The sequence below is a fragment of the Oncorhynchus clarkii genome, chromosome 30, assembly GCF_045791955.1.
Source record: "Oncorhynchus clarkii lewisi isolate Uvic-CL-2024 chromosome 30, UVic_Ocla_1.0, whole genome shotgun sequence".
NCBI lineage: Eukaryota > Metazoa > Chordata > Actinopteri > Salmoniformes > Salmonidae > Oncorhynchus > Oncorhynchus clarkii.
In genome coordinates, this window is record NC_092176.1 from 10,603,957 (window position 1) to 10,882,192 (window position 278,236).

Genomic DNA, 278,236 nt, shown 5'->3' on the forward strand with positions numbered 1-278,236 from the left:
ATTCTACATAATACATTTCTATCTGAACATTCCACAAAGTTGTGCCCTGGCCCTACTGAATGCGGCCCTGGGGTGTATTCATTAAGTCTTGCAACGTAAACCGTTTAAGAACCAAATGGAAGCGAACAGAGCAAACGGAACAAAACTGGGAGGGATCTACCTGAATTTGTCCAATAGAAACTCAAGTTTTTGTTTCAAAACAGTTTCCGTTTGGAGTTAACTGTTTCGTTGCTAAATGTTTTGCAACAGAATCGGCGTAATGAATACACCCCTGGTGTGAGGATGGGGACGTAGGGACTGGCTGGCTGGCTGAAGGGGCCTACTGCCTGCTGTGAGTGCGTCTGCAGACCTGAGGCCGAGTAGAGTGGAGAGAGCAGGGGAGAGGGGAACCCACCATTGCAGGTGCAGCCCCTTGGAAGTGCAGCAAGGCCCATGAATGGCAGCAATTCAGGGCCGGCCCCATTGGGCCTGTTCTCCAGGCCCCAGCGCTAATCCCAGGCCCTAATCGGATTATGTAAATTCCTACTCCACACAGAGAGACTTTTATGGAAGGCTGCGTCTTTGAAACAACACTTGAAGGGTGTAAAAAAGAACATTAACAATTGGTTAAACTAGACGTCGTTTTTAAAAATCTGAAACGGAGGTTGAAAGTGGGAGGCGGAGAGAGAGGGTGTAGGAGAGGTGGGCCAAGGAGGAGGGGTTGTAGAGAGATGGCTTGACTTGCGCTCATGCTTGTGGCTCAGGGAAGGACCAGTCTGCTCGCTCCCCATGCTCCCCCTGTAATTTATGTGTGGCCCCTGGAATGGCTCAACAAGATTACCATAGTCATAACAAAACACGCATTGTTAAACTGTCAATCTGGATATGGTATTTTTACCTTTTGTGGCCCAATCAGGGTGAATTCAGTGGTAGCAGGACTGGTGATATCAAAGTTTTACTGAATGGGTTGTTACCCATGGTTGATGTTTGCGCATAGAAGGGAACAAATGTCCGGAATTGTAAGGGAAGGATCAGGAAGGGAAACGTCTCAGTTTCAGCTCAATAGGAATTTATTTGTAAGCGCAATGTTAGCTTTTAAAAGTCACATCGTTGCATATTAAAATTCATGAATCATTTAGTGAAATGACTCAACAAAAAGGAGTGGAAAGTAAAAGTTTTCTAATATTCTCTGAAATTGTTAAACGTATGATATTACATCAGTGTTCATATGTTTACCGCTAACCTATTGGTCATTTCTTTGTTTACAGACAGAATGGAACACCCAACGGGAAACACAGTGGTCTGCGGCTGGAAACATCACTCTTGAGTTGAACACCACAATGCAGCAGACTGGAGGAGAGGCTCAACGACCGCACACGTCACACAATAGGGGCTCGCCCAGCTATAAAAATGTGAGATGTATGCGCCAGCCTTCCCTCTCTCCATCCCTCCCTCTCACACACAGTCATCAGAGTATGAGAAGGCTGTGACTGACTGGACCTACTACACACAGGACTGGACTACTACATTGGGCTACTGCAGCAGCCAACACTGATGACCTGAGGTACACACTTCTGCTACCTGATACCTCTGTCTGCACGCTACAGCACTTACCAGGTGAGATCAGGGACAATAAAGTGGATTTTTTTGTTTTTTCCTCTTTATTGAATTGCAGAATTGTTGGAGTAAAAAATTGTTGGAATGAAAATGTTAAAGAATCTCATGAAAGATGGAACACATTTTCCGCTTGTATTTTTTTGTGTACCATTCAGAAATAAATAGTTCAACACAACAGAAGTGTATTTATTTGTATGTACGCTAATCGTGACGAACACTCTAGCATCCTCTGTATGCATTGACTGAAGGTCAGACCTTTTCCATAAACATGTATTTTCATGATGGTATTTCTCCTCTTCTGAAGGTGAAACTGAATTCCAATATCAAATGCATTACATTAGTCATACTTAAACTATATTTTACATCTATTTCTTAATGCACCATATTTCAGTCATCGTGGAGATTTAGGTGCAATTCAAATGTTATGTGACACCACCATACTGCATTTCTGCCTGGGGTCTGCGCCAGAAATGGCACCCTATTCCCTATACAGTGCACTACTTCTGATTAAACAAAAGTTGTGCACTATAGTGCCGTTTCAGACTAAACTCCAGAGAAAAACATGTCACATAACATTCAAAGAACATTTACTTTTGCCATGGGCTAAGTAGTGCACTATATAGGGAATAGGGTGAAATTCCAGTAGAACAACACCGTGGTAGTTTTGATTCTGTGTAGATTTCTCTCTAAAACGCTCCCCTCTCTTCCTCCCTCCAGGAGAGCTGCACGATGACCAAGAAGGTGTTCACCAACACACGGGAGCGCTGGCGGCAGCACAACGTCAACACTGCCTTCACTGAGCTCCGCAAGCTCATCCCCACCCACCCGCCAGAGAAGAAGCTGAGCAAGAACGAGATCCTGCGGCTGGCCATGCGCTACATCAACTTCCTGGTGCAGTTGCTGGAGAGCCAGAGTGGTCAGCCGGCCTCGCACTCCCCAACCGCCCTGCTCACCTTCCTCAGGGGCAACGTGGAACGTCTCCACTCCTCCTCCAGGACCTGGGGCCTGGCCAGCGACACTGACGCCCCCTCCCCTGGATCAAGCTGTGACAGTACCGAGGCCTGGTAGTGTGCCTGCTGCAGTTTCCTCTGATGGGTGATCATCATCTACCACTCCCTGGGGTAAAACTGTCTGTCACCATACCCCCACCCATAGACTCCATTTTAGCTCTGCAACACTTGAGGGGGACAGTGTTGGTGGTGATGGCAAGCAGAGGGTGTTTGTGTGGTGTTTGTGGGTGATGCCGTCCCTGCTGAAATAAAGAGATGGAGATGGATGTATTTAGCTACACTTGTATGTTTGAAATTATGACGGGATGATGGGAGCCTTGTGAAATGTAATCTGTTATCTGCATGGATGTACCGGTAGCTTGGATGTATTCCCATCTTCATGTCTGACATGTATGTTCATCCTGTCAGTGGTGAAAGATGTCTGCATCAAAAATGTTTAGTTTTGAAATGAGAAATAAGGATGCATTAAGGCCATGAAGGACAATTTAAAGGATTAAGGAATAGAAAATGTCAAGGATTTTTTTGGTGGTGGGGGGGGGGGGGGGGGGGTAATTTCAGGGAAGATAAAGTCTTGTCCAATTCACCAAGGACTGCAATCCAATTACAAAAGTCTATGGAGATTTGTTATTTGTGTGCTGAATCTCTGATTCTGACCTTGCTTATCTGCAAAGCACTATTTATTATCAAATCCTGCAATATGACCACATTCCTTGAGTGACACATTGATCTTATATGTATTGATTACGTACAGAATTGATTGATTATTTATTTGGATGACAGGGAATGAGCTGAAGGATAACACAACTGACAATCCTCTTTGAAATATGTTTCAACTGTAGGACTGTTTTGTATGAACACATAACAGGAATAGTTTTTGTTGTCTGTCCATTCAAGTATTTATCCATCTTGCTCTTTTTGTACAATAGGCATGTCATGTAGCCAAAGATTTTTATTTTACCATCTTTTCTCAAGGCTATTGTGATTAATATGCTTTTTGTAAAATGTTGGTTAATAATGTTATGTTATTTATTGGAACTATTTATTTAATAAATTATTTGTAAATTAATTTAAAAATACTTTGTTTGAATTTATCAAAAGTAATTAAGTGCCGTCCTCTTATCGTTAAAAGAGGATTCCATTGACACTATGCAACCATTTTTACTGATGTAACAGAAAGTGCCGATCCAGTAAGTCAAGAGTACAGCTGCTCACTGTGTGTTTCTACTGGTCCATTCTGGATCCCCTAGTCTAGTAAAGCCCTTGTTCCCTCTCAATGGGCCAGTAATGGCCATCCCTCTGATTGTCCACTACAAACACCCTGACCACCGTGTGGACACAGCAACCGCCCCTGACCTCTGAACCCTTATCTAGTGTCCGAGGGCAGAGGGAAGGGAAGAGTAAAAGGACAGCTTAACTTGTGCCCTGCAGTCACACAGGTCACCATGCAGTCAAACCCTGACCACTGACCCAACAAGCAGATGTAGTACTGCTCATCCTGAGGGTCTCCCATGGGCTCTTGGTGTTTTTTTCAAATCACAAATCTTTGTAAACAAAGTGAAACAGTGAAATGCTTACTTACGGCCCTTCCAAACAATGCAGAAAGAAAAAAAAAGATAAATCACACGAGGAATAAATACACAATGAGTACCGAGTCGATATGCTGGGGTACGAGGTTATTGACGTAGATGCACTACATGACCAAAATTAATATGGAGTTGGTCCCCCCTTTGCTGCTATAATAGCCTCCACTCTTCTGGGAAGGCTTTCCACTAGATGTAGGAATATTGCTGCGGGAACAAGAGCATTATTGAGGTCGGGCACTGATGTTGGGCGATTAGGCTTGGCTCGCAGTCAGCGTTCCAATTCATCCCGAAGGTGTTTGAGGCCAGGGCTCTGCAGGCCAGTCAAGTTCTTCCACACCGATCTCAACAAACCATTTCTGTATGGACCTCGCTTTGTGCACGGGGGCATTGTCATGCTGAAACAGGAAAGGGCCTTCCCCAAACTGTTACCAAAGTTGGAAGCACAGAATTGTCTAGAATGTAATTGTATGCTGTAGCATTTAGATTTCCCTTCACTTGAGCTAAAGGACCTCGCCCGAACTATGAAAACAGCCCAAGACTATTATTCCTCCTCCACCAAACTTTACAGTGGGCACTATGCATTTGGGCAGGTTGCGGTCTCCTGGCATCTGTCACATGGTGATCTTAGGCTTGTGTGCTACTGCTCGGCCATGGAAACCCATTTCATGAATCTCCTGAAAAACAGTTTTTGTGCTGACGTTGCTTCCAGAGGCAGTTTGAAACCTCGGGAGTGAGAATAGCAACCGAGGACAGACGATTCTTTACACGCTACGCACTTCAGAACTCCGCGATCCCGTTCTGTAAGCTTGTGTAGCTTACCACTTCAGTAAAGCCATTCTACTGCCAATGTTTGTCTATGGAGATAGCATGGCTGTGTGCTCGATTTTATACATCTGTCAGCAACGGGTATCGCTGAAATAGCCGAATCCACTAATTTGAAAGGGTGTCCACATACACTATATATACAAAAGTATGTACAGTGCCTTCAGAAAGTATTCACACCTCTTGACTTTTATTGTCCCCAACACAAGGTGCACCTGTGTAATGATCATGCTGTTTGATCAGCTTCTTAATATGTCACACATGTCAGGTGGATGGATTATCTTGGCAAAGGAGAAATGCTCAATAGCAAGGATGTAAACAAATGTGTGCACAAAATTGGAGAGAAATATGCTTTTTGTGTATATGGAACATTTCTGGGATTTTTTTTAGCTCATGAAACATGGGACCAACACTTTAAATGTTGCGTTTAGATTTTTGTTCAGTGTGGCTTGCTAATTCTCTGTACAGACAATGATTATGACAGCAATTCAGTTCTAACCATAAATTCATATTTTGTGGCACTGGCCTTAGACGATTGAAGTTCAATATGTAGCCTAGATGTAGGCCTTGTAGGCTCACGTTAACTAACTAGCTAACTTAGCTTGTTCATTGTTGTCCATGTTAGGAAGTTAGGCTAGCACGCATTTTAGCTAGGTAGCCTATGACAACAAAAAATAAAAGTGTACTTACTGTATGACAGCGCCATAGACCGTTTAGCCAACATGATAGAGAGGAGGATGACATTGGCATTCAACTAGTCTACAGGTAGGTCACATTGTTTTTTATTTTAATTGTGTGCACACACGCACGCACACACACACAGATCAGTACCATGGACAGCAACATGATATTTAGCAGCATTGATTGATCTAAATCGTTTTTTTGATATCTAAGTTTGTTTTCGGTGTATTAAACTAGTGTATGTAGACTTGTTGATGTGTAAATGTTTAAGTTGAAATGTTGCTGGAAAGCGGAGGCAGTGCTCATGTTGTCAAAAATATTACATTGGTTCAATGCGGGTAAACTATTTAACTAACTATTTAGCAGTCTTATGCCTTTGTGTTAGAAGCTATTCTGGGTCCTGTTGGTTCCAGACTTGGTGCATTGGTACAACTTGCCTTGTGGCAGCAGACAGAACAGTCTATGACTTGGGTGGCTGGAGTCTTTGACCATTTTTAGGGCCTTCCTCTGACACTGCCTGGCATAGAGGTCCTGGATAGCAGGGAGCTTGGTTCCAGTGATGTACGCACTACCCTCTGTAGTGCCTTGCAGTCGGATTCCAAGCAGTTGCCGTATTAAGCGGTGATGCAGCCAGTCAAGATGATCTCAATGGTGCAGCTGTTGAACTTTATGAGGATCTGAGGGCCCATGCAACACATTCTGAGGGGGAAGAGGCGTTATCGTGCCCTCTTCACAATTGTGTTGGTGTGTGGACCATGATAATGCCTTAGTGATGTGGACACCGAGGAACTTGAAGCTCTCAACCCTCTCCACTACAGCCCCGTTGATGTGGATGGGGCATGATCGGCCCTCTGTTACCTGTAGTCCACGATCAGCTCCATTGCCTTGCTGACGTTGAGGGAGAGATTGTTGTCCTGGCACCTCACTGCCAGGTCAGTGACCTCCTCCCTATAGGCCACATATGTCAGAGTCAAGGCCCGCGGGCCACATCCGGCCCGCAAGAAGGTTTTTTACGGCCCCTGGGATGATCTTGATTTATTATTAGAACCGGCCCGCAGCAAGCCGGCAGCCCGCAGATCTTTTACACGCACCAATACTACATTTCCCACAATGCAAAGGTGACGCACCGAGCAGTAGGCTGCTTCATTTCAATATTTATTGGCACAGCAGTCGTCAGCATCACAGTAAAATTAACTTTCAGATACCCATCAAAAATGGCAAAACGGAAGGTGGATACTGAGAACCGGGGGTTTCAAACAAGGTGGGAGTCGGAGTATATGTTCACGAAGGTAGCTGGAAAACCTGTGTGTCTTCTGTGTGGAGAAAGTGTGGCGGTACTGAAAGAGTATAATCTGAGACGACATTATGAAACGAAACACGCGGACAAAAACAAGAATATGGACATGGAACAAAGGCTACAAAAGGCAGAGGAATTAAAACGAGGCCTCAAATCTCGACAGGCTCTGTTCAAAAAAGCCAAATCACAAGGCCAGGCTGCTGTCAAGGCCAGTTTTATTTTGGCAGAAGAGATCGCTAAATCAGCCCGGCCATTTACGGAGGGGGATTTCATCAAAAACTGCATGATTAAAGTTTGTGACGAAGTTTGCCCAGAAAAAAGGCAACTCTTTTTAAATGTGAGTCTGAGCAGAAACACCATTGCCGAGAGAGTAGACCAGTTGTCCATCAATCTAAAAGAGCAGCTTGTGAAAAAGGGAAAAGATTTTATTGCATATTCCTTGGCTGTGGATGAGAGCACCGACATTTCTGACATTGCCCAGTTGTCAATTTTCATCCGCGGAGTGGACTCCAACCTAAGCGTGACAGAGGAGTTTTTGGCTTTACGTCCTATGCATGGCACAACTACGGGGCATGATTTGTATGAAGAGGTGTCAAGATGTGTAAATGAGATGGAGCTGCCTTGGGAAAAACTCGTGGGTTTGACAACCGACGGAGCACCTGCGATGTGTGGACACAGGAGCGGACTGGTGGCGAAGATACGGGAAAAGATGCAAGAGGAAAACGCGACAGGTGAGCTGACAGCTTATCATTGTATCATACACCAGGAAGCGTTGTGCGGTAAAGCCTTGAAAATGGAGCATGTAATGAGCATCATCACGCGCACAGTTAACTTTATCAGAGCCAAAGGTTTGAATCACCGCCAGTTCAAGGCATTTCTGACGGAGTTAGAAACGGAGCATGGTGATTTGCCTTATCACACAGAGGTGCGATGGCTAAGCCAGGGAAAGGTGCTTCAAAGATGTTTCGAGCTTCGTGAGGAGATTTGTCTGTTCTTGGACAGCAAAGGGAAAGACACAACACAACTCCGAGACGAAATGTTTCTGTGTGAAATGGCTTTTCTGTGTGACATTACGAGTCATCTGAATGCAATAAACTTGCAGCTGCAGGGTCGGGATCGTGTCATCTCTGATATGTACAGTACAGTGAAGGCATTTAAAACCAAACTGACTCTGTGGGAGACGCAGATGCGGAAAGAAAATTTGAGCCACTTTCCCAGCTGCCAGACCATGAAAGAGAAGCTCTCTACCAGTGCGTTCCCAAGCACACAGTTGGCTGATAAAATAGGTATGCTTGCCGCTGACTTTCGACGCCGATTTGCTGACTTTGAAGCACAAAAAAGCAGGTTGGAACTGCTCGGTAACCCATTTGCTGTTGACGTGGAAAGCTCACCACCAAACCTCCAAATGGAGTTGATTGACCTCCAATGCAATGATGCACTGAGGGCAAAATATGCGGCAGTGGGTGCTGCGGAGTTCGCCCGTTTCCTCCCCGGGACAATGCCCCAGCTGCGCATCCAGGCTGCTCAAACGTTGTCTATGTTTGGCAGCACATACCTGTGTGAACAACTGTTTTCTTTGATGAACCTGAACAAAACATCACACAGAAGTCGACTTACTGCTGAACACCTCCACTCAATTCTGAGGATTTCTTCAGCTCAGAGCCTTACCCCGAACATTGATGAACTTGTGGAAAAGATGGGACACCACCAAGTATCACCCTCAACCTCAAACAAGTGAACATTACTGTGCAATCACATATTTAGAGTTTTTACTCAGTTCAAGTTTAAAAGTTAAAATTTAATATTTGTTTTCACTGCATGTTACTTCTCCTTAAACAAAGTGTTGTTTTTGATTAATAGATTTTTGCACTTTATTTTTTTGTATTTCAATCCAATTATATTTTAAAAATATTTCAGTTGAGTGGATGATAGAAAATTGCTATTATTGTTTTTTCTTTGAAGTAAATTTAGCCCACTTTTGCTAAAATAGAAAATATAGTCTACTGATGGTGCCTTGAATACCGGTTTCTTTCATTTAATGTTCATGTTATGGGGATATTTATATAAAGGAAATTTGTCTTTTGTGTCTGTTGAAAATTAAAGATTACTGACAGAGCCATAAGAAAATATTGCTTTATTTATCTGATCATATTGTAATATATTTGTTAGGTTTTCAGTAGGTTCAATTAGGTTCACTAGACTATATGCGTCATTTAAAAATTTTTCAATGAACATTCGAACAGTCCGGCCCTCGTCTTGTAGCTGATTTTTTTATTTGGCCCTCCGTCCATTTGACTTTGACACCCCTGCTATAGGCACTCTTATTGTCGTCGGTGATCAGGCCAACCACCATTGTGTCGTCACCAAACTTAATATTGGTGTTAGATTTGTGTGCGGCCGCACAGTCGTGGGTGAACAGGGATTACAGGAGGGGACTAAGCACTCACCCCTGAGGGGCTGGTCAGCGCATGCTCTAAGTACAAATCCTGATAATCTGTCTGTGAATGTTGACCTGTTTAAAGGTCTTACTCACATTGGCTACGGAGAGCGAGATCACACAGTCATCTGGAACAGCTGGTGCTCTCATGCATGGTTCAGTGTTGCTTTCCTTGAAGCGAGCGTAGAAGGAATTTACCTTGTCTGGTAGGCTCGTGTCACTTGGCAGCTCGCAGCTGGGTTTCCCTTTGTTGTCCGTGATAGTTTGCAAGCCCTGCCACGTCCGACGAGCATCAGAGCCGTCGTAGTAGGATTCGATCTTAGTCCTGGTTGACGTTTTGTCTATTCGATGACTCGTCGGAGGTCATAGTGGAATTTTCCGCTTACTGAGGCAAAATGTCACTGAAGTCAGGTGCCAGTGTAGGTTACACAGGCTTGGTCATTTCTCTGTCCAATGGTTTCATTTTGATATTTTCCCTTGATATAGATACGCACATCTTAGATTTAATAGACTTGAATTACTGAATTTCCCTGTAGGCTCTCCATCATGGATTACTATATAAGAACTGTGAAATTTGATTTAGAAAAATACATAAACTTACAGCAAAATAAATGCATTGAGAACAAAGGCCTATTTTGGCAAGTAAGTACCAAAAAGTACCCATTGTTACCCCCACTTAATAAGGGCTCCCGAGTGGCGCAGCGGTTTAAAGCACTGCATCTCAGTGCACGAGGCATCACTACAGTCCCTGGTTTGAAACCAGGCTGAATCACATCTGGCCATGATTGGTTCCATAGGGTGGTGCACAATTGGCCCAGCTTTGTCTGGGTTTGGATGTCATTGTAAATAAGGATTTGAAATAAAGGCTAGTTAAAAAAATAAAAAATAATGTCCTATTAAATACAAAGAAAATACCAGTGGAAACAGTCATGTAAAATAAAGTGCTACTGATTGGTGAACAAACAGAACAAACAGAAAGAAAAGTTCCCTTGGTCCACCATTGTGTTGGCTGAGACGTCATCAGCTAAGAAGACGATTACACCCCAAGGTCACAAGTCTACAGCTCTAATCACCTAGCCTGGTTAAACCAGCCTAAATGCGGAGCTCACCATTGTTAAACATTTAACCAGGCTGCTAATCACCCATTGTCACTGTTTAAAATCTGCCCCGTGTCCTGACTGTGCCAACAGGCTGCAACTACTGAGCTGAAGAGTCAACTGTGAGTTGGTGTAAGGCTTTAGGCCTTTTCTCCACCGCCATTAAACCTGCTAATGGTGTGTAAACGGAGCAATGTGCAGCTGCTGGACACAGGCATACAGCCTGTGGGAATGGACAGGCGACTGCTCTTAATCCATTGGGGATACACTAGACTAGAATCATACTTCATTAGGATGACAGTACTACAGTGCCAACAGGTTTTCTATGCAGTTATACCCCCCCCCCCCCCCCCCCTAATCCATCCTCAGTTACACAGCATTCCGGTTGTTTACAATGTATATGTATATTACAATGTATTACAATGTATATGTCTGTGTCTTTTTGCGGTGCTAGTACTGATATATGGTAGAGAAATTGCACACATGATGCAGTACATGGATTTGTTGTTGCTCAGCAAACTATAGAACTATTTTAAAGCCAAACAAATGTGACATTTTCAACACAACACATAGGCCTTCAGTGTGGTCATATTAAATCGCAGTATCATTTCCTGTGTCATTTATGCACGTGATTCGCAGAAAACATCCAAACACTGTAGACGTTTCTCTGACATTTCTTTCTTCTTCAATGCTAACTCACTAGCTACTGAAAATCAAATCTGTATTCTGCTCATCTTATTCAAGTATATTTGCCTGATTGACTATTCTCTCCCAAGTACAGGGGTAATGGTCTATTGACAGCACATTTCCTTATCTGCGTCTAGCACACTGTCTGAATCTGTTATCACAATGGACCAGATCAGTGCAGGCAAGCCCTCTCACTCCCGGCTGAGGCGCCATGAAAAAGAATTTCTGGAGCTGGGTGCCAACCGATAGGCCCTGAGCTCTTTATCCCCTTAAACCAATTCACACTCTGCATGTTTAAATATTTCAGCACCCCCCTTCTTCCCTATCCCCTCCTTTCCTCCCCCTCTTTTCTTCCTACCCATTGCTCTGGTCTTCCCCCAGCAGCGTCGGCAGGGAGAGGAGGGCAGCCCAATGAAGGATGGATGCAGGTGCAGGCTCATCGAGGGAAGGGGGACCCCATTGTTGCCTGGACAGCACCCTCTCCTCTGGAGCACTTTCTTACAGGGCCTGACACAGACAAACCCACATTCTAATCAGATTATGCAAATGTATACTTCAAAAAGCAACACGCTGTAACCCACACCCAGGCGCTGAGAGGGAGGGAGAGAGAGAGAGAGAGGTTGGTGGGAGGGAGAGAGAGAGAGAGAGAGAGAGAGGGGTGAGAGAGAGAGAGAGGTTGGTGGGAGGGAGAGAGAGAGAGGGGGGGGTGGTAGGAAGAGAGAGAGAGAGAGAGAGAGAGGTGGGTGGGTGGGTGGGAGGGAGGGAGGGAGGGAGGGAGGGAGGGAGGGAGGGAGGGAGAGAGAGAGAGAGAGAGAGAGAGAGAGAGAGGGTTGGAAGGGAGAGAGAGAGAGAGAGGAGTGAGAGGGAGGGAGAGGAGAGAGAGAGGAAGAGATTACTAAGGATGGTTAGAAAGAGGAAGGAGAGTAGAGGCAGCCGTTTAGAGAAGAACAACCTATAGTGTATACTGAACGCTCCACGCTAAAAGTTCACTAGACCTTATTAATATAATACCCACGTCCTTCCTCATAAAAGTAGCATAGAACCATAAAAAGGAAGGCTGACTTTCTTACAGCCAGGCAAATTAACCATTCAAATCCTTATTGTTTTCACAGACACTCCTGGATCCAATGTCAAAAGGAATCTACAATGATAATGTGTGTGTGTGTGTGTGTGTGTGTGTGTGTGGGGGGGGGGGGGGGCAGAGTGCCGTGTAGAAGATGACATTATTTGCCAGAGTAAAACAGTCAGTCACAACACCACAGCTTCCTAAAGGACCCTGACCCTGGAAGAACTCGGTGGCCCCACACTCAAACCAGCTGCCTCATTCACCTGATCACTATACTAGTGCTACATTTCACATTAAAAACAGAGATTAGGTCATCTACAATAAACTATACTATACTGAGTGAGAAAGTTTACTTAGTTTACAAGTGTCTGTTCCCAATTATAATAATTGTTTGTCACACACATATAATAGTAACACAAACATTTACAATGATGACTTCCATTCACTTTTACATTCGTTCTACTCTGTTGACTTCCTCTGTTGTTTTTTTAACCCTGTTCAGATTTACAATGTCTCGTTTTACTTTTCACCCCCAAAAGATCAGCTGTTGGCTCTTTAATCTGGTGACGTGCGATACACTGAGGGAAACTATGATTCAGAGTTAAAGTTGTTCTGTGGATGTTTGCTTCACTTGAACGACTAGTTCAAAAGGGATTGAGTACAGCTGTTAATCATACAGTTATGTATCATAAGGCACATAGATTGTGGAAGCTTATTAGTTTGGCCCACTGAAGCCAGTCACTGGATCAACTTCTAGCATCATTATTGGACACTGATAAACAAAGGACACAACGTTACCGTGCTGGTGCACTGTGCTTCTCTATACATGGACCCCACGGAATGCTATTGTTTCAGCTACGAACCCTTTCATTTCTCGGTTTCTGTGGAAGCCTTGGAGGATTTCCTTGAGTTCATACACTTCTCCGTGAACGAGATGGACTACCTGTACTACTAGCAGATCCACTTGAGACTTCATGAATTTATACAAAAATAAATTCAGTTTAACATGCAGATTTTGAACTTTTTGGACTGTTATTTAAGGTAGGAGAGAGTCATGGGGAGACTGAAAGAGGTCAAGTACAAACAACTGTTAGCTGACCCCATTTTGCCCAGTGGTGAGCTGATGGCTGAGATTCTGGCCATTCCTCTCGTGTAGAACCTGCGTTTCTCTATCGCCCACACCTGGGAGAGGCTCTGTGAGCAGCTCCCACCCCACCGTCCTGCGTCCCCGGTGCCATGCTGAAATGAAAGGGCAAAATAAGCTTCCTGTTCTGAATTGTCTGTTCTATGCGTCCCAGGACATGACAATACAGTCTGTGGCCATGATATGGATGACTACTACAGTGAGGCTATGGGTGAGCTCATTTACAATATCATTGGATGAGGTCAATTTGATGATCACGCCACAAAACAACCGAGTACAGTGTATTTAAAAAAAAAGTTTAAATGGATGTTCTAATGCCAATACTACTTATATTCTACCGATTTGTAGTAATTTGTCATGTCTAATTTAATTGGAGAAATTACTTTTTTACTAAGCCAGAGCATGGTGTAACAGGTAGGCAACTGCAGCTGCACTCAATGTGTGTATTGGGTGCATTCCAATACCCTAGCAATGATACCAATAGGAACTCAAGTGCTACGCCCACTGGTGGCGTGTATGTGTATTACGGTTAATACCACATTCCTCCCCTCTTAAATAAGTCCTTTGTTAGGACATACAACATAACACATTCCCTATGCTCTCCTATTGCGTTAATGAACTCATTATGAAATATGAAGTTCCTTTAACTGAAACATTCTTTAAAACGTGTTATGTACTCTACTGATCCAAACAAGTCAGTGTAAACAATAAACATGACATTTCACACGTTCACAATCATTGAATTTTCTTTTCACATGCTTGGGTAACTGTTATGCATTTAATTATTGAGTCTCATTTACTGTGAGGCTTTTAGTTGTCTTTTAAAAAACAATTTATATCAATTTATATCAGTTCTTGTTCAGAGTTAAAGGTTTTTTAAGCAGCTTGGAAGCTCTGCATGCCTCTGTGAACGACGAACACTAAGGGGTAGTATTTATTCTCAACGGTGGAAAAGCCACCAGCGGTTTCTGAGCCAGGCTCAGAGTATTTGACTGAAACTGTGTTTTTCTCTTGGTGAACTGTTTTCCCTGTTACAGTCTCTGTCTGTGGCAAGTGCACCACAGTAGCACTTGGATAGCTAGAGAACAGCCTGTCCTCTGCCATCACAACTGGTAACTCACTTGTTGTTCCTTCCATCTAGAAATAATCGGATCAACATGTCTGCAAACCACTTTACCATCTCCCAACATTCCCTTGTAAGAGACGTCCTGTCTCTTACAGGGGGACCGTCATTGAGTCTATGAATCCAGGTATCCATTTTGACCCCTGACTGAAATTTATGGTAAGGACAGGGTCCCCCTCTCCAAAACTGCGGCCCTTGGTGAATTTGTCATGGCTCTCTTTCTTTCGGTCTGTTTTGTTTGCGTTCAACTGTCCTTTTCAGGTCTGGATAGACTAGGTCCAGTGTGGAGCGTAGTCGACAACCTGGTAACATCTCAGCAGGAGAACGTCCTGTTGTGGGTCGAGGTGTTAAGTCTGCAGCTGAACAGAACACGTGACACTTTGCTGCCACGCTCCCTTCTGCGCTTTACTTCCTCGTTTCTTTGAATGTCTGCACTGCGCACTGCGCCGGGCCATTTGAAGATGGATGAAATGGAGCAGATGGCACATGCACAATGCCGTTGTTTCTGGAGAACTCTTGTGTTTCTGTACTCATGAAACAGGTTGCACTGTCGCTCGCCACCCTCTCAAGTATCCCCTTTATTACAAAAACTCTGTCGCAGGCCATCGATAGTAGTGGTGGACGAAGCAAAACTAACAGGATACCCATCCCATCCATTTTTGAATGTGCATCGATGATTATCAGGAACAGTTTCCTATGAATGACCCTGCGTAATCTATATGCAATCTTCTCCAAGGTTTCTCTGGGAAGTCCCAAGGGTGGAGGGAAGCTGTTGCTTTCGCCTGTGTTCCTTACATGTCTTGACTAGATTCTCTATCTCCTTATCTAGTTGAGGCCACCATAAGTAACTCCTAGCCAACCCCAGGGCGACTCTGATGTAGCTGCTGTAGGATAGCCTGGCGTGCTGATAGTGGAATAATCACTCGTGCTCCCCACAAAACGCAACCATCCTGTACGCAAAACTCTGTTTTCCTGACTCTGAAATTCAATCCCTTCTGTTTGTTGTGGTCATCCCCTTACCATGTATTCTCTAACTCTAGACCGTCCTGGATCTTTACCTGTCCAGGTTCTCACTTGCTCTGCAGTCACAAGGTCCTTGTCTGTCCACAAACATCAGCACTCTGTCCCGTTGAGCTGTTATGATGGCGTGTACGGCAGCGGAAGACGGCTCAAGACATCTACATTCCCATGGTACTTTCCTGCCTCGAAAACGATGAAAGACTTATACGCCCTCAACGTCACTGCCCACCTCTGAATCCTCTGAGACACCATCTGTAGAACTGCCTTCATTTCTTTGAAAAGAGACCGTAAAGGTTTATGACCTGTACATGTGGTAAACTTCTTGCCATATACAGGGCATTCGGAAAGTATTCAGACCCCTTGACTTTCTGCAAATTCTTACGTTGCAGCCTTTTTCAAAAATGTATAAAAATGTTCCTCATCAATCTACACACAATACCCCATGATGACAAAGCAAAAACAGGCTTGTAGAAATTTTTGCAAATGTATTAAATATTTAAAAAATGAAATATCACATTTACATTAGTATTCAGACCCTTCACTCAGTACTTTGTTGAATCACATTTGGCAGTGATTACAACCTCGAGTCTTCTTGGGTATGACGCTACTAGTTTGGCACACCTGTATTTGGGGAGTTTCTTCCATTCTTCTCTGCAGATTCTCTCAAGCTCTGTCAGGTTAGATGGGGAGCGTCGCTGCACAGCTATTTTCAGGTCTCTCCAGAGATGCTAGATCGGGTTCAAGTTCGGGCTCTGGCTGGGCCACTCAAGGACATTCAGAGACTTGTCCTGAAGTCACTCCTGAGCTGTCTTGGCTGTGTGCTTAGGGTTGTTGTCCTGTTGGAAGGTGAAACTTCGCCCCCGTCTGAGGGCCTGAGCGCTCTGGAGCAGGTTTTCATCAAGGATCTCTCAAGGATCTTTTCCACAGTTTCTTTTGGTTCTAGTCCTCCTGGTTTCGACCCTTGCCTGTCCTGACTCCGTACCCGCCTGCCTGACCACTCTGCCTGTTCTGTCTTCAAGCCTGCCTATCCCCTTGTACTGTTTGGACTCTGATCTGGTTACTGAACCCCTGCCTGGCCTGACCTCGAGACTGCCCTTCGTCTGGTACTGTTTTGGACTTTTGGACGGTTTATCCCAGACCTACCATTTATCTACCCCTTGGATTATGAAATATTGGAGCTCAACAATCAATCTGCTTCCTGTGTCTGCATTTGGGTCTCGCCTTGTGTCCTTACTCCCCGTCACCAGCACGTCATCTCTCCTCCCCATCACCGGCACGTCATCTCTCCTCCCCATCACCAGCACGTCATCTCTCCTCCCCGTCACCAGCACGTCATCTCTCCTCCCCGTCACCAGCACGTCATCTCTCCTCCCCGTCACCAGCACGTCATCTCTCCTCTCTGTCACCAGGATGTCATCTCTCCTCCCCATCACCAGCACGTCATCTCTCCTCCCCATCACCAGGATGTCATCTCTCCTCCCCGTCACCAGCACGTCATCTCTCCTCCCCATCACCAGTACGTCATCTCTCCTCCCCATCACCAGGATGTCATCTCTCCTCCCCGTCACCAGCACGTCATCTCTCCTCCCCGTCACCAGCACGTCATCTCTCCTCCCCGTCACCAGCACGTCATCTCTCCTCCCCATCACCAGCACGTCATCTCTCCTCCCCATCACCAGCACGTCATCTCTCCTCCCCATCACCAGCACGTCATCTCTCCTCCCCGTCACCAGCACGTCATCTCTCCTCTCCGTCACCAGGATGTCATCTCTCCTCCCCGTCACCAGGATGTCATCTCTCCTCCCCGTCACCAGGACGTCATCTCTCCTCCCCATCACCAGCACGTCATCTCTCCTCCCCGTCACCAACACGTCATCTCTCCTCCCCGTCACCAGCACGTCATCTCTCCTCCCCGTCACCAGCACGTCATCTCTCCTCCCCGTCACCAGCACGTCATCTCTCCTCCCCATCACCAGCACGTCATCTCTCCTCCCCGTCACCAGCACGTCATCTCTCCTCCCCATCACCAGTACGTCATCTCTCCTCCCCGTCACCAGGATGTCATCTCTCCTCCCCGTCACCAGTACGTCATCTCTCCTCCTCGTCACCAGCACGTCATCTCTCCTCCCCATCACCAGTACATCATCTCTCCTCCCCGTCACCAGTACGTCATCTCTCCTCCCCATCACCAGGACGTCATCTCTCCTCCCCGTCACCAGTACGTCATCTCTCCTCCCCGTCACCAGCACGTCATCTCTCCTCCCCGTCACCAGTACGTCATCTCTCCTCCCCGTCACCAGCACGTCATCTCTCCTCCCCGTCACCAGCACGTCATCTCTCCTCCCCGTCACCAGGACGTCATCTCTCCTCCCCGTCACCAGCACGTCATCTCTCCTCTCCGTCACCAGGATGTCATCTCTCCTCCCCATCACCAGGATGTCATCTCTCCTCCCCGTCACCAGCACGTCATCTCTCCTCCCCGTCACCAACACGTCATCTCTCCTCCCCGTCACCACCACGTCATCTCTCCTCCCCGTCACCAGTACGTCATCTCTCCTCCCCGTCACCAGCACGTCATCTCTCCTCCCCGTCACCAGGATGTCATCTCTCCTCCCCATCACCAGTACGTCATCTCTCCTCCCCGTCACCAGCACGTCATCTCTCCTCCTCGTCACCAGCACGTCATCTCTCCTCCCCGTCACCAGTACGTCATCTCTCCTCCCCGTCACCAGCACGTCATCTCTCCTCCCCGTCACCAGCACGTCATCTCTCCTCCCCGTCACCAGCACGTCATCTCTCCTCCCCGTCACCAGCACGTCATCTCTCCTCCCCGTCACCAGCACGTCATCTCTCCTCCCCATCACCAGCACGTCATCTCTCCTCCCCGTCACCAGCAGGTCATCTCTCCTCCCCGTCACCAGTACGTCATCTCTCCTCCCCGTCACCAGTACGTCATCTCTCCTCCCCGTCACCAGTACGCCATCTCTCCTCCCCGTCACCAGCACGTCATCTCTCCTCCCCGTCACCAGCACGTCATCTCTCCTCCCCGTCACCAGCACGTCATCTCTCCTCCCCGTCACCAGCACGTCATCTCTCCTCCCCGTCACCAGCTCCACTCTCCTGGGTGATCCTCCTCGGGTAGTCTGCTGTCAGATTGTGGAGCGTAATCTTATTCATGAGGCTGAGATTAGGCCCTGTCCTGGACTAAAAAAAATATGCTCAAAGACAATTCTCATTGGAAAGTTGTAATGTTTTTTATTTCAATGTTAATCTATACTGTATCGAGAGAGAAAAAAGCAACTGGTATTGATAGACTTTCCATATCGGTGCGTATTCACTAATACATAGCTACTATTAATAACTAATGCAGCTGAACTCACCTTAAGTGCACAGAGGTCAGTTTCTAAGCGTTGGCCAATCAGTATAGTCTCTGCGCTTACAAAGCTCAGAAGAGTCTCCTGAACATCCCGTGTGGACGAGCGTGTTCCTTTCACACGAACATCACTGGTGCCTGAAAACCTGAGCAGAAGAGAGCATTGGTGACTGCGATGCCATCTTTGTTTAAAATGCTGGATAAAATGAAGCAGTCTGTCGAGATTCTATATGAATTCTGGAGTGTTATGTGGCCCTTCCTGGTGTTGTAGTCAATGACTTCATTATCAGCTTTCACAAAAGGCATCATAGGTTACCTGCAAACTGGAGTTGACAGAAGTCCCTCTAGCCAGCTCCAGACCATGAGTGGTAAAGCACTGAAGGAAGAAAGACTAAATCTATTAGTCATACAGTAAAGAAAATAACTTGACCAGATCACTAGTACGGCAGTGGGGACATTGTACGGCAGTGTTCAAAACACACTGACCTAACTTTAAATTGGCATGTCATGCAAAAGGTTGCCTATGGTTTCCATAATCCGACTGTTGAATCTCACCATTTCACAGTCGACTGAGAACACCTCCAGGCAGCCCGTATCAGAGGCAGGTCTAGGAAGGGTACTGACAAAGGCATCTAGGCTAACTGTGTCATGGGACATGCAGCTGAGGGGGAGAAGTATGTGGGGGATACTATGATTCCTGACATCTTTGAAAAGTCTTGCGGAAAATAGGTGCTATGCCCTTTTTGTCTTCTTATTACCTTGAAAACGTGGCATCCAGGGCATCCAATGACACCCTCACAGCAGCTATGGCATGTTTCCACTCCACCTGGAACTGTAGTAACAAGTTACTCAAACAGGATTCCATTTCTAAATTCAGAAATGTGGAACATAACATAATGTCGTCTCACCCTTCTTCACAACTCCCTTCCCATTCTGGTAGTTGCACTCCTCCTTGCGAGTGTGCTTTCCCACTTGGTTCATAGAGGAAGTGGCCCCACACCGACAGAAAAGCCTCTTTAAAGCTTCTTTACCCAGAAACAAAAACGCACAAGTTGCCAATTTGGAAGTAAAACAGGACTAGCCCTGAATGCAAATACATCATAGAGCTGAAGTATGCCCTATTCTGGCATAATGGGGAATGATGAACAGAGCACGAAGAACAGCCCCATGTTGACTACAATACCCAAAGTAGGCCAGTCCTAGGGAAATGAATCATACCACAGCCTATAGGATATACTGCCTATGCCAAGCATGTAAAAGGCATGCTTATGACTAAATCTGTCACATTTCAAGAGGTGCATTTTTACATTTGGTCAGCCCTCAGCAATATACAACTGAACAATGCTTTGCTTCATACTGTACTCGCGGTCAGTGAACATCACTGAAGCCATTTTAGTCCACCTCTACATCTTTACTTTTGAACTCACCTTAGCAGGGATGAAGGCAGTAGGCTGAGGTTCTACAGGAACAGGGGAAATGGGTACAACTGACTGGGTATGGACTGGAGTGACTGGAGAACTAACTGAAGTGATGGGCAGAGTATAGCTTCCCTCTGGGAGGATGAAGTGCAGGTTGTTGCCCACCTGGATGGTTGCTTCCACAGGTATGATGTTCACACAGGCTAGCAGGGGGAAAACACAAGCAATGACTTTGTACACACAATATCAACATGTTCCAATCTCCAACTGTCCACGTATCCTGCCCAGTGTGTGAGAGTGTGGGAGTATCAGCCTGTTCTGTTGATCCCTCTTCAGCTTGTTGGCTTCCTCCAAGAAGATACGGCAGCATTCCTCCATTGCATCACTATCAGATAACTCAATACTCAAGCTCCTCAGAACTCAATAACTTGTTCATTCACTTCGTCTATGGTAAGTGGTTCAAAAGGAGCAGATTCTAATTCTATTCCATTAGTTAGCCCATATAACAGCTGGCATTTTGTGATAACCGGGGTAGTGTCTGCTTGCTCTACAAAGTTTGTTGCCGGAACTGGACTAGGCAAGGCAAAATCATGCCCTGGAGTTTGGCCTGGTATTTTCTGAAGACATGGCACTGATGATATGCTTTGTACAAGTGACCAGAAGCTCTGTGTTGCTGGCTGCTTATCTCTCTGGGGTCTCAATGACGAGTTTATGGGGGGAGGAGATCGAGGGAGGGACTAAAACCTTGTGAGGTAGTGGAGATACATGTCCATATAAGACTTCATTGGGTGGAAGAGGGTTACTGTTCTCAGCACAGTTGAAGGCAAGCTCACTTTCAAGCAATTCAGGCTCTGCCATCAGTAAGTCGACATCCGCATAACCAACGGGATCATTATGGTGAGGTGTCTGTAAAGATGAAGCATCCCTTTTGGGACATTCAAGATCTGTCTCAGTTACTTTCCGCAGTGGCCTCAGCCTCTTGGTAACAAACTATTCTCTCACTTTCACTCCTCAGGTTTTCCAAGCATTTTGACAGGTCATCAAACATACTCAGCACTGGGTTTACCTTCAATTCCCTGACTAGCAGAAACACTAGATATGACAACACTTATAACCTTATCTTTCACAATCTCAGACACTGCAGGTGGGGATGTGACTTTGACTACTTAAGGACTAGGAGTGGACATAGGAAGTGGAATAGCAAGTGGAGCATCAGCCACAGCAGGAACAGCAACAGGAACAGGGTGGACTTCCGCTTTGACTTCCTGTGGAAGGTTTGTGGTGGTCTTACAGGGCTTCTGAGCTCGGCTCTTCTTCCTGTCGCTCTCCAGAGGTGGAATATCAATGAGGACCCCTTCTTCATCAGGGTCATCAACTAGCTTGTTTCTACTAGCTTGTGAGGGAGTGGGCTCTTGAGAAGGCGGCTTAGTTTGGTTCCCCTTACAAACATTCTCTCTCGTCCTGTTAACACCTTGCCCACTTATCCCTGTACTTAAAACAACGACTAGATAACAAAGAAGCTGAGAAGTTGGACAAGGGCTATTATTCCAAATCAACCTTCTGTTTGGAGCTGTCAAACACGTACTTCCTCCTAGAAGGAGAATAGACTGTAGTGGGCTGCCTGTGTGAAGATTTGGCGCTATTTCCATTCAAATCTTCACCTGCCGTTTCAGATTTGGGAATCAAGACTTTCTTGGACTCTATGATTTTACTGTCAATCTGCACAGTTTGGTAAAGCGATCATCTCCTCTGCTCCTTCTCTACCTCATTCACAGTCTCTATTTCCTTGTTAATCCTCTCCAACTCCAAAAGGCAAGGGTCTTTGTCCTCATTGACCTGTGGGGCTGTAACGATCTTCGTCTTCATCGGATGAGGAGTAGGAAGGATCGGACCAAAACGCAACATGGTAAGTGTCCATGATTATTTATTATACCAGAACACAAAAATACAAAATAACAAAGTGAATGTAAGAAATGAAAATCGAAACAGTCCTGAAAGGTGAAAACAGGAAACAACTACCCACAAACACCATATGGGAAAAGGCTACCTAAGTATGGTATTCAATCAGAGACAACGATAGACAGATGCCTCTGATTGGGAACCATACCAGGCCAAACACATAGAAATAGAAAGCATAGAACACAAAACATAGAATGCCCACCCCAACTCACGCCCTGACCAAACTAAAATAGAGACATAAAAAGGAACTAAGGTCAGGACGTGACAGCTACATCCGCAATAACATCTGCTAAATATGTGTATGCGACCAATAAAATGTGATTTTATGGTATAACTCTCACCTGTCTCTGTGTTTTCCCCCATTCAGAGTCGCTGATGTCATTCTGTCCATTTAGTAAAAAGTCTGGGATATGTTAAGAATTTCATGGACATCACAGAGATGGTTGAGAGGAGGAAGGAACTGACTCCAGAGTCTGCTCGCTATTCATCATCACAGTGAGTAACCTGTCTAGCAGCATTCAGATTGGGTACTTACTGTTAATATGGTTCTAGGTATCCATTTGGCTTAATGAAACCAGGATATGGGTTGTGAAACAACCTGTCAGGATATATGTTTCTGAAAGGGTTTGGATTCTTAACCTTAGCCTTTAGTTCCTCAGTGAATATTTTCTTAACTCTATTTCTTGAACTGCATTGTTGGTTTAGGGCCTGTAAGTAAGCATTGTATTCTGCGCATGTGACAAATACAATTTGATTTGATTTTAGTTCGAAGAAATGAAATGTCTTCATACTAGCAATCGGTTTACGATGATGTGAAATGCAACCAAGGATTGTATATGTTATTGTTTGGTTTACTCAGCCTCTGATGCCAAAGTCATGGACCACCCTGGACTGGGTTGTGGTGGGCTCACACATCACAGCGGAACTGAGAACAGCCATCCAAAGCAAGCTGGGCCTCACTGGTGTCAGGCACCTTCAAGCCAAATCAACAAACCACACTTTTGCCAGAGAGTGTCAGAGAAATCATGGGTAGTCTAAGTGGTTTAGATAAAGTACCAGGTTTAGATATACGTTTTATATCTAACTTGACTCAATTTAATGTATCCAAATCACTACATGAAGTATTTGTATTCATTATTTGTATTTATTATTATTTATTATCCCCATTAGGGCTCTAGCAAAATGAAGGCAGTTATACATTTGACTGACATTACAGTCACAACAGATTTCACAACATATTAAGTGTGTAGAGTAGAGCTTATTGATGCTCAATGTAACCCATAGCAGTTATCGCCTCTGTAGCTGTTGTCAAGCCATTCAGGTCTTTACCTTAACCCATTCTGGCCGATTTCGGGAGTTAGTTTAGTATATTTGGATAGGAACAAGCACAAACACATTGAACAAACAATTGTCCTATGCATTGCCCTGTAGTGTTTCCTAACTCACGCTCATTTTCAACACCTATCCCTAGTTGCTTGAATGGAAGCCAAAGCTAAGAAACAAGTGCATAATCAATGTTTAAAATAATAATCACATAAAAAAAACATATCTGTACATTATCATAATTATATCACAAAGCAGATGTCAGTCAACAATTAGACGCACAAAGCAAATCTCATACATCCAGCATATACCCCTAATATTTATAACTTGGATGTACAGTGCTCTTAATGGAAGCACTTCATACAGTTCATACATGATTGCAATATTGGAGCTGTAGCAACCAGTTGTTGTTGTTTCTTTTGAATGTATTGACATGTTCCAGCAGTTTATGTTCTTCTGATAAAGTGTTCCATGCATGTGTCTCCTTGGTAAGAGGACTGCCCTACGGAAGTTTTATATACAGGGACCTTGCAGTTTCCCTTGGTGCACCCCCTGGTGGACATTCCAGGCCATTGCAGCTTCTGCATGTGTTTGGTCAGGGATTCAGTGGCAATACCATTGAGACACTTAAACACAAGCTTCACATTTGCAAATCTGATTAAGTTTTTAACAGCTCAGTACATTGTACTTTTTCAGGATGTAACAGTGATGGTACCCGTACATGTTTTTGGACCAATATTTTCAGCGCACACTTATACAGTGACTCTAAGGGTCTCTGCACTGTCTGGCTGGCCTGGAACAAGGATGTTATACAGAGTGACATGTGAGAGAACCCCATTGCATGTAAGAATAAAAAAGGCACTGTCAAGACACAGACAATGTCTTTATTAGTCTGAAACAGTAGAAGCTTGCTTTGATAGTCCTACTGATCTTTGTAGCATGTTTGTCCAACTTCATATTTTACCTCCGTGACTTGTTTGTCTTTTCTTTGATGCGGACAGAGAGCGACTTTGTCACTGGCAGCTTCCTTGTTGAGAAACAGATTGAGACCGTTTACTTTACATTCAGTCAGACAGAGTTCAACCAGGTGGCCACTGAGTCCAGGTGTTTTGTCAAATGTTTATTGACATCAGCACAGGTTTTATCACACACATAGACAACAGTGTCATCAGCGTACATTTGAAGGCCGGCACTTACTGGCTCTATGTCATCATACTGGCTCTATATCTCCTCTGTTATCATACTGGCTGTATATCTCCTCTATTTCATCATACTGGCTGTATATCTCCTATGTCATCATACTGGCTGTATATCTCCTATGTTGTCATACTGGCTCTATATCTCCTCTGTTATCATACTAGCTGTATATCTCCTCTATTTCATCATACTAGCTGTATATCTCCTATGTCATCATACTGGCTGTATATCTCCTCTCTGTCATCATACTGGCTGTATATCTCCTCTATTTCATCATACTGGCTGTATATCTCCTATGTCATCATACTGGCTCTATATCTCCTCTATGTCACCATACTGGCTGTATATCTCCTATGTCATCATACTGGCTGTATATCTCCTCTATGTCATCATACTGGCTGTATATCTCCTATGTCATCATACTGGCTCTATATCTCCTCTATGTCATCATACTGGCTGTATGTCTCCTATGTCATCATACTGGCTGTATATCTCCTCTATGTCATCATACTGGCTGTATATCTCCTCTATGTCATCATACGGGCTGTATATCTCCTCTCTGTCATCATACTGGCTGTATATCTCCTCTCTGTCATCATACTGGCTGTATATCTCCTCTATTTCATCATACTGGCTGTATATCTCCTCTATGTCATCATACTAACTGTATATCTCCTATGTCATCATACTGGCTGTATATCTCCTATGTCATCATACTGGCTGTATATCTCCTCTATGTCATCATACTAACTCTATATCTCCTATGTCATCATACTGGCTGTATATCTCCTATGTCATCATACTAACTCTATATCTCCTCTATTTCATCATACTGGCTGTATATCTCCTCTATGTCATCATACTAACTGTATATCTCCTATGTCATCATACTGGCTGTATATCTCCTCTATGTACAGTGCCTTGCGAAAGTATTCGGCCCCCTTGAACTTTCCGACCTTTTGCCACATTTCAGGCTTCAAACATAAAGAAATAAAACTGTATTTTTTTGTGAAGAATCAACAACAAGTGGGACACAATCATGAAGTGGAACAACATTTATTGGATATTTCAAACTTTTTTAACAAATCAAAAACTGAAAAATTGGGCGTGCAAAATTATTCAGCCCCCTTAAGTTAATACTTTGTAGCGCCACCTTTTGCTGCGATTACAGCTGTAAGTCGCTTGGGGTATGTCTCTATCAGTTTTGCACATCGAGAGACTGACATTTTTTCCCATTCCTCCTTGCAAAACAGCTCGAGCTCAGTGAGGTTGGAAGGAGAGCATTTGTGAACAGCAGTTTTCAGTTCTTTCCACAGATTCTCGATTGGATTCAGGTCTGGACTTTGACTTGGCCATTCTAACACCTGGATATGTTTATTTTTGAACCATTCCATTGTAGATTTTGCTTTATGTTTTGGATCATTGTCTTGTTGGAAGACAAATCTCCGTCCCAGTCTCAGGTCTTTTGCAGACTCCATCAGGTTTTCTTCCAGAATGGTCCTGTATTTGGCTCCATCCATCTTCCCATCAATTTTAACCATCTTCCCTGTCCCTGCTGAAGAAAAGCAGGCCCAAACCATGATGCTGCCACCACCATGTTTGACAGTGGGGATGGTGTGTTTAGGGTAATGAGCTGTATTGCTTTTACGCCAAACATAACGTTTTTCATTGTTGCCAAAAAGTTCAATTTTGATTTCATCTGACCAGAGCACCTTCTTCCACATGTTTGGTGTGTCTCCCAGGTGGCTTGTGCCAAACGTTAAATGACACTTTTATGGATATCTTTAAGAAATGGCTTTCTTCTTGCCACTCTTCCATAAAGGCCAGATTTGTGCAATATACGACTGATTGTTGTCCTATGGACAGAGTCTCCCACCTCAGCTGTAGATCTCTGCAGTTCATCCAGAGTGATCATGGGCCTCTTGGCTGCATCTCTGATCAGTCTTCTCCTTGTATGAGCTGAAAGTTTAGAGGGACGGCCAGGTCTTGGTAGATTTGCAGTGGTCTGATACTCCTTCCATTTCAATATTATCGCTTGCACAGTGCTCCTTGGGATGTTTAAAGCTTGGGAAATCTTTTTGTATCCAAATCCGGCTTTAAACTTCTTCACTATAGTATCTCAGACCTGCCTGGTGTGTTCCTTGTTCTTCATGATGCTCTCTGCGCTTTTAACGGACCTCTGAGACTATCACAGTGCAGGTGCATTTATACGGAGACTTGATTACACACAGGTGGATTGTATTTATCATCATTAGTCATTTAGGTCAACATTGGATCATTCAGAGATCCTCACTGAACTTCTGGAGAGAGTTTGCTGCACTGAAAGTAAAGGGGCTGAATAATTTTGCACGCCCAATTTTTCAGTTTTTGATATGTTAAAAAACTTTGAAATATCCAATAAATGTCGTTCCACTTCATGATTGTGTCCCACTTGTTGTTGATTCTTCACAAACAAATACAGTTTTATATCTTTATGTTTGAAGCCTGAAATGTGGCAAAAGGTCGCAAAGTTCAAGGGGGCCGAATACTTTCGCAAGGCACTGTACTTAGAGTTATCTTCAGTGGCTGGACTGCATTCTGGGCTCGGTGCTATCACGTTTCAGGAGAAGACCCAGATGCAGACAGTGTCAAAGTAACAAAAGTTTATTACTAGGGCAGGAGAAATGACAGGTCAAGGGCAGGCAGAGGTCCGTAATCCAGATCGGAGTCCATAAGGTACTCCAAGCCTCCTTTTCTTTACCATTTTCCTTGATGCTGCTTGATGTGTCAGCCTCCATGCACTCGGCCATGTTGCCTGGTTCTGATTTCCCTATATTATGTCAAAAATCACAACAAATGCTTTCTATCATCACAAAAATACTTATCCAAGATTGTCGGGAGTAATGGAGTGAATTGAATTCCCGCTGTATAAACATTGGATGGTTGATTTTGTACTATATATTCACTAGGCCACCAGACTGCTAAGAGATTTCAGGCCCTGGGATTGATTAGTGTGCAGGACTTGCAGCTCTTCCCATTGGCTGACCTGGTGAGGGAGTTCAGAGCCTCCAACGCTCATCGTCTCCAGAATCTAGCCTTGGACATAGATGACACTCCAGTCACCCCACTGAAAACTGAAAACTGATAAATGAAAGGACCTTGTGATTTAAACCGTTTTCAGCTAACACTGATACAGTGCACATATTGATACTGTATGTCTTTCTGTCTTTTGTCTCCATATCTTCGTAATATCCCAGTCTTTTAGCGATGAAGACTCCCTTCTTGAAAAAGTCCTCAACCAAAGATTTGTTGAGTAGCCTTCTAAATCAAATCAAATCAAATCAAATTTATTTATATAGCCCTTCGTACATCAGCTGATATCTCAAAGTGCTGTACAGAAACCCAGCCTAAAACCCAAACAGCAAGCAATGCAGGTGTAGAAGCACGGTGGCTAGGAAAAACTCCCTAGAAAGGCCAAAACCTAGGAAGAAACCTAGAGAGGAACCAGGCTATGTGGGGTGGCCAGTCCTCTTCTGGCTGTGCCGGGTGGAGATTATAACAGAACATGGCCAAGATGTTCAAATGTTCATAAATGACCAGCATGGTCGAATAATAATAAGGCAGAACAGTTGAAACTGGAGCAGCAGCACGGTCAGGTGGACTGGGGACAGCAAGGAGTCATCATGTCAGGTAGTCTTGGGGCATGGTCCTAGGGCTCAGGTCCTCCGAGAGAGAGAAAGAAAGAGAGAATTAGAGAGAGCATATGTGGGGTGGCCAGTCCTCTTCTGGCTGTGCCGGGTGGAGATTATAACAGAACATGGCCAAGATGTTCAAATGTTCATAAATGACCAGCATGGTCGAATAATAATAAGGCAGAACAGTTGAAACTGGAGCAGCAGCACGGCCAGGTGGACTGGGGACAGCAAGGAGTCATCATGTCAGGTAGTCCTGGGGCATGGTCCTAGGGCTCAGGTCCTCCGAACAGAGAGAAAGAAAGAGAGAAGGAGAGAATTAGAGAACGCACACTTAGATTCACACAGGACACCGAATAGGACAGGAGAAGTACTCCAGATATAACAAACTGACCCTAGCCCCCCGACACATAAACTACTGCAGCATAAATACTGGAGGCTGAGACAGGAGGGGTCAGGAGACACTGTGGCCCCATCCGAGGACACCCCCGGACAGGGCCAAACAGGAAGGATATAACCCCACTTTGCCAAAGCACAGCCCCCACACCACTAGAGGGATATCTTCAACCACCAACTTACCATCCTGAGACAAGGCTAAGTATAGCCCACAAAGACCTCCGCCACGGCACAACCCAAGGGGGGGGGGGGCGCCAACCCAGACAGGATGACCACATCAGTGAATCAACCCACTCAGGTGACGCACCCCCTCCAGGGACGGCATGAGAGAGACCCAGTAAGCCAGTGACTCAGCCCCCCTGTAATAGGGTTAGAGGCAGAGAATCCCAGTGGAAAGAGGGGAACCGGCCAGGCAGAGACAGCAAGGGCGGTTCGTTGCTCCAGAGCCTTTCCGTTCACCTTCCCACTCCTGGGCCAGACTACACTCAATCATATGACCCACTGAAGAGATGAGTCTTCAGTAAAGACTTAAAGGTTGAGACCGAGTTTGCGTCTCTGACATGGGTAGGCAGACCGTTCCATAAAAATTGAGCTCTATAGGAGAAAGCCCTGCCTCCAGCTGTTTGCTTAGAAATTCTAGGGACAATTAGGAGGCCTGCGTCTTGTGACCGTAGCGTACGTGTAGGTATGTACGGCAGGACCAAATCAGAGAGATAGGTAGGAGCAAGCCCATGTAATGCTTTGTAGGTTAGCAGTAAAACCTTGAAATCAGCCCTTGCTTTGACAGGAAGCCAATGTAGAGAGGCTAGCACTGGAGTAATATGATCAAATTTTTTGGTTCTAGTCAGGATTCTAGCAGCCGTATTTAGCACTAACTGAAGTTTATTTAGTGCTTTATCCGGGTAGCCGGAAAGTAGAGCATTGCAGTAGTCTAACCTAGAAGTGACAAAAGCATGGATTAATTTTTCTGCATCATTTTTGGACAGAAAGTTTCTGATTTTTGCAATGTTATGTAGATGGAAAAAAGCTGTCCTTGAAATGGTCTTGATATGTTCTTCAAAAGAGAGATCAGGGTCCAGAGTAACGCCGAGGTCCTTCACAGTTTTATTTGAGACGACTGTACAACCATTAAGATTAATTGTCAGATTCAACAGAAGATCTCTTTGTTTCTTGGGACCTAGAACAAGCATCTCTGTTTTGTCCGAGTTTAGAAGTAGAAAGTTTGCAGCCATCCACTTCCTTATGTCTGAAACACATGCTTCTAGCAAGGGCAATTTTGGGGCTTCACCATGTTTCATTGAAATGTACAGCTGTGTGTCATCCGCATAGCAGTGAAAGTTAACATTATGTTTTCTAATAACATCCCCAAGAGGTAAAATATATAGTGAAAACAATAGTGGTCCTAAAACGGAACCTTGAGGAACACCGAAATTTACAGTTGATTTGTCAGAGGACAAACCATTCACAGAGACAAACTGATATCTTTCCGACAGATAAGATCTAAACCAGGCCAGAACTTGTCCGTGTAGACCAATTTGGGTTTCCAATCTCTCGAAAAGAATGTGGTGATCGATGGTATCAAAAGCAGCACTAAGGTCTAGGAGCACGAGGACAGATGCAGAGCCTCGGTCCGATGCCATTAAAAGGTCATTTACCACCTTCACAAGTGCCGTCTCAGTGCTATGATGGGGTCTAAAACCAGACTGAAGCATTTTGTATACATTGTTTGTCTTCAGGAAGGCAGTGAGTTGCTGCGCAACAGCCTTTTCTAAAAATGTTGAGAGGAATGGAAGATTCGATATAGGCCGATAGTTTTTTATATTTTCTGGGTCAAGGTTTGGCTTTTTCAAGAGAGGCTTTATTACTGCCACTTTTAGTGAGTTTGGTACACATCCGGTGGATAGAGAGCCGTTTATTATGTTCAACATAGGAGGGCCAAGCACAGGAAGCAGCTCTTTCAGTAGTTTAGTTGGAATAGGGTCCAGTATGCAGCTTGAAGGTTTAGAGGCCATGATTATTTTCATCATTGTGTCAAGAGATATAGTACTAAAACACTTGAGCGTCTCTCTTGATCCTAGGTCCTGGCAGAGTTGTGCAGACTCAGGACAACTGAGCTTTGAAGGAATACGCAGATTTAAAGAGGAGTCCGTAATTTGCTTTCTAATAATCAGAATCTTTTCCTCAAAGAAGTTCATGAATTTATCACTGCTAAAGTGAAAGTCATCCTCTCTTGGGGAATGCTGCTTTTTAGTTAGCTTTGCGACATTATCAAAAAGGAATTTCGGATTGTTCTTATTTTCCTCAATTAAGTTAGAAAAATAGGATGATCGAGCAGTAGTAAGGGCTCTTCGGTACTGCACGGTACTGTCTTTCCAAGCTAGTCGGAAGACTTCCAGTTTGGTGTGGCGCCATTTCCGTTCCAATTTTCTGGAAGCTTGCTTCAGAGCTCGGGTATTTTCTGTGTACCAGGGAGCTAGTTTCTTATGAGAAATGTTTTTAGTTTTTAGGGTTGCAACTGCATCTAGGGTATTGCGCAAGGTTAAATTGAGTTCCTCAGTTAGGTGGTTAACTGATTTTTGTCCTCTGGCGTCCTTGGGTAGACAGAGGGAATCTGGAAGGACATCAAGGAATCTTTGTGTTGTCTGTGAATTTATAGCACGACTTTTGATGTTCCTTGGTTGGGGTCTGAGCAGATTATTTGTTGCAATTGCAAACGTAATAAAATGGTGGTCTGATAGTCCAGGATTATGAGGAAAAACATTAAGATCCACAACATTTATTCCATGGGACAAAACTAGGTCCAGCGTATGACTGTGACAGTGAGTGGGTCCAGAAACATGTTGGACAAAACCCACTATGTCGATGATGGCTCCGAAAGCCTTTTGGAGTGGGTCTGTGGACTTTTCCATGTGAATATTAATGTCACCAAAGATTAGAATATTATCTGCTATGACTACAAGGTCCGATAGGAATTCAGGGAACTCAGTGAGGAACGCTGTATATGGCCCAGGAGGCCTGTAAACAGTAGCTATAAAAAGTGATTGAGTAGGCTGCATAGATTTCATGACTAGAAGCTCAAAAGACGAAAACGTCATTTTTTTTGTAAATTGTAATACACAGTTATTCATAAGGTTTGAACTGCAAGGTGCAGAAACAGTTAAGTCTGTAAGTAGTGTGTCTGCATTAAGTTTAACTTCAGAATGCTGTCTTGGTTTTAGGATGCATAAAGATGACACTTCGACTCACCATCAGGCGCTACTCAGCAACCAACAAACGGTTCAGCCCGGGAGAGCAGGCAGTGACCATCCCCAACCACATTGAGCAGAACATCAGCTCTGGTATTGGTAAATAATTCTCACACAAATAAGGAGTATATTTTTTCTGTACGTCATTACGATTTGAAAATGGACTACCAATGGCTTTGGCAAATATGCAGTAACTATTGATTAGAACCTGCTGTAAATCTCCATTTTAATAGTACATTAATTTCTAAGACTGGATTTCACAGATCTTAAATGGTAGATCAGTTACTGTACATTTAGCAACTTATCCCACTTAAATCTGCTGTGTTGTTCATCAGGCGACAGTGATGCCTTGGCACAGCTAGTCACCATGGCCATGAAGCTCTTCCACAAGATGGTGGACACCAGCACAGGCTTCCACCTCACCCTCCTCAACATGTGCTTCAGTAACATGCAGGCCAGGTTTGCTGCTGTCAGCAAGGCATGCATCTGTGCCTTCTTCACACACAGATCTCTTGAGAAAACCCAGGCCTCCTATGTGTCAGGTAAGACATCTGGATTTCACCCATAAGATATCAACTAATATCTCTGTCTCAGGCCTTACCCCTGCAATGTGCACTCCCTATGGGTCATCTTTGGAATTGTAAAAATGTGCATAATTTCTCTCTCTCTCCATCTGCTATAGGATGATCCGTCTCAAAGTGTGCTTGGTAACCTCACAGTGCAGGCTGGATCTGACGTTGAAGGTAGGACAGAGTAGTTGACTGGTCAGGATGCATCACAGGGGATACCAGACACACCTCCCAACCTTAGCATAGCCCTGAGGCCTCCCATCAGCAGCCAAGGTTGGGTGAGTGCTGCGTAGGTGGAACAGTAGATGATAAAAGGACCAACAGTCCTGGTTTGACAGATTTTCCTGGATTGCCCCCAAACATTGACCCTGAGGTGTTCAGACTCCTGCCTGGTGACATCCAGAAGGAATTGTTATCACCTGCCTACCCGAGACCGTCCAGGGCCACCTCAGCTGGAGCCAGCAGACAGCCCACTCATCTCACAACCATCTTTCAGAACAGCCTGCCTCTCTCTCTCAGCCTGTTCCATGCAATCTTAATGACTCATTTCACAGCACTCCCAGAGACCATAAATAAACTGCCAAGGGCTTTGACAGACAGCCCAACGCACCAACAACCAACAAACACCAGGAACTCACAGTCACCTCCTTGCAGTCTTCACTCACAGACCGCTTGGAGGAGGGAAACTCCTCTACAGGCCTTGTGTCACAAAGGCAGTCGGCTGACTGTGGATTTCCAGGAAACGTGGATATTCATACAGATACACTATACAGTTCATTCGGAACGTATTCAGACCACTTGAATTTTTCCACATTTTGTTAATGTTCAGCCTTATTCTAAAATGGATTAAATAGTTTATTACCCTCATCAATCTACACACAATACCCCATATCAACAAAGCAAATGTATAAAAAATAAAAAACTGAAATATCACATTTACATAAGTATTCGGACCCTTTACTCAATACTTTGTTGAAGCACCTTTGGCAGCAATCACAGCCATGAGTCTTCTTGGGTATGACGCTACAAGCTTGGCTGTGTGCTTAGGGTCGTTGTCCTGTTGGAAAGTGAACCTTCGCCCCCAGTCTGAGGACCTGAGCGCTCTGGAGCAGGTTTTCATCAAGGATCTCTCTGTACTTTGCTCCTTTCATCTTTCCATCCATCCTGACTAGTCTCCCATTCCCTGCCGCTGAAAAACATCCCCACAACATGATGCTGCCACGTCATAGGATGTCACCTTTCCAACTAGTCAGTTAGTCAAATGTTTGCCCTGCTAGAGCTGCCCTGTAAGTACTGTTATTGTGAAGTAGAAACATCTAGGAGCAACAACGGGTGGGCCGTGAAGTGGTAGGCCACACAAGCTCACAGAACGGGACCCCAGAGGGCTGAAGCACGTAAAAATAACCTGTCCTCGGTTGCAACTGTGGGAGCAAGCTGTACATATAGGGACAAACATAATACTGTAGAGCAAAGGTGTACATTAGACCACAAGAGGAAGAGGATACACTTAGAGTGCATTTGCCATTCTGGTAAAAACAGGAAACCAAGAAATAACAGACGTAATGGCATAAGCCATAAAATGCATAAATGTTTAGGGTAAAATGCATTGTCTATTGTAGAGGACAGGAAACCAAAGCAAGGCCATGAGTGCATAGGACAGCTGGACATACCGAGGTCAGAGGGACACACAAGGGAGGGGGTCAGCCAAAGGACCAACTGATGGACTATAGACATAGGGCATATATTTTTAGGACATGAAGAGAAGAGACACATAGTCTACTAGTCCTAATAAGGACAGACATACCAAAGAACACACCAAGCTAAACATAAGGGGCCCATAGGATAAGATGGGCATGTATTATTTTTGCGACATGAAGAGGTCCTGCCACCATTATAACTTAACAGAAAGCAGATATGGGCGTTATTGGGCATGAACAAGCAGGAAGCACAGACTGAAAGATAATGGTGGCAGATGGACTGAGGGAAGTAACTTCATTTGCATGTGGGATGGACTCATATGTTGTATGTGTATAAATACAGAGCCAGTGCTCTGGAAAAGTGTGTGTTCCGCGGACCATCTAGGCTTCTGATATGTTTGTATTAAAAGCCTATATTGAATTCACAAGTTCTTGTAAGTGTTATATTTTGAAATGATCCTCCACGACACAACACTCAGTTCCAAACTGCCTCTAGAAGCAACGTTAGCACAATAACTTTTCGTCAGGAGATTGATGGGTTTCCATGTCCGAGCAGCCACACACAAGCCTAAGATCGCCATTCGCAATGCTACGCATCGGCTAGAGTGATGTAAAGCTTGCCGCCATTGGACTCTGGAGCAGTGGAAACGCGTTCTTCCCGTCTCTCTGCCTTCAGACACTAGATAAGGGTTCAGAGGTCAGGGGTTGTCTCTGTGTCCACACGGTGGTCAGGGTGTTTGTAGTGGACAATCAGAGGGATGGCCATTACTGGCCCATTGAGAGGGAACAAGGGCTTTACTAGACTAGGGGATCCAGAATGGACAAGTACAAACACACAGGGAGCAGCTGTACTCTTGATTTACTGGATCGACACTTTCTGTTACATCAGTAAAAATGGTTGCATGGTGTCAATGGAATCCTCTTTTAACGATAAGAGGACGGCACTTAATTACTTTTGATAAATTCAAACAAAGTATATATTTTTTATTTGACAAATCATTTATTAAATAAATAGTTGCTATAAATAACATATTGGCAACATAATATTAACCAACATTTTACAAAAAGCATATTAATCACAATAGCCTTGAGAAAAGATGGTAAAATAAAAATCTTTGGCTACATGACATGCCTATTGTACAAAAAGAGCAAGATGGGTAAATACTTGAATGGACAGACAACAAAAACTATTCCTGTTATGTGTTCATACAAAACAGTCCTACAGTTGAAACATATTTCAAAGAGAATTGTCAGTTGTGTTATCCTTCAGCTCATTCCCTGTCGTCCAATAAATAATCAATCAATATGGTACGTAATCAATGCATACAGTGGGGCAAAAAAGTATTTAATCAGCCACCAATTGTGCAAGTTCTCCCACTTAAAAAGATGAGAGAGGCCTGTAATTTTCATCATAGGTACACTTCAACTATGACAGACAAAATTAGAAGAAAAAAAATCCAGAAAATCACATTGTAGGATTTTTTATGAATTTATTTGCAAATTATGGTGGAAAATAAGTATTTGGTCAATAACAAAAGTTACTTTGTTATATACCCTTTGTTGGCAATGACAGAGGTCAAATGTTTTCTGTAAGTCTTCACAAGGTTTTCACACACTTTTACTGGTATTTTGGCCCATTCCTCCATGCAGATCTCCTCTAGAGCAGTGATGTTTTGGGGCTGTTGCTGGGCAACACAAACTTTCAACTCCCTCCAAAGATTTTCTATGGGGTTGAGATCTGGAGACTGGCTAGGCCACTCCAGGACCTGGAAATGCTTCTTACGAAGCCACTCCTTCGTTGCCTGGGCGGTGTGTTTGGGATCATTGTCATACTGAAAGACCCAGCCACGTTTCATCTTCAATGCCCTTGCTGATGTAAGGAGGTTTTCACTCAAAATCTCACGATACATGGCCCCATTCATTCTTTCCTTTACACGGATCAGTCGTCCTGGTCCCTTTGCAGAAAAACAGCCCCAAAGCATGATGTTTCCACCCCCATGCTTCACAGTAGGTATGGTGTTCTTTGGATGCAACTCAGCATTCTTTGTCCTCCAAACACGACGAGTTGAGTTTTTACCAAAAAGTTATATTTTGGTTTCATCTGACTATATGACATTCTCCCAATCTTCTTCTGGATCATCCAAATGCTCTCTAGCAAACTTCAGATGGGCCTGGACATGTACTGGCTTAAGCAGGGGGACAAGTCTGGCACTGCAGGATTTGAATCCCTGGCGGCGTAGTGTGTTACTGATGGTAGGCTTTGTTACCTTGGTCCCAGCTCTCTGCAGGTCATTCACTAGGTCCCCTCGTGTGGTTCTGGGATTTTTGCTTGTGATCATTTTGACCCCACGGGGTGAGATCTTGCGTGGAGCCCCAGATCGAGGGTGATTATCAGTGATCTTGCATGTCTTCCATTTCCTAATAATTGCTCCCACAGTTGATTTCTTCAAACCAAGCTGCTTACCTATTGCAGATTCAGTCTTCCCAGCCTGGTGCAGGTCTACAATTTTGTTTCTGGTGTCCTTTGACAGCTTTTTGGTCTTGGCCATAGTGGAGTTTGGAGTGTGACTGTTTGAGGTTGTGGACAGGTGTCTTTTATACTGATAACAAGTTCAAACAGGTGCCATTAATACAGGTAACGAGTGGAGGACAGATGAGCCTCTTAAAGAAGAAGTTACAGGTCTGTGAGAGCCAGAAATCTTGCTTGTTTGTCGGTGACCAAATACTTATTTTCCACCATAATTTGCAAATAAATTCATTAAAAATCCTACAATGTGATTTTCTGGATTTTTTTTCTCATTTTGTCTGTCATAGTTGAAGTGTACCTATGATGAAAATTACAGGCCTCTCTCATCTTTTTAAGTGGGAGAACTTGCACAATTGGTGGCTGACTAAATACTTTTTTGCCCCACCTTATAAGATCAATGTGTCACTCAATGAATGTGGTCATGTTGCAGGATTTGAAACGTGTTCTCTGGAGTGATGAATCACACTTCACCATCTGGCAGTCGGAAGAACAAATCTGTGTTTGGTGGATGGCAGGAGAACGTTACCTGCCCGAATATATAGTGCCAACTGTAAGGTTTGGTGGAGGATGAATAAAGGTCTGGGGGCTGTTTTTTATGGTTCGGACTAGGCCACTTAGTTCCAGTGAAGAGAAATCTTAATGCTACAGCATACAATGACATTCTAGACAATTCTATACTTCCAAATTTGTGGCAACAGTTTGGGGAAGGCCCTTTCCTGTTTCAGCATGAAAATGACCCCGTGCACAAAGCGAGGTCCATACAGAAATGGTTTGTCGAAATCAGCATGGAAGAATTTGACTGGCCTGCACAGAGCCCTGACCTCAACCCCATCAAACACCTTTGGGATGAATTGGAACCCCGACTGCGGGCCTCATCGCCCAACATCAGTGCCCGACCTCACTAATGCTCCAACATCTTGTGGCTGAATGGAAGTCCCCACAGAAATGCTCCAACATCTAGTGGAAAGCCTTCCCAAAAGAGTGGAGGCTGTTATAGCAGTAAAGGGGGGACCAACTCCATATTAATGCCCATGATTTTGGAACGAGATGTTCAACGAACAGGTGTCCACTGACTTTTGGTATGTAGTCTAGACCTGGTATAAAAATGATGTACAAACGGTGGGTGACACAATACATGTTACCCCCACATGCCTCCCCACAAGTTCACCTCAAGATGATGTCCTAATGCATTAGAAAGGGAAAAACTCAGTTTAGAGTATTAGCCAACTTGTTGAGATTCCAGAGAAATAAGAGGGAGAAATGACTTTTAGGGGTGTTTACAAAGCTCCCAGTTTGCTGAGTTCCATTGAAATCCACATAAGAACACATTATTTGTAGACAGGGCCGCAATCCAGTTATTAAAGAGCTTTTTTCCCCCCTGAGAAATACCAGAAAACACAAGGTCTGTGAACACCGCACTCTGTGGTTATTTTTTTTAGCTGGAAACTCCTCCCTTATAGCATGTGAGAGGGGGAAAGGTTCAGGCAATAGCTATGTGTTTGCCAAGGACTGGTTGAGCTCCCTGAATGGAAGTTGGCAGTACCTCTGGCTAAATCGGTAAGATTGAATTTATTTGTCGTTTTTCTCCAATCTTGGCAGAGTGAAGTTCGTGCATTTTGTAGCAGCATCATTGAGTGGCATATTGGTTTACTCATCTCCAGGCATTTCATCAGGCATTGTATTGTCTGTCACACTGTATTGTTGGGGGCATTATAGTTGGCCTACATTTTCTGAAAACGCATTTTGAGACGTTCCTTATGTGCACAATGGCCATTTATCTCCAAGAGAATCTGCATACAGATTAGTTTGTTCTATGGATAACTTGCACATTCTCTGCATACAAAATAAATATTGTCCAATGTCTTAAATATTTCGGGCATCACAGACACATGCCATTGAAAGAATTTAATCAGGCCTACTTTTTCTCATCTTTCAATAAAGACACCAGACAACTGAGCAGAAATATCATATTGATAATCCACACTGGAAATGAGTCAGCATTTTCATATTGGCATCTCATTCCTTTTTCAGTGCCTAAGGAATCTGAGACAGGCCATTTCCAAGTATGATTGGAAATAAAACATTTAAAATAAACTACAAGGTTGTGCTTTTAGACTGTTCCCAACACAATAATGGATCAATTGAAGTCCGCGACGGTAATGATGTGAAAATGTCAACATCCCTTTTGATATTTTCTTCCACTTGATTGTCATACACATACTACAAGATGCTTTGTCGTGCTGTTACCCAAATAAAGAGTTACCGGTGTAACTGAATGAGCTACAGGAGCCCAAGGTCTTTCTGCCCTCTTTGTATTCTGTCTCTGTACTATTTGAGAGTGTACTGTATGTAGACAATGAATAGAAGCCACATGTTTAGAGCTTTTTCCTGCAGCTCACACAGGACAGCCACTTGACCGCTCATGTGAAAGCTGGGTCGAGTCATGTGCCTGCTCTGCTCTGATCGGCTTTTAATGACTCGAGTTGTGACGGTCTACGAAGCCCCTGTGATCATGAACCCCCTGACTGGGGATTTCAGCTGTGTGTTAGGCCAATATTTGCCTCTTTGTTCAATCCTTTTAGGGCACTTTGTAGTATACTGGCTATATTTACAGTACTATACAATGAAATTACAATAGCCTATATATGTATGACAGTTTCAAAGTATATTAGTTAAGGGCACGAATCAAGCCATTAATGTCTTCTGGGAGACCTGTATTCAATTTTCTGAATTCCTGGCAATGTAATAGTAATTCCGCTGTATTCATTGTTGCTGCATTAATTGTAAGTGTGGTGAATGTACCACCATTCACAGTAATGTCTGTAATGTCAGTTATGGCTATATTTGCAAGTAAGATATGACTATAATAGCCTACATACAGTACTTTGGTTTCATATTTTAGGGCAGGTTTGGCACGAGGCTGCACAATGACGACTGATTGGGATTACGACTACCTGATCAAGCTCTTGTCATTAGGGGACTCTGGAGTGGGGAAGACCACTTTCCTCTACAGGTACACCGACAACAAGTTCAACCGCAAGTTCACCACCACAGTGGGAATAGACTTCAGGGAAAAGAGAGTGGTGAGTCGTGCTGCTTTACTTGTGTGCAGCCCATGACATTCCTTTCAAACACATCATTCATGTTCAGTCATCCTTGCTCCACACCAGCTTCCAATGATAATGTGGTTATACAAATCCAAATGTTGAATGTTGGATGGAATAGTAGGGGATCAACTCACAATAAAAAATAGAACATTTGTTGAAAACATATTCCAGAGCCAAAGAGCATGCCTTTGGTCCCAGCTCTTGAGATGACACTTATTCTACAACTGTCTTGTGTCTCCAGACGTATTTGGGGACTGGCTCTAATGGAACGACAGAGAAGACTTTTAAAGTGCATCTACAGCTCTGGGACACAGCAGGGCAAGAGAGGTAGGCCACAACAAGCAGACAGTACATGTGATATCTGAACTGTCCTGCTCTGCAAGTCTGTCACATTTCACGGTATTTGCTGTTTTTCTAGGAGTATACTGTATTTAGAAATTCAAAGGCAATTTTGTATCATTGTTAGATGAGCATTTTCAATGGTATAATCCATATCCATAACGTTACCAGTGTTCGAACATTGTTGTAATTGTATAAATTCCAGGTTCAGAAGTCTCACTACAGCCTTCTTCAGAGACGCAATGGGCTTCCTTCTTATGTTTGATCTGACCAATCAGCAGAGTTTTCTGAATGTCAGGAACTGGATGAGTATGTCTCAGCACACGTATCTTCCAAAGCACTTAGATCAATGTCAGCCTATAGTCAGTTTGAATCATCCATTTAGTAGAGCATGTAAGTACAGTACCACATTGATAGTGTATTTTACGTTGTATTTGGCATTATTGTAAATGATCTCAATCTAGCAGGGTAGGTTACTGTTTGTGATTCAAATACTAACTTACATATCCATCAATAACTGGAATTTGATTACCTCTTGTTGTGATTGTTCAGGTCAGCTACAGGCAAATGCCTATTGTGACAGTCCAGACATAGTCTTAGTTGGCACCAAAGCAGACCTCAAAGACCTGAGAGATGTACAAGGAAAACAAGCCAGGGACCTGGCGGACAGATATTGGTAAGTGAGATGGATACCTGCTTGCTCAGGACAAAGTTCTGCTACCTCTGCGAAATGTGATCTGACCATTGGCACGGCTCTCTTCTCCAGCGAACCTCCATGAACTGAGGGTGTTTGAGTTCATAGTTTTAGCACAACTGTAAAGCATTCGTACCAATCTAGAGCAAATGCCCCAAACAGAAGGAGTACTATTGTACTTGAGTCAGTTAGCTACTACCATCCACTCTATAGAGCCTCTTCAGCATCTTTAAAGGCCCAGTGCAATCAAACATGTGATTTCCTGTGTTTTATATATATTTCCACACTGAGGTTAGAATAATACTGTGAAATTGTGAAAATTATTATAATGGCCTTTTAGTGTAAAAGCTGTTTGAAAATACTGGCTGAAATTTCAGCCTGTTTAGGTGGGATGGAGATTTGGCCTGCCTTTTTAATTCACCAGGTGGTAAATTGAGTTAATAGACCAATAAGAAAGAGAGTTCCAAACCTCTCTGCCAATAACGGCTAGTGAAATGTCCCCCCCTCCCCACTCATACAACTCCCAGACAGTCTGAGAAATTTCTCTTTGCTAAGAAGATATTTTTGCTTATTTCTGACCATTTAAATTAAAAACAATCACAGTAAGGTACTTAATTGTTACCCAGAATTGATTTGATATTAAGATTACAAATGGCTGCATTAGACCTTTAAAATAAAAATGACCCTATTAGAAATAAATCACAATTCAACTGAACGTTGTGGCCTTCATCCATTCATTAATAATCACTATAATCAGTATAGTGTTCAGGTTAATAAGTCCCTCCCTTTCTCTCTAGTGTACCCTATTTTGAGACGAGTAGTGCCACAGGGGATGAGGTAGACCAGGCAGTGACCACTCTGCTGGACCTGGTGATGAGGCGCATGGAGCAGAACACAGAGGGGCCTGTGTCAGAGGCTGCCAATGGGAGCGCAGTCATTAACAAAGTGGCCGAAACCTCCACCAGCAGGAAGTGTGCCTGTTAGGATGTCAGCCACATTTCATGTACATGTGGTTGGCTGCATTCAGAATGAAGGACCATTCATTCAAATGTGTAACTATTGCATCATAGGAGTTTTATTATATTGGAGAAGTTCAATTTTCCCATCCAGTATTTTAAGGATGTGTATTATCCTCTTATGCAATAATGTGTGTTTATTTTTGGATTGATAACTGCTGCACTGGCTATTTATTCCCAACCTGGTCAGTATTATCTTCAGTCTGTACTTGTGATGTATGTTATTGACCAGAAACAAGCAACATAACACACAATCCAGTTTTGTAACATTGTAAAATGATTAAAAAGTAAATAAAAGCACCATGTGTAGATCTCAAGCCAATATTTGTAATATGACTAGGCTTTGTGTGATTCTAAATGGTTAAATACTAATCAAAAGTGTTTGAAGAAGAGTCGTATGTAAAAAGTATGTTTCTTTTTTATTTGACACATTGAGGCATCGATGGAAGGAAAATGCAGGCACATACATTTATAATTGACAATATATAATCCAAAACTGATTATGCAACAACTCATTCACAGTCATGGTTACATTTCTTATATATGAATGAGAAAATCTATTATTGTGTTACAAACATAGATAGCAAAGTGCATTACAGGATCCATGAGTTCTACTGTATACGACAAAGAGCACATTTGGTACTTAAGCTTGATTATTACTGGAACAAAATTGTCATGCACATTTAAGAAAGTATAGAAAATGTTTAGAGGTCATAAGTACTGACAGAAAAAAATATGAAATTGTATTAAAACCTAAGTCTTAAGAATAAATGCTGTCATTTTAAACACAATTAATGTTGGTTTTACCAATAATTGCCTTTTGACATGAAAATGGCTGGCTGCTTTGATGACTTATCAGTTTGTTCTTATCAAATAAATACATGCAAGCACAAACTGGGGTGATTTGCAATCCGGGATTCTGTTAGTACCATTCCTTTTGAACACAAACGCGTCTGCACACACATTGGACATTTTGCTCTAAGGAAATGTGGGGGAGCATACATTCTCTTCATTTATGTGAGTAGTACTGTAGTTTTCTTTGGAGATGATCAGTACATGGAAGCATTTAAAGGAGGACATTCATAGAGGCATTATAATTCAACAACAGAACCCATTAGACAAGACATAAAAGGCAAATATACCACACAACTACCCAAGTGTTTTCTATGTCAGGAAATCATTTGACAACACATCAAATAAAAAAACATAAATTGAATGAAATATATTGTCGTACATTGGTTGCCATACTTAAGCCAACATTTTAAATCACATCACATTCAGATAAATGAGTATCTCTTGTTTAATGGGCTTTCTTTGGTGTATTTACTTTTAAGAAATAAACATGAGTGAAAATATTAATCTAATTTAATCTAAAATCGAATCTACACGACCAGGGTATGGACTAAGAGTAAACTACTACCTAACAAATTAATGGCACATTCGTATCATATATTTGTGTCATAATAATGACAGACAGTACTATGATGGGGGAAAAAAACGGTCTGTTCTAAAATACTTCTGTGAGCATGACACCCATGGTCGATGTAATACTGACTAACTTGTCTTTTAAAAGTACCCATAATCTGGTTCATGAGCATAGTAAATCTGAACTCATACGAAAAATGTTTTAAGGTAAATTCCTAAGATTTTCTACCCCTGCTCATAAGGGCAATCCCATATCTTGTGCATGACATGTACACTATGACGAAACCCTCTGTCTAATAAATACAGCCAACTTGTGGTGTTTTCACCAACCTCACCTCCTTCCCAATGTGAGCATGTGCTGTGAGTCATCATGTGGCTATCATATGGTACCGTTTGAGCAAAGTCAATGTACAGACATCAATGGTTAAATCCTGAAAGCTACAGTACCAATCCATACCCAATCCTCTAACATAGTGGAGCTTGACTTGATACAGTATATGTTTCATGTAACACTTTGTTGAGGAGAGTAAATATAATCTAGAGATATAAAAATAAAGTTACATTAGTTCTTTAATTGTCAGAAAGGTAAAACAAAGAATTTTGGTCCCAGTGGTTTGATAGGAATTTCTGCCTTAAAACAGCTTTCATACAATGTTTCTGGTGCTGTTTAAATTAGAATATCAGCACAAATAATTTGTTCGTTTCTTACATGCAGTGTCATTCAATAGTGTATCATGCTCTTTGTACAAGGTGCTACAATTATTCAACAAAACTTAATTTCTCTGGATGATGTCTCAAAGGTCAAAGTAATGTATACACCGAGTGTACAAACCATTATGAATACCTTCTCTTTCCATGACATAGACTGAACAGGTGAAAGCTATGATCCTTTATGGATTTCACTTGTTAAATCCACTTCAATCAGATCAGTGTAGAGGAAGGGGGGGAGAGACAGGTTAAAGAAAGATTTGTAAGCCTTGAGACAATATTAGGAAAGCGTTCTTAAAGTTTTCTACACACAGTGGATGTGGTGAAGACCTTGTGTTGATACATGGGTCATAACATGAGTTCTGTGTTCAGTGTTTGACTAAAACAAAAAAAATGCTGTTACGGTATGCACCCCACAACGTAAAGACTGGTTGATGAAATTCCTTTTCCCTTTAGCACCATGGTGTTCAATGGTATTTTGAAAATAGATAAGAGTTGAAGTCGTATGAAACTAAAAACAGAATTCTGACACTTTTTCTGAATGTTTTGTTCAATTTCTCAAGAACAATTCTTAAAGCGGGATGATAACAACAATATATATACTTTAAAGTGTACTGTAACTAAGCTCAGTCTATGGCTTGGTGTTGGAATGTAGATTATTCATTCGCAAATTTAAATATTACCAGAGCGATCACCAGAATCTCAGTAAAACAGTGGGACTGTGGCTATCGCTACAGTATCTTTATCTAAATAGGGCAGCAATTATATACATTAAGGGGCATTGTAAACAAATCTCACTGCTACAGTAGTTAGCAGTGCAGTGTGCTGGCTGGGCCCATTGGCTGTCTGCTGGCACCTGTGGTACTTCACTGTAGCTAAAAAGGGATGGAAAATAGACAGTGTCTCTGCTTGCACCTCAGTGGGAGCATTTGCATCTGATAAAAAAACAAAAAAACATTCCTTCTCTTAAATCCTTCCCTGAGACTAAGCAGTGATATCAAAAGAACAATCAAATCCCTTTGAAATAAGGCTTTAGCCTAATAATAATTATGCCCCCCACCTCACCCCTACATTCTGGAAAAAACTTTCGTTTGGAAATAGTGATTATTTTTCATAAAATGTACGTGTGTTGTATTGATCTATTTATCCCAATAATTATGATAGCAATGCAAATAATGTGATGTGAAATATTGTATGATAAGTACTATGATAGTGTGACATAATATATTCAGCATCATAATGACATCAACCAGTAATCCACATTTGAAATACTGTGCCATGTTCCTCGCAACCTAAAGTGTGAATTACATACCCTATGACGAAGCTGAAAGGCAAGATGCAGTGGTGGTATGATGGTGTGTTTCTGGAGTGAAAGAGTAATACATCTTACTACTAAATCATGCATTGTCTGCTTCGAGTCGCAAAATATGTTACGTGAGCGCAAGGTCAGCTGCTGTGTTGGAGCTCCACCAAATTAATTTCTTGACGCACTGTCACCAAGGCTGGAATGTCTAAGAACAGTGTGAAAGGCTCAGCTTGGTCACACCTTCTCCATGCATCTTGTAAAGCAGCTTAAACTCACTGGGCAGCTGGTGGGTCTCCTGCCACTTGGTGGTGAACTTGGTTCCTTTCTTGTCGTAGTAGTGGTAGGGCAGCTCCTTGCCTGTGTTGGGATCCCAGCCGAAGGGCCAGAAGCCATACAGATGGATCTCCTCACACATGGCCGAGGCCAGAGTGTACATGAGGATACCAGTGCTGAGTCGCTTCGGGGACAGGTTCTTGGTCTTCCAATATCTATGGGGGAAAAGTAAACACTTTTTGGACAATGAAGTGTTCGACAGATGGCAAAAAAGACAGTCAGAAAAAATCATACGGAATAAAGTTTTGAAGTGTCTGTCCTATATCTAAGCGATATAAGAAAGCTTAAGAAATATTTTAGCTTTTTTTTGGCACACAACTACCTCCATACTTCCATTTGTGTTACCTTCAGACAATTCCCATGACACTTGTGTGTGTCATAGAGCAAAACAGAAAGTCCCCCCTTTCCATAGTGGGGTCCTATTAGTTTTGTAAGCCAAACTGTTTGGACGCTACAGATGTTTTCATTAAAAGATCGATATTCGGTATGTCTCATGGGCTGACAAACACAGCTGTAGCTCGGCCACTTTCCGGATATGTCTAGCTTAAACTGACAGATTTTGATGGAGTTTTTTATTATGTTACTTAGATAGACTCTTAAAAATAACCCAATTCGTTTTTTTGGTTAACTCAGCACTGGGTAAATATTGGACAGAACCCACGGTGGGTTATTTTGACCCAGCCAGTTGGTTTGCGTGAATAACCCAACATGTTGGGATGTTAGGATTACCCAAACATGGGTTAATTTAACCATCAGTTGGGTTTTATTCACTTTCATGATGGGTTGACCCAGCAGCAGGTCTTTTTTTTTAATGTAATCCTTATTCTTTTCAGAAGGTATGGCTTATTAAGGGTGTAGCTTTCAGATAGTTATTTTTGGTCACCCATGAGAGTAAATGTCATGCCTGTTCATTTGTTCTGTTCTATTCTATTACATGTTAAGATTGTACAGTGTCATTTTAAATGTTCCTTAAATATTTTTGGATATTAACATTATTAATTACATATTGTAATAAAGTGGTAGCTATCTCAACACTGGAACTTACATAGGTTCTTCAAGATGGAATCCGCAGTAGTGGGAAACAGCGCCAGTGGCCACCCCACCACCAATGTTTTGTTTATTTAAATTTTTAGATTGGAGGAGCTTTGCACAGCATGATAAAAATCATATTGTGCTCTTCTATCTCGCATCCAATAAAAAAAAACGTATTTGCTGTTGTAATATCACAAACGAATGTGGCTGTTTCACCATGAAGGACTCCAGCTTTAAAGGTCCAATTCAGACATTTTTATCTCAATATCTAATCATTTCTAGGTGTCAGTTAAGTACCTTACTGTGATTGTTTTCAATAAAAAATAAAATACAAATAAAAGCTTCCTAGCAAAGACTCTAGCAAGAATTGTGCTAGGACTGTCTGGGAGTGGTCTGAGTTGGGAGCGTAAAACACAAAACTAGAGGTCAACGATTATGATTTTTCGACACCGATACCGATTATTGGGGGACCAAAAAAGCCTATACCGATTAATCTGACAATTTTTTATTTATTTATTTGTAATAATGACAATTACAACAATACTGAATGACCACTTATTTTAACTTAATATAATACATCAATAAAATCAATTTAGCCTCAAGTAAATAATGAAACATGTTCAATTTGGTTTAAATAATGCAAAAACAAAGTGTTGGAGTAGAAAGTAAAAGTGCAATATGTGCTATGTAAGAAAGCTAACGTTTCAGTTCCTTCCTCAGAACATGAGAACATATGAAAGCTGGTGGTTCCTTTTAACATGAGTCTTCAATATTCCCAGGTAAGAAGTTTTAGGTTGTAGTTATTATAGGAATTATAGGACTATTGCCCTCTATACCATTTGTATTTCATTAAACTTTGACTATTGGATGTTCTTATAGGCACTTTAGTATTGCCAGTGTAACAGTATAGCTTCTGTCCCTCTCCTCGCTCCTCTTTGGGCTCGAACCAGCAACACAACGATAATTAGCGCGCACTAACTAGCTAGCCATTTCACTTTGGTTACACGAGCCTCATCTCGGGAGTTGATAGGCTTGAAGTCATAAACAGCGCAATGCTTGACGCACAACGAAGAGCAGCTGGCAAAACGCACAAAAGTGCTGTTTGAATTAATGTTTATGGAGCCGATGTGAAATGGCTAGCTAGTTAGCGGTGGTGCGCGCCAGTGGCGTTTCAATCGGTGACGTCACTTGCTCTGAGACCTTGAAGTAGTGGTTCCCCTTGCTCTGCAAGGGACGCAGCTTTTGTGGAGCGATGGGTAACGATGCTTTGAGGGTGACTGTTGATGTGTGCAGAGCGTCCCTGGTTCACGCCCAGGTCGGGGCGAGGGGACGGACGTAAAGTCTATACTGTTACATTTACGCAGCTGGTTCTGTCTACCACCGCTCAGTCAGATTATTAGGACACACTAGATAATATCTAGTAATATCATCAACCATGTGTAGTTAACTAGTGATTATGATTGATTGTTTTTTATAAGATAAGTTTAATGCTAGCTAGCAACTTACCTTGGCTTACTGAATTCGCGTAACAGGCAGTCTCCTTGTGGAGCGCAACGAGAGAGAGGCAGGTCATTATTGCGTTGGACTAGTTAACTGTACGGTTGCAAGATTGGATCCCCCGAGCTGACAAGGTGAAAATCTGTCGTTCTGCCTCTGAACAAGGCAGTTAACCCACCGTTCCTAGGCCGTCATTGAAAATAAGAATGTGTTCTTAACTGACTTGCCTAGTTAAATAGGTATGTAAAGGTATATAAAAAATGGAATACAAAAATCGGCAAATCAGCGCCCAAAAATACAGATTTCCGATTGTTATGAAAACTTGAAATCGGCCCTAATTAATCGGCCATTCCGATTAATCGGTCGACCTCTACACAAAACTAGCTGTTATTGGCCGAAAGGTTTGTGACTCTCTTTCTTATTGGTCTATTAACTAATTTCCTGCCTGGTCACAGGCCAAAACTCCATCCCACCAGGCAGTTTTGGCAAAGTGCTCTTTAAGGAACACAAAACCTCTGTAAGCCTTCTGTGAGCCTCATAAAAACTTCAAACTGCCAGTGTTCAACCTTAACATGCAGTAATAATACAACAGAACAGATTAACAGGAATAACATTTACTTTCACAGGTGGCTATCTGAAAGCCACGCCCCTACTAAGCCACGCCTGCAGTCTATTTCAATAACCCAGCATCAATAACCCAGCATTAAAACCCAACCTTGCTCTTTTAAAAGAAAACAACCTAAGTGACCCAATGCCTACAACCCAGCAGTTGGGTAATTTTTGTGTGTACAGTATGTAGGAACAATGGTGTCTGAAAGTGAGAACAAAACCACCAATGACAGTTCTGATTCCCAGAACTCTGGCACAATAAACTCAGTCTCTCCATACTCACTTGTTGACATCCTGCATGATGTTTCCAGGCCAGGCCAGCTCGATTTTCAGCTGCCCCTTGTGCTCAACAAAGAAGTCCACCAGGGTCCGTGTGACGGTGGCCGAGGTGTGGAGGAAAAATGCAGGGATCCACAAAATGGCCCCCTCCAGCTTCTTCAGGTTGAGGAAGAAGTTGTTGCGGTCCTGGATGGTCAAAAGGTTGTTGTAGTACCTCTCCAGGATGCTGGGGTTAAAGGTGGTGAGGTTGGTCTTCCGGCCCACATCCTTGTAGTAGGAGTCGGTAGGGGCGAAGTTGCAGCGGAAGATAAAGTCGGCACTGTCGATCTCTGGCCCACAGTGACTGCCTGTCAGGATCCCACTGTTACCCACCACGGCACACACGTTGTAGTGCTTGTTCTGGATGGGTGAAGCATCAGGAAGCAGTGACTTCAGGTTGTTGCTTATAGAGAAGACATACTTGTGACTGGAGTAGTCGAAGTGCATCAGCTGGCCGACGCGCACACCATTCTTGGTGAGGGAGAAGTTGTTTGCCACATCAATGTAATGGAAGATCTCTTTCCTGAAAAGTTGTAAACAGATCAAAATATCAGCTCACAGCTGCTGTTTCAACTAAATGCAATGTTGCAATGTAGCCAACTGCAAACGACAAATAAACTGAAATGTTCTACTAAACACATAAACAGTATTCTGTTTAAACCGAATAATAATAATAATAATAATAATACCTTTGCTGATAAAAAGCTGTCCTATTGAATTTCCATTTGGAGGGTTTCCCTTGCAGCTCCTCGTTCAGAGCATTGGTTAACGGGATGAAGGATGGGTCCAGGAAATTCATGGCAAACTGTGACCTGAGAAGAAAAGGGTTTTCCTTAGTAAAGAGCTATTCATATTGTCAGCATTATTGTCAGCATGTCCAAGCCAACTCATAGCATGCATTCATGTGTGGGCTTGTAACAGTATAGGCACAATAACATCTAGCAGCACCTTGGACTGTCAAAGTATACTGGTGGCGAAGTCAGATGCAGGAGAGCAGGAGTTTTGTGAACAGGCGCACACTTTATTCAGGCTGGAGTGAACAAACAGACGGACGCAAACTGCGTCAAAACCTCCTGCAAAAAGGCAAAAGTGCAACGCGCGAAAAAACACTCACCAAAGCTAATGTACCAAATGAACATACGTGCAAAAGCACGGAACATGGAAACATAGCCTGGCGCGTCACAATAACCACATAACAATAAACAATATATATATATATATATATATATATATATATATATATATATATATTTGGGGGGGGGGGGGGGGGGCAAAAACCTACTGTCGATGATTCTACAGTTGAAATGTCATTAAACATTTAATGTAAGGCTAATTAATTGAGGCAGGGGTTTGCATTAGTTAGGCTACTTCCGCTTGCAGAGGAATTATTATTTATTTTGATGATTTATTCAGGCCCTGATTCCTCTAATACATTTGGCCATATAATGCCATAGCCTACAGAACAATGTAGACATAATCAATCATAAAGATTACGTTGGAAAAAAAAATACCGCGTGCGCCTTGTCAGAATGAAATAAATCACATATTATCGGACCATTTCAGGATTTTTACATGCGTCATATCAAAATAAAAAAATGATGAGCTTCCAAATCTTGGTTTAGCTTACTCACCGAAATCCTGCGTGGAACATTATCCGTGGTCCTCCCATATTGTCATTTTTTGTGGAAGAGAAGATGCTGTCCTTTCTAATGGACACATAACTTATTAAGGATAAAATGAGAAGAGCAACCATCAATATGACAAGACCCAGAGCGTTTGCGATGCGGACCATCTTGGAGCGTTTTCATTCCTTGAATAATAGCGATGGAAATGTGCCAGCCTTCATCACCTCGATTCTAGATCTTGATTTTGGCTATACATATTCGTATTATGACACAAAATAAACATGCTTTCCAATGTAAAATGGACGGCAAATATGCAATGTGGTTGAAATGGCAGTTAGCGATTTGTCTTCGTGCACTCACATCATCCCTGCTGCCTTGCCTTGCCTTTGCGCTGAACTGAATTCTCTCCAGGCAGCCAGATTAATACCATTAGGGCGATGCATCTGAAATTCACGTCAATGTATCAATCCAGCAAAATTCTCACCAGTCTCGGCTACGCAACCTCTCCCCATTAAATCATTTCACATATTCCGGTGCAAATGGAGAAGTGTTTGTTGAGCCCAGATGAAAATATGACTAAAAGTGTCATGACTGTATTACACCTCCGTGGTTTAGAGATGGGAGCAACAAACGTAATGTGTTATGCATACCATCGAATATTACTTGCTGACTGTACAAAATACTGAATCACATAATATTTTGCAAATGTGGAAGCCTGATCAGCATCTGAATAAGGGATGTCCCTACGAATACTAAAGTACATCTCATTAACAGTAGCATATCAGTTTAAAGGTCCAATGCAGCCGTTTTTTTTACGATAACAAATCATTTCTGGGTAAAAATTAAGTACTTTACTGTGATTGTTTTCAATTGAAATGGTCAAAAATAAACAAAAATAGCTTCTCAGCAAAGAGCAATTTCTCAAGCAATAATTTCCTACAACTGTCTGCGCATGGTCTGAGAGGGAAGGGGGAAAATAGCTGTTATTGGCAGAGAGGTTTGGAACTAATTTCTTATTGGTCTTTAACTAATTTACTGCAGGCAGGCCAAAACTCCATGCACCAAAACAGGCTGACATTTTCAAACAGCTCTTACACTGAGAGGGCATTATCATGTTCACAGTATTATTCCAACTTCATGGTGTGGAAATATATACAGTGCATTCAGAAAGTATTCAGACCCCTTGACTTTTTCCAAATGTTATTACGATACAGCCTTATTGTAAAATTGAATGAATAATGAAAAAGCAAAAACAGGTTTAAATATTTTTTTCAAACATATACAAAATTCAAAACAGAAATACCTTATTTACGTAAGCATTCAGACCCTTTGCTATGAATTTCGAAATTGAGCTCAGGTGCATCCTGTTTCCATTGATCATCCTTGAGATTACCACCAGTGGATTTGATTTGAGTCCACTGGTGGTAAATTCAATTGATTGGACATGATTTGGAAAGGCACACACCTGTCTATATAAGGTCCCACAGTTGACAGTGCATGTCAGAACGAAAACCAAGCCATGAGGTCGAAGGACTTGGCCCTAGAACACAGATCAATAGAAGGGTACCAAAACATTTCTGCCGCATTGAAGGTCCCCAAGAACACAGTAGCCTCCATCGTTCTTAAATGAAAGAAGTTTGGAAGCACCAACACTCTTCCTAGGGCTGGCCACCTGGCCAAAATGAGCAATTGGTAGAGAAGGGCCTTGGTCAGGGAGGTGACCAAGAACCCAATGGTCACTCTGACATAGCTCCAGAGTTCCTCTGTGGAGATGGGAGAAACATCCAGGACAACCATCTCTGCAGCACTCCACCGATCAGGCCTTTATGGTAGAGTGGCCAGATGGAAGCCACTCCTCAGTAAAAGGCACATGACATCCTGCTTGGCGTTTGCCAAAAGGCACATAAAGGAATCTCAGACCATGAGAAACAAAATTCTCTGGTCTGATGAAACCAACATTGAACTATTTGGCCTGAATGTCAAGCATCACGTCTGGAGGAAACCTGGCACCATCCCTACGGTGAAGCATGATGGTGGCAACATCATGCTGGGGGGATGTTTTTCAGTGGCACGGACTGGGAGACTATTCCGGATCGAAGGAAAGATGAATGGAGCAAAGTACAGAGAGATCCTTGATGAAAACCTGCTCCAGAGCGCTGAGGACCTCAGACTGGGGCGAAGGTTCATCGTCCAAAAGGACAAGGACACTAAGCACACATCCAAGACAACGCAGGAGTGGCTTCAGGACAAGTCTCTGAATTTCCTTGAGTAGCCAAGCCAGATCCCGGACTAGAACCCAAGCGAACATCTCTGGAGGGACCTGAAAATAGCTGTGGAGCGACGCTCCCCATCCAACCTGACAGAGCATGAGAGGATCTGCCGAGAACAACGGGAGAAACTCCCTAAATACAGGTGTGCCCAAGAAGACCTAAAGCTGTAATCGCTGCAAAGGTGCTTCAACAAAGTACCAAGTAAAGGGTCTGAATACTTACGTAAATGTGATATTAAATTCTTTTTTAAAATTTTTATAAATGTGCAAAACAAATTTTAAAAAAACTTTTTCTTTGTCATTATGGGGTATTGTGTCTAGATTGATAAGAGGGAAAAAACGACTCAATCCATTTTAGAATAAGGCTGTAACGTAACAAAATGTGGCAAAAAGTCAAGGGGTCTGAATACTTTCCGAATGCACTGTATAAAGTACAGGAAAAGCATTGACTGCACTGGGCCTTAACAATAATAGGGAAAACACAACAGGGTTTAAAAATTGTAATCCTTTTATTTGCAGGGTTCTTTTTTCCAAGCAAACATGGTTTGTTTATAACAACATGTTGATATACAGTAACATAAAATGGCTTATTCACAAAGAATGATAACACATTCACTTTTTTAAAATAATTTCTTATACAAGTTATGTAAATGTGTTATTCATTTACATATACATATTTTGCACGTGTACTGAATCAACAATCACCATCATTCTCTAACAGAATCCCATTGACATACTTCCATACAAGCCACCATTAATAGAATACAGTATCATCCTGCATATAATCTCACAAACACATTACAATAACATGGTGAATTGGCAACTACTACATTAATACTATTCTATAAAACCGGTAAAACTTGCACAATGTACCGATGTTGGGTATTTCCCATTGATTGAACAGTTAGTGTGCGGGACGGACATCCTAGGTAGAAAATCATTTTGCCATTGTGCTTAAAGGGATAGTACACCCAAATTACATACTGTATTGGTTTTCTTACCCTGTCTATGGACAAGGTTTGACAGCAATCCATTATTTGGTTTAGCATCCCTAGCACATGCTAAAGTTTTAGCATTTGTTGAACAAATCTAATGATGTATTTTTCATGCAAAATGTTCAAAACATCTAGAAGTGACTTTGTTGAGCTTCATAATCAATTTGAGATACTTTTGTATGATTTGGTGTAGATGTGCAAAAACAGCTAATACCAATGACTTGAATGGGATTTGTGCCACAAATGCTAAAATGTTAGCATGTGGAAACAGTGCCAGGGAAACTAAACCAAAGCATGGATTGCTGTCATACCTTGTGCATAGACTGCTTATTACACGACAGGTAAGGAAACATACGTGTCATTTTAAATTTGGATGAAAAATCCCTTTAATGACAACTGGAATGTGTCAAGTTTTGACTTAGATTGACACCAGGAACATATTTAAAAAGGCATTTTAAGATCTTATTGCCAGTCAGCTGCCAAGATATTGCAATTTAAATTCCACTAAGATCTATCTAAAATCATAACAAAAATTTTAAAACTGCACATGGATTAACACAGGCACTTGGTAGGTCCTGTCATTCAGATTTCCAGAATACGTATGTAGCAGAGGTGGTTTGTTGAATACGCTCCCGTGATCAGTAAACTTACTTTGGACCGGAGGATTTGTTAGCTTCCACACCTAGGCTTTAGCTCAGAGGTCTAACAAGTCGCGCAGGCAGCTTGAGTTAGATACCCATCTGCCACACATACTGTATAGTAATTAACATAAATGTTTTACGAACGACAAGGAAAGTTACATTTAGGGAAAAGTTACAGTTAGCACCCTGGTTACACATACAATCCCTATCGTGAATTTAAGCTCATCAAAAAGAGAGGAGTATCATTTTCTGCCCTGGTTGCAAAACTCTGAGGGGAAGAAGGCTCCCTCTGCATCACTGCCAGGAGAGCCGCACAGGCTGTCCTCTTCACAGCTCATATCCTCACAGGAATCCTCACTAAATATATGCAGGGGAGAACAGATGTAATCATTGCCATCTTCAGATTAGTGAGTTTCTTCCCTGAAACATCATAGCAATGTAGAAGTGATGTGGTGCATTACGCTGCAGTACAATTCAATAATGAGCCTTTATGTTCACACACAGTAGCTCTAATGTAGTCAAATGTTATTATATTATTAAACAGTGAAGTGCATTAAAAGGGGCTGTTTGTTTACCTCTCACTTTCATCCCAGCTGCCCTCTGGAATAGTCGGCAGTTCAGGGACACTGAAGTGATTAGCGTGCAAATTTTGGGCAGTTCGTCTGGACACGATCCACACCAGTTTTTTGTTGTCTGGTTTGTTACATTCACTTGAGCTGTACTCAGTCATGCATTTGGCCACGAGTCCCCTCCAGTAGAGTAACTCACTGTCAACAATCTGTGAAGGGAACAGGAAACATTTGAGAAGCTGGCGGAAGACATAAATATAATAATTAAATATAAATAAAGAGATTAGTCATCCAAGCCAGAAGGTGCTAGTTTCATGTAGCATGTTGTCAGATGACTTCACTTGTTCAGTGCCAGGGTAAAGTATAATGCCAGTGTCAGCCTCAGTGGGTCTTTGTATTCTAACAATATAATAACTGTCATTGGTCACAACACCGTCATATCAAACTGAGGGCTATGTAAGTAAACTGTATAATACCTTTAAGTGCCTTTGGAGTTCTTGGACAATTTCCAACATGGCAAGAGACTGGAGGGCATCAAATTCCTGAGTAATGACAGACAGTGCCAGCACCGATGGCTGAAGAAAAAAATGAAAAAACGTATCAGTCCTACAACTCAAAGTTAACATTCTTGTCATTTAAAAGTGTATTGGCCTGAGAATAATTCTTACTTTTGCTTTAGAGAAAATAAGCTGGCATAAGCAGGCTTTTAGCTGGGCTTCCAGTCTTTCAATGCTTGGGATCTCCCCCCTTAAAATAAAGGGAACTCTCATGTGATCGTCATGTCAACTGATCATTAGTATATCAACTTTACAGCTTCTAGCCATTGGAAAAATACATAACTGATGGCATAATGCGAAAAGTGATCAATTGAGAAACAAAGTGCTCACCTTTCTGATGTAAGTGATACAATGACAGCATGGTATAAGTGTAAAAAAGTTAAGGCTGTGATGGCTTTGAGCTCCAAGTTGAGTTTTTCAGAGATGATCTTCTCCATTCGGCTGAGGTCAGACACAGTGAACTTGCTTTGGCTGATGCGAATGAGTTCATGGGTGGGTGAGATGTTGCACTCGTCCTCAACCATTTTGGCAGCAATATGGAGACAGGAGACTCCAATGCAGGGCACGTGCTTAGGTTGGACCTGTGAACATGCCATTATAGTGATACACTAGTCAGCATTAATGGGCTACTTCTGCAGAGTTCGATTATAATTAAAAAACAAAATAAAAAGCATGCAAATTTACACAACGTAAACAACAACAACACAGGTATCAAACAATAAACAAAATGCATACAATATGCAATCATGTAGAATATTCAGTGTGACCACATCACAAAACAAATATCTTTAAAATACACACCTTCATAATGGCTAAGAACCTATCCAGTAGATTGACAGCTAGGACAAATGTCTGGGTACTGAAACCAAAGAAACTGGCCAGGCTCCACAGGTCTTCAACTTTGGCATTTCTGCATTTTGCAGAGACTCCATTGTGATTCTGAAAAATGAATGTTAAACACCACAACAAAACATCAAAATAGCACATCAAAACACTACTGAAAGGTAAGTACAGTATATAGAACTGGGTCACTGGGATAGCAATACCTACCTCTGCTGCAGACTCCATTATATTGAGGCCAGTTTCCCTCGGTAAAAAGTCTGCTTCTTGAGCAATGTATGACTTCAGCTCTTTGACAAGCCAACATGTTTCATTGTCAAGGTCTTGAAGATCCTGCATCCTGAAAAAAACATTTTGTTTTATGTGATTAGATCCAAAACAAATAAACTGTAACATTTCCCTCAGAGAAATGGGGACTGTTTTACCCCACCCACAGGGTGTCAAAATGTCAATGGCAGCCACCCATAATCATAGCTAGCTAGATTGCTAGCTATGTTTTACAATAGGCCCAATACAATTCTTGAAAATGAAAAGCATAGCATTATTGATCATTAAAACAGTGACAGGCAAAGGTTTATCAGTTGTAAAAATAAAAACAACAGCTAAACACAAGAGAAAATAATCAGCAATAATATTTTGTTCAGATCAGATTTTGGATCCTTGATATAACACTTAAGCATGACCACCTGTCAACATGTGCCTTTGAAATGCTTGGAATTGGTCATTTCAGGTCAATGTGAAAATGCCATCATCTGAAAAGGTTCAGTTATCTGATTTAAGTCACAATTTCACACATCTCTGAGCTCACATGCTCGATATTGTACAGTTGAGGACACAATCAGAACTCAATTTCACGTTTTACATTTGATCCAGCTATTTCAGTCAGGACATCTTCTGTTGCTGGGATTTTAAAGTATTTTTCCCTTTTCACTTGCCCTGCGCCATGAAGCTGTCGGGAGTAGGTCAGATTTATGCTGCAGAATAGAGCTCGCCAGTTTGTAGCCCTGAAAAACGGAAATTAAATCTCTGGTTCGTTCAGCCATTCCTATGGGGGAAATTTATGGGGAAAGACTGGGTTTTTGGGAGAAACGCCAAAAATAAGGTCTGAGGTTAACACCGGCTTAGAAGATCTTATACGTTTTGTTCTGAGATAACATCAGTCAGTTAACATGACCTTTATGAATTATGAAGCATAATTTTGATTACATAAATGCTTCAAAATTCACAAAAAGTTACATTAGATGATGAAGATGATCACGTAGAACCAAACGTATAAGATCTCTGAAACCTGTGTTTACCACAGACCTTATTTATCACAGCTTTTAGCCAACAAGCTAAAGTTAAGTCTGTTGCATGCTTCCCAGTCAAAACAGTTTTTTCCGACTGTTCGAGCACACACATTTTTTTCTTGAGTCAAGTCGAAGTTCGGCAATAGTGTGCAACTGCAACTGTCTACCAGTCGCCCCCGCCTCCCGCTAGCACAGCGGGCGAGAGGCTTGGACAGCACCGTGTGCTAGCTAACTTGCTAGTTAGCGACACCTGGGGCGAAAGACGCCATCTGCCCGTGTGTACTAGCTATAGCTAGCTACCATTGTCGACCGCTCAGTAAACAATGGACCTGATCGGACAGGAAGCTTCTGCTCTTTTCTGTCCATAAGAAACAAATGGATTGGTGGAAAAGGCAGGGCAGGCCAGGAGCAAGGAAGGAAGGTGTGGTCAAGCAAGGCATCCCCTGAAGCTAGATGCCCTAACGTTTTTATAATTGTCGGCCGCGTCTCTTCTGTGGGTTTTATCAGCGGTCGGAATCCAACGTCATAGTGCATTACTGCCACCTACTGTGTTCCTGCCCCTCCCGTCTATGTACAGGGGATGCAGGAATGTCCCAAATTGCGGGACGCAGTTGCACTCTTCTCATATTCTGTAGCCGAAGCCTACACCCATTCTTCGGTGATTGGTCAACAGTACTACTCCTAGTAGGTGTGGGAACATGAAGAATTTGTTGTCATTCGACGAGAGACGGCTAGTTTTCATGCACCAAACATCTTAGCTAGATGTAAAATTGCGTGACTAAGACCTCTTCGGCAAAAACGTCCAAGTGAATGACAGATTTCTTGATTTATCTTAGATTAATTCTTATTATTTTGAGGAAGTGTTTCTGGCTATGTTGTTGCTACGGTGGTTCAAGAGGAACAACAATTAATATTGATGCTTTTTCAAATATTTCAAGTGAAGGTCTTTAGGAATTATGCGAGCACAGACGGTTGCTGTTAACTAAAAATGACAACGATTAGGTTCCAGTTTAACAACGTTTAATTCATCGTTCATCGTCCACTGTACATAGTTGCCATTGCACTCAGGCCAGGCCCATCTCCAGTGAGACTCTTGCGCAGGTGTAGCAAAGTGATAGCACCATAATGACAGAAATATAGGGATACTTAAAACATGAACTTAACAGTTGCTTCGCCTTGCCGAGTTCTGATAGGAGCGAATGGAACCTATGTATGCGCACGCCTTTAAGCCTCCGTTAGTGCCTACAAAAAGACGCCATTACGAGTCCGCTCAATGTTTTTCATTTAACTAGCTAACCGTAATAAAATCACTTCAAACTTAACTGCTGTCTACAATTATCTTTATTTAGGAACAGTGCTACAGTGGTAAGAGTATTTGAGATTGAGAAAAATATTTTCAAAGGAATTTTGCCAGGAGAAGTCACATGGATATCCTTGGTTAGCTAGCTCAGTAGGGCTAGCTAATGTTTTCTAGGTAACCGTTTGTTCAGAGTACATATATAATTATTTATTTTTCAGAGTACATTTAGCAGAAAGGGTCTAGCTATATGGTAATATTTGATCAGAAATACAATAGCTATATTATTTTCATGTTGTAGTTAGTCACGTTTTGGTGGTTAGCTAATGTTAGTTGGCTAGCTGACTGCAGTATTAGTTGTTTAAAATGGCAGCCTCATCAAGTTGATAGGGAATTCACTGACTGGCTAACTAACAACTACATCATATCTCATTATCTGCATATGAGTGATCATTATTGACAAACGTTTATTCCCCACATATTCTCACGTCAGTATCATTAGTTTTAATTTCTGATCCAGAAAATGACTCACAAATCCTAGCAGACTAAACTCAACTCCTCAATTTGAAATGGAATTGAGCAGTGTCTAGGGTGGGTGGACTGGAGCACCAATGTCACATAAAATATAATTTAAAAAACTACTTATTTCAGCAACCAAAGAATAGCACACAATTACACAGACCAATATTGGGTGTAATTGTGGGCTATTCTGTGGGTGCTGAAATCAGTAGCTATCTAGTTTAAAAAAAAATGTGAAGTCGCCACTCAACTCTATTGTAAATGCTGGAGTTAATCAGCTGACAAAAGCCAAATCTGTAACTTGTGTTGCTTGCAGTATTATTCTTTTCATTTTGACCTGAAATTATGTCCTCATGTGATGTTATGGACAGAAATTACATATTCACCAAAATGTAGAAATAACAGACAAATGCAGTGATAGACAAAACTGCTGATAAGGCTTATTTAATTAAACCTAAATTAACATTATTATTATTATGTTTTATGGTTTACATGGAGACCTTTGCCTGCCATCTTTAACATTATTTCTTAAAAGGTGTCCAGCAAAATGTTATTGATAGTAGAATGGATGTATTGAAAAGCAAGCAGTCTCGTCTCATAGGCGGGGCACAATTGGCCCAGCGTCGTCTGGGTTAGGGTTTGGCCGGGATAGGCCGTGATTGTAAAAGATAATTTGTTCTTAACTGACTTGCCTAGATAAATAAAGGTTATATAAAAAACATTGAATGATTACTATATTATTTAGCTTGCTGCTAACGTTAGCTAAAAAAAAAACGGCCGTATATAGGTCACGTATCAAGCTCATATTGGGACATTATTTTTGACGCAATTAATTAACGTTAATAATCTTTAATGAAAAACGATCCCATGTATCTCAAAATTACATGCTAAGAGTATACAGTGTACCAGCTGCAAAGCAAAAAGGGTCAACAAGCTAGGCTAGCTAATGTGAGCTAAGTTAGCTAACAAGACAGAGTCATTTCGTACCTTGCCAAACGCTTGGAACAAGACGAATTTGTGCACATATCAAATCAGTATTCACATTTCCATTTCGATTATGTTTGCTATAACGTAAATTAACACTATGTTTCCTAAATGGTAATGTTGGTGTTGATAATGTCCGTCTTGAAATAAATACAACAACGCTTAAACCACAGAACAATGAGAGATATTTCGACGAATGTATAAATGTGAAGCTTCCGCTTGGCGTTTCCAATCACTACCAAATATGATAGTGAGAGGAAGCCCAGTAGTGGGAGAAGATGGGATGGGAGAAGATGGACCGAGAGATTTTGTCCGACATTCTGCACATCTTCTCATCGATTACACATTTGATCTCAAACACGTTTTCTGTTCTTAAAACTATAATATGTTATGAGCAGAGTGGACTAAGTTTTGTAGACGTTACCCTTTGCCAAATAAAAATAAATCGCGTTGTTTAGAAGGAGTGCAAAGGCGTATGTCGGTATTGTACACGCGCACTGCACTGGAGTAGGCGTTTCCGAACGAAACATGCAAATACTTGCTAGAACTTACCAATAGGATCTCGCTAGCTTTGGCTTGGCTCTGCCCACCTCCTTGCTTGTTCTGCCCACCTCCTTGCTTGTTCTGCCCACTATGACTCATTTGTCCCCATTGGAAACAATAGGCTGTGGTCTATCTTGGGTTAATTATAACATCTTTGCGGATTCAACGACTGTCGTTGTCTCGTAAACTACAACATCCATCGGGCACCGGTGGATGACAACAGGTTCTACTACCCTTTAATATTTAGTATTTAACAGTAAAGTAAAAATCGTTATGTTCGTTCTTGAGATAGTATCTATAAAGTCAGGAACAAGTTTGTGGAGTTAGTTAGCTAACGTTTCTAAAATTCACCAACTCTGAAGAAAGCACGAAATTAACGGTTTCCATGGCGAGCGATTAAGCTTCCCTAACGTTATAACGTTAGTAGTTACTTGTAGCTGCAGGCGCTTGTGGATTTGCACATGCTATCTCACAATGCTAGATAGCTAACCAACTGATAATGTCATCTGTATCTCAAAATTCCATACCTAAAGATAGTGATTTATCTATCCATAAATCGTCTGAATTTTTTGATGATGGATTATTGCACGAGATTCCAACAACAACAAGTAAGTCAATTAACCTGACTAGCTAGTTATATCGTCGTTAGCTAGCAACGCTTATTTGTCATAGTGCTGGTCCCTGGCGCCATCCGCAGTGGCAGCACTGAGCCACCCTCTTTGGCTATCTAATTAAGATAACTACCCCTACCTTACAGGTACAAATTACACCAGTACTGTCCCTAAAAGGTACAAGAATTTGGATGAGTTGAGGTAATTTTTCCACTTTAAGTTTCTCTAGCTAGATAACGTTACCTGTTAACTGCCCTACCTCATTTTTCAAAACACTGACGTTAGCTACCTACCTGTATTTGAAAACAGTCTGCCTTTTGCACCATGAACCGTCATCCATTTGGAAGCGAAATTTGTTAGGTTGGCTTTTTTTTTACAGTGAGGAGCTCAAGAGACGAACCAAGGAGACCCAAATGCTGCAAGAAGAGGTGGAACATGCAACTAAAATTACCATGGAGAAAATGGGACGCACATTTCCCAGCAGCTCACCCTCACAAATAAATTACTTCCCCATTTTTATGGGTGAGTATGAGGTTTTCTTGTGTCATTAATAAAAATATAGCCATTGCAAAGCGTATACATTAGCTAGCTAGTACTAGCTCTATACAGTAACACGTCAAAATATGACACTAACCTATTTTGAATTCTGGAGCTACCTGTAGTACTTTGCTGTGATACGTTTTACCTATTGCCCCCTTTTTATTGATTTTATTTTATTTTTTACAGATGGTTCATCGGAGGAGAACTCAGAATTGCTGTCTCCATACCGACCGTCTTTGATCCAGCCTCTTACATATGACCGTGATGGCCTGGATCTGATGGTGGTCAGAAGTGGTGTAACCTTCCCCGGGAAAGATGTTTTGGAAAATGTAATAGAGGACTACTCTCAGCAGGTGTCGGAGCTCCAAAAGCAGCTGAGTGAGGTTAGTCAGATGGAGGACTATTTATTTTCCTTTCCTGCTGAGATTTGTTGATATAATCTGGTTGAAGGAGGCCTCCTGAACTAAGTTATTCGATTCAAAAGCCGTGCAATTCTGTGCCACAGAGTTGCCATTGATTGCAGCACATTTGCTAATACTTTTTCAGATGTGTGCTTTTCATGAACAGCAGAAGTTCAAATTGCGTCAGTCCATCATCAAGCTGCAGACAAAGTTGCACGAGGTCCAGACTGAGAAAGATGCCCTGACTGATCTAAGGTAATTCATGCTAAAACCCTTGCAATGTAGGCCATTTGTACTGTATACCCTTGGACAGATCTCAGCTCATTTTAACTGTAAAAGTAAGGAAGTAAAGGATATAAGTTGCGTGAATGTTAATTGTTTTGTCCCTCAGAATGAAAGAGAGCAGAAAACAGGCAGATGTAATGGGGAAAATGCATGCAATAATCAGAGCGCTGCAAATCAATAAACAGACAGGGGACCAGAGGCTACTGGAGGCTGAGGAGGAAGCAAAGTCACAAAGCAGTAAAGCAGAGTCAATGGAGCGTACACTACAGGAGGTTCACTCCACACTGTTGGCTTATGAGAAACGGTGTAGAAACTATTTGTACTCCAGCCATGACACACTGGGAGTTGCGGTGCAGAAAGTATTACAGGACTTGGAGCATGAGAATCACAATCTGAGAGAAAGATTCCTGCTGGTAATACAGTCAGTCTTATGTTTTATGCCACTCTAAACACTTTTGTCAAAGGTTTGACGTGTTGTTCTTGATATTGTTTCTTTCTATTCCAAACTCATTGTGCCAGGTGGAAGAGCAGATGGAGACTCAAGAACATAAATGCCAAGGTAAAGCAGAGATACAGTTGAAGGAGCAAAGGGAAAGGTACTTTTTCATTAACTTTTGACAATTCTTGCCTCAGTCACTTGGGTTACCTGGGATTAGTCATTCATTCACTTCTCTGATTAAAAAAAAACTAAGTATGTTTACGACAAGTTCCTTGAGGCGACATGTCAAGTTGCCTTGCTTGGCTTACTTTGCTCTCTTCCAGACTGGAGCAGCTTATTACCAGTCATGACCAGGAGGTGGCGATATTGACTGAGAAATTGAGCAGCTCCAGAAGCAGTGCCTCCAGCTTGTCTGTCCAGGTGGAATTGCTACAGTGAGAGACGTTAATTAACTCGCAATACAATATCTACACATTTCCTGAGTTGAATTAAATTTAAAGCAAATTAATTATATCACCTATATTTTAATTTAGTTGTAAAACATCAGTCTTATCTTTCAGAAATGTCCAAAAACATGCATTATTTCCTTCTGACCAGAAAACAAGGTGAGAGTCAGGCTTCAGTGCACCAGTGTCAGGTCAAGGACTTGGAGTCAGCTTTCTCCATCCTGCGCTCCGATCTACTGGATGGCCAGCGGATCCATGAAGACAAGGTAATGGCTACATATCTCTATTGTGTTTTAAATTATTAGAATAATGATAGTGGCCTTGGCCTATTCAAACATAAGTTTAGGAGGTAGACATTGTAACACAGGAGGTTGGTGGCACCTTAACTGGGGTGGAAGGGCTCGTGGTAATGGCTAGAGCGGAATAAGTGGAGTGGTATCAAACACATGGTTTCTATGTGTTTGATGCCATTCCATTAGTGGCGTTCCAGCCATTATTATGAGCTGTCCTCCCCTCAGCAGCCTCCACTGCATTGCAATATTCTATGTGAAGGTTCTGAAGGTTTGGGTTGTCATGATGTTGTGTGCCAGGTGAGTGCTCTGGAGAAGCAGTTGGCTGAGGCCCAGTCCCAGGTGGAGGAGGCCCAGAGAGGGAGAGACGGATCTCTCCAGCAGGCAGAGGAGCTGGACTCTCAGCTCTGCCAGCTCACGGTAAGACAGCCCAGCCACAGACATAAACATGGAGGATACAGCCATAGTGTGCTCCCTGCTGCTGTGGAAAAAGCACATTGCACATTTTTTATATTCCAGCAAGCCTACATCTATCAATGTATTTGATATATAAATGGTAAAGTGGCTTTGATAAATGTTTTGAATAAATCCAAACATATGAACACAAACTGCAATGAGTAAGAGTGGGTACTGTGTTACGTGTGGGGTCAGTCAGAGCTCCGGAAGGTCCGTGAGGAGTTGGCCCTTGAGAAGGAGGAGACCAAACAGCTGTGGGAGCGGGACACGGGCCACAGTGTGACCAGCGACGGGCTGCGCAGGGAGCTGGAGGAGCGACGCCTGGGGGTGCAGCAGCTGGAGGTTCTGGTGGGATCTCTCAAAGACGACTGCCAGGCACAGATGGAGGCTCAGGTGAGAATTAAATGAAAAGCCTTGAGCTGTTTGTTTAAATGTTGTTGTTGTTTTTTAAATGAAAAATGACACCAAGGCCTTAGTTGTCAAACACTTATTGTTTTGTATCTCCTCTGCCAGTTGTTGGGCGAGAAGCATCAATGGGAGCAGCAGGAGGAGCTGGCTGTGCTGCGAGGGGAGCTGAAACTGACCACAGACCAGCTAAACAGGGCCAGGGACGAGGAGCTGAGACTGCAGGCCCTACAGGGGGACCGGGACGAGGCGCTGAAGAGGGTCCAGGCGCTGCTGGAGGAGAGGGACAGGGAGCTGCAGCTGAGGCAACAGGAGGCGCAGCAGGGCCGGGCCAGGCTGGAGGAGGCCCAGGGCCACTGCCAGGCCCTCAGGGCAGAGACTGAGGTACTGAGGCTCAAGCTGGAGGACCGGGAGAAGATGGTGAACCTGCTTCGGCTGCAGATGGAGAGCACCACCCAGATGACCGTACAGCATGGACGTAGCATTGACTCCCTGCACGACGAGAAGAGCCGCCTCAGCAACCAGCTCAGTGAGCACAAGCTGGAGATCCAACAGCTAAGGGTTGGTTTGTTAGTTAGCTAGCTAGAGTTAGTTGACTACTTAGTTTTGATCATAGTTTATTTGCATCATCCTACTTTAATTTCATGGTTGGTCGTTTCCTCCACCTCTGGGCCAGAGGTCATACAGGCTGCTAAAGGGAATCCTCAGTTAACACCAAGAATTGTTCCTTGTCTTGGATTATAATACTCCAATGTTTTCTTTTTGGGTGTGTTTTCAAAGCTATCCTACCAATAATGTTCAAACCCTGCTGTGTCCCACCCTGTACAGACAGACTTGGAGCAGCGTGAGGAGTGTTTGGCAGTGCTGGAGAAGGAGAGGCGAGAGCAGCAGGCTGGCCTGTCCGATCAGAGCCACTGTGACAAGGAGCTAAAGCTGGAGAAACAGAAGCTCACCGCTGAGCTAGAGATGCAACGCATGCAACTGGTCACCCTCACAGGTACACTAGCTGTCATTATAGATGGCTTTCATATGAGAATATTCCCCGTGCACAGATAAAATGACGCACCCACTCTGTCACTTCTTTCATCAGCAGGATAATGTTGTGGTTATCCGTCTTGAGGCCGGCCTTCTAATCAACATAAACGATTGTGTTGACGTCGTGTCCTTGATTTAGCCAATTAAATGTTTTACTCCTGTGACCAAACCGTTATTTGTTAACGTTTCTCTATGAATTATGATCTTTATTAATTCTGTAATATTGAAGACCTTTCAATGATTAGATATAACGGCCTCCATTTCTCCAGTCTTTGGGGTAATACAGGTCTTTAGTGGCAAAAGCAAGAATAATGATGAAGTTGCTACACTGTGTTGGAAAAACACTTCAGCGTGTACTGTATGTGTTTCATGTTCATCAAGCCTTCATTGTGCTTTGTGTGTGTGTGTGTCCATCTGTCTGTTGTCCAGTGGAGCATGAGGAGTTGAAGAGGCTCCACAGCAGTAAGAGTGAGGAGCAGGAGGGTGTGTTGGTGAGTCTCAAAGCCCAGCTGAAGACCACCCGGGCTGAGATAGACCAGGCCAGGAGGACCCTAGAGGGGGTGGACGGACATGGTCAGCACTGCACATCTGACAAACATCACAGAGAGCATTTATAGTATAGTAGAGCATTTTGTGTATGATTATGGGAAATATACACTGTGTTTAGGCATGAGGTTTTTAGTTGAGAGAACTGACTATTGCAACGGATGAGTAAGGAGCTCTGGAAGAAATACTTAAAAAAAAAAAAAATGTAATCGCAACCAACATATTTCCAGACTAACCCATCTTTCCCAGTACACTACCATTTTACTATTTGATTTGCAAATATACATCTGTTTTACTGTGGTGTCTTAGCGAAGGTCTAAACCTCTCTATTTGTACCATTTCTATCGAGATTGCCCCCCAAAATAAATGGTTTATCTAAGAGTATAATCATATTTTCCATTGTTTGATCGTGGTTCTTCAGATCTCCTAACAGTACTGTTTGTAGGTCCACACAGACGTCGTGACTTAACAACCAGTCCTGGACCTGACACCAAAAGTGAGCCCCCGAAGGACAGAACCAAAATAGATGATCTATTGGTTCTGTTTCCTAGTGGCAGAGTCTGTTCAATGCCCCAATATATTAAGCCTTATTTTTGTGTCGAGAATTTTATATAATAGTTTTAATTGAAAAGAACGGATTTTGATGTGTCAATTTGTTTTCTCTATCAGTTCATAAACCCGATGCCTTGGTATAGTTGTCAAACCTCTCGACCTTAAGTAAAAGTGATACATTTTACAATTTATACTAGTCATTTTAAGCCATGCATGGATTTTCTTTGGAGGCAGGCCAACAAATTCATTCCTTTCTCTTTTGAGCAATTGCCTCTTCCATTTTTGTGGCAGAGCTGTGACGAGTTTGTTATACTTTTGTATTGGGCACACACCTTTGTTAATAGCTTGTGACAATTTGGATGTAAATATAATTTCAGTATAATGTAGGCTTTAATTAATTCTCCCCCTCCATTGAGTAGACAGAAAGAGATGAGAGTAGATGAACCTTGATTGACTCGTCCTCTCTGCCCTGCATCCCCTTTTCTGTCCAGGCCTGAAGGTTGCCATGGGAATGCAGAAGCAGATAAAAACTAAGCGAGACCAGATCCACTCTCTCCAGGGCCGAATCCAACTACTGGAGGAAACCATGGACAAACTGAGCCAGGTAGGAACACCTGACAGTCTGTTTTAGGGATCCATGATGCAAAACTCCAAATTCTGAGTTAATCCCCATTCTCTCACTATTACACGTGCCCTGGCTTCCACACAGAAAAAAGGCCTGTGTCCTTAATTATGTAGGGATTTTAAACAACAAGGGATTCTAGTGTTTTCTTAAATGTATAATAATCTGCCATTCAATATGGTCTCTCTCTTCCCAGGAAAAGCATTACCAGAGTCTGGAGAGTAAGCGTCAGGTCCAGGAGCTGGCCTCAGTCACAGAGGAGAAGAGACAGATGGCAACTGAGTTGGAGACTGTCCGTTCCCTGGAGAGACTGCTCAGGGAGAAAGTGGCCAAACTGGAGGCGACCCTACACAAGGTGGTGTGGCACTACCTTGTATGTAAATTCACTTCATCACACAGTATATATATATATATATATATATATATATATATATATATATATATATATATATGCTTTGACTGACCCCCCTTTTTTTTACACTTGCTACGTTCCTCAGATGTCTGGGAGCGTTATTGACTGTCAAGACTTCATCCAGTTGCAAGAGCAGGCGTTTGTGCGGCTGAAGCTGCAGCATGCTCAGGTACAGTTCAGTAAGACGGGTGTCCATTTGCCTCTATAGAGGTCTAATGCATATGATGTCTTATTATTTCTGTCTCTACCTTTTCTACTGTGTGCTTTTTCAAGTGCTGTGTCTTTTCAGCAGGAGCTGCAGGGTCAAAACCTGCGAGACACAGGGAATGCTCAGCGTTCTTCCCCTACAAGCCCAACAGCCCGGAATGCACTAACCTCAACCCAGTACCGCTCTAACTGCCTGCTAGAGGTAAATCAATACAGAAATCTCCTACAAAATGGCTCCAATCCTCCCAGGGCCTGGCTTTATCGCTGTTTATTCAGCTGTGGAAAACAAAGATACAAGCTCAGCACATCTGACTTCCCCAAAATTAAAAACACACCCTGATTGCATTCCTGTGGTAGCACGACAGACTCGCTCATCAACCGTTTGACTTGACTCGGCCGGATTTAAGCCAATTTATTCAAAGCATGGAGGGATTCCAGATAGTAAACAAAAGATGAATATACTGTAATCCTTATTGGTATTGGCCATAATGGTATTTTACACAGCACCTCTTCACCCCTCTTGCAGTTGAAGTCGCAGCGGCTGCTGGAAAGCCCCACTATGGAGCTGCGTTCTCTAGTCAAAGATCTGCGACGTGTGATTTCTGAGAACCCCGGACCACACACCAGCATTATCAAAAGGACGTCTGCTCCAGAGAGAGTGCACAGGACCACCCTGTACGTCTGTCCTCGTCTATTAGAGATCATGTGACCATTAGAGGTCATGATGTTACTAGTTTTCACCCCACATTTTATAGTGTGCGCCAATCTGTTTATTTCACAACCACTAGTGACCTTTTACTCAAATGTTTACAAAGATTGTGTTCTATTTGGTTCTCAATCAACCCATTAACTAAAATAATGTGGAGCCTCTTATTCAAATGTAATACAATAAAATATTTATCTTACAGCAATGAAGTCACCAATTGTTTTACAAATAATGCCAAAACGACAAAGGGGACCTACAGCAGGTAAGAGCATGTATCCTTGAACCTCTTGTGTCTGACTGCTTGAGCATGGCAGTTGGCTACCGGCCCCTACCTGTGTCTTGGATTTTCTACTCCTCAGGCCACATGCATGTGCAGTGTCTGTGGCATCGTTCTAATGCATGTTTGTGTATGCAATATGTGTAGTGGTGTGCCTCACCTCCTTAGGACAACTGATCTGGATGAGCAGAATTTAAACAGCACCTTCTCAAGCGAGAGTGAGTTTGTCTTTGTTGGTACGACCAACCACTTATACACAGTTAACAAAGCATGTGCTTAATTTCCCTGATTTCACACGTTTCGTATCACTCTTCTAGTCTCCTTTATCACCCCTGTGGTCCCCTCAAACGTAAAATGATTAAGGAACACACTATTTTGATCAGTGAATCTTTCCTCCACTTTAGACATCGTTTGCTATTTCTACAGGCCAGGACTTCTCTTTTGTTGCATCTCTGCCTTGCTACACATCGTCACCTCGAGCCATGGCACTGGGCCACACGTCCCCTGTACACTCACTCCTGACTACTGACCACAGCCCCACGCATCTACAACCGAGCAGGCCTCTGCCTCAGGCAGGAAGCCCTCTTGCAGACATGTGCACCTGTAAGTCCAACTGCCTTCAGTGTTATTACACCTCTGTTGTGTAACCAATGTGGGAGATGACCGAGGCCTTCTTTGCACCAGTTAAATGGGCTTGAAGTTCCTGTTACTACAGTATGTCGTCATAATAATGTTTGAACTTCTGAACTCTAATCTGTTGACCTTTTTGAGTGAGTTACTTGTGGTTTCACTTGAAATGTTTGTCCAGTGGCCAATCCGCAGGCTGAGTTGACAGGACGCACATGCAAGCACTTGCAAGGAAAACTGGACAGCCTTCAAAACATGGTGGATGACTTGCAGATGAAGAACCAAGGTTTGTTGAGCCAAGACACTGTTTTTTGAGTTCATATGACTGTTGTGCAGTGGTCGGTGACTGACATCCATGCTAAAGAACTGAATCTGTATTTAGTGTTGAATTAGCCTAGATACCAATGTTGTCCACACTCTACAGTTGTGAGAATCCAGATTTATGTCTGTCCTTCCCTGCCTCGTGTAGCAGACATATTTTAATAGGAATGTAATCAGAAAAAAGAGGATATTGGCTTGGGTAGGTCAATTTCATGATTGTATAAATAGATGGTTTATAGCTGACAACGTCACAAACGATGCACACGCTTCAATGGGGCAGAAGTCCGTGACTTGTTTTGATTCTGGATGGCCAGATAGCTACCAACAATGACAAGAAACTGCCATGTGGGGAATCACAATTGGCTTGTTTCATCTTATTCTTGATACCATGTTTTGACTGATTTCATGTCAATGCTAATATGGATACAATTCACAAGCTAGCTAACCAATGTATCAATGTATTTGTGAGACAATAAGTGCTCATTGTGCAGATGTATTTATGTTTTTAATAAACATTGGAGACAAAATATAGTTTACATGTTATCAACAATCTAAGTCAACATGTCTGTTTTGCCCCATTGTTGAGCATGCATCGCTTTTGTTGCTAAACAACCAACCCGTAAATTTAAAAAAAAAAATGTCAGAAAAACACGAATTCCGGATTAATCCGGAGAAATTCCATTTGCTGTTTGTCCGATAAACTGGATTGTCCTAAAGGTGGAATTCGACATGAAAACTCACTTTCTGTGAGAAACTTTTTTTTTCTTCTTTTTTTTATTTTACAGACATGTCCTCTATGATAAAGGGTCAGGAGAGGAGGTTGATGTTCAAAGACAAAGGGAGGCTTTATAACAAGCAAGGCTCTGGGTGAATGTCTACATGTGTAACAAAAATAAACTTGTATTTAAATGAAGGCACTCTGATTATTGTGAATTGTCTTTTATTATTAATTGAAATTGCCAATGTCCATGGCATGTTACTTTCAACACAGCAAGATTGGCACTAAATATGATGACAGAAGGATAAACAATCTCTTGTTGTTCATAAAATGTCATTTATTCAAGGTAACTGAGGATGATCTGGGATGTACATGCATTGACAGACAGTCAATGTTTTCTAAACATGATCTGGAAACACGTGAAAAATTAAGATCCACTTTTTATTTTTTACCAGCATAGTGTCTTATTCTTGTGTACTATTGTGAAACTGACCTACATAATGCCTATTGAAACATGCCTGAAGGACCAATTTCCCTTTCCGTGTTGAAGCAGAGCCTGCTGCATCTGGCCTTGATCAATTGTCTCGCTCCTCTTCTGCAAAGAGAAGACTCAGAAACCGAAAAATAGTTAAAAAGTCAAGCAATCTGTATATAATATATTTTTTAAAATCTAATAATAATCTGCCATTCAATATGGTCTCTCTCTTCCAAGGAAAAGCATTACGCCTGTGCTGGGAAGCACTCACTACGTAAACGTGAAGCAATGTTGTCATACCCTACCCTCAGCCCTGTGCTGATGATGAACGCTTGAGTCCCATGCTTCTAATATAATTTCAGATAATTTTAACTGAAACGTCAAGGGTGATTGATGGTCTCTCAAAATCAATTGTCTCATAAATACCCACAAAGAACAAGGACAAGTTATACCAAAGACCCACCATTTCACTTGGTTCTGGTGGAAACTCAATGTCCTCAGGGATGATATTGGGGTCTCGTAATGGTTCATCAGCATCTCTTTACTTCCATGTTTTAGCATCTAGGAACCATGCTCCATATTTGGGGCTTTTAGTTCCTGGTTTGCTCTGTTGAACATGAGCATTATATATATATATATATATATATATTTTTTTTTTTACATAGGCAGGAAACGAAAAAAAATACAGACTGCTATATTGGTCTGCTAATACAGGACTCGTAAAGGCCCAGGGCACTACTTCAGTGAAGGAAAAAAAATATATATAATTCAGGGGGTGCTGCAACACCCTCAGAATCCCTACTTCCTGTGTTTATGTACGCAGTCCTCCTCACCTTCTTTATGGTCATGGAAGGTTTGTGTTCGCTGTGCTTACCAATGAGGCGACCCAGTCACAGAAAAGCTTGACTTTCTTGATGTCCTCCTCTTGAGATGTGGAACACAGTCGTTTTGACATTGATTATCTGGTCTTCCTTGGCACTGATCTGTTTTGCTTGCAGCTCTTTGGGCAGGAATCGTCCATCCTTTAGCAAAAAAAAGAAAAGGGTTAACAGCACAGACTGTTGGCTCCATATCCTACATCAACAGTACTTATACCAGTAGATCAGGGCCGGCTCTAGCCTTTTGGGGACCTGTCATGCCAAATAGTGTCCCCCTCTGCGGGACATTATTTGGCATGACAGGCCCTAAGTGAGTTTTGGTTGAGGGGGCCCCCACCTCACGGCAAAACATTTTCATGGCCCCATTTTCCTGCAATTTTACACATTTTGCAATGACTTATGCCATGTTGATATGATATCTGAGAGAATGACTAACAAGTGACAATGACTAAAGGTCAGGGCACATGCCCTGCATGTCCGGTTGATATTCGGCAATGATTACTACACATTAAGATAGATGGCAAGACTAATCTTACTCTCAATAGTAAGTTGAGATCCCGACTGAGTTCTTTTTGGTCAGGGGCCTGTCATGCTAAATAATACCTGCCAAAGAGTGTCCCCCACTGCATCACAATGGGATTCCCACTGTGACGCAGGGGGGACACTTTGGCAGGTGGACACTATTTGGCATGACAGGTCCCCTTGTGGCCGGGCGCCCTAAGCAATCGCTTATGTCGCTTATGCCAGGAACCGGTCCTGCACTAGATGTACAGCTTATACCCTAGTAATGAAGAGTTTGCCCCAAAACAAACTTCTCTGGAAATGACATTGCAGTGACAGATGGTCTCTCTCTCTCACTTCCTCCTCTGACTCGGATTCCTGTATGATGGTTTCACACAGCTCAGTGCAGTCGTCTGGTGAAGTCACTGCAGAAGCTCTGTTCACACACTTATCCGGCCCCAGGACACAACCTGATCAAACAACAATCGGATGAAGGACAAACAGTAAGTAGTACATTCAATTGTGTTGTTACAAGTAAGCAAAACAAAGTCATGCCGTAACAACAGCGTAAGAGTTGATTACTTTTATAATTCAGAATTGTTTGTGCGTGAACCATCTGATGTATATTTTAGGGTCTGGTTTCTCGGACACAGATTAAGCATTCAGTTGGACTAAAACCCTTTCAATGTGTTTGGAAAGATGCCCTTTATGTCTTATTGCAAAAAGGAAGAGGCATCTTTTATCTTCAATGTGATGACATCGCTAATTAGTCTTGTTATCTACCTGCCACTCACCTCTGGGGGCATGCCATGCTCTTAATGTGGGTACAGAGCCAGAGGATGCTGTTTGAGTTTGTGCTCCACTGCAGCCACATGCTCCCTGTGTGCCTGCTGCAGAGCATTTTGCTTAGAGAAGCAAGCCTGCTATTTTGAGAAGCACTTCCTTTGTGTTTTATCAGAGAGAGATGTAGGACATCCCAACTACAGAACCATCCAATGATGGGATTTATAAATGAATTATCTGGGCTCACAAAATAACTGATCTCCAGAAATAACTTTTGGAATGCTCAAATTCTGAGCTAGCCATTAAAAAAGTATGGTCCGCAGATCTAACTGAATCTGTACAACCTTTAAACTGGAACAGAATATGGCATCCCGTAATCCGAACTATCAATTTATAACTTTTACATTTGTTCACAGACTGTATTTAACACCAAGGAAACGTTTTACGATGAAATTGGCCCCATCTCCCAACTGTTCACTGTGTCCCTACATCAGGTAGGCACATTCCTTCATATGTGGGAGTGCCCTGCAGTTAAACGCTTCAATGCTTTGTATCTACTATGTTACTTAACGATGATAGCCCATTGAATATCTCAATACATTTTTCCTTGTCCCTGTGGGGTAAAAGCTAAACGGTGATTACTTTCACATTGCCCACATTTGGAAGCTCCAGCGAGAGTGGGTTGTGGAAGGTCTTCAATTATTTGTCAATTAAACCCATTTTTATTTGTAACCTTTATTTACGGCCTACCCCGGTCAAACCCTCCCCTAACCCGTACAACGCTGGGCCAACTAAGTCAATTAAACATATGACAAAATATGTCAGCCAGATATTAAAGTATGACTGTAATCACTATAACAAATGCAACACAGTGCTGTCTTTTAACGTTAGCTAGCTAAGGTGGGAGTAGCTAAGGACTTAACCGTAAATTTAGCCCAAAGGCCGGCAGCTGGCAATATTGAGTCAGATTGTCAGTCATATTGGTCAAATGAAACGACGCAATGTCGCCATCTGCCGGCCTATGGGCTACCGTTAACTCTAATGGTCGACCGTCAACATTTGGACCAACGTTGACCATTAAATCCTGAGGTACTCCCACAATAGCTAGCGACAATCTTTAGCTAACGTTTGTGTGAGAGATGTAACGGGCAAGCTAGCAGCACATCCACATTACCGAGGGTAGGCAGGCAGCATCTTTCTGATCTCCATTGGTACATTTTTAAAAATGTTTTATCAGTCTTTTACGTGTCCTTGTTTTGTCAAATGTCCATGTATTGAACAGTAAAACGAGTCTTGCCCTTCGACCCTTTAATAATTCCAGTATCGAAAGTTTGTTCGTTATGTGGATACTAAGGTAACGGTGTTTTTGCGCTAAATCGGCAGTTCTTATGCGATGTCACAAATATAAATCCAGAGACCCTTAATGTGGTTATTTAGTTATATTTACATATGTACATTGTTTATTTAGCCCATATTTAAATATGGACTGTGCACTCCAATGTTGTACACCATGATTGACAATAAATTAAACCTTAACACATACAAAATAAGAGCAAAATCATCACATACAGCCTTACTGTTTTGACCACTAGATTGTGGCATTTATTTGTATTTTTTATTATTCTGACAAAAGAGTGCTTACTTACTGGGCACAGATGTCAATTCAACATTATTCCGTTGGTTCAACGTCATTTCATTGACATTATGTTGAAACAACGTTTGTACAACCACTGTGTGCCCAGTGGGAAAAGAAAGGATTGTTTAACATTGTAAGTTTGGCCTGTCGTGTACTTTGGGTCTTCAGAGTTTTCATTCCTTCTTGCGCCATGTATTCCTCCTGCTGTGTCACAGGACTGAGGTCAACACTGTTGAACAACATCACAGCCTCTTGAATGACAAATCCTCAGTGTCATCAGCATCCGATTCCATCAACAAGGCACCATTTGTTAGGCCAGTGAAATTCCACTTCATGGATTTATGGACTGTGGAAGACCCAGCCTTTAGTAAATGCCTCTGACAGCATTTTGACCTTGTCGGCCAACTGTGAAACAGCTCCAACAGGCCTAAGCTGTCACAGAAAGGTTATGAACTTTGTTTCAGCCAGACTACCAGAACAGAGGGTGGTGCGGTCTGCACAACGCATCACCGGGGGCAAACTACCTGCTCTCCAGGATAGCCACAGCACCTGATGTCACAGGAAGACCAAAAAGAACATCAAGGACAACAACCACCCAAACCACTGCCTGTTCACCCCTCTACCATCCAGAAGGTGAGATCAGTACAGGTGCATCAAAGCTGGAACCGAGAGACTGAAAAACAGCTTCTATCTCAAGGCCATCAGACTGTTAAACAGCCATCACTAGCGCAGAGGCTGCTGCCTATGTACAGACTTGAAATCATTGGTCACTTTAATAAATGGAACATCAGTCACTTTAATAATGTTTACATATCTTTCATTACTCATCTCATATGTATAGGTGTTCTATACTATCGCATTTTAGCCTATGCTGCTTGGACATTACTCATCCAAATATTTATATATTTTTATTCCATTCCTTTACTTAGATTTGTGTGTATTAGGTATTTGTTGTGAAATTGTTAGATATTACTTGTTAGATATTGCTGCACTGTCGGAACTAGGAGCACAAGCATTTCGCTGCACTCGCAATAACATTTGCTAACCGTGTGTATGTGACCAATACAATTTTATTTTATTTGACATATGGCAAATATGTCCTCTTGGCTCCAGGACCATCTCACAAGGAGTTTTCCCTTTGACAAAGCCTGCCTACTTTCCTTGACATCTTTAGGTTATTGTACCATCTTCCATCATACCATCATGTTACTGTCCTCTGAGAAATGCGGTATGTGGTTCAGAACACTTGATAATAAATAGACCTTACCAAGACTGTACTGTATACAGTATATGAAAGGACTAGAAAAAGTATTAACGTATTCAAAATATGAAAATAAGTTTGAAATGGGCTTGTTTGAACCCTGAGGTTTGTTAACCGTCACTGTCAGATTTTAAGGTTTTGAAGAGGCGTAAAATAAATTCTCCCTATGTTGTAATCTCAAGCATTTCTAGTTGGGAAACGATTTCATCACTTGTGTCATGGATTTATATTGACTCAAATATGACACGTTTGGAAGTTGTGATCACCTGGATGATGCCTCCAAATAGTTGCGTTGACCATGGTCCGACTCTCCCTGGAGCCTTGCCATTTGGCAGATCCATAAGAGAAGTAAATATTTGGATTCGAAAAGGATCTCAGGATTATTTGTCCGACATACTCCCAAAAAACAAACACTATTTACATGTACAAACTTTGGCACTGTGACATACTTGAACTTCAAAGTCGGATTGTAAAGGTGGAGTTGTCAGTGTACTTTAACATTAGTACTCCTTGCATGATGTAAACTTTGTAACTAACTTAAGTGGGTGTGTGTGGAAATATTATTCTATGGCTATATCATATTTTTTAATATATTCCATTGTATATCTTGTTCCATTTGATGTTGGGTGTTGACAATCGAGTGTGCATTTCCAAAAATGTCCCAACAACTTGGGAACCAAAGCAACAGGACAACATTAGTTTTTTTCTTTATAATCATCTGCAATTCGTAGATTTCAGAAATCTGCAGAGAAGTAAAACAATAAAAAAGGTGAGGTACTGTCAGGCTTTTCCTCAAATTGTGTGCAATAAGATGAAGAAATAAGACATTTCTGTTTTGTATTTTATTTACATTTTTATAATCTTCAATTAGTGGATTTTCATTTCTGTTTACACTTCAAAAAGTTGCATTGCATCCTCTTAGTCTTGTTGCAAAGTTTTCCACTCAAAGTTGGGAATACGAGGACCACATCTACAGTTGAAGTCGGAAGTTTACATACACCTTAGCCAAATATTTCAAAATAAATAAAATATGAAATAAATCATTCTCTCTACTATTATTCTGACATTTCACATTCTTAAAATAAAGTGGTGATCCTAACTGACCTAAGACAGGGAATTTCTACTCTGATTAAATGTCAGGAATTGTGAAAAACTGAGTTTAAATGTATTTGGCTAAGGTGTATGTAAACTTCCGACTTCAACTGTAGAAGTGCTGGGACATTATCATTCAATTGCATTTGACATCTCATGTTTTGTCTAAGAACAGCTTCACTATTGTGCTACAGGTACTGCCTCCAAAGTGCAAACCAAGCGCTATGGGCACACTTTCTTGCTTCTAGGACAGGAACTTTTGAGAAAACAATGAATGATATGTGGGGAAAACAGATACCCAGACAGGTTAGATTAGAAGAATTTATTCAAAATGTTTTATCTTCTAATTAAAAGTCTCCTTGTCCTGGTATGTATGAATGGTTGCCTTATTTGCACACTGGACCCTTTTAGAGTGCACAAAGGATATTGTCCCTTGCACCCAAAAGTTTTTGTTCCCAATATGATCAAATAGTGTTGTGTGTATGGGCCGTCAATTTTTATTTATTTAACTAGCCAAGTCAGTTAAGAACAAATTCTTATTTACAATTGACGGCCTACTCTGGCCAAACCCTAATCCAGATGACGCTGGTCCAATTGTGCGAGTCCCAATCACGGCCGGTTGTGATACAGCCAGGAATCAAACCAGGGTCCGTTGTTACGCCGCTAGCACTGAGGTGCAGTGCCTTAGACCACTGCGCTACTCGGGATCCCCTCTTAGGAGCATCTACAAATAAAATCAGTTTTCGCTTCACTAACCAAACCGTTTTTTCCCCCTAGAAACAATGTTGCTGCATTACTTGCCTATTATCATTCTTCCCTGGTGATTTTGCTTCAGTATTTTTCGCTTCTCTTGGTTGAACAGATGCCACCCCCCTTCAGCATGGCCCGATTGTCATAGTACTTACTTATTAGTACATTGAAGTAACACTTTAGTAACATTTTAGAGTACACCCAAGTAAGTTCCTTTTTGTTAACAAGCAACATCTAATAATATGATGTATAACTTTTCCCATGGACTATAATCAATGGGCATCTTTTGTCTGAATACAGGGAATGGCATGCAAAAGGTTGTTGCATGCCATTCCCTGTATTCAGACAAAAGATGCCCATTGATTATAGTCCATGGGAAAAGTTATACATCATATTAGCTCAGTCTGTAGCCTCCAATCCTGTTCAAACAGCATTTTAGCAGGATGTAACCTATTGGCAAACCAAATTACAATGAAGTCATGGTGATAGTGAAAATGTGGGATCCTGAGTGGCGCAGCGGTCTAAGGCACAGCATCTCAGTGCTAGAGGTGTCACTACAGACCCCGGTTCAATTCCAGGCTGTAGAACAATCGTCCGTGACTGGGAGTCCCACAGGACGGTACACAATTGGCACAGGTTTGGCCGGGGTAGGCCGTCTTTGTAAATAAGAATTTGTTGTTAACTGATTTCCCGAGATATAAATATATATTTTTTTAAATAGTCAATGGGAAACAGATTACATTTTAGGAGCCAGTCTACTTGTGAAACTTATATTAGTTTGGTGCTGGATTTTACCTCATTGTAAAATAAGAGTGGCTGACTGTTTTGCCAACAATAATTTCAGGGCGGATATGCAAAGTGTTGGCAGTCTTTAGGGCCAACACCCAATGACTGTTCTTTATAAATATTTGCCTAATTTTCCAGGCCACGAAAATAAGAGACTTTATTGGCCGACTTGTCCATTTCCCTATGCATAACCTGTTATCTGACCGCTAATTCACTCCATGGAAGTTCTGTGTAAATACATGTCCTTGAGTCAAGCAGCAGGTGTTATCTGTAAATAAGGATGGATGCTCACAATGTGCTCTAAAAGCACCCTTGTCCTATTACACCCAACTGTCCATCACAAGTTGTGAATGACACATAATCCGAAAGGTTTTTTGAAAAATGTCCCTGAAACCACATATGGTGGCAATGAGCTTGAGCTATGACACCCTGGCATCCAGTCTCAACATGGCGTGATCCGTTTCTGAAGGTTAACTTGTGTGACTGTGAAACAAATGAACCTAAAAACTTGATAACTGTCCCCTATAGAATACTGGTTCTCTGCTATGCAAGGCCCTCCTATGCAAGGGTTCCAAAATTGGGGAGCGTTGTCAAACTTTTTTTTGTTGCTTTGGGGAGGGTTGTATGTTTTTTTGGGGGGTGCACAGGGGAGGGTAGTGCGTTTTTTACCTGGTTTAAATTCACTCCGCAGGTACAATATAATTGCTTCCATCCTAGCCACATTTCCCCATCTGCTTGCTTGCCCCATCCCCTATATCAAGCTGTTTTGTTACTTTCCTTACGCACTACGCTTTTCTCCGCACTAAATTTTACTATACCACAGATCAATATAGTCTACCAGTCTAATTGTCTATCCTTCCATCTCATTTGTCCAGATCTGCAATAGGCTAACTAGCAATCATATCACACATAAAATCATTCAAAGCTGCATACATTTCAATATGAATCCACAAGAACAAATAGCAATAGCTGAGAGGCAGCGGAGAGGCCAGATGCATTCTTACAATGGCGCTGGAGAGGGTGGCTGTCATTTTATGGGCTCCTAACCAACTGTGCTATTTTGTGTGTTTTTTTACATTGTTCTTAACTTATTTTGTAAATAATGTTGCTGCTACCGTCTCTTATGACCGAAAAGAGCTTCTGGATATAAGAACAGCGATTACTCACCTCTAACTGGACAAAGTTTTTTCTTTAATGAGTCCGACGTGAAGGATATAAAAACCGATGCTGGCACTAAGACCATACTCAACAAGCTGTTTAAGGCCATAAGCAAGCAAGAAAATGCTCATCCAGAAGTGGCGCCCCTAGTGGCCGGGTCACTTTAATGGAGGCAAACTTTTTACCATTTTACCTCATTTCTACCAGCATGTCACATGTGCAACCAGAGAAAAAAAACTCGAGACCACCTTTACTCCACACACAGAGACACATATAAAGCTCTCCCTCGCCCTCCATTTGGCAAATCTGACCATAATTCTATCCTCCTGATTCCTGCTTCCAAGCAAAAACTAAAGCAGGAAGTACCAGTGACTAGCTCAATACGGAAGTGGTCAGTCAAAGCAGATGCTATGCTACAGGACTGTTTTGCTAGCACAGACTGGAAAATGTTCCAATCACTGGCTACATTAATAAGTGCATCGACGACGTCGTCCCCACAGTGACTATACATACATATGCCAACCAGAAGCCATGGATTACAGGCAACATCCGCACCGAGCTAAAGGCTAAAGCTGCCGCTTTCAAGGAGCGAGACACTAATCCAGACGCTTATAAGAAATCCTGCTATACCATCAGATGAACCATCAAACAGGCAAAGCTTCAATACAGGACTAAGATTGAACCCTACTACACCGGCTCCGATGCTCTTTGGATGCGGTAGGGCTTGCAAACTATTACAGACTACAAAGGGAAACCCATCCACGAGCTGCACAGTGACGTGAGACTATCAGACGAGCTAAATGCCTTTTAGGCTCGCTTCGAGTCAATCAACACTGAAGCATGCATGAGAGCACCAGCTGTTCCGGACGACTGTGTGATCACACTATCTGTAGCCGATGTGAGAAAGATCTTTAAACAGGTCAACATTCACAAGGCCGCGGGACCAGACAGATTACCAGGACATGTTCTCAGAGCATGTGCGGACCAACTGGCAAGTGTCTTCACTGACATTTTCAACCTCTCCCTGACTGAGTCCGTAATAGCTACATGTTTCAAGCAGACAACCATAGTCCCTGTGCCCAAGAAAGCGAAGATAACCTGCCTAAATGACTACCGCCCCGTAGCACTCACGTTGGTAGCCATGAAGTGCTTTGAAAGGCTGGTCATGGCTCATATCAACACCATCATCCCAGAAACCCTAGACCCACTCCAATTCGCTTACCGCCCCAACAGATCCACAGATGGTGCAATCTCAATCGGACTCCACACTGCCCTCACCGACAACGATGAGACAGCCTATAGGGAGGAGGTCAGACGTGGCAGTGTGGTGCCAGGACAACAACCTCTCCCTCAATGTGAGCAAGACAAAGGAGCTTATCGTGGACTACAGAAAAGGAGGGCCAAACACGCCCCCATTAACATTGACAGGGCTGTAATGGAGCGGGTTGAGAGTTTCAAGTTCCTTGGTGCTCACGTCATCAACAAACTATCATGGACCAAACACACCAAGACAGTCGTAAAGAGGGCACAACAACACCTTTTCCCCTTCAGGAGAGTGAAAAGATTTGGCATGGGTCCCCAGATCCTCAAAAAGTTATACAGCTGCACCATCAAGAGCATCCTGACCGGTTGTATCACCGCCTGGTATAGCAACTGCTCGGCATCCGACCGTAAGGCGCTATAGAGGGTAGTGCGTACAGCCTAGTACATCACTGGGGCCAAGCTTCCTGCCATCTAGGACCTATATACTAGGCGGTTTCAGAGAAAGACCTTAAAAATGGTCAAAGACTCCAGTCACCCAAGTCATAAACTGTTCTCTCTGCTACTGGATGGCAAGCGGTACCAGGGCGCCAAGTGTAGATCCAAAAGGCTAATTAACAGCTTAACAAACCATAAGACTGCTGAACAATTAATCAAATGGCCACCCGGACTATTTACATTGACCCCCCCCCCCCTTTACCGCTACCTACATGTACAAATTACTTAACCTAACCTGTACCCCGCAAATTGACTCGGTACCTGTACCCCTGGTAGACAGCCTAGTTATTGTTTTACTTTGAAGATTATTTTGTACGTTCTTTTATTTAGTAAATATTTTCTTAACTCTATTTCTTGAACTGAATATTTGGTTAAGGGCTTGTAAGTAAGCATTTGATTTGATTTGATCACTGCACATGAAAGAACAGTGAAGACATGAGACACGCAGCTCAAAAAAGCTCCCCTATTGATCTTGTTTAGGGACAATACAATTATCCTACCTAGAGTAGCCTACAACACTAAGTGAGTACAAAATTCTACTCTAGGTGAAAATGCCATTTGAATAATGGCGCAACGGCCCTTTGATTTAAATGTTTCATTCCATTTGGAACCGTTGTGGGACTACTCTCGACAATTTATAAGGTATAGAATGGCACAGTAGCAGGCCAGTCTGGCTGTATTTCTACTTCTGATACTGGGATGCACTGTCTGTTGCAGATCATCATTCTCCCAAGTCATCCTATAATAATGTGGCGACATATGCTCCCGGCAGGCCCAGTTATTCAGAAAAGTTTAACGAACACTCTGCCTCCTCTCCAATCCGAGAGGCTGTTCCTCATACCCCCTTGAACCATGTGCTTCAATATAGCCTAAATATTTATCATTTCACTTTTGAAATGTATTATCTTTTATATGTGACTTAAACACAACCAGTCACAATGTTTTGATCTGATTAGGCTACTTCAAAAGTATTCTGTAGGCATGAGCACGTTTGCTCAAATATAATTCCAGCAGTCTCAAAATGGTTTGACATTAACCAGGTTTACATCCAACCTTTTGGTACATGTCGGATTAAAAATGTCACGACATCATGGGAAAGCATGCAGTTTATTAGGCTACAAATTAAATAAATTAAGATGAACTTCACAGTGTGGTGAAAGTGCACGGTGATGACCTTGATGCTCCTTTCAATAAATATCAAGGGTCTTATTCTGCTGACATGATGATCAATGCTTGGCTGCCATTTGACGAATAAAAATAATCTTGCACTTTTGTCCATAATAATATCATTGTATATTGTAGGCTATACCCGCACTGTATCTGAAAACTGTTGGCTGGAGCGCACGTGCCAATACCCGAGTGGGCACATTTGCTATACCTATACAACATTTGTCGTGACAAAATCAATTGTAGGCCTAGAGTTGAAAAAAGTCAATTAGATGGAAACACAACTCTTATGGGAAAATGTGCATGTTGTTTTTAATTCAGATTTTAGAATATTCACATGAAAATCTGTAGCCAATGGGATGAAAACCTAGCTATAGACATCCTAAAGACTCTGGCAAGTGCGTTAGTCCAGTTTCACTGTGATTATACCTGCACATCATGGTTCACCAGCAGCCCCAAACATCTAATGAATAAGCTACCAACCAAACAAGCTTGTAAAAATTGTGTTTAAACTCCCCCTTCACACTCATCTGGAGGTCAAGCATTTGTTTTCTCTGTAATGTGTCTATATCTATCTACAGTTGAAGTCGGAAGTTTACATACACTTAGGTTGGAGTCATTAAAACTTGTTTTTCAACTACTCCACACATTTCTTGTTTAACAAACTATAGTTTTGGGAAGTCGGTTAGGACATCTACTTTGTGCATGACACAAGTAATTTTTCCAATTGTTTACAGACAGATTATATCACTTATAATTCACTGTATCACAATTCCAGTGGGTCAGAAGTTTACATACACTAAGTTGACTTTGCCTTGTAACAGCTTGGAAAATTCCAGAAAATTATGTCATGGCTTTAGAAGCTTCTGATAGGCTAATTGACGTAATTTGAGTCAATTGGAGGTGCACCTGTGGATGTATTTCAAGGCTTACCTTCAAACTCAGTGCCTCTTTGCTTGACATCATGGGAAAATCAAAAGAAATCAGCCAAGACCTCAGAAAAAATAATTCTCTCTATTATTATTCTGACATTTCACATTCTTAGGATCACCACTTTATTTTAACTGACCTAAAACAGGGAATTTTTACTTGGATTAAATGTCAGGAATTGTGAAAAACTGAGTGTAAATGTATTTGGCTAAGGTGTATGTAAACTTCTGACTTCAACTGTATGTAATTTTATATGTATTTATGTAAAAAAAATAGGGACCACAATGCAATCCAGCAAATAAAATGAATAAATCAATCCAGACTGTGCAGAAGGCCATTTGATGAATGGAAGGACACATCATTGCAAAACACCAAACAGTTGAATGACATTCAGACATTGTCATGCCAAGCAAGCCTTTGATGCTGGGTAGGCCTACAAGGTAGGGAGGGATGTATTTTCTGTTTGTCAAGATTGACATAGTCTTTTTATAGTGGTGTTGAAAACGCAAACCATGATATTGAAGTGCCTGAAGTAGGTATGCTTTGTTTATTGGTTGTGTGATGCATTGGCACAGAAAGCTGTTGGTGGAAAATTTGTTGCATGTTTTTTTTATATATTCATAAATATGGAATCAAATGTTGAAAATTTGATTTCCCCCTTGCGAATCATTGTCTGCAGCCGGCTCTGACCGTAGTGTAATGAAACAGGCAGGGAGAGTGAGCTCGTCCATGGTGGTAGGTGAACCCTCAACCTTCTGGCTCGTAACCCTGCTGGGCATTGACTTTTCCACAAAAACATGCTGAAGTGGCAAAGTCGAAATCCCCATTTATAAACACAGGGCTTCTACAGTTACTGTTATTTTTTGTCGTAAACAGTATTTTAATATAATTCTATGAGGTGAGAGGGTGTGCAATTTATTTTACAGAACAAGGGAAGGGTCATGTGAAAATATTGTTTACATTGGGGAGGAGTGCACTATACAGTATAGACATACACTACCGTTCAAAAGTTTGGGGTTACTTAGAAATGTCCTTGTTTTTGAAAGAAAAGCATTTTTTGTCCCTTAAAATCATATCAAATTGATCCGAAATACAGTGTAGACATTATTAATGTTTTAAATGACTATTGCAGCTGGAAAAACAGACAGCTCACAAGTCCTCAACTGGCAACTTCATTAAATAGTGCCCGCAAAACACCAGTCTCAACATCAACAGTGAAGGTGCAACTCCGGAATGCTGGCCTTCTAGGCAGAGTTGCAAAGAAAAAGCCATATCTCAGACTGGCCAATAAAAATAAAAGACTAAGATGGGCAAAAGAACACAGACACTGGACAAAGGAACTCTGTCCAGAAGGCCAGCATCCCAGAGTCGTCTCTTCACTGTTGACGTTGAGACAGGTGTTTTGCGGGTACTATTTAATGAAGCTGCCAGTTGAGGACTTGTGAGGAGTCTGTTTCTCAAACTAGACACTAATGTACTTGTCCTCTTCCTCAGTTGTGCACCGGGACCTCCCAATCCTCTTTCTATTCTGGTTAGAGCAAATTTGCACTGTTCTGTGAAGGGAGTAGTACACAGCATTGTACGAGATCTTCAGTTTCTTGGCAATTTCTCACATGGAGTAGCCTTCATTTCTCAGAACGAGAATAGACTGATGAGTTTCAGAAAAAAGGTATTTGTTTCTGGCCATTTTGAGCCTGTAAATGAACCCGCTGATGCTCCAGATACTCAACTAAAGAAGGCCAGTTTTATTGCTTCTTTAATAAGCACAACAGTTTTCTGCTGTGCGAAGATGATTGCAAAAGTGTTTTCTAATGATCAATTAGCCTTTTAAAATGATAAACTTGGATTAGCTAACACAACGTGCCTTTGGAACACAGGAGTGATAGGCTACAGAGGCCAATTATCAGCAACTATGTAGATATTCCATTTAAAAAATCTGCTGTTTCCAGCTACAACAGTCATTTACAACATTAACAATGTCTACACTGTATTTCAGATCAATTTTATTTTATTTTAATGGATAGAAAATGTGCTTATCTTTCAAAAACAAGGACATTTCTAAGTGACCCCAAACTTTTGAACAGTAGTGCAAATGTATCTGCATTTTGTCATTAGTGCAGAGGCAATAATCAATGGGAAGCATAGTACAGATTGTACAGATGGGGGAAATTGTATAACCTTTAACAAGGGAGAACCAGCGGATAACTATTTGCTGAAGGTAGGAATTATTGCAAGATATGTGTCTGTACTTATTTAGCATTTTCTCTTTCCCTCTCGACATTAGCTTGACTGAGTAGTCTGGAGACTTTCCAGTCAGCTCTCTGAGCACATCTGATTCACTTTGCCGTTCCCCCTTTAAACGAGCCCCGCCCCGAAATCAGTCGATCAAATTCTGCAACAACTCAACCTCGTCTGTCCAATCATAACCCACTGGGGGTGGTCTTAGGATGGTGGTCCGGGAGGTTGTTAGCCAATAGGATTTACTGCTCAGTGAACTAACGGTTCACGTCAACTATCGTTGGTTCTCTGAACAAGACATTATTCATGTTTATGTTGTAGTTATTTAAAGAGACACGATGAGGTGATATAGCGGAATTTAATTTTGAGAAGTAACAGTCGGTTACTCCTAAACATGTATGAAGGCAGTATCGTGTTCATTTGGCTAACTCCTCAATTCAGATGTACTGTTTTTTTATTTAAATGTTTCATAGTGTCGCAATAGTATATGCCACCCTGCTAAGCAGTGGCTTTAGTAGGCCTAGGCTACACTCAACACTCAGTTTATAAAGTTAGCTGGTGATATGTGAATGAGCATGCGACGCCAATTCATTCACAAGCTCCCTTCAGCACATTCACGTTGTTAGCCTCACTACTTCATAATATTACTTGCAGTTTCATATGAAAGTGAACTGGTATAAAATTGTCAGAATCTTAAGTTTACTTTAAAATCATTGCATGGTTGAACGTATACAAATACAAATCATTAGCCAACTATGTAGAGAAAATCAACGGCAAACATATCGAACGTGTTTTAGTTTGTGCTGTCTTATTATGGTGCTTTAAAGTAAAACACTGACCTCAGCCACACGGAAAGCACGCTACATTTTAACATCATATACCGTCATTGATTTTAACACACCCACCGCCCACCAGAGACCAAAACGACGCCTTGTTCGAGTTAATTTGAATCTGGAAAGGAGGGAGTGGAGGTCTTCCGCCCGTCCTCTGCACTGTGAGCTGCTATTTCTCCCGCTGCCTCAGAACAACACAGTCGATTTCCGTTAGGCACCGACTGTATGGGCAGAATAACAGTTTTTTTGACAGCACTAAGTAGAAGTATTTCTTATTATCGAAGACAGTTTGCGAGTAGATAGCTACATATCAACGAGCAATTTTATATTCGTTTCAAGCGTTGTCTGTAGTGAGTATGAGGCAAAGTGAGAAGTAGCAGCTATCTTCGAGGAAAGAAAGTCAAAATAAAGATCAGAACCTACAGACAGTATTATCGTTAGTGTTATAAGTAATTTCAAATTTGCCAAATTAGCTAGTTTGATAGCTGGCTAGCATCATGACTCGGAGATCATGTGCAATTTACGCTACTGGGATTCTCTGCGCCCATCTACTGATAGTGGGCATCGCATTGGTCGTGGCTCAAGTCTTCCAAACAATGATTTACAATCGGCTTAAAAAGGTGAGTTGTAACTTTTTCCCACTTCAAACGTGCATTTTATAGTTTTTTTGTTGTCTGGTGGCTTTAACTTGTTAACGTCTGTCTTTGCACTGAACAGCAGACGGTGAGTCACATTTCCCATCCCTTCTCGTTACTAGTTTTCAACCTGGGCTCAGGAGTAGACGTAACATAGTCGACGTGCCTTTATGGGAGTTTATCATCATTTCGTGTGATATGTTATGAATTACAATTTGTACGATATGTTACGGATTGCAATTCGTACAATATGGTACACGTTGCAATTCGTACATGTTGCGAATTTGCAAAAATGTATATGTTACAAATTCTAGTTTGTTGTGGTTAATGTTCGCTAGGTGGCAAGGTGGTTAACTAGGCTAGGGGTTAGGAGTTTGGTTAAAGGGTTAGAGGATGGGTTAGCTCCCATGCCATGTAGTTGCAAAGTAGCTAAAAAGTAGTAAGTAGTAAAGTTGTTCGTGATAAGATGCGAACACGCAACCTTTGGGTTGCTAGACATTGAAATTATACCTTGTCTTATGTAACCATACCAAATGTAACACATCATACACATTTCAGTGTCCCGGTTTACTATGTTACGTATAGTCTGAGACCAGGCTGGAGCTTTAAATGTGATGTTTGCTAGCTAGCTACAGCATTGAGTTCACTCAATCCCCATCTCCAGTCATTTGCCCACCCAACATGGGTCAGTGCAACATACCATGCATTCCAAGGTCGCCAATTTATGTGCTGCATTTTTTTTTATTACCACCAACCAGTGATGGTTTTTGTGGTATGATCGCAAAATTGTATCATTCATAAATCCGCAACATTGATTCAAACCTCTTGAACAGCTCTCTCTGCATGTGAACTCAGTGTATTGTAGTAGCCTATGGATGGAATCTCTGGCAGATTTACAATGCGGGGTATGCTCATGTCACAGTGCGTCGTGGTAAGACCATCACCATGGATGGGTGCTCTCAGAGCAAGCAACCTGCTTTATTCCATCAGTACAATAAACCCACTTTAAATAAAAAAATTAAATCATACTTAGCCAAGCTTTATTATACACGATACAGATGATTTGAATTAGAACTGCTGCACCTTCAACTGCAGTGTATTCATCTTATCTACATGTGTGTCTCAATATAATTGATTTGGGATTTAAAGTTTTATATGAGCTTCCCAAGTGGTTAATTGGGTTTATCGGTGGTTGTAGTAGGGTAGGAATCCCGTCAGAGGAGGGTAGGGAGGCGTGTGCGTGCGTGCGCATTGGTGGGGGGAAGGGAGAGAGCTCGTGAAGGCTCGGAGTCAAGCTTCTTTTTGGAATACTTTGCATTTCATTCTTCCCCGTCTTTGCTGACAAGGTTGAATAGCACACTATAAAAGAATCTCCCCCAAAAATGTCCTAGAGATCTGAACAGGTTCAATTTCTTTTTCTGAAACTGCGAACCTCAGCAGAAATGTCAAACTGGCAGGGAGAGTATAAAGACACAAACAGCCCAATGTTCCCTGCCACAGTTGAATTGCTGTTGTTAAATTCGCGTCTGTGTTTATTTCGGATATGGTAGTGTCATCCTAGACCTAGAATACATAACATCAAGAAATGAAACAAACAAAGCCTACCAGGCGCTTTTACGTTCAATAAAGTGCCCGAGTCGTATGTGGACATTGCCGGTGACTGAAAAGATAAATGAGAAATAAAGACGTTATGTCCATCCACAACTGTACCACTTCTAAAACTGATCTGATGTTGTTTCATGTCATGGTGCACTTTTAGAACAACTTTCCAGTATCCTACCTAGAGGACTTCTGGTAAAAGGGCGTGGATGGGAGAGGTGTGTTTAATTCACGTATGGAATCTGACGGACTCCTTGGCCTGGAGGCAGGATATTTTTTGGTCAAACAGCAGTCATCTGTTAACTTGTTGTTTCAGCCCTGGCCTGATCTAGGTCTAGAGGACTGCTCTTCCAGGAAGAAACCCTCTGCCGCTCCTCAAACTATATTTTGGAGGGTAGAGTAAAAAAACCTTCACAACAAATTCATAGGTGACAAACCTGTTTACTTTAATTCAAACAGGTTTCTTTCATAATTCGTAGATGGGAAAACCAGAGAAATATGGCACTGAATGTAATTTAATATTATCTTGAACAGTTATCTAACCACAACTCCTGCATATATTTTGACTTAAGTTTTAATTTATTTGTGAGTGACCCTAACAGTTTTTATGCTTTCATGTCCTTACCACTCATCATGTGACCCACCCCCACCCACCAACTACATGCACATAGTTAGTTTGATTTATGATAAGATTGATAAACCGTAACCCTCTGTCCCTGCTTGCTTGTGAGCTCAAGGTTTTAAGCATTTCTAAGAGATAAATGATGTAGACATGATGTCCATGGAAGCCTTTAGGTGGCCTTCCTTTTTCAAGGTTGGTAAACACAATAATTCTTCTAATCTAGACCTTGGTTTGAGTATACACAGAAACTGTCACTCTTGAATTGTATCTGTTTGAAAGGGACTCAGTTTAATCTAGAAAACAGAACAAACTTCACTGATTGCAAAATTTGGAAACTTGGTAGAACACTGCTGATGACTGAATCGCGTGTTAGTGTTTCCCTCACTCTCTCATATCCTGTACGCAATCAGTGTTTGGCTTTAAACGCATTCAATCCAACACACAGCATTGGAATAGCTAGCTTACTTTAGCTTTACTTCTAATTCACACCATTCTGGTGACTCAAATGATCTTGTAAAATAAAAGGAAATGTCTTCAAAGTATCAAATAGGCTTTTTGTTCCTTGTTCCTAAATAACTTGGATATTTTTTCTTTAATGCGAAGCGATATTTGACTCTAGCAATCATAATTTGCTGTACAGCATTGATTATTCAATTAGAGTTGATTCACATTCAAGGCTCTAAAGTGCGACCATGTTGGTTACAGATGCTCCGAGATGTTTTATTTTGGGAGTACCAGTGAAAGATCCCCCCCCTCCCCCCCAGATAAAACATTATTGTAATGATAGGCTTCACTGTGCAGTTGTTTCTGAGTGACCTAGAGAGAAAAACCGTGAGTGCAGATTTGTTCAGTCAAAAGCCTAGATTTTAAAGACTGCATGTCATTCTTGTAACTTTCTAAAGACGTAATGGCATGGGAATGCCTCTGTCAACCACTTTGTGTAGCCAGTCAGCAATGCTGAAACAGTAATTTCTAAAGGCTTTCTCATAAAACATAACAAATTTAAATGTTAATTGCAAAGTCGGCTTACCTTTTTGAATGATTATATCATAAAGATCTTTATCAATCGAGTCGTCTTTTGTTTTGCAAACTCTGCTATTGCGCATGCAGTACAGAAACACTGCCAGCCAAACACCAGCCTCTTGAGGTGTGCAATTGAAATTTAAAGGGCAACAATACCCTCCAAAATATATATTTTTTTCTTCCCTAGACCTCAAGTGTTCTTCATGGGCATTTGTTTACACCTTGTCCAGTAATGTTACCTCATTAGCTAGCTTTTGTAGCTAACAACCTGGTTACTTTACCAGTATATCTGAACATTTGGCGGCACAGAAGGAAAGCAAAAAGGATAGCTTCTTTAGAAGATTAATGACAATACCATTGAATGAATGACAGAGCTCATGCCGTCACTCAAACTTTACCCTCTTAACATCAGTGTAGAATTTTCAATGTAATGCATCTCAATAGGTTACTCTTTTACACCGTGTAGAAATGTGATATTCCACAAATGACTAATTTCAATGACCTGTATTTGTATCAACATTTTTACTTTTTATAGTAAACAAATGTTTTTACAGGGTTAAATATTAGTTTCTAGAGTACAACGTTTGCTTAAAAAGTAGCTCGAATTTATATAGACCAAATATGCTACATACAGTGCATTCGGGAAGTATTCAGACCCCTTGACCTTTTACACATTTTGTTATGATACAGCCTTATTCTAAAATGGGTTATAGTTTTTCCCCCTAATCAATCTACACACAATAACCCATAATGACTAAGCGAAAACAGATTATGATTTTTTTTTGCAAATACTTAATTACATAAGTATTCAGACCCTTTGCTATGAGATTTGAAATTGAGCTTGGGTGCAACCTGTTTGCATGGATCATCTTTGAGATGTTACTACAACTTGATTGGAGTCCACCTGTGGTAAATTTAATTGATTGGACATGATTGGGAAAGGCACACACCTATCCATATAAGGTCTCACAGTTGACACTGCATGTCAGAGGAAAAACCAAGCCATGAGTTCGAAAGAATTGTCCGTAGAGCTCCGAGACAGGATTGTGTCGAGGCACAGATCTAGGGAAGGGTACCAAAAAATGTCTCCAGTATAGAAGGTCACCAAGCACACAGTGACCTCCATCATTCTTAAATTGAAGAAGTTTAGAACCACCAAGAGTCTTCCTAGAGCTGACCGCCCGGCCAAATTGAGCAATCGGGGGAGAAGAGCCTTGGTCAGCGAGGTGACCAAGAACCTGATGGTCACTCTGACAGAGCTCCAGAGTTCCTCTGTGGAGATGGGAAAACCTTCCAGAAGGACAACCAGCTCTGCAGCACTCCACCACTCCACCAATCAGGCATTTTATGGTACAGTGAGTGGCCAAACGGAAGCCACTCCTCAGTAAAAGGCACATGACAGCCCGCTTGGAGTTTGCCAAAAGGCACCTAAAGGACTCTCAGACCACGAGAAACAAGATTCTCTGGTCTGATGAAACCAAGATTGAACTTGTCCGGTCGAGCTTCACTAGCCAGATGAGGGTAGCTGGCTGATTATAACGTTAGCTTTGGGCAACAGGGTTAAGTAGCTGGCTATTTCTTTTCATTAAATTAAGTTAAATTTCAATAGGCGAACAACAAGTGGCAACCTAGCTAATGCTTACTCACAAGGATTCCTAAATCCTTGATAAGAATAGTGAAAATGACTGCAGTTTCTACTGATCATTGTTTTCAGGCTGGTTGATTTGGTGCTAGCTAGGTACCAAGCTAAAGCTAGCTACCACAGAAGTTGTGGTCAAACAAATTATGCTTTATTACCAGCGCGGTATTGTAAATGCATAATTCGTGGCCGGTGTTTGCTTGATTGCCGACTTTTTTTTGTACAGCTTTGACTGCTACTGTAACTTTTTGACACCAAAGACCCAAATGGCGTTCCATAGTATGTATGTCTTGAAGCTAATAGCAGTGACGCTTTTACTGTGTAACTCCGGTAGGGCAACATCTGAAAAATAGCGCACTTGGTAGTGTGTGTACCGGTGCTTGACCAGTCGGGGAAAGCCAACATCACCCACGACAGAGAACGGTTGATTGTCAAGGGCAATGAATTCCATTATCTTGGCATTAATGGATTTCGCCTTTAAGTTGTCTCGCTGAAAAATTATTACTCTTTTAAATGACTGTTGACTGCTTGATCCACACAGCAGACATTGTGGGCTCGGTTAAGAATGCTGTGCTGCACGTGTAGCGCAACATTTTACGCGCCGTCATTACGTCATGTACCTACGTTATATAGGAATGCACAGTTGCTTTGACATCAGTTTTTAACATCGGCGTTAAACTAGATGTCGTGCCGATACCGATGTTGGCATTTTTAGCTCGTATCAGCCGATTCCGATATGTTCTCCAATATATCGTGCATCCCTAGTTGTGCTCCTAACTTTTTATTAGAACCCTGTTTACAAGACTTGTGCTGGAAACTAGCCTATTTCACTGCTGCAATATGCCTGCTCGAAGTTATGATCATGTTTAAAAACTGACTGGAGTCTAAATGAAGCAATAGGCTTCTGTTTTGCCCCTGAGGAGTAAGCCCCCCAGTTCAATGCTCTAGCTAGGGTGTTCTGACCTTTGGCCCAGTTGTATAGTGTGTGTTTCTCAGAATGTGTGTGTATGAGCCAAAATACTGTTCTAACATTTAAGACTCCATAGGGAGTATGCACCTCCATTGTAATGAGTCATTCTACCATCTTATATCATGGTTGCACAAAAGTATTGACAGGAAACAAGAGTTTTTGTGCATCCCTGTTGGACCACACCTTAAAATAAACATCCTCTTTCAATCACCGAGCTTCGCTGAGCTTCTCTGAGACTTCAGCTGAGTGAGCTGTGTGAATGGTAAAGGCCTTTCCCAAGTACACCTCACTTTACTCAGAGGACAGAGAAAGCAATCAGGAACCCCTTACATAAAGGACGGGGGAAGTGAGAAATTTCTCACTTGAAGTTAGTAATACTGATATCTCTTTACGGTAGGCCCTATTGGCGTCGAGTACTTACCAGTATTTTATGGATCAACAGACCGCTTAACAGTAATTTGCTCTTCAGATTTGACAACCATGTTTTAACACGCTTCATTCATTCAAGGTGTTGAATGTCACTACGTTTAGTTTTAATTACAGTTGAATTACCTTGTTGAAGCTACTGTCTTTTCTAGTCCAGGCATGATGGCTAACTTGAACCACTTTCCTGTATTCAGATGATGACTAATAGGACAGTGATGCTAGTCCATATTGTCTATTCAAACTGTCATGCTGCCACTATGGTGGGTAGTAATTTAGGCTTTTTGAAGATTGTCCTGAGCAAAATGCAAAATATCTTTCTCATCCTGCTGAAGTCGACAGAGACTCCCCCTGGGCAGTTTTCACTCAGGTTTTCTGCTTGTACTGACAGTTATTCAGCTGTGAAGGACCTTCCCCCCTTACCCTGTTTTGGTGTGCTGGCATAGGGTGTACACTACATTAATTGCAGTGTGTGTTCTCTCCTGGCATAACCTGAGAAGGATTGTTGGTGGATGATGCTGCCGCAATCAAAAATGTAATTGCTTTAAATATCCTTAGTTTAGAAATTAATGAAATGGTTTTAAATTGCATTTTTAGGCTAAATAGCTTTCTATCCCTCCGGAATGTACTACTGTAAACAAATTATGCTTGGAGATATCATTGTTGTTTTGGTCTGTCCTCCATCATTAACTGTATTTCTCTCTCTTTTTTTTGTTTTGTTGTTGTTGTAGGAATTGACCTTGACTGAGGCGAGCCGAGTATTTGAGTCGTGGAAGAACCCACCGCCTCCAGTCTACATGGAGTATTACTTCTTCAACGTGACCAACCCTGAAGTGTTCTTAGCAGGGGGCAAGGCAGCTGTCACCCAGATTGGACCTTACACTTACAGGTAGGTTGACAACACACTCACTGCTCTCCTTTCAAATGAGATGGCCTCAGTTCACAAAGGGCTTGAGATCAACACTCGTAACTCAGACTTCAGTGGAACTCCTATATCGATACCAAGGAAAGGTTATTGCTAATATTTGTTTTTCGTGTGTATATCTCAAGTTCAGATTCGGTCCACTATGTATTTGTTTTATGATCTGTTTGTTTGATCATGGGAAGCTGGCGATGCAGGTCTTGGGAAAGTCATATGGGGGAGGGGGGAGGATATTTGTTTGGAATGACAACCTTTCTACTCACACCTTTCCATAACAGGGAATACAGACCCAGGGAAAATGTAACTTTCCTCGAAAACGGAACCAAGGTTTATGCCCTGAACCCCAAAAGCTTTGTCTTCGTCCCAGAGAAGTCCCGGGGTAATCCAGAGGTCGACATTCTGAGGACAGTCAACATCCCAGCTGTGGTGAGTTAGTGTGTGTGTCTCTTGGTCTCTGCTTGTTACCTCTACATACTTGTAGTCTTCACAAATGCACTTTATCTTAGCTGCCATGGACATGGTATATCCGCAATACAGTGTGTTGGGCTGCAGATTAACTAGTGGTTAAGAGCATTGGGTCAGTAACTGAAAGGTCGCTGGTTCGAATCCCGAGCCAACTAGGTAAAACAAATCTGCCGGTGTGCAAGGCTCCGGGGACGCATTCAATAATGGCTGATCCCTGGCCACGACCCCACTCTCCGAGAGGGTCTTCAAGGGGAGAGTGGGATATGCAAAAAACACATTTCCAATTCACACTTGTACGTATGTGAAATAGGACAACTGTAAGCACCCACCTAATCATTATTATAAACTATGGTGCAGCGCCTTTCTAAGAACACATAGAAACATGAGGGTGTGAATCATTCCACAGCTGTTTTGTTTTGGTCAACTTTAACCTTTCGATAGTTTCAGTATAGCCACTATAACAATGTACTGACATTCCTTTACTGCTGAAGTATTAAACTAATTCCACTGAGGGCCGAGTGTTTGCGGGTTTTCGCTCCTCCCTTGTACCTAATTGGTGAATTAAGGTCACTAATTAGAAAGGAACTCCCCTCACCAGGATGTGTAGGGCTTAATTTAAAGGAAAAAATAAAAACCAGACACTTGGGACTCCATGAAATTTTGATAACCCTGCTTTACTGCATCATTCCAGTAGACTTTCCAAGCATTATGCTAAATGCCGTATTATGACATCAGGGTGACTTGTTCCTATAAGCTTGTTACTTTATCACAGACACTTTTGTGGACTTCATCTAATTTCCAAGGACCAGACCAGATGGCAACAAAGGCTATGGACTTACAAATGTTGCTGATGGTTGTGTTGCATAGTGCCTATGACCTCTAACCCCCTCTCTCTCTCTCTCTCTCTCTCTGTTTCCTCCCCTCTCCCTGGACAGGCGGTGATGAACAAGCTGAACTCCTACTCTTTCTTGCTGCGCACCTTTGTCTCCATGTGGATGAACTCCATCGGTGTGGAAATCTTCATGACCCGCACCGTTCACGAGGTGCTATGGGGCTTCAAGGACCCCCTGCTCTCCAAAATCCACGCCATGAAGCCAGAGGTGGACGAAATGTTTGGACTGATGTGGAAGGTAAAGCACTGTTTGTATTCAGTAAAAACCTTGAAATACTGTAATAAACCATATGGTCACTCAGATTACAGTTCAGAGCTGGTCCTTGTTAATCCAGTCATTCACTAAAGGTATAGCATTGCTAATGGCCGGTCTTGAAATTGTGATTTTAATAGAAGTGTTGACATTGCTCGATAAATCCTGTAGTCATCGGACCTGACGGCTGTTGGTAGAGATTGAGAGACGGGGATGAGGTATTGTGGGGTCATCACATGATGAGAGTGAAAATGACAATATGCTGAGGAAGCTTGCTTAGTTCCTCTTTTTCTGGGGCTTTGGAGACTTGTGTCTGCTATTCTGCCTCACGCAATTAAAAGCAAACAGTCCGATTTAATAAACAAGTTCAGTGCATTATTTGGAAAATCCCAGAAAGGAGTAGACGGGTAGAATTTTACCTGGACCTAAACTTTCAAATCTCAACTGTCAAAGTGTGTATCTGGAAGGGACTTCTTATTGTTAGTTTGGCACTCTTACGGAGTCTTAATGTTGCCCATTAGGCTTGGGCGCTATCCATATTTTCATACTGTCATATCGTTTCTGTACCATACCGGGGTATTACTGGAAGTGCACACAAAACAATTTAGGCAATGGGGATCTTGATCCAGGAGGGGATTGAATGCCTCTGCTGTAACCAAGAAGCTTGATCTTGACATCTAGCCACTTAGCTAGCAAGTTAGCAAATCAAATGCAAAACTGGAGCCCTGAGCTGGATATATTTTATTTGACATGAGGGTGTGAATCATTCCATACTTAGAAATCTTAGATTTCTTATAGTTATAATTCTAGTTATAAGCAGTGGTGTAGCACCCCCCCGACCCCGTTTTTTAAAATGGTATTGAAAAGCATTTTAGAAATACCCCAGTATAAACGGTACATCGCCCAAACCTACTCCCTAGAAAACTGTATTATGAGAAAGAGAAAACAGAACTGGATGGGCAGGCTACACTAATAGTGGCATTTTTATTTGAGCCTCTAGAGCACAATATTCCTTGTCAGTACATTTCCAACAACGACAACCAGCCACTTTAAACACAGAAATTACTTCCCAATTCACTTAACAGCAATAAAGGAAGATGTTCTACATTTAACTCTGCTTGTTTGTCTGTTTCTAATTCTGTACCTGTCCGCTGTCCCCCTGTTTGTTGGATGTGTTTGTTTTGATATGACAGTCTCACTGAACTATTGTTGCTCTCTGTATCCTCCCAGAAAAATGGAACTGACGAAGGAGAGTTTGTGTTCCTGACTGGCGAACGGGACTATATGGAATATGGCAGAATAGACACATGGAACGGGCTGACGTAGGGACCCTTTTCCTCTGTTTTTCTTCCGTCATGTTGTTGTGATTAATGGATAACAAGAAAGTTTCTCATGTCATAATTTAGCTTTTTGGTCCTTGCCCCGGCCATTGGGTTTACTCATTGAACAAGGATGACTTGGTATCTGTCCAATTCAAGTATTCAAAGTCCAAGGTTATTCCCAGTTGCTCCCTGTCATGACAGAGCAGATTGCAAAATGTTATGTTTAATGGCTTCCAGGCAGTTTAAAAGGAATCAATATTTGGTTCCGTTATGTTAGAATAACCTTATGTAGACAAATGTGTCCTCTTGATGTCTAACATTTCCCCTACCTTTCCCCTATCAACAGTGAAATGTCGTGGTGGTCCTCTAACCAGAGCAACATGATAAACGGCACGGATGGCAGTGTGTTCCACCCTCTGTTGTCCAGGAAAGAGCTGCTGTACATCTTCGCTGCTGACCTCTGCAGGTACGTCACAGTCATATCTCCAAATCTTGTATTATCGGTAGTCTATGATTTTTGTTTTACAGTCAAAGTAGCAAGTACAAAGAGGGGCTGTGGTTTAGGTGACAACCAGGAATTCTTGGAAACGACGGACTCGTATCCCTATCAGACTGATAAACCATTGTAGAAGACGTCACTCCCTGATCATGGTAAACAAGTGTGAGCTGAGCATGGCCCAACCAACACCATGACGCGTGAGGAGAAACTGGGAAAACGGCACATGATATGAAAAGGAAGCTTTGACTCAGTCGAAACAGTTGCACTTTATCTTCTCATAGTTAGCCACTGCTCAGCACAGACCTCACACTCTTCTCTGGAAATGACATGTAGAACTGAATGAAGAGTTTCAAAATCCTGCCATCATTTTGACATAATGAGAAAGTCCTACTACACGTCTTGTGTCCATATCCTTATTCCCACTTCTCCCTGTGTTCTAGGTCTATCCACCTGGCTTATGTTGAGGATGTGGAAGTGAAGGGCATCCCAGCCTACCGCTTCGCTCCTCCACGTGATGTCCTGCAGAGTCCTAAGGAGAACCCTACCAACGCCGGCTTCTGTGTGCCTGCTGGGGACTGCCTTGGCACCGGGGTGCTTAAAGTCAGTGTTTGCCGAGAAGGTACGAGACGGTTCGTCACCCTGTTGCAACCCTGGTTTGCATAACAAAGCATGCGCCCCCACTTACCCACTGTTTGAGTTGACTAACAACATAACCTATTGTTTTGGACTGAAAAGAATACCCAAGTCAATCCAGTTCTAGCTGCGCCTTCAGCTGCAGTAAATATCAGAAATTTCCCATGTTTGACTATCCAGATTTTACAATGGTGTAGATGGTGAATGATTAACTCTGGATGAGGGCTATAAAACACTTGAATTGCCTGCATAGCTGTGGACTTCAGGGTTAGGATACGGCTAATCTCTAAATGATTTCCTCTCCTAAAACAATCCATGTACAAACACATGGCAAATAAATGCCCTGCTGTAACCCTTAATTCTCGTGGGTAGATGCATTTTTAAGTCCTGTACTGTATGTGTGTTAAACATCCGCATTCACGGTGTGGTGCAGCAGAGAAAGTTCAACAGTCTGGATGCTGTTATGACTGAGTCATCTCCGGGCCTAGAAGTGAACTACGGCCCTTGTTAATTCCTTTTGTCAGTTTGAATTCCGTTTGTCAGATATTGCAGTTTTGAGTCGTTTCCATATTCCTTAGTGAGGGTTGTTAACTCACTCAAGTTGTGCCACATAATGAAATGGAACACATTCTATTGTGTCTCTGAGGTAGTACCTTGTGGAACTTCAGAATGGTCATTATGACCTCAAAGGAATGTTTTTTCTCTTGGGTTATGAAAAACAGCCATGATTTCACTGTGTCTGCTTATCAGAACCTGTCCGGTATGGGCTGCCTTTCCAATGGCTTATCAGAACCTGTCCGGTATGGGGTGCCTTTCCAATGGCTTATCAGAACCTGTCCGGTATGGGGTGCCTTTCCAATGGCTTATCAGAACCTGTCCGGTATGGGCTGCCTTTCCAATGGCTTATCAGAACCTGTCCGGTATGGGCTGCCTTTCCAATGGCTTATCAGAACCTGTCCGGTATGGGCTGCCTTTCCAATGGCTTATCAGAACCTGTCCGGTATGGGCTGCCTTTCCAATGGCTTATCAGAACCTGTCCGGTATGGGCTGCCTTTCCAATGGCTTATCAGAACCTGTCCGGTATGGGCTGCCTTTCCAATGGCAAGGAAGAACTCTACACATATTTTTGCTATCTGTTCCGCTGTCTCTGTGCTTGGGTTATAATACCAGATAGCACACAATAGCAATATCTCACATCTGTCTATGATATTTCCTTTTAAGATATTTAATTTTCCTCCGTTTTCAAACATTTGACTTTGTTTTGCTTAATCCTCCCTGATGGCAGTCCAGGATAAGGATATAGGTTAGTTGATCATATTGGTTGCTCGTGTTTTATTTTTGTCTCTTTAAGGTCCAATACAGCCGTTTCTCAATGTCAAATAATTTCTGGGTAACAATTTAAGTACATAACTGATTTGTTTTAAATTAAAATGGTAAAAAAAAGAAACAAATAGCCTCTTGGCAAAGAGCAATTTCTCAAGCAAGAATTTTGCTAGGACCGTCTGGTCAGAGTGGAGATGTATATAAAACACAGAAGATTTTTGACTGCACTGGGCCTTTAAATCATGTTTTACCCCCATCTCCCTCCTTCTTGTCCATAGGTGCCCCTATCGTGGTGTCATTCCCTCACTTCTATCAGGCCGATGCCATGTACATTAATGCTGTTGAAGGACTGAGCCCCAACAAGGAGGAGCATGAGACTTACCTTGACCTTAATCCAGTATGAACAAACATTTTATCTAACATGTATGTATGTATGTATGTCATAAGGCCAATATGTGGGATTTGTTATGGGCCCTAAACTCGGTGGCCAGTTTATTAGGTACACCCATCTAGTATCGGGTCGGACCCCTTTTTAGCCACGAAGGGATGCACCTGGTCAGCAACAATGTTCAGATGCACTGTGGCGTTCAAACTTTGCTCAATTGGTATCAAGGGACCGAACATGTGCCAGGAGAACACTCCCCACACCAACTCCACCAGTCTGTACCGTTGACACTAGGCAGGATGGGGCCATGGCTGCTTACGCCAAATCCTGACTGCCATCAACATGACACAACAGCAACTGGGATTTGTGTTCCTGTTTGGCCCGCCTGTTAGCTTACACGATTCTTGCCATTCTCCTTCGACCACGCTCATCAACCAGCTGTTTTTCCTCTCAGGACTGCTGCTGACTGGATGTGTTTTGCTTGTTGCACCATTCTCTGAAAACCCAAGACACTGTCGTGTGTGAAAATCCCAAGAGGCCGTCCGTTTCTGAGATACTGGAACTGGCGCACCTGGCACCGACGACCATACCACGCTCAGTCACCTAGGTTACTCGTTTTGCCCATTCTAACGTTCAATCGAAACAGTAACTGAATGCTTGTTTGCCTGCTTTATATAGCCAACCACGGCCATGTGACTCACTGTGTAGGAGCGAACCATTTTCATGAACGGGTTGGTGTACCTAATAAACTGGCCACTGAGTGTATACTGTTTACATAGTCTCAATCTGATTATAAATAGACTGTATTTAATAGCCATGTGACATTTTTTGCATTTGTGTGTTTTATGAAGTACCAGTGGATTATTAAACTAAGCTGTCTCCATATCGGAAAGGACAAGATGTAACTGCATTTTAAAGAATATTTCATTTTGTATTTCTAGACCACTGGGGTCCCCATCCGTGCCTGCAAGAGAGCCCAGCTCAATATAATTTTGAACAGAGTTCCAGGCTTTCCGTAAGTAAAGACCAGAACAGTTTTACACACTTTGAAGCCTGCTCTTTTCCCACTCGATTCGTATGAAGGATGAGAAGACCCATTGTTGAACCTTGTCCTCATTACATTTTCTCTTCCTCAGCAAAACCAAACATCTAAACGTTACAATTTTCCCTATCATGTTTGTCAATGAGGTAAGACATATCTCCTCCCTCCCTCTCTCTCTCTCTCCATTATTTTGTGAAATTCAGTCGGCCTCACGTGCAGCCTAGGAATGTCAAATGAAGTTTGAAAATTTTGCCAGAGAAAATCCTTTATTACTGGTCTATTATTAAGACTAGTTAATAACTGGTTTGCAGCATCTCACACCAGTTAATTAAATGGTAAAGACGGGTTGATAACCGTAGTGACCTCCCCCAGACGGCCACTATCGACGATGACTCTGCTACCCAGATGAGGACCCTGCTGCTCATCGTGACCCTGGTGTCCAACTTCCCTCTGCTCATCGTGGGCATGGGCGCCATCCTGCTCGTAGTCTTCGTCCTCCTGGTCTGCAGGTCTCGCCAGAAGAAGGTAAGACCTCCCCTCTACCCCTGCACTTACTCCCAGGACACCCCAAACAATAATATTCATTAGCTTCTTCTGAAATATAGTGTAAATTGTACATTTTTAATTTACAATTGGGCACTTCACTCACTGTCAGTTGTGGTGAAGGATTCCTTAAGTGGTTATTAGTCTATAGTGGTGCAATGTCACAACAAAGGTTTAATGTTAGCTTTGTTCAATGTTTATCTGTTTATAGACCATTTATACTTCTATATTAACATCACTGGTGTGGTGACTGGGGGTAACCTCCAACTACTTACATGATACAACTCACATGGTCAGCATGTCCTACCTCCTGTAATGTCTGTATCAAATGTTATTCCGGCTGGTCTTTCTAACAATTGAAACCACTGAGGTCAGAACAGGAAGTATACATCTGAATTGAGCAGTTCCTCATTGGCAGACAAGTCACAATGATGACAGTCTACAGTGACGTACAGGCACTGAACTCTAGTAATCCTGTAGGTTAGCCAGTGTACTTTCAACACTTATCTGTGTTTGTCTTGGTTAGCCGTTCTGACCCCTTGTGCATGACCCCATTCCCCACCCATCAGTGATGACTCGGATAAGAGTTAGCTTAATATCTTCCCCACGTGGTTCAACAAAACAGATATTGGCCTGCCGGCATGTTCATGCTGAGGAACAAAGTAGGAGTTCACATCACAGACAGAATTTGTATTTTAGATAAAGCTTGTTTTATCAAATAAAGCTATTGTAAAGAACTGTATAGTTAACGTATTATGATAAAACATTTCTGTAACCCCCCCCCCTTTTTTTCCTTTCTGTTTTAGAATGAAGTAAAACGTATTGATTTTACTGAAGCTTTTCATTCTTTTACTGTAAGTCTTAATTTCGCTTTGTTTGCTATTTTCTTTGAGCTGTTAGCAATTCTTGCTTGTTGCTTATAATTTAAAATTATCTTTAGGGATTATTTTTACACACAAGTATGTGGACACCTGTTCGTCGAACATCTCATTACAAAATCATGGTCATATATATGGAGTTGGTCCCCCCCCCCCCCCCCTTTGCTGTCATAAAACAGCCTCCATTCTTCTGGGAAGCATTTTAACTGTTGGAACATTGCTGCGGGGACTTCCATTCAGCCACGAGCATTAGTGAGGTCGAGCACTGATGTTGGGTGATTAGGCCTGGCTCACATTCCAATTCATCCCAAAAGTGTTCCATGGGGTTGAGGTCAGGGCTCTGCAGGCCAGTCAAGTTATTCCACACCGATCTCGACAAACCATTTCTGAATGGACCTCGCTTTGTGCACGGGGGCGTTGTCATGCTGAAACAGGAAAGGGCCTTCCCCAAACTGTTGCCACAAAGTTGGAAGCACAGAATTGTCTAGAATGTCATTGTAGCATTAAGAATTCCCTTCACTGGAATTAAGGGGCCTAGCCAGAATCATAAAAAACAGCCCCAAACCATTATTACACCACGCCAGCCAGCACTTGGCATTGCTCATGGTGATCGTAGGCTTGTGTGAGGCTGCTCGGCCATGGAAACTAATTTGAAGCTCCCGACTAACAGTTCTTGTTGCTTCCGAAGGCAGTTAGGAACTGTGTAGTGAGTGTTGCAATCGAGGACAGACAATTTTTGTGCGCTATGTTTCCACTTCACAATAACAGCACTTACAGTTGACCGGGGCAGCTCTAGCAGGGCAGAAATTTGACGAACTGACTTGTTGGAAAGGTGGCATCCTATGACGGTGACACGTTGAAAGTCACTGAGCTCTTCAGTTAGCCCATTCTACTGCTAATGTTTGCCTATGGAGGTTTGCATAGCTGTGTGCTCAATTTTATACACCTGTCAGCAACGGGTGTGGCTGACTTAGCAGAATCCACAAATTTGAGGGGGTGTCCACATGCTTTGTGTGTGTATATACTGAACAAAAATATAAACGCAACGCAATGTAAAGTGTTAGTCCCATTCTTCATGAGCTGAAATAAAAGATAACAAAAATGGTTTATATTTAGCATTTATAATTTTGTTAAGTAATTATGCATGCATGCATACACTGAACAAAAATATAATTGCAACATGCAACAATTTCAAGTTGTTACAGATCATATAAGGAAATCAGTCACTTTAAATGATTTCATAAGGCATTAATATGGATTTCACATGACGGTCTACAGATGCATCTGTTGATCAGAGTACTTAAAATATCAAAAAGTTAGGGGTGTGGATCAGAACCAGTCATTGTCTGGTATGACCACCATTTTGTTTCATGCAGCGCGACATCTCCTTCGCATAGAGTTGCTCAGGCTGTTAATTGTGGCCTGTGGAATATTGTCCCACTCCTCTTCAATGGCTGTGCCAAGTTGACATGTAATGTGATGGTTTCAGTTTCCAGGAATTGTCTACAGATCCTTGCAACATGGGGCCGTGCATTATCATGCTGAAACGTGATGGTGGTGGATGAATGGCATGACAATCTGCCTCAGGATCTTGTCATGGTATCACTGTGCATTCAAATTGCCATTGATTAAATGCAGTTGTGTTCGTTGTCCATAGCTTAAGCTTGCCCGTACCATAACACCACTATGGGCCACTCTGTTCACAACGTTGACATTAGCAAACCGCTCACCCACACAACAACATACATGTGATCTATGGTTGTGAGGCTGGTTGGACATACTGCCAAATTCTCTAAAACGACATTGGAGGCGGTTTATGATAGAAAAATGTACATTCAATTCTCTGGCAACAGCTCTGGTGGACATTCCTGCAGTCAGCATGCCAATTGCACACTCCCTCAACTCCAGACACCTGTGGCATTGTGTTGCGTGACAAAACTGCACATTTTAGAGCTGCCTTTTATTGTCCCCAGCACAAGCTGCACTTGTGTAATGATGCTGTTTAATCAGCTTCTTGATATGCCACACCTGTCAGGTGGATGGATTATCTTGACAAAGGAGAAATGCTAATTAACAGCGACGTAAACAAATTTGTGCACAACATTTGAGAGAAATAAGCTTTTTGTGCGTATGGAAAATGTCTGGGATCTGTTATCTCAGCTCATGAAACATGGGACCAACACTTTACATGTTGGGTTTATGTTTTTGTTCAGTGTATATTTATCTCATTCCTGCTTCATATTATATTTGTTCTTTAAGTTGAAAAATATTTTGGGTTTGTTGGTTTGTACAGTGACATTAATTCATGATATTTCCACAATGAGTTTATTCTATAACATTGCATTAAACATTTCATTTTCATGTGTAAAATGTTTCCAATTTAGTTATACGTATATAAATGGGTGTTGTTTTCATGGTGGGATTATTATGACCTTTACAAAATGTTTTTCCCTCTTCAGACTGCAAAAGACGACACTGCCTACACTCAAGTCAGCGACAAACCAGAGGTTGAACCATCAGAAAACAACCACACCAACCAGCCAATGAGGAATGGCTCCTACATCGCCATGTCTCCTGTGGAGGCTCAGAAGTGTTGATGGAGGCTGCAGTGTGTGGAGGGGCAGGTGGAGCAGCCTGGTGGAGCAGCGGTATTATAACCAAGGCAGGGTTTTGCAGTGCGGACATGGGGTTTCACTTTTGGGGACTGTCCTACTCTCCTGCTGAGCATGGCCTTTCTTCCTGCCATAGTGCAAAACAACATCTCCGGTCTACTACTAATGTCACTTGTCTTTTTTCTGTCGAGCTCACCGCTGATTTCATGACACAACACTAGTTATCTCAGCCAGGACAATAGGTTTTGTGAGTATTTTCTGCACTTTGAAGTAGAATATTAGTCAGTATTCTCAATGATTAACAACCACTGAGCAACCGCTATCAGCCTTCCAACAGGGCGCAAAGAGCACTGACTGACCGTAGTATTTACCTGAACAATGAAGATCAGAAGGTCCTCTAACATTTCTTTGTAACGGTGTTTGTGAGGTTACCTCCAAAACAAGCCAACAGATTAAAACCTTTGCTCCTTAAGTTAAATAGTATGACCAGTACTATCCCCTCTCTCCCTGTAACTGAGTTTTCAGTGACTCAGAATGTGGGTTTGCTAACAAAACTGTGTACTTCCTTACCATATCCGTTTTGTAGAAAAAAAAACTATAGAAGGGAAAGAAGAAAAAGAAATGAACTGAGCCAAACTATTCATATTATGTTGAGCAATTAGTCAGGTCACATACCCAAGTTGTCATCAAACAGAATTTGTGACTGTGTGTGCATGTCTTACACTGTAGTGTCCTGTTTTGATTGGACTATGGGTTACTTTTTCTTGATGCAGGCACTGTAGTATGACAACAGAGATTTAGCTTTTTTTTTTTTATTCTTTTTTTTTTTTTTACATATTGACATTTTTGGAAGCCTTTTTGAAGACATGTCAAAGTCCTCAGAAGATAAGACATTAGTAGATAGCTGCTTTTCCCATTATGTGGTGTTAGGGGATTGTACCTATAGCCGAAGTAGATATACCATAAACCTTCATCTAATATTCAAAATGGAAGAAAAACCTACATTACAAGGGAGACTTGAACCTACTTTCTGCCTTACAATTGTTCAGTGTGTTGATTCTTCATGTGGATGTGGTAAAAAGCTGGATATCTTAGTTGTACATGCGTAATGGGGAAATGTTAGGCTACCTCTGACCTAATCCAGCAAGTAGTCAAAGGTGTGCCTAAAACACTTTTTAATTTTAAGTGTCGACCCACGTTGTGTGTCTGCACTGATACTTAGAATAAGCACAATTTGGATTGCTAATACAGTCCTCATAAGGTAACAGGTCTTCACAGACTGTACCCTGCTAGAAGCATATTATACTACTTGTATTTACAGTTGTGTGTTTTTAACACTGCATTGTTGGGAAAGGGCTCGTAAGTAGGCGTTTCACTGTAATACAACACCTGTTGGGCTTGTATACGATTTGATTTGAAGACCGATGGGTGCCCCGTAAAGAAAACAACTAAGTTCTAGAATAAACAGTCAGGCCCTGCACTCTGCTTCTGCTGTGCATGTTATGTCGAACAGAGTCAACTGGCTAGCCAAGGAGCTTCAGGTATTCAGACAAACATGACACTTGAATCACTATTTGTCTTACTGTATGTTTTGATGTGGTGTTTTTCGTTGCTGTCTTCGGTCACTAGTCTCTGTGTCGTGTCAAGGCTTTTGGCAGTCGCTTCTGGAAAAAATGTACTAAGTCCATAATACTGTCAACTTCAAAATGTGATTCCTGCACTTTCCAAAAAAAGAACTTGCCCTGTATTTTTTGGGCTTAATGTAAAATGCAATGGTCCTTCGGTGTATTTCAGTGGTTTGACCCAGGGTTGTTTTTCATTGGTTCCTGAGGTGTAATTCTAGATGGACACTTTGCCTTTGTTACTTGCTTTTAGGTAGATGGAATATTTTTTTTCTTCATCTATTATTGCTGCACTTAATTACTATAACCTATGGGCTTGTATTTTTTTGTGGAGAAACCATCCATGCTCATATTCTGTTTTAAGGTTGTTCCAACAAACTGATATCAACTCTTCTGAATTGTTAAGTCTGGTCTGTGAACTCCTTAAATGTTTAAGAATATTTGAGCATAGGATACAATGCCCAAAACTTGCTGTCATTTACTGGAATTAGCAGATAACTATAGATAGCAAAATTGTAACATCAAGTATAATGGTTTTTAACCCCACTTATATTAACTGATGAGGACTGATGAGGACTTGACCTCACTTGGCATTGTGGCAGACAGTGGCTGAAGAATTGTCCATATTGAGAATTTTGTTTCTGTGGGTGATGGCTTGGGTTGTTAAAACTGGAAACTATTTCTGGAGGTCTAGATGGATACTCTAGTAAACAAATGAGAGTTGTTCAAGTATTAGTTTGTTTGGTTGTGCCAGTAAGGACGTCTGTCCGACATGGCTTTGGGCTGTACTATGATAAACTGGTCCTGATTTTTTTTATTTTTTTTATTTTTATATATCATGATTATATATCAAGAACCAATTCACAATAGGCCTTTTCAGTTTGAAACCTACTGTACTTATCAGGCAATTATTGCATTGTGCAAGCATGGCTGTACTTGTATAATCATCACAGTATATCATCCTTTTTTTTTTTACTTGAACATATAAGACCTTGAATCAGAGCCATGTGTGTGTTGTATGCTTAACAGTGCACATGCACACACACACACACACACTTACCTGAGACACTATCTGACTGACTAGTCCCATTTACCTTTGTACCCAATCATTCATGTCCATTCGCTCCTCTGTGCGTGACCAAAGATAACCTACATGGATCTGTTCTAGCTTGTGTCTACTCTCCTCCGAGATAACGGTTGTGCCACCGCCTACCTAATAGTAATTGCACCATATACCTTTTATACAATGCACTATTTTAGGCCAGGGCCCAAAGGGCTCTGGTCAAAAACAGTGCACGGTTTAGGGAATAGGGTGCCATTTCAGATGCAAGCCATCTAAAACAGTGCCAGGATCCAATTGCAGTGTATTTACAACAGTGTTTGAGTTGTCTTTTCCCAACAAGACAAAAAAAATCCATAACTATTGTTAATATCAAGAGACTGGGGCGATCTGTATTGCTTGTTATGCACAAATGCTGCTCTAATGTGCGGGAGAAAAAAATACGTTTTATGTATTGACACAACAATATAATGTTATGTAAAAATACATTTTATTAAATGTTTTTTTTAATCTGACAAGTTATGTATCCATATGTTCAATGTTGTCTCTGTTTTTCTGAATTTGTATGTTTTTGTTGTTGTTTGGTCCCGTTTTCATTTCCTTTTATTTTTTTTTCTGTTTAGTAATATTCAACTTGGTCATCAAGCACATTTCAGTTGAACATTTAATTTTTCTGTCTCACAAATGTTCTTAGAGAATTCCTAGTTGGTCGTCTGTGTGTGTTGGATGATAAGCTTATGTAGACATTTTTGTACAGCCAATGTACTGTTTTGTCAAACTGGAGTGATTTTTAATTGGAAGGCTGATAATGTGTATGCATGTGGAGGTAGATTGCCTTAGTGCCTCAATGGGTACATGGGTCGTGTACAAGCAATCTAACCCATAGATGAATGAAGCCCTCCTTCATGGAAAAACAACGGTAATACCATCCTTTTATTTCCTTAAATTGCTTTCAAGTAACCAATTTAGTTACGCAGTGTGGCAACTGTATATATTTTTTTCACATTTCATTTTGTGTACATTTCTAAAGGTCTCAGTCACCATCTAACAGACATTTTAATGTTACTTCTGAGTTTAAGTTTTTTGCTGCTGAAAATGACAATCGTCATGTTGGGTGAAAAACTATTTCAAATGTAATATACATTAGTTTTGATAATTTACACTGCACAAATGTTTATACAATGCTTTTGTAAACATTTTTAGTGTATTTGCCAAAAAATAAACAAAGTAGCAAAGAATACAGTTGATGGCTGTGTTTTGCTTTTAACACGATACCAACATTACCATTAAATACTGTTTTAACTTTTAATTAAGACTAGTTGTTAAACGTACTTTTTTTTTCTGCTCATGGTATTTATTGGTGCCTTCACATAGTATGTTTAGAATCTGCTTTCAGTTATTGAGGATTTAGGAGAGCTTTGTGCAGCTTATCCTAACTATAAGAAATGGTCACAAACTATAGCTTTAACTTATCAAAATAGTACTGTTTTCCTCCTTAGTAACACCTTGCAAAACTATTCTAGCTTTCCCAAAAATGTTGGGTTTTCCAGAAATCCCAGTTAAAATATTCCTGGAATTGGGAGCAAATAAGCAGGAAATCTGATATCCTTCAATCAGGATTTCTGGAAAACCAGGGAATTTAGGGAAAGATACCAGAATTTTGTGGGGTTGTGACTAAGAATAGGGTCGGCGGGCAGGCTGTGCCATGTGTGTTACCTCTAGAAGTCAGCCACCACCCCCACAGGCCCTTATATGGATTCTGGGAAACAAAGGAACACAGTAGTTTCAAAACATAAAAAACCTTGCCTTGCTTCCAGCATAGAATAATGCTGTTTGTCCCTCTTCTAACATGACCTCAGGCTCAGAATGTCTATAGGCCATCCTATTCTTCCTACATACATGGAAAACCATGCCATAAGTGTCCATTTTCAATCTCCATATCCTCTACCATAGTTGTTTTGAAAATGGACATACCACCATGCTGAATTTCAGGCATGTTTGGGCACTGTCTGCAATGCCTTGGGTGTAAGCTTATCTTTTTTTTGTGTTCTCATGTCCTTTTATTCCTGTTGAGTTTAGTAATTCAAATGTAGGAATTCAATGAACATCAATCTTTTTTTTCTTCAGAAATCATACATGCAAGCAATAAAACAATATTGATTCATCACGAAAGGCTCATGCAGGAGGAGTGTAGGGCAAATTGTGCACTTCTACCCATGGTTGTATCTGAAGTCTTATGGTCCCCTTTCCTTCCTGACGGCTGAAATGAATGAACATGACAGGTGAAAGAGGTGTGGCCTATCAGTAATAATTAAGGAAAGGAAGTAATAGAGTACTGAAACTGTCTTCTGTCTGATTCGATATATCTGCGTGAACAAGTAGTGTGTGTGCGCCATCTGGTGGTTACTAGTAAAGACCTCAGTATTCACATCTTTAAAAAAATATATTTAAATGTAAATGCATTGAGCGGCTTGCAGTGTTTCTTATTTACTAATACCAATGTTTTCCTTTTGAATGTATTGTTATATGATATTATGATCAAATACTTGCAACTATTGAACTCCAGTGCCTGTATTCTATTGTACCTCCTAAAAAGAAACTCATTGTTGCTTAAAACATACTTTTGTTTTTAAGGAGTTCCAGAACTTCCATTGTTACATTACCAAGTTTGCTATCATGTCATCAAGATTTTATGTGTGAGACACACACACAAATAAAATACAGAAACATTCTACCTGATATTCTTGGATTCATTACCCATACGTACACAAGCTTAGCATATTTGGTTAAAAAGATTAATTCAAAGTAACGTCCAGTACATTCCCAATGTTACCTTTCGATATGTCAAATAACATTCCAGCATCAATAGCAACTTACAGTAATTACAAGTGAATCAAACATCTGGCAAAGTTAAAGTTTGCCCAACAATTGCATTTTTAAAAATTGTTTCTTTATGGTGGAAGGAATTATGGGTCTTTTAGTAAAAGGTAGGACAATTACAGTGATGGGTGCAAACATTTGGAGAGGCAGGTTCTGCGTCGTCCTCCTGTAGTTGTGTTTATACAGTAAACCAGAGGGTGACACTGAGCTGGAGTTCTGCTCTTGTGAGAAAGGACCGATGTCCCCATGGAGATATAATCCTACTGCAACATCCAGTGAACCGGTGTCCGTTGGTAATGACCGTACACTAAGAGTGTCTCTAAATTGATGGCTTTCCCCGCTTTCTCACTAAAGCACCAATAACAGTTAGTCCAGATGTATTTATGGGAGTCTGGCATCAATTGGATTTTTGAAAGTTTAAAATGATGCGCAAGTTACTCTGCTTGGAATGACGACGACGTGTATATTGCTCATTGGCCTCTACATGTGGACTAAATGAATGCAAACCATATCCCTCTGTGGTGTCGTCTTGAACGTCAACCTATGATGGACATGATATCCATCCATCTCTCTCACCACCAAGGAGATGAATGGGCTTCTATTTACCTTCTAGCCTGTAACACTCCATAGTGTCAGTGTCTCAATGTGCGTCAACGATCAAAGCAGCTTGTTGGTTGATTTGTTTGTTCTCGATTCCTAGTCCCTGAGGTAATGAACAAGCAGTCTCTTCCATCCTCTCCCTCTCCATACTGAAATACTCCCACTAGTAGTAGTTCCTGGTCTGGGGTGTATTGGGTCTTGAGTGTTCTCTTTTTTCACTTATTCCCACTACTCCCTCATATTGGGGTCCCCCTCCAGCCCCACTGCTCCCTCATATTGGGGTCCCCCTCCAGCCCCACTGCTCCCTCATATTGGGGTCCTCCTCCAGCCCCACTGCTCCCTCATATATTGGGGTCCCCCTCCAGCCCCACTGCTCCCTCATATATATTGTGGTCCCCCTCCTGCCCCACTGCTCCCTCATATATTGGGGTCCCCCTCCAGCCCCAATGCTCCCTCATATATATTGGGGTCCCCTCCAGCCCCACTGCTCCCTCATATATTGGGGTCCCCCTCCAGCCCCACTGCTCCTTCATATATTGGGGTACCCCTCCAGCCCCACTGCTCCCTCATTGGGGTCCCCCTCCAGCCCCACTGCTCCCTCATATATATTGGGGTCCCCCTACTACCCCACTGCTCCCTCATATATATTGGGGTCCCCCTCCAGCCCCAATACTCCCTCATATTGGGGGCCCCCTCCAGTTTTGTCAGGTCAGTGGCGGTCCCCATGAGCTCCCCTATCCAACCGGCTCTTATTGTCGGTCAGCAGGAAGGCATCCTTGAACTCATCAGTGTTGCCTTCCTGATTGGTGTCTATGGTAATGGACAGGTCTGAGATGGCCTCGTCAGTGATCTCCATCTTTAAGTAGGCACTCAGCAGCTCCCACATCTGACGGAAGCCCTCCATCGTGATAAACCCTGGAGGGAAGAGGGGCAGAGAGCTGAGGAGGAAGGGAGGGAGAGAGAGGGAGGAGAGCCAGTGGGAGGAGGGGAGAGATGGGTAGTAGGAATGGCTTCAGTTGGCTGGATGTGACACTAGGAGATCAGTGGGTTAGTTCTCAACTTGGAGAGTCAGCCACCACATGCTGCTGACATTAGCTTTAACACCTCACAGACGGATAACAGGGTGATTGTCTTCTAACTACGGCATCTGAGTGTACGCACGCAAACCACACATCCCAAACAAATAACCGAGGCAACACGGGTAACGTCACATCTTGTGGGATCAAAACGTTCACCTGAAGAAACGATACATGGACTGAAAGTGGAGTAAAACAGTATTGTTACCAAAGTTGTTTAAGTCTACTATTCTGAAGATGGTGTCCAAGGTTGCACGTTGGCGGTACAGGGTCTCCAGCAAACCCTGCTTGACGTGCTGAATGGGCAGACAAGGGGAGAAATGTCTGACACACAATATTTTCTATGGCATCAGGTTTTTGAAACAGAGGTGTGTCATGACATAATAGGTGGGTTCCCTCAGAATGCTATATAACCACAGTATGCTTGGACAGGACACACAAACACAATTAGCCTGTTGGGAGAGGACTTTCATAGTGGAAGTATGACACAAATACAGTTTACTTGTGTTGCTGAGAATTCTGGTATGTTTTGTTACCAATGAATGTATTTAATCTAATCAAATTTGATTTGTTACACGTGCCGAATACAACAGTGAAATGCTTACTTACAAGCCCTTAACCAACAATGCAGTTTTAAGAAAAATACCCCCCCAAAAAGTAAGAGATAAGAATAACAAATGATTAAAGAGCAGCAGTAAATAACAATAGCAGGGCTATATACAGGGGGTACCGGTACAGACTCAATGTGCGGGGGCACCGGTGTCGAGGTAATTGAGGTAATATGTACATGTAGGTAGAGTTATTAAAGTGACTATGCATAGATAGTAACAGAAAGTAGCAGCAGCGTAGAAGAGGGTGGGGGGGCAATGCAAATAGTCTGGGTAGCCATTTGATTAGCTGTTCAGGAGTCTTATGGCTTGGGGGTAGAAGCTGTTTAGGAGTCTCTTGGACCTAGACTTGGCACTCTGGTACCGCTTGCCGTGTGGTAGCAGAGAGAACAGTCTATGCTTAGTGTGGCTGGAGTCGTTGACAATTTTTAGGGCCTTCCTCTGACACTGCCTGGTATAGAGGTCCTAGATTGCAGGAAGCTTGGCCCCGATGATGTACTGGGCCATATGCACTACCCTCTGTCGTGCCTTGCGGTTTCAGGCCAAGCATTTGTCATACCAGGCAGTGATGCAAGCGGTCAGGATGCTCTCGATGGTGCAGCTGGAATACCTTTTGAGGATCTGAGGACCCCTGCCAAATCTTTTCAGTCTCCTGAGGGGGAATAGGTTTTGTTGTGCCCTCTTCACGTCTGTCTTGGCATGCTTGGACCATGTTAGCTTGTTGGTGATGTGGACACCAAGGAATCATCTCCTTTGTCTTGATTACGTTGAGGGAGAGGTTGTTGTCCTTGCACCACACGGTCAGGTCTCTGATCTCCTCATCGTTGTCGGTGATCAGGCCTACCACTGTTGTGTCATCAGCAAACTTAATGATGGTTTTGGAGTCGTGCCTAGCCGTGCAGTCATGAGTGAACAGGGAGTACAGGAGGGGACTGAGCACGTGTTGTTACATACCCTTACCACCCGAGGGTGGTAAGTCCAGGATCCAGTTGCAGAGGGAGGTGTTTAGTCCCAGGGTCCTTAGCTTAGTGATGAGCTTTGAGGGCACTATGCTGTTGAACGCTGAGCTGCAGTCAATGAATAGCATTCTCACATAGGTGTTCCTTTATTCCAGGTGTGAAGGGACACATTGGAATGGGTCTAGGGTTTCTGGGATAATGGTGTTGATGTGAGCCATGACCAGCCTTTCAAAGCATTTCATGGCTACAGACGTGAGTGCTATGGGTCGGTAGTCATTTTAGGCAGGATACCTTAGTGTTCTTGGGCACAGGGGCTATGGTGGTCTGTTTGAAACATGTTGGTATTATAGACTCAGACAGGGAGAGGTTGAAAATGTTAGTGAAGACACTTGCTCGGTGTACACGTCCTGGTAATCCGTCTGGTACTGCGGCCTTGTGAATGTTGCCCTGTTTAAAGGTCTTACTCACATCGGTTGCGGATAGTGTGATCACACAGTCATCCGGAACAACTGATGCTCTCATGCAGGTGTTGCTTGCCTCAAAGCGAGCATAGAAGTTATTCAGCTCGTCTGATAGGCTCGTGTCACTGGGAAGCTCTCTGCTGTGTTTCTCTTTGTAGTCTGTAATAGTTTGCAAGCCCTGCCACACCCGACGAGCGTCAGAGCCGGTGTAGTACGATTCGATCTTAGTCCTGTATTGAAGCGTTGCCTGTTTGAGGGTTCGTCGGAGGGCATAGCCGGATTTCTTATTAGCGTCCGGGTTAGAGTCCCACTCCTTGAAAGCAGCAGCTCTACCCTTTAGCTCAGTGCAAATGTTGCCTGTAATCCATGGCTTCTGGTTGGGGTATGTACGTACAGTCACTGTGGGGACGACGTCCTCGATGCACTTATTGATAAAGCCAGTGACTGATGCCATCTGAAGAATCCCGGAACATATTCCAGTCTGTGCTAGCAAAACAGTCCTGTAGTTTAGCATCTGCTTAATCTGACCACTTTTTTATTGACCGAGTCACTGGTGCTTCCTGCTTTAATTTTTGCTTGTAAGCAGGAATCAGGAGGATAGAATTATGGTCAGATTTGCCAAATGGAGGGCGAGCTTTGTATGCGTCTCTGTGTGTGGAGTAAAGGTGGTCTAGAATTTTTCCCTCTGGTTGCACATTTGACATGCTGATTGAAATTAGGTCAAATTGGGGCCTCCCGGGTGGCGCAATGGTTAAGGGCGCTGTACTGCAGCGCCAGCTGTGCCACCAGAGACTCTGGGTTTGCGCCCAGGCTCTGTCGTAACCGGCCGCGACCGGGAGGTCCGTGGGGCGACGCACAATTGGCTCAGCGTTGTTAGGAAGGGTTTGGCCGGTAGGGATGTCCTTGTCTAATCGCGCACCAGCGACTCCTGTGGCGGGCCGGGCGCAGTGCAAGCTAACCAAGGTTGCCAGGTGCACGGTGTTTCCTCCGACACATTGGTGCGGCTGGCTTCCGGGTTGGATGCGCGCTGTGTTAAGAAGCAGTGCGGCTTGGTTGGGTTGTGTATCGGAGGACGCATGACTTTTAACCTTCGTCTCTACCGAGCCCGTACGAGAGTTGTAGCGATGAGACAAGATAGTAGCTACTAAAACAATTTGATACCACGAAATTGGGGAGGAAAAAGGGGTAAAAAAAATTAAATAATATTACAAATTTTAAAAAGAAATGAGGTAAAATTGATTTAAGTTTCCCTGCATGAAAGTCCCCGGCCACTAGGAGCGGCGCCTCTGGATGGGCGTTTTCCTGTTTGCTTATGGCGGTATACATCTCATTGAGCCTCTCTGAGGTCATTAAAGATCCCATGGCACTTATCGTAAGAGTAGGGGTGTTAACCCCGGTGTCCTGGCTAAATTCCCAATCTGGCCCTCAAACCATCACGGTCACCTAATAATCCCCAGTTTACAATTGGCTCATTAATCCCCCTCCTCTCCCCTGTAACTATTCCCCAGGTCGTTGCTGCAAATGAGAACGTGTTCTCAGTCAACTTACCTGGTAAAATAACGGGTAAATAAAAATAAATGTAAAAAAATGAGGGCTGTTTAGTGCCAGCATCAGTCTGTGGTGGTATGTAGACAGCTACGAAAAATACAGATGAAGGTAGATAGCGTGGCCTACAGCTTATCATGAGATACTCTACCTCAGGCGAGCAGCAAAACCTCAAGACTTCTATAGATATCGTGCACCAGCTGTTGTTTACATGTATGCATAGGCCCCCACCCCGTGTCTTACCAGAGGTTGCTGTTCTATCCTGCCAATAGAGTGTATAACCCGTAAGCTGTATGTTCTTAACGTCGTCATTCAGCCACGACTCGGTGAAACATTAGATATTACCATTTTTTATGTCCCGTTGGTAGGAGATGCTTTCAGTTCGTCCCATTTATTTCCAGCGATTGAACGTGAGCTAGCAGGATGGAAGGCAAAGGCAGATTAGCCACTCGTCGCCTGATCCTCACAAGGCACCCTGATCTTTTTCCGCAAAATCTCCTTTTCCTTCTCCAGCGAATGACGGGGATCTGGGCCTGGTCGGTGTCTGTAGTATATCCCTCCCGTCCGATTCATTGAAGAAAAACTCTTAGTCTAATGTGAGGTGAGTAATCGCAATTCTGATGTCCATAAACTCTTTTCGGTCAGAGATGGGTGCAGTACAAAACAAGTTACGAACAGTCTGTTTATTTCTTATGAAATATGAGCACGAACCGGTGTTGGTTGGATTAACCCACAAACTCTTAATCCTTTGGAATAACATTTGATCATGGCTATACTGAGGTTATGACACCTGTTTTGTCTTTATCAAACTCTTGAAAGGCACTGACGAGGTCCGACTTGTGTGAAAACAACTGTTCCAGCAGGACATTGAGGGCTGAATGTTCCCACCTTCCGCACACTGTAAGCCAGACAGGGAGAGCAGATCAAACTTTTTCCTTGTCAATTGAATAATCTAAATACTTTGTATGTATGAACAATCTTGTTAACATGTATGCATGTGTAGTTGTGTACAAGCTATTGTCTAATCCTTAATACAAAGAGACCAAAGCTTTCTCTCGTGTAGTGCCATATCAATCTCTATATAATTACAGTCTTGGATGTGAAATATCACAGCGCAACATTCTCAGGGAAACTATTAGATAATGTGGTTTTCCATTGTCTGTTGCATCTTACTTTTTCCTCAGGGTGAGTTCTCGAAGTCATACTGCTAGCCTGATACTGAATCAAGTAAGGCACAAGGCCTGGTCCCAGTTTCATGTAGCCCCCCCTGTTGCTGCCCACTTCACACTAGTTGGAGGCAGAGAACGGGGTGGGGACATGTTGTTCAGAAGTAAACAATACATAATTACCATACAGTGTAAAGCAGTGTTTTAGTTTGTTGCACATGTACCAGAAACCTCTCGTACTGCACTTCCAAAGCAGACACATTTAAGTTGACTCAGGTAAGTGATAAGCTTTACAACTCTTAACTCTGCAACTCCTCCCGTCTGCCAAGTGAGATAATACCGTAGTGGGGGCCTATGCCATGACAAGTCAGTGGGCGTATTAGCATTATGGGCATAAAGAGATTTAGCTTTAAAAATACCCCATTACCAAGGCCAGGAGGTTCTTCCTGGCTACATACTGTAACCTGACCAGGGCCCATATCCACAGTTCCTCAGAGTAGGAGTGTTGATCTTGGATCAGTTTTGCCTTTTCGATCATAATGAGTAATATTATATTGACAGATCCTAGATCAGCGCTCCTACTCTGAGATGCTTTCTGGATACCGACCCAGGACAAACTCTGAGCCAATGTTATAGCTTATAACGAGGGTCTAGAATCTTTCATGATCCGGTCACATGGTCAGGAAAAACTCTTGGGCTCGGCTCAGAGTAGTGCTGATCTGATATCAGTTTTGCCTTTTAGATCATAATGAATGAAGATTATTTTGACAGGTGGGAAGTGATACAAGATCCACACCCCGACTTTGAGACACTTTTTGAATATGGGCCATGGTCTTACCCATCCTATGTAAACTCTTAGACATCTGTAGCCTGACTGTTCTCACCCTGCGGTTGTGGCAGGCCATCCTGCTTGCATTCATGGGAGCGGCTGATGAGCTGCATGTTGTGTCTGTTGAGGAAGACCCGGGTGACATCTGGCCCCCAGGAGCAGCCTCCTCCCCACACCTCGCTGGGCACGCAGCCATTCTGAGGCATGGGGTCACTCCACAGCAGGTCCAGGATCTAATCACATAAATAATACAGCATATTTTTAGTAGCATTATTTTCAGATCCAAAGACTTTACAATAGGGAATTATAAGAAAAACAACAGTAAACAAACGACTGGTATATGGATATAAGGGGATACAGAGAAAACCATGTCGGCATCTCAAATGGCACTCTATTCCCTAAATAGTACACTAGTTTTAGCCAATGCTTATACCGTATCCACATCGACGGGACAGTAGTGGTGAAGGTGGAAAGTTTTAAGTTCCTCGGCGTACACATCACGGACAAACTGAAATGATCCACCCACACAGACAGCGTGGTGAAGAAGGCGCCGCAGCGCCTCTTCAACCTCAGGAGGCTGAAGAAATTCAGCTTGTCACCGAAAACACTCACAAACTTTTACAGATGCACAATCGAGAGCATCCTGTCGGGCTGTATCACCGCCTGGTACGGCAACTGCTCCGCCCACAACCATAAGACTCTCCAGAGGGTAGTGAGGTCTGCACAACGCATCACGGGGGGCAAACTACCTGCCCTTCAGGACACCTACACCACCCGATGTCACAGGAAGGCCAATAATATCATCAAGAACAACAACCACCCGAGCCACTGCCTGTTCACCCCACTACCATCCAGAAGGCGGGATCAGTACAGGTGCATCAAAGCGAGGACCCGAGACACTGAAAAACAGCTTCTATATTAAGGCCATCAGACTGTTAAACAGCCATCACTAGCATTGAGTGGCTGCTGCCAACATACTGACTCATCTCTAGCCACTTTAATAATTAAAAATTGGATGTAATAAATGTATCACTAGCCACTTTAAATAATGCCACTCTTTATAATGCTTACATACCCTTCATTACTCATCTCATATGTATATACTGTACTCTATACCATCTACTACATCTTGCCTATGCCGTTCGGCCATCGCTCATTCATATATTTTTACGTACATATTCTTATTCATCCCTTTACACTTGTAAGGTAGTTGTTGTGAAATTGTTAGATCGGAACTAGAAGCACAAGCATTTCACTACACTCGCATTAACACCTGCTAACCGTGTGTATGTGACAAATTACATTTGATTTGATATATCATATGAGAATATACTGAACTCTGAAAACACTATTGGCGGATTCAGTCGACTAACTCTTGTACTGTAAAATCCCTTTCATACACAGACCAAGATCCCACGAATGTACCACGACTGCTTCTTTTTGCCTGCTTCTTGGTATACCTGAAAGAGGTAGGGGTAACAGCAAATTCCTCCAACAGGAAAGTTAAGTTTTTAAGTTCAGCTTGCCATTCTTGTAAATCATTTGTAAGTGATTAACTTGTGATGTGTTCATTTTCTAGTTATATGTTGAATAAAAAGTAGGCTAGAGTTAAACACAATAACGTTGGCAGATATGTTCTGGTAATTATATGAGCTGGCTAGCCAGCCACACTGAACAAAAATATAAACGCGACATGCAACAATTTCAAAGATTTTACTGAGTTACAGTTCATAAAAGGAAATCAGTCAAATCTATGGAGTTCACATGACTGGGAATACAGATATGTATCTGTAGGACACAGATACTGTCACGTTCTGACCTTTATTTCCTTTGTTTTGTATTTAGTTAGTATGGTCAGGGCGTGAGTTGGGTGGGCAGTCTATGTTTGATTTTCTATGATTTGGGGATTTCTATGTTTCGGCCTAGTATGGTTCTCAATCAGAGGCAGGTGTCATTAGTTGTCTCTGATTGAGAATCATACTTAGGTAGCCTGGGTTGCACTGTTTGTTTGTGGGTGATTGTCTATGTTAGTTGCTTGTGTCAGCACAGTCCTTAGGATAGCGTCACGGTCTTTATTTGTTTATTGTTTTTTGTATTCCGTGTTCAGTTCTTCCTTTGATTAAGCATTCAACATGAACACATACCACGCCGCATTTTGGTCCTCTGATCCTTCTCACCTCTCTTCTTCAGATGAAGAGGAGGAAGACCGTGACAGATACCTTAAAAAAAAAAATAGGTAGGGGCGTGGATCAGAAAACCAGTCTGGTGTGACCACAATTTTCCTCATGCAGTGTGACGCATCTCCTTTGCATCTTAAACATGCTCAATGGGTGACATGTCTGCTGAGTATGCAGGCCATGGAAGAACTGGGACCTTTTCAGCTTCCAGAAATTGTCTACAGATCCTTGCAATATGGGGCTGTGCCTTATCAGGCTGAAACATGAGGTGATGGCGGCGGATGAATGGCACGACAATGGACCTCAGGATCTCAACACAATTGCATTCAAATTGCCATCGATGAAATGCAATTGTGTTCATTGTCCTTAGCTTATGCCTGCCCGTACCAATACCCCACCACCACCATGGGGCACTCTGTTCACAACATTGACATCAGCAAACCGCCATCTGCTCAGTACAGTTGAAAGAAGGATTCCTCCATGAAGAGCACACTTCTCTAGTGTGCCAGTGGCCATCAAAGGTGAGCATTTGCCCACTGAAGTCAGTTACAACACCAAACTACAGTCAGGTCAAGACCCTGGTGAGGATGGCGAGCACGCAGGTGATCTTCCCTGACAGTTTGTGCAGAAATTCTCTGGTTGTGCAAACCCACAGTTTCATCATCTATCCGGGTGGCTGGTCTCAGACGATCCCGCAGGTGAAGATGCTGGATGTAGAGGTTCTGGGCTGCCATGGTTACACGTGGTCTGCGGTAGTGAGGCCGGTTGGCTGTCCTGCCAAATTCTCTAAAACAACATTAGAGGCAGCTTATGGTAGAGAATTGAACATTCAATTATCTGGTAACAGCTCTGGTGGACATTCATGCAGTAAGGATGCTAATTGAGTTTGAGTTTATTTTATTTTTACAGGGACAGTGCACATTAATCAACGTTTCAGTAAAAGTGCTGGTTTTAGCCAGCCGGCTAATTTTCAACCGCAGTCCCTGGGCAGGTTATTTAAACAATTACAATATAGACAATCATTGAGTATTGAGCACACGCAGAGCAACATAGGACAAGCAAGACGTAGCATACAGACAGAGCAACAGAACAAAAAGCAGCAAGACAAAATTCATAAAAGCAGCAAAGTGTTTCCACACCTCACAAGCTACAGACAACATGGAAAGCAACAATACATAGCTAGGGATTAGCAAATCTGATTGACCTTTAGCCATGTCTTCATGCATTTTGTGAAAGTGTGATATGTGGTGCAGTTATGTGTGTCTGATGGCAGTGATTTCCAGACATGGGAAACTCTCACAGAGAAAGCAGATTTACTAAAGGTGCTTTTCCTTAAGTCACCTCTCATGGCAGACCTTGTGGATCTGCTGCCATATGTTTGGGTTTTCTGTTTAACAAAAATACTGAGTGGAGGGGGAGCCAGGCCATTTAGGATCTTGAATACAAGACCTGCGTCGGGAAAATCTTGTGCAATACACCGACGCAGGAGCTCATGCTTTCTGAGGATGTAACAGGGATGATGGCTATTGGGCTTCCTATCAAGCACTTTGAGAGCCTGTTTGTAGACAGACTGAATAGGTTTTAATGTTGTACAGCAAACTTGGGCCCAACTAGTCAAGCAGTATGTTAAGTGGGGGAGTATCATAGATTTTAAGTACAGTTTTGCTACCTCTGTAGTCAAACAATTTCGTATAAATCGGAAATTAGCTAGGTTAAATTTGGTTATTTGAATTACCTTTTTCACATGCTTTTTAAAAGAGAGGTTGGAATCAATTATGATGCCAATGTACTTAAAATCAGAAAACAACTGGAGCTTCTCCCCTGACACAACAACATCTGGCTCAGTAGCCTCTGTTGCCCTCTTTGTGATAACATGCAAACAGTTTTATTCACATTGAGATGCAAACACGAGTCACTGAGCCACTTTGTAACCTGGACCACTACAGTAGTGAGTTCTTGTGCAGCTTGTTGTTTGCTCTTTGCATGCACATATATCACTGTATCATCTGCATACATTTGAACTTCAGACCCAGTACAGACAGAAGGCAGATCATTAATGTACAGGCTGAACAGGAGGGGCCCCAGTATTGACCCTTGGGGCACGCCCACATCATAGCTAAGAGTGGGCGACAGCTCATTGCTCAATCTGACACACTGAGTTCTGCCTTCAAGGTATGATTTCATCCATCTCAAGGCATCGGGGGAAAAGTTGAACTTGGACAATTTTGTGATGAGAATCTCATGGTTAACAGTATCAAATGCCTTCCTTAGGTCCAGAAACACAGCCCCAACAACGCCTTTGTCCATCTTGGACTTCACATTTTCCAGAAGGAAGCAGTTGGCCATTTCTGTGGAGTGTTTTGCTCTGTAACACTCCACAGTGTTACACTCCTGCATAGAGTGTAATGTGAAGGGGCTGTTGTTGAGGTGGGCAATCAGTTGTTCTGCTACACACTTTCTGTCCTTGTTAGAAACAAATGGAGCTATCGTCAGACCGGCTGGAATACTGTGTTCCTTACAGGACATTCTGTCCCTACCCAGGGAGGGGAGAGACCTTGGGCTTGTAGTAGATTGTTTAACAGGTGGCAGACAATGTGAGAAGGCTTGTGAACTATATTGCCATTGTATCTGAGAGGAGGAGGGACATGTATGATGAAATGTGAGGTATATAAACCAATGTACATGGTATTATGACCAGAGCTCTCGAGAATAAACGCTATTGGCTAATTTTGGTGGCTGGTCTCTGTCCATTTTATGCAAATAAGAACCTTACAAATTCTTAGAAATTGACAGAGTGTTTTAATTGAATTGGTTAATGAACACGTAAGAACTAAATTAATCTAACAATGACCTTAGTAATGGGGCCAATGAGTGACTCTTTGTAGTTTTTAAGAAAGGTAGAGTCCAGCCCAAACATATCTTTGGCTTTAGAGTTCTTTAGTGAGCTAATCACCTTGTTAATCTTTGAGTCAGAAACCTCCCTTATGATGAAGACAGGTTGAGCGTCATTCACTAGCACTGAGCTCATGAAACGAGTGGAGGGGTTCTGTGTCGGTACCCTGACTGAGTCAATAAAGTAGGAATTGAAGGCTATTGCTATTTCGACTGCATCCTGTGTTAGATTGTTATTCACCATAATTTCTAGTCTTTTTGCAGTGTTACTATGGTCTTTCCCTGTTAACTTTATTTAGATTCTCCCAGATCAATTTAGAATTTCCCTTTGCTTCACCAATTATGTTAATAGAAAAGTTTGCCTTGGCCTGTCTGATTTATTTCATCACCTTATTTCTCAACATGGTAAACATGCATCTGTCATGCTCTAATTTGGATCTTAGGGCTATTTTTAGAGCATAATCTCGTTCTTTCATCAATATCCAGATTTCTCCATTTAGCCAAGAAAGAGTGTTCTTTTTGGCCAAGTTTGGATTCGATTTTCTTTAGGAAACCATTTATTGTAGTCTGGATTGTGGATAGAAAAACCTGACTATCAGCTTCCATGTCAGTAAAGGACAAGAGATCATTCCAGTTAATTCCCTTAATTGCGTTTTCAAAATAGTTGAATTCACTCTTAGGTATTCTTAGTTGATCCGGCTTTCTAACAGTAGAGAGGTTAAACCTTAAACTGATAAAAAAACACACTTTTGGTGGAAGGTGGCCTATACATTCCAATAAGGGTAAAAGACATTTGGGGAGACATTCAGGCCAATACATTTTAGTTCATTATCTCATGACCACTCAATTTGTTTACATCGGATATGTTCTTTAATGTAAATCATCACACCTCCTCCTCTTCCTTCAAATCAAATTTTATTTGTCACATACACATGGTTAGCAGATGTTAATGCGAGTGTAGCGAAATGCTTGTGCTTCTAGTTCCGACAATGCAGTAATAACCAACAAGTAATCTAGCTAACAATTCCAAAACTACTACCTTATAGACACAAGTGTAAGGGGATAAAGAATATGTACATAAAGATATATGAATGAGTGATGGTACAGAGCGGCATAGGCAAGATACAGTAGATGGTATTGAGTGCAGTATATACATATGAGATGAGTATGTAAACAAAGTGGCATAGTTAAAGTGGCTAGTGATACATGTATTACATAAAGATGCAGTAGATGATATAGAGTACAGTATATACATATACATATGAGATGAATAATGTAGGGTATGTAAACATTATATTAGGTAGCATTGTTTAAAGTGGCTAGTGATATATTTTACATCATTTCCCATCAATTCCCATTATTAAAGTGGCTAGAGTTGAGTCAGTGTGTTGGCAGCAGCCACTCAATGTTAGTGGTGGCTGTTTAACAGTCTGATGGCCTTGAGATAAAAGCTGTTTTTCAGTCTCTCGGTTCCAGCTTTGATGCACCTGTACTGACCTCGCCTTCTGGATGACAGGGGGGTGAACAGGCAGTGGCTCGGGTGGTTGTTGTCCTTGATGATCTTTATGGCCTTCCTGTGACATCGGGTGGTGTAGGTGTCCTGGAGGGCAGGTAGTTTGCCCCCGATGATGCGTTGTGCAGACCTCACTACCCTCTGGAGAGCCTTACGGTTGTGGGCGGAGCAGTTTCCGTACCAGGCGGTGATACAGCCCGACAGGATGCTCTCGATTGTGCATCTGTAGAAGTTTGTGAGTGCTTTTGGTGACAAGCCAAATTTCTTCAGCCTCCTGAGGTTGAAGAGGCGCTGCTGTGCCTTCTTCACGATGCTGTCTGTGTGGGTGGACCAATTCAGTTTGTCTGTGATGTGTACGCCGAGGAACTTAAAACTTACTACCCTCTCCACTACTGTTCCATCGATGTGGATAGGGGGGTGTTCCCTCTGCTGTTTCCTGAAGTCCACAATCATCTCCTTAGTTTTGTTGACGTTGAGTGTGAGGTTATTTTCCTGACACCACACTCCGAGGGCCCTCACCTCCTCCCTGTAGGCCGTCTCGCCATTGTTGGTAATCAAGCCTACCACTGTTGTGTCGTCCGCAAACTTGATGATTGAGTTGGAGGCGTGCGTGGCCACGCAGTCGTGGGTGAACAGGGAGTACAGGAGAGGGCTCAGAACGCACCCTTGTGGGGCCCCAGTGTTGAGGATCAGCGGGGTGGAAATGTTGTTGCCTACCCTCACCACCTGGGGGCGGCCCGTCAGGAAGTCCAGTACCCAGTTGCACAGGGCGGGGTGGAGACCCAGGGTCTCGAGCTTGATGACGAGCTTGGAGGGCACTATGGTGTTAAATGCCGAGCTGTAGTCGATGAACAGCATTCTCACATAGGTATTCCTCTTGTCCAGATGGGTTAGGGCAGTGTGCAGTGGTTGAGATTGCATCGTCTGTGGACCTATTTGGGCGGTAAGCAAATTGGAGTGGGTCTAGGGTGTCAGGTAGGGTGGAGGTGATATGGTCCTTGACTAGTCTCTCAAAGCACTTCATGATGACGGAAGTGAGTGCTACGGGGCGGTAGTCGTTTAGCTCAGTTACCTTAGCTTTCTTGGGAACAGGAACAATGGTGGCCCTCTTGAAGCATGTGGGAACAACAGACTGGGATAGGGATTGATTGAATATGTCCGTAAACACACCAGCCAGCTGGTCTGCGCATGCTCTGATGGCGTGGCTTGGGATGCCGTCTGGGCCTGCAGCCTTGCGAGGGTTGACACGTTTAAATGTTTTCCTCATGTCGGCTGCAGTGAAGGAGAGTCCGCATGTTTTAGTTGCGGGCCGTGTCAGTGGCACTGTATTGTCCTCAAAGCGGGCAAAAAAGTTATTTAGTCTGCCTGGGAGCAAGACATCCTGGTCCGTGACGGGGCTGGTTTTCTTTTTGTAATCCGTGATTGACTGTAGACCCTGCCACATACCTCTTGTGTCTGAGCCGTTGAATTGAGATTCTACTTTGTCTCTATACTGACGCTTAGCTTGTTTGATTGCCTTGCGGAGGGAATAGTTACACTGTTTGTATTCGGTCATGTTTCTGGTCACCTTGCCCTGATTAAAAGCAGTGGTTCGGGCTTTCAGTTTCACGCGAATGCTGCCATCAATCCACGGTTTCTGGTTTGGGAATGTTTTAATCGTTGCTATGGGAACGACATCTTCAACGCACGTTCTAATGAACTCGCTCACCGAATCAGCGTATTCGTCAATGTTGTTGTCTGACGCAATATGAAACATATCCCAGTCCACGTGATGGAAGCAGTCTTGGAGTGTGGAATCCTGTCTCTCCTGAAAACATTGTAGCCAATCACAATCACAGCAGCATATGGAGAGTTTTTATGGAGCCATGTCTCTGAGAGGCAGAGGAAGTCAAGGTTGTCTGTGAGTAGATGTTGAATTTGATCACTTTTTGGAATGACACTACAAATGTTCAAGTGCCCCCCTAGTAGTCCCTTGGGCTTAGCTCGTGGGTCCCAGATGACTCGAGAGTGATTGACACACAGAAAAAAGTTTAATTTGATGTGTTAAGCTGTTTTGATTAGGGTCAGTTCGGTAGCGCAATGAACAATCCCTCCTGCCTGCACTGGATGCGGGGAACTAATTAAAACAGCTTGCGTACCAGAAGCAGAGTCAGGCATCACATATAGCGACTTGGGTATGTTTGAAGAGTCAAAATCTATCCTGGAGCCGGATGAGTCGAGAGAAACCATGGGACCATAGCACTCACCCACTTCCACAGTGGCGACGATCAGTGGACGAGGCCATTATTCAGAACATGATGGTATGCTGTGTGCTGTTCGCTCCCGTAGAACGGTGAACCAATGTGTTTGGTGTTGATCTTCTCCGGCAGTAGCTTTGTGTCATCCCAGATTATCAGTAGAGCAGCTACATAACTGACAATCATGGCAAAGTACTGGAGATAAAACATATAATTGGGCTTTAACTCTTTGCATGAGTTACTTAGCTGGGGTCGGCGTACACCTGATGTTTTAGATAAAATAACAGCATTCGTATGAGAAGCGGCACCTGCCGCACCACCCTGTCTTCCGTCCGCCAATATTTTTGCACGCTCCCTCAAAACTTGAGACATCTGTCGCATAAAACTGCACATTTTAGAGTGGTCTTTTATTGTCCCCAGCACAAAGTGCACCTATGTAATACATTTTGCAGGTAAATTAATTAACACTCCATTGTTTAACACCTCCCAAATTTGAAATTCAAACAGCCCCCATGGTTTAACAACACCCCCCACCCAGTTAAGCTTGAAGGAGTTCCCACATATGCTGAGCCCTTGTTGGCTGCTTTACCTTCACACTGCGGTCCAACTCATCCCAAACCATCTCAATTGGATTGAGGTCAGGTGATTGTGGAGGCCAGGTCATCTGATGCAGCACTCCATCCACTCTGCTTCTTTGTCAAATAACTCTTACACAGCCTGGAGGTGTGTTATGGCTCATTGTCCTTTTGAAAAACAAATGATAGTCCCACTAAGCGCAAACCAGATGGGATGGCGTATCGCTACAGATTTCTGTGGTAGCCATGCTGGTTAAGTGTGCCTTGAATTCTAAATAAATCATAGACAGTGTCACCAGCACCATCACACCTCCTCCTCCATGCTTCACGGTGGGAACCACACATGCAGAGATCATCCATTCACCTACTCTGTGTCTCACAAAGACACGGTGGTTGAAACAAAAAATCTCAAATGTGGACTCATCAGACCAAAGGACAGATTTCCACCGGTCTAATATCCATTGCTCGTGTTTTTAGGCCCAAGCAAGTCTCTTCTTCTTACTGGTGTCCTTTAGTAGTGGTTTCTTTGTAGCAATTTGACTGTGAAGGCCTGATTCACGCAGTCTCCTCTGAACAGTTGATATATATGTTACTTGAACTCTGTAAAGCATTTATTTGGGCTGAAATCTGAGGTGCAGTTAACTCTAATGAACGTATCCTTTCAAAGTTCTTGAAATGTTCCAGATTGACTGACCTTCATGTCTTAAAGTAATAATAGACTGTTGTTTCTCTTTGCTTAATTCAGTGGTTCTTGCCATATTATGGACTTGGTATTTTACCAAATAGGGCAATCTTCTGTATACCACCCCAAACGTGTCACAACACAACTGATTGGCTCAAACAGGGAAGGAAATTCCACAAATTAACTTTTAACAAGGCACACCTGTTAATTGAAATTAATTCCAGGTGACTACCTCATGAAGCTGGTTGAGAGAATGCCAAGAGTGTGTAAAGCGGACTGTCATACAGTACTCACTTCTAGTTTTTGTTGTCCTAGGCTACCTGGCTAAAACGCCTGCTCACTAGCCTAACTTCCTTTCATGGGCAACGATGAGCCAGCTAGTCAACATCCGCCTACTAGCCTAGATCTAGCTACATATTGAACTTCCATCCTCTCAAGCCAGGGGCACAATGTGTGAATTTATGGTTGGATCAGAATCAGCATTGTGATCATTGGCCCGTACGGAAAAGTCCAAATCCCTATCTCCATCCATGGCTAATTCATAAAACGTCCAATTTTTGCTAGCTAACAGTAGCCACCGGAGGATGACACAACGAGATGCAGCAATCAAAACAAATTATCTCAATGATGTTTGGCTTTTGATGTTAAACTGGTTTCCTTTACACTTTTTTTTGGTGCGCCAGGACCATTCACACTCGCTTTCCTTGCATTCAATGCTAAGGGTGGCAACAATGCCATACTCTTATTGACCAGACAGCATCGGATAGGTGGGCTACACATAGAGAGACAGAGGCAGTGTTTCGCTCACTCAAATGCTTTCTCTTGCGAGATACAGTCGTGGCCAAAAGTTTTGAGATGACACAAATATTAATTTTCACAAAGTCTGCTGCCTCAGTTTGTATGATGGCAATTTGCATATACTCCAGAATGTTATGATGAGTGATCAGATGAATTGCAATTAATTGCAAAGTCCGCCATACAAATGAACTGAATCCCCCCCAAAAAATTCCACTGCATTTCAGCCCTGCCACAAAAGGACCAGCTGACATCATGTCAGTGATTGTCTCGTTAACACAGGTGTGAGTGTTGACGAGGACAAAGCTGGAGATCACTCTGTCATGCTGATTGAGGTCGAATAACAGACTGAAAGCTTCAAAAGGAGGGTGGTGCTTGGAATCATTGTTCTTCTTCTGTCAACCATGGTTACCTGCAAGGAAACATGTGCCATCATCAATGCTTTGCACAAAAAGGGCTTCACAGGCAAGGATATTGCCGCCAGTAAGATTGCACTTAAATCAACCATTTATTGGATCATCAAGAGTTTCAAGGAGAGTGGTTCAATTGTTGTGAAGAAGGCTTCAGGGCGCCCAAGAAAGTCTAGCAAGCACCAGGACCGTCTCCTAAAGTTGATTCAGCTGCGGGATCTGGGCACCACCAATACAGAGCTAGCTCAGGAATGGCAGCAGCCAGGTGTGAGTGCATCTGCACGCACAGTGAGGTGAAGACTTTTGGAGTATGGCCTGGTGTCAAGAAGGGCAGCAAAGAAGCCACTTATTTCCAGGAAAAACATCAGGGACAGGCTGATATTCTGCAAAAGGTACAGGGATTGGACTGCTGAGGACTGGGGTAAAGTCCTTTTCTCTGATGAATCCTCTTTCCGATTGTTTGGGGCATCCGGAAAAAAGCTTGTCCGGAGAAGACAAGATGAGCGCTACCATCAGTCCTGTGTCATGCCAACAGCAAAGCATCCTGAAACCATTCATGTGTGGGGTTGCTTCTCAGCCAAGGGAGTGGGCTCACTCACAATTGTGCTAAAGAACACAGCCATGAATAAAGAATGGTACCAACACATCCTCCCCAGAGCAACTTCTCCCAAGCATTCAGGAACAGTTTGTTGACGAACAATGCCTTTTCCAGCATGATGGAGCACCTTGCCATAAGGCAAAAGTGATAACTAAGTGGCTCGGGGAACAAAACATCGATATTTTGGGTCCATGGCCAGGAAACTCCCCAGACCTTAATCCCATTGAGATCTTGTGGTCAATCCTCAAGAGGCGGGTGGACAAACAAAACCCCCAAAATTCTGACAAACTCCAAGCATTGATTATGCAAGAATGGGCTGCCATCAATGGGCTGCCAGAATGGGCTGCCAGAAGTTAATTGACAGTAGGCCAGGGCAGATTGCAGAGGTCTTGAAAAGAAGGGTCAACACTGAAAATATTGACTCTTTGCATCAACTTCATGTATTTGTCCATAAAAGCCTTGGACACGTATGAAATGCTTGTAATTATACTTCAGTATTCCATAGTAACACCTGACAAAAATATCTAAAGGCACTGAGGCAGCAGACTTTGTGAAAATGTATATTTGTGTCATTCTCAAAACTTTTGGCCACGACTGTACATTCAGACTCTTGTGAATTGAAGGAAAATTATGAAACACAGAGAGACGAAAGATAAATTGTTTTTTTCTTGGTAAATGTTTTGGGGAAGCCTGGCTTCCCTTGGCATCCATGAATACATGCCACTGACTGGCTTCTATGTTGTTCTGGACTGTTGTTTAAGATATTTGATGTTGTTGTTGCAAACACAATTATCTTGACAGTCTGGGAGTAAAAGTATAACTGTTCCAAGCACACTGAACACAGAATACTGCTTTCAGATATCCTGTGCTTTTGTACAAGCTTAGCTTATATTCATGGTTTTATTATGGTTTTCAATGTCACACTCAAATATTAGATGCATAGCTTCAGAGTAGTGGAAAGCATGAGGGACAATTGTTGCCCTTTTCTGCACAGCAAAGTTGATCCACTGGGCACACACTGGTTGAATCAATTTCATAATTTCAATTAAATTACGTTGAATCAACGCGGAATAGATGTTGAATTGACGTCTGTGCCCAGTGGGGAATGTCATGTAGGCCACTGTATGAAAAAAATCTAAGGAGTAATGATCCCCTTATTCACTTGTTGCAGGTGCCGTTGGGAACCACTTTTAGACAAAGCAGTTCCTGTGGGGAGGTCTGAACCTGCAAAGAGAGCCTCGGATGGAGGGGGCTGGACTGGCCTCACCGAGGGAGAAGTGGACAGCTGTGTTCGCAACCCAACGCAGTGTTGTGTCTTTGGCTATGCCGGATTAAGTGATATGACATGCTATTCTATAAAATCATTTCTCTGGAATTAATATTACCTGATTAAGCTAATCAGGTAAGTAATTAACTAGAAAGTCGGGGCACCACAAAAGGTATGTTTATAGAGCTGTTATCTTCCGAATAAACTCTTAAAGACCTAGTAATCTTTTACATCAGTAGCAGTTAATATTTAATCATCTATTTAGTCTCATCTGAGTGTTGTACATTCTTGGTTATCTTCACGAACCTTGGCTAACAAGTTTAATCATCAATACAACATTTTGTTTAATTACTTATTTACTAAATAATCACATATATACAGAATGTATCGTACATAGATTACAAATGTCATAAAGGAAAATGTCCCTAGCGGACGGAACAGATACGACGACTGGTTACACAAAGAGAGGGGGTTGGGTTAGAATGAAAGAGCGGGAAGACTGAGGAGCAAAAAAGGTTATGCATTTTAAATAACCGCCCATTTGAAAAAGGAGAATGTAATAAATATTTACTCGTAGGTGGCAGGCCGGGTGGTCCAGCATGGATCTCTGAAGACTGTCTAGTGGTGAACTGGAGCGTGGTAGAATGCATACTCTGTCCGTCCTCTCCTAGCCCACGTTTAGCGGGGTTGGAGGGGGTAGCACTTCTTTAGTGAATAAGAGTTCAAAGTTCATACCAAGTTGCCATACTTTAAGCTTATGCTATATTCTGGCTGGCATAGTCGAAATTCATCGATGTTCTGTAGGTGGCCTTTGTCCTTTCAACGTGGGGACTGCCAGTCCGCACATCCTTGGAACAGGAAGTTACATTTGTCAACGGGTTTATATAGTGGTGAAATAAGTGTGTGTTTCATAGCTTGTACAACCCATGTCTGTTCACATGTCTGTTCACTTCCGAGTGATAAACCGATCTCATTTAAGAAGTTAAAATTAAATTATCTTTCCACAAATAGTTTCATATTTAAACATTTAAATTGCACAACAATTCCATGTGAATCTGATAACTAGAATGTGTCGACTTTCCAAGATACAGTTTGTCATCCTATCATCAGTAATGTCTCAGATGCCAACCAAACTGACATTAAGTACCAACGCATATTTTCAACTGGTTGGATTACCGAAATATGGTTCCGTTTCCCACCTTTTGATGTCTCCAGAATCTTTGTTAACCAAGGGTTTTCAATAGTCACATTGGTAGAGTAGAGGGAAAATGGGGAAAAGTATTTATGGGGGTCATAAACCTCCCCCGACAGACCAATGTCATGGCAACAGTGACTCAGACAACACAGGACAGCAACAGTAAAGTTGTGTAATGTAACTCAGAAGATCATCACTGACAATGAATTGTTGATCAAATCCAGATAATGAATGCTAGATTCCCACCATTTGCTTGAGTAATGTATTGCTACAAAATTTGTTGAAGTTGCTCTCCATTTCAGTAGAGAACGCCAAGCCAGAGTTACCTGGAAACAGGGACACACTGCTGTCAACTGGCATCTCAGATCTTCATACAAGGTTTGTGTTACATGATCAATTTCCAATTTTACAACTGGATCTACCCAGAGAGTTTCCCCCGTCACCCAGTGTGCAGCCTGCACCCCACAGGCCCACGGTGTGGTGCACACCTTTCCCCACAGGACTCCCCTCCAGAGGTAATGCATGGAACCCTGGCTTCAACCAATAATGTCAAAACTGCACTAAAAACATTGAAACTTCATCACACTGCAAAAGCGTTGAAGTGGTAACAGTTGGCATATGATTAAGTTTACAATCGAATGCACTGTTACACACATCTTGTAGGGAACGCAACACCCTGCTACACTCAACTTCCCGTGGAGTTTAAGAGGTATGTGACTGTAGGAACGGGTAAGGATGACAGAGGCAGAGAATATGACCTTTTACAGGGAATTTATTTCCTTAACAAGGTAAAATGTGGGAAAAAAGGGCTGGATGGAACCAAAGCAAAATAAAGTTAAAGTTAGAGTACCCTACATATACACACACACACACACACACACACACAAACAAACCCAAAACAGCACAGAAACTGGGGAACGTAACATGCACGTTTTGCAAACACAATGTATATGTGCGGCTATTCCATCCGATCCGATTCCATAGAAGTGGCTACCTGTGCTTTGTCTGAACAAAGTGATAAAATAGAATGTGTTATGCATCTCTCAGTACAAGGTCACAGGTTTAAGGGTTAGTACCTTGTTGATCTAATTGGTTCTCACATTTGTTCAGCCAGGAAATGGTAGACTCAAGCAGACAGAGCAGACGTCTTAACAACCAAATATGATTTAAGGGTAAAATTAGGACACTACTGCAACCAACCTGCCTCTTATTTTTTTTCCAGAACTCAGATATTGCGCTTTCCTTAATTTTTTGTTTTCTTCTCCCTTTCTACTCCCTGAACAAATGTGCTACTGGACAGATCATACCTGATTACTTCATTGTATTACTATAGTCTTTCATTTCAGATGATCAGCCTCTCTAAGAAGCATAATGATGTCAATATACTGTATGAGTTTATTGGTCGCATACACAGATTTGCAGATGTTATTGCAGGTGCAGCGATTTGCTTGTGTTTCTAGCTCCAACAGTGCAGTAATACCTAGAAATAATTATATGGGAAAAAACAATACACACGGTAATCCAGAAAAATGGTCAAGTTGAAATGAAGAAATATCAGAACGAGCAACGTCAGAGATCGGAATATATATATATATATTTATACACATATGTACATAAATATTTACATACATATAATGGTGTGTAAGACATTATGGACAATGTATGAATAGAAAAAGTGTGTACAGCAGTAGGTATATAGGATGAACCTTGACTAGAATACAGTACATACATATAAATTGGGTAAAACAGTATGTAATATAATTAAAGTGACCAGTGTTCAGTGACTATGTACATAGGGCAGCAGTCTCTAAGGTAGAGTACCGGGTGGTATCCGGCTAGAACAGTGACTAAGGTTCAGGGCAGGGTACTGGGCGGAGGCCAGCTAGTAACAGTGACTAAGGTTCAGGGCAGGGTACTGGGCAGAGGCCGGCTAGTGGTGACTGTTTAACAGTCTGATATGGCCTGGACATAGAAGCTGTTTCTCAGTCTCTAGATTCCAGCTTTAATGCACCTGTACTGTCTCCACCGTCTAGATGGTAGCGGGGTGAACAGGCCATGACTTGGGTGGCTGAGGTCCTTGATGATCTTCGTGGCCTTCCTGTGACACCAGGTGCTGTAGATGTCCTGGAGGGCAGGCAGTGTGCTCCCGGTGAACAAGGAGTACAGGAGGGGGTTGAGCACGCACCCCTGCCTCCTGTGTTGAGGATCAGCGTGGCAGAGGTGTTGTAGCCTAACTTCACCACTTGGGGTTGGCCCGTCAGGAAGTCCAGGACCCAGTTGAACAGGGAGGGGTTCAGAGCCAGGGCCCTGAGTACTACAGGGCGATAGTCATTTAGTTCAGTTACCTTCGCTTTCTTGGGTAAAGGAACAATGGTGGATATCTTAAAGCAAGTTGGAACAACAGACTGGGAAATGGAGAGATTGAATATGTTTGTAAACTTTTCAAACTGTGATCTGATGGTTACTTACAGTTCAGTGACCTTTCCTTTTTTAAGTTTCCTGCTGCAAACCTGCATCCCGATAACTGGTGCCAGCTTTTACCTGGATGACTTCAACACACTAGTCATCTCCTCTGTGTATCTGACCCAGGACTACAGCTGGACACCACAGATCAACCCCCATCACACTACTTACTAAACATGTCCATTCTCCATGTATTCAATACTATGGTATGTAAATGTTCTGTAAATAGGACCTACTTTATTGTGTATGGTCCTGCTCACATAACTGACGTTGCAAATGAAAACATAGGGTTACTTTGAATGAGGTGTTACTTTGAATGTCTGTTGTTGCTGATCAAGTTTTTGGGGATTTCTTATAACTATAATCACCATATTATTATTCATGGAATAGACCTGCTTTATTGTATAGTTATTGGGGCTGACATGCAAAGCATCATTGTGGTTGTGTCAAAATAGCTTCATTATATTGTGTAAAAAGTATTTTATCCTGTGTAAGGTTGGATCCTTCATGTACCTAAATACAGTGCATTCAGAAAGTATTCAGACCCCTTGATTCTTTCTACATTTTGTTACGTTACAGCCTTATTCTAAAACGGATTACATCGTTTTTTCCCTCATCAATCTACACGCAATACCCTACAATGACAAAGCAAAAACAGGTTTTTAGACATTGTTTCAAACGTATTCCAAATATAAAAACGGATATATCACATTTACATAAGATTTCAGGCCCTTTACTCAGTACTTTGTTGAATCACGTTTGGCAGCGATTACAGCCTTGCGTCTTCTTGGGTATGAAGCTACATGTTTAGCACACCTGTATTTGGGGAGTTTCTCCCATTCTTCTCTGCAATTCCTCTCAAGCTCTGTCAGGTTGGATGGGGAGCGTCGCTGCACAGCTATTTTCTGGTCTCGCCAGAGATGTTCGGCCGGGTTCAAGTCCGGGTTCTGGCTGGGCCACTCAAGGACATTCAGGACATTGTGTGCTTAGGGTCGTTGTCCTGTTGGAAGGTGAACCTTCGCCCCCAGTCTGAGGTCATGAGCACTCTGGGCAGGATTTCATCAAGGATCTCTCTGTACTTTGCTCTGTTCATATTTCCCTTGATCCTGACTGATCTCCCATTCCCCACAGCATGATGCTGCTACCACCATGCTTCATAGTAGGTACAGTGTCAGGTTTCCTCCAGATGTGACGCTTGGCATTCAGGCCAAAGTGTTCAATCTTGGTTTCATCAGACCAGAGAATATTGTGCTTTAGGTGCCTTTTGGCAAACTCCTACCTTCTGGTTGCAAATTAAGGCTACCCAGCAATGGGTTTACCATGCTGTTTCCTTTACTGCTAGCACGCAAGGTTCATCTGGAACCTGCACGGGTTTGGTAGCACTCAGTTTTTCATACATTTTTTATTCAAGTGCCATTTTAGGTCTCTTCCTACAGTTTCTATGGTAGTGTTGCAATAGTGCCTGATTTCAGATCTCATTTTGGGTTAGACAGTTGGCTCTGAGTACGGGTTTACTACAGACGCTACCTATCGGACTAGTAGTCCACAGTTCATAGTTTTTTTTACTTTACGGATAATAATTGGTGAATCTTTAGTGGGCCTCAACCTCATAGACCTAGCGTCAGCATGTAACACACTAGGCGAATCACATGAGTCAGGCACTACTATGCTGAGTTGTATCCTCATGTGCCATCTTTTCCCGTTTTCCAATCAGCACAACTGTTCATTGCAACACAATGTTTAATCTCTCCACTAAGCTACTTGCTATGTCCTATTTTCCAGTATATGCTCACAGCTTCAGACGAGTGTGCAAAGCCGTCATCAAGGCAAAGGGTGGCTACTTTGAAGAATCTAAACTATAAAGTGATTTGTTTTACACTTTTTTGGTTACTACATGATTCCATATGTGTGATTTCATAGTTTTGATGTCTTCACTATTATTCTATAATGTAGAAAATAGCCCATATGAAGAAAAAAATCATTGATTGAGTGGGTGTGTCCAAACTTTTGACTGGTACTGTATATATTTCTCACACTGACTGACTCACCTAGTTCTCCCCCGGATATGGAGAAGTCTCTGTCCAAAATGACTCACTTCTGGACCCTCTGGGCGTTGGAGTTGGCCTTAGCTCTATGCCCTCCTGGATGGCCTTGTAAACAGCTGGCTCCTTACTGGCTATAATCTCAGAGGCCTTGATTTCCATGACACCACGCTGCTGGCAGAACGCCAAGGCCTCTGGGGTCAGCTCGTCCGTCGTATAACCGTTGTCGTCGGCTACACACTATGGAAGGAGAGTGGGGTCAAAGGTTAGGAGTGATCCAGGAGTATTTCTGAACAGAGCCTGGTTCCAGATCTGTTTGTGCTGTGTAATTCTATTTGAATTGCTTAATAATTCTAAAGCAACAATTCTAAAGTATGCCAATTAACATAGGAGTTGGCAATACAGTCCACAACTAATGTTTGAGGTCTTACTTTGAGTGTGAGCATCATAGAGAGGAATTTGAGCTTGTCTCCGAGCAACCGAGTTGCTGATGATGGCGGTCTCTGCTTTCACTGCATCCTCAATGGGCACAGGTGGAATATTCTCTCCTCCTGCTGTTATGATCAGCTCTGCAGGACAAGATATGTCATACTTAGCTAGATATTTAGATCATAGATCTACATGATGTTCAATGATGATTATCTTGTATATCCAGGCTCAAGGTAGGAGTTACCCTTAGGCACAGACTTAGGATCAGGGGAAGGTACACAAAATCAACCTTAGATCAGTGTCTTGAGGAAACAGCATCTTTCTCACATCAACACCCAACACTGGCAGCCATGTTGTGTAATGGCTATATACAGTACTGTACATCTAGAAATAATGTATTAAATGTCACTTTTATATCTGATGGCTTAACCGGTATCAATTCATGTTTTGCTATCACAGTGCTAGCTTTGTCAACTACAAATTAATGAATGTATGAGTTGCTGACCTCATGATCTTGAAGTTATTCTCCCAGGAGATGGTGTGAGGGCCGGTGCTTTCACTCATCCCATACAGCTCATACAAGGGGAGGCGAAGGCTCAAGAAATACTCCAGGGTCTCCATAGTGATGGGTGCGGCCCCTGTTAAGCAGTTCCTGCAGCGGTCCAGGCCCGTGGCCCAGTGAACCTTCTTAAAAACCAGGTTGTTGAAGCCCCAGGGCAACAATATTTGTTTAACACTTTTTTTAGATTCCATATGTTTTATTTCATAGTGTTGATGTCTTCACTATTATTCTACAATGTAGAAAATAGTAACAATAAAGAAAAACCCTTGAATGAGTAGATGTGTCCAAACTTTTGACTGATACTGTTTATCTTACATCATCCAGAAAACAGTCGCTTTCAAAATATTGATTTAATTGCTTATTGAGGTAAAACAGAATACAATATGGAATTTTATTGAATAGTTTGGGGTAAGCCTCATCCTCGAGGAATGCTGGCTTTGAGGGGCATTTCTTGGAGACAAGGCCTACCCCAAACTATTCAATAAAATTACGTATTGTTTTCTGTCTCTGTTGTCATTCAGTTAAGCTTGTACTCACTTGAACTCGGGTTGTAAACAAACTTCTGCAATTCAGGTTTAGGCTACAGAATCAAAAGTCATTCAGATAATTCTGATGCTTGTCTATTTTACATTTTGAGACCAATGTTATAAACCCAACTTTTGGAGAAAATTAGGCTACTAGAACTTCTGTAAATGGGTCATTCTACAAAAATGTCACGGGTTTAATATATTGTAGAACATTATCTGTACCATGAAACTGGCTTGTACCTGAGTCTTGGTTTTGTGACATATTTTGAGTTTTTTTTAAAAGATCTCCCACATTAAATGTTAAAATGCAAAAGCAAATATTAGCATTATTTAGTGGATTACATAAAGGCCCAATGCAGATGTTATCTCAGTATCAAATCATTTCTGGGTAACAACCAAGTAATTTACTGCGATTGTTCGCAGTCAAAAATAAACAAATTCCCAGCTAGCACAATATTCTGAGAACCATGTTTCTTAGAGCTTAGTGAGAGCTTGGTTTTCCTATGATTATTTTGCATTCAACCTTCCCACAATGTTCTGGGAAAGGTATAGGATACCCAGCTAGCACATGACATTCTGAGAACCATGTTTCTTAGATGGGAATTTCAGTACTTCAGCATAACGTTTTCTACAGGTTTCGTCATGGTTATACTTAAAGTCATGTTCTCAGAACATTAAGATGACTTTCCATAAAGACCACAAGAAAACAGTAAGGTTCAAAGAACGTTATATGAATGTTATTTAAAAACATACATTCTGTTCTCAGCGTCAACAAAACTCAGGTTCAGGTGTGTTGGCCGTGCCCACTAATTGGCCACATCTGATCTTAATGAGTGCTTGTTTCCTTTGAAATGGGGTCTATTTGAATAGACTAAAATGAACAGCTTTGGTGCAGTGGACTAATTCCAAATGATAGAAAACAGATCGTAGGTTTGACTCAAACTGATGCTGTGGCACATATATTATTTATTTTTGCATGTTTAATGCTTAAGCAGATTCATTTTCATGTGTCCTATCTGTGCTTGGATGTAACGGTTCTCTTGCGGTGAAGGAGAGGCGGACCAAAACGCAGCATGGTGATGATTCATGTTTGTTTAATAAAGGAAAACTATACATGAATAAACTACAAAACAATGAAATGTGAAAACCTAAACAGTCCTATCTGGTGCAAACACAGAGACAGGAACAATCACCCACAAACACAGTGAAACCCAGGCTACCTAAGTATGATTCTCAATCAGAGACAACTAATGACACCTGCCTCTGATTGAGAACCATACTAGGCCGAAACATAGAAATCCCCCAAAACATAGAAAAAGACAGGAACAATCACCCACAAACACAGTGAAACCCAGGCTACCTAAGTATGATTCTCAATCAGAGACAACTAATGACACCTGCCTCTGATTGAGAACCATACTAGGCCGAAACATAGAAATCCCCCAAAACATAGAAAAACAAACATAGACTGCCCACCCAACTCACGCCCTGACCATACTAAATGAATACAAAACAAAGGAAATACGGGTCAGAACGTGACATTGGAGTTCAAAACAGTTAACCTAAAATAAGCTAGCAGTGTTACTAAAAGTCGTATTGAAACATTTAAAAAAACATAAACTCAGCAAAAAAGAAAGACAATTCGTAAAATCCAAAATAACTTCACAGATCTTCATTGCAAAGGGTTTAAACACTGTTTCCCATGCTTGTTCAATGAACCATAAACAATGAATGAACATGCACCTGTGGAACAGTCGTTAAGACACTAACAGCTTACAGACAGTAGGCAATTAAGGTCACAGTTATGAAAACTTAGGACACTAAAGAGGCCTTTCTACTGACTCAAAAACACAAAAACAAGATGCCCAGGGCCCCTGCTCATCAGCGTGAACGTGCCTTATGCAAGCTGCAAGGAGGCATGAGGACTGCAGATGTGGCCAGGGCAATAAAATGCAATGTCTATACTGTGAGATTCCCAAGACAGCGCTACAGGGAGACAGGACGGACAGCTGATCGTACTCACAGTGGCAGACCACGTGTAACAACACCTGCGCAGGATCGGTACATCCGAACATCACACCTGCGGGACAGGTACAGGATGGCAGCAACTGCCTGAGTTACACAAGGAATGCACAATCCCTCCATCAGTGATCAGACTGAGAAAGGCTGGACTGAGGGCTTGTAGGCCTGTTGTAAGATAGGTCCTCACCAGACATCACTGGCAACAACGTCGTCCATGGGCACAAACCCACCGTTGCTGGACAAGACAGGACTGGCAAAAGGCGCTGTTCATTGACGAGTCGCGGTTTTGTCTCGCCAGCGGTGATGGTCGGACTTATGTTTATCGTCGAAGGAATGAGCGTTACACCGAGGCCTGTACTCTGGATTGATTTGGAGGTGGCGGGTCCGTCATGGTCTGGGGCGGTGTGTCACAGCATCATCGGACCGAGCTTGTTGTCATTGCAGGCAATCTCAATGCTGTGCTTTACAGGGAAGACATCCTTCTCACTCATGTGCTACCCTTCCTGCAGGCTCATCCTGACATGACCCTCCAGCATGACAATGCCACCAGCCATACTGCTCGTTCTGTGCGTGATGTCCTGCAAGTCAGGAATGTCGGTGTTCTGCCATGGCCAGCGAAGAGCCCGGATCTCAATCGCATTGAGCACGTCTGGGACCTGTTGGACCAGAGGGTGAGGGCTAGGGCCATTTCCCAGAGAATTGTCCGGGAACTTGCAGGTGCCTTGGTGGAAGAGTGGGGTAACATCTCACAGCAAGAACTGTCAAATCTGGTGCAGTCCACGAGGAGGAGATGCACTGCAGTACTTAATGCAGCTGGTGGCCACAACAGATACTGACTGTTGACCCCCCTTTGTTCAGGGATACATTATTACATTTTTCTGTGGAACTTGTTCAGTTTATGTTTCAGTTGTTGAGTCTTGTTCTGTTCATACAAATATTTACACATGTTAAGTTTGCTGAAAATAAACGCAGTAGACAGTGAGAAGACGTTTCTTTTTTTTCTGAGTTTAGTTGCCTTGAATGTAACTCCTCAAACATGCTCCAGCTGCTACTAACTGCTAATCAGCTTCCACACCTGTTTTCACTCTCCTTAATCTCCACTACCACCCTACTTAAACCTGACCAAACAAGTAATTTCATCATCTCAGCCTAATGACGTCTGCATGATGATGAACCATATCATACCGAGTCAACACCTCCAGTTCCTTCATCTGCACCCCTTGGCTTCATACGGTCCATTCTCATGTCCCCACTGAATCCTTGTTCTCACATCCATTTCCTCAATAAATATGTATTTAGCAAAGTGTCATGCTGTTTTTGGATCCACTGGACAGACAGGGCAGTATCTGGTGAACCAGGCTCTACAGCAGGGTCACTGCCATTGTCGGGAACCCAGGGACATTGACAATGCAACATGAGAAATTAAAGGCAAATAAAGTAATGAGCTGTTACTAGTTACTCCATGTTACCTAAATGTATTTACACTGGATTCAACCAAATGTTGAAATGTTTTAATTCACACAAAATGTGTGATGTGGAGATGTGCAGCATGGATGGTTTATTTGACCCTGTAAAGACACAAGCTACATTTGGGTGACTTGAATTAAGCAAACATTTAAAATGGTAGAATGAGTCATTGAAGGTATAGGGCTAGGGTGTCAAACATACGAATCAATCAATCCAAAACTGTCATAAATGATTGTTACAAAAATAAAGTTGCACACTCTAAATATGTTCCCAACAATGTAATGGGTATAACCACGCAGTGCCTTCTTCAGATTTATAATTATTTTAATACAGTTTAGTTACTTTAGTCAGCACCTCTTCAAAAAAAATGGGTGTTCATCAGCATATTATTCTTAATTGGATCAGTGATTGTTGCCACATGGGGGCATTACAGTATCATCAACTGTAACTAATGTGTGTGTATAACTTTTTCATATGGTGTAAAAAGAAATGTTCCATTTTGTAGTTATTCATTAATGATAGTCAGATATTATTGATTCAATGTTTAATTGAATACTGTAATACGTAAACACATTTTGAACATAATAATGAACCCATGTTAACCGAAGTAGGTCAGCATTCTTCTGCGTGTCGTTGATAATGGGTTCCTGGTGCAGGTGTGAATGTTGGCCAATAAGGAGCTCACTGCTCTCTCGATGGATCATTTGATTGACCCATTACATAAAATCATCTCTTTGGGGATTTGGCTTATATTCAACCTCAGAAATAGCAGTTGCCTATCTTGCTGTAAGCACATAAGGGATTTAACTCCGTACAATCAGTATGCAGCCATCAGCCATCTTTCCCCACAAATAAAATGCTAAATTACTTTGACCAGTCGTTGATTTGATCAATTTGTCTGTTAAAATGTTGTTTGACAATTGGCCAAATTCTCTTTCTCCTACATTGGCCTTGACGCCTCATAAACTACAAGGACACTGGGTTGAAACCAAACGTGAGAACAGCAGTCAGTCTGGTTGACCGGGCTAGTGGCCTGGAGGGCTTTGAGAGGACATTCCTTCAAATCTCAACTGGCCCTTACTGTCTGTCACTCACACCACTGACAGTCGTTACCCCCTAAGCTTTTCTTCCCACTGTAGTTAGGTTCTGAAAGGAGTGGATAGGTGTAAACTGTATATGAATAGAAAATAATTGTGAAGCTTAATTTCAATTGCTCCTCCCTGTTGCACGCAAGAAATGTCCATTTCCACTGGCACAAGGGGATTTATGGCTGATTTAAGGTGAAATCGCCAACCCTGTTTGCCAACCCTGTTACTTTATTTGGTACTTAAAAGGCACTTACTACAGTCAATTTTTTTCTAGAGATGGCAACACTTGTTTATATTAAGTTGATCATGTGCTCTATATGAAATAATTTTAAAATGAGGTGAAATCAAGTTTCTTTTCACAAAGTTACACATCTCAAAAGGCACCAAATTAGTGGAACAACCTATATATTACTTACCTACCCAATCCTGTTGGATCTTTGAGGGGAAAAGTGGTCATTTTAAAAACTCGTGATAATTTGATGGTAATTCTAGTGTTAATAATTTGAGACCTATTTGTGTGGAACCTCCACGTTTATGGCTTCAGTTCTTAGAATTAGGAACTTTGCCGTGGGTTCCTGTAGTTTGGTGACATCCATAGGTTCAGATACAGTGCCCGAAGAAGACCAACCAGTGGTTGGTGTCACTGTTTGCAAATACGGTGCATTCAGAAAGTATTCAGACTCCTTGACTTTTTCCACATTTTGTTTTGTTACAGCCTTATTCTAAAATGGATGAAATTGCAAATTTCCCCCTCAATCCACACACAATAACCCATAACGACAAAACAAAAACAGGTTTTTAGAATTTACATAAGTATTCAGAGCCTTTACTCAGTACTTTGTTGAAGTACCTTTGTCAGGTATTTCAGACTTGAGTCTTCTTCAAGCTACAGGGTGGCAGGTGATTAGTGATTAGAGCATTGGGACATTATTTGAAAGGTTGCTGGATCGAATCCCTGAGCTGACAAGTTAAAAATATGTCGTTCTGTCCCTGAACAATGCAGTTAAGCCACTGTTCCCCAGTAGGCCGTCATTGTAAATAAGAATTTGTTCTTTACTGACTTGCCTAGTTAAAGTTCAATTAAAATGTACAAAATTAAATCCTTGATGAAAACCTGCTCCAGAGCGCTGTCGTGTCTTTACTATCATTAAACTGAAGATTAATCTTTATCAAATGACTCTCTGTAATTATTATTACGCGATTAAACTGATTCATCATGTAACTGTAATTAACTAGGAAGTCGGGGCACCAAGGAAAATATTCAGATTACAAAGTTTTCCTAATATAACTTTTCAGATATTTTCATATCTGATCAATAGTCTTCTGATTAATGAATTCTTCTTTACCTCACGTTAATCTCATTCCTCATTCAATCTGCACGAATCCAGTCTTAACTATGAGTGATCCATACATCAATTGTCTTAAAATAATTTATTTACTAACTAAGTAATTCACAGAAATGCATAAACAAACAGTAGATAGTTACAAGGAAATGATAACGGAGTTTCCCTAGTGGGATAAACCGGCAACGTGGCTTGGTGTACAAAAGGGGAGTGGGGGTCAGCTGAGAAGTCACTACAGAGTTGATAATTATAACAATTGAAATGCTAATCCTTTGCACATGAACGCTCACTCATTCGGGAACAATTGCAATCAACATATATATTTACGCTCAGTGTGTCGTTGGGGTCTCTGTTAAAAATGTGTTTCTGTTGGAGAGTGTCCATCCTCTCTCTCTCTCTCTGTCGTGGTTAGAATGGATAGTTCAGAGCGACATTCATTCATGTCGTTATGGATAGATGATTCGGCAGTTGTCGGTCTTCGCGTTCAATGATACTGAATTCGTAGCTGCAGACTAGTAATTCATATCAAAGACTTGTTCTTATTCTGTCGGTATCAATAGTCTAAGAGTTTAACCACGTGGTATGGTTAAAAGATTCAGCCATCTACTCAAACCTTGGCCCTCTCGTTATCGAGGTAAGCTGGTCAGCAACCTTTGTCCTCTCGTAACTGAGGGAAATATGGTCTGTTGAGAAATTCTCAAAGTGGGGTTTTTATTCGGAACATTGAAAAGGACTGTCTCATGACGCCTGGTCCTGTCTGTGCCAGTGGGGGCCAAGGACTTAGTGAAACTTTTTAGGAAATTGGAGTTCCCTTCATTAAACAGTTCAAAATCACATTACACAATTTTACAAACAGTATCATCCTCACTCATTCATCTTATACAACAATTAGATGTAAACCTCATATCTGAGGCTATTATATGAAGAGCGTTATGGTAATGTTGCCGTATTGTCTCCCATGAGTTTCACAAAATTGTACCAAACGGACCAGTTCGTAGCTGGATTCTTCACCGATCTTTTATACCTTCTCCAGAACATAAATGTTGTTCGGTTCTCCAGTTCTGTGAGGTGGAAGAAATTCCTTTGTTCTCTATGAAAATTCACTATGTCTCTATACTGTGGCCATGAGGAGATAATCTCCTCCAGGAATTTACGACCTCTCTCTGACCACATCAGCCTGGGTGTAGGAGACAGGGAGAGGGGGATGGGCTTGCTGTACCCAAAGAGGGCAACGTCATGACAGCGCTCAGGACCTCAGACTGGGGTTGAAGGTTCACCTCCCAACAGGACAATGACCTTAATCACACAGTCAAGACAACGCAGGAGTGGCTTCGGGGCAAGTCTCTGAATGTCCTTGAGTGGCCCAGCCAGAGCCCAGACTTGAACCCGATCGAACATCTCTGGAGAGACCTGAAAATAGTTGTGCAACGACACACCCCATCCAACCTGACAGAGCTTGAGAGGATCTGCAGAGAAGAATGGGAGAAACTCCCCAAATACAGGTGTGCCAAGCTTGTATTTTTTGTCATTTTATTTAACCTTTATTTAACTAGGCAAGTCAGTTTAAAAAAAAAATCTTATTTAAATGACGGCCTAGGAACAGTGGGTTTACTGCCTTGTTAACAGTGGGTTAACTGCCTTGGCAGAACAACAGAATTTCACCTTGTCAGCTCAGGGATTCAATCTAGCAACCTTTCGGTCACTGGCCCAACGCTCTAACCACTATGCTACCTGCCACCCCAGGATCTCTCTGTACTTTGCTCCTTTCATCTTTCCCTCGATTCTGACTAGTCTCACAGTCCCTGCCGCTGAAAAACATCCCCACAGCATGATGCTGCCACCACCGCCCTTCACCATAGGGATGGTGCCAGGTTTCCTCATGACCTGACGTTTGGCATTCAGGCCAAAGAGTTCAATCTTGGTTTCTTCAGACCAGAGAATCTTGTTTCTCATCGTCTAAGAGTCTTTAGTTGCCTTTTGGCAAACTCCAAGTGGGCTGTCATATGCCTTTTAGTGAGGAGTGGCTTCCGTCTGGCCACTCTACCATAAAGGCCGGATTGGTGGAGTGCTGCAGGGATGGTTGTCCTTCTGGTTGGTTCTCACATCTCCACAGAGGAGCTCTGGAGCTCTGTCAGAGTGACCTCCAATGCCTTAGAATATTTTTGCTACCCTTCCCCAGATCTGTGCCTCGACACAATACTGTCTTGGAGCTCATGGCTTGTTGTTAGCTCTGACATGCACTGTCAACTGTATAGACAAGTGTGTGCCTTTCCAAATCATGTCCAATCAATTGAATTTACCAATACAATTTTAGAAACATCTAAAGGATGATCAATGGAAACAGGATGCACATGAGTTCAATTTTGAGTCTTATTGCAAAGGGTATAAATATTTATGTAGATAAGATATGTTTTTATTTTTTTTAAACTTGCAACAATGTCTAAAAACCTGTTTTCACTTTGTCATTATGGGGTATTGTGTGTAGATGAATAGGGAATTATTTGTATTTAATCCATTTTAGAATAAGGCTGTAATGTAACAAAATTAGGAAAGAGGGAAGGGGTCTGAATACTCTACCAAAGGTGCTTCAACAAAGTACTGAGCAAAGGGTCTGAATAGTTATGTAAATTAGATATTTCAGTTTTTTTTTTTATCTAAATTTGCAAAAATTTATAAAAACCTGAATTTTGCTTTGTCATTATAGGGTATTGTGTGTAGATTGATGAGAAAGACAATTCAATACATTTTCGAATAAGGCTGTAACGTAACAAAATGTGGAAAAACTCAAGGGGTCTGAATACTTTCCAAATTTACTGTATGCAGCTAGTATAAAGCCTCTTCACAAATGGTTTCTATCAAGTCATAGCTATCACATCACTGGCACCTTTCTCTGATGAGGAGATTTTTAATTGCTGTTCCAGTGAAAAAACAGACACTAAATTGGACAGCAGCAAGGTGTGTGTGAGATACTACCAAAGTTACTTTTTTTGTCCAGAAGAGCTTGTTGGCTTGAAATCGTTTCTGATTTTATTGATCAAGTTCATTTAACACATAAACATTTACATTTCAAAATTTCTTCATGTACACAGAAAAGCATTGGGTAAAATTCCAAACAATTGTTGTGATTCATAGTATTTTTATGGAATCAAAAACATAACATTAATGGTAAAATAATATGTTTCAGTATCATTGTCCTTTACTTAAAGTGATGTGTACTATATTGCAGTGCTAAATGATTGTCCTTGGTATGTCCTTAGAGTCTCCTTGAGAGAAAATAAGTGTTTTTTTGCAAACATATATTTTACAAATAATAAAATAAAAGTCTATGACAGTGATACGACTTTGAAAGTATTGCTACGGTTGCAATTACAGTTTTTTTTAAAAACCAGAAGCACAAACTGCTTGCACAGTTGTGGACACTAGATTTGGCAATGATGATTATATGGTTTATTTACAAAAAAGTGCTAATATCGTTGCTGTGTAATCTTATGTGCATAAAAACAGCTTAAATATTGACATAGAGCAGATATATTTGATAGGTCAATAACTACAACAGTTGTTGTAGTTCTCCAGTCCTGTTTGAGTGCCTCTGTTACTCTTGTGCCATTCCATAAATAGCATTGATTTTCTCCTGGAACATTTTGACAACAACCCCCCTCTTTAGCTTCATGGTAGGTCCTGGAGAGAATATTAAAGAAAGAAAGGGTATTCAACCAGACTTACTGTGCTCTCAAAATGAGTGTCCCCTCTTTCCTGTGCTCCAATCACATTTGATGTACTCAACAGCTTGGAAGAAAGATTATATCATGCAATGGTATCCAGAGGAATGTTGTTTAGTTTGAAACAGTCACATGACTGCCTCGTCAGATACGGTACGTGATAAACATTACTGGTAAAACATTCATTTCAGATACCGTATGTGATTAACTTCAGATATTGTGCGTGATAAACATTACTGGCAAAACATTTACTTCTCTCTTGACGTTCTTTGTAAAAGTGTGTCAAATTCTGAAAAAGCAAATTATCTATTGAAAATTACATACAGTAACATCACAAGACTAGCTTTAGTTTAACAATCTAAGTTAGTTTAATATACAGTACTATCAAAAGTTTGGACACACCTACTCATTCAAGGGTTTCTCTTTATTTTTACTATCTTCTACATTGTAGAATAATAGTGTCAACAATACGAAATAAAACATATGGAATCATGTAGTAACCAAAAACGTCTTAGACAAATCAAAATATATTTTATATTTGAAATACTTCAAAATAGCCACCCTTTGCCTTGATTACAGCTTTGCACACTCTTGGCATTCTCTCAACCAGCTTCATGAGGTAGCCACCTGGAATTCATTTCAATTAACAAGTAGCCTTGTTAAAAATTAATCTTAATGCGTTTGAGACAATCAGTTGTGTTGTGACAAGGTAGGGGTGGTATACAGAATAGCCCTATTTGGTAAAAGTCCAAGTCCATATTATGGTAAGAACAGCTCAAATAAGCAAGGGGAAATGACAGTCCATCATTACTTGAAGACATGAAGGTCAGTCAATCTGGAAAATTTCAAGAACTTTGAAAGTTTCTTCAAGTGCAATTGCAAAAACAATCAAGCGCTATGATGAAACTGGCTCTCATAAGGACTGCCACATGAAAGGAAGACCCAGAGTTACAGTACCTCTGCTGCTGAGGATAAGTTCATTAGAGTTAACTGCACCTCAGATTGTGGCCCAAATAAATGCTTCAGAGTTCAAGTAAGAGACACATCTCAACATCAACTGTTCAGAGGAGACTGTTTGAATCAGACCTTTATTTAATTAACCTTAATTTAACTAGGCAAGTCAGTTAAGAGCAAATTTGTATTTACAATGACGGCCTACCCAGGCCAGGACGATGCTAAGCCTATGGGACTCTCAATGACGGCCTGATGTAATACAGCCTGGAATAAAACCAGGGTCTGTAGTGATGCCTCTAGCACTGAGATGCAGTGCCTTAGACCACTGCGCCTGTCACGACTTCCGCCGAAGTCGGTCCCTCTCCTGGTTCGGGCAGCGTTCGGCGGTTGACGTCACCGGCCTTCTAGCCATCGCCGATCCACTTTTCATTTTCCATTTGTTTTGTCTTTGACTTACACACCTGGTTTCAATTCCCCAATTACCTGTTCATTATTTAACCCTCTGTTCCCCCATGTTTGTATTAACCCTCTGTTCCCCCTCTGTTTTTGTATTGCATTTATTATATGTTGAGTAAAATACGTTTACACCAGCTACACACAGACTTCCTTACAGCGCCACTCGGGAGCCCGATGGTCGAATTGCTGCAAAGAAACCACAACTAAAGGACACCAATAAGGAGGAGACTTGCTTGGGCCAAGAAACATGAGCAATGGACATCAGACTGGTGGAAATCAGTCCTTTGGTCTGATGAGTACAAATTTGAGATTTTTGGTTCCAACCGCAGTGTCTTTGTGAGACGCAGAATAGCTGAAGGGATGATCTCTGCATGTGTGGTTCCCACCGTGAAGCATGGATAGGGAGGTGTGATGGTGCTTTGCTGGTGACACTGTCAGTGACTTATTTAGAATTCAAGGCACACTTAACCAGCATGGCTACCACATCATTCTGCAGCGATACGCCATCCCAGCTTGTTTGCGCTTAGCGGGACTATCATTAGTTTTTCAACAGGACATTGAGCCAAAACACACCTCCAGGCTGTGTAAGGGGTATTTGACCAATAAGGAGAGTGATGGAGTGCTGCATCAGATGACCTGGCCTCCACAATCACCCAACCTCAATCCAATTGAGATGAGTTGGACAGCAGAGTGAAGAAAAAACAGCCAACAAGTGCTCAGCATATGTGGGAACTCCTTCAAGACTGTTGGAAAAGCATTCTTCATGAAGCTAGTTGAGAGAATGCCAAGAGTGTGCAAAGCTGTCATCAAGGCAAAGGGTGGCTACTTTGATGATTCTAAAATATAAAGTGATTTGTTTAAAACTTTTTTGGTTACTACATGATTCCATATGTGTGATTTCATAGTTTTGATGTCTTCACTATTATTCTATAATGTAGAAAATAGCCCCAAAAAATACAAATCCTTGAATGAGTGGGTGTGTCCAAACTTTTGACTGGTACTGTATATATTTCTCACACTGACTGACTCACCCAGTTCTCCCCCGGATATGGAGAAGTCTCTGTCCAAAATGACCCACTTCTGGACCCTCTGGGCGTTGGAGTTGGCCTTAGCATTTACTCGCTCTATGCCCTCCTGGATGGCCTTGTAAATAGCTGGCTCCTCACTGGCTATAATCTCAGAGGCCTTGGTTGCCATGACGCCACGCTGCTGGCAGAACGCCAAGGCCTCTGGGGTCAACTCGTCCGTTGGATCGCCGTTGTCGTCGACTACACACTACGGAAGGAGAGTGGGGTCAAAGGTTAGGAGTGATCCAGGAGTCTTTCTGAACAGAGCCTGGTTCCAGATCTGTTTGTGCTGTGTAATTCTATTTGAATTGCTTAATAATTCTTAAGCAATAATTCTAAAGTATGCCAATGAACATAGGAGTTGGCAATACAGTCCACATCTAATGTTTGAGGCCTTACTTTGAGTGTGAGCATCATAGAGAGGAATTTGAGCTTGTCTCCGAGCAACATGGCGTTGCTGATGATGGCGGTCTCTGCTTTCACTGCATCCTCAATGGGCACAGGTGGAATATTCTCTCCTCCTGCTGTTATGATCAGCTCTGCAGGACAAGATATGTCATACTTAGCTAGATATTTAGATCACAGATCTACATGATGTTCAATTATGATTATCTTGTATATCCAGGCTCAAGGTAGGAGATACCCTTAGGCACAGACTTAGGATCAGGGGAAGGTACACAAAATCGACCTTAGATCAGTGTCTTGAGGAAACAGCATCTTATTCATATCAAAACAGAACACTGGCAGGCATGTTGTGTAATGGCTATATACAGTACATCTAGAAATACATATTTTTTCTTTCTTTTTTATTTCACCTTTATTTAACCAGGTAGGCCAGTTGAGAACAAGTTCTCATTTACAACTGCGACCTGGCCAAGATAAAGCAAAGCAGTGCGACAAAAACAACAACACAGAGTTACACATGGGATAAACAAACGTACAGTCAATAACGCAATAGAAAATCTGTAAACAGTGTGTGCAAAGGAAGTAATTAGGTAAGGCAATAAATAGGCCATAATAGTGAAGTAATGACAATGTATCAATTAACACTAGAGTGATAGATGTGCAGATGAGGATGTGCAAGTAGAAATACTGGTGTGCAAAAGACCAGAAAAATAAATAAATATGAGGATGAGGTAGATAATTGGTTGGATGGGTTATTTACAGATGGGCTGTGTACAGCTGCAGCGATTGGTAAGCTGCTATGACAGCTGATGCTTAAAGTTAGTGAGGGAGATATAAGTCTCCAACTTCAGTGATTTTTGCAATTTGTTCCAGTCATTGGCAGCAGAGAACTGGAAGGAAAGGTGGCCAAAGGAGGTGTTGACTTTGGGGATGACCAGTGAAATATACCTGCTGGAGCGCGTGCTACGGGTGGGTGTTGCTATGGTGACCAGGGAGCTGAGATAAGGCGGAGATTTACCTAGTAAAGACTTATAGATGACCAGGAGCCAGTGGGTTAGGCAACGAGTACGTAGCGAGGACCAGCCAACGAGAGCATGCAGTTCGCAATGGTGGATAGTATATGAGGCTTTGGTGACAAAACGGATGGCACTGTGATAGACTGCATCCAATTTGCTGAGTAGAGTGTTGGAGGCTATTTTGTAAATTACATCGCCGAAGTCAAGGATCGGCAGGATAGTCAGTTTTACAAGGGTATGTTTGGCAGCATGAGTGAAGGAGGCTTTGTTGCGAAATAGGAAGCCGATTCTAGATTTAATTTTGGATTGGAGATGCTTAATATGAATCTGTAAGGAGAGTTTACAGTATAGCCAGACACCTAGGTATTTATTGTTGTCCACATATTCTAAGTCAGAACCGTCCAGAGTAGTGATTCTAGGCGGGCAGGTGCGGGCAGCACCTGCCCGCCTAGCATCACTACTCTAAGTACTATACCCTTTATCCTCCCTGTGATGAACAGGAAGTTGTCCTTGTCGTGCTTGCCCAGGTCTCCAGAGTGCAGCCAGCCCTCCTGGTCCAAGGCCTCCTCAGTCTTTTCTGGCTCGTTCAGGTAGCCCATGAACACATGACGCCCCCAGAAACAGATCTCACCATTCCCATCCTCGTCTGGCTTGTCCAACTTTGTCTGGCAGCCATTCACCACCTTTCCACAGCTGAGGACAACATCAAGATATTCTTTGTTGTTGACAGTTTGCTGTCAACTCTTTATACGGTCAGACCACAAAGCAAGAATGTATTAAATGTCACTTTTATATCTGATGGCTTATCGGTATCAATTCATGTTTTGCTATCACAGTGCTAGCTTTGTCAACTGCAAATTAATGAATGTAAACAGTCATTAAAAATTGTCAGTGGACATCCTAGTTTTCCAGTTGCTGACCTCATGATCTTGAAGTTATTCTCCCAGGAGATGGTGTGAGGGCCGGTGCTTTCACTCATCCCATACAGCTCATACAAGGGGAGGCGAAGGCTCATGAAATACTCCAGGGTCTCCCTGGTGATGGGTGCGGCCCCTGTTAAGCAGTTCCTGCAGCGGTCCAGGCCCATGGCCCAGTGAACCTTCTTAAAAACCAGGTTGTTTGCCAGCATGAAGCCCCAGGGCAACAGGTTCTCACTGGAATCCACAACAAACAAGGAGGAATGCCACACATGGTGTAAAAGATTAAAGAGATTCTCTGTTACCTTTGTATACTTTTTAAGCAGTAGTTCTGATAGTGGCACTCACGAGCCAAAAGCCGTCCCCGAAAATTGTGCACCACGTCATTGCTCGCTGTCTCTCGTTTTGCTGTGTGTGCATCTTGCTAGCTGTCTCTCAAATGGTGAGAGGCTGATTGGCTGAAACTCAAATTGCTAGGGGCCTGGCCCACAGGAAAATGTAGGGAAAATGGAGCTGCAAAGCTTCCAGTGAACAAACTAGGGGTTTGCTGGCTAATTGAGGTAAGACAGTAATTCTGCTCGTAGATTATGCATGTATGAACTAAACAAATTGACATATCCAGCCCAAAGCGGGAGGATTAAAAAATATTTACTAGTCGCCAAACTTGGCTGGAATTTAATTTAGTTTAGAATACAACAAAATGCTATTTGGGCATGAGTGAGGATGTATGTTTTTTATTGTTATTGATAAGATCATGTCTATGGGTGAAATTTGATGCATTGAAAATCTGCATTATTTCTGAAGTACGAGTTTGATTGAACAACAAGAACCTGAGCTAAATCCTTACCCATTCATGGCACTGTAGCTGGCTTGCAATCCGATGGATTTAGCCCAGTCTGCCACTCTTTTCCTCATACCAGAGGACTTGGCACCAATGGCTTTCATCTTCTCCTGCATCTTCTCCCACACACGGGGAACTCCCAGGAAACTGGTGGGGCGCACCTCTTTCAGAGTAGTCCCCAAAGAGCCCTATGAAATCATAAAGTTGCTGGTTATCAAGTCATATCAAGTTACTCCAGTCCAAGTTACTCCACTCCCACCCTTCCCAACCAAGTCAAAACCAAACCACCACAATTCAATCAATTGTTCCCAATGTAAATAGCATTTTGAATGGAAAGTAATGCACATCATCAATTTCTGTTATATAATAGTTATGGATTCTGACCTTCAGGGCGTCTGGTTCTGCGAAATACGTCACTGCTGCGAATCTCATGGCGATCCACATGTCGTTGACCTGGGCAGCTACATGGCTCAGGGGCAGGTAGCTCACCACCACCTCCTCACCATGTTTCAGATCTGGCATGGTGCCCACCGCATTTGAAGTCCAGGTGATCTGAGGAGAGAGTCGGTCACCACTTAGAGGAAAAACTATACGCTACTTTTTTGTTTGTCCTTACTAAAATACATGGACAAAATTGTGACTTTTTCACATACTGTATCCAGAGCACAGTGGCCACAGAGCTATCTCAACCATATAGTACTACTGTAATGTGTCTGAGGGAGCCACCACATTCTGTGAGGATGAGGAGAAGGCCAGCTGGTTACTGCAGTACAGTAAATGTACATGTAAATATAGAGCTTTTTCCTCAATAGGAATACTCACATTGTCATGACTCAGCATGACCCCTTTGGGGTTGCCTGTGGTTCCAGAGGTGTAGATGAGCGTACAACACTGGTTAGCCCTCTGACTGTCCACCACAGCATTCAGCTGTTCATCAGACACCTCCTCACCCAGCTTCATAAACTCAGCCCACTGTAGGAGGACAGAGGTTGAGTCGGTAACAACTGATTCACATTATAGAGCTAATCCGAATCGTACTGTGCTGGCTTAGATATTTTCTATTCACATTATCCTTTTCAGAAGGGTTCCAACAACTATGGTGGCTGTGTTAACAAAGCCAGCCCAGTGCAGCTCGACTTGGCTCTGTTTGCTCAGTAATGTGAATGGATTAACAGTCTCACAGTTACAGTGTAGGAAAGGAAATATTCTAGGAAATAATGTGTGCTACTAACATTTCTATCTATTAGGCAAATAAATCATGTTTTTTTTCCAGCTGGCTAAACTTGATCTTGTTTATAGATATTCTTTTGATAAAAACTTACAGTGTACAAGTTTGGCAGCTTCTGTTGCAGTTCATCCTTGTACTGAACAATAGCTTTCAAGTGTGGAAGCTTGTCCTTAATCTGAAAGGAATGGACAAAGTAGGAATTTTAGAATGAATCATTTTGGCACAAAAACAAAAAACATTTTCACTTGATCTACTTACAAATAAAACAGCACAGTAATGGATTAATTCTTTTTTATGTGTGTATATTATTTGCATAATTCTGTGCATTGGTTTTATGGCTATTGGTATTTTTCAGTTTTCTCCATATATTATTGTATACAAAATAATTGACGCATTTGTCTCACCCGTTTTTTAAAATCTATTGCACACCTACTGTATATTACTTGACAAGGATAAACAAACCAACATGTATTCATGTTTTCCTTATGTCTACTGTGTCATTTATTGTGATGTTAATGTGTCATATGTATTCAACTGACCGGATGTACATGCCTCTAGAGGTTATTTAAGTAGGTGTGTTTCACAGTGGTGTATCACCTGACGAAGATCCAACTCAGATCGAAACATATTTTTTTCTGCGTCTAATAAAATCACAATGGGAGTATACCAGAGTTGTGTACATTTATTTTTTTATTTTATTGGCAGACAAGACCAGGGGAACCGTATAGTTCAGTATGTGTTATGGGGTCTCACCTGGAGGATTTTGAGGAGCTGTTTGTGGTTCTCCACCACAAGGACATTGGCCTCACAGTTGTCTGCTACATACTGACATGCCTCGGGGGAGTTGGTGGTGTAGATGCCTGCAGCAAAACCCCTGGCACACAACACACATCAAACAACTTTCTTATTGAGGCGGTTTAGACTGTGATTGCTGTGTGCGATAAATACTTTCTATGAGGAAGCAGCTGGTTGTCCAAGTCACACATCATTTACAGTATGAACAATAGTATAGGGTAGTGCATGGTAAGATAGTGCATGGTAAGATAGTGCATGCTAGATGTATAATAATAGGGGCGGCAGGTAGTCTACTGGTTAGAGAGGTGAGCCAGTAACCGGAGGTTTGCCAGTTCGAATTCTGGGTCTGACGGGAAAATATTTGGCCTGCCGTTGTTCCCTTGAGCAAGGCACTTAACCCCCCACAACAACATCTCCCCGGGCACCCAGTGTGGCAGCCCCCCCGCATCTCTCCAAAAACATGTGTATGTACAGTATGTGTGTCTTTCAGAGGGGGTTAAAAGCAGAAGTCAAATGTTATTATTACCCAGCCAGGATACAGCCAATGTCTGAGATGAACCACTCTGGAGAGTTAAAGCCCAGAATACCGACACCATGGTAACGCTCCAGCCCCAACTACAGTAGAGAGAGGAAGAGAAAGAGTCCGAAAGAAACATTTATAACCAATAAGAATGTGGCACACTGCCTCATTTACTGTTGACCTACGTGATGCTTTGAAAAGTACTCCAGTTTATAGCCTCTCCTTGACACTGGAGACGTAACTTAAGCATTGAATCTAACACACCCAAGTGTTGGTTTTCACCAGCACCATTCTTACAAGGAGACAGACATGGCAATGAGAAGAAAAAGGAAATGATTTCTGCTGTGTAAACATTCATAATCCCCTTTCTCTGGAGGTAAAATTCTAAATAGTCCATAGCCCATCAACTAGATTCAGCCTTGAGACAATTTTTTAATTAAGCAATAAGGCCCTTAGCCGTGGTATATTGGACATATAAAACAACCCCCTGAAGTGCCTTATGGCTATCATAAACTGGTTACCAACGTAATTAGAGCAGTAAAAATACATATTTTGTAACACCCGTGATATAGCACGGCTGTCAGCCAATCAGCATTCAGAGCTCAAACCACCCAGTTTATAATGAAAAGTATGAAAATGTATGCACTCACTAATGTAAGTGGCTCTGGATAAGAGCGTCTGCTAAATGACTAAAATGTCAAATTTACAAAAATTAAAAATTATAAATAATTTGTAGACCGCAGATTGACTGCAAGAAGCCCAAAAAGATATGTTTGACTAAAACATCATAATTTAAAACCTTGCTTACATTTGTATACGATCACGCATCTCTCTATTATCTGTGGGAGATTTCTTTAGTTAATTTCACTTAGGGCTTATTTCCAACAATGAAAAAAGACATGTAATACTAATCTACATATATATTTTTTAGCTTAGAAAATTTGGGGGGCCAAATAAAACCACCCGCTGGCCAAATCTGGCTCAAATTTGCCAGTTTTCAGTGATGTTAACAGATCTTCATTAGAATTCACTGGCAAAGTTCAAAAATACTCGTACGCCTCTGTATTGATACAGACACTAAAAAATGCAGAACACATCCTGGTAAAAGTACATCATAACATGGAACTTTGAGAGATCCTTTTCCATTACATTCCATGCAAGCATAGAAAAGAGAACAACTAAAGAGCACAGACACTGACACAACAACTACACCAATAAACAGACCTTGAGGAAGCTCTTGGCCGCCACTCGGCACTGCTGGAAATACTCCCTCCAGGTCAGGGTGACCCACTGCCCCTCTTTCTTAGATGCCAGTGCAGGCAGGTCTCCGTAGTGCTCCACCGTCTCCAGGAACATCTGGTGGACGGTCATGGGGGCCTTGCAGCCCAGCCCTGTCTCAGTCATCCTCAGCTTGACCGCCTGATCCCTAAAGGAGCACCAGAGCTGCTCCGCTGGGGCCAGAGACACATCCAACAGCTTCAGGGGCACCGAGGCACCTGTAGTGAAATCAAATCAAATCAAACGTAATTAGTCACATGCGTCGAATGCAACAAGTGTAGACCTTAGTGTGAAATGCTTACTTACAAGCCCTTAACCAACAGTACAGGTCAAGAAGAGTTAAGAAAATATTTACCAAATAAACTAAAGTAAAAATAATAAAAAGTAACACAATAACATAACAATAACGAGGCTATATACAAGGGGTACCGGTACCGAGTCAGTGTGCAGGGGTACAGGTTAGAGGTCATTTGTACATGTAGGTAGGGGTGAAGTGACTATGCATAGACAATAAACAGCGAGTAGCAGCAGTGTACAAAACAAATGGAGGAGGGGCGGGGGGTCAATGTAATAGTCCGGTGGCCATTTGATTAATTGTTCAGCAGTCTTATGGCTTGGGGGTAGAAGCTGTAAAGGAGTCTTTTGGTCCTACACTTGGCGCTTTAGTACCGCTTGCCGTGCGGTAGCAGAGAAAACAGTCTATGACTTGGGTGACTGGAGTCTATGACAATTTTATGGGATTTCCTCTGACACCGCCTATTATATACAGTGGGGAGAACAAGTATTTGATACACTGCCGATTTTGCAGGTTTTCCTACTTACAAAGCATGTAGAGGTCTGTAATTTTTATCATAAGTACACTTCAACTGTGAGAGACGGAATCTAAAACAAAAATCCAGAAAATCACATTGTATGGTTTTTAAGTAATTCATTTGCATTTTATTGCATGGCATAAGTATTTGATACATCAGAAAAGCAGAACTTAATATTTGGTACAGAAACCTTTGTTTGCAAATACAGAGATCATACATTTCCTGTAGTTCTTGACCAGGTTTGCACACACTGCAGCAGGGATTTTGGCTGCCGCTGGGCAATACGGACTTTCAGCTCCCTCCAAAGATTTTCTATTGGGTTCAGGTCTGGAGACTGGCTAGGCCACTACAGGACCTTGAGATGCTTCTTATGGAGGCACTCCTTAGTTGCCCTGGCTGTGTGTTTCGGGTCGTTGTCATGCTGGAAGACCCAGCCACGACCCATCTTCAATGCTCTTACTGAGGGAAGGATGTTGTTGGCCAAGATCTCGCGATACATGGCTCCATCCATCCTCCCCTCAATACGGTGCAGTCGTCCTGTCCCCTTTGCAGAAGAGCATCCCCAAAGAATGATGCTTCCACCTCCATGCTTCACGGTTGGGATGGTGTTCTTGTGGTTGTCTTCATCCTTCTTCTTCCTCCAAACACGGCGAGTGGAGTTTAGACCAAAAGCTCTATTTTTGTCTCATCAGACAACATGACCTTCTCCCATTTCTCCTTTGGATCATCCAGATGGTCATTGGCAAACTTCAGACGGGCCTGGACATGCGCTGGCTTGAGCAGGGGGACCTTTCGTGCGCTGCAGGATTTTAATCCATGACGGTGTAGTGTGTTACTAATGGTTTCTTTGAGACTGTGGTCCCAGCTCTCTTCGGGTCATTGACCAGGTCCTGCCGTGTAGTTCTAGGCTGATCCCTCACCTTCCTCATGATCATTGATGCGTCAACAGTTGTTGCCTTCTCACCAAGCTGCTTGCCTATTGTGCTGTTGCCCTGACATATCTTATGAGCGTCAGAGCCGGTGTAGTAGGATTCAATCTCACTCCTATATTGACGCTTCGCTTGTTTGATGGATCGTCTGAGGGTATAGCGGGATTTCTTATAGGCGTCTGGATTAGTGTCCCACTCCTTGAAAGCGGCAGCTCTAGCCTTTAGCTCGTGGATGTTGCCTGTAATCCATTTCTTCTGGTTGGGATATGTGCGTACGGTCACTGTGGGGTCGACGTCATCGATGCACTTATTGATGAAGCCAATGACTAAGGTGGTATACTCCTCAATGCCATTGGATATATCCCGGAACATATTCCAGTCTGTGCTAGTATAACAGTCCTTTTGCGTAGCATCCATGTCATCTGACCACTTGTAGTATGGGGACAGCAGGGGCAGCAGTTTCCTGCCATCAGTGGTAGTTTATGAAGTAATCTCAGAGACTAGTATTCCCCTGCCCTGTCCCCAGTGGACCGCAGGCAGGTACAGAATGAGAATGTGTTCTCAGTGAACTTACTTTGTAAAATAAGGGTTAAATAAAACAGAAGTCAGGGTGTGTGCCTATTTCTGAGAATCAGACTGGACTATCTCTATCCCACCCTCCATCGCTGTCTCAGTGTGAAGCATAACCATTTGAACCCTCTTAACTAGAGCTGGGCTGCCTGTATCATATTGATTCAGAGAATAGAGGAAGCTATGGAATGTCCCTGCCTACCCACCAATCAGGTGGTGAGTGGTGAAACTGGCTCTGATTAAATAGAAAAGGTTGATTGATCAAAATCATGCAATGGGGGACAGGTAAATCATTTTCTTCCTCAAGAGATTAAATAACACATTTCTTCGAAGGTCAGAATAACTGTAACCTTGAACTGATTATGCTTTTAGGCACATTTCTGTCAACCTGTTCCACACGTTTCTTTATAACTGCTGTATTATTAACTACAAAACACAATCATGTTTCTCTTATAGGTGATAAACATCTGATCTGCTTCAGTTAATTAAGTTGAGTCCATATGCTATAAAAAAAAACATCTTAGCTCTACCTATGATCACCATAAACTGCTATTACCTGAGAGAGGATCCCATTGAGGTCCCTCTAGTCCGGGTGATCTGGGTGGTTTGGCTGGTGCTTCAGGTATGCTTGCTGGGGTTATCATTGCAGGTTCTACAGCAGCTGTCTCCTGGCTGTCTTTGCCCTCTCCATCTGACTCGGACTCAGAGTTTGGCTGTGGATGGTCTACTACTCCTCCATTGACAAGGGGACTGGAATGGTTTCTGTTCTGTTGGAGTTTGGAGACTGGTGGTAACTGCTCGGTTTCGCCAAGAGGAATGTCACTCACACAACTAGAATGAAGCACATGAAAATAAGATATGCTTTAAAGAAACACTCAGTCATAAAATACTGTACCATTATTTGGTGAATATTTAACTATAAACTGGTACTTCTGGTACTGGTACTTTACTATAAATCCACATACCTCTCAGAACTCTTCTCTATGACAGGAACCCCATTGAGGACAATGGGATCCTCTTGTTCAGACATCTTGTAATTGCTTAAATAAAAGACGGAAATTATCTACATTGGACGTGCAGAAACCACTAGATCATGATGAACAAGCTTTACATATCAAATTAATAAAATCTCTAAATAGTTTGTGTAAAGGCTCCTGATATTCTACTGATTCAAGAGAAAAAGTGTAACCTCCTGGATCTTTATATGAGTGGGTATTGCAACATGACAGCGTCAGGGGTAGTGTGTCAATAGCTGCTTAGTTCAATTGATAACGAATGGCGAAATTAAAGGGTTTGTACCAAAAAAACTGTAACCATTTGCAGGGCTTTTTCCGACCTTTCACTTAAATATAGCAGGTTACACCAAGACGGTTGATTTTTAAATTAGAAAGTGACTGAGAAAGAGCGGGTATTTCTGCCGAAAACCCCTTTTTTTGTCTTATCTTCAAAGGCAGATCTCAGTCAAGGTCCTGTACAGTAGTTATCTCCACAGGCACACATAGTAAATGTGTTGGTTTTGAACATGTCTCAAACACAACATAGGCCCAAAGCATGTAGTGCACACAGAGTAACATGTTGGGTTACTTGACCATGATACCTCATCATTATCTCCGACATGATGTCAATCAGCCTAAGATGAAAAATGTCAGTGAAATTATGCCATCTTGTGTTTTATCTTGAAATTGAAGACAATTTTCACACATATCTGCTCTAGTTTAGCTATGACAGTCATAATGATGACATGCCTTGAGTATACCATATTGCCAAGAAGCTGCTGAACATGTATGGAGAGAGAAAAATGGATGCGGTCACTTCAAATTCCAAACAAGCAGTTACAATATTGAGACAGAGGTCATAACAGTGACATAGCATTTTTCTCTGGTTCATGAGGACATTGTTTTGTTTCACCACTTCAACAAGAAAAGAACAGAAGATCCGTCCAGATAGATCAGATAACTATGGTCAAACTGTCTCTCTGCAAAAGTCAATCATAATTGCAAAACAATTGCCTAAGTTATGTGGCAAAGTAAACACTGAACTTTTGCACAGAATGCTGCAAACATGAAATAAATGAACTGAAATAAGATAAATTGGATAGAATCTTTATGCTCTCTTAAAGGATCAATGCACGCGTTTTTTTATCTCAATATCAAATCATTTCTGGGTAACAATTAAGCACCTTAACGTGATTGTTTTAAATTAGAAATGGTAAAACAAAATGAACAAAAATAGCTTCTTATCAAGAGCAATTTCTCAAGCAAGAAATTTGATAGGACTATCTGTGAATGGTCTAAGTGGGAGGGGAAAACTAAAAGCTAGCTGTTATTAGCAGAGAGGATTGGAACTCTTTCTTATTGGTCTATTTATTGCCTGGTGATGTCACCAGGGCAGGCAGGTCAACACTATCCCACAAAAACAGGCTGAAATTCCAGGCAGTCTTTTCAAACACTAAAAGGGCATATCATCAATTACACAATTTCACTGTATTAATCCAAACTCATAGCGTGTAAATATATATAAAACACAGATAAATCAAGTTTTTGACTGCACTGGGCCTTTAACAGATTACCTCTAAACAGGTAGCAAATTGACACAAAAATATCCCATTCTGTATCTATGTTCCTACATGAGCAAGGCCTCAACCCATCAAGTAATGAGCCGTCCATTTCAAATATTGAAATATATTTTAGTATGTGTGTATCTCTCCAGCTGCATCAGCTCTAGAGTGACCCAGGCTAGCACTGTTTGTGTTGGCTTTAACAAGACAATAAAGAATAAGCCTGAGCCTGTTGGCAAAACAATAAAACCAGAGGAACCTGCTTGTTTACGTTTAGTTCAAACATGTTTTTTTGCATGTGTGTCCTAAGATGTAGGCCAGGTCATGTTTGTTTGTTTGCTTTGAACACATGTATATATCTATATATAGATTAGGCAACCAATACATGCAGCTATTATAGGTTACCGGTCAAATTATTTTCACTCTGAACATGCCTCTGCCCCTGAAATTCAAACATTACATTGGATTTATACCGTGAAGGCTACTGTATCAGTACCAGAAAGCAATCTAAAAGTCAAAATCACAGTTACTCTTGGTTATAATGGTTAGACAATTACATGCAATTATAGGCAACTTAACACCTCCCAGTATCAGTCAATGATTTGCTGTAGATGCTGAATAAATAATCCTAAATATTCACCAAGGTTTATAATGCAATAACTGTCCAACTGCTTCAAATTGATTTCACAAACCAAGACAGACGGACCAATGTATACCAAGACGGACAGACGGACAGGCGGACAGACAGACAGGCAGACAGACAGACAGACAGACAGACAGACAGACAGACAGACAGACAATTGACCCTAGTTCCCCACTCTGACATGTGAGCAAGGACTGTAGGAACATGTTGCTAGAGCTGTCTGTGATTTGTAGATTGACGTGGTGGTCTGGCATATGAAAAAATAGCCTATCGTGAAAGAATTGTAAGCACACATAAACAAATGTATTAATTCATTCCAGAGTAGTAATATTCAGCAGAATATTATAATACCTTTCTATTGAATAAAGACAGAGCAGATATCCTACCTTGTTCAGAGACTTTGTTCAGACAGGGATAGACAGAGGCAGGTGCTATATGACATCACCTTGACAGGAGAGAGTGCAGGGAAAACTTGGATGGACCTCGATGTGATGTGCACAACGTGGGACTGTCACCCAGGACAGAAGCTGATAAGCCTGTAGAGGTATGTATGGGGAACAGTACTATCCAACTCAGGTCTGTATGCACTCTTACGTAATTTCCCCCACACCTGAGGGTCACATAGCTAGTTAACGATCCACCAGTAGACTTGAACAAAGGTTACCTTCTGCAGCAGTAGGTGCTGGAAACTGACAAGGAGGTTGTGTGGGGGGTAGCAGACTACATTACAGCCTATGGATCTAAGTTAAGCCTGTGTTGACATTGCTGTGCATGTTTACATGAATGTTAAAAAGTTTTAAGACACATTTCATGAGAAACATATTTCTGATTCTAAGAATATGAAGTAAAACCATCACTTTAGCTCAAGACACTGGTCATTTTGACTAGACTAAAGCAAGCTATTGTGTCAGCCCTTATCAGTTCTAAATCATGGGGATGTAACATTAATCGATATAGTAAGATAACTTCTGAAAGTTTATGAGAAAAGAAGAGACTTTGACCCACATACACAGATCTTTAATCTGTGGAACAAACATTGTGCAACAACAACTTGTTGTAATGTGAAACACCTGCGCATTGAAATAAGTGTAACAAATTAATGTCAACTAAATTGTTTTCTAAGATTAATATATAATATATATTGTTATTGACCCGTATTTAATTTCCAGTGGTTAAATTCTGTATTTTAGATCAAAGTATCAGTCTTATGTTGTGTCTTGAGGGGTGTTGGATTGTATGAGGTGAGAACTGCAATAATCTGAAGCTGGACATGGTGTTTTAGTAAATGCAGGTGAGAGTTCAACCACGTGCTCCAGTTATTCTGGGCAACAAGGTCATTTAGTCATACCACCAGTCACACCACACCTGCCCTCACTTATCATTGCCGCAGCAAGTCTGGAGATATGCCAGAAATATTAACAAGGCTACAATATCAAAATTGTACATAGCAACAACTATATATAGGCCAGACTTGTCTATGAAATTGGGTCCTGCTTGTGATATCTCATTTTTTTTGTTGCTTTAATTTTAAAAAAAAATACATTCAAAATATTTTTGTTTATTAAAAAAAAAAAAGTACATACAGGAAAACTGTACAATTACATTAATCAACAGCAGACTGAACACAGCAGTGCAGATCACCTCAAGATAAAAACGTAGTATTCAATATCTTTAAATATTAGCACTTCAAGTACTGGTGGGTAATAACATTCAATCTGGATAACGACACAAAACAAATCATATGGCTAGAGAAATGTATCGACAAATATTACGAAAACAAGCAAAACCCAAACATGACGGAGAGTAAACAAGGAGAACCAATCTCCAAAAGAAAACGTGAGTCCTCTAAACAAGGAGAACCAATCTCCAAAAGAAAACGTGAGTCCTCGATGGATACAGACGACTTAAGCTTTTCACCACCGGGAATCTGTTAAAATCAATAAATGACAAACTGGGAATACTTGAACTAGTCAGTAAAGATATAAAATAATTGTAGGCGAGCCTCAAGATGAGTGACGAAAAAGATGCGACAATAGAGAAACAAACAAACAAGCTAAAAAGGGACAGTCAAGAAGATTGAAATGGACGTTAATGAACTTAAAAAGGAGAACATCTTTCATCTTTCTGAGAAAAGCCTGTGTTCACTAGCACACGGTATATTTCCCAGAGTGGCTCGGTTGTGGGCGTGCTGGCAGCATATAGCGGCATGTTTGATTGTGCGTCAAGAATTCAGCATAGCAAGTTTGTATGAAGGTCTGGGTATTAAATGGGTAAATAGTTTAATCCTTTCTCAATTTCAGGAATTTATTCACAGGTAAATAATAATATGCTGTAAAACATTCTGGTGACAAACACACTTTGTTGCCCTGTTTCCAATCGTCCACATGGCTGAATCGTCCACATGGCTGGGAGAACCTATTCAAGCAAGTAAATACATTTTGAAAATGTAAAAAAAAAAATGATGCATTAAATATCACCAGCTGCCTAACTTCATATTAGCTAGGTATCTTGATGTATTTATCACTGTAAAAAACAACAACTCCAAATGCATTTGTAGGTAGCTAGCTGTCAAAGTGAGAGAGTAGGCTATTCTGGATAGGGCAGTAACTTTGAGTAGTTTCAGTCCATAGAAGTGATGACGGAGATAATAGTAACAATATTCAGTGCGGTCTCATTTTAGTATGATGAAGTCATAAGTCATATGATGATGTTTCTTGTGAGGTCTTTGGTCCTCAGATACAGAGAGCTGTGAAAGCCTGTCTGCAGATGAAGTGGTCCCAATGAAGAGCAGTGGTTCTTAGTCCTGGGGACTCAAAGAGGTGCACATTGTTGTTTTTGCCATAGCACGACAGAAGCTGATTCAAATGATCAACTCATCTTCAAGCTTCAAGTGGTATTTATGTATTAATTTGTGATGCTATCCTTGATGTGATCCTGCTATTGTCACATGCTACCAGTGGCGATTTTAGCATGTAAGTCTTGGTGGGGCAAACTTGTGATGCACGCCAGAAAAGCCACTACACATAAAAACATAGCTGATATGACTGACTTGCTTAAACAAATGTGGTTTCTAATGACAACTAAGATGTACAAACTTTGGCATAAGGGGACGACAAGCGGATAAGAGGCAATCCATAATTTCGATTAAGACATTAATGAGAAAGCGCCGACGGACGTAGTCAATAACTATTTGTTCAGCACTTTGAAACGTACAGCGTGTGATGAACACGATGGGAGACAGAGAGCTGGTTTCAAGCGCAGGGCGCAGCAGGTGTTTATTGGTAAAGGACCACAGGAGGAGGCAGGTAGCTGGGTCCAGGGGCAGGCAGAAGGTCATACACAGGGGGTCCAAAAAGGCAACAGTACAGGCAGGGAAAAGGCTAGTAACGTCATCCGGGAGATCAGGCAATAGCTTAATAACAGGAAATACGAAAGGCTAAGGTACAGGCAGGGAATAGGCAAAAGGCGTCGTTAGTGAGACAGGCAAAAATGATCATGCACGGGAGGATTACATTACAGGAAAAACAGCGCTCCGAATAGAAACAAACAATAGCTCACAATGATGAGGTGCAAAGAACTGAACTAAATAGTGTGTGATCATAACTATTCATCATGAACAGGTGATCGGAATTCAGGTAATTGGGATCTGGAGAGTGAGCTGTGTTCAGGGGATCTATGTCTTTGAGGGTGTGAGCTGGAAAGTGGGCTGGAAAGTGAGCAGGGAATCTACTATTTGAGAGTGGGAGTTGGAAGCAGACGTTACACAGCGACAGAATTCAGAACATTGGCCGTTATTACAGTGTTCTCCCTGTACAACAAGTCAAAATAAATGGGGCATATAAACAGACAATGAAAGCTCTTACAATATTCGATGATTACGTTTCTGTAAAACAGGTTATAGGCTATTTGAGCACCACCATGTTAGAACAGTAGACGAAATTAAGGGGAAAATAGACCAAATTATTAGGGTGAGGCACATTGAACGCCGTTTGGGTATTTGCTTGTCAAAAAGATAACATCATACAACACTATTTGATGCATTAAATAAGCTGTTTTAATAAAGCAATTATATTATAGAATGTTGTGTGTGCTGAATTTGCACGTGCAAGCCAAGCACCACAACTACTATCAGTAGCACTGTCAAAGTTGTACAAAAAAAGTTGCCAAACAAGCACACCACGGGCCACGAACAATGTGAAAATAGATCAAATTATTAGGGTGAGGCACATGGGCTACCAACAGCTTACTACACAACATGCACTTGGTATTACTTTCTTAGCTACAGTATACATTTCTCCCTTGCATAGTACATCATTTATGTAGCAGCATATGTAACCGATGTGAAATGGCTAGCTAGTTAGTGGTGGTGCGCGCTAATAGCGTTTCAATCGGTGACCTCACTCCATCTGAGACCTTGAAGTAGTTGTTCCCCTTGCTCTTCAAGGGCGGTGGCTTTTGTGGTGCGATGGGTAACGATGCTTCGAGGGTGGCTGTTGTTGATGTGTGCAGAGGGTCCCTGGTTCCAGCCCAGGTAGGGGTGAGGAGAGGGACGGAAACTATACTGTTGCAGTGATGCTGTTGACCCGGATCACTGGTTGCTGCAGAAAAGGAGGAGGGCAAAAGGGGGCGAGTGATTTGCAAGTAGATTGTCGACTAGAAGACAACTGATAATGACTGCTAGCTAAGATTTTGAAAGTAAGATGTTGACATGATCAGTCCAATCAAAGCTACTGTAGATATAACGTGATTTGATGTCATTCTGTAGCCAATGACCTTGAGCCTTCTTGGATGGGCACTTCTAATATAACTCCATGACAGAACCCAAGGGGAATTTTTTGTTCGAGCTCTAACCTTAGAATTGGGGATGACGTACTGTCCCATGAGTGACAGAAAACTGAGTCAATCATGACTATTTTCTGCTGGCTAGCAGAAAGCACGGAGCTAGGCTGAAATACCTGCATTTTGGAGCTGCCTTACTCAAGAAAGCAAAAAAGAGACCATGTTTGTATGCGGCTTTAAAATATATATATTGTTTGTTTTTTTTACCTAAAAGTGTGGCGCTCAAAACAGGTGGGGCTCTACACACACGTGTGTGCACATGCATCTATCTATCCAATGATATCATGATTTGTTATAAGGGATATTATACTTTAGTAATCCACAATGACCTAGTGATGTAAAAGTCAAATAATGACATTATCTTCCATATTCCTACAGATACCTTTTAACTGGAGATCCCTTCAAAAAGATTGCCAACAGTTACCGTGTAGAGCACTGCCAGATTGGGTGACCAGGTCCATCTCGGACTGCCTCCTGGGGAATTCAGGCGTGTGAAGGCTACCTGTGTCCTGCATAACTTCATACGAATGGACACGAGGACCAGGAGGGGATCTGCAGCTCGCCGCCGTGTGCCAGAGGAGAAGTCTGCTGCTCTGCAGGATGTTTCAAGGATGGTGTCCAACAACGCAGGAAGAGAGGCAATCTGTGTGCGGGAGATTTTCACCTCCTACTTCTTTGAAGAGGGTGCTGTTCCCTGGCAACACCATACACTACACTATGCACAACCAAAGGCTCTTCCATTTACTTAGCTATGTCAACTGCAGTTATTCAATTCCCAGTTTCTTTCCCTTTGATTTCTGCTTCTCGGGTGAGGGTACTGTTTAGGTAATGGTGTGATGTCTGTACAAAAACAAAACAGTCTATTTTAAGTCACTGTTGGGGTTTGTTTCCTTATTCCTTGTCAATCATTGGCTCATTGGTGAAATTAGCATTTTGACAATATCTTTAATTAAATCATTCAAAAACCTTTAATAATGCAATTGCAGACAGAAGTTGACAACAGGAACATAACGCATGTTTCCGAGTAAGTTCTGCAACATTTAAAAGGTCCCAAGTTATTTTATTAAACCCGAAGTCCAGCCCTTGTGATGTCACTGTATACGTCATTACCTTCTACGCTTCAGACCATGCCCACGCATACACAGCTACATAAACTTGCAAGAGAGATACAATAGTTCCAGTGTTTCTAAGGCCTAGGCAATAAATGTCCACTCCCCAAAGTTGATTTATTGTGGAATGTCTGACTGGTCTCTTATCTCCTACACTCCCCTGCAGAGTTCTGTCTCAGTCACACATTTCTCAGAGGGGTCTCTTTATACGTGGCAGAGTCTAGAAAACAACTGTGGAACAATACTAAACCTCTATAATGAATATATATATATATTGTTCATCTGTAGTCTAGGACCCTATAAATGTAAGGAGGTCTTATGACCCCTCCCCTTCTATTAATACAACTTAAGCATAATCAATTATTATAATACATCAAACATTTGGTACAGCCCCTATCATGACCCCTAGGTGAACCTCTTTCATTTCCCCCTTTGAGACTAATTAGTCTTACAGCTTTAATCATAATATTCTCCTCTGAAATCAAATAGATTAGGCAAATCCCCTGGATCAATTTGATCCCAGGGATGGCCTTCTAAAGGGAGAAACAACTCCTGAGGTTCCTGGAATGCTAGTGAGAGTGGGTGAGTCTGCATATACTCCCATTCCTCTTGAGTCCTGAAAAGAACCACACAAATTGAATAAACAATGGGATTTAGAGATACCAGAAATGCACCAGTATCACCTTCAGCACGATTTGTATCAGCTTTTCTTATAACCCATTGCCTTCTATTCATTTCCACATAAGCATAATTAATTATTATAATACATCAAATATTTGGTACAGCCCCTATCATGACCCCTAGGTGAACCCCTTTCATCACCCATATTGAAAAAATGTAGAACACTTAGACAACTTATAACCCACACCTACACAGTCATATATCAATCTGATTGATGGATTGTGTTGTGCAGTAAGCAGGCTCAGGTGTATAAATGTGGCTCCTTCCACCTTCAAAGAATAGGCAAGAGGGCCAACCATGGAGAATATAAGACCCTTAATTATTTCTATAACTATGCTATATTGTTTGTCTCCATCTGTCTGCATGTTTTCCCGCATAAAGTACTCTGCAGCCACTTAGTGTAGACACCAGGTGAGGCCACACACATGTTGTGTCCTGTTGAACAATGTCTCTTTAACTACCTTTTTTTCTCAATAAGTCTCTCCTTCACTTCATCCCTCTCTCCTCTTCTTCCTAAATCCTCTAGTTGAACCCCTCCCGCATCTGAACTGGCTACATAGAGGGCACAGCATGATCAGAGGTGAGAGGTCACTCGGTCGGGTCAACAGGAAGTATTATTAAAGAGATGCTTTACATTGAAATACAGATAGAGATGTAGTAGTCCTAGAGTTAATGATCCAAGTTCAGTTTTGCATTTCACCTCCTGATAATTATGATGACTGACAGTGTCAGAATACATTTTAAAAACAAGGCTTTAACGTGCTATCTCTCTCTATCTGTCTCTCGTCAGCAGGTATGTTTTGATGTGAGAGAGGATGCCAAACCCCAGTCCTGTCATCGCCACCTTACCCGCTCTTAAGATAACCTTTGGACTGACTGGGAGCAAAAGGCTGGTTAGGAGACACCACTAGAGACACTATTATGTAATTGTGATGAACTGAGATAATATTAGGGTAGCACTGTGATTCATTAATCATATGCTGCCTTCCCTGCTCCTCTGTTCATACCTCTTTCTCTTTCTGTCTTTTACAGCTCTATCGCCACATCCTCTTTCTTCCTCTGTTTTTATAATGCAGACCAGATGTGCATTGAAGTACAGATTGAACTTGTATTAATAATATTACAATTATAATATTTATAATGCATGTATTATGTATTTATAACACTTGAATAATTACATTCTTTCAATAAAGTGTTTCACATTCTCTACTGATTGAAATTAAGTCTCTCATTTGATGAAATACTACACATATCCTGTGTTTATCAGATCAATGCAAATGAAGGAAATTAGATATTGAGATAAACCGGTTTTACAGTATTTACAAGATGCATAGGAAGTGTGGTGTACTGTATTTAAATTCTGAGTCGTCGTCTGAAGAAGAGGAATCGGACCAAAGCGCAGCGTGTTAAGTTTTCATGCCTTTTTATTGTAACTGAACACTATAAAAAATAACAAAGAGAAATAAACAAAACCAAAACAGTCCTGTCAGGTGCACAAAACACTAAACAGAAAATAACTACCCACAAAAACCATGTGGGAAAAAGCTACCTAAGTACGGTTCCCAATCAGAGACAACGACAGAAACCTGTTCTGATTGAAAACCATACCCGGCCAAAACAGAAATACAAAAACATAGAAAAAAGAACATAGAATGCCCACCCAAATCACACCCTGACCAAACCATAATAGAGACATAAAAAGCTCTCTAAGGTCAGGGCGAGACAGTACCCCACCCCCAAAGGTGCGGACTCCGGCAGCAAAACCTGAACCTATAGGGGAGGATCTGGGTGGGCATTTCTCTGCGGTGGCGGCTCTGGTGAGGGACGTAAGACCCTCTAGAGCGGGGACCCTCGCCGCCGACCCTGGACTGGGGACCCTCTTAGCGGGCCCCGGACTGGGGATCCTCGTAGCGGGCCCTGGACTAGGGACCCTCGTAGTGGGCCCCGGACTGGGCGCCCTCGTAGCGGGCCCCGGACTGGGCACCCTCGTTGTGGGCCCCGGACTGGGCACCCTCGTTGTGGGCCCCGGACTGGGCACCCTCGTTGTGGGCCCCGGACTGGGAACCCTTGTTGGGAGCTCCGGACTGGAGAGCGTCGCTGGAGGCTCCGGACTGGAGGGCGCCTCTGGAGGCTCTGGACTGGAGGGCGACACTGGAGGCTCCGGACTGGAGAGCGTCGCTGGAAGCTCCGGACTGAAGGGCGCCTCTGGAGGCCCCGGACTGAAGAGCGTCGCTGGAAGCTCCAGACTGAAGGGCGACTCTGGAGGCTCTGGACTGGAGGGCGACACTGGAGGCTCCGGACTGGAGAGCGTCACTGGAATCTCCGGACTGAAGGGCGCCTCTGGAGGCTCCGGACTGAAGGGCGCCTCTGGAGGCTCCGGACTGAAGAGCGTCGCTGGAAGCTCCAGACTGAAGGGCGCCTCTGGAGGCTCCGGACTGGAGGGCGACACTGAAGGCTCCGGACTGAAGAGCGTCGCTGGAAGCTCCAGACTGAAGGGCGCCTCTGGAGGCTCCGGACTGGAGGGCGACACTGAAGGCTCCGGACTGAAGAGCGTTGCTGGAAACTCCAGACTGATGTGCATCGCTGGAAGCTCCGGACTGAAGGGCGCCTCTGGAGGCTCCGGACTGGAGAGCGACTCTGGAGGGAGGAGACGCAGAGACAGCCTGGTGCGTGGGGCAGCCACAGGGCCCACCAGGCTGGGGAGACCTACAGGAGGCCTGGTGCGTAGAGGAGGCACCGGATGAACCAGGCTGTGGGGGAGCACTGGAGATCTGGTGCTTACCACTCGCACCTCTCCATTTGGCTCAATGCCCACTTTAGACCGGCACGGGCGGAGCGCAGGCATAGGACGAACTAACCAGTCCCAGCGCACCAGAGACACAGTGAACAGAGCTGCCACAATCCGCCCTGGCTGGATGCTCAATCCAAGAGTTCGCATACTTTTTCCAACCGGCACTGTGAATGTTTCCACGGTGTGTTCAATAAAGACACGAAAAATTATAATTTTTTGTGTGTTATTAGTTTACGCAGACTGTGTATGCCTATTGTTGTGACTTAGATGATGACCAGATAACATTTTTATGACCAATTTATGCAGAAATCCAGGTAATTCTAAAGGGTTCACATACTTTTCTTCCCACTGTACATCAGTATTCAGACCCTTTACTCAGTACTTTGTTGAAGCACCTTTGGCAGTGATTACAGCCTCGAGTCTTCTTGGGTATGGCACTACAAACTCGGCACACTTGTATTTGGGGAGTTTCTCACATTCTTCTCTGCAGATCCTCTCAATCTTTGTCAGGTTGGATGAGGAGAGTCGATGCACAGCTATTTTCAGGTCTCTCCAGAGATGTTAGATCGGGTTCAAGTCCAGGATCTGGCTGGGCCTCTCAAGGACATTCAGAGACTTGTCCTGAAGCCACTCCAGTGTTGTCTTGGCTGTGTGTTTAGGGTTGTTATCCTGTTGGAAGGTGAACCGTCACCCCAGTCTGAGGTCCTGAGCGCTCTGGAGCAGGTTTCATCAAGAACTCTGTACTTTGCTACTTTCATCTTTCCCTCAATCCTAACTAGTCTCCCAGTCCCTGCTGCTGAAAAACATTTACATAGCATGATGCTGCCACCACCATGCTTCACCGTAGGGATGGTTCCAAGTTTCCTCCAGACATTCAGGCAAAAGAGTTCAATCTTGGTTTCATCAGCCCAGAGAATCTTGTTTCTCATGGTCTGAGAGTCTTTAGATGCCTTTTGGCAAACTTCAAGAGGGCAGTCGTACCAGTCGCTCATTAGTTGTGCTCCAATTTTCCTGGGGATAGCTTTATTTGTGTCCTATGTACAAATTAGAATTGTGTAATAGTGTAACAGTTTAGCTTCCGCCCCTCTCCTCGTACCTCTACTTCTAGGTCTTAGAGCGAGTGACGGCACCAACTGAAACACTATTCGCGCGCACCACCGCTTACTAGCTAGCCACTTCACATCGGTTACACTCACCCCCCTTTTGACCTCCTCCTTTTCCGCAGCAACCAGTGATCCGGGTCATGGCACCAATGTAACAGTATAGCTTCCGTCCCTCTCCTCGCCCCAACCTGGGACCCTCTGCACACATCAACCACAGTCACTCACGAAGCATCATTACCCATCTCGCCACAAAAGCCACGGCCCTTGCAGAGCAAGGGGAACAACTACTTCTAGGTCTCAGAGCGAGTGACGTCACCGACTGAAACACTATTAGCGCGCACCACCGCTAACTAGCTAGCCATTTCACATCGGCCACAATAGCAGAGCATAAGAGTTGCCAAATCAATGTCACACTGAGGTAATTAGTTAAGTTATTCCTAATATATGTTATTTCTGATGTTATTTAATGTTATTAGTTATATTCTATTCCAATATTATAGTCCAATTATTTTTTTTTATGGGAATAAAAAACAACCATTGAAAACCTTTTGCTCCTGAATGTCACCTTACAGACTGCTGGGATGTAAAATCTTGCATCATTCAAATAATATTTTGTGTAATTGTACATAATGTATTGTTTGGAAAAGGAACAACAAAGAAAATTAATGTGCAGGTGAGTTAAAAAGAGGGACTTTACATGGAATCTCATCATAGTGCAGATATTAATGGTGACATTTATTTCCCTTTATAATTTATTTACCTATGCATGACCTTCATCCATATACCATTTTTTTGGCCAAACGTTGCTTGTTTGTCTCAGCAATTAGACATTGTTCCTAGGGGGGATAGTTACCCCTACTACCTTACTGTTTGTCCATGTTGAGACACTATAGCCAGTAATCAGCATACCACCCTGCATACCAGGGTGGTATGGCTTGCTTCTGAAGCTAAGCAGGGTTGGTCCTGGTTAGTTCCTGGATGGGAGACCAGATGCTACAGGAAGTGGTGTTGGAGGGCCAGTAGGAGGCACTTTTTCCTCTGGTCTAAAAAAATGCCCCAGGGGGACGTTAAACGGTGTTCTGACTCTCTGAGGTCATTAAAGATCCCATGGCACTTATCGTAGGGGTGTTAACCCCGGTGTCCTGTCTAAATTCCCAATCTGGCCCTCAAACCATCAAGGTCACCAAATAATCCCCAGTTTACAATTGGCTCATTAATCCCCTTCCTCTCCCCTGTAACTATTCCCCAGGTCGTTGCTGCAAATGAGAACGTGTTCTCAGTCAATTTACCTTGTAAAATAGTCCGAATTCATCTAAAATAACTCAAGAAATGTGTCAATATTGACGTTTTTGCCGAGGAGATCTTAGGCGCGCAATTGTACATATAACTAAAATGTTTGGTGCATTATTTCTCTATGGGAAACATGTGCATGAAAACGAATCGTCTTTCGTTGAATGACAACAAAGACTCCCTACACTTGACCAATCACGGACGAAGTGGTGTAGACTTCGGCTCCCAAACTGGCCTTGATAAAAATGTCTGCCGAACAGCGCAAACACTGCTGTAGCAGTGCAGCACTGTCAACTGGAAAACGTCAATGAACCATTCTATCAATGCCAACCACTTGGTGAGTAGGCACTACTGTGCCACCTGGAGGACACATTTGCTCATGATCATCTCCGTCATTAAACAAATGCTGACGACTAAGATTAAAACAATTAGGTTTAATCTCAGAATAGCTACATCAGTTCGGTATGCAGGGCGTGAATGGCAAACACTTGTCCTGAAACACTGTGCCTGCGAAAATAAATAGCTATACATTAGTGCACGCTGTGCAAATTCAGTTTGGAGAATAGCAGTCTAGCCTGATATGAAGTATGCTTTGCCCCTGAGGACAAAGTTGTATTGAAGAATCGAAACGTTGTTTCAAAACGGTTCGATTTTCAGAATCGTGCGTTACATGATTGTTGTAAAATGTTGTAAACATAACCTTTTAGATTAGAATAACCATTCCATTTATAGCATACCGTTTCCAGTGGCCCAGACATTATTTTCACTGGAATAGTATTTTCACCTTCCACATAGAGGCGATATTCCGCGTTTGAGGATGTTGGACGAGACGCACAGAAGAAGAACCTACGGTGGCGGCGCCCGCAATGTTGACTTTACAGTCATTAATTCATAAAAAAATAAGACTTGTGTTTAGAAGCGACCATATCGTTAATACTAAGACCGAATTTCAATAACCTGCATGGATCTGTGCAAAACTACTTCAATAAGTGTATAATGTTATTTGAAGGATTCTTTCTCGCTGACGAAAGATAAGGTCCATAAGGTTTCGAAAGCCGCGTCGCAAGCGATGGTTATTGACGTTGCTAAACGTTAAAATACAACGTCGGGATTGTAGTTCACATTAGCCAGTTGTGGGCGAAGGTAATGTCTGGGACTCTAGGGAGAAGGCAGAATGCCGCCCAGGGTTTTCGAGAGCTAGCTATTATCATATGTCAAACATTGACGTCAAGCTGGGTTTTGGCTAACTGTTTTTTGGGCATGGAATTAGACCTACATTTGAGTGCGAATAGTTTCCAAATTAAAGTTTACCCCAGACCTGCTTCCCATATTCAGGAGACAGTATGAGAACAACATCTTAACAGCTAATAATGGAGTTGGAGCTGGATGTTAAGTGAGTGTCACAAAGTTTTGGTTGTTAATCTAGTAATATTGATCAATATGTTTGCGCCAACCTGCAACCGGTCTGTTTCCGCTTTAGTCATTTACTTTGTTATTCTCATAGGGGGTGTTTCAACCAAACACACATTGTTTCCACTAGTGTTGGTGGTAATAGTATCAAAGTATTTTGTGCCGGTGTCTATTTCAACATGGTTATTTTTCTCTCTTTGCTTTCCCAGGAGCCAAGTTTCCTGACCCAGGCTGTTATGGCCACACCCAGTTCCACCTGGTCCCTGATAGGTATCGCAGGGACAAAATGGCTTATCTGAATCTGACTGACCAGATTGAGGGGTCCATTGTGTCCTAGGCTGTGATCACTATTGGCCAGTACTTCTCTGTCTTCTGTTACCAGCTCAACTCCCTGGCCCTGTCCATGAGACGGATGCTGTGAACCCCAGGAAGAACTTGTGCTGGGGGACAGACAGTATTCATCTGTATGAAATGAAGCATGGTGTTGTGGTTGGGCTGGATGACAGGGTCCTCAAGCTCCTGGTCTGGTTCCTACTGGGCAGGTCAGGTGGACATGGAGAGATGGTGTATGCAGGGTGAAATAAGTGTTTTTGTTGAATTGTTTCCATCTGGATTCAACAGTGGCAAATGTCAATTCATGTACACTGAACATGTGCAGTGTATATGTATGTACGGTGTGTGTGTGTATCTCTGGTATGATCTGGCAGAATGTATTCATGTGGAAAGTAAAAACAGTTGCATACAGGGTTGATTGGTGTCCACATCACTAAGGACCTATCATGGTTCAAACACACCAACATAGTTGTGAAGTGGCCACAATGCCTCTTCCCCCTCAGGAGGCTGAAAACATTTGGCATGGGCCCCTCAGTTATTCAAACAGTTATACAGCGGCACCATTGTGAGCATCTTGACTGGCTGCATCACCTCTTGGTTTGGCAACTGCTCGGCATCTGACCGCAAGGCGCTGTGGAGGGTAGTGCGTGCCTATGGCCCAGTACATCACAGGTTGAGCTCCCTGCCATCCAGGACCTCTATACCAGGCTGTTTCAATGGGGAAAGATTGGCTCGTACCCCGCTACAGTGATTATTGTTGAAAACCCTGCTTCTGGTGTTCTGCTGTTTGCCACTAGGTGTCGCTTAGTCAATGTGGACAAACGGCACAACCACAGATGGAACAAGGAGACTGATGTTTTACCGGATGTATAAATCTGAAGCATCTGGTTGGAATTTCCACCCCTCACCAAATATGGTGAGGAGAGGAAGCCCAGTGGGAGAGTATGGAGCGAGATGGAACTGGGCTGGCGTTCTGCTGATTTTTCTCATAGAAGAAGAAAAGCCCGATCTCAATTAGTTATCTTTTCCCAAAACTAGAATATGTTACAGAGTGCAATAAGTTTTGTAGATGTGACCCTTTGCCAAAGTTCCCTAACGGAAATATGCAAATAAATGCTAGAACGCGCAAATCGGTAGCTTGTCCTTGGCTCTGCCCACCTCCTTGCTGGTTCTGCCCACTCTGCTTAATTTTCTCCTATGAAAAACTGCACAGATGAATGATCTTGTTAGTTATAAATGTATTTGGCATAACCATTTATCAGGGATACTGACAAAGATGATTCATCATTAGGATTTTTATTTACCATTCACATACAACAGGAAAGTTTCATCTGAGTTAGGACAACAATAATATAGCATTTTAAAATGTATATTAAAGGCACACTGCTTTAACACTGACAGATAATGTAAAATAAACATCATATGGGGACTTCAAGGGATTAATTATATCAGCAAAGCAGAGAATTGACTTGTTTGTCAAAGTACAAGGCACTGCACACCAACTACCATATGTAATTGATAAGTGTAGTTAGGCTAGAAGAGTGCAAGAATAAGAAGACTTTTCAAACAAGAAGACATTGGCATTTATGTCAAACCATAGGCACGCACATCCTGTTAGGCAAAAGTGAAGGCCTCTCATGCGATCTCACCAACCGAACCAAGCAACACACTGTGCTCAGATATCACTGCTATTTTCACAACCTCATAGGTACTGGTAGTATGATGTTGACTGAAACATGGACAAATATAAAGATCAATTATGTCAAAATGCAGAAAAATATATTGTTGCATTATAATTATTGACCCAAAAATAAGTTGTAATAATGTCTCAGTTGACACATTCAGAAAGGGGGACATTTTTTCTTTGGTAGAGGATGTCCTTGTTTTTGTGGAAAATGGGTTCCTGCAACAGTTTGCCATTAGACGTTTTCTTGTTGAGTAAGGTTATGAAACTACTTAGAATTTATTTTTAAAATGTGCTATTGATTTATAAATAAGAAATGGTTTCAGCGACACTCAGGAAACAAAACTTAGCACTAGGAACATTTCTTATAGTTTATTTACCCTGTTGATGCTGTATCGGTTTAAATCTTTCGTTGTCTCGTTGTGGTATTCTCATCCATTCCATTATTACCTTCCCTTGTCCTAAAATAGCAGAAGTTAAAAAGAACATCATAGTCTTGAAAAGATACCGCATGTGCAAAGTAATGTCACTGTAAGAATCAGTCAAACAATACAATTCCCTTGAGTAAGGTATGATTAGCTTTAAAAATACTCACAATTTATGTGTTGGTTCAGCATGCACCCCATTTTCTGAGAATAAGAACATTTGAGTTTAGTTTTATACAAAGGATGACCTTCATGTTATAAAGAACACATTGTACATGGAGGATAAAACAATGGCCCTGAAAGCTACTGCAAAGCTGTATACACAGCTGCTTGCTTAGCGAGTATCGCTTCCTCCTGATTCGACTTGCATGTGACACGTGACCGCCTCCCAAAGTGTCTTACCAGTCGCGCAAAACACGAAAAGCTAGCTGTTCGCTGGCACGCTTCAGGCCGAGTAGTAAGTTCCCCACATCCCGATGTGCTACACAGAGCTGTATGCAAAGCAGTGTGTATGTTATTACCTGTGGGCGAGTGACTGCTCCTCTGTGAGCTCCACCTCTCATAGAGCAGAATGAGGAGGACCAGGATGATCACCTCAGCCACGATGGCTATGAAGGGTTTCAGAGGCTCCATGAAGGTGATGACCCGAACTTCCACCCGGCTCACACTGGCCTTGATGTTATAGATGGCACTGCAGACATAGACACCAGAGTCCTCCGCTGTCAGGTTCATCACAGTGAGCTTGGTTGTGTTTACATCCACACTGATCTTGTAACGAAGGGGGTCAGTAGTTGCATTGATGAGTTCCTGAAACCAAAAGAAAATGGCACGAAGCCTCTAACACGAAGTGATACTATTGATAATTGTCATAACTGTCAAATGAAATAACATATGATTTATTCATGGTCAACTGTAAGTTGAATGAAATAAAAACATCGTAGGTTACAATATGTAGTTAATAACTCATGTTGATGGCGTCTCCCTTTACACATTGATTACATTTGGGCAACCTTCTCACCTGCTCGGTTCCGTTTGCTCTGTACCAAAGCCAAGTGTTAGGGGGAAGCTTGGTTTTACAGGCCATCGCAACAGAGTCACCCACATACGCAACAATCGGCTTGTCCTTCTTCTCATCCATCTCTGGGGCTGGAGGAAAAGAAAGGGACCAGTATCAAGATCAAAATGCTATCTATAGGCACACTTCATTATTCAATACAAATTGCCAGGGCCTTGCACAGATGGGGTTTTAGTCCATTTATGTGCATCCTTGTAATGTTGTGAATGATCATGTCACTATACTTTTTATTTTATAAAAACATACGTGTAATATTGGATGACAGAGAACATGTAGCCTAACTTGACATGCCTGTAGCAATACATGGCTATGCATGAGACTAGAGAATGTGAAATATGGTGTATGCATTGACTTATGTCATATAACATACTGTACCTGCCACATTAAAATCAATTTTTGCCTCGTCGGTATCACTAAAGATGCATGAGTAGTTCCCAAGGGTATCCCCAGTAATTCTGAATCTGTAAAATATATAGTCATAGCTTCATTTTCACTTACACATGTCTTGGGAAAATATATCTAAAATATAATTGTTTTGTCAGTCTTAGAAACATTCACTGTCAAAGGTCAATTAGGCACATCATTAGAAGATGATGGCAAAGCATGGCATCTGACCTCTGGCCATGGGCCAGAATTGGTTACAGTCAAGGAACCAACTACTCTGGGATACAATATAACAGAGGCTAAGTGTATAATATTAACTGCTTCAGTAGTGAAATATAACCAAATCCTGACGTACCAAAAGTGTATTTGCACAAAGTAATACATAGTAGAGGTCTTCACGGGTCCACGCGAACCTGAATAGGCGAGACCTGACCCGGGACCCAAACTTTTCCCTCTGGTCCGGGTCGTGCCCTGTTTGATTGTCATCGGGTCCCAGACCTAATCTTGGGTCTATGTAACTACAGCTGATAAACTCGAGTGGACCTGAATGGACCCGCTCTGCATTGCCTATAGCATATTTATTTTACGCTAATAAGCTGGATTTATTGACTTATAAAAGGCCTAGCCAACATATAAAGACCTATTCGTTAACCTGAAGAGCAGCTTAGCTGATAAACATGTTTTTTTTTTTGTCACTCTGGTCCAATTGGGTTTGGTCTAGACCTGGTTGTCGTCAGGTCCATTCGAGTTCGGGTCTGACTGTTCTCGGGTCCAGATCTGATTGTCCTTGGGTAAGTTAAGGTCAAAGTCCAAGTTTTTGGACCCGAGAAGACCTCTAATACATAGCTGCCTAATTTGGAGAGTAGATACTGAAGATATTCTCCCAACCTCTATAATTAACATTTGGGTCCATAGACCATTGTATATTTACATGTAGATGACAGGCTGTTACATTTCAGATTTACATTCTCTATCCCTGATGGAATAATTAATACATACTTACACTCTTTTGAGATTATATTGTTCATTCTCCAATTGTACAGTAAGCCGAGAGTTAGTAATTTCACTCCCATCTTTTCGCCAGTACCCGGTAATGTTTGGTAATTTGTTTGGATTACCGGTCCAGGTACAGGCTAGCTCTAAATCGATGGGTTTCAAGATTTCAACTTTTTCAACCAGACTGTCACCTGTGTTTAGAATTTTGGTGGGATTTCAAACAGATAGAAAGAAAGAAGCTAAAATGAGACATCTGTTCAACCCTATAATACAGCTAAAATAGATATGTAAACTTTACACAAAACATACAGATGAACATATACCAGAATTTCAGACAAAACATTTTCTAAAGTATCACAAGATGACTGAGTGAAGAATGAATTAAGCATGTAACACTACACGACTGTACACAAAGAAATTGTGTACAGCAACGACACAAACTTGTGACTAAACAAGAACACTCTAGTAGTTACCTTTCAGGACTGCACTCTTAAAGACTTTCGTCAAAGCCAACGGAGGATTTGTTTCTGCTATAAGGGAAATGAACATAAACATTATGTTGTTTGATATGACGAGTGTTACTGAGTGATGTGTTGTGTTGGATTTGTCCCAAACATAAAGCTTTCTATTCAGGACATAAAATTCGGTTTTACTTTAGTGCCTTGTTGCAAACAGGATGCATGTTTTGGAATATGTTTTATTCTGTACAGGCTTCCTTCTTTTCACTCTGTGGTATCTTTCCTCTCCAGCAACTAAATTATGAAGGACACCTGTATCTTTGTAGTGACTGGGTGTACAGATACACCATCCAAGGTGCAATAACTTTGCCATGCTCAGAGTGATATTCAACGTCTGCTTTTCATGTTTTATTCATTTATAAAAACAATTCCACTTTGACATTATTGGGTATTGTGTGTAGGCCAGAGACACACATTTTAAATGCAGGCTGTAACACAATAAAATGTGGAAATAGTTAAGGTGTGTGAATACTTTCACACACATATTTTTTCAAAGCTCAGTAGTCTAAACACTTAAGGGTAGGGTTGATCCACAAATAGAGTACATTTTGCATCCCTTTGATATTTTAAGTTGAAATTCTGCACCAATATTGCATTATAAAAGCCTGTTATAATTCTGCCATTTAATATAGACCACATATAAAATTCAATAAATCACATTTGTAATATGAACAAATGCTCGCTAAATTGCCAAAAATTCTGCATTTTGATATGTCCCTCTGTGACTTCTTGGAAGATTTTAACCTACTTAACTTCAACATTTCTCCAAGTTTTCACCATCATTTTAAAGCGCTAGTTATGCCATTAGTTATTTTGTTGCTTTTACAGAGTCATTTCTGAAGATTATTACTTATTTATTAGTGATTCATTCACACTCACCAGCCAATTTATTAGTTACACCACCCTATTCCCGAAAATAGATCGCTCCTACAGGCAGTGAGTCACGTGGCCGTGGATTGCTATATAAAGCAGGCAGACAGGCATCGAGGCATTCAGTTACTGTCCAATTGAACATTAGAATGGCCAAAACTAGTGACCTAAGCGACTTTGAGCATGTTATGATCGTCAGTGCCAGGCATGCTTGATTCAGTATCTCAGAAACGACCGCCCTCCTGGGCTTTTCAAACACGACTGTGTCTTAGTGTTTCCCGAAAATAATGTGACAAAAAAATAATAACATGCCGTCAGCGGCAGTCCTGTGGGCAAAAACAGCTTGTTGATGAAAGAGGTCGAAGGAGAATGGCAAGAATCTTGCAAGCTAATAGGTGGGCCACAAACAGACAAATAACGGCGCAGTACAACAATGGTGTGCAGAACGGCATCTCGGAATGCACATCAATCCTTGTCATAAATGGGCTATTGCAGCAGACGACCACACAGGGTTCCACTCCTATCAGCTAAAAACAAGAAGAAGCGGCTTCAGTGGGCACGCGATCACCAACACAGGACAACTAAGGAGTGGAAAAACATTGCCATGTCCGATGAATCCCGGTTCCGGTTGTGTCATGCTGAGGGCAGAGTCAGGATTTGGAATGAGCAGCATGTGTCCATGACCCCCATCCTACCTGGTGTCAACGGTACATCCTTGTAGCGTTGGTGTACTGATGTCCAATCTGGAGCAACTTTGTGATGCCATCACGTCGGCTTTGACCAACATGCCTGTCGAGCGTCTCCGACTTGTAGAATCCATCCCCCATAAGAATTCAGGCTGTTCTGGTGGCAAAGCATGGTCCGACCCGGAACCAGATGGGTGTACCTAATAAACTGACCGGTGAGTGTAAAACAAAAGACCTAGCAGTTCAAAAAGAGACAGATGGTCGTAGACCTTCATAAATCTGATAATGGCTACAAGAAGATCCACGATTGAATATACCACTGAGCACTGTCAGGGCAATTATTAGAAAATTCAAAACAGTTGAAAACCTCACGGGTAGAGGATGCAAATGCATTTTGCCCCCCAGGATCGGGAGGAGGATGGTGAGAGAAGCAACAAAATCCCCAAGAATCACTGTGAAAGAATTGCAGGCTTTGGTGGCGTCTTGGGGTCACCAGGTTTCAAAACGCACCATCAGATGCCACCTCCACATCCACAGGCTCTTTGGAAGGGTTGCCAGAAGAAAGCCCTTTCTGACCCCAAGACGCAGACACAAGTGCTTGGAGCCAAATGTCATTTAAATTATGACTGGAAGAAGGTGCTCTGGTCAGATGAGACCAAAATGTAATGTTTTGGTCAGATACAGCATCGGCATGTTTGGCGTTTAAACAGAGATGCATACAAGGAGAGGCACCTCATACCCACGGTGAAATATGGATGGGGGTCAGGGATGTTTTGGGGCTGTTTTAATTCCAGAGGTCCAGGGGCACTGGTTAAGATTGATGGCACAATGAATTCTACCAAGTATCAGGCAATTTTGGCTGACAATCTGGTTGCCTCTGTCAGAAGGCTGGGACTTGGCCGTAGGTGGACTTTCCAACAAGACAATGACCCGAAACATACCTCAAGATCCACACAGAAATGGTTCTGTGACAACAAAATCAATGTTCTGCCATTGCCATCTCAGCCGGACCTCAATCCAATCAAAAACCTGTGGGCTGAGTGGAAGAGGGCAGTTGATAAGCGCAAACCCAAGAATGTGAATGCTCTAGAAAGGATCTGCATAGAGGAATGGTCCAAAATCCCTCCAAATGTGTTCCTTAACCTTGTCAAACATTACAGGAAAAGACTCCATGCTGTTATCCTTGCCAGAGATGGTTGCAATAAGTACTAAATGAGGAGTGCCAATAATTATGAAACCTTGATTTTGGTGAAATGTATTTTGTATTAAATAATTGAATGATTTTGGTTGGTTCCATTGAAACATTAATAAAGTACAGTATTTCTCACATATTGGTATTTTGAGTTTATCTCTATAATTATATTGTTTATATTTTTTTAAGTATTGTTTGTGCATTGCCAGTCAGGGGTGCTAGTAATTTTGGAGCCCACTGTATATGACATACAACTGACATTTAAGCAGTTAACTGCCACAAAGGGTAGTCATGTAAAGCACAGGGTGCTTACAATACACACTTCAAAGTCATTGCCAGCAGCACACCACCAGTAACGAAAAATTATCTCAGTAACGAAAAATTATCTCAGTAACGAAAAAAATGGCATCTCTGGTGATCCATACAACAGACCCAATTATTGGTCTAATGTCCTACTGATACATAATACTGAAGGATTAGAAGCATATTGAATACACCACACCAATGCAGTTACTGTGGAAATCTAATGCACATTTGCAGATGTACTGCTGCAGCTAAGACTCTCAGCCACACTTGTTCCACTGGCTACAAGGTCACATCACAACCAGCCAAGCAGAAAGACCTGTCTACAAAGCTGATACATATAAAATCCAGAATCTGTATTTACTTGTATAGATGCCTCTCCAGAAGAGAGGAAACAGGATGAGCTGAAGGGAAAGGATCCAGGGCGAAAACATGGTCGTTTCAGTCAGTCAGCTAGTCCTGCGTTATCTGCTGCATAGAGTTTTTCTATAAGATCCCCCTCTCATCAGCTGCCTGCTGCTCCTCTCTCTCATCCCCTTCCCTCCCCTCCTTGTTCTTCCCCTCAGCATCGGTGACGCAGCAAAGATATCAGCCTGCTGGTGTTCCTCTATTATTCATACAGACACAGACCGAGGGTACAGACAGTCCTGTCCCATGGTGCAACAGCCACCTTGTCATGGAAGGTGCAAAAAAAGTACATTACAGTGAGTATCAGATATACAGGTCATGTAAGATGTGATGTAGGACAGCTGTAAGTCACATGGTACAGAATGCCTGTCATCTTGGAGATCACTGTCCAAAGTCCTTGTCCATTATTCCCCTCAAATTATATGTGCAATATCAGATTTATACCATAAACATCACCTATGCTAATATTAGCAACGGTTGAGTTTACTTCTGTATTCATTGCTATTTCTGTATTCACAGTTGTTATATTCTAATGAAATGTATATATTTAAAGTTGTTTACCTCGGACAAGACAGTATAGTTTAATGTATAGAGTGTAGATCTGGTGATTTACTCAGTGGTATACAGATTCCACTCTGTTGGCAACAGGGCACTCAGGCTATGGTTGGTGATGTAAGGGGATTAAAGTCAAATTCACACACGTAGCATGAGACGAGTAGTGAGTATAGCACCACGCCCTGTCTGTAGAATATAACACTGTCCCAGTCTAAACCACAATAGTACCCATCTCAAAAGCAGTCCCTGTGAACTTTCACTTTCATTACTTATGTTAAATGTTTAAATGTATACTATCTTTCCCCAAAAGGATTAATCCAGATCATGGCGTTGGCAGAAATTCCTCCGATTTTAGTCACCCGGGCCATCAGTGATCAGCCATGCCCTTCACAGCGCCATCCCCCAGTCGGAGGCCTCTCTTGGCTTAGCCCGCTTGGAGACCAATCGAATCCAGGGACTCAGTGACCAAAACTTGACAGAAAAAACAAAAGTGCTGTCTGCAAATCCCCTGGTAGGATATTCACCCTGCTGAGGCTGATAGTGAGTAGTCGAGCAGTTTGGTGAAGAGCTACAGTAGTAGAGCACTGTCCAGTCCAGCTCTCTACTGCAGTGTTCTACCAGGGGAAAAGGAGACGTCACCATGTCCACCGAGGGGATGTCTAGAGAGGAGGCAGAGGAGTACCAGAAACAGGTGGTGGAGGAAAAGTAAGTCACTACTACTAGCCCTTATTTTACAGTACTGTAAAAGTCATACAAAGTGATAATCAAACAACTGCAAAGGAATGCTTCAAGGTTGGGGTCAATTCCATTTCAATTCAGCCAAATACAAGAAGTAGAGATTCAATTCTTATTCAATTAAAATGAAATGTAAAATAAATTATGCTCCTGAATCTGAGGCCAACCTCATTGGAATGATTCAAATTGACATTTTGGATTAGATGTATTCAATAGCAAGCAAGAGCAGAGCATTTAGTTTGAAACCTACCCTTTTTTGAAAAATGTTAGCAATTTTTTATTATCCTAGCTATGTGAAGTAAAAAAGCCAAACAGATGTAAGGGAGATACAACGGCAATTTACACCTGTAAATGTACCTCTAGTCAAGAGAATTACACTGATGAAAATACAATTAAACATATTTTACCATTTTTATGAAGAATGCTTTACCAAATAGTAGGGGAGTCAAACTGGTAGGCAGACTAACCTCCATGCAGTCCTATATTACTTCACACCCAGATTATTTCAGAATTACTGTCTGTCTCCAATTGCTGAGAGTGGTTGACAATGCTGCCATAATCTGGAGATTAATAATATATATATATATATATATATATTACTCTGCTGCCCCAGAAACTGAGTCATTTATATTGTTTTGCTTTCCTACATTATCTTATTTAGAGCTGACACCTATAAAATATGTTTGATTGATATGGAAACTGCAATGGCCATGAATAATTATCATTGCACAGAAGCATAGAAACAGATTTTTATCTCTGAAAACAAATAATGCACATTTTTACACAACCAGCATCACGCAGTGAAAATACAAGCTGTTTACCTTTTAAGAATTTTGTAAGAGTTATATGATCGACTGCCGGACAATATATTAATACGCTTTCATAGGTTTGGTAACATGGTTTCTTTTCTTGTCTGAAAACAGGATGGAGAGAGATTCCGAGTTCTTGGTAAAGAAAGCTGAGAGGGCCACACTGAGAACGTGCTTAAGAGACAAATACAGACTACCAAAGGTAAGACAGTCTCCTGTCATTCTCCTCCATTCTCATGTCATATGAAACAAGAGGAGAAATGCTCATAAATACTTAGATAAAAATGCCCTCAATAGCAAAATGACCCACATTTGTAATTTCCTGTGAATGACGTATGGTGATAATCTTATGCAATTTCTCAGTAAACGAGAACACATTATCACAAATGAGTAACATGATGAAACAGAGGCTGTGTCGGTCAGTGTCAGAGTGCGTGACTGAGTACATTTACAGGAGCACATGGCCTGCTAGTCAGATAGGCCTGAGTAGAGCCAAGAGATTAAGGCATAAAAAAAGCCCAGTGACCGCAGCTATCCTGCGTTTGAGCCCCAGGCCTGAAATGCCCTGTGTGTGTGTATGCCATCTATCTCAGAAGCCCTGTCAGGGTCATAGAGGGTCACATGTGATGCTAAGCTGTTTTCTTTAGCTGGTGGACCTAGAGACAGCAATGTTTTAGGACCACGTGCCTGGATCAGGTGCCTTCCAACCCAAAATCTTACCTGGTCAGGAAATACCTATTATATGTTTTTTTTAAATGGGCCAGGAAGAAAAACTATAGAATTTAAACATGATCATATTTATACTGTGCCTGGGCATAATAATGTCCTCCTCAGCCAGTCTGAACAGTGATTCCTCTTCAGCCAGTCTGACCAGTGCATTGCTTGCTGTGTTTAGAGTGAACAGGACGCAAACCTGATGGAGTTGGCAGGGGACGACATTGACGTGCCTGAAGAACTACTCAAAATGGTGGACGAGGATGCCACAGAGGAGGAGGAGAAGGACTCTATCCTGGGCCAGATACAGAACCTCCAGAACATGGACATGGACCAGATCAAGGAGAAAGCCTCAGCCACCATGGTTGAGATGAAATCTAAAGCAGAGGAGAAGTGCTCTGTAATGTGATGTGATGAGAGGAAACACTGGTTCAGTTGATCTGAGATTAGTTCCTAAGCACCAAGTTTGACCAAGGATAGGACTTCCAAGGTTGGACTTCCCTGAAATATTCTAGCGTTCAAGTATTCTAATCTAGACTGTGGGCTTGGATTTATCCGAAACACATACAGTAGTCCTACTACACAATCTAAATTTAACCAGTCTTAAATTGGTTAATCTGTAAATAGAGGGCCCTCTCTCCTGGAGAGATGACTCTTAATCTGTCTTTCTCAGAAAGCTGTGGGGAGGAGGTCAGGAAAAACATCACAGGGATGGCAGTAAAAGTATTTTTGTTGTTGTGGTTAATACGGTTTAATTTTTTTTATATACAGTAAACCTCATGTCTTCTTTGCAAGAAGGTACAATTAAGAGGATGTCATGTCATCACGGTTATAAATGCTCTGAATTGTTTCATGTTAAAAAATACGTTCCTCTGAATCTTTGGTAAAGCCTTTGTAAAACGGACCGTATACAATTGGATTTTGTACTTGAGCACGTTTGTAATAAATATCGAGATGTTTCATAAGAACCCCATGAAAAACAATCCATGTTCAGAGCTGTGGTTTATATAATGAGAGACAATGCCTCCACGTGGATAAAATCATTAGATTTTACTGAAACTGCTCTTAAAGTTTCAGGATATATATCTCTTTATAGAATATGAAAGAGGCTGGTTCACAGGCTGACTATATAGCATAGCTGACTACGAGCGTTGCAAAATAAATGTAGAAATCTATATTATTCAATTATTGCACCCACACTGCTCGCACGCTCCAACAAACGTCTGTGTTGCCAAGGGCTAAAGTAGAAGTCAGTTCTATTTGTGACGCAAATCGCGCTGCAAGTCCTGCCTCTCCCATCTCCCCATTGGTTTATAGAAGCAGGTACCCACGTACCATCTCCTCATTGGTTATACCCACATGGGTGACTGAAAGACGAATGAGGTCAGTGGCGGTAATGCACCTATTTTATGAAAGTTGCCAATCGCAATATAAAGTCAAGAGAAGATAAAGCCTAGAAGGAAGATATATGACTGGAAACGATTCGGTTGACCGTTTTATGTGTGGATTAATTGTCGGAGTAGAGGACCTTGTGCATTTCAGGTAAAATAACAACTCAATGTTTATATCCCAGGACAAATTAGCTAGCAACAGCAAGCTAGCTAAATAGGACAAATTAGCTAGCAAGTGCAAGCTAGCTAGCTAAATTGCCATAAATGTTTAATGGTTTTTGACCTGTCCCCAAATTAATGGAATTGGTTCAGAGTTTGTTTTGATATTCTAACCTGCGTGTCGTGATCGCGTTTGGTGTGGGGGGACAAAATACATTTATGCACGATGGCGCACGCGCGCAGCCGGTTTGGGTTCCGTGTACGACCGATTTAGCTATTCAAAGCTCAATAGTACACATTATATGAGATTATCTAATAAAATGAAAGATATTTGCAAAAACCACAAACTTTTCAAGAGATATGTAACAGTTTGACATTATTAAAATGTATTTCTGCAGCAACAGGAAATGTGGATCATAATGAATAGAAGTTCGTTGTAGGGGTTGATACATTTTTCATTAGGGCAAATCAAGTCTGACATTTTAAAATCAAATTTACTAACTTTAGAAGCCTTTTAAAATCTTGAATACCCTACAAGTTTGCATTTCCTGTAGTGCAGAAAAATTCTCAGCAATAAAAGATTGCTCAGATTAAGATCCTACATCTGTAGTCAAAAGTACAAAATACATATAATATCCATTTAAGCCAGGCCCATAGAATACAACAGGATTTACAGAGTAGGCCTACACTAGGTAATGTCAGTTTCCTCCACAAAATCCCCCAATGCCATAGCCTGGTACCAGATCTGTTGACCAACGGAGTTGGCTAGACAGCACAAACAGATCTTGCACCAGGCGGCCAATGCCCCAGAGAGGGCCTCGTCACTTGTGGTGAAGCTGCAGGCTATTCATGAAGACCATCTGCAGCTCGTTGATGTCATCCGTGGCCTCTATGGGATTGCTGGCTGTGTTGGTGGAGTTCAGTAACACTGAGTCACTAGTAGTAAAGCAAGAGGAGCTACAGTTGTCATACAGCTTGGAGCTCACACAGCATGAGCCTCCCACAGCTCCCTGTAGATGCTCCTACACATCCAGGTAAAGGTTGGAGCAGTGTGGGGAGAGAAGGCCATGGTCTTGGGGGTGAGGGTGGTGGATGTGGAGGTGCTTGGCTCTGGGACTGTGTTAGGGGCTGTGGGGCAGGTCTGTAGACAGCTGTTCCTCATGGTGCACTGTAGGTCTATGGCGAACAGGGGCTTGCCGATGTTGACGTCCGTGGTCCAGTCCACCAGCTCATCTACAGCCTTGAAAGAGTACTGTAGAAACCCTGTGAACCCCATCAGATTCTACAGAGATGAAGGAGTAGAATAATATTTTTTTTGACCTTATGTATTTATACTAGAGCTACAATGGAGATCAAAACTCTTGTCCAAGGTGAATACTGCCCTAAGATGACACCAGCTGCTCCTACAGGAATGTAGTTTTAAAATGTTTTTTTTTCAAGAGATCAAACAAAAGGGGCAAATACAGTTTAATAAAGTAGTAGTAATGTGAGAATGTAGAGAGTGGTGATTATATTGTACGCTTCTGTAGAGAGCTGAGACGTGTGTACAGGCAGTGCTGGGGCAGACTGCTGGAGAGCAGGAAGATGTGAGTCTCCTCTGGTGCCTTCCTTTTCATCGGTTTGGGGTCAACATATAGGAAAAGATTATAGAAAGTATTCACACCCCTTAACTTTTTCAACATTTTGTTGTGTCAGAGCTTGAATTTAAAATGTATTACATTGAGATTTTGTCACTGGCCTACACACAATACCCCATAATGTGAAAGTGGAATTACGCTTTTAAATTAAAATTATTTTACAAATGGATTAAAAATGAAAAGCTAAAGTGTCTTGAGACAATATGTATTCAACCCCTTTGTTATGGTAAGCCTAAATAAGTTCAGGAGTAAAAGTAAAAATTTGCTTAACAAGTTCCATAATAAGTGGCACGGAATGACTGTGCAATAATAGTGTTTTAATAGTTTTTGAATGACTACCTCATTACTATACCCCACACATACCAATCATCTGTAAGGTCCTACAATCGAGCAGTGAATTTCAAACACAGATTCAGCCAAAGACCAGAGAGGTTTTCAAATGCCTCGCAAAGAAGTGCACCCATTGGCACATGGTTAAAAAAGCAGACATTGAATATCCCTTGAGCATGGAGAAGTTATTAATTACACTTTGGATGGTGTATCAATACACCCAGTGACTACAAAGATGCAGGTGTTCTTCCTAACTCAGTTGCCAAAGATGAAGGAAACCGCTCAGGGATTTCACCATGAAGAAAACTGAGGATGGATCAACAACATTGTAGGTAGTCCACAATACTAACCTAGTTGACTGAGTGAAAAGAAGGAAGCCTGTACAGAATATAAATATTCCATAGCGCGCATTCTGCTTGCTACAAGACACTAAAGTAATGTGGCAAAACAATTCACTTTTTTTGTCCTGAATACAACGTGTTATGTTTGGGGCAAATCCAATACAATATATTACTGAGTACCACTCTTCATATCAGCAAGCATAGTGGTGGCTGCATCATGTTATGAGTTTGCTTGTAACTGTTAAGGACTGTGGAGTTTTCAGTATAAAAAAGAAACAAAATGGAGCTAAGCACAGGCAAAATCCTAGAGGAAAACCTGGTACAGTTTGTTTTCCACCAGACACTGGGAAACTAATTCACATTTCGGCAGGACAATAACCTAAAACACAAGGCCAAATCTACACTGGAGTTGCTTACCAAGAAGACCGTGAAGGGTGTATCCAAGTTACAGTTTTGACTTAAATCTACTTGAAAATCTATGGCAAGACCTGAAAATTTGACAGTGCCTGAAGAATTTTTAAAAATAATAATGGTCAAATATTGTACAATCTAGGTGTGCAAAGCTCTTAGAGACTTACCCAGAAAGCCTCACAGTTGTAAATCACTGCCAAAGGTGATTCTAGCATGTATTGACTCAAGGGTGTGAATACTTATGTAAATTAGATATTTCTGTATTTCATTTTCAATAAATTGGCAAACATTTCTAAAAATGTGTTTTCACTCTGTCATTATGGGGTATTGTGTGTAGATGGGTGAGGAAATACAACATATTGAATCCATGTTGAATTCAGGCTTTAACACAACAATATGGAATAAGTCAAAAGGTATGAATACTTTCTGAAGGCACTGTAGAGTCTGTAAAGACAGACTCTGCAGTCTGCACAATGCCACCTATGCTCCTAATGTTGTTTCAGTAAACCCCAAGAAAGGAAAATGCTCTCATTGGTATTGAACAGAGCTGGGAAGAAACATTATGGCATCAGTGGCATATTACGTTTAAATTCCTTTCCCTATCCTCCTATCCCTTTGGTGTTCATGGATCTGAAACGCTTCGATGGATGGATTGGATTAGGCTATTGGATTAGTTACACCTTTTCAGATCTGTGAACACTTGAAGGGGTAGGGGATAGGAAAGAAACAGTGAGAAATTGGTGACAGGAGCTTGGGGAAGGAACAAGTTTGCATAATTGAACTGGGTGAAAGACTGTAGCATCTCACCAGGGAGAAGTTGGTGACGTGGGCCTGGCAGAAGGACATGTCCTCTGGTTTCTTCATGATGTGGGTGTAGATGGCCAAAACGTCGGAGAACTCTGCAGCGAAGCCCAGCTTGAGCTGAGCCCCACACTCAACGTCCAGCAACATTATCTCAGGCAGTAAAAGCACAACGTTACATCCACCATAAGTACATTGAGCCCAACCTGTTTTGGGAGGGGGGGGGGGGGGGGGGGGCTGTTTTACATGTTATTTTGCCATTACTATGCGTCACATATCAGTTTGGATACAATGTAAAAAATAATTGAGTTCATAAAGCTGCATTCAAACATGAGCTGTGTTCGGATACTCATACTAACCACACTAACTATACTATTTATGATGTAAATTGGGTATGTAGTATGCGTATTGGTCATAGTATGGATATGGTTAGTATGCCAAAAGTTCCCGGGTATCGTATAAAATTTGACAAAATACGAAGTATACAAGCAGTGGGCACCATTTCCGTACTTTTAGGGCAGTTGTTCAGAAAATGGGCGTGTGTTCAGAACGTTTTCATATTTGAAGAAAATGGGGGAAAATATACAGCCGAAGTCCAACGAGAGTGGATACAAACTCATTGCTTTATCTAATTATGACAAATGTTAAGAAAATGTAGAGCAATTTAATTAATAAAGTAACAACTTTTCAAATAAGTTATGTTGCACATTATGTTGGCTGACAATTTGTTAACTACGCTATCCTTATGAACCACATAGCATTACAGCAGTATGTACCGCTAACAAGCTATCAAGAGGTTGCATAGCAACAACATCAACTTCCGGTAGACAGGCGAAGCGCTTGTACAATAAAACTGTAACAATAATGTTAGTTTACAGTATACTAAAATGAACTAATAGTATGTAGTATATATTCATTAAGTATGTAGTATACAGTATGTTAGTATGGGTATTCGAACACAGTTATGGTCTCTTTTTTGCTTTCTTGAGTAAGACAGCTCCAAAATGCAGGTGCTTCAGCCTAGCTCAGTGCTTTCTGTAGTGGTGGGGCTGCCAGTGGAAATTACAAAGCATAGGGGTTGGTGATGTTCTCTAGTTGCGCCGTGATTGGCTCAGGTTTCTGTCACTCATTGGGGACACTACGTCTCCGCCAAATCTAAGGGTAGAGCTAAAAAATTCAAGCTCCTTGGGTGCCGCCATAGAGTTACATTAGAAGTGCCCATCCAAGAAGGCTCAAGGCTAAAATGACGTCAAACTACGTTATATCTACAGTGGCTTTGATTGTACTGATCATGTCAACATTATACTTTCAAAATATTAGCTAGCAGTCATCCTCATGAATCAAGTCGACAATCTACTGGCAAACTCGGAACTGGGAAATCTGACCAGTGAGTTCAAGACAACTGGGAACTCAGGAAAAAGCACCATAAAAAAAGCACCATAAATCCAGAGAATGTTTGATGACAAAATTTGCCCACGGAGGACCGCCGCACAACCTTCCTGTTCAAGTGAGCACAGCACAACAAGGTGAGTCCAAAAATGTATTGTATGCTGCTGCATAAATGATGTAATATGCCAGGGAAATATGTATATTGTAGCTAAGAAAGTAATACTAAGTGTATGTTGTGTAGTAAGATGTTAGTAGCCCATGTGCTTCACCATAATAATTTGGTCTATTTTCCCCTCTTAATTTTCCTACTGTTCTGACTTGGTGGTGCACATGTAGCCTATAACCTGTTTTAGAGAAATGTAATCATTGAATATTTGTGAGGGATTTCCTCCTCTTCTTCCGAAGAGGAGAGGCGAAAAGGATCGGAGAACCAATATGCGGCGTGGTAAGTGTCCATGGTTCTTTTAATAAGAAATAGTACACATGAACAACTGAATACAAAAACAATAAACGTGGAATGAACGAAACCCAAAACAGTACCGTGTGGTGAAAAACACAGACACGGAAACAAACACCCACAAACACACAGTGAAACCCAGGCTACCTAAGTATGATTCTCAATCAGAGACAACTAATGACACCTGCCTCTGATTGAGAACCATACTAGGCCGAAACATAGAAATCCCCAAATCATAGAAAAACAAACATAGACTGCCCACCCCAACTCACGCCCTGACCATACTAAATAATGACAAAACAAAGGAAATAAAGGTCAGAACGTGACAATATTGTAAGAGATTTCATTGTCTGCTTATATGCCACCTTTATTTATCCTATGGTTCTGACTTGGTGTACAGGGAGAACACTGTAAGAATGGCCCATGTTATGAATTCTGTCGCTGTCCATTTCAAAAGTGCTCAACAAATAGTTATATTAACTACGTTCGTCCTAGCTCGCTCATTAATGTCTTAATCGAAAATACGGATTGCCCTTTATCCGCTTGTCGTCCCCTTATGCCACAGTTTGTACATCTCAATTGTCAGTAGAAACCACATTTGTTTAAGCAAATCAGCCATATCAGCCATGTTTTTTGAAAATCCAGTAAATTAAGCTGAATTAACTGTTTTGCTGCCAGACAAGGCTCTGCTGATAGCCAGGTGTAGCAGTGGTAAGGTGTTGGGACTGCTGTTGGGATGTAGGCCCTAACAGTTTGTGTGCACCATTAATGTATTGTTTAGTGTTGTGTTGTGTTGTGCTATTTTATGTAGTGGCTTTGCTGGCATGCATCCCCCACCCCCCAAAAATGGTTTGCCCCTCCAAGATTTAAATGCTGAAATCCCCACTGACTGTGAGCCTTGGCCCACTGACGGTTGTGAGCCAGGTCCATGTCAGAGCTGTCATCAGGCACAATAGGGTCAGTCAAGAGCCCTGAGCTCTGATAGGCTGCTGCGGATCTCCAGAGCCTGCTTCCCCTTAGTGGCGTCGAACTGGCCCATGTCTGGATAAAACAAACAACACCACAATAACATTATCACAGGCTCTCACAGAAGAGATTTGTCAGGCAAGGTATTATTGCCATGATAATCAATTCATGGAGGTACTGTATACAGGGTAGGAAAGGATATATATTTTTTTTGTTTCGCTTTTACTTACTTTGTATGGTACTGCACTAGAGCAAATCTGTGTATTTTATTATTAATTGACTTGCATACTCCATGAACACAAATAGTGACATTTGCAAAATTATGATTATTTTACCAATACATAATTGGTCCATTACTCCATACCCTCAGCCACTTTGTCCAGCAACACAGTGATCTTCTCATCCTCCAGAAGACGTTCCTTCAGAAACTTGATGAAGATGAACCTGCTAGAACTCAGCCCATAAGCTTCTGCATCTTGCATCCCTTATGTATCATTCTGGGGCGGCAGCTTAGTGGTTAGAACGTTGGACGAGTAACTGAAACGTTGCAATATTGAATCCCTGAGCTGACAAGGTAAAAATCTGTTATTCTGCCCCTGGACAAGGCAGTTAACCCACTGTTCCTAGGCCATCATTGAAAATAAGAATTTGTTCTTAGCTGACTTGCCTGGTTAAATAAAGGTTAAATAAAAATTCTCTGCAACCTGGCTTGAGGTGAGTAAAGGACTCCCTCTGCTGGAATCAGAGTTTTCAGAAGCTACACTACCCGATCAAAAATATGTGGACACCTGCTTGTTGAACATCTCATTCTGAAATCATGTGCATTAATATGAAGTTGATCCCCCCCTTTGCTGCGATAACAGCCTCTACTCTTCTGGGAAGCTTTCCCACTAGATGTTGGAACATTGCTGCGGGAACTTGCTTCCATTCTGCCACAAGAGCATTAGTGAGGTCATTCACTGATGTTGGGCTCGCAGTCGGCGTTCCAATTCATCCCAAAGGAGTTCGATGGGGTTGAGGTTAGGGTTCTGTGCAGGCCAGTGAAGTTCTTACGCAGCGATTTCGACAAACCATTTCTGTATGGACCCTTTATGGACCCTTTCTTTGTGTATTGTCTTCGTGTATTGTCATTCTGAAACAGGAAATGGCTATTTCTGATTTAATTTAAGACATTATCCCCGATTAATAACAAAAATAATGACATCCTCTTTAATAATTATTAAGAGATTTAAAATTGCACTTTCTTTTTCTTTTTTGTGTGTATTTCAACTCTCCTTGTTTTTACCTGTCTGTTTTGTTTCGCGTTAGATGTGTTTGATGCAGTAATGTAAGATGTTGATTGCTGATAATTTGTATAATTGTGCTTGATATTTGTAATTTGCACTTGGAATAAAAAATGTATTCATAAATTTACGTAAAAATGTAAAAAAAAGGCCTACCAATTTTGTTCACTGGGTAGGCACGTTTGCCTACAGAAAACATTTTGCTCCTCTCTAGAGCATTTCTGACAGGAATTTAGGCTGTGAAGTATGCCTACATGCACATACACAGTAATTCTCAGGGATAATGTTTTGAGAGTTGCACCAGCCTCAAAAATAGCAGCCCAAATAAATGCTTCACAGAGTTCAAGTAACAGACACTTCTCAACATCAACTGTTCAGAGGAGTCTGAGTGAATCAGGCCTTCATGGTCGAATTGCTGCAAAGAAATCACTACTAAAGGACACAAATAAGAAAAAATAGACTTGCTTGGGCCAAGAAATACGAGCAAAGGACATTAGACCGGTGAAAATGTGTCCTTTGGTCTGGGGTCCAAATTGGAGGTTTTTGGTTTCAACTGCTGTGTCTTTGTGAGACGCAGTGTGGGTGAATGGATGATCTCCGCATGCGTATTTCCCACCATAAAGCATGGAGGAGGAAGTGTTATGGTGTGGGGGTGCTTTGCTGGTGATACTGTCTGTGATTTATTTAGCATTCAATGCACACTTAACAAGCATGGCTACCACAGCATTCTGCAGCGATACGCCATCCCATCTGGTTTGGGCTTGGTGGGACAATCATTTTAGACCCAAGCCACCCCCTGTACCCAGACTTTGAACTACTCCCCTCTGGGCGCAGGTATAGGGCACCCCTCAGCAGGAAAAACAGAACTAGACAATCATTTGTGGCAGGTGCGTCCCTACTAAATAGGCCAGCAGGCTAGTCTTTAAAAAAAAATGTTTTTAATGTATTGGTATGTAAATGTTATGAAAGTTGTATTGTCAATTTTGTTTTGTATTTAAACGCCACATTAAACGACACTGCAACAAAATGTCCCCATGGGGGACAATAAAGTCAGTAAGTAATGACCCAACACACCTCTAGGCTGTGTAAGGGCTATTTTACCAAGAAGGAGAGTGATGGAGTGCTGTATCATATGACCTGGCCTCCACAACCCCCCGATCCCTGTTACTTAAATTGTTTTGTTCATCCCCCTCAAAATAAAAACGACTTCCGGTAGGGGCGCTGAGAAGTTACTGGCCTGGTCGGTGCTCCTTCTTGTAATGCACACCAGATTGAAAGGTACTGGGGCAAATGTTGTCTCACCACACATTTTCCGGCAGCTCTTCCCTTCTCCCTGTTTTCTCCAAACTATATTATCTATTGAACTCCAAGAGCAAATTCCGTACCTTTCCATGAGGTCACACTCCCAGCTCACCACAACCCACCTCAGTGTTGCCCTGAGCAACCAACGCCACATAACCTTGTAAATGAACTGTGTTTGTCTGCCCTGTATTGACATTTTTCGTATTTCCGATGACCCACAGTTCATAGCGAGTGGAGTGGATTTAGTGTGTCAGGTAGGGTGGAGGTGATATGATCACTGACTAGTCTCTCAAAGCACTTCATGATGACGGAAGTGAGTGCTACGGGGCGATAGTCATTCTTGGGAACAGGAACAATGGTGGTGAAGGAGATGGGTTGTGCTGCATGGGGCAAATAGTGGTCACACCAGATACTGACTGGTTCTGATCCAAACCCCTACACTTTTATTTAAGGTATCTGAGACCAACGGATGCCTGTCTGTATTCCCAGTCATGTGAAATCCATAGATTAGGGCCGATTGAATTTATTTCAATTGACTGATTTCCTTATATGAACTGTAATTTAGTAAAATCTTTGAAATTTTTGCACGTTTTGTTTATATTTTGTTCAGTGTGTATATACAGTGCATTCGGAATGTATTCAGTCCCATTGACTTTTACCACATTTTATTTAAAAAATGCATTAAATCATTTTTTTCCCTAATCAATCCAACAAAAACTACCCTATAATGACAAATCAAAAACAATGTTTGCAAAATCTGTAAAACTTAAATATCACATTTACATAAGTATTCAGACCCTTTCCTTAGTACTTTGTTGAAGCACCTTTGGCAATGATTACAGCCTCGAGTCTTCTTAGGTATGACGCTACAAGCCTGGCACTACAGTATTTGAGGAGTTTCTCCCATTCATCTTTGCATATCCTCTCAAACTCTGTCAGGTTGGATGGGGAGATGTCGCTGCACAGCTATTTTCAGGTCTTTCCAAAGATGTTCGATTGGGTTCAAGTCCGGGCTCTGGCTGGCCCACTCAAGGACATTCAGAAACTTGTCCTGAAGCCACTTCTGCGTTGTCTTGGCTGTGTGATTAGGGTAGTTGTCGCTGTTGGGAGGTGAACCTTCCCCCCAGACTGAGGTACTGAGCACTCTGGAGCAGGTTTTCCTCACGGATCTCACTGTAGTTTGCTATGATCATCTTTCCCTCAATCCTGACTAGTCTCCCAGTCCCTGTCACTGAAAAACATCCCCACAGCATGATTCTGCCACCACCATGCTTCACGTAGTAAAGATGGTGCCAGGTTTCCGCCAGACGTGATGCTTGGCATTCAGGCCAAAGAGTTACATTTTGGTTTCATCAGACCAGTCCTTTATGCGCCTTTTGGTAAACTCCAAGCGGGCTGTCATGTGCCATTTATTGAGGAGTGGCTTCCGTCTGGCCACTGTCATGACTGTCATGTGAGGATCAGAATGGGTCGGATCAGTTTGGCTATGAGGAACAGTAACCAGACCTCCTCTCACCCACAGAAGAGGAGAGGAGGGAACTGGTGTAGAGGTTATGACACCTCTACACCCTTTTGTAAATTAAGGTAGAAGACCCCTCCCTCTTCAAATGTGCATAGGAATGTGCATTTGTTTCACAGACAGTTTTCCCACTGAAACTTTAACACGCTCAAGAGTGAATACTGGAACAATATTTCTAACATAAGAATGTGGGGAATGGTCAGAGATGAGCTATAGAAAACGAATGTTATTAAACTGATGTTATTAAAAAGGTTATGGAGGAAATACTGTAACTTGAAAAGTATTTACACTACAGGTATGAAGTCTCCATCCTTAACATTGTATATAGTGCATTCATAGTGCTTTATTATGAAGCATGATACATATATTACTGAGGATAGAAATAAGTTGTTTCATCTAACACGTTCAAGCAGGAATGCATGATTCAAGATATTTTGATGTGTAACCTAATCCAGTGACTGTCGTGAATTTCGGGTTGGCAATTAGACTATAGTTGCTATTTTACTGTCAAAATAGGACTCCACAATTTCCGGATTTGTTTTTGGTTCAAATAGAGATGAATTACATACATATGTACGTGCACTAACTAATATCATAGGCTAATTCATTTGGGGTTCAACACCTGAGGAAGTGGAAACTCGAAACACATTATCTAGATTGCTAAATGTAATACCCACTGATCTCGAGCACACGGGGGGAGAGGAGAGTGGCTCGCTCATCACAGCATCAGGCACCAGCGAGGCACAGGAACATGGGCAGACACTTTCACTACAGGAATCATGAGGATTATGCACTTTACTGTTTGACCAAATGATGGCTTTAGCCACCCAGAAAATAGGATATTTTGAGTGAGGTGACAATGTAGAATGTGATCTTTATACTTTTTTGTCTAACTGATGAGCACGTCTCTTGCCTGATGCCGTGTTTGACTTTGAATGTACGTTTTTGAGGCGTATCGGAAAACAGGGCCAGCACATCTTGGTGAGGGGGGCGGTCATTGCACACTGATCAGACAAAGGCCCATTATACATAGTGTACAAAACATTAGGAACACCTTCCTAATATTGAGTTGGAACCATTTTCAGAACAGCCTCAATTCGTCGAAGCATGGACTCTACAAGGTGTCGAAAGCGTCGTTCCACAGGGATGCTGGCCCATGTTGACTCCAATCCATCCCACAGTTGTGCCAAGTTGGCTGGATCTCCTTTGGGCCGTGGACCATTCTTGATGCACCCGGGAAACAATTGAGCGTGAAAAACCCAACAAGGTTGCAGTTCTTGAACCGGTGTGCCTGGCAACTACTACCATACCCCGTTCAAAGGCACTCAAATCTTTTGTCTTCCCATTCACCCGCTGGATGGCACACACATAATCCATGTCTCAATTGTCTCAAGGCTGAAAAATCCTTCTTTAACCAGTCTCCTCTCCTTTCTCAACACTGATTGAAGTGGACATCAATAAGGGATCATAGGTTTTACCTGGTCAGTCCATGTTCCTAATGTTTTTCCTAATGTTCCTAATGTTTTTCTATACTCAGTGTAGATGATTATAACAGAGAAATTGCACAAAAATCTTTTAAATTAATCTTTATAGGCCCATGGGCCGTAGGCCATGTCATGTTTTTCTAATATTTTTGTGTGTGTCAATTTTTACCAGCCCACCCAACTAAAAAAATGTTCCAGCTCCTCTGGTATTTGCCAGAATTGCCAGATGGCAAATCCTCCCAAGTCCATGTAATGTAACCACTCAAATCGTGGTCTTTAGTCTACAGTAGTAGCCGGCTGATGAAACTGGTTAGGCTAAAGATTGATTTAGAAAAATGTGATTACAATGTATAAAACATAATTGCGAGAATGCATTACAAATCAAGGAATAACAAAAGTTGATAACATACTTTTCTTGTTCTGTTTTATTTCAGAAAACAAACATATGTTACATTTCCCCAATCCCCCCTCACCTACCATGCATCAAACACCTCAAGGTAAGACACCTATGCTTACCCCACAAGTCAACAGACTATGGAGGCTACATTGGGGGAACTACATACATTGGGGAGACTTGGGGAAACTACATACATAGAGCCATGACTACATGGAACTCTATTCCACACCAGGTAACTGATGCAAGCAGTATAATCAGATTTAAAAAAGACACATTATGGAACAGCAGGGACTGTGAAGCAACACAAATATAGGCAGACACATGCATACACACACGTGATCAAATACGCACACATACACATTTTGTGTAGATATGTGGTAGTGGAGTATGGAACTGAGGGCACACACTTAGTTGTGAATTCTGTAACAAATGTATTGTAATGTTTTTAAAATATTATAACTGCCTTAATTTTTACAGAACCCAGGAAGAGTAGCTGCTACCTTGGCAGCAGCTAATGGGGATCCATAATAAACCCCAGGAAGAGTAGCTGCTACCTTGGCAGCAGCTAATGGGGATCCATAATAAATACAACAAATACAATACAGAGTTTTCAATACATTTTACAAATACATGTCCTGGGAAAAAAGCGGTCTGCAGCATGGAGACCATAGGGAGAGCATAGGCTAAAGGCATTCTGGATGTGGATACATTTGAAGAGAGCCTTGGGTTTTTCTCTAATATGATAATGAGCATACCTGTTGGTTTCCTGCACCACACTCTCCACCAACTCCTCATCATGGAACATTTTAAAACCCCTCTGAGGGGGTAGGCAGGGTGCTTGTACACCAGACAGGGCATCATTGAAGTCTGTCTCCAATGGTGTGAAGTGACAGGATTTGAAATATGCTGAAAAGTGGCAATGGGCGCAGCAATTCTTGACTGTTTATTTGCGATTTATAGTGAAAGGCATTCTATGATTAGGGAGTTTTCGCTTGTCAAACATACATTTGCTTGTTAGCGTTTTTATAGTGAATGGCATTTTTGGAACCAACATAAACAGAACTGGCTGCCATCACAAAGAACTTAAACAATATTATATTTCTCCCTTGTGCTCACCAGAGATGCGGTACATTGTAAACAAGTCTAGCTGTTAGGTCGCTAAATTGTTTTGTTTTGTTGTCAGCGCAACCTGTTATTTAGACTGGTTTATGGGATGAGTTTGGCTGTGGATGTGTTCCGTGTGATGCTTGGATGAGGAAGTTTGCATTTATCTTTTACAATGAAAGGAATAAGGAATAAAGTTGTGAATGCCTTTTATTTTCCGACTGTACAAAACATTGTTTCGATGCTTTAAAAACAATGCTATTTAGACTTGTTTGTTGCGTCATATGTAGTTCTGTTGATACTGTTCTAATCACATATTTGCGATGGTATGCGGCAGTGACCACTCAACAATGATCACTAATATGTAATTGTATGCATCAAAAGGCTATTAAGTAATCGTCTGTCTTATGTAACCATACCAAACGTAACATATCATATTCATTTGTGTCCTGGATTGTATTTTACTATGTTATGTCTAGTCTATGAGACCAGGCTGATTGAATACAAACTGGCTACTTGTATGAGAAAAACACTGAGTGAATGAATGTGTGAAGAAATGTATTAAATAAAGGTTGAGTGTGATGTCAATGCAGATTTACAGCGGTTTCCCCTCTCCTCAATATTCCCCCATCCATTGTACATACAGTTGGGCTAACAAGTAATGTTATTTCTCTGAAAAGGGTAGGAGTAAAAATAATTGACTCATTTTCAAAACATCACATTGCAATGATAACGCCACTGAGCCTTTTTCTAAAATGTTTTTTTTTTGAGTTGGGAGTGATCTTATACCATTCTTCCTTTCAGAATCCTTCCAGATCATTGATATCCTTTGTCTGCTTATGGACTGCCCTATTCAATTCAAACCACAGGTTTCAATGGTCAAGTCCGGACACAGATGGCCATTGCAAAATGTGGATTTTGATGTGTGCTTGCAGTTGTCGTCTTGCTGGACGATCCACGTGGCCAAGTTTCAGCCTCCTAGCAGAGGCAACCAGGTTATTGGCAGAGGCAATCCTGGTACTGGTTAAAGTTCATGATGCTGTTGACCTTAACATGGGCCTCAGGATCAGCCCAATAACATCAAAGATCCACCTCCATATTTTACAGTAGGTATAGGGTTGTTTTCAGCTCATGCATTCTAATTGGACACCAAACCCACCACTGGGGTTAGTGGCCAAAGAACTCTATTTTCATGTCATCCAACAAATGTAAACGGAGTTTGCTAAACAGCATTGTCATTTAGATTGGAACCGGTGGTTTGGTCCGATGAGAATACATGAGCAGAAAATAACCCCATACCTACTGTAAAATATGGTGGTGGATATCATTGCTGTTATGGGGCGGGCTATTTTGCTTCCACTGGTCAATTTTGACCCCTACCTTTTTGAGAGAAAAAATATTGACTTGTTTCTGAGCAATTGTACTGTATTAAAATATACATTTCCCTTTTTCTTAGCATACAATATTGCTCAGTATTTAAATTATTTATTTTATACTCATTTTTGATAATCCTTAACAAGGGTGTCAATCATTTCAGACCCCATTGTTTTTACAAAAAAACACCACCTCTTTCTCTAGATGAGACTAGGATTCTTTTCATTGCTTCGTCCTCAGGAACAGTTCAGGAACAGCTAATATCCTTAAAACAAGGAAGTGTTTTCACAAATGAAATATCTATAAAACAATAGTTCTAGGATAGTCATTTATTACAAAAATGTTAAAAGACAACAGGATGAAAATATTAAGAAATCACCAAAACTAATTCGTTGGAAATGTGAACCGCTGTCATTCTGGGATAATACTTTTTGTCCTTTACAACAATAGCTGCAGTGTCTCCTCAGTCAAGACTAGTTACACGTGGAAACAATATGCAACCGTTTCAATTGATATTCACATAATCTCCTTGCTGTTAAAAATCAGCATTTCTAAGCAGCAACACCCTCAAAGTCAGTACATCCTTATCAATTGCACCGACACACTGAGTTACAAGCCATGGCGCATCACATGTCGTTCCAGGTCAGTGCTGTTCATGAGAGTTCGGCCACAGAGCTTGCAAGAAAGCGCATTTTCATTTCTGGTCGATGGAATTATCCTCAGGATAGCGGAGGCATCTATACTCAGGGCAGTGGAGGCATCTATATTCAGGGTAGTGGAGGCATAGAATAGGAATGATAATAGAATGAGTAGCAGAGTTAAACACCTGACAGTGAACCAGAAACAGTTTGATCAATTGGATGGGAATAGTTTCATCATGTCAAAATGCACATACCTTTTGGTGCAGATGTGTTGCCATTTTCATGATCTTGCTTATCGTCACTCATGGGGTTTTCTTCAGACTTTTCGTCCTCTACAGACCCTTGCTCCTGTTTCATATTGCACTCATGTTTCAGACTGTCATTCTTCACCACCACCTCCTCATGTTCCGGTTTCTCACTAGGATTCCTGTGTGTTTCCTCTTTGCCCTCTTCATTTTCAAGCACTGGCATTTCATGATAGTGGCAGGCTTCATTTTTAAGCACTGGCATCTCATGATATTGGTCGTTTTGTTCTCCTATGTCCATCTCTCCAGGTTCTCGGTTCTCTTCCACAAAGTCCATAAATTGTTCCTCTACCATCTCCTTATCCTCATGCTCGAGCTCCCCATGGCATTCTTCATATTGTTCCTCCTTGTTCTCCTCATAACTAAAATCATGGCTCTCGTGGAATTCACTGCTTTGGGCACTGTTCTCTGACACCTCATTATCTCCACCTTTGTTCACCTGATCTTGTTGCCCATGGTTCTCTTCACAGTCCATGGATTTTTCTTCTACGTACCCTTTGTTCTCATATTTTTGGGGGGCAATGTTCTCCCCATTTTTCTCCAACCCTTTTTCCTCAACGGTATCCCCTTCTTTGAGCCCTTGAGTTTCTTTAAGTCTTCTGTTAGTTTCTTCCTGGTCTTTCTCTTCTTCTTTTCCTAGCTTCTCTATGTTCTCTCCCTCCTCCAGCACCTGCTGCTTCTCACTATGTCTGTGGTTGGTTTCTTCCTTCTCTTTGTTTCTTAGCTTGTCAGCGTTCTCCCCCTCTTCCTCCAGCCCTTGTTTCTCACCATGTTTATTTCTTTCCTCTTTGTCTTCTTCATTTTCTAATTCCTGGTCACATTTCTTTTCCTTTTCTCGGTTGACTCTGTCCAGTCTGGTCTCCAGTTCCTCCAGATGGACCTGTCCCACCAGCTCATGGTTCCTCACGACCTACAAGAAAGAACAACACAAGTCAGAAGACATTTACATCAGATATAGAAGGTCAAACGACTCAACAGAGAAGAGTTGACTATAGAACAAACTTTCAGAATTAGCATTAATAAAACTAGTTGTGACCTTTGATTGGCTATTTGTCAACATAACCACTGTCCATGTGTAGAGACACAGGCTCATCCAGAAACATCCCTGATCACAAAGGTACTGTGCAGCTCTGATGGGAGTACAGGTGTAAGCAGTACAACAGAAATCCCCTCTAGTCTTTCAGAGGAAAAGTTGCGCAGCGGTCTAAGGCACTGCATCTCAGTGCAAGAGGTGTCACTACAATCCCTGGTTCGAGTCCAGGCTGTATCACATCCGGCCGTGATCGGGAGTCCCATAGGGCGGCGCACAATTGGCCCAGCATCGTACGGGTTTGGCCATCATTGTAAATAAGAATTTGTTCTTAACTGACCTGCCTAGTTAAACAAAAAAAGCAAGTGGATAAACAATCATATTGCTTACACCTATGCAGTCCTTTCAGATCCTAAGGGTAGAACACTAACCTGGTGCTTATCGCATAGGTGTGCCTCCAACTCGCTCAGCTGTGTGAAGTCAAAGTAGCACAGTCTGCATTTGTACGGCTTGATATCATCGTGCTTAATGAGCATGTGCAGATGCAGCTTCTCGTCACTGGAACTAGTGAAGGTGCACTTGTGGCAGCGGAACACGAGGCCCTGGAGATATCGCGATAGCCTTGAACGACGCACCTCTATCGGGGCCACCGGCTCCTCTGTTGTAACATGTGATAAAAACCAGGATCAGCAGCATAGTCGGGTAAGACACTGATAAGTATCCGACAGAATAAACGGTAGACAGCCAGATTAAGTGTCTAGTGAGTGTCATGGATGTATAAAGCATAATTGTGTATAGTCATAATGTAATTTATTGTATTAATACCACAAAAATACCTACCACGATGGAGGACGATGTGGTCGATCATGCAGTTTTTGTTTTTAGTGTGGTAAAGACAGAGAGGGCAGCGTAGGTCCTTAGGAGCTTCTGTTGCGCTACTGGCATGTGCCGCCTCTATGTGTATATCCAAATTCTTCCTAATGTAAGCATTCAGAGAAAAACGTGTTACACTCATTTGGCAATGCAGCATATTGAGGCTTAATAGTTAGAAACAATTATGACCACGAAGTGATCATTTAAAGAGGGAGTTAATTTAGCAACCCTTGTCGTCACAGGTGCTAATTGTTCAATCACTTCAATTAGTTTCTATATTCTTAGATATCCATAGCAGGATTGTGTATACTAAAGCCCCAACTATGACCCAGCAAAGTCAAGCATTGGCATTTGAGCAGATTCTACCACTGAAAATAATATATTACCTGAAGCCCGTGAAAAAGGAGCAGTCCTTGCACCTCACCAGCCTTTTCCCATTGTGCCGATTTATGTAGTGCCGGCGCATACTCTTGATGTGTGTTGAGGTGTAGATACAAAACTCACAGATGAATAACGCATCTTGAGTGGTCGTGGTGGCCTGTTGGCCTGGATGTCTGGAGGCCTGAGCCACCTGCCTGTAGTGGTTGAGCTGCCGCTGGACATCTGGGGGCTCCAAGTACACTGGTTCTGTAATGGAAAGTACACTGGATATTAGAACCACATTACATTCAGTCACTCAGCAGATGCCTTCTCTGATTTAAAGAAAATGTAGGGGAGGTGTGCTATTGACAAAATACTTGAGGGGTCAATACGCAAAACGTTATGCGTTTTTCAAAAATATTGATTGTCTGTATGTTGCACAACACATTCTATAATTTATAGGAAAGGTTCTTAATCATGAAGTTTAATCATTAAAATTCAAATAATGAATGTAAAGGGGAGCACTTGCTTTCAGTGAGGTCTGTTTCCTCAGAATCGTCAGACATGTGATTGCCTTCCTGAGGTTCTGGCAGGTTAGGGGCCTCTTCATTGGCCTCCAGGGTGTGTTCCCTGTCCTGGCTACCGGTCACGGAGGAAGGAAGGTTCTTGGATGGGTACTCAGCTACTCCAGCAAGACAGATTAAAAAAGGAAACAGGTTTTAAAATGTTTTCCACAGCTTTTGCCATTTCAATTGACATTTTATACAGTATCAAATTCTGCTAAATTAACAGATATATATTTTTTTTATCTTTAAAATGTGGTGACATGACAAATCAAATTTTATTGGTCACATACACATATTTAGCAGATGTTATTGCGGGTGTAGTGAAATGCTTGTGTTCCTAGCTCCAACAGTGCAGTAGTATCTAACAATACACAAATCTAAAAGTAAAATAATGGAATTAAGAAATACATAAATATTAGGACAAGCAATGTCGGAGTGGCATGGACTAAATACAGTAGAATAGAATACTGTATATACATATGAGATGAGTAAAGCAGTATGTACACAGTATTAATGTGACTAGTGTTCCATTATTAAAGTGGCCAGTGATTCTATGTCTATGTATATAGGGCAGCAGTCTCTAAGGTGCAGGGATGAGTAGCCGGGTGGTAGCCGGCTAGTGACAGTGTGCTATATTAGTAAGGCTGCCTCACCACCATGTACTTTGAGCAGGTGGTTCTTCAAGAGGCTCAAGATGGTAGTTCTGTACCGACAGAGCCCACAATGGAAGGGTTTGATGGTCCCGGGGCGATGTCTAATATGGCGGTCAAACCTGAGGAGACATTTGCAGACAAGCAGTCATTTCACAAATTGATTTATTCAGATGTTTAAGCAAATCTTTATGGTTATATAGAAACAAGAAAGAATGTTGTATTGTGGTACCTAAGAAGGTAACATTACAAGATAGAATTAATCACATACTATCAATACTCTCCTCTAATGTAAATATACAATATATTTCCTCTTACATCTGCTTCTGTTGATGTGGTACGTTGTCCAGCCGTTTGAGCGCTGCCGTAGCTGCATGGCTCCGCTCATGTGAGCGTAAACCTTTCAAGGACATGAAAGTTCGCCCGCAGTGCTTGCACTCCTCTCCTGCTGACCCCCCCTCTGGTTCTGTTGTCGACGGGACAGGGGAAGGGGACCCCATTGGACCCATCCCTGTTGCAACAGATTCCACCTTTGTCACAATCCAATGACTGTCCGATTCCGCGGCCGTCAGAACATCGGGCAGTTCTGGTCTTTCATGCTGAAAGACAAATAAATGATTACGGTTGAGAATCACATATGGGAAAACACAGATGTATTTTTCCAATGTTGTACAGTACTACCATCTGTCAAACAATCACAAGCCTGTAGGTTTGCAGTTGACTGCATTATGCGCCACTTACCTTAACAGACTTGGTCTTTATTGGTGGCTCACTAAGGTGTTGTTTCCTCTTCTGTCCATTTTCCAGCGTCTGAAACTCCTCATTATGATGGTCGAGATGGGAGCCGAGGTCCACACTGCCCTGGATTTGGAGGTTACAGTATCCACATCTGTAGAACTCTGTGCCAATCTCTGAAGTCTTTGAAAGTATAGTGAAGTCCCGTTTGAAATCGTCGTTGTGGAAATTGGTGTAATGGATACTTAGCAGGAGATTTGAATTGAAGAATAATTTCACACATTTCTTGCATTCAACTGGACGCAATGCACTGCCTTTCTCACATTCTGGATCAAATAACTTGCAGACAGGTTTCTGCTGCCTGTGGCGATTTCTGGGCTTTGGGGGAGAGCGCAGTGTGTTAATCGGTCGGTGTTCACTAGATTTGTGCATGCTGTGAGAGACTCCTGGATGGCAAATCACATAATGGGAGACCATGCCTTTTTCACTAAGACATTGGAAAAAACAGAGAGAACAGTTTCTCTTCTCACCAGGTGATTTGGTTTCCGGACTCAAAGCCTTATGGTGTGGTGAGGTTGGAGGAATGCGGTGAGGTCTGAATGCTGGAACAAAGTGGTTGTTGAAAGCGGCATTGTCATGTTGTCTCCTATAGTGGGCTGCAAGGTACTTACAAATCAAAGTTGTATACGAGCACAGTGCACACTTGTAGGAAAACTCTTTGTCCTCAATTGGAGCCACTGTACTGTGGTTAATGCGAAGATGGCGGGCAAGACCCTTTTTAGTGGTGCAAAAGTACTTGCAAAGGTGGCATTTGACTATGATGGATTTCCTATTTTTTAAAATGGCAGCTTGGGCAATTGAAGTCTGGGAGCCTCTATATTTGGAGAGAAGATGTTTTTTAATGGCAGCGGATTTTTTCAAGGCCGGTTTGAACATATTGGGGGCAGATCGTTTGTGATCCATCTCATAGTGAGCTTTCAACTTCTTGAATTTTGCATGGATGACTGGACACATATTGCACTGGAAGCCTGCCAATCCTATCCTCTTACCCGATCGGACTTTCACACATTCATCTGGGTCACTGAAGTGTACAATTTCTTGTTCAAGTCTCTCAGTTCTGGCTTTGGTGGCTGGATGCCTCATCTGGCAGTGAGTTAGAACACCATGAGGGCGAGAGTTCACATACGGACAGATTGAACACTTGAATACCAGAGTCCCATCACCTGTACTAGATTTAGGTTCCTTTTCACAAGTTGATGGATCATATTCCGGATGTTTCTTTCCACAATGAGTTAACATACCATGGAGGGTGTTGAACTCTCCGGAACAGACAGGGCACCTCCATCGCTGGCTTGGCTTTGAGGTTTCATGAACATCAGACTGTTCCTGGACCTTCATATCATATTCTGGATGTTTCTTTCCACAATGAGTAAACATACCATGGAGGGTGTTGAACTCTGCGGAACAGACAGGGCACATATGTGTCTCGCTTGACGTCAAGGTTTCATGAACAGCTTGCTCTTCATGGACCCCTGGCTCTTCATGGACCCCTGGCTCTTGGGTCTGCCTACTACTAATGACATCTAACACAGATCCATCTTCCTTGACAGACCATGGATGAACTACACGGTAGTGGCTGCCGATACCCCCCATTGAAGTAGCCTTAAAGGAACATGCTCGGCATGGATAGACTTTTGTGTCACCTTCTCCGGACTGAAAAGATGGGGAGGTCTTCGGAACTTCCCCAAACCTGAGGGTAATATTTTCATGTTTAACATTGCGCTCTGTGTTAGGCTTAATTGTTTTAGATAGAGAAGTCTTAGGGCCAACATGTAACCTCAGGATGATGGACTCAAGTCCAGTATTTTTATCTGGATGACGTTGCCGGTAGTGCCGGAGGAGTCCCTTCGCTTCAGTGTGTGAACAAACACACCACTCGCAATGATAACCTGCTTGTAAATGGCCATCTTGGTAAGCCCAACGCATAATCGTTGTGATTGGGGCTTTCTCTTGGTGGTTATTCCTCAGATGCCTTTTCAAAAGATATATATGGGGAGTTATATAAGAGCATTTGCGGCATTTTAAGGACCTGAGTGGTGCAGCTTTCTGCGTGCGAGATTGTGAAGCTTTCATGGGGGACTTTTTAGGTTGTTGGGTTATTAATTTCTTGGGGGGGGTGCGAACAATGGTAGTATACCGGACAACTTGATCCGCAGTAGCCGGCAGATCACTATGTCTTAATTTCTGATGATTCAAAACACCCCTAACTGTGGCATTGTCATAGTCACAATGCTGGCAGTAAAACAACTTCCCCTCTTCTTCTTGGGATGAGTTAAGTGTGTCTTCTTGTACTGGCTGCGATTTGCCCATAACCGTAGCAGTATATTCAAGGATTTGCTTAGCAGTTAGTTTCATATCAAGGTGTCTTTTCCTTTGATGATTCAAAACCCCTATCACTGTTGGATTGCTATAGTTGCAAAGCTGACAGAAAAACATGTCTGCAACCTCGTCCTTCAAAAGAGGACGAGACAAGATGTGAGGAGAGTTGGGTGAGTGGACTGCTTTTGACTGAGATTGTTTGGATTGCCCTTGAACCACAACAGTATGCCTTAAGATCTGCGCAGCGTTTGTTTCGAGATCACCATGCATTTTATTTTGATGATTCAAAATCCCCCTTACTGTAGAATTGCTATAGTCACAATACTGGCAGAAGAACTTCTCTAATTCTTCTTGGAAAATCTCAGATGTTAAGAATGATGAGTGAGGTGATTTGCCAGATTGTGCCAAAATCATAGCAGCAGTATATTCAAGGATTTGTTTATGAGTTGCCTTAAGATCAGGGTGTCTTTTCCTTTGATGATCCATAACCCCACTCATGGTTGGATTGCTATAGTTGCAAAGCTGACAGAATAACACAGCCTCTTCCGTCACAAGAGGAAGAGGTAAGATGTGAGAAGAGTTTATTGAGTTGACTCTTTTAGACTCTTCTGATGTTTTCATTTGCCCTCGAACCTCAGTAGTATGCCTAAAGATGTCATCAGGAGTTGTTTTGAGTTGACCGTGTCTTCTCTTCTGATGATTAAAAATCCCGCTCATTGAGGGATCTCCGTAGTTGCAAAACTGACAGAAAAACAAGTTACCTGCCTCATTCCCAACATCAGATCTGAGAGAGGAGTTAGGGGCCCCAAATCCAGCAGACTGAGATGTAGATTTTTGACTAAGAAGCTCAGATGTATGTTGAAGAATCTGATTAGTGGATATCTGAAGACGGCGATGTCTTAATTTCTGATGATTCAAAACCCCTGCAACACTTGGGTTGCCATAGTTGCAGTACTGGCAAAAAAACAAGTCAGCTACCTCATTCTCAACAGTGGATTTTAAAGAGGAATTAGATGAGTCAAATCCAGTAAACTGAGGCTTTTCACATTGACCATGAACCTCAGCAGTATGTTTGACGACATTATCAGCAGTCACCTTGAGATGACTATGAGACGACATCTGATGATTCAAAACCCCTCTCACATTGGGGCTGCTACGAATCATAGCAGTATGTTTGATTATACTTTCAGCAGTTGACTTACGAGTACTGTGTCTTAACTTCTGATGATTCATAATGCCTCTCACTGTGGGGTTGCAATAGTCACAAAACTGGCAGAAATATGGACTCTCAACATCTGCCTGTGAAACACTGGATATGGGAGGGGATGTGTTTGGAGACTTAACTTCTGGAAGTTTGAATGGCTTTAAAACGTCTTCCTGTGCAACATCATTTTGGAGGGGAGTGCTAGGTGAGACTATTACGATGCCCTGGGATTGTTTACATTGACTACGAACCTCAGCAGTATGGAGGTGTATCTGCTCAACAGAAGCCTTGAGATCACGGTGTCTTGACCTTTGGTGATTCAACACCCCCCTCACTGTGAGGTTGTCATAGTTGCAATGCTGGCAGAAAAACATGTTCTCTGCATCTTCCTGTGCAACATCTGGTCTGGAGAGGGAAATGTTGGGGGACTTAACTTCTAGGAGTTTAAATGGCTCCAAAACCATATTTTCAGGAGACACCTGTGTTTCGTCCTTAGGATTCCTGGAAGTGGCAAGAGAAGCTTGTTTTATGCTGTCAATTGTCAATCCTGCCTTCGGGTGGCTTTTTTGGTAGTGGACAAGCATGACAACCACTGACTTATTGCTGAATACACAATGTTTGCAGTGGTACAGTTCCACATCCACTCCCATGGAAGCAGAACATGCTAATGAGGGTGTATGGGTGATATTAACAGTTTCTTTATGTGGGGTCGGAGACCTCTCAGGAGAGACAACCTCTGCATTCTTTAGGCTGGAGGTTTGCCCTAAATGTTGTGATGTAGAGGGTTCATGTTCAGTGGGCTTGGTAGTAAAACTGCAGTACATTAAGGGATTGCTCATTTTCAGTTTTGGATGCTTGTTTTTGTAATGGGGTTTCAAGTACTTGCCATTAGAAATGGTGAATGGGCAGGCAAAGCACTTGTACACCAAATCAAGCTGATCTGATCGCATCATGAACACATTTGGGGCTTCTGGGTGATGATCCCTATAGTGCTGCTTAAGGTCATCAGGGGCGGCAAAATCAACCGGACACTCCAAGCAACGGAAGGTGGCAGTCCAATCATCTGGATTCATGATGTACTGAAAGTCATACCTGATGTAAGGGTGCATTCTCTGGTAATGGGTGCTCACACTGCGAGATGACTTGTGACTGTAGTCACAGTGTTTGCAATGATAAAGATTTTTTGGGTTGTCCCTGCTTTCCCCATTTGCCAACTGATCTTCTATTTCATTTCCTGAGGCATCTAGTTCAGTTCTCCAGACATTTCCCTCCTCTTCATCCTCGCTAACCTCAAAGGTGAAAGCAGTGCCCCCTGATAGCTTACTTTGGATGACTGTACTTTCGGGGCTTGTTTTGATATTTTTCTTAGCAGGACTTAAAGGGTTGTCATCATGCGTTCTCTTCTTGGTGGTTTTAGCTAATGGCTCTGTCAGTGACATTCCATTATACGTTTCAGGTTTGAGATTCCGCTGTTCTGTCACCGTTTTGTCCAGCAGACTTGACCCCATGCTGTAAAAAAGGTAACTGTGCTTACTTCGCTGGTGAGTGTGAAGATCCTCCAACCAAGTCGCAGAGAAGTTGCAGAGCGAGCAGCAGTGAGAGCCCATCTGTTCACTTTCTGAATGAAATCTCTCGTCAGTTACTTTAGAAACACCTTTACCATTGTCTTGGTCATAGCTATGGAAAGGCGCATCTGACATGACAGTCACATCACGCGCACCTGATGGCCTTGGGAGGGTGGACATCTTCATTTGCAAGGAATTTAAAGATGACTCATGCGCTGAACTTCCAGGTACGACTCTGAATTTAGAACAATTTCCTGAGGATCCCACTTGAGTTCGCAGGTTCTTCAACAATAAGCTAGAGCTAGGAATGTTTATGGTTTTCAAGGTAGACTTGGAATTCACTCTCCCCACGTCCCCTTTTTTGCGTTTGAGTGCCGACACATTTTTGTGATTCTTCTTACCTGGCAGTGACACTTTGGCATTGAGAATCTTGCCCCTCAAATACCGTTTCTGTGTTTTCAAGGTCCTGCCCTTACCAGGACCCCTTACCGACACCTTGTGATATGTTTTTTCATGTTTGATAATAACTGTCCAACTGGAAGACGTAAACACACAATGCCGGCAAGAGAAAAACTTTTTTGAACTGTTGTAGCGAGTGCTACTGGGAGGTGGCGTGGAACTCTCTGAGGGAGTAGAACTCCCTTCATTTTGTGAAGGATCCACATCAACGCCATGCACCTTCTTCATGTGTTCAAGGAGGAAATACTTTGATTTGAAGAGGAGGACACAATGGTTACACTGGAATGACTGACTTGGAGACACGGATTGTTGAGAGCCTGGTTGACCTTGGGTCATTTGGTCAGACTTGTTGAGGCGCCCGGAATCTGTGGGAGTATAAAATATCTTAATAATGAATGAAAATAATATACAACTACAGAATAAAAATGTGTATCATCAGATATTAATGACTAAATGTGCCATGCACCTAAGCATTTCCAGACCGACTAAGCAGTTAAAAACATCAGGTGATAAAGTTCACCATTCTCCTGTTTACAACTTGTATTATGATATAAGAACAAGTCATACCTTCCTCCATCTCCCCTGGCTCTGTGAGATTCTTGATCCCAGAAATTCACTGACAAACAGGAGAGAAACCTGTTGGGCAGCATAATAATTTAATGACAGTAACCAGGTTCCCATCCAAACATTTTAAAATAAATTATGCGAGAAATGGTGCTGAAAATGCCTTTATGCACAAATATTATACAACTCGGGAAAGCATGCAGTTTATTAGGATACAGATTAAATACATTTAGATGAAAGTGCACTATGATGAGCTTGATGCTCCTTTCCAATTAATAGTGAGGGTCTTATTCTGGTGACATGATGATAAGATGCTTGGCTGCTGTTTGACAAATAAAAATAATCTCACTCTCATCTATAATAATCTCATGTACAGGATTAAATATTTTTTTTCCGCTCATCAAGCTACACAGAAGACCCAATCATGACAAAGCAAAAACAGGTTATTTAAAATGTTTTCAAATGTACTTTAAAAAAATGTTCTTCACATTTACATAAGTATTCAGGCCCTTTACTCAAATCAAATGTATTTGCCACATGCGCCAAATACAACAAATGTAGACTTTACTGTGAAATACTTACTTACAAGCCCTTAACCAACAGTGCAGATTAATACTTACCAAGTAGACTAAAATAAAGAGTAACACAATAAGAATAACAATAACAAGGCTATATACTGGGGGCACCGGTACCGAGTCTGTGTGCAGGGGTAGTTGAGTCTTAAAATGGTATCCATGAGTTCATCTGACTCTGGGTAAATAAAACAAAACGCCAGAATCTAGCAGTTTTATCCCTTTAAAGCTTACTTTGTGGACTGCACCACCAGTCAGTGATAGTAGCAGGGATAAAAATAGCCATTTGACAAGACCATCATTGTCAACCTCCCCCTCTCGGTGTAACTACAAATATAAATGTATAATCCATGTTTTTTTTTTAAATTTTCTTAAAAGCACATGGATGCAAGTGAAACGGTAAGCAAAAACATGGAATTTGGTCATATGTGAAAACGTGCCTTTTGGATTTTGTGTAAGGTTACGCAATGTCGGCACTCCACTTGTTAGAACAAGGAAGTAAACCTTGAAGGTTTTAGAATCTCCCTCTGGTGGACAAGTTGACCCGTTTAACAAATGTGATTGGATGTTTGCTATATTGTGTTAGCTCTGTAATAGGTTGATTTGTTATTGGATATAATCATGCTGCTCAGCTGGTGGTACTTAACAGAATGGATCATTTTGCCAGGTTTACCTGAGAAAAGCTATCAGCTAGCCATTTTAGACCAAAGGTCTAAACAATGGGTCTGTACAAAAGATTGCGAGTATGGAATCCTCAGTAAGGGAAACAGCACCACTGTCTGTATCCCCACCTATTGTTTCATTGATGAAGCAGAGGTAAGGAGTGCTGCGCAAGGTGGTCATTTTTTTTTGCAGTACACATTATGCTGTTCTATCACACATACAAAGATGACCAAAGGACAAAAAAATCTGTGTTCATTATTTGCAGTAATGTCTTTGTAATTGTAATATCGCAAACAGATGTAGCAGTTTCAGCATTAAGGGTTCCAGCTTTAAAGTTGGTAAAGGAGGAAACCAGTCTAAATACGCTATAAAAGTCCTGCCTACTTCCTGGATCATGTCCCTTGCTGTGCAGCGATATGCTTATGTTACTAGCTAGTAGCGCCTAACAATGCAGTAAAACGTCAAAGTACAAAAAAAACAAGGCCAGGAAGAATCCAATCAACAACCCAAATAGCACAGTAACAGTAATCCAAATGCAAACTATACGCATGTAAACGGGAAGAATTTCCGCAAGATATACAAAGAATGATATGAACAGTAGTACATAAAATTGAGCCATGTCAAGCACCAGTATTTTAAATAAGTGTGTATAAACAGTTTAACTAAAATATAAAGTACAAGTACAAATATTATACTGAACCAAAATATAAAAGCACAACATGTAAAGTGTTGGTCCCATGTTTCATAAGCTGAATTAAAATATCCTAGGAATTTTCCATACGCACAAAGCGTATTTCTCTCAAATTTTGTGTACAAATTTGTTTACATCCCTGTTAGGGAGCATTTCTCCTTTGCCAAGATAATCTATCCACCTGACCGGTGTGGCATATCAAGAAGCTGATTAAGCAGCATTACACAGGTGCACCTTGTGCTGGGGGCAATAAAAGGCAGCTCTAACAACTGAGGGTAGTGTGTATGGCCCAGTACATCACTGGGACCAAGCTTCCTGCCATCCCGACCAAAGACTCCAGTCACCCAAGTCATAGACTGTTCTCTCTGCTACCGCACGGCAAGCGGTACCGGAGCACCAAGTCTAGGTCAAAAAGGCTCCTTAACAGCATCTACCCCCATGCCATAAGACTGCTGAGCAATTAACAACCCCAACCTCATTTAAATGTTCATTTCTCTACCATAAGCCATCTCCAACGTTGTTTTGGAGAATTTGGCAGTCCAAACGGCCTCATAACCGCAGACCAGCCCACGATCTCTACATCCGGCTTCTTCACCTGAGGGATCGTCTGAGATCAGCCAGGCAGCTGATGAAACTGAGGATTATTTCTGTATGTAATAAAGCCCTTTTGTGGGGAAAAACAAATTCTGATTGGCTGGGCCTGGCTCCCCAGTGGCCTGGCTCCCCAGTGTGCCTCCCCAGTCGGAGGGTATGATTTTAAGCAAGAGACATCTAAGCCTCCCCTAACACGGATGACGCTGGGCCAATTGTGCGCCGCCCCATGGGGCTCCTGGTCACGGCCGGCGGTGCCACAGCCTGGGACCGAACAAGAGACGTAGTGGCGCCTCAGCACTGCGATGCAGTGCCTTAGACCACTGTGCCACTCGGAAGGCTTAGATGTCTCAAGTTGAGGGAGAGTGCAATTGGCATTCAGGAATGTTCGCCAGAGCTGTTGCCAGAAAATGACATTTTAATTTCTCTACCATAACCTGCCTCCAACATTGTTTTAGAGAATTTGGCAGTACGTCCAGTCGGCCTGACAACCGCAGACCACGTGTATGGAGTCGTGTGGGCAAGCGGTTTGCTGATGTCAACATTGTGAACAGAGTGCCCCATGGTGGCAGTGGGGTTATGGTATGGGCAGGCATAAGCTACAGACAACGAACACAATTGCATTTTATCGATGGCAATTTGAATGCAAAGAGATACCTTGACAAGATCCTAAGGTATCTGTGACCAACAGATGCATATCTATTCTCAGTCATGTGAAATCCATAGATTAGTGAATTAATTTCAATTGACTGATTTCCTTATATGAACTGTACACAGTAAAATCTTAAACTGTTGCGTTTATATTTTGGTTTAGTATATTTGTCCTACAGTACTTCACACATATTATACACACCTCAACCTATTGTAGCAGGCGTAAAAGAAACACCTGAAACTAGATCCCTTACACACTGGTCTTGACGAGAAGGGGGGGGGGGGTTCTCTTCTGCACTGTTCAACCAATCCAGTAAATGTGGAGGAGTTGTTAAGATGGAGTGTCACCTTGTTAACATCCAAAAGCGGAAGTTGTGTCACAGGCTCTCTTTCCATGTCCCCTGAAAACCCGGATGCTGGGGACTCGGCGAGGCTTTACGCACCCTGAGACAGCCTCGGAGAGTGGGTGAATGAGATTTAAACATGAACACACATTGAAAACCTATTTAGCTTCAGCTATTCAAGCACAACAGAGGCATGGCAGTGACTAATAACAAAATAAACAAGGGAAACTTATAGGTGTAATCGTCATGTTGGACATTTTGGATTCAGAATGGGCATAAGCGCTGTAACTTTCAAATGGCAGCCATATTGGATTTGAGGCAAAATCCGTGGTGAACCCAAAGAGAATCTGTGGTGGCCCCGGACATAATTACAAGAGTAGGGCCTAAAGATACAAAATCCTTCAAGGAACCTTGGACCCCCCAAAAAATGTAATTCCAAAGCCTGAGCCCACTTGTTTTCCATCGAGCTGGTTAAAATCGACTCAACATGGCAAAAACATGCTGGCAAAACCGGCACCGCGCATGCGTCCGCCATCGTGAGCATGTTGAGTTTGTCTATCCCGACCAGACGCGATCAGGATACGCAGGTTGAAAAATCAAAAAAAATCTGGATCTTTGTAGAATACCGACCCATTTTGGGTCACACAAAATCGCGTGTTCTCTACAATTAATCCACAAATTAAAGGGGAGAAACCTTGTTGCTTTCTAGTAATCTCTCTTCCTTCAGTCTTTTTCCTCTGTGGATTTTATATGGTGGTTGGCAATCAAATTTAAGGTGAATTACTGCAACCAACTGGACTGGAGTGTGGACCTCGTTCATCTCTCAATCACCCCCGTGGGTATATGCTTCTAAAAACCAAATGAGGAGATGGGAGAGGCGGGACTTGCAGTGCTTCAAGCATCTAAAATAGAGCCAAGTTTTATTTTAGCCCCCGGCTACGCAGGCCAGGGATGCCAACTGATGAGAGCCTAAAAACGTGACACTTTTTTGTTGTTGCCGAAAATCCCTGCTAGGGGGAAATGCAGGTTTTAACTAATTAAACAACAAAGAATATGATCTACATGATCAGTCTGCGTGTGTAAAATAAAGTGGTTAATGTGAACCTAACAACTAAAAAATGTAAAGAAAGCAATCCAATGTTACTTGTTGCCTAGACTTTACTGCAAATGACACTCTTGAGAAAAAACATTACACTAATATTGCAGTTAGCCATGGCAGCCTTTACAATAGAACGCTTGTGACCACACACATCTAAATATTGCACTTAAAGTAAACATCATAAAATAGAAATAGAATGAAACAAACAGGCATTCTATTTTTGCTCTATTATAGTCGCCACTATAGTAGATATTGATCAAGTGCACAAGGCTACATGTGTGCAAAAATAACATTCACTGAGTAAAACATTTTATAATCCTCCCTCACAAGTGCTTCTGTAAAATTCAACAACAAAATCAATATCTTTGGGCTACACTGCACATTATACACTTTCTGCCCGTGGACATCTGTTCTACAATGTGCCAGCAGAGCACGATACTGTTTGTTGGCATAATTGATCTCTTTCAGGCAGAGTACACCTGGCATACCCCTTTTTATCCAGTGAGAAAGAGTGTGTTGTGTTCCTTTCACCTCTATAGTGGCATCCAGCTTAAGCCAGGCCCAGCTCCAGCTACACTTGTTAAACAAGCAACACCTCATTTTCACTTAATTCTCTCATTCTGAAAATTAACCACATACTGTAAAGGGAAAACATTAGTTAACAGAGAGTGGTTGGCTAGTTAACTAGTTAACATTTCACAGATTGCCAAGGTCCAGTAAGCAACCAAAGCATTATAACTTGAGGAACGGCAAGGCAAGTATACCAGTTAACACTATCGCGAATTGGTTAGGTTACTAGTGTTAGCTCATCTGATGTTGTAGTGTTAGCTGTCGGCCTTTAATAGCCAGCTAATTTTCAAAAACTCAATAATTTGATCAGACAAGTTGGCTAATGTTGCTCAACATTTCTCTGGCTAGCTAAAGGAGAATTTGATCCAGCTAGCAAGATTCTTAACAATGCTAACCATACTTGTTCCTCCACACTTTCTCCCTCACCTCAAACTTTCCAAATGCCAGTTGTTTTTCAGTTACAGCTCATGAAGTTCGTTCAGGGGACGCGCTGCTGTAAGTTAACTGGCAAGCTGCCTTTCCAGAGCGCATGCTGATGCTGTAAGCAAGTTGGTTGTCTCGTCTCTCTTCAGTCGCGTGCTGCATTCTGTTGTTATGTGAAGGATTGGAGCCTTGATACAGCCAGTTTTACTCCAACGTCCCCTCCCCCTCCTCTCATCGGATCTACACAAATCACGTAGTTCACCTATTTTGGATTCAAAACAGCAAATTTTGCCAAAAGGTGACTAGTTTACATGCCTGTCAGACATCCGTTGACGCGCGCAAGACGTTTGGATGTTATGATTGAATAACATGTAGGGGTACATTTATTTCGCTATGCTTGTGCATGCAACGCGGACGGTGTGTTGTGCATGTAACAGTATGTATTTTTTGTCAGGGAGGCTCATACAGCACGGAATAAGAGCACATTTGACTTGGAAAGTTGTCTATTAATCAGCTACCAAAAAGTAAAGCTTACATTCATAAATATTCATGGTTTAATATGTCTTCCTATTGTATCTGTGTTTACAGATATGCATTAAAACATCCAAATGCTGTTTGTTTATGTATGTAGGGCAGACAACCGACTACTTTTATTCCACATTTTTGCTACAGTATATCAGAGCTTCCACTATTGGGTTACATGAGCTTATGCAGCCCATCCCCTTTCCAGCCAGGCATTATTCTGCATGTTTAGTTTAAAACCTCTTGTGGCTAGGGGACAGAATTTTCACTTTTGGATAAATAGCGCGCCCAATTTCAACTTCCTGCTACTCATGCCAAGAATTTAAGATATGCATATTATTCATAGATTTGGATAGAAAACACTCTGAAGTTTCTAAAACTGTTTGAATCATGTCTGTGAGTATAACAGAACTTATGTAGCAGGCAAAACCCTGAGGACTAACTGTTCAGATTTTTTTGTTCCCCTCTCTGTTCCCTGAATTGTCTTTGCCAAGGAATATTTCATTAGGAACTTGTTTTCAGTTCCTACCGCTTCCACGGGATGTCATCAGTCTTTGGAATTTGGTTGAGGTTATTCCTTTGTGCAATGAAGAAGTAGACCAACTAGGAACTGAGGACACTTTTGTGAGTTGCGCAAGACGTGAAAAGCAGCACTGGTTTGTTTTCTTTCCTGTATTGAATACAGATTGCCCAGTCTACAATTTGATCGATTATTAACGTTTAAAAATACCTAAAGTTGTATTACAAAAGTAGTGTGAAATATTTTGGCAAAGTTTATAGGCAACTTTGAAATTTTTTGTAGTGACATTGCATTTTTTGTAAGCTGTTTTCTTCTGGATCAAACGCGCTTTACAAATGGACATTTTGGATATATACGGACGGAATTAATCGAACAAAAGGACCAATTGTGATGTTTATGGGACATATTGGAGTGCCAACAAAAGAAGCTCGTCAAAGGTAATGTATGTTTAATATTTTATTTCAGAGTTTTGTGTAGCGCCTGCAGGGTTGAAATATGCTAGCTCCTTTGTTCACTGCTGGTGCAGATGGTGCAGGCTATCAGATATTAGCTTCTTATGCTTTCGCCGAAAAGCATTTTTAAAATCTGACATGTTGGCTGGATTCACAACGAGTGTAGCTTTAATTGAGTATCTTACATGTTTGATTTAATGACAGTTTGAATTTTATTTGAATCTGGCGCTCTGCATTTTCCCTGGTAATTGGCCAGTTGAGACATTTGCGTCCCGCCTACCCCTAAGAGGTTTTTAATGGGTGTGCCACAATATCTTTAAATGTAACCATGTTTGCAGTAAACAATTTTTATCCAACCATCCATTTCATAAATCAGAGACATTAGGGATGTGAAAAAACATATTTTGCTTGTCCATTCCCAGCGCGCCTCTACAGGGTGCTGTTGGATAGATGCATCGCTGAGGCGCTCCACCAATGTTCAATCAAATAAATCATGTATCAGATATAAGATATGGTAAAAAGAGTGTGTGGCCTTTTTCTGTAGCCTACAGGCTGGAGATAAAATGGATGACAATGTAATGAGATGGACACTAGTGATGCACCGATGTTACATTTTTGGCCGATAACGATATCTGAAATTTTCCTTGCCAGAAAAACCGATAACCGATGTTTAAAATGTTAGTGGCCTTTTAAACATTCTAGTATAGTTAAACAGTTAACACACACGCAGCGGTCTAAGAGGTGTCACTATAGTCCCTGGTTCGAATCCAAGCTGTATCACATCCAGCCGTGATTGGGAGTCCCATAGGGTGGCGCACAATTGGCCCAGTGTCGTTCGGATTTGGCCGGGGTAGGCCATCATTGTAAATAAGAATTTGTTCTTAACTAACTTGCCTAGTTAAATAAAGGTTACACACACAAACACCACACTGACCAAAAAGTTATTTTGTTGGCATTTACGCATGTCCCCATTACCAGTAAAACAATCAAAACCTGTTTCTTTCACTTACTTGCTATGTTGTTTCATTGTTCAGACGTTCCATTCTCAACCAGGATTTCTATGGAACGCTGTTTGGGTCTTTGCATGTCAAAAAATATACCAAATAACACTATTTGACGTGTCAAATAAGCTTGTTGACAAAACAGGACCTGAATATGACTGCACGTAACATAATACTTAAATGCGTTCATTAATTTTAAAAGTAGTTATTATACTAGCACTCGTATTTCATATGTCACAACGATTCATCGATACGTATGCTATGATGATGGTAAAGTTGTCTCGCGCACCTACAGTGCTGGTCATAAAAAATCTAGCTATCTCATGGATGCAAACAATGTTCTCCCCAAAAACATAGCAAAACAATCTGTTTCAGTAGCTATAGTTAGCTAGCTAACTATATAGCTAGGTGTCATCATCTAAAATAACCCTAATTTATAAGACAGTTTTAATTATATTAATGGTGGTCGGAACCATCTATGTGAAGCTAGCCACAATAAGGATGAGTTACAATAGTGGACTTTGCGGTTTGCCTTCAAAATAAAAGCATGTCATTGACAGTGAGGCAAATGCATACAAATAGTAGAACTATGCCTTAATTTAATAGATCACGCTAAATGAGGTTGGAACGTTATATAGAATCAACAAAAGACTATTTGTTAATTTGACAAATCTGTTAATCACACTGGATGTATTATACTTTAGAATTGCATTGGGGGCATACTTATTTCACTGTACAGCCATACATATGGATTGTGGATCAATTACATGGTGTTTCAGTCTACTCAGTGACACCCAGAAAACATTAGCATTGTAGCTCTTATTGCGGGACTCAAACAACTGAATTGAGACACATTTATTGTCAACCTATGTGTATTGAACAGTATTCCAGAGATAAACAATACTGCGTGGATGTTAACTCTGAGCAGGATGTTCTGAAAAAATATATTGGGTATTGAGTAGACTGTTACCGCATTTCATTAATGCCCAATCCTTAGGTAAAGCTTTACAGTGCAATATGAATGTCAATACACACAATAGGCTGACTGGGGAGGTGATTTCACACAGTCACAGTCCAGCAATAAGAGCTACAATGCTAATATTTGTGTAAACTCTTCAGTTGTGTTCTGTGGGTGTCACTGAGTAGACTGGTACCTCATTTCATTGCTTCACATTCCAACCTTGTTTAACATTATCTAGTCTAAATATGGCATGATTCCACCAATTGTAACCTTCTGCATCACTTTCAAATAGGTACTTTTATTTTGAAGTCAACCGCAAATTCCACTATTGTGCCTAATAGTCAGATAGAGCTTCACAGTAGCTTCACAGTGCTACTGATAGTAGTGGTGGCGCCTGCCTTGCAAGTGCAAATACAGAACACACAACATTCTATAATAGAGCTGTGTTATTTGACGTGTCAAATAGTGTTATTTGACATATTTTTTGACAAGCAAAGATCCAAACGGCGTTCCATAGTATGCCATGAAGCTAATAGCAGTGGCGCTATTATTGTGTAACTCCGGTTGGGCAACATCTGAACAATAGTGCACTTCGTAACGTTAGTGTGTATCGGTGCTCAACCAGTCGCGAAAGCCAACATCACCCACGACAGAGAACGGTTGATTGTCAAGGGCAATGAATTCCATTATCTTGGCGTTAATGGATTTCGCCTTTGAGTTGTCTCGCTGAAATGTTGTTACTATTTCAAATGACTGCTCGACTTGTTGACTGCTTGATCCACACAGCAGACATTGTGGGCTAGGTAAGGAATGCTGTGTTGCAGGTGAACTGCATAATTGTACATGGTGTCACTTACCTACGTTGTATAGGTATGCACGTCAGCTTTGACATTGGTTTATCACATCAGCGTTAAACTAGAAATCGGGCCGATACCGATGTTGGCATTTTTAGCTAATATCGTCTGATTCCGATATGTTCACCGATATATTGTGCATCCCTAATGGACACTTTTTAAACCATGCAGGTTTCTCTGACCAAACAGCCTAACCTAAAATGGTGCCCAATCCAACAAAAACAAATGTGTTGTCATGTAACAAACTATCCTAAAAAATTTATCCTAAAAGCAGGCCAGGTCAAAGTAAAAATGGACAATATGGAATGGACAATCACAACTGCTTTCCGGGAGTTTCGCCCCATTGTCATAATCAGTGGTTTAAAGTTTGTCAATTTTGACAAGTTGTCATAGCAAAAAATAAAATAATTATGCACTTCTTGCTGTGTAAACATGTTGTAACTAGAGTCAAGATCATTCCTGATAAAGATGGGTAGTTGATATTCAGAGCTTAAATAGCCAAACTGATTAGTCACAAGAATCTGGACTAATAAATCCAATGCAAACAGCCTGTTTTACAAATGGTGGGCCTACCACATGGATGGGCATTCATACAATTCTATTGTGGGCTGATATGGTAGGCTACACCCCAGTAAGCACGGGCCGACGTCTTTTTTTGGTACAGTCAGGTCACCTTGATTTCCACATCCACAGACATTCGTTTTTGGTCCGGTCCAAATCTGAACCAATCATAGACATCATGTTTGGTTCAGATTTTTTAGCGGCCTGGACCAGCCTTGATTTGACCCAAACATAGACGTCTATAAATTACGCACTTTCAACTTACAGTCAACCCAAAAATGAGCCTGATATCAACATTAAGAACATACGTATTTTTCAACGTCCTGGAAAATATGTACACTGGCCTTACAGTCCTCCAGACGATAGTGTATCCGTTAAGTAAATAGCGACCATTAGCGGCTGGCTGGAAAACAACATACTGCAAACTCCGATAACTCACTGCAGAGATTGACCAAAAATCACTTGCTGCATTTGTTATTAGAATCAAACGTGTGAACAAAATTAAGATGATCCGACTAACTGTTTGGCCACTCAATTCGTCCCAGCCCTAACGTTAGGTCACTTGTCGAAGAAGAATTAACAAGGGGCGTGGAATCTGAACCCCTCTCTATTTGATCCACCATAGAAATCTGAAATTGTTTAGCATGCAAATAGTTAACGTTACAAAACGTGGCATAATTTACCAAAACGTTAACGAAATATATTGAATAGCCTACTTACACGTTCATACAGAGAAAAGGGACGCCTCGGACAATGTTTTGAGTCCTCAATGTGCTAGCTAGCTTCGTAGATGTTCGTCGCCATTTTTTTCCCGCTCCTACAACAACCTCATGTATCTTCTTACGTCTGCGGACCAAGCTACACTGGTGACCAGTAGCTAGAGCTAGAGACTACAAAGAACTCTGCAGTCAAGCAAGAAACGGGGTGGCGGTGCAATGCAAAAAAAAAAAAAAATCTGGCAATTGCCGCTAAAGCTCATCCCATACTGTCTCTGATGGGCCCTCGTGCACACTGATTTATTTTGAAAGAAAGTCTACTGAACATACACTGTACCTATAAATTGTAGCCACTTTAACTAAGACTTGCATGTGATAATGTCATCTTTTGTATTTTCAAAAATAAAGTTGAATTTATGTAGACACCCTAAAATCTACTAGCGACAAATGTATTCGTCTCCACCTGGCTTTTAAAAGTGTCAACCACGAATATGACCATAAAACATTTAGCTGCGCCAAAATTGGCGGTGTTTTGATATCCCACGTGGAATATTGTCCCACAAGCAGAACAACAACCGACCAGGCGAGTGTTTCTTGCGGAACATTTAACATGTCGTACCAAACATTCCGCGAGAAAAAAACGGGAAGCCATTTTAGTAAGGTAAGTTTGCATGTTTTGTAAAAATATGACCGTTCAGTGAAAAATATTAAATTTAACACATTTCGTCCTACAATCTGAAATAATGTAGCAAGTGAACTCTAACCTCAATGCGTTCAGCGTTATGAATCCATAGATTACTTAGACCGATAGTGCAGATCTAGCGCCCATGCACTAAGCTTGATGTGCATTCCCGGCGGTCGCGTCCCCCGTGGACCTGCTCATACATAAAGTATCCACCATTTAGCCTGCGAAGGCAACATGTTTCTCTAACTAGCTTTAATGGCGAGAAGGCGAAAAAAAACGGGGAAACATACGTATTTTATTAAACATAATTTTTCTATTTTCGGACAATTTAGGATTTTGCACATCACGTTCTGCCAAGGGTATGCAACAACCTAAATTGTCTGAAATCGGACATTTGGTGCCTAACTATAGGCTGCCTAGGCTATTAAGAGTCATTGATTTACGGCTGGATTTACATTGTGGATTGCAAATGTCACAAAACACTTGGTTAGCTAGCTACTTAGTGTGGCATTGCCTGCATGTGGTTTATTAACTATTAACTGTTAGGTACTGTAGTAACTATTAACAATATCGCATAGCCAGACAATTACTCTGTTCCAGCTGGCTGATAGGCGTTATTAGATATGTACTGTTTTTGGAGTAGCACAGAATTTTCGACCAACCTTAACTTGTTGATACTTCTTCAATTCCCAACTTGGAAGACAACCAATGTGTTCTAAACGTCCATGTCTAGTTGCAAGGGGCTTGTTTTGAATTTAGAAAATGCTCCTTTTAGCCGTTACAGTATCTAACCTGGAACGGCGAATGGAGCACCACATTATCCCGTTGTATGTTACATTATATTTTAGTTTTTCCACAGTCTGATGGTGTGTCAGTCATGTAAAGCCATTCAGCTTTGGCACACAATAAAACACTAGACTGTAAAGGCAAAGAGTGCAACCCTATTGTGTGTGGTTGGCCCTTCATGACAAAGGACATAATTTGCATTTAAATGACAACATCATGTTTCCTCTCTCTCCAGATGTGACAAGTGTCAGGGAGGATAATGTGCATTTGACTGCAGAGAGAGGAGATGATGCTCCCTGCCAGATTAACTTCTCAAGTCATTCTGAACACCTGGAGGCGGCGTCACCATGGGACCTGCTACTCCAACCTCCCTAGCCTCTCCAGCAATTACCTGAACAATCAGAGAAAAACCGCAGCCTCTACCCACCACCCAGAAAATAGCCCGCAATCATGGTTGTTAAATCCACCAACCAGACTTGATGCCACCAGGAAAAGACTGTTTAGCCTGTCAGCGGCTGGGATTGTCAACTCTGCCCCAGCGTCCATGCAAGCCTACCTCAGATTAATGAGACTTGACAAACCAATCGGTTAGTAGCTTTAATGTTGACCGAGGGTTTGAATGTTATATTATGTGGTAGGTGGATAACTGATGGACTATAGATTTAACAGTCTGGAATCATATTATAATTTTGTATTTTTAATGGCAGCCCTTTACACTCATACCTGTATACATACGGGTTGAAAATGGCTAGATCTGGACAGTAATAAACACCTACATTGGAACCTAGTGTCTGTACAGTAACATGATATACATGTCAGAGTTCTGACTACGCTTCACAGCCCTGTATAGATTTTTACTGACAGCCATTCTGAACTTGAGCACCACGCACAACAAGAAGTTGCCATCAGCCCTCCTGGTAATTGGGCAACTTTCTCATATTTATTGTTGTCTGAGTGAGGGAAATTATGTAAATTAAGATTACTCTGTATTTTGAAAGACGAGATGTTGAGGATTATAATAAATACCGCTTTGATGTCATACAAGCAAGTCAAACCCCCGTGACTCCAAATGTGCACTTCACATACTTGTCATATACAGTGTCAATGTTGATTATCACTATGTTTGATGTACAGTTACAAGATGACATGGCATCATAACCTGAGTTGTTCTAACCCTATGTTTGTTTTATTGTGAAAACAATTTGTCGGAGAATACACACCTAAATGCACTCGTGACTCCTTTTTATGCATTCCAAAATTACCAACCGTTTTTCTGAATTGCCTTGTGACAGCCTAACACTGTAAGATCATATATTTTTTTACTTCCCTAGTCAGGTTGGCAATAGAACAAGCTTTCAAATCATTCCCACCTGACCCAGATTGTGATTTATAATGGACTGATTTTAGATTAGGTTAACAACAACAGTAATTCAGGGATGCAGGGTGGTTTAGTTATTCAATGGCACAGCTAGGAAAGTGCCAAAAAGTACCTTATAGTTGGACTCTTCTTTGAGCCATAAAAGTGCATTGAAATTGCTTAGGAACTGCACACTTTGTAGAGGTGAGTGCCGACTTGGAGACATCAGTTAGTCCTCTCACATAAACCCTTGTCATTTTTTGTTGTCTTATGTTGTACATACCCCACATTTTCCAGGAATACTCTTATCATGTTACTGAATGTATCCAGAGTATTTTCAGATTTACTTTTCAACAAATATGCCGAAAGTACAGAATGTAAAATTCACATAATCAACAGTGTAATGTTGGGATTCAGTCTTGTGTCAGGTGAACTCTTGTGCACTCACCTTTTGGTCTAATTATTTTCCCATGATCTCCAAACTGTTCACTTTCAATTGCTACCATGGTCATGCATATGCTTTTCATAGTTCTTTTTTAATAAATATTTAAATTCATCCCTATCCATATAGGCCAATTCCCATGAATGTAAAGGGTTAAGAGGTGTACGTACGTATGAGGTGTCTGAAACGCCATCAGTTGTTCTTCATTTAATGTTTTGAAACATTGATCTGATTGCCTGTTCTTTGTGACATAGGAACATGGTTGTTGTACCTGCCTTGCACTTGGAGCATCGGCCTGGCTGCAGACCCAGGCTGCCTCCCACATCTGGGCATGCTCACGTTATTCGGCACGGGGGCCCTGCTGATGAGAGGGGCTGGCTGCACCATCAATGACATGTGGGACAAGGACTTTGACAAGAAGGTAATCTACTAGTTGTCACCTTTTTATATATAGTATAGGCCTACTCATCGTTTTTGTTGAAGTCCTACCCCAGTCTCCTTTTCACCTCATCTGATTTACTTAAAAAAAGGCACATCTCAATAGGTGGTCCAGGTGCCTCATGACATAGCACATGGGGAGGGTGGACTTTCCTCTTTTGTTCTCTGTTGTCCCTCAAGCGAGGGAGGAGACTGAGGAAATCAGCGGGGTACCATCAGACTAACTTCTACTTGAATTTTGATCAAAACATACTTTTGTTTTGTCCTTTACTGTATTTTGACATGGGATATTGTTTTTCAACAGGAAAAGTAAAAAAATATATATCGCCGGAGGGTGTCTTTTTAAATCACACTTGTCACATAGTTTATGGCCAAAAGTAATTCATCTTTACTCAAAGCAGCACAAAATGGAACAAACTGCCATGGAAATTATACAATCAGAGGACTTAATGGAAAGGCTTTTGACTGTTTATTTTGCCTCATCTTTGTATATCTGCAGGTTGCCAGGACAGCTACTCGGCCAATTGCTGCAGGGGAGATCACTCAGATGCAGGCCCTAGTCTTCTTGGGGGGTCAGCTTTCTCTGGCATTGGGGGTCCTGCTTTGTCTCAATTATTACAGGTACATGCCCTATTCAAACCAAAGAACACATTAGCCAGCTGTAAAATACTTTTCTAAAATTAGATTAAGGCTAGATTGTGAAAGTGCACAAGATTGTGACCGGAATACTGTCTTGTCCACGAGCAGACCACTTGGACAGATGTGATGACATTTCACTTTCCCGTCCGTTCACAGTATTGCTCTTGGAGCTGCTTCCCTATCTTTGGTAGTCACATATCCACTAATGAAGAGGATCTCCTACTGGCCACAGCTTGTATTGGGTATGTTTTTGTAAATACTTTTTAATCCGCATTGTTTCAATTGTCACAAATAGTAGCTTCCCCTTTGCAATAGATAGTTAGAGAAGTAATTAACCTTGCATGATCCTTGGCTTGTAGGAGCTAGAACGTCTCAGGGCGATCTGGACAAAAATCCATATCGCGATAATTGTACCCATTTTTTACGATAACTATGAATCAGCGCTTAAATTACAATAAAATATTTTTGGGGGAAGGTGCTAGAGCTGGGCGTTATGGTAAAATGTCATATTGCAATAAATGTAACTATTTTTCTCAATAACAACCAACACAATGATAAAGACATTTTTGATGGACAGTTACTTTACATTAGCGTCAGGGCTCCAGACCTAAATATTTTCAGTGCCAAGTAAGACAATGGCGATGGTGTAGCCTATGATTAAAAAAGTAAGCTATTGCATCTAACATATCAGGGAAATGCATGATTGATTTTTTTTTTTTAATTGCCACCTGGCAAAATAGGATCCAGAATTATAAGATTTCTTTTGGGCTTTTCAGAGAATTATCCAACATCATTGGGCATATTTTCCGTGGTTATATTATTCATCACCTGAGGAAGTAGGAACTCAAAACACTTAGCTAGATTTCTAAATGGGGTATTGTTGCTAGGTAGCCATGTAGGCTAATTGATTAATCTTTAAGTAAATGTAATGTCCTACAAAAACTTTCCAGTGCTAGGATTAGGCCTATTCATTGCAAATGGCGTGCCCCGCGGGCGCACCAAAACCTTCCTAACTACATCCTACTTCGGTTGTAAAGTGGTGCCATGAATTTTAATATTAAGAGGTGAGAAATACATTATATACTCACAGAAAAGCTGTGACTCTACTATCTGTAACTAGAACAACAGTAGTTGCTTTGAAAACTGTCTTTTTCCCGCAATAGCATTTCGCGCAACAGTCGTATGCTTGTGCTTCAGTCGTCGACAGTGAAACAGGGACATTCAGATACTTTCATAACAGGAATCGACATAATGCATTACTGTTGATCAAATAATGGTTTTAGAACAATCTACAGGAACGTTGTGTGTCAAAATGACTGACGTAAGCTTTGGTAAGAGGAACGGAAATCTCGGTGTCAGTAATTTTTGGTATATCATCCCAGCTCTAAGCAGGAGCCCATGTCCTTTTTCTGTAGCGTGAGGCAGATGTATAAGTACACCCCCTGGACAGGACGTTAGTTTGTTGCAGGGCCTTACCCCCAATATGTCTCCTTAATGCTGAGTGCCAAGCAGAGACTCATCTGGTCCCATTTTTACAGTCTGATATTACTTGGCCAGGGTTCGAACTCCCAACCTTCCAATCTTAGGGTGGACACTAACCACAAGGCCACTGAGTTGGTCTTTGCAATAGAGCTGCCATATGCAGTGCATTTGGAAAGTATTCGGACCCCTTGACTTTTTCCACATTTTGTTATGTTACAGCCTTATTCTAAAATGGATTAAAGAAACAAATGTGCTCATCAATCTACACACAATACCCCATAATGACAAAGCAAAAACTGGTTTTAAGACATTTTTGCAAATTTATTTAAAATAAAAAGTATTCAGACTCTTTGCTATCAAACTTGACATTTAGCTCAGGTGCATCCTGTTTCCATCATCCTTGAGATGTTTTTACATCTTGATTGGAGTCCACCTGTGGTAAATACAATTTATTGGACATGATTTGAAAAGGCACACACCTGTCTGTATAAGGTCCCACATGACAGTGCATGTTAGAGCAAAAATCAAGCCATGAAATCGAAGGAATTGTCCGTAGATTTCCGAGACAAGAACATTTCTGCAGCATTGAAAGTCCCCAAGAACACAGTGGCCTCCGTCATTCTTAAATGGAGGCAGTTTGAAATTACCAAGACTACCAAGATTCCTAGAGCTGGCCGTCCGGCCAAACTGAGCAATCGGAGGAGAAGTGCCTTGGTCAGGGAGGTGACCAAGAACCCGATGATCACTCTGACAGAGCTCCAGAGTTCCTCTGTAGAGATGGGAGAAACATCCAGAAGGACAACCATCTCTGCAGCACTCCACCAATCAGGGCTTTATGGTAGAGTAGCCAGGCGGAAGACACTCTTCAGTAAAAGACACATGACAGCCCGCTTGGAGTTTGCCAAAAAAGGCACCTAAAGGACTCTGACCATGAGAAACAATATTCTCTGGCCTAATGAAACCAAGATTGAACTCTTTGGCCTGAATGCCCAGCGTCACATCTGGAGGAAACCTGGCACCATCCCTACGGTGAAGCATGGTGGTGGCAGCATCATGCTGTGGGGATGTTTTTCAGCGACAGGGGGACTTGTCAGGATTGAGGGAAAGATGGAACAGAGCTCAGAACCTCAGACTGGGGCGAAGGTTCACCTTCCAAAAGGACAACAACCCTAAGCACACAGTCAGGAGGGGCTTCGGGACAAGTCTCTGAATATCCTTGAGTTGCCCAGCCAGATCCCGGACTTGAACCCGGTCGAACATCTCTGGAGAGACCTGAAAATAGCTGTGCAGCAACACTCCCCATCCAACCTGACAGAGCTTGAGAGAGTCTGCAGAGAAGAATGGGAGAAACTTCCCAAATACAGATGTGCCAAGTTTGTAGCGTAATACACAATTTGCTTCAACAAAGCACTGAGCAAAGGGTCTGAATACTTATGTAAATAAGGTATTTCTGTTTTATATTTGTAATGAATTTGCAATAAAAAAAAATAAGTATTTATTTGCTTTGTCATTATGTGGTATTGTGTGTAGACTGATGAGTAAAAAAAGCAATTGAATCAATTTTAGAATAAGGCTGTAACATAACAGAATGTGAAAAAGGTCAAGGGGTCTGAATACTTTCTGAATGCTCTGTAAACAAAATAAAACACTTGTTTCTCCTCAGGACTGACCTTCAATTGGGGAGCACTGCTTGGTTGGTCAGCGGTCATAGGCTCCTGTGAGTGGTCGGTGTGCCTACCTCTGTATTTCTCAGGAGTGATGTGGACATTAATTTATGACACCATCTATGCCCATCAGGTATTAAGTGTACACATGTGCTATGACTGTCATTTTGTGACATTTTAAAGTTGCTGTTGCAAATGTTGGTGCTTCCTCAGTTCATGCTGTTTGTTGGAGAACATTCTAGATTGTTCTATGAATGACGACTCTGTTTATAATGTGTGCACTATATTAATTCCTATTGTCACCAGGACAAAGATGACGACATCAGGGTAGGAGTCAAGTCTACAGCATTGAGGTTCCAGGAGCAGACCAAGCCTTGGCTCAGTGGGTTCATGGTGGCCATGATGTCAGGGCTGATTGTGGCTGGGGTCAACGCAGAACAGACTCTGCCTTACTATGCAACACTGTCAACTGTGGCTATTCACCTCACACATCAGGTGAGGGTATATTTGATATACTGTGTGCTAACATTTTAGTTTGAGATGATTCAATAATGATTTAGCCTTGGTAATGCAGAGAAATATAATTCTATGTGGTTATGTTAATGTTTTACACAGAACCCTCAACTGTGAATCATTCCTTAATAATCGAGACAAATGCATCCAAACAACTATTTTCAATGGATGTAACTGATTGTGATGCCTTTCTCTTTATCGGGTAGATCTACACATTGGACATCAACAAACCAGAGGACTGCTGGAAAAAATTTGTTTCAAACAGAAACCTTGGACTACTCCTGTTCTTAGGAATAGTCTGTGGAAACTTGTGGAAAGAACGAAGAGACACTTCATTGCAAAATGATTAACTAGCGGTACAATTAACTTCTCAGAACACAAGATTTACATTCTAGTGTGCACAGGACATTCTAGTTATTTAGTAGTACACTAACCATTATTTTGTAAGTCTTGACCGTATTGGGTTTTGTCTCCTAATAAAGCTCATGTTAAGCTCTGGCTTCTATGAAAATCTATGTCAAGAACAGCTAATCAACTATAATTCAAACAGCCCTAAAAAAAAAAAAAAAAAAGATGCAACAGCCATACAATTAGGATAAAATCATTAAGTTTCTACAAATCTACACTGACCCTCAGCTGGTAGATGCATTCAACAAGGTATACTGTTCTGTATATAAGATAACAATTGCTCCAAAATAATCAGACGGTTGCACTCTCTCAGAACACGATACCTTCCCCTTCAGTCCTCCAAAACAAGCAAGAATAGAAGTGTGCTTTTTGTGTCAATGACTATGAATAACGTCAACTAATTGATTTTACAGCAACATTTAAAAACCCAGGTGATAGGATTATTCTTGATCTTATCATACAATGAAGATAAAGAGAACATTAAGAAGAGGAAAAACGCCAGTGTATGTCAGACCCAATATTTTCAAAGAGGAAGTGCTTCGAAGCTCGATTGCAATAACAACACACGCCATTACCATTTGAGTGTTTAACCAACACAGACAGGTGCGCACCAATCTCCTCCTAGTAGACGTGAGCTTTGGCTTCAAGTACTTGTGTATCTGGTAGTCTGCTCTCACAGCTGCAGCCCAGAGAAGAAACCCTACAAACTGACCCAGGTGTATGCCATGCCACCAGATGGAAAACCCAAACGTCATTACCAGCGGAGCGGTTTTGCATCTTTGGAAAACCAGCCTACGTAGCCATGTAGCTGTCGTACCATTCCACCGACGGGCAAATTCGGACACCTGGCAGGACATCTCTGTGGTCCAAAGATCTCCGTCAGACAGGCCACTCCAGTTTGGGCTGTCCTCCCTGACCATCCCCCTGAACCCAAGCCCAGCAGCATTATTCAGACATTCACTGATCTTCCAGTGGGAGTAGTATCTGATCCTCAACACCACAGCAAGGCCCCATATCCACAAGACATCGGTGAGGACGTTGTTGGAGACGGACAAACTGGAGGCATTGTCTCTGAGGAGACGAGTGAGATAGTTCCTAGCCCACTCCAGAGATAACACCTGAAAGCCCTTGTAGGATATAACGGACAGAGGCTGGGGAGGAGGGCTGATGGTAATCTGCTCTACAAAATATACAAATTGGTCAAACGAGGACAGGGGTCCGCCGAGCAAGGCAGTGAAGTTTAGTGCATAGCTGATGAGTGGGAGAAAGACCCGGCATTGGGTCATTAATGTCACCCTGCCCCCGTCCTGTAGATCCATTGACACGGAGGTGACTCTCTGGGTGAGTAGCATCAAGGAGGACATTGATAGCAGAAGCCTGACAGAAAATAAAAGTAAGACAGTCTGAGATTAAGTTCTGTACTTTACACATTTTATTGGTGGATTGGGACTGGGAGACGACTATTTTATTTCAAATGTACTTATTATGGAGCTGATGTTATGTTTTCCATTGTGAACTCATTGATCCCCCCCAAGCCCCAGATTATAGTTTGCTCATGAGGTCTAATGCACAGACAACCAACACAAACATTTAAGTCACAAGTACATGTAGGAAACTAACATTATTTTGAAAGTCTTGACTGAATTAAGAACAGTGCTGTACCTGGAATCAGTGGGCTCATTGAGGTAGTATTCTCTGTACTGTATGAGCAGGTGCCAGAATGTTTGCCAACCCATCTGCAGTCCAAAGACCCATGGATGGACACGCTCTGGGCTCAGTAAACACACCAGCAGCACAAAGATCACAGTGGAGATGAGCAGAAGCAAGCTGTATACACCCATGGTGACAATCGCTAGGATACAGCCTCCGGATGCCAAGAAGAGGTACCTGTTAAGACCAGTGTTATACCTCCTACCGCTCAAACAAAATAAGCAGTTTGATTGAAATCCTTTGTTAATTCCAAATGGAGGTTCCAACAAGTGTGAATTAACCAGTGTATAAACAATTTGTATATACAAGTGTGTGTGTGTGTGTGTGTGTGTGTGTGTGTGTGTGTGTGTGTACTAAAAGTAAATTATAATTGGTCTGACCTTAGTTGCAATTTTCTTTTTTTAAATGCCCTGATCTTCAACTTAATACTACAATAGATGTATAAAATATATAATACAGACCTGTATGTCAAAGAGAGACATCCCTGTTTAGCCAAGACGTAGAATAGAAAAGCAAAGGGAATGGAAAAACATTGGTACGTCAGAAATGGATGCTGCTCACACAGCCACTGGATTGGCTCCATTTTAAATCCTTCCTGTGAAATATCAACACTATTATGAGTAGAGAATGGTGGTACTTTAGGCCTATATATAGTGTTGACTGTCTTGATAGACAATTCCACCTGTGTCTGGCATGAACATAATTATCATTGTTTAATGATAAGCAAGCAGTACATTTGAGCCATCTGCAAACCACTTTGTTTTCTCTTTGTCTATAGCAACCATGAAATCTCTACTTTACAGTCCACTGTTGATCATGTAAAATGGCCTGAATATACTGTAGTTGTCTCCACCCTGATATATTGGATGGATAAATAAATTGTATTCTACTTCTTTTAAAGAGCCATCCACAATGAGCGGCAGTAATCTATTATTTTAATGCAAAACAGTTGCACATATGAGCCAATATTTCTCTTAAAAAAACAAGGCCATAATGTGTTTTGAAAAGCTTTTTACAACCAGCTGCAGGGGCAAATTCAGTGACATCTATTGTACAACATGTTTTGGTCAGGGTAATGAGGAGAAGCACTATGGAAACTGCCTCCATTCTCATCTGTGCTCAAAGCATTTTAAAAGTAATTGTTTAGTAGACAAACATTATTGCAAAGATTGCAACAATACAGATTGCCAAAAAGACAGTAGGCTTGGCTTCAGTTTGACCTCCATTCACAAAAAAGAAACAGTTCTGTCATTGTTTTTAACCTTTACAATTTCCGTGGTGCATGGGAGGCACTATTAATGCTTTATATACTAAACAAAAATATAAACTCAACATGTAAAATGTTGGTCCCTTGTTTCATGAGCTGAAATTAAAGGTCCCAGAAATTTTCCGGACGCACAAAAAGCTTATTTCTCTCAAATTGTGTGTACAAATTTGTTTACATACCTGTTCGTGAGCATTTCTCCTTTGCCAAGATAATCCATCCACCTAACAGGTGTGTAAATAAAATGCCACTCTAAAATGTACAGTTTTGTCACACAACACAATGACGCAGATATGTCAAGTTTTTAGGGAGTGTGCAATTGGCATGCTGACTACAGGAATTATGAGGTTGGTCCCTTTACATGGTGTGACAGCTACTTTAGTCTACCAAAACACACATCTCAGGACATCCACATTAAGAACGCCTGATCTTTCCATGACAGACTGACCAGGTGAATCCAGGTGTAGAGGAAGGGGAGGAAACCAGTCAAAGAAGGATTTATTGGCCTCGTGTTTTAGGTTATTGTCCTGCTTAAAGATGAATTTGTCTCCCAGTGTGTAGTGGAAAGCAGACTGAACCAGGTTTTCCTCTAAGATTTCGCCTATTCTTAGCTCTATTCAGTTTATTTTATCCCTAAAAAAAAGAAAAACTAGTCCTTGCCAATGACAAGCATACCCATAACATGATGCAGCCACCATCATACTTTAAAATATGAAGTGGTTCTCAGTGTTGTGTTGGATTTGCCCCAAACACAACACTTTGTATTCAGGACATAAAGTTAATTTATTTGCTACATTTTTTGCAGTTTTATGTTAGTGCCTTATTGCAAACCGGATGCATGTTTTGGAATATTTTTATTCTGTAAAGGCTTTCTTCTTTTCACTGTAATTTAGATTAGTATTGTGGAGTAACTACAATGTTGTTGATCCATCCTCAGTTTTCTCTTACCACAGCCATTAAAATCTGTAACTGTTTTAAAGTCACCATTGGCTTCATGGTGAAATCCCTGAGCGGTTTCCTTCCTCTCCGGAAACTGAGTTCGGAAGGACGCCTGCATCTTTGTAGTGACTGGGTGTATTGATACACCATCCAACGTGTAATTAATAACTTCACCATGCTCAAAGGGATATTCAATGTCTGCTTTTTTTTACCCATCTACCAATAGGGGCCCTTTTTGCGGTGCAATGAAAAACCTCTCTGGTCTTTGTGGTTGACTCTGTTTGAAATTCACTGTTCGATTGAGTGACCATTTCAGATAGTTGTGTGGGGACAGAGATGATGTAGTCATTAAAAAAGCATGTCAAACACTTAATGCACACATACTTATGTGACTTGTTAAGTAAAATTTTACTCAATTTATACTGAACAAAAAATATTAATGCAACATTTGAAGTGTTGGTCCCATTTTTCATGAGTTTAAATAAGATCACATAAATGTTCCATATGCACAAAAAAGCTCATTTGTCTCAAATTTTGTGTACACATTTGTTTACATCCCTGTTAGTGAGCAATTCTCCTTTAGCAAAATAATCCATCCACCTGACAGGTGTGGCATATCAAGAAGCTGATTAAACAGCATGATCGTTACACAGGTGCATCTTGTGCTGGGGACAATAAAAGGCCACTCTAAAATGTGCCATTTTGTCACATAACACAAGGCCACAGATGTTTTGAGGGAGCATGGTATTGGCATGCTGACTGCAGGTATGTCCATCATAGCTGTTGACAGATAATTGAATGTTAATTTCTCTACCAGAAGCCGCCTCCAACGTTGTTTTAGAGAATTTGGCAGTACGTCCAACCAGCCTAACAACCACAGACAACGTGTAACCACGCCAGCTCAGGACATCCACATCTGGCTTCTTCACCTGCGGGATTGTCTGAGACCAATCACCCGGACAGCTGATGAAACTGAGGAGTATTTATATCTGTAATAAAGTCCTTTTGTTGGGAACAACTAATTCTGATTGGCTGGTCCTGGCTCCACAGTGGGTGAGCCTATGCCCACTCAGGCCCACCTATGGCTGTGTCACTGCCCAGTCATGTGAAATCCATGGAATTAATTTACTTCAATTGACTGATTTCATAATATGAACTGTAACTCAGTAAAATCGTTACAATTGTTGCGTGTTACATTTTGCATTTATATTTTTGTTCAGTATACTTAAACACTTCAACCATTAAAATGGCTCTTCGGCTAGCTTTTGCTAAAGCCGATATCAATGAGCATTAGCATTCTAGCTAACAACGGCTGCATCCAAAATGAGCCATTTTGCAAAGATCACAACCAAATATAATCTTAGCACCACCGTTGAAGCAATGATCAAAACATAATTGTAAGTGTATGAGCACCCCAAAAAGTTATTTTATTTAGAAGTAATAAAAAGGTACATCTAGGCTATGTTGAATGGGTGCAGATGGCGATGGCTTTTTACTGCCGCTAAAAGTCGCGCGAATCTCTCAACTGCGCGATATACGTCATTAATTGCCCATGTAAACGCAGGTTGCAACCTGAGAGCCACAAAGTTGGTATAAGCACAGATGGTGGATATATGTCCCGTTTACGATTGGGGGGAAATGTGTCTACTAAACGGGGTGGCTCTCCCATAGGCACCAATGCATTGGCAACTGGGTCTGGTCGGCTTTCATTGACTGTATATAAACCAGAAAAATTAAGGAGTTTGATGTCTCGCTTCCGTATCTGGGCTCAGTGCAGCCTGGCGTATTCAGCGACCGTTCTCTTATCGATTGGTTAGTTCTTGTGGAATGGGCAGGCGTATAAATTAAACAGTTTCAAGTAGTTTGCAGATACTTTGGGAGAAAGCAGAGCAGTGTCTAAGGGATTCAGTTGAGGTCGGCCGCTTGGAAGATTTCTTTAATCTATCTATATATATATATATATATATTTTTTTTTACATTATCGTTTTAGTGAGTTAAAAATGCAAAGCTGTGCAAAGTCATGGGGGATCCTATTCGCCAAGTGTGTGAATCCCCATGCACCTTGCAGACACATTCATGGTAAAAGCCGTATCTTTGGGAAACAACAGAATAGAATCCAAACACTTAATAATGCTTGTGTAACTGTACGGGGTCTACGGACTTCTGCAGTCTATGCTGCGTCTAGACAGATAGACAGAATACTGCCGAGACACGATGATTTTGCAGAGAGGCACATTGGCCCAGGTGAAAGGGACAAAAGGGAGATGCTGGATGTGCTTGGACTTGAGGTAAGTTTTAAATACATTTTGGATAAAGAGAGAAATTGTAGGACAGAAAGTAAGCTAATGTGTCGGTCCAATGCATGGCAGGCACTCTTGCATGTTTCTTATCATATACCGTAAACTTGCAACTATTTATACAAGTTCAGTTGGTTTTGACTTGTATCGCATTTATTGCTTTTCAGTCGATCGCCCAGTTGATAGAAGATACAGTTCCAGAATCCATCCGTATTCAAAGAAGTATGAAAATGGATGATCCTCTCTGTAAGTGTTTCTTCTTCCCAACATCTTTGACAGCACGTGTTATTGTTGATGTTTGTGTTCTCGATAGATATATTGCCTCGTCAATGTTATAAAATGCTGAATTTGCTAGCCGGTGATTTTTCTTTACAAGTGCGTTATAATGTATTTCTGTTGATATCCCTGACAAATTCATCGTGAATTGATTGATTAATAAATCATCTTGCATATGTCACTTTTTATGTTTTGTCAATATATTTTACTGATCTCTGAATTGTATTCTACAATGGGTGTAAATCAAGCCAAACGAGTGGCTGAAATGTAGATTGCACTCCTATTGTGTGTCATTGGGTGAAGCGCTCTTCACCCTTAAGTCTTCCTTTGAACATATTTGGAGTTGTTTTTGCGAAACTCAATGACCAGCACCAATCTCCAGTTGGGGAGCCGATGCTAATAGGATGGCAATTGGAGTGTAAAGTTCAGCCTTGAGCTCCTGTCCCAACTCCAGTTCAATCTGGTTATAACATTACATCACAGTTGAATGAAATGTACAAAGGAACTTCATGAGATTCCTTGATGGGTTAGGCATTAGGCATTTATTTTTCTTACTTGAATACATATTTTTCACATTTAATAATAGACTGATTTCAGTTGATTGAGTGAATAGTGAGACCTTTTGAAACGTGTTTCTATCAATAATGGTTTGTCTACAGCAGACCTACATCTACGAGGTGTATTTCATTAGCAAACCCATGCTGCATAATTCCATTAGAGACCGACATATCAGATCACTTGCTAGAGATTTACAAGGCTACATTCTGGACAAGTGCAGTACATTGTATTACTACTTTACCTTGTTTTGTATAATAAATAAAATTTATTTAAACAATAGTTCTGAAGCAACTGACAATATGGCCATAAACATAAGTAAATTAAACAGACAAGCATTACATGCAGAGTAAATAAACACAATAGTATTGCTTAAGACAATTATTTGTAATAACATAGATGCATATTTTTTGCCAATATTTTCACTACTGTACATTGATGCTCTAATGCGCTCTTTCCATTTGATAGTGATCCATAACCTATGTCATACAAACTACTGCATTGTTTTCAGAGGTCAATAGTGAAACTGGCTCAGCTGTCAAAATTCCTAGTATTATTGTTACGTAATTTTCTATTTTACATTAGATACATTAGTCATTGTTTTCACTATCCTGATACACTATATATTATATACAAAAGTGTGTGAACACCCCTTCAAATGAGGGGATTTGGCTATTTCAGCCATACCCGTTGCTGACAGGTTTATAAGATAGAGCACACAGCCATGCAATCTCCATAGATAAACATTGTCAGTAGAATGGCCTTACTGAAGAGCTCAGTGACTTTCAACGTTGCACCGTCATAGGATGCCACCTTTCCAAAAAGTCAAATTTCTGCCCTGCTAGAGCTGCCCCGGTCAACTGTAAGGGATGTTATTGTGAAGTGGAACATCTAGAAGCAACAACGCCTCAGCCGCGAAGTGGTAGGCCACACAAGCTCACAGAACGGGACCGCCGAGTGCTGAAGCGCGTTGCAAAACTTACTACTGAGTTCCAAACTGACTCTGGAAGCAATGTCAGCGTAATAACTGTTCGTGGGGAGCATCGTGACATGGGTTTCCATGGCCGAGCAGCCCCACAAAAGCCTAAGATCACCATGCGCAATGCCAAATGTTGGCTGGAGGGGTGTAAAGCTCAATGCCATTGGACGCTGGAGTAGTGGAAATGCGTTCTGGCAGTCAGACGGAAGTTCATCTGGCAGTCAGACAGACGAAGCTGGGTTTGGCGGATGCCAAGAGAACGCTACCTGCCCTAATGCATCGTGCCAATTGTAAAGTTTGGTGGAGGAGGAATAATGGTCAGGGGCTGTTTTTTTTTCATGATTCGGGATAATCATAGGCCCTTTAGTTCCAGGTAAGGGGAATCTTAATGCTACAGTATTCAATGACACTCTAGACGATTCTGTGCTTCTGATTTTGTGGCAACGGTTTTAGGAAGGCCCTTTCCTTTTTCAGCATGACAATGCCACCATGCACAAAGCGAGGTCCACAAAGAAATGGTTTGTCGAGATCGGTGTGGAAGAACTTGACTGGCCTGCACAGAGCCCTGACCTCAACCCTGTCAAACACCTTTGGCATGAATTGGAATGTCGATTACGAGCCAGGCCTAATCGCCCAACATCAGTGCCCAACCTCACTAATGCACTTGTGGGTGAATGGAAGCAAGAGCCCACAGCAATGTTCCAACACTGAGTGGAAAGCCTTCTCAGGAGAGTAGAGGCTGTTACAGCAGCAAAGAGGGGACCAACTCTATATTAATGCCCATGATTTTGCAGTGAGATGTTCGACGAGCAGGTGTCCACATACTTTTGGTCATGTAGTATATTTCAGAAGTGCTCAACTTGGGGGAGAGGAATAAGTCCTTCAATTGGTAATGAAGACTTTGCCTAGTGTACTCTGAAATAACACTAGTCACATGTTAGAATAGAACACAGTATCTGCCACTTGCTATTTGCAGAATGGTTGACTGAATATCGCTTGGACCTTATTCTAGGTTGGGTAATAAGGTCCGTGGATCGGGGGGTTTAATACCACCTTCGGTCACTCCTTTCTGTCGCGTTCCGTTATGTAGCAAGCCATGCATGAAGGAACAAACTGATGGCCATACTGGTTTTTGCTTGTTCAGGTTAGAGGAGCTTGGTTTGCAAAGCCAGCAAGGGATTCTCTCCTCAACAATGGTTCTGAATCAGGCTTTTCTGTTGCTTTGAGGATCTTTGCGACCATAGTGAAACTCCCCTTTGATGAAATGTGCAAATCCACAGTACGGCCCCCCACACTAAACCACTGGCCTCTACTACTAATGATGCTTCCACTTGTTTTGTTTATTAATGTTAGATATTTCCAAACACCATCTTGTGCTGCTGTGTCCTAAAGCATCACATTTTTAAATGCAGGATGGATTTACAGTAAAACGCCTTGTGCCACCTAATGTTCACATCTTTGTGTGGTGTATAACAGGAGAAATGCTCATCCTGAATATGAGCGTAGTTTGGGCACTCGGTTCAGAGGGGTCGTGTTGTCCATTCTTTGCTGAGGGAGTTGCTAAGCAGCAATGGAATGCCTGAGGAATTCCAGTGTCTCTGTGTGTATTGGCTGATCTCTGCCACAGCACTGAGGAATTAGGCTAGATAACTAGCCATCGGGAAAGGGACCATATGTTGCACATAATTGTCCCCGCCAATGCATAGAGAAATATGATGACCAAATGGAAATGCATTCGACGTGTACCAAAATGTTGTATACAGTTCACACACTAACATGACACGCAGAGATGTGGATTACACATCCAATCACATAAAGCTGTTTAGTTTAAATTCCTATCCACTCCATTTTGAAAGCAAATCTGATGCTATATGATGTCACTGCCCATTTTGTTTTGGTGGGTTGTTCAGAAAATGGATGTGTAAAATCATTTTCAAGTTGGTTTCATGCAAGCCTCATCCCCATCCTGACTGAGTCAGGATGATCCGGAATCATAATGCAGCCACCTGCCTAGATGGGAGAGAAGATGCCATCAATCTTGTGCTGTTTTGCAGTTGAAATTAAGATACATTTTTATTCATTTCATTTAACTCATTCATTTAATTCATTTAACTCAAACCAATAAGGAAACATACACATCAGAAATTCATTTTTATTGAAATGCATTTTTTTTGTCTCATGCATGTGATACCAATTGTGATGGCTATTTCTCCAGGCGAGAATGAAGTCTTGGAGCGTCTCCAAAAGATTGCATCAAAGAACAAGGTGTGGAGGTCTTACATCGGAATGGGCTACTACAACTGCTCCGTGCCTCCAGTTATACAAAGAAACCTTCTAGAGAATTCGGGATGGTAAAGGGCCACTTTGACACACACACAGAGTGATATGTTCGTCTTGTAGCCAAGTTGTCCCCATTTAGTAGGGCATTCTATATTTGATTGTGTACTCAAGGTGTGTATGTGTATGGGCTTCTGTTAGTCATTAAAGCACTAATTGCTACGTTGCAGAAGAACTTGCCCCTAATCAGAAATCTTGTGACTTGATGCTCAAGTTTCCAGTTTAGGTTTGCACTGGATTAAATTACGTGCTCACATGTGGAATCTTGTGATCCATATTTGTTCAACTTAAAACGAGACAACACTCTCAATCATAACACTTTGATTTTACATTTTACAAATGCATTTCTCTCTTTATCTTCGTAAACTTCCACTCACGTCAGCCTAGTGTCTTGATTCCTTGAAAACCAGCTTGTTTTTCTGTGTATCTTTTAATGATTTCTCTGTATCCTCTTCTCGTCAGGGTGACTCAGTACACCCCCTATCAGCCCGAGGTGGCTCAAGGTCGCCTGGAGAGTCTGCTCAACTACCAGACCATGATCTGTGACATCACGGGCATGGCTGTAGCCAACGCCTCCCTGCTGGACGAGGCAACAGCTGCCGCCGAGGCCATGCAACTCTGCCATAGGTAAGGCGAGAATAAACACAAGTGAGAGATAGTGGTTGACCATTAAAGGATAGTTAATTTAATAAAGTTCATGTATAGGGTCTAGTTGTAGTCTATAAATTGGGATCAGGCCTGTTCAGGCCACTTAGTCAGGAAAAACTCCTGGTCCTACAGGTGTGTTCATAATTTTATTGTTACATGCTCTCCACAGACAGAACAAGAGAAGGACATTCTACATTGACCCACGTTGCCATCCTCAGACGATCGCTGTAGTGCAGACAAGAGCCAAGTATGGGCATCCTTTCAATACTTCAGGAACAAGGTTAGAACTGTGTACCAAAAGCAGCATCCTCACTATTGGGTGCTCTGCTCTGTGATTGTTGACTAACAGCTACATCGGGGTGAAGACAATGCTGAAGCTGCCTCATGAGATGGACTTCAGTGGGAAGGATGTGAGCGGGGTGCTGTTCCAGTACCCAGACACCGACGGCAGAGTGGAGGACTTAACCGCACTGGTGGACCGCGCTCACAAGGGAGGGGTAAGAGAGCCGCCACGTCTGACATTATTGTTAGTAATGGTTTATTAACCTAGGATGATATGGGGTGGCAGGTAGCCTAGTGGTTAGAATGTTGGACTAATAACCGAACGGTTGCAAGATCGAATCCCTGAGCAGACAAGGTTAAAATCTGTCGTTCTGCCCCTGAACAAGGCAGTTAACCCACTGTTCCTAAGCCGTCATTGAAAATAAGAATTTGTTCTTAACTGACTTGCCTAGTTAAATAAAGGTAAAATAAAATACATCTTCAAGTAAATTGGGGTGGGGGTTTGGTAGACTTATTTGGATTTGTCGCTCCTGGTTTGGTAGGACAGGATCCCTTCTTGCTACGCCACATAGCTTGCCCCGGTCTACTAACTGCTAGCTTGCCGGCCCCGGCCTGCTAACTGCTAGCTTCCCTGCCCGGTCTGTAACCGCTAGCCCCTGCTAACTGCTTGCTTGCTAAGCCGGCCTGCTAACTGCTAGCTTGCCCCGGTCTACTAACTGCTAGCTTGTTTAGCTCCGGCCTACTAACTGCTAGCTTGTTTAGCTCCGGCCTACTAACTGTTAGCTTGTTAGCATCAGCCTGCTAACTGTCTGAATTGCTGTGTCTCCAGTCAGCCCAACGACTCACTGGACCCATATGTTCACTTGGCTATGCATGCCTCTCTCTAATATCAATATGCCTCGTCCATTACTGTCCTGGTTAGTGATTACGGTCTTATTTCACTGTAGAGCCTCTAGCCCTGCTCAATATGCCTTAACCAACCATGTTGTTCCACCTCCTACATATGCGATGACATCATCTGGTTTAAACATCTCTAGAGACTATATCTCTCTCATCATTACTCAATGCCTAGGTTTACCTCCAATGTGCTCACATCCTACCTTACCTTTGTCTGTACACTATGCCTTGAATTTATGCTATTGTGCCCAGAAACTTGCTCCTTTTACTCTCTGTTCCGAACGTGCTAGACGGCCAGTTCGTATAGCCGTACCCTTATCCTACTTCTCCTCTGTTCCTCTGGTGATGTGGAGGTTAATCCAGGTCCTGCAGTGCCTAGCTCCACTCCCACTCCCCAGGTGCTCTCATTTGTTGACTTCTGTAACCGTAAAAGCCTTGGTTTCATGCATGTTAACATTAGAAGCCTACTCCCTAAGTTTGTTTTACTCACTGCTTTAGCACACTCTGCCAACCCAGATGTCTTAGCCGTGTCTGAATCCTGGCTTAGGAAAACCATCAAAAACCCTGAAATCTCCATCGCTAACTATAACGTTTTCCGCCAAGATAGAACTGCCAAATAGATAGAACTGTTGCAATCTACTGCAAATATATTTATACAGAACTCTGCAGCCTATCTAAGTCTGTACCCAAACAATTTGAGCTTCTATTTCTAAAAATTCACCTTTCCAGAAACAAGTCTCTCACTGTTGCCGCTTGCTATAGATCTCCCTCTGCCCCCAGCTGTGCCCTCGATACCATATGTGAATTGATTGCACCCCATCTATCTTCTGAGCTCGTGCAACTAGATGACCTAAAATTGGGACATGCTTAACACCCCGGCCATCCTACAATCTAAGCTCGATGCCCTCCATCTCACACAAATTATCAATGAACCTACCAGGTACAACCCCAAATTAGTAAACACGGGCACCCTCATAGATGTCATCCTAACTTACTCGCCCTCCAAATACACCTCTGCTGTTTTCAATCAAGATCTCAGCGATCACTGCCACATTGCCTGCATCCGTAATGGGTCTGCGACCAAACGACCACCCCTCATCACTGTCAAACGCTCTCTAAAACACTTCTGCGAGCAGGCCTTTCTAATCGACCTGGCCGGGGTATCCTGGAATGACATTGACCTCATCCCGTCAGTAGATGATGCCTGGCTATTCTTTAAGTGCCTTCCTCACCATCTTAAATAAGCATGCCCCTCTCAAAAATGTAGAACTAGGAATAGATATAGTCCTTGGTTCACTCCAGATCTGTCTGCCCTTGACCAGCACAAAAATATCCTGTGGCGTTCTGCATTAGCATCGAATAGCCCCCGTGATATGCAACTTTTCAGGGAAGTTAGGAACAAATATACACAGGCAGTTAGAAATGCTAATGCAAGCTTTTTCAAGCAGAAATGTGCATCCTGTAGTACTAACTCAAAGTTCTGGGATACTGTAAAGTCCATGGAGAATAAGAGCACCTCCTCCCAGCTGCCCACTGCACTGAGGGTAGGAAACACTGTCACCACCGATAAATCCACTATAATTGAGAATTTCAATAAGCATTTCTCTACGGCTGGCCATGCTTTCCACATGGCTACCCCTACCCCGGTCAACTGCCCAGCACCCTCCACAGCAACCCGCCAAAGCCCCCACCATTTCTCCTTTACCCAAATCCAGATAGCTGATGTTCTGAAAGAGCTGCAAAATCTGGACCCCTACAAATCAGCCAGGCTAGACAATCTGGACCCTCTCTTTCTAAAATTATCTGCCGAAATTGTTGCAACTCCTATTACTAGCCTGTTCAACCTCTCTTTTGTATCTTCTGAGATTCCCAAAGATTGGAAATCTGCCGCGGTCATCCCCCTCTTCAAAGGGGGTGACACTCTAGACCCAAACTGCTACAGACCTATATCTATCCTACCCTAAGGTCTTCGAAAGCCAAGTTAACAAACAGATTACTGACCATTTTTGAATCCCACCATACCTTCTCCGCTATGCAATCTGGTTTCAGAGCTGGTCATGGGTGCACCTCAGCCACGCTCAAGGTTCTAAACGACATAACCGCCATCGTCAAGAGACATTACTGTGCAGCCGTATTCATTGACCCGGCCAAGGCTTTCGACTCTGTCAATCACAACATTCTTATTGGCAGACTCGACAGCCTTGGTTTCTCAAATGATTGCCTCGCCTGGTTTACCAACTACTTCTCTGATAGAGTTCAGTGTGTCAAATCGGAGGGCCTGTTGTCCAGACCTCTGACAGTCTCTGGGTGTGCCACAGGGTTAAATTCTCGGGCCGACTCTCTTTTCTGTATACATCAATGATGCTGCTCTTGCTGCTGGTGATTCTCTGATCCACCTCTACGCAGACGACACCATTCTGTTTACTTCTGGCCCCTCTTTGGACACTGTTAATTAACCTCCAGACGAGCTTCAATGCCATACAACTCTCCTTCCGTGGCCTCCAACTGCTCTTAAACGCAAGCAAAACTAAATGCATGCTATTCAATCGATCACTGCCCGCACCTGCTCGCCCGTCCAGCATCACTACTCTGGACGGCTCTGACTTAGAATACGTGGACAACTACAAATACAGTACTAGTTTGACTTTTCAGCCATTTAAAAAAAAACTTTGAGGGTGAGGGGAAGGGGACTAAGTCCAGAGAGCAGTGGATCTCGTTGGGTCTAGTAGTCCACAGGTTCATCTCCCTCCTCGCTGAGCAAACAGGTGCGGATCAGGTTGTCTGGTTAGACTGTAAACTCTCCTTCCAGACTCACATTAAGCATCTCCAATCCAAAATTAAATCTAGATTCGACTTCCTATATCGCAACAAAGCATCCTTCACTCATGCTGCCAAACATACCCTCGTAAAACTGACCATCCTACCGATCCTCGACTTCGGTGATCATCTATAAAATAGCCTCCAACACTCTACTCAACAAACTGGATGCAGTCTATCACCATCTGTTTTGTCACCAAAGCCCCATACACTACCCACCATTGCGACCTGTACGCTCTCATTGGTTGTCCCTCGCTTCATACTCGTCGCCAAACCCACTGGCTACAGGTCATCTACAAGTCTCTGCTCGGTAAAGCCCCGCCTTATCTCAGCTCTCTGGTCACCATAGCAGCACCCACTCGTAGCACGCGCTCCAGCAGGTATATCTCACTGGTCACCCCCAAAGCCAATTCCTCCTTTGGTTGTCTTTCCTTCCAGTTCTCTGCTGCTCATGACTGGAACGAATTGCAAAAATCTCTGAAACTGGAGACTCACATCTCCCTCACTAGCTTTAAGCACCAGCTGTCAGAGCAGCTCACAGATCACTGCACCTGTACATAGCCCATCTGTAAACAGCCCATCTATCTACCTACCTCATTCCCATACTGGTATTTATTTATTTAATTTGCTCCTTTGCACCCCAGTATCTCTACTTGCACGTTCATCTTCTGTCGATCTACCATTCCAGTGTTTAATTGCTATATTGTAATTACTTCGCCACCATGGCCTATTTATTTCCTTAACTTACCTAATTTGCACTCACTGTATATAGACTTTTTGTTGTCTTTTGTTCTACTGTATTATTGACTGTATGTTTTGTTTATTCCATGTGTAACTCTGCGTTGTTGTATGTGTCGGATTGCTACGCTTTATCTTGGCCAGGTCGCAGTTGCAAATGAGAACTTGTTGTCAACTAGCTTACCTGGTTAAATAAAGGTGAAGAAAAAAAAAACATATTCACAGTGATTCCCTTTGATGCAGGTCTTTGGTTGAACAGTGGGCATGGGAGAAAGTGTAGGATGTGGTGACTCCAGTTTGGTACCTAAATGCTGTGTATTTATTTAGATTTTTTTATTTTACCTTTATTTAACTAGGCAAGTCAGTTAAGAACAAATTCTTATTTTCAATGACGGCCTAGGAACAGTGGGTTCAGGGGCAGAACGACAGATTTGTACCCTGTCAGCTCGGGATTTGAACTTGCAACCTTCCGGTTACAAGTCCACCGCTCTAACCACTAGGCTACCCTGCCGCCTCGCTGTCTCTCATCCCTGTAGGCTCTGGCTTGCTGTGCCACTGACCTGCTGGCCCTGTGTGTGCTACGCCCCCCTGGAGAATTTGGGGTGGACATTGCCCTGGGCAGCTCCCAGAGGTTCGGGGTACCTCTCTGCTATGGTGGTCCCCACGCTGCCTTCTTCTCTGTCAAAGAAAACCTGGTCAGGATGATGCCTGGCAGGATGGTGGGAGTGACAAGGTGAGAGCCCTTGAGATTCACATTGGTCCTGTTCAGAATGGAAGTCAGATCTCTTGAAGTTGTTCAATTTTGGGCAATATAAGCAGCATATCGAGATGTACTTTATATCATACTTGCTCATAGTCTAAAAGACTGAAGTATGTGGAACACATACATAAAGACAATATCTTGATGTACATTTGTTTTAAATGTCCCTTTTTCACCTGCAGGGATGCTGCTGGTAAGGAGGTGTACCGCCTGGCCCTGCAGACCAGAGAGCAGCACATCCGCAGAGACAAGGCCACAAGTAACATCTGCACTGCGCAGGTACTGTTCACCCGACACACTGAGCCTCCATCCAAGATTGACACACTGAGCCTACATCCAATATTGACACACTGAGCCTACATCCAATATTGACACACTGAGCCATCCAATATTGACTGTTGGAATCGGCTAAACTTTGAACATTGAGATATGAAATAAATGATAGAGAAGAAGCCTTGAATAGAAAGAGTGAATGGGGCTGGGTTTTATGTCATAAGTTAATGGTTCTCTGTAGGAAGACAGATAGCTTCGGAATGTGTTGGGTGGAAGGGAGGAAAGCAACGTGTTGAGATAGAGATAGAGATGACAGATGCACATCTGTGGATTAGGTGAAGGAGGGGTTGAGGTCAGTAGGTGAGGACAGAGTCCCTTAAGGGAGTAATAAGGGTTTGGTATTCTGTTACCCTTTTCCTGTTGAACCATAAAATGTAAGGATTGGAGAGAAGGAGCAGTTTCTTAAGTGGGATGTATATAACTGTGATGGTGAGAAATATTTTGCTGTCTGAATTACAGCTGTACAGATCCTTTGGGAAGAATTAAACTTGGTTAAAGCTTCTCTAGTGTCTGTGAGTTACTTACTCTGAAAAATTAGAACCTAACATGACACACTGAGCCTCCATCCAATACAGACACACTGAGCCTCCTTACAATACCGACACACTTTGCCCCAGAGCAGTTCTTTTTTGTAAATTTAAAATAAAAAATAAACTAGGTGTAGTGGTTGTCTGCGTTTTTCAAAGTATATTTTTAAAGAACTTTCTCTCACCTTCAAACTGTATATGTCTCTTTCAGGCTCTGCTGGCCAACATGGCAGCCATGTTTGGAGTGTATCATGGACCCCAGGGCTTAAAGCACATTGCTGAGAGGACACACAATGCTGCACTGATCCTGGCTGAGGGTATGTCCTCCAACACTCTCACTGCACATCTGCATTGCTTTATTATCTGCCAACTCTTCTTCTCTTACATCACAACACTTAGGGCTTATGTCAATCAACCGTGACCTAATTCAATCACAAGCGTGTATTGAGAAAGAAATAGTAACATTGCTTTTCTTTAGATAAATTATGAATGATACTGGGTTTTTAGAAATGCCTTTCTCTCCCTCCCTTTGTATCAGGTCTGAAGCGGGCCGGACACAGGCTGCACAGCGAGATGTTCTTTGACACACTGAAGGTTGGCTGCAGTGTGGCAGCCAAGGACATTCTGGCGAGGGCTGTCCAGAGAGAAATCAACCTGCGTGTTTATGGCGAGGGAGTGGTGAGTAGTACCACATACGTTTTAGGAACAGATTACATACGCGTCCATCCAGTGTTCCTACTGTAAGCAGGGCAACAAAGGTACAACACAAAACACATCACACTTCAGTCCATGCTCCCATGTGCTTTCTTGACAATGTTTGACCCTTAGAATACGTTGTCGAATCATTTTGTAAATGAAGCATAGATACTCTTACGTTGAGTCCCCCCCTATAGATAAAACCAGGGGCTAGTTCCGGATGGTGAAGTGTTACAGAACGTTCAGATATAAATATATTGTAGAGTCATTTGAGCTCTACTCATTAAACATCTATCTGCAGCATTGTAGAATTAGCACCGCTGTGAATAAGCGACGTGTGGCCATGTTAATTTATGCTTTAGATACACACACATTTCTTTCACTCTGAAATGATTACTGTGTTTCCCTAGTTAGGTGTGTCTCTGGATGAGACGGTGAAAGAGAGGGACTTGGACGATCTGCTCTGGGTCTTTGGATGTGAATCCTCAGCGGTACGTTTTGATTCCAATATTCCATATTCCATATTCCATATGCATAAACTCTGCGTTGACCCGATTGCTATCTTGAGAGTGAGTGCAAAAGATTCATCTTGAAGCCATGGGACAAACACTGATTTCAGCTATCCCATATATAATTCCATTAAATCTCAATTGACAGGAGCTCATTGCTGAAAAGATGAGTGACAGGGTGAAAGGCATTATGGGTAGTCCTTTCAAGAGGACCAGCAAGTACCTCACCCACGCAGTCTTCAACAGGTTGGTCTGTTTGTAACAAACTCAAATTCCAGTACTGGCCTGGGCGTGATGAGGATGACGCTTGATATGCCATAATTGTTATTATGACTTGAGTTCTCAGCGACAATAGTATTATCAGTATGATACCAGAATGGTGTGAGACATTAGTTGACCTTCCATATTGATTAGTTCTTTCTGTTGTCCCAAACTGCACTTGATGCCTGATAGAATAATTCCTTACACTGGTAACATAAGGTTGTTTACACATGTACTGTAAGTGATAATACAAGGTTTTAGAAGTGAAATAACATATTACGCCTAAAACGTGTCTTATAATCTTGATTCACTCTGATTCTTCGTCCCCGTACAGTTACCACTCAGAGACCAACATTGTGCGCTACATGAAACGCCTGGAGAACAAGGACATCTCTCTGGTTCACAGCATGATCCCACTGGTGAGTCTCATGGGAAAGCAAATAAGACATGTTTTACTTTAGACATGGTGCTGTTCACATAATCTGAATACTACACAAAAAAACTGCAAACCACTGTAAAGATTAGTGGGCTATCACCATTTTTAATATCCATTTTGTTTTCCATGTCAGGGTTCCTGCACAATGAAGCTGAACAGTTCTTCAGAGCTCATGGTGAGTTAATAACAGGTTTGGGGTCAATTCGAATTAAAGGCAGTCAATTCAGGACATAAACTGAAATTCCAGTTCAATAATTTAAAAAAGGGCATGTATTTTAAATGATTTCTCAATAAACTTAAAAGTAAAAGCTATTTATTTAAAAAGCTGTTGTTTTTTCTCCTTCATTTTAAAATCCAATCAGTGCCCGAATTGACTTCAATTTGAATTGAACCCAACCCTGGTTAATATCTTTCCTTGGACAAAACATTAATACACCTCCCTAGTATTGAGTGGAGAAAATCCTTCTTTAACCTCTCCTCCCCTTCATCTACACTGACTGAATTGGATTTAACAGGTTAACATGTGACATCAATAAGGGATCACAGCTTTCATGTTTTGTACACTCAGTGTATTTTTACCCTGATTACTGCAGTCCTTTTTTTATGGTGGTTGTCTGACTATTTCTCACATTGTTCCCTCTTTCCAACTGTTTTAGCCCATCACCTGGAATGAGTTTGCCAACCTTCATCCCTTTTGTCCCCTGGACCAGGCTGAGGGTTACCAGCAGCTCTTCAGGCAGCTGGAGAAGGACCTCTGTGAGGTGACTGGCTATGACAAGATCTCCTTCCAACCCAACAGGTAAGCCCCTCACTGACACCAACATTCTGTCATGACCAACTAGGATGTCAGTTTCCCACACATCATCTGAGCGTGATTTACCAAACTGATTTACCCCACTGTCAAAGGATTCTTGGATTTAGTTCAGGTCATTTTACTTGATCATTTAACTATCAAAGCTAGCTTTGTGGCTGACATCTCTATGGTTCCAATAACCCCCCCCCAGTATTATCTGGACTGATGTATAGCACACCGTGCGACATTGGCCTAGATGGCAAGATAGCGGTATGGTTGTTCAACTTAGTCTATGCTTTCCCTTTTCCCGTTACTGTAAAGCCTATTGACCAACCTTAGAACCTGGCACGTTTGATGATTATGCTGAGACAGGACTTCACTGGGAGCATGTTTCTGAGCATGTGGCTGGTACATTAACAAACTGGATGACCCTGTCTTTTTAGTGGTGCTCAGGGAGAATACGCTGGCCTCGCTGCCATCAAAGCCTACCTGAACTCTAAAGGAGATGCCCATAGAACGGTAAGTATTGTTCTAATGAAACAAAACACACTCATTTTTGCTAGCAGACGTACTAGGCAAGGCAGAGTCATGCAGTATGGGAAAGGGGGATACCTAGTCAGTTGCACAACTGAAATGTGTCTTCCGCATTTAACCCAACCCCCCCCGAATCCGAGAGGTGCATGGGGCTGCCACAATCGACATCCACATCTTCTGCGCCCGGGGAACAGTGGGTTAACTGCCTTGCTCAGTGGCAGAACGACAGATTTTTACCTTGTCAGCTTTCGGTTACTGGCCAAATGCTCTAACCTCGAGGCTAGTATGTCCACCCTTTGTTAATTGTTAATGCAATAAAATGTAGATTATATGTAAATTATCCGCTCTGGATAAGATCGTCTGCTAAATTACTAAAATGTCAATCTAAGTATCACAACCGTGACTGCGTGTTCAAGTAGAGTTCCCGTTTTGTAATTTGACATTTGTCTCAAGAGCTCTCACCACTATCAAAAATAACAACTCCCTTATAAGCACATCTTAGATAGTGGTGTGAGCTTTTCAAACAGTCAATGTCCACAGTTGTGCAAATAAAGGACAGAAAACCCAACACTACCTGGAGGTTACTTGATTTCAAGATCCCATATTTGGTGATTTTAAGACTTTGGGATCAGCAAGTCATGGGCAAAACTGATTGAGCGCGGCTGTTTTTCCCGTCAGGGGGGAATGTAAATCTTACCCAACAAACACACAGGTATTCGTGTCCCTGTGACATGGTTGAAAATGTATAAATAAGTCACCTAATAAGGGATAAAATCAGCTGATTACCTATTTTGCATTGATGTCACGGAGATTTGCACAAAGAAATGTTAGGACTCTAATGCTGTAATGGTTGACTTACTTAGGCCTAGTTGGATCTCTTTTACTTTGTGATGGTCTGATTGTAACTGTCTTTGATGTTTTCTATTTTGCTCAGGTTTGTCTGATCCCCAAGTCAGCCCATGGTACAAACCCAGCCAGTGCCCAGATGGCTGGCATGAAGGTGCAGGTGGTGGAGGTGGACAAGGATGGCAACATTGACATGGCAAACCTCAAGGCACTGGTAATAGCTGGTTGGAGTGATTCTGATAATAAGCTCGCTGTTACAGAAGAGCCTTTCAATATAACCAATGATCTTGAGTATCCCCTCAAATGCTTTTAAATCTAGGCACAAAGAATAATTGAGAAACATGATGGCCAGAGTGTCGGTCACTATCTACCGGTCGTGCAACCAGCAGTGAATTAGCCCCCTTAAAAGTGGCCTCTCACATTGCAGTCACACAGACTAACCCATTATTCCTCACTTAGGTGGACAAACACAAGGCTAACCTGGCAGCCATGATGATAACGTACCCCTCCACCTTTGGTGTGTTTGAGGAGAGCATTGATGATGTGTGCAATCTCATCCACCAGAATGGTGGACAGGTCTACCTGGACGGTGCTAATATGAACGCACAGGTGAGGGAAGAGTATATGTTTGTCACCTTGCTGATAAAGTATGTTTTTGTGTGGACATACTGCATAGATACTTTTTAAGTTGAACAGTGTGTTTTATATCAACTATTTTGTATAGTAAAACTTTGACCCTTTTTGCCAAAATAATTAAAATAACACACTGGGTTGCTTATCCAGGTGTTAACTGAATCATGGACCCATCAATCACAAGACTATTTTGAATAAATGTAGTTATTTGAGTTAATTGAGATAGTGTGTGTATACACACACAAGAATGTGGACACCCCTTCAAATGAGTGGATTTGGCTATTTCAGCCACACCCGTTGCATATATAAAATCGAGCACACAGCCATGCAATTTCCATAGACAAACATTGGCAGTAGAATGGACTTACTGAAGAGCTCAGTCACTTTCAACGTGGCACCGTCATAGGATGCGACCTTTCCAACAAGTCAGTTCGTCAAACTGCTAGAGTTGCCCCGGTCAACTGTAAGTGCTGTTATTGTGAAGTGGAAATGTCTAGGGGCTGGGGCTGTTGTTCATGGTTTGGGCTTAGTTCCAGTGAAGGGAAATCTTAATGCTACAGCATACAATGACATTCTAGACGATTCTGTGCTTCCTACTTTTTGGCAACAGTTTGGGGAAGTTCCTTTTCTGTTTCAGCATGATAATGCCCCCGAGCACAAAGCGAGGTGCATACAGAAATGGTTTGTCGAGATTGGTGTGACCTCAACCCCATCGAACACCTTTGGGATGAATTGGCATGCCGACTGTGAGCAAGGCCTAATCACCCAACATCAGTGCCTGACCTCACTAATGCTCTCTCAAAGCAATGTTCCAACATCTAGTGGAAGACTTCCCAGAAGAGTGGAGGCTGTTCTAGCAGCAAAGGGGGGACCAACTCCATATTAATGCCCAAGATTTTGAAAAGAGATGTTCGACGAGCAGTTGTCCACATACTTTTCGACACTACTTTTGGTCATGTAGTGTATATTATTTAGTTATTTATTTGTAGCATTTGAACATAGCATTTTTACAAGGTTTTCCAGGGAGTGCATGGGTGTGCTATTCCACAGTGTACAGAGTGACCTTTGACCACAAGTCTTCAAACCTCCTTGCACCAATAGCCATCGGTCTGAGCACCCCAAAATTCCTTTCTTGAGCAGAGGTCAACTTTCTCATTCTTTTCCTCCCCTGTCAGCTGTGGCCTCTTGCATAGTCAGTCTACACAGGATCCTAAGGGCAGGGATATTTGGATGTGGAGTGGTGGGGGAAAACCCTCTTTCATATGAATAACATGTTTCACTACCTCGTACATTACAGGCATGGATTCAAATAGTATTTCAAATCATTAAAATACTTAGGCTGTGTTTCATAGAGCTTGCCTGGGGCAACAGAAGCAATGCAATAGTCCCAAACGTGCAAATAAACAAACATTTGGTACTCCAGGCAGGATCAAGTATTTGAGCAATTACATTTGAAAGATTATTTTTAAACTCAAGTCTGATGCATTTTACCCTCCACCAGTACATTAGCACCCGCTTCTGCAGATAAGAGGAAATTTAATTTTGGAGAATTGCCTTTCTATCACCCTGTAATCTCCTCTCTCTCTCCTGCCTGCTCTGCTCTCTACAGGTGGGCTTGTGTCGTCCTGGTGACTACGGATCTGACGTGTCTCACTTGAACCTACACAAGACCTTCTGTATCCCCCACGGGGGCGGAGGACCAGGGATGGGACCTATCGGAGTGTAAGTGACCATAACGGGATTGTTTCCATCAAATGCACAGTAATGGACTAAGTACAAAAACTGAACCTGCCCAAAGGAATATAACTGGCCAAATCCATTATACATGGGGAGTTCTGTCCTGGTCAGGTCACATAATATATGTATGCCATTTAGTAGACACTTTTTTATCTGAAGTGACTCAGTAATGCGTGCATACATGGTAAGGAAACACTCCTGGCACTATTTTTTTGTGCAAAACATGACCTAAAAGTGGATCATTAATGACTTTTGATGACTTAATGGAGTTGTGCATGTTTAACAGGAAGGAGCACCTCGCCCCGTTCCTGCCCTGCCACCCAGTGGTCAGCATGTCAGCAGGCAACATGTCCAGCTCCCTGGGCACCATCAGTGCTGCCCCCTGGGGCTCCAGTGCCATTCTGCCCATCTCTTGGGCTTACATCAAGGTCAGTACCAGTGTACTGTAACTATCCTATGGTTCAGGGCCATGAAATGTAAATAGAGATAATGATAGATTTGTTAGAATAGTGATACTTTATTGGTGATACTTAAAGGTCTTTATAGGCAAATGAATGGGAGAAAAACATGCAACTGAAGTGGGGACGTACCAGTTTAGTACATGCGTTGATACCCTTTTTGGATCCTACTGTGTAGATGATGGGAGCCAAGGGTCTGGTTCATGCCACAGAGGTGGCTATCCTTAATGCCAATTACATGGCCAAGAGATTAGAGAGCCACTACAAGATCCTCTTCAAAGGCAGGAAAGGTGAGTGGTGTTGGTCCTATTCACCCAAGTATGATGTCCTGTGTCCATCAGTAATCGGCCAACACTAGCAAATGTTGATTTTCTTAATTAACACAGATTTTTTGGGGGGTGTCCACAGGTTTTTGTGCCCACGAGTTTATTTTGGATGTGAGGCCATTCAAGAAGACCGCCAACATTGAAGCGGTGGATGTGGCAAAAAGGCTACAGGATTATGGTGAGCTGGAACAGGGATATTCACAACATTGCATTTACGGATAGTTTGGTACTGCTTAAAAGTAAACAGGGTCTACTTCTGTCTCTTTCTGTATATTATGTAAAAGATAATTGCAAAAAAATATATATATATATATATATATATATATATATATGCAAATGTATCCCCCACATTCCACACACAGGACCTCTGCTTACTTAAGTACATAATTTAAAGTAATGTTTTTTACTTTTTTATTTATTTAACTGAGCCCTCTCCTCATCCCCCTCTTTGTCTGACCCTGGCCAGGTTTCCATGCACCCACCATGTCGTGGCCCGTGGCAGGAACCCTGATGATCGAGCCCACGGAGTCGGAGGACAAGGCAGAGATGGACCGCTTCTGTGATGCGTTGATGGGAATCAGACAGGAAATAGCAGACATTGAGGAAGGCAGAATGGATGCCCGCGTTAACCCACTGAAGGTGCACTGCACTGGCCTGACTCATAGACACAATTTACACTGTGTATTAAGCCATGCAATCAGCTACATACAATGGTCTATAAACTCATAGTTATTTTCCTCAATTAAGTGTGTGTGTGTGTGTGTGATAGCATCTTATATTTCAACCTAAGTTATAACAACTGATTGTGATCTGGTGTTATAAAAAAAATTATTACAAAAATTGTGCTTTATTGATAGGACCTAAATGTAGCAAGAGTTGAGGTATGTTGCCAGAGCAGCTAAAATAGGTGTTCACTTGGGTCTGTCTGTGTCCACAGATGGCCCCTCACTCCCTGGCGAGCATCACCTCCTCCACCTGGGACAGGCCATACTCCAGGGAGTACGCTGCTTTCCCCCTGGTGAGTCTTCCCTCTGGAAAACATCACTACCAACTCTACTTCCCCTGAGGAAGTTATGGCTCTGTTTACAATTTGATTTCCCAAAATCGTTAGACACCGATTATTTTACTCTCTCTGCATTAATGTTAACAAATTGTAAGCATGGTAAACTCAAATGTTTCTCATTTTAAAACTTCCAGCCATTTGTGAGGCCAGAGACCAAGTTCTGGCCATCCATCTCCAGGATCGACGACATATACGGTGACCAGCACCTGGTCTGCACTTGCCCCCCTATGGATGTGTACGAGTCACCATATGAGGAGAAGAGAGCTTCTTCATGACACTAACGCCTCTGTTATACCAGCCCTCATCATTCATCACACTTCCAAATTCTGAAAGTCCAAGAGTTGTGTATCTTTTTTCTGTATTTCCGTGATGTACCCTTGGTGCCTCAACTCTGTCTATATTCTATGTTGTACAAATAGTTGCCTTGACTCTCCCTTCACGCTGTTTTATTCTCTAGGACCGATCCAGGATCGGCCCAAAAAACGTATATCTCAACTTGTGTAGGGTTGTTGTTTATTTGCCATGTGTTTTGTGTATGAATATTTTTAAATGTGTATTTTGTCACTTGTTTACCTAATTACTTATACTAACGTTAGTCTTGATGTTAATACTTTATGGGGATAAAGAAAGTTAATCATCTTTAAATGACCTGTTAGGAAAAATAGTTGTAATAAACATTGATTGTCTGGATCTTTTCTTGTTCAGTTTTGGAAGTAGACTAGACTTCAGTAAAAATCACATTTGAGGTCATATTGCCAGCTAGATGTGACTGTTGGAATATTGGCACTTGTTTTGTCTCCCATGGTTTGCCACATGATTTATTCTGCAGGACACAACACTAATACATTTGGACATTCAGAGTTTTTTTTTTATCACCAGACGACATTATATAATTGGGTGAAAAAGAATAAGTGACGATTACAGTTCTCGTAACTGTCCTGTGTTCAGTCTTTGATGCTAATTAATTGTTTTTTAAAAAGTATTACAGTTCAAAATATGAGCATGAGAACCTAAGGGAGGTTCCTTCATTTAATGAATATGGTTAATCCTATTGGGTGATAATCATTAAGGGAGGTTCCTTCATTTAATGAATATGGTTAATCCTATTGGGTGATAATCATTTTGCTTTGCCTCAAATCTAGTTTGTGTGGTTTATGACTGAAAGCACAATCAAAGGAGCTGTTGTGGGTGCATGCCTAGTTTAAAGTAATACCTACACTTACTGTATGCAAGAAGCTATGGCATTTTTCCATTTCTTAAGACACACACCCTATTTTTACCCCGTCTGCTTTTCAACTCCCCACACGGTGCTAAAGTTTTGGGGATTGACATTAAGGATTTCCCTATTGCCTGGGGCAAGTGAGCAGTCCTGCTCTGAGGTTGCCCTATTGGGCAGGTTGTTTTTTTTTTTTTTAAATGTGAAAACAAAACTGCTAAGAATTCCAATTACCTAAAATTAATCATCTGGGGCCAGATTCCCAAAACCTTATTAAGAAGAAATGTCTTCTTAACTGACATTTTTTCCTTAACTATAGACTTAAGAAGAAAGAACATGTTTTAGAACAGCAATCTCAGTATGAAATATGCTAACAAGATAGCTAGCTAAATTGGTTACCCAGCAACAAACATCTTAAGATGATTTGTTGAGGAATTGCACTTACAAACTATCTCAAGAAGTTCTTAAGTTTTTGTGTAGGAAGTGTTTTGTGAATCCAGCCCCTGGTTCCTCCCCATTGTTTAAGTGAGAGACAATTTTTTTTTATTTTTTACAATCCTTGACATTTTCCACATTTTGTGTTACAGCCAAAATGTTAAATGGATTACATTTGTCTTGTTTTGTCACTGGCCTACACACAATACCCATAAGGTCAAAGTGGAATTGTTTTTTGAAAGTTTTACAAATTAATTAAAAGCTAAAATGTATTGAGTCAAGAAGTACAGTGCATTCGGAAAGTATTCAGACCCTTTGACTTTTTCCACGTTTTGTAACGTTAAAATAAAATAACCAATGTTTATATCCCAGGACAAATTAGCTAGCAACAGCAAGCTAGCTAGCTAAATTGCCATAAATGTTTAATGCTTTTCAACCTGTCCCCAAATTAATATAATTGGTTCAGAGTTTGTTTTGATATTTCAACCTGGGTGTCCTGATCATGTCTGGTGTGGGGAGACAAAATCAACATGCATGCAATGGTGCATGCAGACTCACACGTGTGTGTTCGGGTCAGCATGTTATTCTAAAATTGATTTAAACAGTTTTTCCCCCTCATCAACCTACACACAATACTCCATAATGACAAAGCAAAAACAGGTTTTTAGCAAATTTATTTTCAAGTCTCTTCAAAGATGTTAGATCAGGTTCAAGTCCAGGCTCTGGCAGGGCCACTCAAGGACAATCCGAGACTTCTCCCGAAGCCACTCATGCATTGTCTTGGCTGTTTGTTTAGGGTCGTTGTCCTGTTGGAAGGTGAACCAGTCTGAGATCATGAGCGCTCTGGAGCAGGATCACTCTGTACTTTGCTCTGTTAATGTTTCCCTCAATCCTGGCTAGTTTCCCAGTCCCTGCCGCTGAAAAACATCCCCCATAGCATGGTACTGCCACCACCAAGCTTCACCGTAGGGATGGTGCCAGGTTTCCTCCAGACGTGACACTTGGCATTCAGGCCAAAGAGTTCACTCTTGGCCTCATCAGACCTGAGAATCTTGTTTCACATGGTCTGAGAGTCCTTTAAGTGCCTTTTGGCAAACGCCAAGCGTACTGCCTTTTACTGAGGAGTGACTTCCGTCTGGTCACTCTACCATAAAGGCCTGATTGATGGAGTGCTTCAGAGATGGTTGTCTTCTGTAAGGTTCTCCCATCTCCACAGAGGAATAACCATCGGTTCTTGGTCACCTCCCTGACCAAGGCACTTCTCCCCCGATTGCTCATTTTGGCCGGGAGGCCAGCTCTAGGAAAAGTCTGGGTGGTTCCAAACTTCTCCCATTTAAAAATGATGGGGCCACTGTGTTCTTGGAGACCTTCAATGCTACAGAAATGTTTTGGTACCCTTCCCCATATCTGTATCTCGACACAATCATGTCTCGGAGCTCTACGGGCAATTCCTTTGACTTCATTTCTTAGTTTTTTCTGTGACATGCACTACCAACTGTGGGACCTTATAGACAGGTGTATGCCTTTCCAAATCATGTCCAATGAATTAAATATAACACAGTTGGATTCCAATCAAGTTGTAGAAACATCTCAAGGATGATCAATGGAAACAGGATGCACCTGAGCTCAATTTTGAGTCTTGTAGCAAAGGATCTGAATACTTACGTAAATAAGGTGTTTCAGTTTTATATTTGTAATACATTTGCAAAAATTTCATAAACTGTTTTTGCTTCCTCATTATGGGGTATTGTGTGTAGATTGATGAGGAACATTTTAGAATAAGGCTGTCACAAAATGTGGAAAAAGTCAAGGGGTCTGAATACTTTCCGAATGCACTGTATCACATTTTCCACTGGGAATTTTTTTGAAATGCTGGCCTTATAATTTAGGATGAAATTTGGAGACCCCAGCTACAGGCTTCTGTAACCATACGTAAATGAAAGAACATAAATCAACTCAGTAGGTTTGGAACTGATTTCTAGAACGTTCTAATTATTAGCCCAGACTTTTCACTGTATTTTTTTTATACCATTTATATACTGTTAAATATTATCTACTATCGGTAGCCACTGTCAGTTACATCCAAATAAATGTTTAACTTTTACTGACTTTAGTGTTAGCTTCCTTATATTTTGCATCATTCAATTACATCGTTAATTTACCTTTTTGTTACCACGTTCATGTGGTTGTTCCTGAGGATCGATCGCTAGCAATAGTGGATCATATTAGGTTAACATATTACAAGTTGTGCAATAATTTGAGACATGTAGCCTATTTGAATCATTATGAAACGCAGATCACATGTAGCAGTTTAAACCTCAAGCCTGGCCGCACGATTCACGAAGAATGGACCGTTGTCATCACAGTTCCTAGATTGGGGAGGATTATTAGGGTAGATTTATAGGACTAGTGTTCAACCCCTATTATACACTTCTCACCTTCCAATATTTAATGGATGGAGCAATTGAATATGGCAATTTGGAGGATGACTCAAACCACTATTTTTTTATTCACCAATATATTTTGTATTATTCATGAATATTTTCCTAACCCTAAATAATATACAAGATCCGAGTATTTTAAAATCTACAAATTGGTGCTGAAACGGAGACGAATATGTGTGTATTTAGGCTTACATGGCTTTCTTTCATTGATCCCTAATATTCTGAACCATTCATTCCATTTATTCTAGTCTGTCAAGAAAATACAAATTAAATGCTACACCACATTTAAAAGGATGGCTTCAGATAAATGTATTGAAAAACCTGATGAATGAAAAGACCAGGAGAAAATAGCTTGGCAAGCAAGTGGGAGAGTTTTCAGCGATTGAATTACATCTATTCAGGACGCGCCTGCGAAGCCTGTTACGCACCAGCATAAGAGACGTCTGAATACCAACTATTGAGAAGTGCTTAAGAAAAGCATACATTTCCTAAGTCTGAATCAGGACCTCAGTGAATTGCAAAATGTTGGCAAACACAAAACCCACTTCGATGAGCAAAAAATACATTTTAAAAAAATAATTAAAGTACCATTTCAAAACTTTATTTTCATACAAATATTGCAAAAGTACCGTTCTATTTTTCTAAATGAAGGCTACTACTCTAATTCATTGATTAAAGTCCTTATATACCACACAGGTATGTGTGTTATTCAAGGAGAACAAAAATGGTGCCCCTGAGCAAGGCTTAGGTTCTCCTATCACAATGACTTTTAAACTAAATAAATGCTGGGCAATGCATCTTCAGTTGACCATTGGTGAAAGAAAGTGGGAAGACAAATGGTGTGGCAACAGTTGACACTGTTTTCTGATGTGGATGGAAGGAATTCGCACAACCATAACCATTAAAAGGCGACTGCACTTCCTTATTTGGCCTCATTTTAGATTTGGTTCATTAAGAAATGCTAGCGGCCAGGACTTAATTCATACGTGAGTTGGTTTCACAGTGTTGTTTGATGTGGGTGTCTCGTGTGTGTGTGTTTGCAAATGATAAGAGTTGCGGATGCTAAGATGCAGGATTGGTTTGCTAGCACAGACTGGAATATGTTCCAGGATTCATCCGATGGCATTGAGGAGTATACCACATCCGTCACCGGTTTCAATAATAAGTGCATCAAAGACGTTGTCCCCACAGTGACCATTTTACATATCCCAACCAGAAGCCATGGATTACAGGCACCATCTGCACTGAGCTAAAGGCTAGAGCTACCGCTTGCAAGGAGCAGGACACTAATCCGTACACTTATAAAAAATCTGCTGCTACGCCCTCAGATAAACAATCAAACAGGCAACGCGTCAATACGGGACTAAGATGAAATCCTACTGCACCGGCTCTGATGCTCATCGGATGTGGCAGAGATTGCATGCTATCATGGATTACGAAGGGAAACCCAGCTGAGAGATGCCCAGTGACGCAAGTTTACCAGATGAGCTAAATGCCTTCTATGCTTGCTTCGAGGCAAGCAACACTGATCCATACGTGAGAGCACCAGCTGTTCCGGGCGAACAGTGCTTAATTTGTAAATCGAGAGGTGCCAAAACAAAAAGTGAGCACGAGAGGGGGGTGACCTGGGGAGCTCTGAGTTACTTGAACGCATTTGTGTGGTGTCATAGAGCAGTAGAGTAGAGGCAGTTACAGAAGTTAAACATATGGGGAACATTTTAGTAGCCCAGGGTCTGGGAACAATGTGGCCTTTTAGAAACACATTTTATGCAAATTATTTTACATGACATGATTGAAATGGCAGGCTACTTTGAAACTGACAAACTGAGATCCATGCACACAGATTCCTACATTGAATCCAGGGGTCAGATTCACAAAACACTTCTTACACAAAAACTTTAGAAGCTTCTTAAGAAAAAAATAATAAGTTCATAAGATAGTTAGTTAAAAAAGTATTTATTTAAGAAGCCTTTGATTCGGCTCCTGAAGTGCCACCATACACAGCACAGCCATTGGATAGGCAGCACAAAAGGGTTTGCATCAGCAAGAGCAGGCCAGGGCTTATGATTGGGGTAGCCTAGCCATTGCAATGTGTAATGCAGTCTAGCCTAGTTTTATATACACCAAACATAACACAGTGTAGCCTAGTTTATATAATCCATCCCAGCAGTGCAAAAACTTGGGAAGGAAGTATATTTTCTTGCGCTGTGCTTCTCCGATTATGCTCTTTGTATAACCTAGGCCTATAACCTATAGTATAGGCTATGGATCATTTTATTGAGACAACACTAGGCACACTTTATATTGCACACCCAGCAGAGAATCAGGGGTGAGGGGCAGCATCGGGCAACCATCGAGATATAATAAGCAACTAATTCTCAAATACTGAGCAATATGACATTTAACCAATTACAAATGACATGACCCTACATTGGACTAGATCATACTAAACCCTCCCCCTGAATGTAATTGAAAAAGCATGACCCTCCCGCATTTTCCTCCAGGTAGCAATTGTGTAAATTTTGACCTCTCCCTTAAATATATTTGTTTTCCTCACCCATCTACATACAATACCCCATAATGACAAAGTGAAAACATGTTTTTAGATTTTTTTGCAAATGTATTCAAAATTAAATACAGATATCTAATTTACATAAGTATTCACACCCCTGATTCAATACATGTTAGAATCACCTTTGGCAGCGATTACAGCTGTGAGTCTTTCTGGTTAAGTCTCTAAGAGCTTTGCACAACTGGATTGTACAATATTTGCACATTATTCTTTTTAAAATTCTTCAAGCTCTGTTACGTTGGTTGTTGATCATTGCTAGACTGACATTTTCAAGTCTTGCCATAGATTTTAAAGCCGATTAAAGTCTAAACTGTAAGTAGGCCACTCAGGAACATTGATTATTGATTATAACTCCAGTGTATATTTGGCCTTGTGTTTTAGGTAATTGTCCTGCTTAAAGGGGAATTTGTCTCCCAGTGTCTGTTGGAAAGCACACTGAACCAGGTTTTCCTCTAGGATTTTGCCTGTGCTTAATTTTATTCTGTTAATTTTTATTCAAAAAATCTCCCTAATCATTGCCGATGACGAACATACCCATAACATGATGCAGCCACCCCCATGCTTATTTATATTATTAAGAGTGGTACTCAGTGATGTGTTGTGTTGGATAAAAAATATCCACTGTCCAAATAACTTTTGGAGCTTACTGTGTGTAAACTGGCAACTTTAAAATAGTGACTGACTGGGTATAATATCAACACCCTCTGTTACTTACTGTAACTCCTGTGAAGCAGCTTAATAAGGATAAAACCCTAACTACACACTACAAGTTCTGACTCGAGAAATCCCAAGAGCTCATAAACTGCAAACACAGTTACTGCAATATCATCTGAAACAGATTCATATTATTTGCAGTAGATCTCACAAGAACCTCCTTCAACCCCTTAACTCCCTAATTTAACTCTCTCCTTAACCCTTGTAAGAGCCATTGGTGACCATTGGGTCTGTTTCACTGGGAGCTGCCTTCTTCCTCTCGACAAGCCAGTCTACAAGCCAGTCACAAGCACACCAGATATGATGAGAACCAATTCAGACAGGTATAAGCCTGCACCGAAGTCATTGGCCCGGTCAACCAGCCAACCTGTGCCAAGGAGAGAAGGAGGATAAATGAGACCACACAAACAAGTGGCCTGGATAAATAAATCAATAGCTTAATTGAATGAAAGCTTAGTTCATTCAAAGTGCAAATGAATGCAAACCCTTAGTAGGAAGCAATTTTTTGAAAAAAATTGTCCTATAATCTCCAAACTGTTCCCTTTCAATTGCTACCAAACTTATGCTTTTTATATTTATTTTGTAAGAAAATGTTTTATTTAGCCCTATCTATACACACTCAGTGGCCAGTCTATTAGATACAGCACCCACAAAAATAGTTTGCTCCTACAGACCGTGAGTCACGTGGCTGTATATTGCTATATAAAGCAGACAGACAGGCAACAAGACATTCAGTTACTGTTCGATTGAACGTTAGAATGGGCAAAATGAGTGACCTAAGTGATTTCGAGCATAGTATGATCATCAGTGCTAGGAGCGCCGGGTTCCACTATCTCAGAAACAGACGACCTCCTGGGCTTTTCATACACAACAGTGTCTAGGGTTTACCGAGATCAGCATCTCGGAACGCAAAACTCCTCCGTCATAGTCACGGATAGGCTATTGCAGAAGATGTTCCACTCCTATTAGCTAAAAACAAGAAGCGGCTCGTGGGCACGTGATCGTCAACACTGGACAATTGAAGAGTGGAAAAACATTGGTCTGGTCTGACGAATTGCGATTCCTATTGCGTTATGCTGATGGCAGAGTCAGGATTAGACGCAAGCAGCGTGAGTCCATGGCCCCATCCTGCCTGATGTCAACAGTACAGGCTGGTGGCAGGGGGGGGGTGTTACATGGGGGTGCACACGTTAGGTCCCTTGATACCAATTGAGCAACGTTTCCATACCCCAGAGAATTCAGGCTGTTCTGAAGGCAAAGGGGGGTCCAACTCAGTACTAGATTGGTGTACCTAATAAACTGGCCATTGAGTGAAGGCTAGCCTTAGTGGGCGATATGGATCTCCATTATCGTCTGGGCTTAATGTGCCCAGCTAGTAATACACTCGTGTCCCCCGGCTACCGACAGAGAGGGTTGCCCTCGCTTCTAGTCCTCAGGAAACAATGCAGTATTTCGTTTTTTTATGTATAATTTCTTACATTGTTAGCCCAGAAAATCTTAAGTGTTATTACATACAGCCAGGAAGAACTATTGGATATCAGAGAGACTTCAACTTACCAACATTACGACCAGGAATATGACTTTCCCAAAGTGGATCCTTTTGTTCGCACCACCACCCAGGGCATTTAATCTGATTCCAGAGGCCGACCCAAAACAACGTCGCCGTAGAAGAGGTAGACGGATCGGCCTCCTACACACCACCCACAGTTTCCGAGTATGGTTATCTCGTTGGTTATTGTCACAGCCGAGTATATCCCCCCTCAAGCTGATACCACGTCAGCTGTCAAAGAACTTTACTGGACTCTATGCAAACTGGAAACCATATATCCTGAGGCTGCATTTATTGTTGCTTGGGATTTTAACAAAGCAAACTTGTGAACAAGGATACCTAAATTCCATCAGCATATTGATTGTAGCACTCGTGCGGGCAATACACTGGATTACTGCTACTCTATCTTCCGCGATGCATACAGGGCCCTCTCCCGCCCTGATTCGGCAAATCTGATCATGACTCCATTTTCCTCCTCACATCCTATAGGCAGAAACTCAAACAGGATGTACCCGTGACAATAAATGTTCAATGCTGGTCAGACCAATCGAAATCCACGCTTCAAGATTGTTTTGATCATGCAGACTGGGAAATGTTCCGGGTAGCCTCAGAGAATAATATCGATTTATACACTGATTCAGTGAGTGACTTTTTAAGGAAGTGCATTGGTGATGTTGTACCCACTGTGCCTATTAAAACCTACCCTAACCAGAAACTGTGGATAGATGCCAGCATTTGCACAAAACTGAAAGCGCGAACCACCACATTTTACCATGGAAAGATGACTGGGAATATGCCAAATACAAACAGTGTAGTTAATCCCTCCGCAAGGCAATCAAACAAGCAAAATGTTGGGATAGGGACAAAGTGGAGTTGCAATTCAACGGCTCAGACACAAGACGTATGTGGCAGGGTCTACAGGTAATCACGGACTATAAAAAGAAAACCAGCCACGTCACGTACACTGACTTCTTGCTTCCAGACAAACTAAACACCTTCTTTGCCCGCTTTGAGGATAATACAGTGCCACCAATGTAGGCAGCTACCAAGGACTGTGGGCTCTCCCTCTCCTTCTCCGTGGCCGGCGTGAGTAAGGCATTTAAATGTGTTAACCCTCGCAAGGCTGCCGGCCCAGAAGGCATCCCTAGCCGTGTCCTCATGGCATGCGCAGACCAGCTGGCTGGTGTGTTTATGGACATATTCAATCTCTTCCAATCTACTGTCCCCACATGCTTCAAGATGGCCACCATCATTCCTGTTCGCAAGAAGGCAAAGGTAACTCACTTCTGTCATAATGAAGTGCTTTGAGGATCATATCACCTCCACCTTACCTGCCACCCTAAAACCACTTCAATTTGCATACTGCCACAATAGGTCCACAGGCGAAGCAATGACCATCACACTGCCCTATCCCATCTGGACAAGAGGAATACCTATGTAAGAATGCTGTTCATTGATTACAGTTCAGCATTCAACACCATAGTATCCTCCAAGCTCATCACTAAGCTTGAGGCCCTGGGTCTCAACCCGGCCCTGTGCATTTGGGTCCTGGACTTCCTGACAGGCCGCCCCCAGGTGGTGAAGGTAGGAAACAACATCTCCACTTTGCTGATCCTCAACATTGGGGCCCCACAAGGGTACGTGCTTAGCCCCCTCCTGTACTCCCTGTTCACCCATGACTGCGTGGCCATGCACGCCTCCAACTCAATCATCAAGTTTGCAGACGACACAACAGTAGTAGGCTTGATCACCAACAGCAACGAGACAGCCTATGATGAGGAGTGTGAGGTCAGGAAAACAACCTTTCACTCAACATCAACAAAACAAAGGAGATGATTGTGGATTTCAGGAAGCAGCAGAGGGAGCACCCCCCAATCCATATTGACGGAACAGCAGTGGAGAAGTTGGAAAATGTTAAGTTCCTCGGCATACACATCATGGACAAACTGAAATGGTCCACCCACACAGAATGTGGTGAAGAAGGCGCAACAGGAGGCTGAAGAAATTTGGCTTGTCACCTAAAACCCTCACAAACTTTTACAGATGCACAATTGAGAGCATCCTGTCGGGCTGTATCACTGCCTGGTACGGCAACTGCACCTCCCACAACCGCAAAACATTCAAGGCTTCGATTTCTTAACCATGTTAATGAGATAACAGCAGTTACTGCACTTGCATCATCATGTCTAGTCATTCTGCTTTTTTGTATTGCTTTATTTATTAGATTGACAGTATTTCTCTCGCTGACCGTCCGTTCTGAGACATAAGAAATAGTGTATCACTCACGACTGGACCGCAGCAGAACACAGCCTCCACACTTCACCTTGCTATTGTCCTCCTGGTTTATGGTTTCATCTGTTTATGGGGAATATTGTGGTTCTTTTCCACAGGACTAGTAGAGACAGTTATCCAGTGTTTCCGCTGCAGTAATTTAGTTGTGGCGATGCACCCAGGCAAAACATTATTTTTGCCACGTCAAACAAATATTGAAGATGAAAAGATATTTCTGCTGAGGCGCACTTTCAATATGCTAGAACGGTCCATATTTACTTTTCCTCTAAAAAAACAAAACAAGTAATGAATAGAAAAAACAAACGCATAGCAGAATGGTTTATTTTACCTAGTCGGCTTGTTGTTGTGTGTTCTATACCAGAAAAAAATTGTTAAGGTGCATTCAAATCACGAGTTAGATAGTAGGGAAGGAAACATGCATTCTGACAAGCAGTCAATGCACAACAATTGATCACAACATTTGCGGGGGAAAAAGCAGTTTTGGCATTTGTTAAAAAGAGGCAGATCCCAGCTTTCCACTCATATTCCACTCCTTATTTATTTCTCAACTCCTAAATATGAACTCCACCATTTTAAACAGAGTTTTTTGCAGCTTAGGGGAGAGTGGGACTAAATGTAACACTTGTCAATTGTAGGTTAACTTAGGGTAAAATGCCAAGTTTGTTGAGCAAGAATAATGGCAACCAGGAAAAGTGTTAGGGCGGGGAACTGTGACATTAAGTGGTTTCTGTGAGAAGTACAGGGTAGAACGCCCATGTGGTATTTTACCCCGAAGTTACCCTACATTATATTCACTGTGTTTATTCAAGTTTGTTGGGACATAAAATTCATCTAACAATATAGTTCAAATATCACGTTTGGGATCTAGCTGATGAGTAGCCAGTGTTAGGGAGTAGTGAACTACATGTAGTTCAACTGGTAAGTTAACTACATTTTGCGGTAGTTTGGTGGTAGTTGAATTCATTTATAGGTAGTGTTTTCAGTAGTTAGTTATGTAGCTGTGTAGCTTTCTACTGGAACTACACAAGCTATAGCTAAGATTTTCATACCATGGATTGTTTGGCTATTTGATTTTGAATTTTAGGACCCCTTTAAGTATAAAGAAAATATTTGATAAAATATTGAGTTTGGCCTTCACTACTATAGCCTATAGAAACGCATTGAATAACAAACAAAAAAAGACAGTAAAAAAAGTCAGAACAAATAAGGTTTTGAAGTGTCTGTCCTATATCTAGGAGACATAAGAGAGCTCAGGGAATATATTTAAGACACATATTCAATTTTTGTTGCCACAAACTACCTCTGTACTTCCATTCATTTGTAAGGGTTACCTTCAGACAAGTCCTGTGTGGCTTTTGAGAGTCTCATCTTTCCATAGAGTGGTCATATTAGTTAGGCCAAACCGTTCCAACGTTTTCATGAGAAAACTGATTTGTGGAGAGGGCCTCTATTTATACATATCTGAGTTGGCCACTCCCCCTGCGATCTCATTAGTTCACTACTTATAGGCTAGTGGCAAATCCTCAAAAAGGTCTTTGGTTTTTGAGATACCCTTACCTGAGGTATAACAAAGCACAACCACGTTTTTCCTTATCTCGAAGGTCTATATGAAATTAATGGTTGTGTAAAAATATTTCACTGCAAAAGTGGTTACATGTATAGATATTGTAACACACCCCCTTAACTCAAACATTGCAGAATAATACCTGGCTGGAAGGGGGTGGGCCACATAAACTGAAGTAACCCAATGTGGCAAGCTCTGATATTGTTAAAATTTGTAATAAGAGATGTCAATTGTCTGCCCTACAGTACATACAGAAACAAACATTAGGATATCTTAAAGCATTTAGGAAATTTAGACCTACATACTACCTCAATTACCTCAACTAACCGGTGCCCCCACACATTGACTCTGTACCGGTACCCCCTGTATATAGCCTCGCTATTGTTATTTTACTGCTGCTCCTTAATTATTTGTTACTTTTATTTATTTTCTTTTTAGGTATTTTTCTTAAAACTGCATTATTGGTTGAGGGCTTTGCAGGTAAACATTTCACTGTAAGGACTACACCTGTTGTGTTCGGAGCATGTGACAAATAACATTTGATGTGATTTTATTATCAAGCATGACAAGGCATTCTAGGCATGCTCAGAGGGGGAGAGAGTGTGCACCTCATCAATGCAGGTCAGGAACAAAGAGAAAGAGAATGAATCTGAGTCCTTTTTATAACATCTGAGTTTTTGGGATTCAAAATCTGAGTACTTGACCAATAGTATTACTGTAAAATTAACCTGCAATTGGATATCAGAGCTAAAGGATGTAAAGACAACAGAACCTCTGCTTCACAGAGGTGTGACATAATGGGGTTTGGAGAGCAACACAGAAGGCTGAATTCCTGAGAAGACAATGAAGCCTTTTGCATAGAGTGTAAAGACTCAGGTGCCTTCCTACATAATCCTCCCGGATGGCCACTGGTAGTCACTGTAGACAATCTCATGGTCATAGTAGCATCACTTCAGGAGTGTCCTTTTGGCGGGTAGCATTGTCATTCTTTAGACATGCAAATGTTACTAGGTAACACCTTCCCTGCAAGCAAGCTATAAAGGAATGCTCCATTCTTCTTGTAAAAGCAAAGCACAGAGACTGAAGGTACACCAAGACATCACAGATTAAATTCAAAATTTCAACGGATATAAACTAGTCTGTTAATCGGATTGGATTGATCAATATTAACTTCAGATGTAGTTTTATTAAGTCAGTCAGATGAATATTGAAGATGATCAGAGATCACTGCATCATAAAATACAGAATATTTAACATCAAACAAAACTTTCAAGGAGAAAATAGATTCACCTTGAAAATGAGAAAATAAACAAAATAACCAGAATTTTGAAATATTCAAGAACAATTTCAAAACAGGCTTTCAAGCAACTGGTTTCACAAGCAATTTGAAAATGAAGTGTATTCACATCTCAGTTTACAGTCAAAACATTAGCATACCAATGGTGAAGGTTCTAAGTTAATTTCGTGAGAAACAAGGCAATTCCTTTTCATACCACACACACACATCTATCTATTCATGCAGATGGACATGCAGATGGCAATATGCACTGCACTACGCATAGGAAAACAAACTGTTCTTTGTGTCTTAACAGGAGCCGTTACATTTTGTTTATCAGTACACTTAAAAAAGCACAGTCACAAAAGTAACCTATATACTGTAGCGTCACAAATGGATATAGAAACTATTGAGTTGGAAAGGAAGAAAATATACAACGGGTGGCTCTAATCCTGAATGCTGATTAGTTAAAACCGCATTCCAGCCGGTGTCTATTCCACAAGTTGCCACCGGCTAAATCTATGACGCTAAAATGCCTACTTACTCTTTACTATTTAAATGCACAATCCATTGTCGCATCAGACCAGCCATGCAATTTATAAACTTGATCTCCACTACAAAAAGCCTCTAGACATTATCTCACATTTCTTTCAGACTAACAGCAGAGATGTGTATAAACCTTGCGGTCTGCCAGACATTTGCAACATTGTTTCAATATTCAAATTCGATCTCCAGCTGTGCTATAGTAATGAATGTGTTGGAAGTCAGGAAGGGACAAACAGACAGGCAGGCAGTGTTTCTCAGCCAGTCGAAATTATGAATTAGCTGGCATCATTTTTATGGATGTATACATAAAATATATATACTCCCCTGAACAACAGTGTCCTTGCTGTTATTCTGGCTGCACTATTTGACATGACTGTAAGTTAGCCGTAGTTGGCTAGCGAACAAGCGAGGGATAAGAACGTTGCCAGCCAGAATGGCAATGGAACACTTAGAATGAACGACTAGGTCGTGACTCCAGCAACCGTAGATTTGTGTCGGGACTATATCTTGTGGAATTTTTAATGAAAATATGTCAATCATTATTTGAATATGTTAGTACCCGTTGTATAAAAGGGATAATGCCCGAGAAGCCGGTGTTTGGAGGATATAAGTCGAGGGCCGGACTTCATCTCGGGCTTAACAACACCCATACCAATATATCCTACAAACACCGTCTCCTCGGGCATTATCACTTAAATAATCAACATCCTAAGTTTGAGAAAGCTCCAAATCGACCCTATGCTGCAAGTAAAATCGAGACCCTCTCTAAATCGTAACATTTCTGCATTGACTAATAAAATTCGATTTTATTTTGATTTGAACCAACCATTCCATTCAGGAACAATACTGCCCTATTCGCTGCAGCTTGCCCAGAACGACCAGTTAGCTGTGAAAGCTGGGGCCTGTTGCACAAAAGTAGAATTAAGACATCCGGGATAAATGACTCAGCTGAGCTCAATGAAGCCAAAACATGTGCGTCCAGGCTTAATTGGTTGCACAAAGACCAAGCCAGGATGAGCAGACACGGATTCATTAAACCAGGTGAAACCAATCCTGGATAGGTGCGCGCTCACGGCTCACTCAAATAGACCCCGCCACAGATCACAGATTAACTGATTTACCATGGCAACTAGAGCCGCGTACTTTTCCCCGTCGGAAGCACAAATCCTCATGGAGGCATACGAGGAGGTAAAAGATATAATTAAGAAGAAAGGCAACACCGCCACAGTGATAAAGCAAAGAGAAAAAGCGTGGCAAAGTATTGCAGACCGCCTGAATGCGTAAGTAGTGCACAATTACACACTCACCGCTCCGCTGAAACATCACAATTACAATTCAAATATTTAATTCACATCTCCAAAAATGCAGTTGTACTGTAATTATGAAACGGTTAATTTTTTTTTTATTGAAATGCACTGCAGATATGAGTGAAATTGTGTAAAGTAACTCCATCACACTGTATAAAGCTATGATAAAATTTTTGATATTTTTACTGAAAACAAGACAAAAATACCAAGTAATTTTTTGCAGTGTGACTCCATTAAGTGTGTGTGTGTGTGTGTGTGTGTGTGTGTGTGTGTGTGTGTAGATTAAACATGAACGGGCCAAAACGGACATGGCAGCAGGTCAAAATCAAATACAAGAACATTCTGCAGAATGGTATGGTCCCTGACTAATATTTAACAAAGCACAAGCATATATTGTACCCAGAAGGTGC

At 42.0% G+C, this 278,236-nt stretch overlaps 13 protein-coding genes and 3 pseudogenes across 17 annotated transcripts; 8 read left to right on the plus strand and 8 right to left on the minus strand.

Moving 5' to 3' along the window:
* The first annotated feature begins 1,439 nt into the window (after window positions 1-1,439).
* On the plus strand, window positions 1,440-3,133 carry LOC139390069 (T-cell acute lymphocytic leukemia protein 2-like). Its single transcript, XM_071137191.1, has 2 exons — window positions 1,440-1,596; window positions 2,314-3,133. Exon 2 carries the CDS (start codon window positions 2,326-2,328, stop codon window positions 2,662-2,664), a length of 339 nt encoding a protein of 112 aa, XP_070993292.1. The 5' UTR covers window positions 1,440-1,596; window positions 2,314-2,325; the 3' UTR covers window positions 2,665-3,133.
* Window positions 3,134-6,546: 3,413 nt separating this feature from the next.
* On the minus strand, window positions 6,547-20,327 carry LOC139390229 (putative exonuclease GOR; annotated as a pseudogene).
* Window positions 20,328-20,359: 32 nt separating this feature from the next.
* Window positions 20,360-22,220, minus strand: LOC139390230 (uncharacterized; annotated as a pseudogene).
* A 3-nt stretch (window positions 22,221-22,223) lies between these two features.
* On the plus strand, window positions 22,224-35,213 carry LOC139390231 (DNA polymerase iota-like; annotated as a pseudogene).
* A 3,234-nt stretch (window positions 35,214-38,447) lies between these two features.
* On the plus strand, window positions 38,448-42,235 carry LOC139389895 (ras-related protein Rab-27B-like). The gene is made up of 6 exons (XM_071136911.1): window positions 38,448-38,495; window positions 39,841-40,021; window positions 40,287-40,372; window positions 40,590-40,693; window positions 40,937-41,060; window positions 41,876-42,235. The coding sequence occupies exons 2-6, from the start codon at window positions 39,866-39,868 to the stop codon at window positions 42,060-42,062; spliced, it is 657 nt and encodes a 218-aa protein (XP_070993012.1). The 5' UTR covers window positions 38,448-38,495; window positions 39,841-39,865; the 3' UTR covers window positions 42,063-42,235.
* A 259-nt stretch (window positions 42,236-42,494) lies between these two features.
* Window positions 42,495-51,586, minus strand: LOC139389893 (alpha-N-acetylneuraminate alpha-2,8-sialyltransferase ST8SIA3-like). The gene is made up of 4 exons (XM_071136910.1): window positions 50,954-51,586; window positions 50,012-50,134; window positions 49,288-49,845; window positions 42,495-46,021 (listed from the first exon to the last, which is right to left on the minus strand). Exons 1-4 carry the CDS (start codon window positions 51,112-51,114, stop codon window positions 45,739-45,741), a joined length of 1,125 nt encoding a protein of 374 aa, XP_070993011.1. The 5' UTR covers window positions 51,115-51,586; the 3' UTR covers window positions 42,495-45,738.
* Window positions 51,587-53,701: 2,115 nt separating this feature from the next.
* On the minus strand, window positions 53,702-61,115 carry LOC139389810 (cyclin-G2-like). The gene is made up of 8 exons (XM_071136773.1): window positions 60,911-61,115; window positions 57,029-57,158; window positions 56,780-56,917; window positions 56,309-56,559; window positions 56,090-56,168; window positions 55,898-55,996; window positions 55,428-55,630; window positions 53,702-55,209 (listed from the first exon to the last, which is right to left on the minus strand). The coding sequence occupies exons 1-8, from the start codon at window positions 60,946-60,948 to the stop codon at window positions 55,095-55,097; spliced, it is 1,053 nt and encodes a 350-aa protein (XP_070992874.1). The 5' UTR covers window positions 60,949-61,115; the 3' UTR covers window positions 53,702-55,094.
* A 604-nt stretch (window positions 61,116-61,719) lies between these two features.
* LOC139389638 (coiled-coil domain-containing protein 158-like) lies at window positions 61,720-71,541 on the plus strand. Of its 3 annotated transcripts, none has more exons than XM_071136501.1 (24): window positions 61,720-62,058; window positions 62,208-62,262; window positions 62,441-62,583; window positions 62,788-62,984; window positions 63,148-63,257; window positions 63,394-63,700; window positions 63,807-63,883; window positions 64,050-64,160; window positions 64,324-64,438; window positions 64,763-64,882; window positions 65,114-65,311; window positions 65,432-65,884; window positions 66,152-66,320; window positions 66,788-66,931; window positions 67,948-68,060; window positions 68,275-68,433; window positions 68,576-68,659; window positions 68,780-68,899; window positions 69,224-69,372; window positions 69,606-69,665; window positions 69,828-69,898; window positions 70,107-70,283; window positions 70,489-70,593; window positions 71,414-71,541. In XM_071136501.1, exons 1-24 carry the CDS (start codon window positions 61,950-61,952, stop codon window positions 71,497-71,499), a joined length of 3,432 nt encoding a protein of 1,143 aa, XP_070992602.1. In that variant the 5' UTR covers window positions 61,720-61,949; the 3' UTR covers window positions 71,500-71,541. The 3 variants fall into 3 exon arrangements, with proteins under 3 accessions (XP_070992602.1, XP_070992603.1, XP_070992604.1); XM_071136502.1 differs by having other exon boundaries at window positions 68,783-68,899; XM_071136503.1 differs by lacking the exon at window positions 62,208-62,262 and having other exon boundaries at window positions 61,995-62,058.
* Window positions 71,542-87,112: 15,571 nt separating this feature from the next.
* LOC139390006 (lysosome membrane protein 2-like) lies at window positions 87,113-110,192 on the plus strand. The gene is made up of 13 exons (XM_071137093.1): window positions 87,113-88,212; window positions 95,235-95,392; window positions 95,704-95,851; window positions 96,826-97,020; window positions 98,266-98,357; window positions 98,704-98,823; window positions 99,297-99,475; window positions 101,091-101,209; window positions 102,139-102,212; window positions 102,334-102,385; window positions 102,612-102,764; window positions 103,589-103,636; window positions 106,120-110,192. The coding sequence occupies exons 1-13, from the start codon at window positions 88,090-88,092 to the stop codon at window positions 106,255-106,257; spliced, it is 1,599 nt and encodes a 532-aa protein (XP_070993194.1). The 5' UTR covers window positions 87,113-88,089; the 3' UTR covers window positions 106,258-110,192.
* Window positions 110,193-148,344: 38,152 nt separating this feature from the next.
* Window positions 148,345-164,680, minus strand: LOC139389381 (long-chain-fatty-acid--CoA ligase ACSBG2-like). Of its 2 annotated transcripts, none has more exons than XM_071136100.1 (15): window positions 164,456-164,680; window positions 161,835-161,909; window positions 161,426-161,700; window positions 158,505-158,776; window positions 157,287-157,375; window positions 156,719-156,839; window positions 156,060-156,140; window positions 155,560-155,709; window positions 155,122-155,289; window positions 154,744-154,925; window positions 153,900-154,133; window positions 153,455-153,672; window positions 151,958-152,097; window positions 151,523-151,766; window positions 148,345-149,040 (listed from the first exon to the last, which is right to left on the minus strand). In XM_071136100.1, the coding sequence occupies exons 2-15, from the start codon at window positions 161,897-161,899 to the stop codon at window positions 148,955-148,957; spliced, it is 2,325 nt and encodes a 774-aa protein (XP_070992201.1). In that variant the 5' UTR covers window positions 161,900-161,909; window positions 164,456-164,680; the 3' UTR covers window positions 148,345-148,954. The 2 variants fall into 2 exon arrangements, with proteins under 2 accessions (XP_070992201.1, XP_070992202.1); XM_071136101.1 differs by lacking the exon at window positions 164,456-164,680 and adding an exon at window positions 164,067-164,086 and having other exon boundaries at window positions 148,364-149,040.
* A 14,225-nt stretch (window positions 164,681-178,905) lies between these two features.
* On the minus strand, window positions 178,906-186,376 carry LOC139389701 (embigin). 2 transcript variants are annotated; one of them, XM_071136596.1, is made up of 9 exons: window positions 186,123-186,331; window positions 182,663-182,719; window positions 182,197-182,380; window positions 181,185-181,270; window positions 180,753-180,880; window positions 180,256-180,541; window positions 179,905-179,938; window positions 179,690-179,770; window positions 178,910-179,528 (listed from the first exon to the last, which is right to left on the minus strand). In XM_071136596.1, exons 1-8 carry the CDS (start codon window positions 186,190-186,192, stop codon window positions 179,710-179,712), a joined length of 906 nt encoding a protein of 301 aa, XP_070992697.1. In that variant the 5' UTR covers window positions 186,193-186,331; the 3' UTR covers window positions 178,910-179,528; window positions 179,690-179,709. The 2 variants fall into 2 exon arrangements, with proteins under 2 accessions (XP_070992696.1, XP_070992697.1); XM_071136595.1 differs by having other exon boundaries at window positions 178,906-179,770; window positions 186,123-186,376.
* Window positions 186,377-187,216: 840 nt separating this feature from the next.
* Window positions 187,217-189,962, plus strand: LOC139389583 (complexin-4-like). The gene is made up of 3 exons (XM_071136414.1): window positions 187,217-187,426; window positions 188,380-188,467; window positions 189,161-189,962. Exons 1-3 carry the CDS (start codon window positions 187,362-187,364, stop codon window positions 189,386-189,388), a joined length of 381 nt encoding a protein of 126 aa, XP_070992515.1. The 5' UTR covers window positions 187,217-187,361; the 3' UTR covers window positions 189,389-189,962.
* Window positions 189,963-205,638: 15,676 nt separating this feature from the next.
* Window positions 205,639-228,025, minus strand: LOC139389283 (zinc finger protein 462-like). Its single transcript, XM_071135869.1, has 11 exons — window positions 227,851-228,025; window positions 216,659-216,727; window positions 210,491-216,456; window positions 210,068-210,348; window positions 209,753-209,871; window positions 209,063-209,215; window positions 208,560-208,800; window positions 208,141-208,277; window positions 207,732-207,958; window positions 206,220-207,180; window positions 205,639-206,085 (listed from the first exon to the last, which is right to left on the minus strand). The coding sequence occupies exons 2-11, from the start codon at window positions 216,666-216,668 to the stop codon at window positions 205,934-205,936; spliced, it is 8,247 nt and encodes a 2,748-aa protein (XP_070991970.1). The 5' UTR covers window positions 216,669-216,727; window positions 227,851-228,025; the 3' UTR covers window positions 205,639-205,933.
* A 302-nt stretch (window positions 228,026-228,327) lies between these two features.
* LOC139389284 (4-hydroxybenzoate polyprenyltransferase, mitochondrial-like) lies at window positions 228,328-236,349 on the plus strand. The gene is made up of 8 exons (XM_071135870.1): window positions 228,328-228,507; window positions 229,553-229,904; window positions 231,371-231,537; window positions 232,054-232,175; window positions 232,350-232,435; window positions 235,339-235,472; window positions 235,646-235,834; window positions 236,059-236,349. The coding sequence occupies exons 2-8, from the start codon at window positions 229,604-229,606 to the stop codon at window positions 236,200-236,202; spliced, it is 1,143 nt and encodes a 380-aa protein (XP_070991971.1). The 5' UTR covers window positions 228,328-228,507; window positions 229,553-229,603; the 3' UTR covers window positions 236,203-236,349.
* A 366-nt stretch (window positions 236,350-236,715) lies between these two features.
* Window positions 236,716-238,553, minus strand: LOC139390232 (membrane bound O-acyltransferase domain containing 4). Its single transcript, XM_071137486.1, has 3 exons — window positions 238,432-238,553; window positions 237,923-238,147; window positions 236,716-237,637 (listed from the first exon to the last, which is right to left on the minus strand). The coding sequence occupies exons 1-3, from the start codon at window positions 238,551-238,553 to the stop codon at window positions 236,716-236,718; spliced, it is 1,269 nt and encodes a 422-aa protein (XP_070993587.1).
* A 3,471-nt stretch (window positions 238,554-242,024) lies between these two features.
* LOC139389574 (glycine dehydrogenase (decarboxylating), mitochondrial-like) lies at window positions 242,025-262,601 on the plus strand. The gene is made up of 25 exons (XM_071136393.1): window positions 242,025-242,461; window positions 242,638-242,716; window positions 246,496-246,631; window positions 247,080-247,244; window positions 247,435-247,512; window positions 247,615-247,762; window positions 252,536-252,732; window positions 252,942-253,038; window positions 253,831-253,936; window positions 254,158-254,297; window positions 254,726-254,806; window positions 254,973-255,070; window positions 255,420-255,504; window positions 255,655-255,696; window positions 256,178-256,320; window positions 256,758-256,833; window positions 257,783-257,908; window positions 258,154-258,303; window positions 259,937-260,049; window positions 260,351-260,492; window positions 260,701-260,812; window positions 260,931-261,026; window positions 261,315-261,487; window positions 261,786-261,866; window positions 262,046-262,601. Exons 1-25 carry the CDS (start codon window positions 242,174-242,176, stop codon window positions 262,184-262,186), a joined length of 3,093 nt encoding a protein of 1,030 aa, XP_070992494.1. The 5' UTR covers window positions 242,025-242,173; the 3' UTR covers window positions 262,187-262,601.
* The last annotated feature ends 15,635 nt before the right edge of the window (window positions 262,602-278,236 follow it).

Bases quoted from the DNA above. Each gene is read 5' to 3' on its own strand.
- LOC139390069 (XM_071137191.1), top strand. From the start codon at position 2,326: ATGACCAAGAAGGTGTTCACCAACACACGGGAGCGCTGGCGGCAGCAC.
- LOC139389895 (XM_071136911.1), top strand. From the start codon at position 39,866: ATGACGACTGATTGGGATTACGACTACCTGATCAAGCTCTTGTCATTA. The intron at 40,373-40,589 runs GTAGGCCACAAC...TATAAATTCCAG, and splicing joins GACACAGCAGGGCAAGAGAG to GTTCAGAAGTCTCACTACAG. The intron at 41,061-41,875 runs GTAAGTGAGATG...CTTTCTCTCTAG, and splicing joins GACCTGGCGGACAGATATTG to TGTACCCTATTTTGAGACGA.
- LOC139389893 (XM_071136910.1), bottom strand. From the start codon at position 51,114: ATGGTCCGCATCGCAAACGCTCTGGGTCTTGTCATATTGATGGTTGCT. The intron at 49,846-50,011 runs GTATTATTATTA...ACAACTTTTCAG, and splicing joins ACAGCTTTTTATCAGCAAAG to GAAAGAGATCTTCCATTACA. The intron at 46,022-49,287 runs GTGAGTATGGAG...TTTCCCCCATAG, and splicing joins ATCATGCAGGATGTCAACAA to ATATTGGAAGACCAAGAACC.
- LOC139389810 (XM_071136773.1), bottom strand. From the start codon at position 60,948: ATGTGCACAAATTCGTCTTGTTCCAAGCGTTTGGCAAG. The intron at 56,918-57,028 runs GTAGGTATTGCT...TTCATTTTTCAG, and splicing joins TAATGGAGTCTGCAGCAGAG to AATCACAATGGAGTCTCTGC. The intron at 55,631-55,897 runs GTATTATACAGT...TTCCCTTCACAG, and splicing joins AACTCCAAAGGCACTTAAAG to ATTGTTGACAGTGAGTTACT.
- LOC139389638 (XM_071136501.1), top strand. From the start codon at position 61,950: ATGTCATCTGTATCTCAAAATTCCATACCTAAAGATAGTGATTTATCT. The intron at 63,884-64,049 runs GTACTTTTTCAT...GCTCTCTTCCAG, and splicing joins TTGAAGGAGCAAAGGGAAAG to ACTGGAGCAGCTTATTACCA. The intron at 65,312-65,431 runs GTGAGAATTAAA...CTCCTCTGCCAG, and splicing joins AGGCACAGATGGAGGCTCAG to TTGTTGGGCGAGAAGCATCA.
- LOC139390006 (XM_071137093.1), top strand. From the start codon at position 88,090: ATGACTCGGAGATCATGTGCAATTTACGCTACTGGGATTCTCTGCGCC. The intron at 95,852-96,825 runs GTGAGTTAGTGT...CTCCCTGGACAG, and splicing joins CAGTCAACATCCCAGCTGTG to GCGGTGATGAACAAGCTGAA. The intron at 102,765-103,588 runs GTAAGACCTCCC...TTTCTGTTTTAG, and splicing joins GCAGGTCTCGCCAGAAGAAG to AATGAAGTAAAACGTATTGA.
- LOC139389381 (XM_071136100.1), bottom strand. From the start codon at position 161,899: ATGTCTGAACAAGAGGATCCCATTGTCCTCAATGGGGTTCCTGTCATA. The intron at 158,777-161,425 runs GTAATAGCAGTT...ATTTCACTACAG, and splicing joins TCAATGGGATCCTCTCTCAG to GTGCCTCGGTGCCCCTGAAG. The intron at 153,673-153,899 runs GTCAGCAACTGG...TGTTGTCCTCAG, and splicing joins AATAACTTCAAGATCATGAG to CTGTGGAAAGGTGGTGAATG.
- LOC139389701 (XM_071136595.1), bottom strand. From the start codon at position 186,192: ATGTTTTCGCCCTGGATCCTTTCCCTTCAGCTCATCCTGTTTCCTCTC. The intron at 182,381-182,662 runs GTAACTACTAGA...TTCTAAACACAG, and splicing joins TAAGAGTGCAGTCCTGAAAG to GTGACAGTCTGGTTGAAAAA. The intron at 179,939-180,255 runs GTAATAACATAC...TCTTATTCTCAG, and splicing joins GAGCAGTCACTCGCCCACAG to AAAATGGGGTGCATGCTGAA.
- LOC139389583 (XM_071136414.1), top strand. From the start codon at position 187,362: ATGTCCACCGAGGGGATGTCTAGAGAGGAGGCAGAGGAGTACCAGAAA. The intron at 187,427-188,379 runs GTAAGTCACTAC...GTCTGAAAACAG, and splicing joins AAACAGGTGGTGGAGGAAAA to GATGGAGAGAGATTCCGAGT. The intron at 188,468-189,160 runs GTAAGACAGTCT...TGCTGTGTTTAG, and splicing joins ACAAATACAGACTACCAAAG to AGTGAACAGGACGCAAACCT.
- LOC139389283 (XM_071135869.1), bottom strand. The intron at 210,349-210,490 runs GTAAGTGGCGCA...TTTGTCTTTCAG, and splicing joins TAAAGACCAAGTCTGTTAAG to CATGAAAGACCAGAACTGCC. The intron at 207,959-208,140 runs GTAGGTATTTTT...ATGTTACAACAG, and splicing joins CCACATCGTCCTCCATCGTG to AGGAGCCGGTGGCCCCGATA.
- LOC139389284 (XM_071135870.1), top strand. From the start codon at position 229,604: ATGATGCTCCCTGCCAGATTAACTTCTCAAGTCATTCTGAACACCTGG. The intron at 231,538-232,053 runs GTAATCTACTAG...GTATATCTGCAG, and splicing joins ACAAGGACTTTGACAAGAAG to GTTGCCAGGACAGCTACTCG. The intron at 232,176-232,349 runs GTACATGCCCTA...GTCCGTTCACAG, and splicing joins CTTTGTCTCAATTATTACAG to TATTGCTCTTGGAGCTGCTT.
- LOC139390232 (XM_071137486.1), bottom strand. From the start codon at position 238,553: ATGGAGCCAATCCAGTGGCTGTGTGAGCAGCATCCATTTCTGACGTAC. The intron at 238,148-238,431 runs GTCTGTATTATA...TGGTCTTAACAG, and splicing joins TGTCTCTCTTTGACATACAG to GTACCTCTTCTTGGCATCCG. The intron at 237,638-237,922 runs GTACAGCACTGT...ATTTTCTGTCAG, and splicing joins AATGAGCCCACTGATTCCAG to GCTTCTGCTATCAATGTCCT.
- LOC139389574 (XM_071136393.1), top strand. From the start codon at position 242,174: ATGCAAAGCTGTGCAAAGTCATGGGGGATCCTATTCGCCAAGTGTGTG. The intron at 242,462-242,637 runs GTAAGTTTTAAA...ATTGCTTTTCAG, and splicing joins TGGATGTGCTTGGACTTGAG to TCGATCGCCCAGTTGATAGA. The intron at 255,071-255,419 runs GTTGGTCTGTTT...GTCCCCGTACAG, and splicing joins ACCCACGCAGTCTTCAACAG to TTACCACTCAGAGACCAACA.